The sequence below is a fragment of the Gouania willdenowi genome, chromosome 9 (assembly GCF_900634775.1).
Source record: "Gouania willdenowi chromosome 9, fGouWil2.1, whole genome shotgun sequence".
In the NCBI taxonomy this organism is placed as follows: Eukaryota; Metazoa; Chordata; class Actinopteri; order Blenniiformes; family Gobiesocidae; genus Gouania; species Gouania willdenowi.
The window spans coordinates 3,456,408-3,744,765 of record NC_041052.1 but is presented as its reverse complement, the minus strand read 5'-3'; the positions used below and the strand labels follow the sequence as shown (position 1 = coordinate 3,744,765).

General features: G+C 36.5%; 4 protein-coding genes and 1 pseudogene across 7 annotated transcripts in view; 3 read left to right on the top strand and 2 right to left on the bottom strand.

Annotated features, from left to right (window-relative positions):
- The window catches only part of ptch1 (patched 1), a 73,602-nt gene extending 17,244 nt beyond the window's left edge, over window positions 1-56,358 (bottom strand). The window contains exons 1-17 of the mRNA XM_028458670.1: window positions 55,772-56,358; window positions 53,491-53,683; window positions 32,510-32,699; window positions 32,256-32,325; window positions 31,349-31,440; window positions 28,128-28,329; window positions 27,934-28,055; window positions 26,248-26,395; window positions 23,378-23,509; window positions 22,083-22,238; window positions 21,256-21,354; window positions 19,649-19,774; window positions 12,833-12,951; window positions 11,473-12,100; window positions 10,219-10,528; window positions 7,539-7,681; window positions 317-500 (exon numbers count right to left, since the gene is read on the bottom strand). Coding sequence (XP_028314471.1) covers window positions 317-500; window positions 7,539-7,681; window positions 10,219-10,528; window positions 11,473-12,100; window positions 12,833-12,951; window positions 19,649-19,774; window positions 21,256-21,354; window positions 22,083-22,238; window positions 23,378-23,509; window positions 26,248-26,395; window positions 27,934-28,055; window positions 28,128-28,329; window positions 31,349-31,440; window positions 32,256-32,325; window positions 32,510-32,699; window positions 53,491-53,683; window positions 55,772-55,954 — 3,097 coding nt within the window. The 5' untranslated portion in view covers window positions 55,955-56,358. The remainder of the gene's footprint in view (window positions 1-316; window positions 501-7,538; window positions 7,682-10,218; window positions 10,529-11,472; window positions 12,101-12,832; window positions 12,952-19,648; window positions 19,775-21,255; window positions 21,355-22,082; window positions 22,239-23,377; window positions 23,510-26,247; window positions 26,396-27,933; window positions 28,056-28,127; window positions 28,330-31,348; window positions 31,441-32,255; window positions 32,326-32,509; window positions 32,700-53,490; window positions 53,684-55,771) is intronic.
- Window positions 56,359-84,118: 27,760 nt separating this feature from the next.
- On the top strand, window positions 84,119-103,488 carry ercc6l2 (excision repair cross-complementation group 6-like 2). Of its 2 annotated transcripts, XM_028458671.1 has the most exons (20): window positions 84,119-84,386; window positions 85,278-85,582; window positions 85,660-85,776; window positions 87,007-87,200; window positions 87,303-87,396; window positions 87,546-87,613; window positions 88,694-88,901; window positions 89,770-89,910; window positions 90,850-90,966; window positions 91,047-91,166; window positions 91,265-91,336; window positions 92,081-92,226; window positions 92,383-92,478; window positions 93,017-93,116; window positions 93,202-93,348; window positions 94,327-94,410; window positions 95,538-96,336; window positions 97,037-97,191; window positions 98,226-98,383; window positions 102,410-103,488. In XM_028458671.1, the coding sequence occupies exons 1-20, from the start codon at window positions 84,377-84,379 to the stop codon at window positions 103,317-103,319; spliced, it is 4,041 nt and encodes a 1,346-aa protein (XP_028314472.1). In that variant the 5' UTR covers window positions 84,119-84,376; the 3' UTR covers window positions 103,320-103,488. The 2 variants fall into 2 exon arrangements, with proteins under 2 accessions (XP_028314472.1, XP_028314473.1); XM_028458672.1 differs by lacking the exons at window positions 84,119-84,386; window positions 85,278-85,582; window positions 85,660-85,776; window positions 87,007-87,200 and having other exon boundaries at window positions 87,327-87,391.
- A 10,478-nt stretch (window positions 103,489-113,966) lies between these two features.
- Window positions 113,967-126,608, bottom strand: hsd17b3 (hydroxysteroid (17-beta) dehydrogenase 3). 3 transcript variants are annotated; one of them, XM_028458685.1, is made up of 11 exons: window positions 126,391-126,608; window positions 122,513-122,559; window positions 121,036-121,111; window positions 120,832-120,939; window positions 120,688-120,755; window positions 119,692-119,736; window positions 118,518-118,552; window positions 118,366-118,447; window positions 118,219-118,284; window positions 115,956-116,105; window positions 113,967-114,953 (listed from the first exon to the last, which is right to left on the bottom strand). In XM_028458685.1, the coding sequence occupies exons 1-11, from the start codon at window positions 126,539-126,541 to the stop codon at window positions 114,810-114,812; spliced, it is 972 nt and encodes a 323-aa protein (XP_028314486.1). In that variant the 5' UTR covers window positions 126,542-126,608; the 3' UTR covers window positions 113,967-114,809. The 3 variants fall into 3 exon arrangements, with proteins under 3 accessions (XP_028314486.1, XP_028314487.1, XP_028314488.1); XM_028458686.1 differs by lacking the exon at window positions 126,391-126,608 and adding an exon at window positions 122,650-125,184; XM_028458687.1 differs by lacking the exon at window positions 115,956-116,105.
- Window positions 126,609-129,101: 2,493 nt separating this feature from the next.
- On the top strand, window positions 129,102-276,688 carry ipo11 (importin 11). Its single transcript, XM_028458673.1, has 30 exons — window positions 129,102-129,225; window positions 134,497-134,650; window positions 136,406-136,506; window positions 138,981-139,053; window positions 142,934-143,137; window positions 151,002-151,134; window positions 151,404-151,462; window positions 155,073-155,121; window positions 156,809-156,879; window positions 156,972-157,164; window positions 159,762-159,914; window positions 162,853-162,896; window positions 166,744-166,834; window positions 167,241-167,288; window positions 171,237-171,342; window positions 188,555-188,681; window positions 196,404-196,437; window positions 198,718-198,758; window positions 198,847-198,963; window positions 201,945-202,058; window positions 204,978-205,093; window positions 208,983-209,059; window positions 227,233-227,312; window positions 227,412-227,492; window positions 229,719-229,814; window positions 231,537-231,650; window positions 234,434-234,555; window positions 240,020-240,115; window positions 242,637-242,721; window positions 275,289-276,688. The coding sequence occupies exons 2-30, from the start codon at window positions 134,513-134,515 to the stop codon at window positions 275,451-275,453; spliced, it is 2,928 nt and encodes a 975-aa protein (XP_028314474.1). The 5' UTR covers window positions 129,102-129,225; window positions 134,497-134,512; the 3' UTR covers window positions 275,454-276,688.
- On the top strand, window positions 216,839-216,955 carry LOC114470479 (uncharacterized; annotated as a pseudogene).
- Window positions 276,689-288,358: the final 11,670 nt, after the last annotated feature.

Genomic DNA, 288,358 nt, shown 5'->3' with positions numbered 1-288,358 from the left:
CAACTAAAAAACTAAAAATTACCCGCAAAACACACAAAATATCAATAAAATGCTGAACAACGACAACTCAAAACAACAACAAACATACACAGGATGAATCTCACAAAAACACACAGAATGACTCCAAAAACAAACCAAACCACACAAAATGAGAGAAAAATAAACAAAATGACAACTACAATACAAGAAAATAATCCCAACTGTGATGAAAGCTGCTAACTTCTGAGTAGTAGTCTAGTCTCACAGAAAACAAAATAGAAACGTAATATACTGGAGGCTGTGGTGACGTTCTAACAGAAACAGTTTTCTGACTTACTGCTGAGGAGTGTCTCAGACATGGAGTCGGTGCGGTCATGGAGCCATTCAGGAGGGTGTGGACGGAGGTTTGCCTGTGAGGCAGCGTAAGCCACAGGGTCGTTGCTGACCCAGGCAGTCAGGTAGATGTAGAACGCTCCAGGGTTGATGATCCCATCAGCGTCCACAAGCCTCTGACGGGTCAGCTGGAAAACACAAGAACAGACGAGGAATTACTCACACGGAAAACAAGTTTAGACCAGGGGTTCTCAACCTTAGGAAAGGACACAATTTGGGGTCGCAAGACACTGAGAGGGGGTCCCCAGATGCCTTCATAAAACAAAAACTATTTTTTGAACAGTTGGGGCACCGTTTTGCTTATTTTTACCCTATTTCTCCAACTACACCAAACTTCCCATATTTTAACCTATTTTTTATAACTTTTTCGTGCCATATTTGTGCCTTTTAATGCATTTTTGCTCCATTACTCACATTTCTGCCACTTCTTCATTAAATTTCAATGGCTTTTCGGTACATTTTTCCACTTTCAAGACATAAACCCTTTCCTCCACTTTTTTCCACCTGATCAGAATCAGAATCAGAAATGTTTTAATGACCAAGTACAGTTTTAAGGACAGTACAAGAAATTTGTCACATATGTTGACTCATTATTGTCACTTTTAACCTCTTTTCGCTATATTTCATACATATTTTTGCCAATTTAACCACATTCACAAATTGTAATGCCCATTATTTGCCAGTTTAAACTAATTTTTCCAATATTGACACTTGGAACCATTTTTGCTAGTTTTTCTGCAACTTTTAACCAATTTCTGTGGTTTTTAAAATCCCATTTCACCACCTTTACCACCATTTTTGGTCACTTTTAACCCATTTTATTTCTGATTAAAACAAGGATTTACATCTTTAAGATGACTGTATACTATGATGCAAATATGCAAATAATAATAAACTTCCTGGATAACAGCGGATATTATTCAGATGAATAAATAAATATAGTTATCACAGATTCATAGAACTGACTTTATGGATGGATCCCAAAAATCTCACCCTTTTATTCTCCCTTATAGAAGACCCTGTCTCCACATGACTGTTCTTCAATGTTCATGTCTGTGTTCAACCACCTTCAGGTAAAGTGGGGGTCCACACTCTCTGGAAGCTTTATTTTGGGGTTCGCAGGCTGAGAATCACTGGTTTATACTAAATTGGAGGCATCACAGTAGAAAATGGAGTTGAAACCTTTAGCTGTGAACACACGGCATGCTGGGAGATGTGAAGGTGAGCTGACCACACAAGCTGCTGACTGATGGTTTGTTCTCTTCCACATGAGTGAAAAAGAACAAACCCGCTTTCAATAGACTCCAATATTAGACCTCAACTCTGTTACCAAAATGAAGAAAAATCAACTCACAAAACCCTGGCTTCCTTTAGGAATATTTCTGTAATTCTGTTCACACCTTCCCGGAATTATTCGCCCACATTACAGAAGTGAAAACGCCGACTCAGCGTCTCTCTCTTCCAAAAGGAGATAGTGGCTTGCCAACCTCACACTGCCTTGACCACTCGGGGATGAATTTTTAATGAAAGCTTCACAGTTTTCGGTATTATTTATTTTCTGAGGGTATGAATAAAGTTGTGTGTCCTTGGGCTAACGTGTGTTTGGATAGTGAGAAGAACTACGACCAACCAGAAGAAACCCACAGAGTCTGAGTGAATACACAAAATCCACTCATAGCGACGACTGGAAGCTCCGAGCTAGGAGCTAGCCAACTTTTATCACAGCGGGGGCCAAACAAATGTGATCGTTTGATCTGAGGGCCACATTATTAACATTCATGTGACAAACCTGATGAAAATAGGAGTGTTTTTTTAGCGTATTTTTTTGCACGCTATTGTTATGATTTAGTGACTTTTTGGTGTAATTTTGTGTTATTTTGTGGTATTTTCATGTTATTTTACGTTATTTTGTGTGTATTTTTCTTTCACTTTGTGAATTTTGTTCTTGTCGTGTATTTTTTCTCTTATTGTGTTTTTGAAGTCATTTTGTGACATTTTCCAGACATTTCTTTTGTTTTTGTTATGAGATGTTTTGTGTATTTTCGTTGCAATTTTGTATTTTTTGAATCATTCTTGTGTATATCTGTGGTCATTATGTACATTTTGAGTTATTTCTGTGTATATTTGTTATTGTTTTGTGTATTTTTTAAGTAATTTTTGAGCATTTCGTTAAAGCTGATATCTGGAATATCTGAGAAATCTATTTTTATGTATCATTCTTTTGAAATGTGAAAAAATACCCAACTAGTCTTTTACTATGGTCTACTGTTGGTGGTCATTCATAGACATTAATGTATATAAGTCCCTCCTTTGTCCTATAGACCCCATACAAATGGAAACTATCGCCGAGGGCTCCTAGCCAATAGGCTTCGACTTCCTGTTTTTGAGACTGTCAATCAAAGTGAATGTGGAACTGTGCATGGAAACAAGGCCGTGTGTCACAACAGCAAACAGGTAAATATGATTTTGGCTCTTACCTGACCCATAGACCTATATCATGCAACCCGATGCGACCTTGTTATGTTCCGCAATGCGCGTGCAGAAGAGTAGAGGCGTGGCTTCTGGTAGATTGCGAGAGGCAGTGGGAGGAAGTGAGGCTGTTTAGGGCGGGACATCGAGACGTTTCTCAGAAACTCCAGATATCAGCTTTGAGTCCGCTGTGTTAAGTCACATTTTGTTTGTTTGATATTGTCCTCATTTTGTGTTAGTTCATGGTGTTATGTATTTTTCTCTCCTTTTGTGAATTTTTGTTTTTGTCTTGTGTATTTTTGTCATATTGTGTCTTTTCGGAATCATCATTGTGTATATCTGTTGAAAGTGTGATTTTAGAGTCATTTATGTGTTTAATTGGTGATGTTTTGTGTGTTTTTGCAGTCATTTTTGACCATTTTGTTAAGTTTGCTGGGTTGATTTAAAATTCTCACCAAAAAAACCTCCCGCCTTTGATGTTGAATTTTTTAAAGTGACCTCATTCTTCATGTACTTTCTTGTGTTTGACCCAAAAACTCTGACAAAGTGATTTCCCAACACATTTCTGGTGTTTTCACTCAAACTCAAAGTAGTAAAAACACTTCTATGTATCCGTCTATGGGACTCCACATCCCACAATGCAATGCACCAAACCTTTCCAACAATGTGTTTTTTTTTCCAGCAGCAAATTCACATTTTTCCATCTTTTCTCGGAGTAAAAAATCTTAGATCAATTGATCCGTGAGGCGTAAACTTTGTGTTTATCTGATGAAAACAATGATCGTCTCCAGCAGCTTTAAGAAAACGACTCGTCCAGCCTCCTTCTTCATGTTACGCTTTGAGATTTGGCAGCTGTGGTAATGTGTTCCACAACTGTAATACCACTTCATGGCTTTCATCACTGATACAATCTCAACACTAAGAGAAAGAAAAATTCCAAATCATTTTCTACATCAGTGAAAATATTCCTTTGTGACCAACACCCATGACAGAAGGCTCTGAGCAGACGCAGAGTCTGCTTGTTTCTTTAGCCCTCCCATGTGGCGGCAGACAAGCGCAGCCTAGCATTTCCACGTCCGGAGAGCTGAAAACCATTACTGCTGCTCACGGTTCTGCCATACTGCCTTCTAGGAACTATAAATCCCTCTTTCACACAGCCTGTGGAGGTCTGGGGCTTCAGGCCCCCAGAACGGACTGTCTTTTTTTGTGAAGGGAGGGGATGGGGAGAAAAATTGCTTCAGTTAGCGTAACAATAAAAAAAGGGGAAAAAAAGTTGGCTGGAGTCCCTGAACGCGTCTGTGTGCAGTTAACCTGGTTGTTAACACTGAAGGAAATGCCACCCGGCAAATGGAGTAGAGCTATAAAAATAACACAACATCTGTACAAATGTTGCTCACACTGGATTCTCCTGACCCCTAAAGGTACGCATAAAGCCTGGCACCACTAAACCTGTTCAGGCCACTGGAAGAAAAGAGCTGATGACGGCGGTTCCCAACCTTTTTCTGGTCGTGACCCCATTTTTATATCACAGACTTTTTGTTAGTTGTACTGTGTTACAAACACAGAGTAGCCAGTGCACAAAGCTACAATAAGTGCCCAGGTCTGATATTTTTATACTGCATTTTGTTTTGACTAGATCAGGAGTGTCCAACTCATGGCCCGGGGACCAAATCCGGCCATTTGGAGCATTCCAATTCGGCCCGCAGGAGAAAATAAAAAAGACAGAGAAAACATGAATCATTGTGTGAATGAAACTCAATAATATTTGCAGTTGCTCACAGTTTTCCCCGGTGCTTATATCTCATGATTGTAGTCATTTTTTATGTTAAACAGTTGAGACAACTCAAAATTTTTACAAAATACTTATTTATGACACAATATTTAGCTTTATTAAACATATATTGGTCACAAAATCTAGGAAATGTAAAATAAAGATTCTGTTGGGACTGATAGCAGTCAGTTATTGCTTGGATATTGTCAGTTTCTGACAAATTTTGTATTTTATGTATACATAGAAGTGTCAACTAGGACACAATAATGTTGAAATTACTCATTTTCCTGCATATAATCTGTGGCCCACTGGAGATCAAACTGCTCCATATTTGGCCCCTGAACTAAAATGAGTTTGACACCCCTGGACTAGATCTATATTTAAGAAAGTGAAAGTATAGAATGCAGTTGTTTAAGATTGGGTGTGGTGCTTTAATTTGAAAAGAAAAATATTTATTTAAGCTCTTTGAGCTTTCTGCCTCTTCCTGCACTCTAAATCTATTTCTGTGATATTATGTTTGTTTTTGTTTTTTTAATCGTGTGAAATAGATAAATAAAACTATATGAAAACATTTTAATTTAAAACATTTTTAAATAAAAATATATTCAAAATAAATATGGAAAAAGTATTTTTTTACATAAAATAAAAAAAATATATAGATAAAAAATAAATAATGATTTTTTTTAATTACCATAAAAAAATTTTACTTTGAAATTTTCATCAGTATATTTTTATTTTATTATTACTAGACATTTCAGGCGAGCCCGTTTTAATTCCAGGCGACGCCAAGGTTGAAAACCTCTGCGTTAGCGTGTCCCGTTCAGCACATCCTCCCTCTTGAATCGCTCCACTAAAGCTTCTTTTTTTTTTTATCCGTCCCATCGTGTCGTTTTCCAAAACCGCAGACGTGAAACAATCGGACCTCCGTGTGCACAGACATGTTAACAGGGATGGATCAAAAGCAGAACACCTCTGCACACACACACATCCACCGAGCCAGTGGCATATCAAAATAAAACATCTCGCTTTGCAATTTGCCAGGGCTGGAAAAAATCTGCTCCTTATTTCGAGGCACGAAAAAAACGAAAACAAAAAAAAAAGAAACAGCTACTGGGACACACATTCAAAACATACACATATATACACACACATGGAGCAGCCTCAAAGAAACCACGTGTTTCCAACTCCTCTCATTGAAGGAGGACACAGCAGTGGTGCAACACACAGAGAGAGAGGGGGGGGGAGAGAGGGCGAGCGAGTGAGCCGGATTCCACAGGATCTGGATTGAATTTAACAGCGGGATACGCAACAACTGTATGTCTTCAAGCTGTCACGGGAAGCCGAGGCAGCTCTGCTGGCGGCCCCCACGCCTCACGGCAACTACAATTCCCTCACAGGCACAGGAAGTGATGTCACAGGGCCCGCACACCAGGACTCACTGCTTTAGCTTCCCGTAAGCCAGAGAAAAGGGACGAATAATGAGTAGATTTCACAGCTAGTTTTATTCAATCAAATCTCGACTGACGCAGTTTTTAATGTAAACAACACAGACGTGGGACAGCTGGTAGTTTAAATCTAATCATCGCGTTTGATATGACGGATCTCTTTGTTGAAATAGACGTGGGTTGTTTTGAGGTTAATCGGCGCTAAGAATTCCTCAGTTTCTTATCACTTCTTTTTCCTTTTGGTGCCAAATAAAGCAGCAACATATTTAATGGAGAGGTTTCTTTTTTCCTTCAGAATCAGAATCAGAATCATACCTTTCTATTTTCTTGCTTTCTTTGTATTTAAATGTAGTTTAGCAAAAGCAAACAACAGGTAAACAAATAATCATACTCTGGCAAAACACAGCTTAACTTAAGCACTTTAACTGTACCTCTTATATTTATGCACTTTGTATTGTTGATTGACTGATTGTATTGTTGTATTTATGTACTTTACAGATGCAAATTAGCATTTTTGCTAACTCTGGCATATTTGGGGTATGTAATTGTTTTACATTTGTTGATCAATGTGCACTGTCAATTTCAAATGAACGAAAAAAATAACAATAATAACAAAATAAACAAAACAAAATCAATAACAATGTATTGAAAGGACAGGAAATACTCCTGAAACACACAAAACAACTACAAAAATTAACAAAAAATGACAACAGAAATACGTAAAATGACTCAAAAAACACACAAAAATACATCAGGTGGCATTCAAAGTCACTTTTTCAAGTAGGAGGTTGGAAAAGCACGAGTTCTGAGTTGTTTAGCATTAGATCATGCAAGATTTCTGTGTTGGAGGAAGATCGTCGTTGGGACAGAATGGTTCTGTGTCACATTTTCCCCGATGTCGAATTGTAATTGAGAATTCATTTGAATTTCCATGTGAATTACATGAATGTAATATTGTTCAATGGTACCAGTCCAAGCACTGTATCTCAATTTGTGGCCAAGTTATAGGGAAAAAGGTATATATATTATATACCTACCAATCTTTTTACTGGTATCTCGTACAGCTTCGGTCCAATTAAATAAAATACTGAACTTGAGATGAAATTTTCATAAATGTAAGCATCAAACTTGTACAATAAATATTTTTAGAGATATGGAAAGGTGGACTGCACATCCTTGACATTGTCCCCATGAAATGACATACAGTATGTGTCATTAGTGCTGCATTAATAGGCTAGGAGGAGTTCCAGGACAAAGGAGTTGCGGAAGAATAATAATAAGAACTCCTACGAGAACAATGTATTTGGCTATTTTTAACTGCCAAATACAATAAACAGTAATTTTAATATTTATCAATTACAAAAATGTATCATAACAGACCCTAGAACTGGTACCATCACAACAGTTCTATGCTTGATTTTTTATCTCCATGTGTGGGCTGTGTAACAGATAAAAAAATTGGTTTTAAAATGTGAACGTACCAGGTTAAAGTTGATGGGTTTGTCCCTGCGTCCCGTTTGTACCAACAGCTTGTAGGCCAGGACGCCGTCATCGGAGCCGTTTTTGTAGCTGTTGGGCGTGATGCGTCGCGCCTCCCAGTCTTTGTCAAATGCCTGCTGGAGACCTACAGGAAAACCACAACAGAACACGTTGTTTACATGTGGAAGGTTTAAAAAGGTTACATGCCCTGTTATCTTCGCTCACTCTCAGCCTATTAAAAAAACGCACAAGTTCACTGGGATAAAAAAAAACACGCGATTCAGAGCGCGACGCGTGTCTGCAACCTAAGCCTAACCCTTTAATAAGCCTGATTGGTTTAATATGATAAGTCGGCTCTATTCTTAGCCACAAAACACAACCTTTGAAAGCATGTAATCTGCAGCTTTTTTAATTCAAAGGCATCATTAGATATTATATTAGTAACATGTGGCGTCTCCATACTGCTCTTTAATCCATATGTGAATCACTGGCCCCGCCTCCCTCGGCTCTCCCCCAAGGCCCATGCTGTGGTCCGTCTGTGGGAGATGTTGTTTTGGGTCTCGTTCTTTGGCCTGTCTGGCTCCAATTTGTCCCACCATTGCAGAGTGCAATATCAGACAGTTCTCTCTCTCTCTCTAACACACACACACACTCACTCTCTCTCTCTCTCTCTCTCTCTCTGTGTGGTTCCCAGCCGCCTCACACACACACACACAAATCTGCTCAATGTGTTTTTATCAACGATTTGTTGGATTAGAAGGATGCGGTGCAGCTCTACGTCAGTATAACTTTACAATTTTCAGCTGCCATTAGACCTTAGCATGCTACGCTAAATCAAATGCTAGCACAGCTAATTAATCGATTCTGCATAGGGTTGGAAAACGTGGTCCGTCCCACTTAACTGAGCTACCGTCAATCCCTGTTCTTCTGAATTCAGGCCTAACATTATGTTTCCTGCTGATTTACGTCAAAACAGAAGAAGAAAACAATGATCTCCCAAAAGTTTCATGAGGAAGTCATTTGTTATGATTGATTAAATCCTGTAAAACAGGGGTTCTCAACAAAGACACTAGGAAGGGGTCGCCAGAGGCCTTCAAGACATTAAGAATATTTTTTAACAATTTGAGGCCATTTTTGCTTATTTTTACCTTTTTTCACCAAACTTGCTATATTTTCATCACTTTTTCTTGCCATATTTTTGCTCCTTTTAATGCATTTTTGCTTCATAACTCTCATTTCTGCCACTTCTGCATCAAATGTCAATGCCTTTCTACACATTTGTTCCACTTTCAAGACATTTTCAGCACTTATAAACCCTTTCCACCAATTTTCCCACCTAATACTGCATATGTTGACCCATTATTGTCACTTTTGTGCACAAAAAGACAAGACAAAACATCAACAAAATGACTCCGCAAACCACAGTACTACAAACAAACAAAAAGATATACACAAAAAAAAAAAAAAAAAAAAAAATGCAAAATGGCAACACAAATACACAATATGACTCCAAAAGAGGTACACAATGCACAAAAGGGTGTCAAAAATGCACATAATAAACAAACATACACAGAATGACTGAAAAACATATACAATTACAAAAAATGAGAAGAAAAGTGCACAAAAAGACAATAAACACCATATAAAGACTACGCAAACCCACAGTACTACAACCAAAAAGAAACAACAGAAACACACAAAAAAACACGAAATAACACAAATAGACATTATGACTCCAAAAATGGTACAATTTACAGGGAAAAATACACAAAAGGACAGCAGAAATGCACATATTAAACAAACATACACAGAATGACAGAAAAACACAGAAAATTACTCAAAAATACCTGTTAATGCTCAGATTGGTCATTAATCTGAATGCTGACGCTCTGATAAAAGTTGTCGAATGTCTACCTCTGCTTTAAAGTGTGAATGGTCATGGTGCCATGGAACAATATGATAAAACAACAGCAGGAATACACTAAAAAATACTAAAAAAAATAAAAGAATACAGTAAAAGACAAGAAAAATACAGAAAAAACTCCAGAAACACAAAACTACTGCAAAATTTTAGAAAATGAAAACACAAAATGACTCAAAAACCATGCAAAGTAACAGCCAATGACAACAGAAGTACACAAAAAGACAAGAAAAACACCAAAAAATGACTGCGCAAATGCACAGCACTACAAACAAACAAAAAAAGTTTAAAAAAAACACACAAAAAGACTGCAAAATGAAAATGCCAATATACAATATGACTCCAAAGGAGATACATTTTTCAGGAAAAATGCACAAAAGGACAACAGGAATGCAATAAACAACAAAACAAAAATACATGGAATGACAGAGAAACACAAAATGAGATAAAAACCCACTCCTGTTTACATGGAGACGGAGAGGGAAGCGTTTTCAAAAACTTCCACTCTGGAGCCCGCTTTTAAAAAGTTCCATCTTCAAGCACCAAAACGCTGTTGCCGTGTAAATGGACTGCCAAAACGCAACAAAACGTTTGCGTTTTCACTAGAAAACATTCTCGTTTAAACAGGACCTTAAAGTGTGAATGATCAGATAACTTGGTAAATGTTTGCGTGCTCAGACTAATTTTCTTTTGTTTAAAATTTGAAATAAACTAGCACATTTTACAAATACTGGACAGTAACAGTTAGCTCATATTCTTACCTTGGAGCCAGTCCCTGAAGTAATGAAGCCACATGAGCGGCAGCTGTCCGTTGTCCTCCTTGAGCACGTAGCGCACCGTGTGGAACCTGCGGTGGAGCTGGTGCAGCAGCGGCTGCTTGTGGGCGTAGTCGGCCCGCTGCGTCACCACGTACATGTTGTAGAAGGAGAAGAACTTGAACTGGGCACCGATGAAGTCGTACTCGCTGGTTTCCCTGGGGACGATGTCCGTCAGCTCCAGACCATCCCTCACCTGGGTGGTCCCGTATAAACTGACTCCCAGCAAGCAGAGGAACAGCACAATCACAACCATCTGGAATAAGAAACACAATATGGGTGAGTTTCTCAAATAGTACTGATCACTTTCTTTAGTTTGCATAGGGATGATTTAATATTATCTTTATCACAGGTGGAATATAAGAAATTATTTTTATTTATATTTTTAAAAATGAGGATGGAAACATCTGTCAAAAGGTTTTAGATGCAATATTTAACACAAATTTAAAAGAATAAATAAATAAATACTTTAATTGTTTGGATTCAGTTTTGTTTTAGTTTTGTCCATTCTGGAGATGGGCCATAAAAATGGGATTTTATTTGAGGTAAGGGTCACATGATCAACATTCATGTCAGCATTAGAATAAAGAACAATATGAGCATTATTATTTTATCATTGTTGCATATTTTTGGTGTTTTTTGTTTGTTTTCGCTGTCATTTGATTGGTTTTTGGTGTCATTTTGTGTATTTGAAATGGGTTTTATCTTTTTTTTTTTTAAATTAATCCTCATTATGTGTTTTGATCTTCATTTATGTGTTTATGGTGTATTTATTGTTGTGGCTATGTCAAAAAAAGAAAAAAGAAGAATATATGTCACTGCTTCATGACAATAATGTCATTTTGTGCATTTATTTAAAGAGCCACACAAAAATTAGACCGAGAGCCACAAGTTCCCCTTATTTGGCCCATTCCAAGACTTTGATATACCATACTATATGTGTTGTACCTCGTTCCTCTCCTTCAGGGAACAGAAGTTATAAACATAACATTTCGTTACTCCTAAATAAAGGTTTAGTATCTTAATTGGGTGAGTATCAATTTTTCTGCCTCACATACTGCATACTCTTTTTGTGATTCAGCATCTCAGGAATATTACCCTGGAAGATAAACTCTGGTAGATAATCCTTCCATTTAAATGTTTTCTGACCTCTTTAGCAGTTTTATCAGATTTTTTTTAAATAATAGTGCTTTAACTCACCTTGGTAGTGGGCTGCAGCAGAAACGGAGCATAGTGCTTCTCTGCAAAAGAGGCCAGAGTCCAACGAGAGCACGAAGGCTCCAGGCACCTCAGGCCCAGCGACGCTTCCCCGATTTGGGACAACAGGTCCCGCGTGGAGCTGTTATTCTCTGCAACATGGCTGCTGGATGACGCTGCGTCCGCGTGAGGAGCCGAACAGGCCGGCGAGGTCGGGGCAGGATGAAAATGAGAGAAATGAACAGAACCTTGGGATCCGCCGTTATCATTCTGGCTGTTGTTGTTGCTGCTGCTGTTGCTGTAATAGTCAGTGGGGTGGTTGCTCCTGGGCGGAGCCTGGTTGACGGGCTGCACACAGATCTGTGAGCTGGGCTCAGCGGTGGTGTAGAACGCCTGTGTCCGGGGGTCGTACTCAGTTCTGAGCTGCACCGTGGACTGCATGGTGATCTGGGTCTGCTGCGGGGCGAAGCCGTGGCTGCTGTAGGAGGGAGGGGGACTGCTGTAGCCTGGTGGAGGGGTGTGGTACGATGGCGGAGGGGTGAGGTATGACGGTGGGGGACTGTATTGACTCCCGTCCGTCCCGTCCAGGTACGCCTGAGGCTCGATGTGGATGACGCGGTTAGCACACGGGCTGCAGAAAAAGAAGAAAAACACAAGAGTTGGATCAATGAAAAAATGAAAACAAAAAACAACAACTAATGAGGAAACGTCTGCGACAAAAGCATGAGATACGTTTCAGTTAAGACTCTGAGTAGACGACAACATGAAACCCAGAACTCAGACCCAACAATGGAATCTAGTCGAGAGTTTACACATATCTGTACAACCAGAAGCCAAGAAGCATGCCCGGGCTGGCACAGCAGACTGGGTGAAATGTAATAGGAGGAAAAGACATGAAATGACCAAAATAGACAGAAAGCAAGAGAGAAAGAAAGAAGAAGACTTGAGCAACACTTGTGCTCAAGAAAGAAAGAAAGAAAGGAAAAACTTGAGCGGTAATTATGCATGGGTGAAAACGGCAAAAAGAAAGAAAGAAAGAAATACAAAAAAAAAAGAAAAAAGAAAGAAAGAAAAGACTTGAGCAGTAATTATACTCAAGAATAAAGAAAGAAGGAAGGAAGGAAAGAAAGAAAGATGGACAAAAAGAAAGACACAAAGGAAAAAGAAAGAAAGAATAAAGACAAGACTTTGGCAGTAATTATGCTCAAGAAAGAAAGAAAGAAAGAAAGAAGAGTGGAGCAGTAATTATGGTTAGGTGATAACTTCATCGTCTGATCAGAGATCTAAGAGCAACCTAAAATGAAAAGGTCTTTGAACGTGTGTGTGTGTGTGTGTGTATGTGTGTGTGTTGTGCGCACAACACCTGTAGAAGCAGCAGAAAATGTCAAAGCGTCTGTCTTCTCGTCGGTACAGGTCCATGCTGAGGATGGCGGGGAAAATGAGCAGCACCATGGCGAAGTTAAACACCACCACAACCGCAGCCTGGAAGAAACACAAACAGGAAAAAATACTTTGATCAAAGGAAAAAAGGGTTTAAAAGTTGAGATTATGTGTCTTCTTTTATAAAAGGTGACACGACGAGATAGTGTGGTGGTTGACGGTTCATTTTTCAATGAATCTATGACGACCACATTTATTTATTCATCTGAATAATAACCACTGTTATCCAGGAAGTTTATTATGAATCGCACCATAGTTTATAGTCTTAAATATGTAAATCCTTGTTTTAATCAGAAATAAAATGGATTAAAGTGACCAAAAATGGTGGAAAATATGGTGAAACTAGACAGAAAAGAAAAGAATGGGAATGACACATTGTGAATGTGATTAAATTGGCAAAAAATAAGCATGAAATATGGTGAAAATGGCAATAATGGGTCAACATATGTGGGAAAGTGGTGGAAAGGGTTTGAAGGTGAAAAAAATGTGCAGAAAGGGATTGAAATGTAATAGAGAAGTAGCGGAATGAAGTAATGTAGCAAAAATGAATTAAAAGGAGCAAAAATATGGCAAGAAAATGTGATAAAAATGGTTTTAAATATGGTGAGTTTGGTGTGGTTGCAGAAAAATGGTAAAAATTTGCAAAAATTGGCTCAGATGGTTCAAAAAAATATTCTTAGTTTTTTGGCATCTGGTGAACCCTTCCCAGTGTGTTGCAACCCCAAATGAGGTCCTGACCCCAAGGTTGAGGACCCCTGGTCTACAAGACTACATCCCACAAATGCTATATAAATAAAGCTGAAATGAATTAAATCCAATGCACCAAACTTTTCCAACAATGTCAATAAGAGAGTGTTTACAGTGGAGATCAAAACAGACTTTCAAGTGACAATTTCACATCTTGGATTTATTGATCAAAGAGGCCTACACTATGCCTTTATCATCTCCAAGCAGATTTGATTTATTTGCACCCTTAAACCAAACTAATTGATAATGACTTTGATCTTGTTCTTCAGGAACAAGATCAAAGTCACCTGTTCTTATCATTTCGGGAAAACTTCCAAAGAGTAGAAATCCATACAATATAATAAAGCAGACTAAATAAGTTTGAGTTCTTTTTTCCGCAGTTTAAAAACTCGAGAAGTGCAAAGATGAAAAAATTAAAAAACTAAAAACTCAGGCATCTGCGTATATGTAATAGAAGCCAGAACAATGTTGTGGTTACGTGATTGAAGGTGGTTGTGTTGGAGTGCAGGGTGGGGGTTGGGGTTAGGTTGGGGCCCTGCCCAGAGCGCAATCTGGATGTTGCATAGCTGCCAGACCACTACACACACACACACACACACACTACACACGCACTCGCACACATACACACATTTCCAAACCTGTGTATGAGTGTGCCAGACCACCCAAGAAGCTAGAGGCCCACAGGGCCCAAAGTGATGAGCAGACGGCTGCAGCTGAACAGATAACACACACAGACACACACACACACACACACGCAGCTTATACACTCTCACTCAAAAATGCACTAAAAACACACATCTACTGCCAGCAGGAAGAAAAAACGTACAGCCAGCTTTTCAAAACCCCACCTTAACACCAACACACACACACACACGCACGCACACGCACACGCACACACACACACCTTCTTCCTCCCTCATTCCTCAGCAAACAACTCAGAAAAAAGGGCCAAGGAAACGGACACAAGCAAACTTTTTGATATGAACAATATGTTAGGGGTTCATTTTTTCAGACAAACGTTTTTCAGGAAATGTGCTTTGATCTTCTGACATGTTTCGACTGTCAACTGCCAGTCTTTTTCAGAGGCGTCTGCTGGAAACTCTAAAATATTATTCAAAAAGAACTTGCTGGAATTATAATGTGGAAGTCAAGGAAACAAGAAAGCGATAAACAGATGCCTTTGAAGAAGACTGGCAGTTAACAGTTGAAAAATGTCAAGAGATCAAAGTCAATTTGCTGAAAAATGTTTGTCTGAATAAATGGAATCTTAAAGCTGATATCCGGAGTTTCTGAAAAATCTATTATGATTCCTTTAAAATGCAAAAAAAATCCCAACAAGTCTTTTACTATGATCTACTGCCGGTGGTCATTCATATACATTAATGTAAATAAGTCCCTCCTTTGTCCTATACAGTACACCGCTATACAAATGAAAACGATCGCCAAGTGCGCCCAGCCAATAGGCTTCGACTTCCTGTTTTTGAGACTGTTAATCAAAGTGAATGTGGAACTGTGCATGGAAACAAGGCAGCGCATCACAACAGTTAACAGGTAAATATGATTTTGGCTCTTACCTGACCCATAGACCTATATCAATGTGACCCAATGCGACCTTGTTATGTTCCGCGATGCGCGTGCAGAAAAGTAGAGGCGTGGCTTCTGGTATATTGGGAGAGGCAGTTGGAGGAAGTGAGGCTGTTTAGGGCGGGACATCGAGACGTTTCTCAGAAACTCCGGATATCAGCTTTAACATATTATTTAAAAAGGACACATCAAAGCGATCAGCAGACGCATCTGAAGAAGACTCGCAGTTGACAGTGGAAACATGTCAGGAGATCAAAGCAAATTTCCTGAAAAACTGGAATAATTCTTGATATAGAGCACAATAACTAACTGTCAGTAACATCCAGACAGATGACGCACAGACACACAGTGACCACTGTCTGACCCCGATGTGAACACATTTATCGTCACATCACTGCTTTTGAATACCGTTTTCAATTTGCACAAATGGAAGGAAACTAATGAAATCCCAACAAAGGAAAGATGGAGAGATAAACCATGGGAAGAGTTTGATGCTGCACTTGTTGGCAGTGAAACACGTCTGATTGTATCAATGGCTGTGTTGTAAATGTCACACCAAAGTACTACTCATTCTAACTCAGATGTCAAAATGAGTATGTAGTGCATTCACATTAGATAGTATGAAAAGATTGAGTACGCGAGAAATACCTGGATGTATACTATATAGGAAATTTTTTTAAGTATGCATGGTGGGAACACTAGTCATACTCCACCGCCCCATGATGCATTGCGAGCAGAGTATAAAATCGTCCTGTGACCCGCTTCAAGCTAAAAGTCAAACATCACCTTTTCAAAATAAAAGCATCTCTACTCATCTTCCATAAGTTTTTTTGAATTTTTTTGTAAATAGGGCTCTTATCTCGAAGTTAACCAGAAGTTTTGTCAGTAGCACAATGGAGGGTCTCCGAGAATCTACAAATTATCGGCATGAAATGTGTTAACGTGAGTTTTATGGATCAAATGAGCACATGTTGATATTCTACTTGGTCACTTTCTCACTTCAAATGTTTTCAGTACTTTCAAAGTAAAGGTGGAGAATCAACAGAGATATTTAGCCTCAGTGTGCTTCAGGTTTTTGTTGTTGTAGGTTCCAAATGCATCTTTGGAAACTTAAAAGTATACTTCAATGGGTATTCATTCTAATCATACTTATAGTATATAGTAGACAGTATATACTCAGAGTGTGACATTTCAAACACAGCCAATGATGGGAGGTAAAGAGAGGGGCCACTGGCTCCAGAGCGGACATGATTTCCACAATGACAGATGAGTACGGACAAGATTTTATAATCTGAGCGCTTTCACTTCAATCCGTCACAAAACCACAAGTGTAAACTATGCATGGCATGTGTGTGAGTGTGTGTGTGTGTTAGGGAGAGCCATGCGTATCTCTGGAAGCATGTACGTATGTGAGCGTGTGAGTAAAAGCTGGGCTCTGAGGATTAGACCCATGGGGTAAATGGATCATGTTTGAAAGACTGGCTGTACTAAAGTCGTCCATCCACACATGCTAATATCGTACGATGTGCAGAGACATCTTTCTGCACTCCCTCTGTGTGTGTGTGTGTGTGTGTGTGTGTGTGTGTGCTTACTACTTTCCACAAATTGTGTCTTATGCACTTGTTTTTTCAGTCAATGATGATTTTTGCAGTCTCACCTCTGACAGATAATACATCATGTAATAATATACGTTTGTTGTTAAAACTGTTCTTTGCATATCAGTGTTTCTGAAATTAAGGGCACTTTAGAAACGGCTGAAAACAATCAGATATGATCAGATGAAGACATTGTGTAGGCCTCACACAGTGCATCAATAAATTGAAGATCATTCACTCTTTTTGTCATCTTTGCACTTCTTCTGTTTCTAAACTGTGGAAAAAGACACAACTTAATCTGTCTGCTTTATTTTATTGTATATGAAATGGTGTTAAAGGATTTTTGCCCTTTAGAAGTGTTTCTAATATAACAGGAACAGGTGACTTTGATCTCGTTTCTGAAGAACAGGATCAAAGTCATTTGCAATTAGTTTGATTTAAGAGTGCAAATAAATCAAAGCTGCTAGGAGATGACCTCAGTGATCAATAAATCCAAGATGAAAAAGTTTGTTTTGGTGCATTGGATTGTGGGATGTGGAGTCTTGTAGACCAGAGGTAGGCAACTCCAGTCCTCAAGGGTCGGATTCCTGAGACTTTTAGATGTGTCCCTGCTCCAACACACCTGAATCAAATGAACGGCTTGTTACCATGCTTCTGAAGAGCTTGATGACAACACATTGGTTTCAACTAGGTGTGTTGGAACAAGGACACATCTAAAAATCTGAGGAATCCGGCCCTCGAGGACTGGAGTTGCCTACTCCTGCTGTAGACGGATCCACACAAGTGTTTCTACTTCATTCTTAATGTGATTTCATGTGTTTGCCCCAAAAAACTCTGACAAACAGATTTCCCAACACATTTCTGGTGTTTTCACTGAAAGTCGCGGCCAAACAATGATCGATGTTTGTGTTGGGTTTACATGGGGAGATCTGAATCTGGTTTTGTTTTTATCAGTTGACAAATAAACTAGTCACAGTCTAATTGTAAAAAAATATAGTCGACGAAAACAATGCAGGAACATATCCCACAATGCAATGCGTAAGACTTTTCAACAATCTCAATAATCGAGTTTTCAAAACAAACTTTCTAGGTGTAATTTCAAACTTTTACATATTTTAAAAGCAAATGATCTTTGATTTATTGATCTATGAGGCCTGCCCTACACAATGTCTTTATCTGATTTTAGTCCCAACAGTAACCACGTAAGATCAATAGATACAATATGTCTAAACACATTCTTATTCATGTCGTTTTGATACATTTTATTTGTATCATTTTAGTTATTTTCCATCAACAGTTAAAATACATTTTATATATTTTTCCATCCTAAATGCACTACGAAATGTGAAAAAGTTATTTTAAAGCCAATAAATTATGATATGAAACAGTAGCAATCAGAACAGCTCAGTTAAAATTAGTTAATTATAATTGAATCTTAGCTTCTGCTGGAGTAAAAACCTTAGAGAGTTAATATGTTATTAAATGTTGTGTTTTTTAAATGTGTCTTTTTAAAAGAGATTTTTTTTTTCTTTAAATGTTTAGTCGAGTCATAAGACGTTATGTCATATTTTCTGTCTGTTTTTTTTTCTTCTTCTTTATTTACTCACTCTTACGAAGCCCTGATGCACAGCATGTCTCACTTTCTATTCGATGAATTGAAAACTCTGTAAATATTTGAAGCCTTTTGTCAGACCTTGTTTTCCATTCTCGTTTGAACGGTTTTGGTGACATCTGTAATCACCGACAGATGTTATAGCGGAGTCAGCGCTCCCCTTTGGATTACCCCACCCAACCTTTGCAAAGGCCTGCACACACACGCACGCACGCACACACACACCCGAGCGATTGCTTTTCAAACCTCCCACATGGACACCATAGGGCTGTACGACCATTCAAACATGCACGAGTGTGAGGAAACACACAGATTTGGTTACAGGGACCTTAATGTGGACGGACGTTCAGCCAATCAATGAACAAGAGCAAACACACACACACACACACACGCACACACACACATTTTATACTAGATATAAGTGGTATACATGCATTCCTATGTGTGTGTTTGTATAGAATAGAATTTTAATTAAACAGTTCCAATAAAGTGAATGAAACTGTTGTACAAAGAGTAGTCTCTCATTAAGCTTTTATATAGAACTATATATATATTAATACATGCACTAAAATGTAAATAGTGAAGCTGCTAAAACTACATCATATTCATACAACACAACACACATACGATAATCATCACAACCGACCTGTAAACGACAAACATAGTAAACCTTAGGCTACAATGAGTAATTTTAACATTATTGTGCCATAGTTTACACATCTACGTATACATAAAATACAAAATATGTAAGAAACCGACAATATCCAAGCAATAAGTGACAGATATCAGCCCCAATAGGATCTTTACTTTAAATTTCATAGATTTTATGACCAATTTCTATTTAACTGAGGGAAATATTATGTATCAATTTGAAGTTTTTTCAACTGTTTACCATTAAAAATGACAACAATCACGAGATATAAGCACCGGGAAAACTGTGAGCACCTGCAAATATTGCTGAGTTTTATTTACACAATGATTCTTGTTTTCGCTGTCATTTTTATTTTCTCCTGCGGGCCGAATTGAATGTTCCAAAGGGCCAGATTTAGCCCCTGGGCCTTGAGTTTGACACATGATGTAGACTATACTACAAAAGATTATTTACATTTACTTTCTCCTCTTTTTTTATAATGTATTTGTATTGTGTTATATGCAGTAGTATCGAGATGTCTGGAACAAATTCAAAAACAGAATGCTCTACCTGTAGAGAAAAGGCTCTGAGTGCAGGGATGGGGATGAGGGCGGCCATGAAGAACGCTGTGACGTTGCTGATGGAGGTGAGGGCCACGCTGCCCCCGGTCCTCTTCAGACACTCCCCAGTGCGGTCCTAACACACACACACACACACACACACACACACACACAGAAATAAGCAGATGTAATGAAGCTCTTCATAAGGAAATACCCTCAGGCTAACGTATGATACTTGAGATTATGCACAATTATAAGAACAGCGATATGACTGACAGTGATTGCGATGTTTCTTGAAGCCCTGAAGTGCTTGGGTAATCCTCCTGGACCAGCAGACATGTGTTTGAAATGTGGAGCAACAAGTTAACGAAAAGAAAAGAATAACGCACCAGCACTGCTGCTGCTGAAGGTTATTTATAATGTTTCTCATATCATAATAAATACAGAGATCAAGAGCAGACACCCCTTCGAGGGTCGGCGGCATCCGTGTGAAGATATGAGGACGTGTAGGACCACACAGGATTTGTGTGTGTGTGTGTAGCATGAGAATATCAGGTTCAGCACTGTTTAGTTTTCATCTTAGCCACACAAAGAAAGCTCGGGGAAGAGGGAGGCATTGAGACGAGGGCTGGAAGAGAAGGGAAGGGAAGCAGGAGAAAATACAAACAAGTAAACACACGTCCATCTATTTCCCGCTCTGCCAAACTGACTGGGCTTCAAAAACACACACACAAACACACAGAGAGAGAGAGATGGAAAAATGTAGGGACTTTATTTGTTTACACTTTGGAAAAGTTTATTTTCTACTCAGATATGGCGTGTTTATGATTTTGCGCTGGTGGAAAAACTCAGAAATCAACGTGAGCGTCTTTTGTACTGTTCAACCACAGTCATCATTCTTTGACCTTTTTTAAGGCCGAGTGATTTAATTCCAAAAATAATGCACATATTGACTCACATACCACACAAAAAGAGAGAAAATACACAAAATGACTCCAAAAATGCACAAATTGACTCAATAAACACACAAAATGAGAAATAATATACAAATTGACTCTAAAACACACAAAACAACCAAGAAAAGTTCGCATATTGACTCAATAACACACAAAATGATTCCAGAAATACACGAAATGACTTAATGGCACACAAAAACACCGAAAATGGGAGAAAGTACACACGTCTCCAAAAACACACAAAACAACAAAAAGAAAAAACCACATATTGCCTCAAATAACACAAGAAAACACAAAAAATTAGAGAAAATATCCAAATGACAACAAAAATACACAAAACAACAACAAAAACAGACTAAACCCTCTTTTGCTTATTACTCTAAATGCTGAGATGATAATCTGATATTGTGACCCTTGGATCAGAATATCACCTTTTTATGCCCTCCGCTGTGATCAATGTTTACCATCCTTGCAGTAGCATATCAGAGCAAATCTGTGGCTATCCAAGTATATTTCTTAATATTCAAATCAATCTATAAACTATTATTGAACAATAATTGCATTCTTTTTTGTTCCTGTTGATAGTTCTCATTTATCTCTGTTTCATTTCTCTGTGGACGTTGACGTTGTGTGGATTGGGCGTGGCTGTGTTTTGTCTCACCTCGAACGGGATCCTTTTGTTCTGTCCCGTCTCACTGAAAGCATGAGCTAGAAGGAAGACGTCATCAACACCCACTCCCAGAGCCAGAAAGGGGAGAACCTGTAAAACAAAAACATCTTTTTCACTATAAATCCCTACAGGTTTCTGAGGTTTCGTGGCAAACAATGAAGCAGAGAAGAAGAGCTCATCAGAAGAGACATCTTTAACTTTTACTGATTATTTAGTGCAACCAAAAGCAGCACGAGTTGTTATTTTGACTGAAAAACCTGCTAAATGATCTAAAAAACTGCTAAATGATCTAAAAATCAAAGAAAACAATGGGATGTTTACAGGCAGTGGGGCCCTGTCATCAATCCATCAATCACGTGATTTCAAGATGAAGGAACACAGGCTCTAAAACTGTAAATTAGTGCCATTTTTTAAAAAAGTTAATAAAACAAATGCATTTTATTAGGCACAGATCATATAATAAGTATGTTTCAAAGATATTAGGTGACATTGGTTAAAACAGTGGAGGACCCCCTTAAGTATACAGCACTTTAAAAAAAATAAAACAGTTAATCTATCTTCAGGAATAGGAAAAATCTTTAAATCCTAAAACAGTTTTAAAACATGTTACCCATCGAAAACAAAAAGAAAAACAAAACAAAACATGAATATTTTTTAATATGTGGGCTCACAAATCTTTTTTGGATTGTTAAACGAGTGTGTGTGTGTGTGTGTGCATGCGTGTGTGTTACCTGTACGTGATGGTTAGCTGTGTGTGTGCGTTACCTGTGCGTGATGGTTAGCTGTGTGTGTGTGTGTTACCTGTGTGTGTTTGTTACCTGCGTGGTGGCAGCGTTGAAGGAGATGCCGAGGAGGGAGCAGAGGCCCAGACCAGCGGCCACTGACAGCGTCACCAGCAGGACTCCGGCCAGCCCAACAGCCCCTTGAGATTTGGCACAGTCCCACCGCAGCATGGTCAGACATGCATACGCCAACTGAGCCAGAACACAGGAGAAAAAACCATCAAGACTTACTCAAAGACACCTTGTCTGGATTTTACTGGAAGTCTACAGGCCCCGTTTGCACCATGGAGGGAGGGCACAACAGTTAAAGTCACAAAGTGTCTCCTTCATGAGATGGGAAACTTTCATCACAGCGGGGGTAAGATTAACTGATCCACATGATCAACATTCATATTAGCATTTAGATTAATGACCAGAGCATTAACACAGGAGAAAACAAAGAGTTTCTGTGGTGATTTTGTGTTTTTTTCCTCTTTCATTTGTGTATTTTCTTGTTAAGTTTTGTGTGTCATTTTGATATTTTTGCTATCATTTTCCAATTTTTTTGTAATGTATGTTTTTTGGTGTCATTTTGCATGTTTTTGTTGCCGTTTCATGTATGTTTTGTAGTCATTTTTGATTTTTTGTTGTCATTTTGTGTATTTCTCTGTAATGTGTGTTTTTTGGAGTAATTCTGCATGTTATTAGAGTTATTTTGTGTATCGGTTTGTGTGGTTATTTTGCCATTTAGTTATGTTTTTGGGGTCATTTTGGTGTTTTTGTTGTCAATTTGTGTATTTTTCTTCAATGTATGTTTTTTGGTGTTATTTTGAGTGTTTCTTTTGTAGTTTTGTTGTGTTATAGGAGTTATTTTGTGTGTTTTTGATGCAATTCAGAATGTGTTTTTTGAGTCGTTTGGGTGTTTTTGTCGTTAATTTAAGTATTTTTCTAGAATGTACATTTTTTGGAGTAACTTTGTGGTTTTATTTTGGTATTTGTCTGTGATTTTGTGTATTTCTCTGTAATGTATGTTTTTTTGGATGCATGTTATTGCGGCAATTTTGTGTGCTATTGTTGCCAATGTGTATCTTTTTTGCGTCATTTTTTTGTCATTCTGTGGGTTTTTGTTGCCATTTAGTATTTGTTTTTCTCTGATTTTTGTGTGTTTATGTTGTCATTGTGCGTATTTCTGTCATGTACGCCAGCTGTCCATGTCTGATCTAAAGGAACCACAGCTGCTCATTACTTCTTGGTTTCATACAATTTTCCAAATGTCAAAATACTGTCCAAAAAAATAAATCTTAAATTTCATCAAGCTTTGAACTTTTTCTTTTTTCTTTCTTTGTTCTTACCATCAGTAAGTATCCACTGGCCACGCGGATAACGCTGATGTCAGAAAAAGACTTGAGAATATCTTCCAGAGTGGTGGTGGTAAAAGACAAGACTTTCTGGGATGAATTTGCTGCCACACTGTGCAGAACCACCTACAGACACAAATGGGCCAAAGAGAGAATCAGAAATGGGTTAAACAACAGCAATAAAAACCAGTAGTAAAAACAATGCTAACTTGTGCTCACAGTGTGTGATAATCCTGTGATGATCTAAGGTGGAAGCCATCCACACTATTAGTAAGAAACGCTGCCTGAGGGCTACACGTTGTGATTGAAGAGGAACTTGTTTGGATCTGACCTCCGCAAGTAAATCACTGCCTAAATAATTACACAGACATCTATAGAAACTGAGTGACACAGAAAATACACCTGAAGTGATTAATTGTTTATAAATCAAACATTTCTTTAAAATGTGACACATTCACAGTGAGAGCAGGGGCCAAAATGAAATATTTAATAACACGACTTTTTAAAAAGCGTTTAAAACATCATTCAATCCTAGATCTTCAGAAATAAAAACCATAATTATTATACTAATCAATCATTGATTTATTATTGAATAATAATCACTGAATTTTTGTACAGGGAAAAGCCGACCAATCAGAGAGAATGTGCAAAAACTATATTATTAGCTTACAATTAAAATCCTTTATACATAAATGTCATTCTAATTTGTGCATCAATAATGAGGGTGGGGAAATAAATATCGATTCACAATGTATCACAACTTTTTTGGTGACAATATTTATTTTTCTATAGAAATACTTCTCCTCAGAATTAGTTATTAAATGTTATTTAATACAGTTTAATCATTTAAACTACAAACATTAGCTTTGTAGTAGAAGAAGAACACAAAGAACAAGAAGAACAACAAGAACATGAAGAACAAGAAGTAGAAGAACACAAAGAACAAGAAGAAGAACAAGAACATGAAGAACAAGAAGTAGAAGAACACAAAGAACAAGAAGAAGAACAAAAACATGAAGAACAAGAAGTAGAAGAACACAAAGAACAAGAAGAAAAACACGAAGAACAAGAACATGAAGAAGAAGAACACAGAAAACAGAAGAACACCAAGAACAAGAAGAAAAACACGAAGAACAAGAACATGAAGAACATGAAGAACAAGAAGAACACAAAGAACAAGAACATGAAGAACATGAAGAACAAGAAGAACACGAAGAAGAACACAAAGAAGAAGAAGAAGGAGAACATTAAGAAGAAGAAAAAAACAAAAATATAAAAACATTATAATTAAACACAATGAGAAGAAGATTAAAGAAACAGAAGAAGAATAGAAATAAGAAGAAGAAATACGAATAAGAATAATAAAAAATAATACGAATAAGAAGAATAAGAATAAAGAAGAAGAAGAAGAAGAAAAAAGAAGAAGAAGAAAGAAAGAAGAAGAAGAAGAGAAGAAGACGAGACGAAAGAAGAGAAGAAGACGACGAAAGAGAGAAAGAAGAGAAAGAAGAAGAGAAGAAGAAGAAGAAGAAGAAGAGAGCATGAAAAGAAGAAGAAGAAGAAAAAGAAGAAAGAAGAAGAAGAAAAAGAAGAAGAAGAAGAAAGAAGAAGAAGAAGAAGAAGAAGAAGAGAAGAAGAAGAAGAAGAAGAAGAAGAAGAAGAAGAAGAAGAAGAAGAAGAAGAAGAAGAAGAAGAAGAAGAAGAAGAAGAAGAAGAAGAAGAAGAAGAAGAAGAAGAAGAAGAAGAAGAAGAAGAAGAAAAGAACAAAGAAAGACAAGAAGAAGAGAAACAAGAAGAGGATTTTATTTCATTTAAATACATTAAGTTATGGTGAGCATTTTCTTTTGGAACATATTGTTTCTAGAAGTGTATGATTCAACGTTTATTGTTGGATAGATAAAATAAGGACAGTAAAAAATCCTAATAATCATTACTATCGAATTGCAAACCTTGTATATATATATCGCCATATATATCGAATCAGCAATCAAGTATTGTGATCAGGACAAACGCGTATCGTCCCAGCCCTATTGAATAGTTATTGGATAGTAAGTAGTTGTGCCTTCGTGGAAGAAGAATGAAAAAGCAAAGCCGACAGATGGCTTCAACATTGACCTGCAGTTAATGCTCAGTGGGGAGCGACGCTGGCTGACACACATTAGGTAACACACACACACACACACAGACACACACGCACGCAAAGATGCTTAGAAATCCACAGATGTGTGCAGCACATGCACATACTCGCACACACTCCAAATAAACACAATTTCTCACCTCCACGCCTGCCAATAACAACATAAATAAACTAACAAACATTGCTGCACTTTAATACATTCTCACACCTTTTCTTTTTTTCTTTTATGTAGGAGAGAAAAGGTCGTTTTTAAAAAAAGATGAATGAGTGAAGCTCAGCCACACAAGGTCACACCATGTGGAACAGAGGTTAGGAGGGGGCCCCCCAAAACAAAGACCAGATGATGTCACACGTAAGCCACCAATGGGGCCACAGCTGGGAAAGCCATTGTGTATGAACTTTTGAGCATGTTTGCATATGTGTTTGTGTGCGTGTGTGTGCACGTGTGTGTGTGTGAGAGAGAGAGATTGTGCATTGGCTTAATGTATTCCAGACATGCTCTCTCTGTTGCTCTATCACTCCTCTCCTCTCCTCTCCTCTCCTGCTCAGTGAAAGCAAAGCCACACACCGACACTGGTTCTAGTCTCTATCGGAACTTTCCCTAAGTTCACCTTGTATCCGCCTCATGATTTACAACGTGGCCGTAAAGGATTTAGAGTAGATTTCTTCTTCACTTTCGTCTGAATCTCTCTCTCTCTCTCCTTTTCCGACTAGGTTTGGCACTTACGTCGGAGTATTTCCTCTGCCAGGCTTCGAGGATCGCAGCAGCCTTCTCCTCGTTCCAGTTGATGTGGGAAACTTCCTCGTAGCCGCGAAAGTGCTCGAACATCTGCTTGGGAGTCATCAGCTGGAACATGGTCTGCAGGGCCTGGGCGCTGGAAACGAGTGGAGATGGAAGAAAAGGTAGAGTCACAGAGAGGATGCCAACTTTATGTAGCGCTGTTAGCTTTAGCGCACTAGTTTTGACTTAAAACAAGCAGGAAAAGGGAAACACTGATGTTTGTATATTTTATAATACTAGTACAGTGCCTGTCGGAAGTATGTATTCATATAGTGGGAGGAGCTTAAGTAAAGTGATCAATTATGGCCAAATGAGTATGTGTTTGAAGGTTGGATGTACAAAGAGGTGTACATACTCTTTTTTTCCCATTTGATGTATTTTTCTGTAATGTATGTTTTTTGGAGTCATTATGCGTATTTTTGTATATTTCTGTTGTCTTTTCATACATTTTTTGTATAATTATTGTTTTTTGTTGCCATTGTAGTGTGTTTCTGGAGTCATTTTGTGTATTTTCGTATACTTTTAGTGTAGTTTTGTGCATTTCTGTTGTCATTTTTTGTGTGTGTTTTTTGTATAAATATTGTTTAGTTTTTTGTTTTATTTTACTCATTTAGTATATTTTATTATAAACACCTTATGTGTGGTGAGTGCGTGTTTTGAGGTGTGTGTGTGTGTGTGTGAGACTTGAGAGAAAAAAAACTCCGGACCCCAAAATACCACGAATAATAAAAGTTTTGCAACACCAAATAAGTTCAAAATAATAAATGCACACCATGGAGTCATGTGGTCTTCTTCTACTGATTATTAGAGTTAAATCAACAGATTGGTGCACTAGCGCCCCCTCACACTGAGGTCAAAAGCTGAATAGGTTTCACTTCTGGGTAAACATGAATGTGCCGTCCGGGTGAAATAAAATTAAAATAAACATTTTGCAATGTTTTTTTAATTTGAAGATGGAGGCGCAGCAGACACAATTGGGTAAACCTTGGATTAAAGGAACCAGAGTTGGTCTAATCATGTACCTGGTAATGTATTTTAGGATTTTGCAAAGTTTGAGTGGAGACGTTTGTCTGGAATTCTGTCTGCATGTGACTAGCGTGCAGTAATTACGTCCATTCAGATCTAATCAAGTAAAGGAGAAATGAGCGCAAAAGTGGGAGTGACAATTTTTCAAAATAAAACAACCAAAACATACATAAAATTTAATTTTTTTTTTTGAGGCCCAGTGACAAATGATCCATGGATTGGTAGCGACCCACGGTCCAGTGGTTGGTTACCCCTAGATCTACATTATTTTTTTCCCTTTTTGACTGACTGTGAAATGTTCAGATTTACTATAGATGCACCTCGTAATCCATTAGCTCTGCTCACTTGGTTTGCCTGGAAAAAGGTCCATGTACCGTATATACATACGTACCAGTGTGTGTGTGTGTGTGTGCAGGAACAGCTGGAGCTCTAAGATTTCACTGGAATCTGCTAATGACTACAAGATTTATAGCGCACGGCGCAAATGTCTGCGCCACCAAGAGCGTCAGGACGACAAATAACACAAAGCGGTTGATGCGTGGGTTTGGTTTATGAACGTGTGCTAGTGGTGTGTGTATGTGTGTGTGTGTGATTAAGGTGTGTTACCTGAGCAGTGGGCCGCTGCCGTTCTTGGTGGTCCCTCCAACAATCAGTTCTTCCTGCCAGTGCATGTACTTCCTGGATAAACCATGACAGCCCCCACTCAGGGTCCGCGCCACATCAAAGGGCTGATGGAGTACGACCAACATGTGAGGAATTAAACCTGAAACAGTATTTGAGACGCTGAGACGTTTGCCTACCTTGGTGGAGTTCTTATTGGGGGCAGTGATGGGACAGTCGGGGTCAGCCGGGTTCAGACAGGGTCGGTCCATGTAGCCATGTCCAACACCCGCCTTCTCCAACATCTCCTCAAAGCCGTCCACTGGGAAGTTTGTATTCCGCAAGTCCTCAAGGAAGTCCTTTGGGTCAAAGTTGGTCCACTGAAGAGGCTCTTTATTACCTCTGTACAGTTAAAAAGCAAATAAAAATGCTAAGTTTTTGTATCTTTCTGGTCTTTAACACGAGAAGACTTAAATATGTCCATGTTGATTACAAAACTGAGATGATTCTGAACTGGACAGAGCATTCAGATGCTCTTTTTGCATTTCCTCAACACCTACTTTGCTAAAATATTTAATTTTCAATTTCAAGGAGCCTTAAAAACACCATGTCCTCTAAATTGCTCTTAAACAAGAAGTAAAAATGGCCATTAAAGTAAATTTTTTCTAACCGATATTAAAGTGTATATGACACCATTTTTCAAGAACACATTTTAGTTCAGGGGCCAAATACATAGCAGTTTGATCTCAAGTGGGCGACAGATTTTTTGCGAGAAAACAAGTAATTTCAAAATTCATGTGCCCGAGTTTGTACTTCTGCGTATACATAAAATACTAAATATGTAAGAAACCAACAATATCCAAGATATCAGTCCTAACAGGATCTTTATGTTAAATTTACTCGATTTTGTGACCAATTTCTATATAATTGAGGGAATTTTTTGAGGAAAATTTAAGGATTTTGTAAGAATTTTGAGTTTTTTCAACTGTTTAACATTATAAATGACTGCAATCATGCGATAAAAGCACCATGGAAACACTGTGAGCCCCTGCAAATATTGTTAAGTTTCGTTCACACAATGATTCATGTTTTCATTTGTCACGCATGGACTTATTCACTGTGGCTCTGAGCATGTCTGAGTGTCCAGTGTGGAGACACTGTCTGCTCGGAGCATGCTGCAGCTAGCACTGTCAGCGTGTCCGTGCTAGCTGCTACATGTTTAGCATTGAGGTGCTAGCTGAGGCTAGAAGAGCACTGGTGATCCACAAACTCTTTCTTACATGAACACAACTGGGCTTTTGTTTTACATCTGGTGTTTTTATTTAAACTAAAATTTCCAAAGCACAGCAATGACTTCTCCTCTGTTCCCCTGTTTCTTGTGTTGTGGTCTGTGCATCAGTATTATGGGTATACTGGAAACTTGTGCAATGAGATTCTGAGGTTCTGCATAATTTGGAGTGCAAAAAAAAGCAATTTAATGCGTTATTTTCTTTTTGTGCAATTTTTTCTGTAATTTATTTATTGCAATTAAAACAAAAAAGTCTCAGCACTAATAAAAACATAAGATGTCAAAACTGGTGCCATATACACTTGAACTTTGGTCAAACTAAACCCAAAACATGACTTTTGTTCTGTTGGAAAAAGGTTTACTGATTATTAATGCCTGCATGATGTCTATAACGTAGCATTATTGCCTGATAGTGTTTGCATGAGTGCTTTTTTAACTAATCAATGTAAAATCATTAAAAATTTATAAAATAATTGTAACTTTCCTGCAATATGTGAAAGAAAATAATTGGGAATGGTTTCCCATCATGCATCAGCAGAATGGCTCCTCGAGCTCCGACCGTGTCCCTCTGTATTTTCCTCTTTTCCTCACACATTCCGATCTCTGTTTCTCTGAATCTGTCGCTTCGTCATTCAGACGACATTGTATGTGCTTAACCAGGCTTGGGTTATTATTCCCAACCTCCCAAGCAGAACATAGTAAAAAACCTTATTTACCATTTCAGAGCAGAGTGCAACACACACACACAGGGATACACACACACACACACACTGGAGCTGATGCACACATCAGCACACCACATGCATGCACTCGTTTTGTGGATGCACACATGCAGAGGTAAAGGCCCCTGCATGGTATTACTGTAGCAGCAGGCCATTAGCAGCAGAGCCCTCACACAATGGTGTGAGGCCCGGAGCTGGAGAGGAACCATTGCCTGTGATACGCATGCCAGCAACAACTACAATAGAGCCTTCAGAGGGGACGAGCTCGGGACTCTCTCTCTCTCTCTCTCAAACACACACACACACACACACACACACACACACACACACATGCACACACTTGCTCCGTAACTGAATATGTTAAGCAGCCTGTGCTTCAAGCCTGAAAAACAAGACTCTGAGTTCCAGAACTCAGAGAAAGCACCTGAAAACAGTGCAATAATAAAACAGTGGCTCTCAAACTTTATTGGCCCAAGTACCTCCTTTATTTATCTGACTATAACATTTTGCTCAGAATTCTCTATAAAAAAACCAACAACAATAAATCATAATGATTGAATGAATTAGTGATAACATGCATTTTAAAGAATCTCATTGTAAATAAGTGAATGAAACAGTGTTTAGTGCCTCCTAAATAGACTTATTTCTATATTTTTTGTAATCATTTCCTTTGTATTTTCAGTTTATGTTCTAATGAAGATCATTGCTATCATCATTTTGTGTGTTTTTTGGGTAATTTTGTGTGTTTTTGGTGTCATGTTGTGTATTTTGTTGTTGTTTGTCTGTTCTTTTCATTATTCAGTGTATTTTTCTTTTTTTGTGTGTGTTTTTGTTGTCATTTTTGTGTTGCTGGTATTATTTAAATGATTCTATCTCAATGTGTGTGTTTTTGGTTGTTTCTTATGTCATTTTGTATGTTTCTCTGTTATTTTTGTGTATTTTGTAGTGATTTTGTGTATTTTACTCACATTTAGTGTGTTGTTGTTTTGTGCGTTGCTGGTAATGGTAAGTATTTTTCTCTCTTAATGTGTGTGTTTTTGGTGTCTTTTTTGTGTATTTTTGTTGTTGTTTTTTGTGTGTTCTTTTCATTATTCAGTATATTTTTCTCTTATCCTGTGTATTTTTGTTGTCGTTTTGTGAGTTCCTGTTAAAATTCAGTATGATTATCATTTTTAAATAATAATAAACATTTTAAAACCCTATATTTCCAATGTTTTTGTGTGTTAATTTTCCACTTTCTCTCACTCTCAAGTAGCCCCTGTAGTGCCATCGCGTACCCCCATTTGAGAAACAGTGTGATAATACACAATAACAAGGCTGTGTAACTTGTGTGTCTAATGAGAAGCAACAAGAATAACCACAGAGAGGCTTGATGGTGGTTCATCTGCATCCATCATTCAGAGGAACTTACGAGAGATAGACCGTTCCAGACTGGAGCTTTGCCCCCTCCCAGAAGCAGTCCAAAGGGGTGATGATAAGGCAGGGATGGAGCTTCTCTATGATCTAATCACACAAATACACCAAATAATCACATATACAGCATTTTAATGACAAACTAATGACTTCATGACCAGGGTTGGGGGTCAATTATAAATGTATAATCACGTAATTGGTAATTATTTAGAATTATGAAGCAATTATGATTGTAATCGTATTTGAAAACATTTGTTGCTGTTTTAATGGTAATTTTAATTGGCATGAACATTCAATAAAAACTGTCATTTACAATGTAATTAAATGCAAAACTGGGGAACCATGTTATAGCTTTATGGCTTACACATAGGCATACGTAGTTAACAACTAATAAAATATGTTTCATATGAAGTTTACCTGTTAGTTCTCTCATTTTACAATTTAAAAAAAATAATAAATCTAGAGGTAAAATGACAGAAAAAAGGCTCAAATGCCCACAGCAAAAATATTCATACCAATATTTATAAGTGTAACATGGTAATCAAGAGATTATAAATAATTTGGTCGATTGATACATTTTTTTAGTGTATTTTACGGCTGATTTAAGACATGTACTGACCAATAATCACAACACATTATAAGAAAGCTAAAACAAGAGGAGGGTTAACTTTTAATGGCTTATTTATTAATGGCTCAGTCATTTTGATTAACTTATTAAATGAGAAAATATTTGTAATAAATTTCAGGGGAAAAAACAATAATTGTAATTCGAAAAAATGCTGGTCAATGTAATTGTAATTGTGTTGTAATTGAGTATGGATAATTGAAGACTAATTGTAATTTTAAAAATGTAAGGGACCCCAACCCTGTTATGACGATGTATTTCTGCATCGTTTGCATCTTACTTGATCCATGAAATGATCTTCTGTGACAAGTTCGCCAGATTTGTAGCACAAATGTTCTAGTTTCCATTGTCTGAAACAAAAAAACACACAAAACACACCTTAGTTTTCCATCACAAAAGGAACTTTGGTGAATTTAAATCAACTCAAACATATGGACTGTAAATACAAACACAAAAATGCTTTTGAGACATTTGCTGGCTGTAAATGTAACTTCTATCTGCAGAAAAATGATGCATCGTCGTAGCGTGACATACCTGTTGTAGAGGTAAACATGAACTCTGCTGGCTCGGATAGCCGAGTCCAAATGCTGCAGCAGCGCCTCCACCGTTAGCACGTTAGCTCCCTCCTCCCGCGGCGTCTGGATCATCAGCTGAGGGTTGAACATGGCCTCCTCGCCAATCTTCTGTCGCGTGTACTTCAGCTCCTGGTTCACACGTCCACCAACTAGACCAAAAAAAAAAAGAATGATGCATTTTAAACAACATAATTAATTTGGAATAACAGATTCTCATTGGGAAAAAAGACACTTGAAAATACCGTATTAATATCACTTGACATTGCGTGTAATGTGGGCTCACTGCCTTCAAAAACACACTTAGGTTACATCCAAATAAAAGTAGGGTTGGGACGACTATGCTTTAGTCCTGATTCGATTGTATCATGATATTTGGGTGCCGATTCGAAATACAGTATATGGTGATTCTACAAGTATTACTATTCAATAGTAAAGATCATCGCAATTTTTAAATTTTCCTTATCCAAAAAAAACATTTATAAAAAAACATACAAGTCATAGTTCCAAAAAAAGAACAACGCACATCACCAGTCAGTTAGTCACTCTGACATTTAGTGTCTATGCTATGAATCTAGATAATTATATCCTGGATTAATCTCCGTTAGCGGGCTTCAACTAACCAAACATTCCCTGTCAGAGAGAAGCTGTCCTACGATGGTCAATAACAACACGCTAATTTAAGCCGTGTTTTCAGCCTCGGTACATGGGTGTTCACATAAAAGGGGTGGAGATAGCAACATCTGACCAATTAATAGAGAACCTGGCAGAGTGAGCGTCTTTACAATGAATGAAGGAACAGCTTATGATCTTAAACAAATATAATGAATATAGATCCATGACGACAGCGAAGAGCAACAGTTTATACTCGCACAGATCTGATCCACTTCATAACTTGGTCCTGATCAGGTTAGGTGTTCAACTTAAAGTTTAAAATGATGAATAATTAAAATCCACAATTCAGACCAAAAATAACACTGTTGTTACAGAAAAGGCAGGAAGAAAGAACCCAGGTAGGAAGCTGCTGACACTGGGGGGGGGGGAATCAATACTAATATTGCTTGTAATAATAATAATGCTCCCCCATCTTTCAAATCATTTGTCAAAACTCACCCGTTTAACTCTGCTTTTAATATATAATCATCCACTCATTTATGTCTTTTTGTTGCCATTTTGTATTTATTTTTTTACTAATATTCTTTCATGTTTCTATTTTTTTACCACTGTATTGTTGTTGCTATTCTGGCTGTAAAGCGTCTTTGAATGTCTTGAAAAGCGCTTTTACATAAAGTGTAATTTTATTATTATTGTTATTATTAAGGCTGCAACGATACGAACGTTACACAATTGCATTAGAAACTGTCTTTATGTGAATCTTATGATTCATGGTTAAATTTGATGCAATATTGACATAATGGACAAACAACTGGTTCACATTTTCACACAAACACTGTGAAAAAGACATCTTTAGTGAGTTATATTATTAGATATTATTAGATAGACGTGTATGGAAAAGAAAGCTTTCAGTTAATATTAACTAGTATTTTTACTAACTAAATAACATTACCTCACACATTTTTACAAACAGCTTAATGTTTTTATTTGAATCTGTTAACAAAAACTGTGCCAAGCCAGACTAAATGCACGTGTGTGTGTGTGTGTGTGTGTGTGTGTGTGTGTGTGTGTGTGTGTATGTATGTGTGTGTGTGTGTGTGTGTGTGTGTGTGTACGTGTGTGTGTGTACACGTGTGTGTGTGTGTGTGTGTGTGTGTGTGTGCTCTCTCCTTCAGGCAGTGCTCCCAGTATCGTGGTAAAGCTAAGCCCTGTGCGTGCGCTCTGAGGTAGCCTCAGCTACAAAAGCAGCCTTTCAGGGCCTTTCGCTGCCTTGCTCCACCCCAGCAGTGCCAAGGAAAGTCTGGCAAATATTCTCCCGCATAAAACATACACAAACAAATGCAAGCCTTAAGCCTTTGTTATCATGCAAAAGTTGAACGCTGTCTCTGAGTTTTAGCCCAAGGAACATTGAAAAGTTGTGTGCAAATCGTGTGTTATTAACAAGATCGTAAACTTCAAGTTTTTCTGATGAGCTTTGGTGTCGTTTATCTCAGCGTTTTATCTTTTGTGACGCACTTAACACGAAAAATACGCAGAGAAGAAACTGTATCATCCTATTATTCAGTTCTACTCAAGTAGAAGTACTGTTACTTGACTCAAATTACACTCAAGTACAAGTAAGTCATACATAAAATACTCAAATACAAGTAAAAAGTAGCTCAATTAACGAGTACTCAAAGTAAAAGTTACTAGTTACTTTCACCCCCACGTTTATTTTTATCAATTCAAAATAAAAAAAAAAAATGATCAGGCTCTAAGTACAGCTACAATTATGAACTCAAACAGTGCCATGCCAAATTTGCCTCGTGGGTAATAACATAATAGATAGAAACGAGGGCTGGGCGAAATGAACCACAACTCATATCTCAATATGTTTTCTCAAAATGGCGATATACGATATAAATCTAGATAATTTTAGTTCAAATAAAGTCAAATCACAAAAACAATTCTGGGTTAAATTGGCTGATGCAAAATGCCACACGAGCTCATTTATTAACATACAGTATGTGCCACTTTTGGCTTTTTTCCCTATAAGGGACAGCACATGTGAGTAAGTTCTATAGGGTGCTTTTCATGCTGTTCTGAGAAATAATGAAAGCTCAACTGCTAAAACAAGTATTTTAATACAAAATAAGCTATGAAATAAAAATATATCAAAAAAAGTGATATTGAAATTTTTTATGTTGCCAAAATAGAAAACTCGATAAATCTTGAATTTTGATATTTTACCCAGGGCTAGTGATGTCTATGGGTTGATCAAGGAAGCAAAACCTGTTGTTTTATCGGCCAATTATATGTCTGAGAGCTGATATCAGCCGATACCAATTAAGTACTGATAATATCTTGCATCACAATTTTTTGGTCACAAAACAGATATATGATATTGACAATATTGTAATGTTCTATATCGTCAAAATAGAAAACTTGATATATCTTGACTCTCAATATATATATACTCAGTAGTGTGGTGGTTTCTTGTGGTGAATAAGGTATCGTTTGGTTTGCAGTTCCACCAGGTTTTATTTCCGCGTTATAAGAATTACAAATTGCGATCATTTGCGCTCTTTTTTTGTGTATTTCTGCCGAACTGCCGACATGCTAAGCTAACCGTGCCTCCGTGTCCGTAAGTGTTGTTATGCAGCTTCAGGGAATTCAATTGTGTCATTCTTATCCATTTACACATATGATTTACACAGCAACAAACACCAAAGCGCTACTGTTTACCTTCCTATTTAGAAGTGCAACGTTGAAACGGGTCGGGTCTGAAAAGTGGCGCAGCATTCCAAAAGTTGTGTAATCAAATACACCTGTACGGTGGTATATTAAAAATTCATATTATAATGAAAATATATACTGGGAGCTATGAACTGATATACCGCCCAGCCCTAATTTAACATAAGCATGGCTGGTCTGCGGGTCTCGACCACCCAGTCAGACCAATGGCTTGGGCAGGGAGGAGGCCATGTCTTGGGGCATTAGGCAAACATATTTGATTTCATTTTTTTTCTGCCTCCAAACAGCATCTGATCCCATTTGAAGACATGCTTATAATACTCATCATTAATAGCAGGCCTCTTCTTAACTGGAGCGACATGCTTTCCCACAGCTCGGCCAGCTACGCTACACCAGTGCACCCTTCAAAAAGCCTGGCTCAGGAGCATTGAACTGATTATGGGACGGGCGCACACTGACAGCGCACTAACAAGTCAACTTGTCAGATGCACTCAAGGCTAACAGGCAAAGCTAGCCTGAGGCTAAGTGTAAGAAAAGACACAAAAGTAGAGCAAGCATCCGTCGTTAGAACCATCCCACTCGTGTGACGGAACCAAGAAAGGCTATGATTGAAAAAAGATGGGAGGCTTCCACGGGTTGAAAGGACACACTGTCCACCCGAAAACCTTGACTTTACAGCGAGCAGCGAGGAATGGGGACAAGTCGAAGGAATGTACACGCTCTCTACAGGAAACAGCACATTACAGCCTCGGGCTTAGAGAATTCCACACTTCACGAGGTTACAAAGTTTTGGGGTCAACACTCACACAGCCTCGGGGTGAAATTAACACCCCAGCTGGACCAAGAAAATGTGTGTGCGCACCGGTTTGCGTATGTGTGAGCATGAGCGTGTGTACACACAGCTGTGTTTCTTCAGTGACACATATTGCCATATTCCTTCAGCGGGGAAAAAACTGCTTGACCTCAGCATGTGTTGATGTCTTGAAGGTGTCCTGGTACAAGCTCAGCTGCTAAGACCAAAACAACGTGTCACTAACTTTCAAATGCCTCACTTTTCTCACCCGCTTGGTATCTGGCAGTTCTCTTGGAAACAAACTCAAATAATCCTCCCATTTTCACCCATTTACTCTCGCTGTTGACTTTACCTTCTTTCACCTTTAGCTGTAAAAAAAGAAGCTCAATGAAAACTCATGGGTTAGGGTACTATACACTACAAACTCAATGAGTATATACTCTATAAGTATGACTAGGATGATGAGCGTTCCCATTGAAGTAAACTTCCAAGTTTCCCAAGATACATTTGAAACCTACAACGACCAAAACCGGAAGCACACTGAGGCTAAATATCTGTTGATTTTCCACCTTTGAAAGTTCTGAAAACATTTTCAGAGAGAAAGTGACCAAGTAGAATATCAACATGTGCTCATTCGATCCAAAAAACTCACGTAGACACATTTCATTCCTACATTTCGGAGATTTTTGGAGATCCGCCATTGTGCTACTGATGAAACTTCCTGTTAACTTCAAAACAAGAGCCCTATTTACAAAATAGTTAAAAAAAACAACAAAAAAAAACAATGGAAGTCAAGAACAGATGCTTTTGTTTTGAAAAAGGGATGTTTGACTTTTAGATTGCACACTTTAAAAAAATGTCTCGATATAGTATAATACGTTAGTATGACATTTACAACACAGCCAAAGACTTGTCCAAGACCAAGGAAAGACCAAGACTTTTGGGAGCCAACGCCAAAATAAGACCATAAAAAATGATTTTAAAAACAAAATTGAACAGTTAAAGAGCATTATCTCTTAAACTTTAGTTTTCTTTTCAATACATCTGAAAGACAAAAATGAAGTGTCTGCAACTTTTTGAAAGCACAACTGCAAATTTTGGCAGTTTTGTTCAACTTAATTATTGCAAAAAAAGCTCCCATGTATTTAAAAGCCACTGATAAGTCCAGAATGATTTTAAATATTTGAAAATAAGATATGTATTAATTTTCAGGTGAATGAGGCCTAATGTAAGAGTTCAGAGGGATTTCTGACTAGAAATAAGATGGACTCAGTGTTTGCAGGTGTCTGACACATAAGACACTGGTAAAGATATCCAATCAGAAAGATAATGCTAACGCTAAATGTTTAAAGTCAGATTACAACATGAATTAATCAGGAACAGTTCACAGTCTTTCTCCTTATTATGATCACATTGATGAAGCTGAAGAATAGCAGATCAGTGCTGGTGGTCTTTACTGGTCTTGACCGAAAAATCCCGAGTTCAGCCAGTCTGAAGACTGTAAAACACAAAAATGTCCTAAATTTACCTAAAAATCAAAGGGAAAATAAAAATCCCTAGTGCCACTTTTGAATAACACATTTTAGCCTTCTGGAAAAACTCACTTTAAACATAAGAATGTGAGTTATTTAGAGTAATTATTTAAATGTTTAGGGCCCTATTTTGATGATGGCGGGTGCAAATGTTAAAGCAGAGGACACAAAGTAATACAGTCTGATTTCTATTTATTTTAAGTGTGCAAACAGGCAGTTAAGGCATTAGTGTTGAGTAGAAGTAGTAACATCAAACTTATGTGCCGAAAAATAAAAGGCATGTTGCAATCTATCCACTGAAAAGATGTTACGTATCTAAAGTGCTGTTAATCCAATTTGAACTTTGAAATTGAAAATATAGGACTAGTTATGAGGTATAAGTAATCATAAATGAGATAAAGCACAAGTTGCCTCTGGTTTGTCCCAATGCTTTCCTTTCCAAGACGCATTCTTTCGTACCAGCAGTGGTAATGAATGAGTTTGAGTTGAGAAGTGAAGTGAAGTGAAGTGAAATGCTTTTGGTTCTAACACTTTTTAAATCAGCTTTTTGCTAAATTCACTGAAGGAATTTTGCTTCAAATGCTTCGCAAAAGCGAAGTAAAAGTGAAAGAAATGCAGGTAGAAGGATTATTTACGTCACTGTAGTGGATCCCTCAGTGTGGGTATTCAGCATTGTTGCATAACATTAACCCCTGGTCTCTCTTATTCTCCCAAAGAGGGAATGGGAGGGTGTGTGTGTGTGTGCGTGTGCGTGCAATGGGCACTAAAGGAGAGAAAGTAGGTTTCTAAGGAACTGACATCACCCCTTTCCTCCTTTCACTCCTTTACTCCCCCTTCTCTTTATATTCTCATTTTTTTCTCCCTTCGCACTATTCAACTCTACTCCGTGATTGGCCAGATCATGATGGCAATCAGCCCGGCCCCCTCTGTCAAAGCCAGCCCACCCCCCTTTCTTTTTTATTTTCCCTCGCCAACTTTCTCTCCTTTCTCTCCTTGTTTTTTTTTAAACGACGACACACAACAGCAGCAGCAGCAGCAGCAGCACCCAACCCCCTGCAAATCCCTTAAATCTGACAACGGAAGCAACCTGCACTTTCAAGGAAAACATGCACCACCAAAAGCAAACAACTCCAACATCTACCAGTGTGTCACTGCGCTATGAAACAAGCATAAGAACACAATAAAGCAGAGCACGAGTGTATCTTTACTTAGATATCTCTACTAAACGCCTGTTGTTTGAGAGAATTCGTCCAATATATTTCCTCAACATTTTAAACATCAAACTTGAACAAATGTTTATGCTCCGACTGCATTGCTTATGGGGAAACATATCATTGTGTGGGTGTATGTGTGTGGGTGTGGATGTGTGTGCAGAGAAGGGATTAGCTGGATTAGGCTCCAACTCAGCAAGGGCCCCCTGTGGTGAGGAGGAAGCCCCCCAAAACCAGGTCATCACTCAGCTACCAAACCTACACGACCTCCCATACGAGTAGAGTACACTCCACGCCCCGAAGAACGGCTTCAACATGAACCGTACGGAAAAGCCCCAGAAAGAGAAACTACGAAGATGCCACTGTGTGACAATTAATGCTTTTATAACTCCAACATCTGCGATAGAGATATTTTTACTTGTCTTAATTTAACTTAAAGGTTTGTAACTTAATCTTAGGATTTCTTTAACTTTTTTGTTGTTATTTTTTCCCTAAACCATGTTTTCTTTTTGACCTTATGTCTGATTTTCCGTTTCGATGACTTTACTGTCTATCAAACGATCAAACATGATAAATAGGAAGAATCAAGTTATTAATTTTATATTCATATGCTTCAGATGATTTACAGAAGCCGGGAGGTGTTAAACTGAAATCAAGTGGGATTACATGGCGAGAAATTTGACATGAATAACAATCTACACTCGGTTATTGGTAAAAAATTGCCTGGGAACGTGAAAGACATGTTAACTTTATGCATATTTAAAAATGCTTTGAAATCATAGTTTTACCAATCCTAATGTACACATCATGTATTTTTTTAATGTATTTGTTGTTGTAATGAAAATGTGTCTTGACGTACCTTTTTATGTAATTTTTCCGTATATTTTTAACTGTTTTTAAAATAAAAAATCTGTTTATACATGTACTAGACTAGATTTTTTATGGACCCCAGGAAGATTAGCAACCACCACAGTGGAAGCTAATGAACAAATAAACAAATATGATCGCAAAACAAGCAAGTGAGGGTTTAGTCTGCGTCTTATAAATATATATTTTGATATTCAGTCACCCGTATAAGGTAATATAGCGTGTAAAACTAAATGTGCAATATCGTCCAAAAACATACATGTGAGGAGTTTTTGTGTCAGGTAGTTTCCCCACAGGAAGTCACTGCATCACCGCATAACACCACCTTTTCTTTACAGATCCTTCCTGGAGGTCTTCCTCTCAGCTGCTGCTATCCATCAGCCAATAGAGCTTTGATCACCAAGAAGAACCCACCTGTTGTACTTAACAGCCATTTGACAGCCTCGTCTTTGTACCATCTGCTGTTTGGGTCATTTCCTATCTTAGGCTCTTAGAATACCTGGAAACACATTTGTTCCAGAACAGGTTCTGTTGGCTTTTTATTTTTTTCAAGTCCCATAGACAGCCTGGTTTCAAACAAAACAATCAATTTTTCTTTCAAAAGTCCTGCCTCCCACTGTGATGCCAAACTCAATCACCAATGCAGTAGTAAATACTCCAGGCCTCTGTGTGGCACTATAGAGTTTCTACCAAAAAGCTGAAAGATTTTACAATTATTAGGACAACAAGAGCGAAATAAAGATGTAGAATACAATAAGGAAAGTGTGAGTGATGTGGATTTTTAGTAAGATTTTGAGGGTTCTTTTCCAACAGATTGGGGTTGGAAAAGTTTGTTATTGTTCTTCTAAATTATCATTTTAGCTATCCTCACAGACTGGCACAATTTTTTTTTTAAAAAGTGCTATTTTTAGATCCTTAAAATGTGGTATTTAAATAAATTCACCACCAACACCAAAATGAATTTATTTTTCAAAAGCAGAAAAGGGAAACTTTTATTAGAGTGGGGGCAACACACCTGTGATTGTCTGATCTGGTCATATTATCAACATGCATGTCAGCATTAGAATAGTGACTGATCTGAGCCTTAATACAGGGAACAACAAACAGTTTGTCTATTTTTGTTGTCGTTTTGTATATTTTACCATCATATTAGTATTATATAAGTTTTTTGTGTATTTTTCTGTCATTTTGAGTGTTTTTTGAGTCATTTGCTGTCTATTTGCAGTTTTTTGTGGATTTTACTATCATTTTGAGTGTTTTGGAGTCATGTGGTGTATTTTATCCCATCTTGATTGTTTTTATTGTTGTTTTGTCCGTTTTTGAAATCTCACTTTTGTTTTTTGTGTATTTTTGCTGTTTTTTTGTGTATTTCTCTGTCATTTGGGGTGTTTTCAGAGTCATTTAGTGAATTATTTTTTCACACCCTATTTTTTTTTTTATTTTGTTTTGTGTGTTTTGGAAATCTTTAGTAGTGAATTTTCTCCAATTTCATTAGCATTTGTTGTTGTTTTGTGTGTTTTTCTGAGTCATTTTGCATATAGTTTGCATTCAGCCAGACGAATCTTTATTTATGCAATACACAATATACATTAAATAGACATCTACTTCTCAAACTCAATAGAGAGCTGGTGGACAGTTGCATGTGTTACAAATTAGCATAGCAGTACACACTTTGCACTCATCTTAAATCAATAACAAAGAAAGCGTTCACTGAGTTAGCTTTCGTTGGCTGTCGCTGCTGTAGCTCCGGAGCCTCGGCTGTGGAAAAAAGTGCACTCTCAGCAGGAACATTTGCTACTTTTTTCTGCATAAAAATAATAAGACGAAAAAGCTCAGGTCCCTAATTTCAATTTAAAAATCAGAATAATTATGATGGACTGTTAGTCTACACCTTTTTACGTAAATAATTGAAATGTTTTTTGATGTATTTGAGAACTTGCAACGATACTTTTAATACTGCAAATAAAATACAATAAAATTAAACATGACGATTATAACTGACCAAGAAAAACAACATGAGCACTAATAAGTCTAGTCAAAGATGTGTACAGAGCATTAATAGCAGTGTTGAATGTGGTCTCTGCAATGCAGGTGTGCACACAGCCACAAAAATGTGATGAAAGGACTTAGTGAGAGTCAAGACCCCATCTGACCCACGGCGAAGCCCTCAGCCCACCCCCCACCACCCATCAGATCCCTGTTCACTACCCCTGTGCACCCTTCAGCCCTTCCCTGTCAGCTTTCAATAATGTGGTGGGGGGCAGAGGGAGGGTAAAAGAAGTAAGGTAGAGACAGAGTGGGTGGGGGGGCCAGGGTGGGGATGACAGAAAGGAGAGATAAAGATGACGAGGACAAACCGAGGAGCGTTCCTTAGGTGCAGCTGTAGACCAGTATCTCCTCTACTTGCACCCCCTGAAACAAAAAGTGAGTGCACAGCTGCCAACCACTGCCTCACCGACAACCCCTCCCAAAAAAACTTCAATATTACCATATGTATGGCTCCCCCTTGCCCCTGATTATGCTAATCACCTGTCCAGCCTCTGAAATGGGTGTATTTAGCAGTCGGCTGGCTCCCAATGCAGCTTCCCCTCGGCCCGAGGTGTACATTCACACACTCCTCAATGGGCAGATTCTTCCACGTTGCTGCCTTCATTCAGGTCCCCACTCCTCCACCCAACCCCCCACCTCCATGCAATAAAAAATCCTTTTCAATCCTCATGGATTCACAGAGCAGTGGAAAAAGTAGTTGGGGAAGAAAATTGTGGAGGAAAAAAAAAGTCTGTTTGTAGCATTCGTATATGTACTTCCACGAGCTTTGATAAAAATGCAAAAACTGAAATTAAAAGACTTAATAAGTCATGACGCTGGAAATTGGAGTAATTAATATAGGGATTCTTTAGAACTCAGCAGGGGAACAAATCTCATCCAGGAAAAATCTAACCAGGCGGGCTTGTGATTTTACTGGCTTGTGATTGGCCGACGGCCGAGCCAAAACAGACTGTGACATTAGCCTGAACAGCCAATCTCAACAAGCCATCTCAGTGTCATTTCCTGTAGAAATGGGTTAAAATATCCAATCTCCAGGTATCCCATAATCCTAAATGTGGACTGGAAGCATTGTTTACCATCAATGCTAGGTGCTAAAACAGTAGCATAAAGGGTTTCCACCCATAGTATGTACGATACTCATTCATCTTCTATACCTACTTATTCTTACCAACCAATCGCCAGTCAATTACAGATAAAATCACAGGTATACTATATATACTAGTACCACCTACTCCTCAAAAGCTAATGTGCATGTGAAACACTTGTTGGCACTCAGATTTTTCATAATCATAGAAAATGAACGGAAAATGTGGAATTTGCATTCTGAAATGGAAAAAGTTATCTAAAATCAGGCCCCAAAAAGACACGTAAACAGCTCTCATGGTAAAAAAACAGGTGGCTGAATGACGGGAGTGTAACAAACAGACCAAAGTGTCAATTTTAGCTTGTGGCCGTGTGGGATTTCGTGCAAAACTTGAGTGTGAAAATGAAATGGTAAAAGCTCTATGAAATGGACTAAACCCTCACTTCAATGTTTTAAGACCATATCATATTAATTTTCATTGTATTTGTACACATGAAATGGGTGTACCGTGAGTGTAGCAAACGGACATGTCCAATTTCTCGTTACGTAATCTCACATAAATTCAGGGGTAACCTTCCTGGGATCTACAAGTTATCTGAAGCATATAAATATGAAATGAATAACAATAGTTGACTCGTTTAACCCTATTTAGCATGTTGAACTAAAAGTTCAATAGCCGGTAAAGTCATATAAAACAGGGAAAGACAAGACGGAAATGGGTAAACTGACCGAAATTTTTTAAACAGACAATCGGAATCCCTTCACTTGGTAGTTTCTAGTAATGCACCGAAAATTCGGCGTAACAGAAAATGCAGTTTTGAGCCATTTTCGGCCAAAGATTTTCGGTGGCCGAATCCTCTCTTATCACCAAAACAACCCGACAGACAGATTTTTCTGTTTTCGGCCTCATTTTTGGATACGGCTAATTTTCATTTCGGAGCATCCCTGGTACCTGGTACCTGGTAGATTCCACAGAAACCATAGAAAGCAAAAATTTAAGAAGAATACCAACTGAACCCTGGTAAGAAAACGATGGCCTATGTTTTCTTGGCCAAAAAATGCATTAGCGGACCAACCTGATCATCAATTTGATCAATGTTTGCATCAAATCGGAACACAGGACTTGTAAATAGCTCAACATTAAACTCTTTTAATGAAGAAAGTCATGCTTGTTTCTAGTATACGCAGCCACAATGACGGAAAATAAAACAAGAGACACAAGCAAGTTTGGTTGCACCTAATAATATTTGCGAGCCAGTTGTTTGCCAGTTGTTTGGGGTCACAAGTGAACCAAGTGTCCAAATCCTCCAGGCTGACTTTCTGGGAGGTCTCTGCACAACAACAGACTATTTCACTCTGATGTGTTGTGACTCATTCCAACAGCCAAGTCACTCAGTCATCTGTGAGAGGAAATGTTATCTCACTTTCTTCATGCCGTGTGTGTGTGCATGTGTGTGTGGTACTTGTGTTATTGCAGAAGCTGCCAGATTCTGTGACGAAGAAAATTGGAGTCCCTACACTTGGTAGTTTCTAGTGATGCACCAAAAATTCTGCCACCGAAAGTTTTCGGCTAAAAAAGGAAAATGCCGTTTTGAGCTATTTTCGGCCGAAGATTTTTGGTGGCAGAATTTTCTCTTTTCACTGAAATGATCTGATTAAAACAGGTTGTTTCCATTGGTTTTCTAATTTTCGGTCAATAATTTTCATTTCGTAGCATCCCTAGTACCGGTTATTTTCACAGAATCCAAAGAACGCAAAACAATAATAAGGAAGAACACAAACGTTAAACTCTTTCAATAACTATTACGTTGAAGAAAGTCCTGCCTTTTTCTAGTCTTTTTTTTCTAGTCTATGCAGCCACAAGTTTGGTTCCACTTAATAATATTTGTGAGCCAGTTGTTTATGGTCACAAGTGATCCAAGTGTCCTAATCTTCCAGGATGACTTTCATGGAGGTCTCTGCACAACAACAGACTATTTCACGCTGATGCATTGTGACTCATTCCAACAGCCAAGTCACTCAGTCATCTGTGAGAGGAAATGTTATCTCACTTTCTTCATGCCGTGTGTGTGTGCATGTGTGTGTGGTACTTGTGTAATTGCCGGAGCTGCCAGATTCTGTGACGAAGTGCAGCAGGAATTGCAATGAATTTTACAGTTACGTGTGTGTAGCTGTGGTCTGCCAGAGAAACGCAAACGCACACACACACATGCACAACAGGCATGTTTTCTAAAAAAGTTTTTACAGCTTTTTCAGGCTGAGAAGCATCAATCCACACACTGCAATCTTTCCCCCACAGCCAAAACACAAACACACTATGGCTACTATACTCCCTACATCGTCCCTCAATCCGTCTCCGCACCAACATACGCGCTATCCCTCTGCTATTCCGTGCTTTCTCCACCCTTCTGGCATCAACACTCTGAGGGAGGGAATAGAGGAAAGGGGAAGAGGGACGGAGTGAGGGAGGGAGGGAGGTATGGGAGGAGAGGGGAGGGAAGGGAAAGAGGGAGGCCAGACCACCCTGCTCTCATGGCAGGGCTGAGTGTTTACATTGCCGTGGCTCACTCTGTAATACATCTGGCATTCTGATGCCACTCTCTCCAGCCAGGGGCGGAGGGAGGGAGGGAGGGAGAGGGTGAGGGGGAGGCTGGGGTAAAGAGAGAGACCTTTCTGGTGGAGAGGAAAATAGAGAAATGGAAGAGAGTGAGGTAGAAAGGTAGAAGGGGGAGGGTGCTTGGTTCTCACTGCAGTCTCCTGTGGACGGTCATTTGCCGGGTTCTGGTTTTTGAATAAGAGCGCCTGAAAGAATGCTGAATGTAAACAGTGAGCTTGGAGGCATCTCAGGAAGTTGTTTGTGAATGGGAGAGCGTTTGCCTCCACAGAACACACACACACACACACACACACGGAGCCCAGCTAATGAGCGAACATTTTAAAAAATGCTCTTCAGAATCTCCTCTGGGTAGAGCTTCCAATCCACAAAGGTGGTTTCTTTATGTTTTGCAGGGCGAGCTTGAGAAAACAAGTCTGCTGCGAGTCTGTGTACTGTACCAGAGGCACAATGTTTCCCCACACTAAATCATTCACCAGCCAGCCTGCACTTTTCATCAACTCGTAAAAGTTAACACAACACAGTGGAATGTTATTCCTTATACAGAAGTTTAATCCTGTTTGTGGTGAGATATGCAAACCTGATTGAGCTCAGCTTGGAACATGCAGACATGCATGCAACTCCACAAAGTTATCACCAAGCATCCAAGATGAAAGACCATCATTTTTTTAATCAGATAAAGACATAGTGTAAGCCTCATAGATCAATAAATCAAAGATAATTTGCTCAGAGAAAATTGATGAAAAAGGTTGAAATTGGTTTGTTCTCTCAGTAAAATTGCTAAAAAAGTTTTGAGCATTGCATTGTGGGATGTAGATGGATGCATAAAAGTGTTTTTACTACATTCTTACAGTGATTTCTTGTGTTTGCCCATAATAACAGCCAAAGTGACAACAAACAAATACAAAAGGTTGAAATTGCCCCTTAAAGGTCTGTTGACACTGCTGGAAAAGTTTGGTGCATTGCATTGTGGGATGTGGAGTCCCATAGACGGATGCATAGACATGTTTTGACTTCATTCTTACTGTGATTTCTTGTGTTTGCACCCAAAAACTCTGACAAAGTGACTTCCAAACACATTTTCCGCAACACAGTTGCGACAAAACAATGGCCGATGTTTACTTTAGGGTTTACATGGAAAGATCATACGAATCGAACCAAAATTAAATGTCTGATCGCTTTGATGTTTTCTTCCAGCAAGTTCATTCTGTCTTCTTTTTGACTCATGTTAAAAATTAATTTATTCAAACAATTTTTTTCAGAAAACTTCGTTTGACCTCCTGACACATTTTGACTGTCAACTACCAGTCTTCTTCAGAGGCGTCTGCTGATCGCTTTGATGTGTTCTTGACTTCCGATGTAATAATTCCAGAAAGTTCATTAGCAAGTTTAACTTAGCTGGAATTATTACTCAGAAATCACAGTAGGAATTAAGTGAAAACACTTCTATACATCAGTCTACAGGACTCCACATCCCACAATGCAATGCAGTAAACTTTTCAAAAAAGGTCAATAAGAGAGTGTTAAAACAAACTTTTGAGCAACATTTTCAACCTTCTACATTTGTTTGAGTAATTTATCTTAGATTTATGTATATGTGGATAAAAAAGATTTGTTTGATGAACTCTGCTTAAAAAAGGCAAACCCACCAATAACACCCTGACACGCAGGCCGCCTCCTTCACACAAAGCCTGTGCATGCCATCAAAGATCATAGGTGTGTGCACACATGCATCCGTGCACGAATCGGTGATCTCGTGCACATCAAAAGCTCAATAATTAAATCACGCCAACCACAGCTTTTCCCCAGTGCGAGAGACGCCACATTCAGGGCACCCTCCTCTTCTTTATCCCCATCTCCGTCCACAAGAAAGGCTTTGGAGCGTTCCTCGGCATGCACTTAACATTATACTGCTCCCCTCTGTTCTGCCATTACCAGCAAAACAACAAAACAACCACGGACTCTGTCAACCTCAGCTTTTAATCACACTAGATAGAAAACAGACACGAGGAGAGGGAGGCAGAACTCGAGGAAAAAGACAATTGTTCCAATCAGAACAGATTTTTAAAGCTAAAATTTGATTTGACGTGCACACAAATTGGCTTTATTTGAGCCGTTATCAAACCATATCAGTTTCAGTTGGAATTCTGATTACATGTGCAGGGATTGTTTCTTCTTTTTTTTTTTTTTTTTTTTAAACTTAGTCTCTCTACATGTCATGTATCACTATATCAAAAGTGATAACTTCTTGTTCAGATGATTTAGATCATGTGCCAAACTCGGCCCGGGGGCCAAATCCGACCCTTTGAAGCTCCCAATTTGGCCCACAGGAGAAAGTAAAAATGACAGCAAAAACATGACTCATTGTGTAAATCACCAAATAATTCAGTTGTAGATTTCTCTGATTTCTTCATTGAAACTGTACTTTTTTTTCCTGGGCTCACAGTTCTCCCATGCCTATATTACATGATGGCAGTCATTTTTTAAACTAACATTGTTGCAAGTCTCTCAGTTGTTCCAAAATACTACAATTTTCCTCAAATTATTCACCAAGATTTCCCAAAATTAAATAGAAGTTGGTCAAAAAATCCAGGAAATTTGAGTGAAGATCCTGCAGGGACTGAAATATGTCACTTCTTGCTTGGATATTGTCGGTGCCTTACAAACTAGGGCCCCTAAAGGATAATTTGCTTGTTTTATCGCCTATAATCTGTGGTCGACTTGACATTAAACTGGTCCTAATTTGGCCCCTTAACTAAAATGAGTTTTCCACCCCTGATTTAAATTGAAAATAAGAGCATGAAGCCTAATATAGTAGCTCAGACATGAGATACAAAAGCTATCATGTTTACTGCCCTCTGCTGGAAAAGCAAAGTCAAAAGGTTAAATGCTTCCCTAATAAGATCTACAGTATAGAGATGAGCAGGCGTGAATGGTGTGTTTTGTTCACACACACACACGGGACCGTAAAGTGGACACAAACGAGGACCGGTGACAGCTGCGACTCCTGCTGCATTTCTTCCATCTCCTCCACCCTCTGCTGCGAGTCCTCACTCTTCACCCGCGCCACAGTGCGAGTATCAGGTGAGGTTTTAAATAGTGAGGCCTCAGCAAAATGACCTCAGGGTCCCAGAGGTCTACCCTCCTCGTGGCCCCTGGCCTGGCCCCTGCTCTAATGCCCTGTTGCTCCAGGACTGAGGGCTTCACCTTTTTCTAAATCTGAAGAGATGCTTAATCTGTGGCAGAGCCCACACGTGGAGATTAATAATCAGAACTATTCTGTGTCACAGATCTTCCTCCAAGACTAAAACCTCACGAGATCCAACAACGTGACCGGATAAACAAGTTTAATAGTCAGGATTGTCGGACCCCGACACATTTCAGAGCTGATTATTCAAACAAATTTACTTTTAACACGACTCGGACCACAAGATAGTCTGATAGGATAATCTTATAAAACAGCAAATGCATTGAGGAGTGAGGTAGTTTAACAAGGTCTGATGGTGCATTCACTGACACTAAATGACAGGGCATTTACATGCTATGTTAGCGCAATTAAATAGTTTTTGACATTTATATATATATTTATATATCGCAGAATCGATTTTTTTTTACACCCTTAGCCCGATTGTCTCTGTACCCCGCTTAAGCTTTTATCCCTTTGGACTACTCTTGATATCACACCATGATCCTGTCTCTAAACAACTGGGGACCACTAACATTGTTTTAATTCAGATTAATGCAATTCTCTGGCATTATCCATTTAATTGTATTTTTTTTCACGGCTAAAGCTGCAACATAACCACAAGTTACCTTACATTACAGTGCAGCCCCAGTTCATCTGCTTGACCCAAAGTTTCACCTTCAACCCCTTGCCCAGAGCTCAATCTTCAGACCCCCCCTCAGTCCAAACACTTTCTTCCCAGCTTTCTTTTCTTTTCCCCATCAACACAACCCCATAAGCTGAAGCGAAGCAAAGAAAGAGGCTGAAAGAGTGGGGCTGTCCTACAGGAAGGCCAATGTTTATGTGATACTGTTTTAATTAGATGCAGGCCGCGCAGCTATTTTCTTTACAATTTGGCCCCGTGTTTGCCTGAACGCAGAATACCAAGGGATGGCTCCATTTTCCTTTTCATACGTTCAATCAGCCCAAGTTTATCTGGAGTTGAAACTGATGTCATATCAAGACTCTTGTCCAAACTGAAAGACATTGGTTGAAATCTTGGAGAAGACAAGCATGTGCTTGTGTGTGTGAGATCAAGATAGGCCAGCACAATAGGACGACCCCATGTTCCAGCTAATCACTTCCTGTGACTTTCATGAGGGGTGTAAACACAGAGTTTGTCTTCAGGGTGTGTTCACTAACTTTGTAGCATACACATGTACAACACATTGATGTAGTAAAAAAAACGGCATTAATTCCTCAAGTGTTTAATAAAGTAAGCCCCGCCCACCCTCTCCTGCAGCCATACGTGCACTTAGGGGTTGACACAATCTCCTCTTTGTGAAAGCAAAGCGCCTCACTCCCCATTGGTCTCTGTCACTTTGTCTAATAAACAGAACTTCCTGTGTCTGAGTATTCATAAACAGAGCTGACTGAGCGCCGTGTGAGAAGAAACAATCCTCAGAAAAGCCGTCGCACGTGACGGCGAGTAGAATAAACACGCCAGGTGATGGCGTTCTGATGAAGAACAAAAACGGAAGACAGAAAAGACTTAATCGGCTATGTTCAGTTTGTAAGAGACGAGGACTCGTTTTGTGTGCTTGTGTGTATTTTCATGGGCGTGTGTGTGTGTCCACAGGCCACACAGCTTCCAGACGGGGTCGACTACGGGTCACCTGCAGAGGGCAGCTGCAAATGAAACATAAATAGCCTCTCCGTTCTCGTCTCCTTTTGCGTCTTTTTTCCAGTTCCTTTCTGCACGGGCCAGCACAGCGTTCCACTGTCCAGGGAGAAGTAATCTATCCCTCAGCTGTGCAATCTAATCTAAACAAACAGATCTCTCTGCACCAGCATCTGGAACCCCTCATGTACCGGGGACCTAGGAAACCACCGCAGCCCAGGCTCTTTGTGTGTGAGCAAAAGGTCTGTGTGTGTGTGTGTGTGTGTGTGTATACGTGTGTGAGCCAATGGGATGACCCATGTTGGAGATATCCAACAGAAGTGAATGAAAGTCAGATATTGGTTCACAGTGTAACAAACTGGTTACAACACAAGCAGAAGACACTATGTGTTCAGTGGGAAACATCTAAACGCGACGGTTCAACCAAATTCACAAAAGCTTTATAAAGTGCAAATGGTGTGTAGTCGACTGCTGTAAACAACTCAAGGCCTAAAAACTTAACGACACTCATTTAACTTTAACAATTTAAAAGCATTTCATTAAACGTTTGCATTCTCTATTGCAGTGTTTCTCAAATTGGGGTACATGTACCCATAGGGTAGGGGTGTCAAACTCATTTTTGTTCAGGGTCCAAATATGGACAAGTTTGACCTCAAGTGGGCCGCAGGTTTTAGGCAGGAAACGAACAAATTCATTATTAATGTGCCAAAGTTTGCACTTCCAGTTATAAATTAGACATAAAGTATGGAAGGCAACAACATGTCTAAGAAATAAGTGACAGATACTTAAAGGTCCTTTGATTTATTTATCTTTTGACCAATTTCTAGTTAATATGGGGAGATTTTGTAGAATAATTTGAGAAAAATTGCAGGATGTTGGAAAAATCTTTCAAAAAGTTCTTTCGACAACAATTTACAACTGAATTATTTGGTGTTTTACACAATGACACACAATGTTTTCTCTGTTATTTTCACTTCCTCCTGAGGGCCGAATCAGATGCTCTGAAGGGCCAGGTTTGTCCCCCGGGCCTCGGCTTTGACACACGTGATGTAGAGTATATAATGCACCAACAATATCCAAGCAAAAGGTAACAGACAGTGATAATATTCATCAAATTTGGGGAAATTTTGTCAAATAATTTGAGGATTGAGAGGGATTTCATAAAAATTTGGATTTTTTTTCAACAATTTGAAAGTAACAATGACTTCCATCGTGTTATACAAGCATGGGAAAAGCCGTGATCTGATGATGACTTCCTGACGTTCAAGTAATAAATTCCAGCAAGTTCATTTTGTCTCTGAAGAAGACTGGCAGTTGACAGTCGAAACATAAACAAAACAACAAAAACGTTGTCTGAATTAATGAAACCTTATCATATTATACAAAAAGAAGATAAAGTGAACTTGCTGGAAATAGAATTGCAAATTTTTAACATAATCGTGAATGACGATAATTCATAGATTCTCATTTCTGTGGCTTTCCAGGAGCCTGTTTGAACAATCAGATCTTCATGGATTTATATGTAACAGTGGCCTAATAAGAGTGTGAAAAACAAAAACCATGAGTCCAATCAGGAGTTCTACACTGAAGAGGTTCCTTCTGCCTAAATGGCTGCCAAAGGCGCCTGTTCCACAGATTAGAAGAACATTTCGTCTGTCAGATCTGCAAAGCGACGCTCGAGGAAGAAACCGCCAACCAAGGTAGAAGATTTAAGGTAAAGTTTGATTAATACGACCTTCATCCAGCATTAATACTTTCTCCCTCTTCTGAGCTGTTTCGTTTTCTCGTGACACTCTCTTAATCTTGTGATTGAGAAAATGTCACGAGTTCCCCCCACGCACAAACTTTATTCAACCAAGTAGAAAAAAGAAAAGATTCTTTTTTTTCTTTCTTTTTTTAAAAAAAGCATTTCACCTCATTTATTTTCTCAAGGCGAAACCTGTTCTTTTATTCATGTCTCGTACGGCCCCACTGTAGCCATAAGTGTAGGAATGCAGATCAAAGGAATCAGATCAGCCCCTTCCCCTTAACCCCCCCTCCTCAGCCCCACTCGTACGTCTCTTTCTTTTAAAATTTAGTTCTTGTTTCTAAGAAGAAGAAGAAAGAAGAAGAAAAATCACAAGTGGCCCATCCAACTTTTAGCAAGCACCAGTTCCTGTCCTCACTCCGCTTTTTCCTTGCAGCCGGAGACAAATCTTTTTGGAAAGTTGAGAGCTGTCCAAACCGGGACCACACACAGTCTCTGTGCCTTCAACTGCTGGGGGCAGGCAGGCGGGCGGACACACTCACACACACAGACTCACACTGACACACACAAACTCTCACAAAATGGCGGCTTTGACGAACATTTCCCTCACCTTTAAAGCTGTTTATGAACTTGATTATAAGCGGCTTTAGTCGTGTGTGGTGTCGGGGGTCGACTTTTGAACACCTTGCATGTGCGTTAAAGTGATTAAAAAAACAGCTGCACGTTTGTAGGGAAAACGTAAACTTATTGTCAAAAGTGTCACTTGGCCACCTGCCAGCTGCTAAACAACAAACAACCCAGTTTGTTCATTAACACTTGAAATCCAACGGAAATGAGAAATCCCAAAGACTTACCTTCCACCCAAAGTTTCTCCACGTCCGTTTCCAAATTAGCTGCCCTTAAGCCCACGGCGAACGCTCCAAAAATCATCAGACCCACAACTAGGAACTTTCCGCAGTTCTTTTGTATGTAACAGCCCAGCCTGAATAAAAGTCCCTGGAACTTCGCTCTGAGCCACAGAGGGGCCTTCCTCCCAGTCGCCTTCCCCTGTGGAAAAGATAAGTTTCAGCGTTATTATTATTATTATACTGAACCTAGTGTAAACACCAGATTTTACCTGTCCAGGTAAGATCCACACATACCCAATAAATACACCACAACTCATCCTGAATATATAATAATTCCAACAAGTTCATTCTGTCCTCTTTCCAAACAATGTGTCATGGTTTCATTTATTCAGACAAATTTTTCAGGAAATTTACTTTGATCTCGTGACATGTTTCGACAGTCTTCTTCAAAGGCATCTACCAATCGCTTTGATGTGTCCTTGACTCCCGAGTAATAATTCTAGCTAAGTTGAACATGCTGGAAGTATCACGCACAAGTCAAGAAGCCTCTGAAGAAGACTGGCAGTTGACAGTTGAAACACATCAGGAGATCAAAGTCAATTTCCAGAAAAAGTTGTCTAAATAAATGAAACCTTAACAACTCATCCTGAATATATAATAAATCCAGCAAGTTAATTCTGTCCTCTTCCCGAACAATATGTTAAGGTTTCATTTTTTTCAGACAAAATTTTCAGGAAATTTACTTTGATCTCCTGAGGGGTGTACACATCAGCAATTAGCAGACACCTCTGAGGAAGACTGGCGGTTGAAGTGAAACCATAACATATCATCCTGAATATACTCACATCAGAGGGTCAGACTTAAAAAAGAAACACATTTTTGGTCAGAAACCCAACACTAACCAACAGGTACACAACATGAATGGAGATGAGGATACACATGGTTTAAGAGACTCCCCAGAAAAAGAGAGACACTCATGGGTTGTTTCATGACAAGTGTAACCACATGCATTCATTCCCACACACAGATCTTAGTTTTTTTTAGATGTTATTGTTACTAAACTGTGAATGACAGCTTAGTCCACCACAGATATGAGATCTATCATCTTGCACACAGAGGTCTCTCTCTCTTTGGGTACAGAAGTGTCGGACATTAGAGCTGGGCAATATATTGAGATTCAAAATGAGTTTTCTATATCGATATATATATATATTTGTATAGCTTATTTTATTTTAAGCTATAAGAAGTAGCTTTCACTACTTCTTAAAAGCTCAGTTAGATGGATTTTTGAGTGCGACCTAACCCAGACCTTCCCCTACACAAGCCACACAACAGAACTCACTCACACATGCTGTCCCTGAGAGGAGAAAAATACAAAAGTTGCACACATTGTGCAGCTGTTTGTAAGTAAATGTGCCTGTGTGGCATTTGGATCATCAAATTTAACCAAGAATTGTCTTTCTGGTCAGACTTTATGAAATTATCGAGATTTGTATCACATATTGCTATTTTGAGAAAAAATATCAAGATATGAGTTTTGGTATGGGTGAACGGTGGTTTTGGTAGTTAACACGTCCGCCTCACAGCAAGAAGGTCCTAGGTTCAAACCCTGGGGTGGACACTTGGGTCCTTTCTGTGTGGAGTTTGCATGTTCTCCCCATGCTGCATGAATTTCCAAATCCAAAAACATGACTCAGGTTGATTGGAGTCTCTAAATTGGTGTGAGTGGTTGTTTGTCTGTGTGTTGCCCTATGATGGACTGGCACCCTGTCCAGGGTGTACCCCCGCCCAATGAGGGCTGGAGATAGGCACCAGCAGACCCATGTAACCCTGAAAACGGGAACAAGTGGGTCAGAAAATGGATGGATGGATACAGATTTATATCGTATTTTAAGAAAAAAAAATATTGAGATACGAGTCCTTATCGCCCAGCCCAATGAATGGACATCCACATGGACTTCATCTGCTCACTTTATAAACTGTGACATTCTGTGTGAATAAAGCTGTGCAGAGGAGGCAGAGGGACCTCCCTTTGGCTGTCTGTGTGGGATCTACATGTGATGCGTGTGTTGCGTGCTGTGGTCGGGATGCTCCAGGAGAACCAGTTGCGTGTTTAGTGATGGATCTGTGTGTATGTGTGTGTGCATCCCTGAAAAGCAAGAAGCCGGTTAGAGAAGACTCGTGGAAGTCCAAGTAAAGTATCCCCTCGTCCCCCTCGTCCCGTTACCCGAGGTTGCCAAACTTTTTCCTGGACGCAGGAGCAACAAAAATCATGAGAAACAAGCACCTCTGAGATCTGCTCCAGGGCGAACCCCGCATCGCAGTAGCTGGGCCGCTGTAAGTAGTCCAAATCCAGCGGTGCGCTGTGGTAAGAGTCGCCCCTGGTCCTGGTTCTGGTCCTCCGCGTTACCCTCGGCCGGTCGGGGTCTCTGTTTTCCTGCTCGGAGGGCGCATTAGCGGCCGAGGCCATGTTGCAGGCACGCCGACAGTTCCCACTTTATAGTATTTCCCCGTGTAGAGATATCCCAAGGCAGCAGAGCTTCACTGTCGGACACTTCGCAGCCGTAGAGCACGACTTCTTCATACTCCTGTTGTTGGAGACGGAGAGTCAAAGTCTGCGTCTTCCATCCCAACATTTCGTGATCCGGACTTGGTCTCCACCGCTGCTTCTTCTTCTTCTTCTTCCACCAACACCACCACCGCTGCTTCTTCTTCTTCTTCTACTTCTACTACTTCCACAGAGTCCCTCAGACACACGGAGGGTTCGCTCACAAACGCGCCAACTCATTCCCGCACACAAAGCTCGACGCTCGGCTCATTCTGCTGTGGTTTGTCTATGTTCTCATCTCATCTCCACCACAGCACGGCAGACTCCGGGATTGAATAGAAGAGTTAGAAAAAGAGCCTCTCTCTCTCCCCTTTGGAGACAGAGGGAGGGCGGGGCTAACGGTCCAGGCCCCGCCCCTGGGCTGTCACATCGCAGCACTTTCTCGCATCTGATTGGTTCCAGGAGGGCAAAAATTACTCAGCAAACACGACTATTATTAGCTGCTTAGCAACAGCTCAGTAAAGTGGGGAGAGAGAGAGAGGGAGACCACCCAGGCAGAGGGACCTCATGTGTGCATCATCTCCAACCTCCAACAGAGCCACGGCTCCCATGGTGAGTTCATGGCTGCGCTGCGAGCGGCGGAAATCAGAGTTTTTTCCCCTCAGACGAGCAGATGTCAGCGTGTGAGAGCCCCGAGGGAGAGGGGAGAGTTTGGAGCGATTTACTCGTACCTCCACCATCATCATGGTGGTAGGAGAGCTTCACATTACAGCACTAGAAGAGTCTCACACTCACTGTGAATCACAGCAAGGGCCCCAAACACGGGAATGTATCTGTTCTAGGGCTGTGCATTGACATGAATCTGACGATACGATTCACGATTTGCACGATATATCCTAAATACTAAACAATACGATATAGATAACAGTATATCGCGATATCAATAATTTCAAATTTCACCTATACAAGTACAAAATAGTACAAAATACAATTCTTTTTTTTTTTTTTTTTTTAACTTTCGAGAACAAGTTCATGTAGACTCAACTAGTTCCCAGAAGTTATTGGCAGGCAATTTGAATCCATTGATTGACATAACTGGGATTTTCGGTAATTTGTCATCAATTACTGCATTGATTTACAATATTTATACAGTACACCATCATATGTATGTGTATATAATAATATATATTTTTATATATATAATATAATAATCCACTAACATGCTTTAATGCACAGATTTAGATATGCTTCTAATAATAATAGTAATATTCAGTATGATTTTTTAAACGTCTTACCGTTCAAAAGTGCATTGTACATGGTACATTGTCGTGAACGGAGATGTCGTAACTCTCTCTCTAAAGGGCTCTTATGGTAACTAACTGTAATTCAAGTACAAATATCAAAAACAAATGGTACATATATCAAACTGTCAAATTACATTTTTGAAATTTTTTTAACTTTTGCTTCTACAATAGATTCTGATTCGGTTCAGTTCTTAAATTCTATCTATCCAACCATTTTCTAACTCACTTGTAACTAGTGCAATTAAATGGGTTTTTTTGTTAAAAAGTATGATTAAAAAAAATCATTTTGGACATTTTTAAACTCAATACGATAATCCCACAGTGAAATACTGCGATATATTGTCAAATCATTTTTTTCTTACACCCTTAGTGTGAGAGTCGTGAGGGAGTGGAGAGAGTTTTGATTTTTGTTGTGGTTTTGCATGTTCTTGTTGTCATTTTGTGTGTTTTTGCCCTATTATGTGTATTAATTCTGTAATTTTGTTGGTATTTTGTGTCATTTTGTGTATGTGTTGTTTTATGTGTTTTCTTTTTTGTGATTTATGTGTTCTGTGAGCCTGTTAGAACTGTTTTTGTGTACTTTTGTTGACATTTTATGCATTTTGCTGTCATTTTGTGTTTTTGGAATTATTACATGTGGTTTTTTTATTATTATTTTGTGTGTTCTTGTCATTCTGTGTATTTTTCTGTCATTTCCTGAATTTTTGTTGTGGTTTTATGTAGTTCTCTGTTGTTTTGTGTAATTTTCTGATCATTTTGTGTGTTTTGGTTGTCATTGTGTGTCTTTTCTATGAATCATTTTGTGTGTTTTCTGAATATTTTTTGTGTGTTTTTTTGTTCATATACTTTTTGTGACATTTTGTGTATTTTGTGGTCATTATGTTTGTTTTAGGAGTTATTTTTTGTATTGTGTTGGGCTTCATTTTCCTTCTAACTTCTTTAATACAATTCTTGGGGGATTTCCGTCATCCATCCATCCATCTGTTCATCCATCCATCCATCCATCCATCCATCCATCTCTATGCTTAAATTGGAGGCAGTGAACACATGAACCCCTCATCTCCCTCTAGGCCTAGTGACGTTTCCCTGATGTCCATCCTCTGTTATGATGGTCACAATTCAAACACGTCGAGATAAAATCACACACAGTAATCCAGTCAGGTTGAAGTCATCATCATCTGCATTTGAAAAGAGATCTGACACAATTACATGACTGATCCTTCTTTTTTTTGTGCCACATGGGTGGCCCTGGAGGACCTGTTGAATATCACAGGAATAACCGCAGACGACAGAGATGTTTCAGACAACCACGTATGTGTGAGAGACAGAGTTCGGTTACATACTGATCCCATTCACCTGGAACATTAACCCTTTAACATTAAGTGTTGGACAGTAAAATTACTAAAGTACTGTACTTAAGTAGTATTTTCAAGTGTCAGTACTTTACCTGAGTATTTTTTTTTTTGAGGGTTACTCCTTACTTTCACTGCACTACATTTAAAAGACAAATATTGTACTTTTTACTCCACTATGTTGTTGTTACGCAGTAAATGCTTGTCAATGCAAGAGCCAATCAGAGAGAGGCAGGTCATGTCTAAAGCAGTGATTCTCAAAAGGTGGGTTTTTGCAAAAACAAACTGAACCTTGCATAAAAATATTACTTAGTTATATGTGTATAATGTATACGTAATTAGGCAAATTCCAAGAAACTTTGAACAGTTTGTGCAACCTCTAAAACATCTCCTTTTTCCTCCAAATGTCTTCCTAAATCATCTTCTGGATGCCAAAACCTAGTGCAGGTTATCTAAAATTTAATTTACTACTATGCTTTGATGGACCACCCTAATACACACAACAAGCACATACAAAATCACACAGTTAATGCTTCCTGGATTTCTCCTTCTAGAATAGTTTAATGTGTGTTTAAAACATACCTAACAGAACAGAAATATATATGTGTGTATATATATATACACAAAATGAGAGAAAAATACACAAAATAACTAGAAGATGACGTAAACACATAAAACAACAACAAACGGTACAAAGATGGCAGGAAAATGACCAAAAAGAGAAAAAAAAACTCTCGAATGAATCCATAAATGCAAGAATTTACAACAAATGACAGAAAAATACAGAAAATTATTCATAAAACACACAAAAAATGACTATAAAAACTAAAAAAAAAAGCCCTAAAGAATTCTCCAAAGACACACAAAATGATAAAATAATTACACAAAATGATAGAAAAATACACACCACAATAAAAATACAGAAAATGACTCGAAAAAACACACGAAATGACAGCAAAATTCACAAAATGTCAACTATAGCACACAGTATCAACAAAAACATTCCAAAAATACACAAAATGGCTCACAAAACAGATAAATCACTAAAAAAAACCACACACACACACACAAAACAATACATACACAAATTGACTCCAATGACACAAAATACTAACAAAATTAGACAACGTGAATTAATTAATATTCATATTAAAACAAAAACACAATATGACAACAAAGCCACACAAAACAACAATGAAACCACACAAACAGACAACAAACAAAGACAGCCCACCTTGTTGTTTCCTGTATTAATTCTTAATGTTTGATAATGTGGCCCCTGGCTTAAACAATCACATTTTTGTGGTTAACAGTAGGTAATCTACCCTGTCGGACATTGTTACGTGTAAATAGAACATTATATATGTATACAGTATAATAGTTATTATAAGGTGTGATGAAAGGGAAAGGGAACAGCCTCCGATGCAGTAAAGAAGTGGGGCTGCGATGCCCCCTAATGCTGTTGAATGAAAGCAGGCCTGCCTGAGATAAACAAGTTTACTGCTGCATAACATTGGTGCGAGACATGTTTTAAGTTGTTGTTGACAGTAACGCTGCAGGACTCCATCAAAGCGCCGCAGGTCATTGTGGGAAATGATCCTCTCCCTGGAAAAGTGTAGCATGGAGGTTGTAAAGTTATGGTAATAAAATGCTCTTGGTAGATTATATGGCGAGCATCTGTGTGAACTAATGAAATACAAATGTACACAACAATGCCAAAAACACCATCCACTAAACACGAGCATATTTCCTTTTTTCATTTACGATTAGCACGTGCTAATATGGATCAGATGGAGTAATGATCTGCTATAGAGAGGAAGGAATCTTATCATTATGTAAGATTATTTAGATTTTTTGATCTAAAGCTATGGGTTTAAAACAACTTTCGCATCTCTCGCTAACCTTCTTTAGATTTGGTTGGAACACTTGTGTGAATGATGGATTTCACATTTTTTGAACCGTGTGTTCAGTTTGTTGGATCTGTTTCAACCCAAACATTTTTAGTTTTATTATTCATCATTTTAAAGTTGTTGGTGTTTTTAATTTTTTTTTTTACCACATTTAACTGACGCTTTGCTTTGTAGCTGAAATCCATATTTTGCTAATTTCTCAGTTGTCAAACAGATGCCCACAACTATTCACAGCCTTTTCTGAAATGTGACGTGTTGTATGGAGTCCTATTTTCTAAATTTCTTCAATTCTGTTTTGGAGTTTACCTATTTCTGTGTCTAATTTATGTTTTGTTTCCGTTTCATCATCTTCCTTGTCTATCTATGTATTTATGACTTTACTGGGTATTAAAATCGTAGACAGAAAAATGCACAAAGATACCCAAAATGACTCCTAAACCACAAAATCACAAAACAAGCAACAAAAAATCACTTAAAAAACACATGATATATCAGAAAAAACATACAATATGGCAACAAAAATACACACATTGTTACCAAAAATGCAACAAAATAAATAGAAATAGAAAATTAATTTCCTTTTCAGAATTAATCAATTTCTGCATCAGTTGATCCATTATAGGTTTTGTTTCTCTGTCTTTGTCTTCCTTGTCTATTTAGATGATTTTACTGACTATTAAACGTCCTTAAATCATAGACAGAAAAATACACAAAATGTACTTCAATAACACACAAGACGACTACAAAAATACAGAAACATAACAGAGAAATATGCAAAATTGCACAAAAAAAAAACCGACTCCTAAAACACAAAACGAACAACAGAAATTGACTTCGAAAACACAAAATAACAGACAAAGCAAACAATATGACGACAAAAATTGTTCCAAAAAAACGCACAAAAATTCAACAAAAGGAAGTAAACATTAGATCCAATAATATAAAAGTATTTCCTTTTCGGAGTTAACCCATTTCTGCGTCAGTTTATCCATTTTGGTTTTGTTTCCGTAACATTGTCTTCCTCGTCTATTTAGATGATTTAACTGGCCATTAAACTTCCTGAAATTGTACTCCAATAACACACAAGACAACTACAAAAATACATAAAGATAACAGATAAATATGCAAAACTACACTTAAAGGTCTCATGAAACACAATTATAAAACAAGCAACATAAATTAACTTAAAAAACACACAGAATAACAGAAAAAAGGAACAATATGATGACAAAAATAGATAAATTGTTACCAAAAATGCACAAAACAACAACAGAAGAGACTAAACATTAAATTCAATTATAAAAAGTGTTATGCAAATCATGTTTGATTACTTAATCAGTAAATAAGTAGTGAATAGTGTTGGGATTTCCCATTTCATGGTGTCTTCCTGTTTAGGTGACTTTACTGGCTGTTAAAGTTTCTAAAATTCTACTAAACATGCTAAATTACATAATAGTTCTTAGAGTAATAGAGTCAGCTACTGTGAGGAAATCACAGAAAGAATGAAGTAAAAACACTTCAATGCATCCGTCTACGGGACTCCACATCCCACAATGCAATGCACCAAACCTTTCCGGAAATGAATAAACAGCGGAGATCAAAACAAACTTTTGAGCATCAATCACAACATTTTACATCTATTTTTAAAGCAAATAAACTTCAATTTATTGATCTGAGGCCTAATTTATGTGATAGAAAACATCATGGTCTCCAGCAGCTTTAAGGCCACCCATGGACATAAAAACCTTCATGATGTTGCATCTTCACAGCTGGGCTAATTCTATTATTTGTGTCAATGACAAAGAGCTTCTCCCTCCTGGATCTGTGACTAGCTGTAGAGAGTGCACAGCAACAGTCTGTGAGGATGTTTATGTTTAATCTCCAGCTTGTCTTTAATCACACATGGGGCGGTTTGACAGACTGCAGCACTGCCTGGTCTGCATTTACCTCTCCAACTTTCTGAAAAGGCTTCAGTGCACAATCGTAGCAGCTCCGAGAGAATCCAAGAAGAAAGCAAAAACAAAGCAGATCACTAAAGAATTGCTTGATGACAACAGTAATTGTGTTTCATCAACTTGATATTGGACCGGCAACGAATTGAATTTAAAGGGATCCTCCCCTGTTTTTACAAATGTGGCCTAAAATCTTTGAAATGTCCTTATTAGAAGATATACGCATAACAAAACCCATTATTTTGCACCATATTCATTTTATGAATTTTTAAAGATGGGACTACTTTACAGGATAAAAGCCTGTGTTCCTTCATCTTGAAATCACATGATTGATGATGTCACATGGCCCCACTGCCTGTAAACATCCCATTGTTTTCTACTGGAGTGAAACATTTAGCAGCTTTTTACATCATTTAGCAGCTTTTTACATCATCATTTCTTCAGTCAAAATAACAACTTGTGCTGCTTTTGGTTGCTTTAAATATTCAGGAAAAGTTAAAGATGTTGATGTAAACCTCTTTTGTTTTACGGAAAGAGGATAAAAATGGTTGTGACCCGAAAAATAATCTGTGACCGCAGGGGACGACTGTTCCAACTCTGAGGTTTGGCAGTAGACAATGAAGCAGAGAAGAAGAGCTTTAATGCTCTGATGGCTGTTGAAGACGCACAAACCCCGAGGATAGAAGTCCTTTTGGGTCTTTACCTTTTCCTGATTATTTAGAGCAGGGGTGTCAAACTTATTTTAGTTCAGGGGCCAAATATGGACCTACAGTAGTTTGATCTCAGTTGAGCTGTAAGTTTTAGGTGGAAAAATGAACAATTTTAACATCGATTGTGACCTAGTTTTGAATATCAGCTTCTGCTGGATCTTCACTTCAAAAATTCTTGATTTTGTAACCAATTTAAAAGGAATTATATGGAATTGTCTGTGAGAAATTGCAAGATTTATGGAAAAATTGAGAGTTTATTCCATCCATCCTTTCATCCATTTTTAGACCTGCTTGTTCCTGTTAGTTCTTTACACAATTTGCAAATAAAAATGACTGCATTCATGTGATATAAACTGCAAGACCCTTAAAATATTGTAGAGTTTCATTAAATTGGTGAATTTTAAATATATATAACTGGATTATTTGGTAATTTACACAATAATACATTTTTTCTCTGTCATTTTTACTGTCTCCTGCAGGCCGAATTGGATGCTCTAAAGGGCCGGATTTGGCTCCCGGGCCTTGAGTTTGACACTTGTGATTTAGAGCAACCAAAAGCAAGAATTTACAACAAATGACAGAAAAATATAGAAAATTAGTATAAAAACACAAAAAAGTCTTAAAGAATTCTCCAAAGACACACAAAATGATAAAGTAATTACACAAAATTATAGAAAAATACACAACACCACAATAAAAATGCAGAAAATGACTCTAAAAAACACACGAAATGACAAAGCAATATTCACAAAATGTCAACTGAAGCACACAGTAACAACAAAAATATTCCAAAAATACACAAAATGGTTCACAAAACAGATGAATTACTAAAAAACATGCATGCACAAACACACACACACACACACACACACACACACACAAACACACACACACAGACACACACACACACACAGTAGCACAAATTGGCATTTTGTCCAAAAAAGCTGCTAAATCATCTAAAGAGCTGACTGAATGTTTCACTCCAATAGAAAACAATGGGATGTTTACAGGCAGTGGGGCCCTGTGACATCATCAATCAGGTGATTTCAAGATGGCAGAACACAGGCTCTAAAACTGTAAGGCAGTCCCATTTTTGAAAAGTTAATAAAGCCAATATGATGCAAAATAATGCATTTTGTGAGGCATAAATCATCTAATAAGTACATTTCACAGGTTTTAGGCCACATTTGTAAAAAACAGTGGAGGATCCCTTTAAATAAACATTTTGAGGCCCTGATAGTGTCACTCCGGCTTTATGGAGCCATTCACTTTGCTATTTGGCTGACATTGTCTTGGTAATCTGGGATAGACAATGTTGGAGCTGGAAGATATTTAGACAAGGCAGTAGTCTGTTCTTCAGAACTGGGCCTGGGAGGTTGTCATTTTTGGAAGCGAGCGCAGCCTCCAATGTTAACAGGAAACGTGTGCTGCTCTGAATGTTTACACATGGCCTCAACAAATAAGCAGTATAATACAATATCATCGCTGTAGTTCATAAAAAGATGGAATAGGAGGGAAAAAATAAAAGCAGAGAGCAGCAAACCAGATGGAACGGTATCCTCCACGAATTCTTTCTTGTAAATTGTGTGAAGAAAAGAAATATATAATATATTCACCTCCAACACATACTTAGACTAAGACTCTTTTTTTTTTTTTTTTCTTCTAACATCTGCATTCTTGCACATTTTGGTTGCACATGTGCACTTTGCTGCAACAGTTGCTTATTTCCATTTGAAATGGAGGTCGCTCATCGTGGGAGACCTCCTGGAAAAATTGACACCTTTAAAGGTAAGAAGCATATAATCAGCGCAGGGCTGTGTTTACTCACCCAGACCTCCTGTGAAGTCTTACAACACATCAAAGTTTAAACTGTCAGAGGAATTACAGCTTAAAACACAATCATTTCCTAATGATTCTTGAAATAGATGAATTTAATACAGAGATGGGGAACTTTTAATACCTCAGGGGCAAAAAAAAAGATTTGTTCACATGATCAACATTCATGTCAGCATTTAGAAAAATGACCAATCTGACCATTAATATCCTCATTTTGTATAGTTTTGTAGTTGTCTTGTGTGTTTTCTTGTCGTTTGTGTGTTTATTGGTGTCATTTAGTATATTTGTTCTGTCATTTTGTGTGTTCTTTTGTATAATTTTGTGTTTTGTTGTGCTTTTGTGATTGTTTTGTGTATTCTTCATTAATTTGTTCATGTTTATTCATCCTTTTGTGTATGTTTATTTTTTTCATTTTGTTTTATTTTTTTCATTTTGTGTTTTTTTTTTCATTTTGTATTTTGTACTGTCATTTTGTATATTTGTTGCTGTTTTGTGTGTTTTTGTTGTCATTCTGTGCGTTTTTGTGGTCGTTTTGTATAATTTTGTTGTTGACTTTTGTGTTTTTGGAGTTAATTTGAGTATTTTTGTTGTCCTTTGGTGTGTTTTTCGTTAATTTTGTACGGTTTTGGGTATATGCTACGATTCTAGATAATTATATCCTGGATGAATCTCCATTAGCGGGCTTCACCTAACCAAACATTCCCTGTCAGAGAGGAGCTGTCCTACGAAGGTCGATTACAACACACTAATTTCAGCCTATAGTGTTTTCAGCCTCGGTACGTGCGCGTTCACATAAAAGGTATTTTTTTAAATGGAGGACCAGTTTATGATCTTACACAAATATAATGAATTTGAATGCATGATGACAGTGAAGAGCAACAGTGTTAGTGTATCGTGCATCAGGAAAGAATCTGTGAATATGTAAATGAGATTATTTATGATATTAATTCATTGGATAAGATGATAAACGGACAGCGCTCTGATCCATTTCCCTTCACTACCTTTATTATCTCTTGCACATACACTTTGCACTGATATATTTATACTGCATCCTTCTCTGACCTGGATTTGATCATTTTTATTATTTTATTCTCTCTGCTTATCCAATTGTTTTTGTTGTGGCTAAAATGCAACGTAATCTCTTTCTGCAGTGCATCTCTGATGTTAAGTTGAATGACAATAAATGAATCTATCTATTTACAGAACACACGTTTTTCTATTCAAGTAGACGTATTTATCACACACGCACACTGGGATGAGAGCACATTGTTTTCATTGCGGTCAGCCTCAGCATATGAATGAATGAATATGACTTCACCCGTCATATCTGCATACGGATCGACACACAGGCTTCATCAGCTGACTGTAGATCAGTCCATCAGATATACGTAAATCTATATCTGTCCTAAAGGATGTCATCAGTAAATGAAAGGATTGCATTAATCCATGAATAATCTTCTTTCCTAAACGCAGCTGTCAGATCTGCACCAACCAGGATCTTCTAACAAAGAGCAGGTTGTTTTCTAAGAGAACTGATTGGTCAGGAGGCGGGGCTTTAGTACTCACTAAGAATCTAGCCAGAACAAAATTTACTCGCGACCAGGCTAGCCGTTCAGCATAAGTAACCATAGAGATTTAGCTCCGTAAGATGTTAGTGAGCTTCTTAGTCCAGCATGAACTGATTAAATTCTTAAAGTTAGCGTAATCTCGCTTTGTAATATAGGCCCTTTGTGAATTTATTGTTGTTTTGTGTGTTATTGTTACTGTTTTGTGTATTTTTGTTGTCGTTTTCTGTATTTTTCATTACTTTTGTATGCTTTTTTCAGTCATTTTGTGTATTTCTGTTGTTTCTGTGCTCATTTTATGTGTGTTTTTGTTGTTTTCTATATTTTTGTGTTTTTTTAGTAATTCTTTTATCGTTTCCATGTGCTTTTGGAGCAATTTTATGCATTAGTTGTACTTTCAAGTGGTTTCCAACTCACAACTCATTTTTATTATTTTTTTTTTAATTTGTGTTTTGTTGTGTATTTTTTGCTAATTTTGTACATGTTTTTGAGCCGTTTTGTGTATGTCTTTTTCCTTTTCTATTTCTCACTGTGATTTTGTATATTTATTGATGTTTTGTGTGTTTGTGTTACTTTTGTATGTGATTTTGAGTCATTTTGTGTATTTCTGTCATTTCTGTTGTCATTTTGTGTTGTTTTCTATATTTTTGTGTGTTTTTTGAGTAATTATTTGTTGTTTTCGTGTGCTTTTGGGGTGATTTTGTGTATTTCTGTCATTTCTGTTGCTATTTTTGTTGTTGTTTTCTATATTTTTGTGTGTTTTTTGAGTAATTCTTTGGTCATTTTTATGTGTAATTTTGTGCATTACTGTTGTACTTTGAGGTGGTTTCCGTCAATGATTAACGAACAAACAAACAAAAAAACATTGTTCCTTTCAATGATGAGAACTGACTTTACAAACATAAGATCATCTACTAAACTGGAAAGTTATTAAAATAATTTGCTTATATTTGCAGTATGAGGAGTCTGTTAATCTGACTCACAAATTTAGCTCAAACATTCCTGCAGAAAAGCTTCTTAAATCACCAGTGAAGAAACTTTTCAAAGCCACCAGTATGAAGCCAACAGCATCCCTCATCATTCCAAAAGAGCTCATGCATGACGTGAAAGGAAATCCAGGAGGCAGCTATGCACACACACACACACACACACACACGCACACACACACACACACACACACACACACACACACACACACACACACACACACACACACACACAGACACACACACACACAAGCTATATTTTCATTTTTATAATTCCACCATCATATTAAATCAAATGCACACCCACAGTTACACAATAAGGGTTATCCAAAGTGCACTTTTTTCTCCTAAATAGGTGCGCACACAAACACACGCACACACAAACACCCACATGCACAGATATGTACACACAAAGACAAACCTTTTCGTCTTTTTCCATGGACGGTTAAACATACGCAACATACCTCTGACTCACTCAAACTGTCCACTGCTGACAACTGATCAGAGACGGCCCTCACACACGTTTCACACATACACACCCCTTACACACGTACACACACACGCACACTCCTCTGACCTTTGATCTTCAGCCAAGGGGGTTGTTGTCAAATAGTGTGAGTCCATTTTCTGTGCGTGAGGTCATTTCCTGCCAGTGTGATTCTTAAGGTCATCACAGGATGGATCGACTGACCTCAGATCATTTACAACAGTGGTTCTCAACCTTTTCAACCTAAGACCTTCAAAATAAAGGTCCCAGAACGTGGGGACCCCCACTGTACCTGACGGTGGTTGAACACAGACATGAACATTGAAGAACAGTCATGTGGACACAGGGTCATCTATAAGGGGGAATAAAGGGGAGTCCATCCATAAAGTCAGTAAAATGATGGTCCATTGTTCTATGAATCTGTGATAACCACATTTATTTATTCATCTATATAGTATCCACTGTTATCCAGGAAGTTTATTATTATTTTCGCTATAGTATATAGTCTTAAAGATGTAAACACAGAAATTGGTTAAAATTTGCTAATTAGAGTAGCCAAAAACAGACAGAAAAAGTGGCATTTTGGTCAATTTTGGAACAACTAGTAGGAAAAATTAATTTAAACTGGCAAATAATTGGCATAACAAATTGTGAATATAGTTAAATTGGCAAAAATAAACATGAACTATGGTGAAAAGAGGTTAAAAGTGACAATAATGGGTCAATATATGTGACATTAGGTGGAAAAGTGGTGGAAAGGGTTTATAAGTGCTGAAAATGTCTTAAAAGTGGAAAAATGTGCAGAAAAGGCATTGAAATTTGACGTAGAAGTGTCAGAAATGGGAGTAATGTAGCAAAAATACATTAAAAGGAGCAAAAATTTGGCAAGAAAAAGTGATGAAAATAGGTTAGAATATGGTGAGTTTGGTGTAGTTGCAGAAAAAGGGTCAAAAATAAGCAAAAATGGGCTCAAATTGTTTTAAAAATATTCTTAGTTTCTTGAAGGCATCTGGCGAACCCCTCCCAGTGTCTCGTGACCCCAATTAGGGTCCTGACCCCAAGGTTGAGAACCTCTAATTTACAGCAGAAGAAGAAACAAATTTGATTAAAACAATTTAAAAGCAGAAAATATTTGGGCTTTGGGGGAAAAACTATTGCTTTAAACGTGCTAATTAAAAAAATTCCGATATTTATTGTCATTAATAATAATTATTACAAATTGTGAAAGATATTGTCGTGTTTATATCTACACTGCTGCCATTAATCTTGTTAGTGAATGACGTTTCCTGGAAAAGGCATTTTTTTCCAGACAAAACCCCATTCCTTTCTGTGTAGTTTATGTCAGAATTAGCCTGTGTGAGGACCTGAAAGAAAGAAGGAAAAAAGAAAAAGAAATCCACCCTGAATAGTAAATGTAAACAAGACAAACATAATCAGAGTCTCATGAATCACATCTGGCTTTTGTCGAGTGGACCTATAAGCTCTGACTGAGGGACCCCATTGTTGCCCTCAAGTGCTTTTGCGGCGTGCCACAAGACGGAGAAAATGAACATGAAAACTATGATCACCTGTGAAAACTCAACTTTATTATATTGTCTACAAATTGCAAATGTTTAACAGATAAAGGGCAAGGAGGCTGCGGTTTTTTGTAAAACATTTAGAAAAAACAACAGTTTCATACAGTTATAGGATGATTATTTAATTAAAATTAAATACACTTTATTTTAAAATAAATGCTATTTACTGTATTAGAAATATTGGTTGTAATTATTACAATAATATCAGCATTATGATTATAATAATGATTATTATAGTCATTATAGTAATTATATATTATTGTGTTATAAAACACATTTTTGTTATAATATTTGTAATATTTTAGATGAATATAATCAATATTATTTATTTTATTTTTATTTATTTCTTTAAATGTACAATTATATTTTTTTATTTCCTTATGTACATGTTTTTGATCTTTTAGTTTTTGTCATTTTTGAGTGTTTTCATAGTCGCCTTGTTTATTTTTCTTGTCCTTTTGGTAATTTTTCTGTATGTTTTTTTTAAATGTTTTTGGGAACAATTTTAAGTGTTTTTGTTTTCTGTATGTGTTTTTTTTATTATTATTATTTTTGATCTTTTAGTTTTATGTTGTAAAATGGCCATTTTTGAGTACTTTTGTAGTTGCTATTTGTATTTCTCTTGTCCTTTTGGTAATTGTTCTGTGTTCTCTTTAATGTTGTGGTGGGTAATTTTTGTGTGTTACGCTGGTGACCACACACAATTAGACAGAGGGCTGCATGTGGCCCCTGGGCTGCCAGATGCCTATGTCTGCGCTGTTCATTGTAAATTCTGCACAATCCTGTATACTCTTCCTCCTCAACTCTTTAGAGCCCTGAGTCTGTTAGTTCTTTGTGTCGGGTCTTTAAAGAGCAGGAATTTTCTATTTTTTGTGTGTGCCCAGTTTTGAAAACCATTGTGCACATTGTGCAGTAGGGAGAGAATCCCAGGGAAACGCCATTTATTTCCTTTCTGTGGGAAAGTTCTTAACTCACAGAGAAAAAACCTTCTCTTTTACCTCTAGGTGATGAGAATGCAAAGGTTTAACACTTTAAAGTATCTCCTACATATAAAATACTCCCATAGTACAACCTGCCTTTAGAAAATACTGCAACAGAAATACGAAGAGCGCCCAAAACGTGACGACAACATGATAATTAAACGCTGATTTGATCAAATCTCCAAAATGGCGACGCCTACAGAAAGCCGTTTGACCATAAATGTGACATTAATGACATCAACCATAGTTAGGCTCTACTAGTACTCAGACGTGGGGTGCATGTACCTAATTATCGATTACTAGTACATAAATAAGTACACGTATACTTTACTAGTGAATCAAAGCGTATCACTGGTAGTACTTGTAGATTTAAAAGCAGTTACTAGTAAAAACTCAAAGAATTAGGGTTTGGTTGTCTTTATGTGTGTTCTTGGAGTAATTATGTGTATTTCTGTTGTCTTAATGTATATCAGGAGTCATTTCATGTGCTTTTTTGTTCTCTTTGTGTGTTTTTGGAGTCATTATGCATATTTCTGTTGTATTTATGTTTTTTATCAGTCATGTTTTGTGTGTTTTGTCGTATTTATGTGTTTTGTAGGAGTCCTTATGTGTATTTCTGTTGTATTTATGTGTGTTTTAGGAGTCATGTTGTGTATTTTGTTGTCTTAAAGTGTATTAGGAGTCATTTTGTGTTTTTTGGTTGTTGTTATTTTTGTTTTTATGGGTCATTTTGTGTATATATTTGTTGTCGTTTTGTATTTTCTATGTGTCTTTATGTGTATTTTTGTTGTCTGAACTTGTATTAGGAGTCATTTTGTGTATTTTGGTTGTCGTTACTTGTATTTTAGGAGTCATTCTGTGAATGTTTGCTGTCATGTGTTTTATTTAGGAGTCCTTATGTGTATTTTCGTTGTCTTAACTTGTATTAGGAATAATTCTGTGTGTTTTTTGGTGTTTTAGGAGTCATTTTTGTGCATTTTGATTGTCATTGTGTATATTTTATCTCATTGTGTTCTCATTGGTGGTATGTGTATTTTAGGAGTCATTTTGTGCATTTTTGTTTTCGTTATTTGTGTTTTGGAGTCACCTGTGTATATTTGGTTGTCATTGTTTATATTTTTGCTTCATTTTGTGGAATGCGGTGTTTATTTTTTAAATATTTTTATTGATTTGTAAACTCTGTTTAATTTTTTAAACGTTTTTATTGCTTTTTTAACTATGTTTATTTCATTAATGTTGTAATTGATTGAAATTGTTGCACTTTTATTCATGTTAGCACTTTAAGTTGCCTTGCGTGTGAAATACTTGCACCAAAAACCTTTACTAGTACAACAAAGTTTTAGTTTACTAGTGCTAGTTCACTCCAAATCTCACCAATATACTTTTTTTAGACTACTAACAGTACTAGTACAACCAAAATATTATCTCGTAGTACTCATAGACCTAAAACAAATAAAGTAGGAGGGATTAGAACCAAAACTAGCTCCCTGATTGGCTGTAATATTTTCTAGAGCAATAGCAGGAATTAATTGGCTTGTCTCCGCCCCCTTATTAGCATATAATGCTTACTAGTCGTAGTAGTGACACTTTTATTGAATTGTTTAAAAATTAATATTGTTGTAATATAAAAATAGTGATATTTCTTATTAGTTAATTGGACACTGTACGATGGAGTGGGCCGTCCCAGATGTTGTGAGCGCGTACCTGCCATTGCCAACATCTGTTCTCCTCCCAGTTGTAAAATGGAAAACCCTGTGACCTGTGTCCAACCCACAGACAGATGACTGATGGAGTCCAATCAGTGACTGTGTTTGAAATACTGTTTCTGTGTAGCGCTGCACGTTAAACGCACAAAGCCTGCGAGTCTTTGTCGTTATCCAGACTGAGACTGAGACACAGTCAGCCCACATTTCACTGGAGAGAAACTAAATATCTCCACTACGGTTTCCAGGGTTGGAGGGCCTCCGTTTGTGTTGATTTTAATTGGAGCACAAGTATGCACGTTTTTATTTCTGTGGGTGTGTTGGGGTTTTGTTTGGATTGGGGATTACACTTTAGTTTAACACACATTTTTGGAAGCATTTATGTAAAAATGTTCTTTTTACTGTAGAGATGGTTGGATAGCACAGGAGAATGTGCCCTAGTTTACAAATTAACATATAAATGATTAATAAAGAACCGGTATGTAAGCCTCTGAATCCAATTAATAATAATAAGTAATAGATATCAGTTCCTGCAGGATCTTTACTTTAAATTTCCTTGATTTTTGACCAATTTTTGATAAATTTGGGCACATTCTTTAGAGTAATTTGAGGAAATTTGAAAAAATTTCTACTGCACTACTATCTTATTATTATATTGTAGTATTATTTTTCTTTTTCTTTTTTAAAAAATTATTATTATTATTATTATTATCGTGTTATTTTATTTAGTTCTGCACATGTTAGTCTAAATACTGTTTATATTTATTTATTTTCTAGTTGATTGTTATTATTTAATGTTTACACTATTAGAGAGAGCACAGTTCACCAAGTCAAATTCCTCGTGTGTATAACATACATTACTTGGTCAATAAAGTTGTTTCTGATTCTGATTCTGATTGATATTAAAAATGATTACCATTATGTGATATAAGCATGGGAACAAAATTGTCTACTTGTAGATGATTCAGATTTACTAGTAAGCTCTACTCGCACACTAGTGCACCAAAAACCTGTAGTAGTAAAACTACATTTTTGTCTACTCGTACTACTAATACCCTCATCTCACTAGTAGTACTAGTAGACTATTTTAGTTTACTAGAAGCACTAGTAAAGCCAAAAGATGTAATAGTACTGTAGAACTAATAGAGCTAATGCAAATAAAGTAGGAGGGATTAGAACCAAATCCAACTTCCTGATTGGTTGGAATATTTTCAAAAGCCAATGGCAAGCCTGATTTGGCGTTCAAAGAAAACGACTAGAATATCAATCTTACTTTTAGAATTTTATGATTGAAACTAAATGATTTTTTTTTTTTTAAATATTTTTTTATTAACGAGAAAAAAAAAAACGTGAGAATTTTTGTTTCTGTCTTCCAAAATTTAATTTTTTGTTTTGCAGAAACAGAAAATTTACTTTTCAACAAAAAAAAATGCCCAGAATTCCAATCTTAATTATTGAATTTAAAAATTGAAACTTCATTTTGTTTTTGTTTTTTTAATTTAATATGTTTTTCTGAATGGGAAAAAATATTATTATCGTTTTGTTTTTTTTCTCTCTGTCTTTTAACAGTGTTTTTTGTTTTGTTTTGTAGAAACAGAAAAATTAACCTTTCAATGAACACGTTCAGATGAACTACGGCCAGGCCCGCGCAACGTCTCCGCGCCGAATAGCTCGTACCACGTTCCCGAGAATTTAGTCAAATGACTCGGTTCCACCGTGTAAAAAAATGGGGGCCCCTGGTGCTCCCGTGGCACATACGGAGTAATGGGCCCCATTCATATATTGGTATGTGTCAATGATTCGGTACCACCAACTGTCACAATATTTGACTCGCAAATAAATGAGAAATCGACTTTCGTTTTGGCCCCTCTGGGCCCCAATTAGAAAATGGGGCTCCGAGCTTCGATGCGTACACATCCATAGAGAATAGCTACCACATTTCAGCTCAATCCGTTCACGAATAGCAGAGGAGTAGTGATTTTAACTAGCGTACACAACAAGAACAACAAGAACTGAGTGACGTTTTGAGTCCGGTGTCACGGACTGAGTTTACCTCGTTATAAGATTGATTAAGAGCATATATGCACATGTACGCACATGCGCACAACCAGAAAATGAATTTTTGCTAAAAAAATAATTCAGTTTTGTTTTTTTGTTTTCAAAGTGAACGGACACTTGTTTTATTAGTTTATTGGACTATGTTAGGTAAACTCAGTCCGTGACACCGGTTGCCCGGCCTAAAATTGCCTAGAATTTAAATGTTAATTTTTGAATTTTGAAATTCAATCAAATGTTTTGTTTTTTTAATCTATTTTTCTGAACGAGAAAAAAAAGAAAACATTATTATTATTTTTTGTTTCTGTCTTAAAACATTTCATATATATCTATATATATATATATACAATATATATATATATATATATATATATATATTTTTTTTTTTTTTCTGAACATAAAACAATCCAACAAGTTACTGTTATTACCCAGTGTATGAATAATATGAAATAATATCTCTCTCTTACAAGCGTTAGCAGCAGATTATCCACAGTAGCTCTAAGTAATGTTTGGTAATCTGTGCTGATATTCACAGATAACTCACTAATCTCTGCACCAGGTCCAACATGCCACTGTTTGCTTCCTGATTCCACATAAAAGAAAAGTTCAGTTCTTCATTCACGGCTATATATACACAAGTCAGAGCAAACACAGCCTTGGTTGTGCAACGTCTTTCTTTTTTTATTTTTGCCTTTTCTTTCTTCTCGTCAGAGTCACCCAGGAACGATCCTGGAGGTCTTCAGACCACACACAGACACACACACACACACACACACACACACACACACACACACACGCACACACACACACACAGACCATCTCTCGTTGCTACTTTCTGCTGTTCTTTTTACGCTCGTCTCGTCATGTTTATAATCCTCTAACTTTCTGCTGCACATTTTCAGTCGAGCTTGACTCAAACATATTTATCTCACACTTCAGCTGTTGTATTTCTGTATCAGTTTCCTGATGGAAGTGTGTGTTTTTCTCCCAGTCTGTTTGTTTGAAGTTGCTGATGGGAACTGTGGAGAGAGAATGGTCACTTAGTTCCATGTTTGTGCCTTTGGGACGCTGGGACCACCCAGTCAGCTGGAGCAACTCTGGATTCTTCTTCTTCTTCTTCTTCTTCTTCTTCTTCTTCTTCTTCTTCTCTTCTTCTTCTTCTTCTTCTTCTTCTTCTTCTTCTTCTTCTTCTTCTTCTTCTTCTTCCTTCTCTTCTTCTTCTCTTCTTCTTCTTCTTCTTCGTCTCTTCTTCTTCTTCTTCTTCGTCTTCTTCTTCTCTTCTTCTTCTTCTTCTTCTTCTTCTTCTTCTTCAACACCTGTCTGTCTGTCTGTCTGTATTCTGTGTATTTATGACAAAGCTATGTGATCATTGTCACTGATGCTCAGTCCAGGTGAAAGAGAGGGAACGTGTGAGTGTTTAGAAAAACTGTTTGATGGATGGAATCTTTGATTTTGTGCAGAGATTAAAAACCAGATCTGATCTGAGGGTCACATGATCAACATTCATGTCAACGTTTACATTAATGACATATCTGAGCTTTATTAAAGGAAATAGAAAAGGGTTTCACTTTGTGTATTTTTGTCATCATTTTGTGCACATTCTTTTCACTTTCTGTGTTTTTGTTGTTTTCATGTGTGTTCTTTGAGTCATTTTTTGTAACTTCCTTTCATTTTGTGGGTTTTTGTTGTTGTTTTGTGTGTCTTTATATTCATTTTGTGTATTTTGTTATTGTTTTGTGTGTTTTTTGAGTCCATTTGTGTATATTCCTTTCATTTTGTGTGTTTTTGAGTCATTTTGTGTATTTTTGTTGTTCTTTTTGTGTAGTATTTTTATTCTCATCTCATTTTGTGTTTTTGTAGTCTGGTTTGCGTTTTTTGAAGTCCTTTTTTTCATGTATAATGTTGTTTTTGTATTTTTCTGTAATACTCTGCAAACTGTCCAAACACCTTCACACACAGTTTATCAAACTTCAAGTGTTTGTCAGCTGAAAACTTTTATTAGACACGAAAGACATTTTAAAAGTAGCTGTGAAAGAAATATGGGAAGAGTTTGTGTTTTTTTAAATGCAGAAATGCCTTGGACTGCTTAGTGTGACCTGGCAGCTGATAGTGTGGATAAAGAGGAGTGAGCATCACATTGGGTGGCACTGTGTATGCCTGTGTGTGTAGAAGTGTCTTCAGACCACACACAGGCTACAAAGCAGCACAGGGAGGAACGGATGGAGGGCGTGAGAGCAGATACAAAAGAGTGGAAAATGCACAGGGTTATGGCTAATTTGTTGCAAATATTGTCATTTGAACTTAGTTTAGCTCTAGCTCAACAAAGTTAGCATATCTACAAGAAGTATAGCAAAATCTAATGTTTTTAGCTTTAGCTTCTAAAAAGAACAATTAAAGCTGCTGAAGACAATAATTCTTATTTATTAAATCAGATATAAAGATATGGTGTAGGTCTCACAGATGAATAAATATAAAATGATTTGCTCAAAAAACATTGACATTGCCAAGAAAAGTTTCCTGCATTGCATTGTGGGATGTGGAGTCCCATCAACGAATGCATAAAAGTGTTTTTACTTCATTCTTACTGTGATTTCTTGTGTTTCTTCATCAGATAAGGAGTACAGTGATTGGCTTGACTCCATTTTGGTTCTGTGAATTTTTGGAGTCATTTTGTGCATATTTCTTTAATTGCATGTGTTTTAGAGGCTTTTTGTGTCTATTTTCCTTCCATTTTGTGTGTTTTTGGAGTCATTTTGTGCATTTTCCTTTCATTTTGCATGTTTTTTGGATTCTAATTTGTGCATTGTCCCTCAATGTTGTGTGTGTTTGGAGTCATTTTGTGCATTTTCCTTTCATTTTGTGTGTTTCTGGAATGATTTTGTGTATTTTCCTTTCATTTTGCATGTTTTTAGATTCTATTTTATGCATATTTCTTTAATTTTGTGTATTTGGAGTCATTTTGTGTAATTTATTTTCATTTCATGTTTTTGTTGTCATTTTGTATGTTTTTGAGTCATTTTTTGCTTTTTTGTTGTGTTTATTAAATCATTCCATGTATTTTCCTTTCATTTTGTGTTTTTGTTGTTTTTGAAGTTATTTTTGTGTATTTTTGTATCGTGTATTTGATTGGTTTGACTCCGTTTTTTGTTCCCAGTATTTCCCATGATATCATTCAACTCCGCCAGACATGTAATTTTGTTCCGATTCAGATCTTTCTGTTTAAACCCCAAAATAAACATCTGCAGTTGTTTTGCCACAACGTTTAGTGAAAACACCAGACATGTGTTGGAAAATCACTTTGGCAGAGTTTTTTTGGGTCAAAAGCAAGAAATCACAGAAAGAATGAAGTAAAAACACTTACTTACAGGACTCCACATCCCACAATGCAATGCAGGAAACTGCAGATCAGAACAAAGTTTGATAAATCATACTAAAGAAAATGTAATTGACCAAATATGATAAGAGTTTGTCCCATACAGGACCTGGAAAGATTCCAATAATAACCGAGTCTGTGCTGAATGGGTCATATATTAAAATAAACTCACGCTAACTACTACTTTGACAGATTTAGACCTACATTGTACCGCAGTGTTGTAAGAAAAACACTAAATCATAGAAGAACTTTACAATAGATGCCAATAAATACATGTTGGTATATTCTTTGTGTTGAACTCTATGAGTTTTTCACAGTAAATGTTCCAGCTCTGACCTGTGGACAGGGGGAGACGTGCCGTGCAGAAGGAGAAAGAGAAGAGAACAGTGTGCTAAATGGTCCATAAGCCTGGTTTGGCCGACTGGATCCCATATGGTTAATGTGTGTACTACATGCATGGACGCACGGCCTAGTGCTGAGCACGACGGCTCCCCACGGAATAACAACTTATAAAACACTGAGACATGCACACACGGACACAGGGAGAGGCACTATGAACACAAACTATTGCACAAAAACTCTTTCTCTTTATATTATCATATATAGGAGAGAAGACATACGGCCCTCAGCCTAAGATTGTGCGGCCACTATCAAAGTAAATGCAGAAAATGACTCCAAAAACATACAAAATGAAAGAAAATACACAAAAGGTGAACAAAAATGCACTAAATGACTCTGAAAGCACACAAGGATGAGAGAAAATACGCTATAGGCCAACAAAACAACTCCAAACACATACAAAATGACAGCAAATACATACAAAAGGGGAGAATATATACAAAATGACAACAAAAATACACACAATGAGAGCAAAAATGACAAAAATACTAACTGACACGATGACAGAGAAATACATAAATGACAACAAAAATGCAGACATCAAAGCTATAGGACAACACAAACACACAAAACAACAACAAAAATGTAAAATACTAGAGAAAAAATATACAAAATGACAACAAAAATGCACAACACTTCAAAGATATGGACAACAAAAACACACAAAACGACAACACAAATATACAAAATGCATAAAAATGACTCCAAAAAGACCAACTGAAAACAAAAAATTAGAGTAAAACACACAAAATGACAAAAAAAACATAGCACAAACTTGCTCCAAACACACTAAAATGACTCCAAAAACAAAAAATGATAAATAACATACACAAAATGACAACAAACACCCACAAAGCCAATAGTTCTTTCCTGTGTTAATGCTCACGTTGGTCATTGTTCTAAATGCAGACATAAATGCCAAACATGTGGCCCTCAGTTCAGATAGTATCACACATTTGTGGCCCGTCTCTGTTCTGGAGAGAACCTTGATTTAAGAACCTTAGAGAGATGATGCAGCATAAACCAAATGTTCTACCAGTAAAGATGGCAGCGCCACTAATCTACTGCAGAGCTCTGCCCTCATGGAATCTCTTGTACTTCACTGAATGGATTTGTGAATTGGGGAGTGAAGAGGAAGATGATAATTGCATGATTAAAACCCTGAGAAGTGGACATGTAGTTCTGCTGAGTCGGTGCTTTTTGTGTGGCCTCATTGTTGCGGCGTGCAGTCATGCAGTAGTTCTCTGGTGTTGGGGTGGGTTGGGTTGGGTTGGGTGGGCTGCTTCGCCACAGAGAATCTGTCGAGTGGCCAGAAAATTCCACTGAAAGATCAAACGTTTTATAGTGCCAGAGTGAAGGAATGTGGTTCATGTGTCAAACACAGAATTCAACTTTCTATCACATGTCTAGTTTCTGCCCTGAGATGCACAGTGTCACCAACACTGAGTGTTTCTGCTGTGTAATGAGAGACAAAAGGTTGGAGCCATCATATTCGGGTCATCAGAGGCTTTTCTGTGTTGTAATCCACTCGGCTGAGCAGAATCAGCCGTGTCATCATGGCTGTTTGAAGCCCCAAAATGTTCAACGGAGGGAGAGGAATCCCACCATCATGGGACAATGGAATGAGATGACAGAAATACAAGGAGTGGTGTCCAATATCTGGTTCCTGCCATTTCAGAGGCAGAAGCTGCTCTATATACAGTAGCTCTATAGAGGAAGTGAGCTAAAGGCCTTTGTCATTCTTGCCCTCAGTGTTTGGCAGGGATGGGAAACTTTTAGCACAAAAATTCACATCTTAGTTCTGATCTCTATGAAATTTGACTCAGTTACAGTATGTGGGGTTTGTTCCTCAATTATTACAGGAACTTTATTCTGAGTCAGATCCAGATTGCACATTTTAGCGCAAGTTTTCTAATGGAAATGTTTTCCAAGCCTTTAAAGTGTGAATGATCATGATATAATGATCAGGATCATTGATCCAGATAACTGACAATATCTGGAAAAGAGGAGTTTTTGTGTTTATTTTGTGTATTTTCCTCAATTGTTTTGTATTTAATCTGTGTATTTTCTTCTAATTTTTGTATTAATGTGTTTGTTTTATGTATTTTTCTCTTGTGTTTTGTGTTTTTGTGTTTATTTTGGGTATTTTCTTCTAATTTTTGAATGATTGAGTTTGTTTTGTAATTTTTTCTCTTATGTTTTGTGTTTTTTTGTGTTTATTGTATTTTCCTCTAATCTTTGTGTTATTGTGTTTGTTTTATGTATTTTTCTCTTATGTTTTGTGTTTTTGTTCCCTGCTTTTTTGAAGGTTTTTTTTAAATTTATTGTTGTATGTTTTTGGAGTCATTTACAGTATGTATTTTTGTTGTTGTTTTGTATGTTACGAGTCCATTTGTGTTTTGGAGTAATTTATGTTTTTGTTTAGTTTTTTGTTTCCTTTTGTGCAACTAAATATAATTTTGTTTTCTTTGTGTGTTTGTGTGATTCTGGAGTCATATTGCTGCTACTTGCCCACATCTGTTGCTTGACCTGAGGCCTGTTTGGTCTCAGCACATCTCTGAGTCTTCAGTGTGATCTAACTTCCACTTTTAGATAATATTCTAAGGGAAGTGTGCTCTTTGTATTCTAGTCTAGATGTGTATCTATGCTCGTAAAGTGTCTTTCTTTGATCAGAATGTGTCTTTGTGTTGACCTTGTACAGGTCCAGACTCATCAGTATTTAAACGATGCATTCATCACAAATTAGTGTTGAAAGAAAATTCCCATTAGCTTTCACTCCAGCTTTAATGTCTGTTTTCTTTCTTTCTTTTTAAACAAATAATTACAAGAAGCAAAATTACAGTCATCCTATTAAACCGTGTGATGTATGAGACGCTTCAGCGACCCAATAGTTACTGGGATTGCTTTGTACGTAAAAAAAGGTGGAATTCTTCATGAAAACAGACTTTACGTCAGTTTTTTGATTATGTAATGCACAATTATGAGAATTGCATCATTACAGAAGGCACAATGTTTGTTTTTTTTATCTAAAAACAGGGCTTCGATGGCCTACACTATAGTCTGATGGAACAAATGATCATCTTAAGCATAATATTATATTTACTGTTATCCAGGAGGTTTATTTCAAATCAATCTTTATTTATCAAAAGCACTTTTCATGCAATAAAATGCAACTCAAAGTGCTTTTACAGAGATAAAAATGAATAAAACATCCACCACGTACATACGTCGTCCACCGCACACAGACACACAGATAAAAATAAGGACAATGGCACATGGCTGGGTATAGAGGATCGAGATAAGGGGACATCACAAGGAGCCGTCCGCACCAGGAGCAGGACCACAGGGTGATGAGACAGAGCCCCCAGCACAGCAAAATAGCAAAAGCCATTTATCATCACTGAGGGCCACGAGACAGACAGCATCACTGCAGCCACGGCCCATCACAGCCCCCAGTGCAGACGGCTCCCTCTGAGGAAACACTGGGATAGTAATCCTAAAAGACAACATTCCTACAACTATAAAAACAGAAGAAGAGGTCATTCTAAAACTATAGACCCCTTAATGTCCCACGTCACGAGTGACGTCACAACTCTAGCTGGAGGCACAACCAGGAAACGCCGCTGGCTATAGACTGTGGAGGCTAGTAATGTTACAGCTTTAGAATGTTGCCTTGTTGTGTGTTTGGGTGCCAGAATAGGAGGAATAACGTTAGTGGATGTAAATTAAAGTTTTATAGGATTCCACTGGATAATCGTGCTCAGAAAAAACAAAGATAATTGTGGTTTTGCCTCCAGGCTAAGCCCCGCCCAACAAAATATGTCACAATCTTTACAAACAATCAAAACATCATCAAAACTCATCAAAAGATAATAATCCTAAAACTATAAAAAACATAAAAGATAACTTAATTAAACAAGTGGTTTTTGAGCCTGTTCTTAAAAATATGCACGTTCTCTGCAGCCCTGAGGTTCTCCTGGAGACTGGAACGACGCCTCACTGTGTGTGTGTCCTGACTGTAGGGATTACTAAAAGGCCAGTGCCGGAGGACCTCAGGGTTCGGGAAGTTTCATATGGTTAAAGTAGTTCTATAAGATACTGTAAGAAAGCGCAAGACCATTAAGACACTTAAAAACCAGTAAGAGAACCTTAAAATCCATCCTGAAACACACGGAATGCACCAATGCAGCAATTTTTAAATTTGCGCTATAGTAGCCTATATACTCTAGTCATCCTAAAGATGTAAATCCTTGTTTTGATTAGAAATAAAATAGATTAAAAGTGACCAAAAAGGGTGGAAAAATTGCTGAAATGAGATTTTAGAAAACCACAAGAATTTAAAAGTTGCAAATAGAATGGCCAAAATGGACAGGAAAAAGTCAAAAGTGTTCAAAATGTCAATATTGGAACAATTAGTTTAAACTGGCAAATACTGGGCATGACAAATTGTGACAATAATGGGTCAACATATGTGACATTAGATGGACACGTGGTGGAAAGGGTTTTAAAGTGCTGAAAATGTCTTGGAAGTGGAAAAAATGTGTGGAAAAGGCATTGAAATGTGATGAAGTGACAAAAAAAAGGGAGTAATGTCGCAAAGATCCATTAAAAGGAGCAAAAATGTAGCAAAAAAAGTGATGGAACATAAGTTAAAATATGGCAAGTTTGGTGTAGTTGCAGAAAATGGTAAAAATGGGCTCAAATTGTTAAAAAAATATTCATAGTTTCTTGAAGTGACTGTGTGCATGTGAGAAAAAAAAGCCAGTGTGTGGGAGATGCACTACTGTATGTGAAGTGTTTGACATAAAGTGTAAGTGTTGGCGGCTTTAAGACTAGAGAACATCTGCAGCAGCTGTCCTGTAAATTCCTGGTGTTGAAAAGACGAGAACAAAAACACTGTGCAGCACCACCACAGTTGGTTCTGCTTCATCTGGAGCTCCGTCAGCAGCGTTTATGAAAAGAAAAGTCAAACAGTCAAATGAAGAACTGATGCAGTTTGTTTATGAGACATAAACAAACCCTGAAGTGACTTTCTTATTCGATAATGGATCAAAACTCAGAAAGTGTACAGTCACAACAAGTCTATACGATGGAAGATTCAGTGTGGGAGCAGATTTGAATTTCTTTTTCAGTGTTGTCTGACTTCACATTAATGTTTTCAGGGCTCCTTGAATGTACAGAAGACAGAGGAATAGTTGAATATAAGTTAGTGATCTGAACAACGTCATTATATTTTTTTATTTATTTAGGCTGTACACCTAAAATCTCAATAATATTTAATTTTTTTAAATAGGTTTTTTCAATGTTATTTCAATTTTATGTCAAATTAACCTGAATTAATACGTACAATATGTTATTTAATAGCAACTCTGATGCAAAATATAAACAGTAAATGTAGAAAAAAATCCATTAAGAATAGATTCCATTTGTACATATGCATACATTGTATAATGAGTTGTATACATACAGTAATTTACACATCATTTTATACATTATTATCCCTTTAAATGCTACACAATTATTTTTTGTGTTAATGACGTGTTGAAAGGAAGAGAGGAAGACACATCAAATTATATATTATTATCTATTTATTTTTTCATTTATTTATTTATTTATTTTATTTTGCTATTGTATTACTTTATGGGGTGAAATACAACAAGGAACAGCAAAAACAGAAAACAGGAGACAGAGTAAGAAGCACTTTCAACACATCTTGTTGCCTCTAATTTAAATATCTCTTTGATAATTAAAAGTTATATTATATTTATAATGTAAAATATGATGTCGACTGTATTCAAATGTATTTATCAAAACTTTTTATTTAATTTTAAATTTTTTCAAGAGCTGTGAAATGACGCCAAAGTGCGAATCAGCGCATGAAGATAGATAAACAATCATGGCTGCAGCCGTGTGTAGCATTAGCTCCAGCTGCTTCTGTTTCTGAGCTTTTTCACCCAGAAAGAGCGATAGATAAACTATTTCCTGCTGTGAGGGACTCGGTTTGAATTGCAGTATTATGGTTTACACGGTTGTCTTTTCACATTGGTTCATTTTAACTGTTGTCCTTGTTCAGAAGGACTTAAATGCAAGCTAGCGTACTTTAGCTAGCTAAACAGCTGACCTGAGTTCACAAGGAGATATCTCACTGTTTAGTGATGGAAAAAGGTCAGTGTGGCCTTTTATTTATTTATTTATTTATTTATTTATTTATTTTTGTGAACTATTATGTTTAAACAGAAAATGAACAGCGAGCCTTTCTTTTTTTAATATAGTGGTTAAAATGACACAGCTTAGTTTAAACAGAAGTGAATGTTGAAAAAAGTTACTGACACAGGATACATAAGGTGATCAGTTTTTTTAAAATTAAAGAAATTAAATAATTGTACACGTTTGCTAGTCAGTGTGTCTATTTAATCTTTGCATATAATTTATTATTCATTGTATGACTGTATAATATCAGAGCTGATCAAAAGTTTTTATTAGATAAATTCATTTTAGTTATTTCAAAATCATTTTCTGGAATCAAACAATTACTTAATAAAGGAGACAGATTTAAATCTGTAATATGTGTACCTTTGTATTTACATGTGCATATGGGTGTATGTGTATATGTTTTAAGTTTGTATTTATATATATATATATATATATATGTATTTTTTTTTTTTTTTGTTCAATGTTTTCATTTGTCTTTTGATATTGATGTTTGTGTACTTTGTTTATATATTATTTTTCCTCATATATGAAAGTTTAAATTGTGCATCTTGTCTCATGATTTGCATATTGTCTCTTATTTGGTCGCCCTTATTCTAAATTGTTTGTTTATTGAAAGGGGCGGAGCTCTTATACTTCATTCCCTCCTTGAACCTTTAACGTTGTTTTTTATTTAATGTGTGCTAAATAAATCATTGAAAAATCTTTTTTTTTTTATCTTTAATGACCACCAAACATTGAGTTAAGATTAATTTATATATTTATTGGCTAAAGCTCTCAAATTAATACATTTATTTGGCATAAAATCAATGAAGAATATGAAATACTGTCATTAATTTCTCACAGGAACATGGAGTGAAGCTACTGACCACAATAATGCAAAGGAACCAGAAGAGGAAGCCATGTCTGTCAGTAAACCTCAGAAACCAGTCCCAACTCAAGAGAAGCCGCTGTTTCCCAACAGTGTTACAGACCCCACCCTGTCAGTGCCCTTAGAGCTTAGTAAAGCTGATGAGGACAGAGTTCCTTACACCATCAACAGATATCTGAGAGATTACCAGAGGGAAGGAATCACCTTCATCTACAATAACTACGCCCGTTCCAGAGGCTGCATTCTGGGAGATGATATGGGACTGGGAAAAACCGTGCAGGTACTTTGGAAATGTTCATTCCTGTTTTGAAGTAACTGTTCATGTACCTTTATACCATCTCTTACGTTGTGTCTCAGGTCATTGGTTTTCTTGCTGCTGTGTTGCACAAAGTGGGAACGTGGGAGGACATTGAGAACAAAAGGCCTCAGTTTCTGCAGAGCCAGATGTCCTCGAGGCAAATCAAACCCAGCAAGGTGAGTCTGGACAAGATGCTCCATGCGTTTAAATCATGCCCTGTATCAGGGAAAATACTGTGTAATGTTTTTATTTAAACACACTGAGGCCTTCATTTATCAACGTTGATGAAAACAGGTGTACATTTGGTCGTAATCCCAGCGTACAAATGATTGGGTTTTGATAAATGCGGCAGCTGAATTCGATTGTCATTAACTTAAGTTATGACCTCCTTGTTCGGAGGCCCCGCCCACTGAGGTCAAACTAGAAAATAAACTTTTCCAGGATGAAAATCAGCATCTTCACATCAGAGGTGGAGCAAAACAAAGATGTGCTTTTTGAACGTGTGAAAACTGGAAGTGTGGAACTGTGGAATAGAATCAGCTACCGAGCAGGTGACGTCTGCCCCCCTGTGTGCGCTGAGAAGAACTTTACAACAGAGATCCGAGACACAGAGGCAATAAATATCACATTAAAAGAAATTAACAATCAAAACCTATTAAAAAAAAGCCTTAAAAATTACAACATGTTCTCTATTGTCTGTGTTTATTATGCCTTCAATTCTGCCAATAATTCATCACATTACTGATTACTGCAACGCATTAATAAAGTTTAAGGTACAGTTTACATTTTAAAAGCATGAATGAGGTCCTGTTTCCTCCGTACAGCCACCACAGGCTGCGCTGACACATTAACAGGCTTCATTTACCAGTGCGATGTTGTGGAAAAACTGATCAGGCTAAAAATAATGTCACACACTTTCTCTGGCGTAAACAGCAGCGTTCCCATGGTCCAGAAGCAGCGGGATTTTATGGTATTCCGCGAAATAAAAATCAAATAAGTGAAATTCTATTAATTTAGTTTCATTTGTTTTAAAAATACATTTTGATTGGTCCTTAATATGTGTCTGATTATGCTTAAATGTCAGCTGAGGTTTTTTTAATACTTTATTTTCAGTCTCAGTCAGATTTTGTTGTGCTACACCACAAACCCACACTCTCAGGTTATCGTACACGAGCTCAGACCTGACGTGAGATCTGATCGTAACGTACGCTCACGTCACCATTGATAAATAACGAAGCTGAATATGGTCATACGCACAAATATGAATGTGCAAACTGTTAATAAATGAGGGCCATGGTCTTTATCTGGTTAAAAGTTATCGTCTCAAGCAGCTTTGATAAAATAGAATTCCATTCCCTTACATGTTGGAAATCATTTTCTGGTTATGCGATTTCTTTAAAAAACAGGTATTTCTTATTGTGGCTCCGCTATCTGTGCTCTATAACTGGAAAGATGAGCTGGATACATGGGGCCACTTCCACTGTGTCGTGGTCCACGGGTTGAAAAAAGAAGAAGAGCTGGCTCGCATGAACAAAGGACGAACTGAGATCGCTCTGACCACCTATGAAACACTACGTCTCTGTCTAGATCAGTTCAATAAGTAAGCACGTGATGAATTTAATCACACATTCTTTTATGTCAATGGATTTCTGATTTTTATTTTCCTTGTTTGTTACTTTAACTCTCAAACCTACGTGTGTAGGATTGACTGGGATGCTGTGATTGTGGATGAAGCTCATAAGATTAAGAATCCAGGCTCTCAGATCACTCAAGCCATGAAAGAACTCACATGTAAGGTCAGAGAATTTCATGTTTATGTTGTTTCCTCTGAATTTACTGATGGCAGGTCTTAATAGTTTACCATTTTCCACAAATAAAACTAGAAAAATCACAATATTTGTAAAGGTGTGTCTTTGACCCACATGTCGCTGTGTGTATCCATCAGGTCAGAATTGGACTCACTGGGACCATCCTACAAAACAACCTAGAAGAGCTGTGGTGTGTCATGGACTGGTAAATATACACAGTTTAGGCAGAAACAAAGTATAAAGTTTAAAAACGAATGTAAATTCACTAGCAAGACATGAGTAACTGGCAGCTCGGGGCCACATGTGGCCCTTAGTCTAGTATTGTGCAGCCTCTAAATTAAACGCACAAAGTGATTTAGAAAAACATATAAAATTACAGAAAAATACACTGGAGAGCAAAAATACTCAGGCGGTTGGAAAAATACACAAAATGAAAACAAAAATACACGCAATGACATAAAAATGTACAACACGACAACAAAAATGCACAGAATAATTAAAAAAATAACAAAAATACAGGCAATAGCAAAACATTGTATGAAACAAACACAAAAATCCACAGAATGACAAAAAATACATGCAATGATAGAAAAACGACAACAAAAATACACAAAATAATCAAAATAAACAATGACAGAAAGATTAAAAAATTTACAAAAACGACAACAAAAATGCACAGAATATTTAAAAAATAACAAAAAATACAGGCAATAGCAGAAAATTGTATGAAACATACACAAAAATACACAGAATTATAAAAAAATAAAAATACATACATGCAAAGACTGAAAAACGACAACAAAAATGCATAAGATGATAAAAAAAAGCAATGACAATAAATTACTGATACATGCAATGACAGAAAAATATACAAAATGACAACAAAAATACACGAAATACTCTAAAAGATAAACAAAATAACAAAAATACATGTGATAGAAAATTGTATGAAACGACAACAAAAATACACAAGATTAAAAAATTTACAAAAACAACAACAAATATGTACAGAATGACAAAAAATACACACAATGACAGAACATTTTACAAAACGACAACAGAAGTACGCAGAATGACAAAAATAAACAAAATCACAAAAAATACATGACGGAAAAATACTCAAAATGACTCTTAAAAACACAAAAATGTTGGAAATGGTTTAAAATATAACACACAAAACAACAACTAAATACACTTTGTTCTTTGCTGTATTAAAGCTCAGATTGTTGATTATTCTAAAATGCTAACATGAATGTTTATAATGTTTATAATATCTGTGCTCCAGGGCCGTAGCAGGTTGCCTGGGCAGCTTAGGGCAGTTTAAGACCAGGTTCTCTGATCCTATCGAACAAGGACAGAAACACAGTGCTACCAAACGGACCCTGGCCACGGGGAGGAAGACTGTCAGAGCCCTGGTGAGGAAGATCTCTCCATGGTTCCTCAGACGGACTAAGAGTATCATCAAAGATCAGCTACCAAAGAAGGACGACCGTGTGAGTTTACCTACATGTACATGTGCCACCGCACTGAATTTATCTATTTAATTCATTTTTAGACTGTATGCTAGTTGCACAAATTAAAGTAGTGAAAACTATCTTTAAACCAAGTAGATTTTAAACATTATTTCTACAGCGTTAATTATCAGTATGAAGCTGCTCAAATAATGTTCAAATTTATGTTTCTTTTTTGTGTGTGTGGGTGTCTGGTATGAATGTGTGTATTTATGCGTAGATGGATATGTATGTTTGGTTGTATATATATATATATATATATATATATATATATACATATTTCTGTATATGTGGAATTATATTTACAGTCAGTGTTCAATTTTGTGAATCTCTATTGATCATGTATGTATTGGTGTGTGTAATTATTATTGTCTGTATGTAGATTTATGTGAAATACGTTGACGTTTTCATAAATACAAAGTCATAAATACATTTTATCTATCTATAAGTATTAGACATAAACATCTAGTAAGATTATAAGCAAGATTATTATTGTTATTTATTAAAAAGAAGTGGTGAGAAGCTAACAAATTATATTTTTTGCTCTTTTGTGATAATGTATTCAATGTCATAATGAATTTTTATGTTTTATTTTCCCTTTTATGATTTTGTTTTTTGAAATAATCACTTTATACGGTCAATCAATCGATATTGTTACATTTGGAGTAAATTATTTGTTTGCTTCTAATCCCCTATGATAAATAATATATATATATATATATATATATATATATATTTTTTTTTTTTTTTTTTTTGTCAGTTGTATGAAATGATGTACTTTTACAAAGGTATATGAAGAGGGTTGTGTTGTGTATTTGAGGATGATGATGTGTGTGTGGTTGGTCTCCAGGTGGTGTATTGCTCTCTGACAGACTTCCAGCAGAGCGTTTATCAGACGGTGCTGGAAACAGACGACGTTCTGCTGCTTCTGAAGGCGTCGGAAAAATGTGACTGTCAGAGCGGACGCGCTCGCAGAAGCTGCTGCTATAAAGTGACTTCCTGTTTCCTCTCAGCGAGCACTTCTACAGCCTTGGACCAAAGCAAATTACATCATTTCTCCCAGAAATAGTTGCAATTACAAATATTTTTGTTATACTTGAAATAAAATGATTTATCCACGGTTTTAAAAGGGTGCCAACATTGTTGTCAGGTCCATTTTTTTTTTTTTTTGTATAAAATTATGTAAATTTTTGTCCTTTTTTGTTGCTTTTTTGTGTTTTTTGAATGCACATTAACGAAACAATATGTGTATACCAAAAACATTTAAAATTGCAACAATTTCTGGGAGAAATGTTGTATTTTCTGGAAAAATTCCAGGGGTGCCAATTAGGGTTGGGGTCAGTTATATAGTAATCATGTAATTGTTAAGTAATTACAATTAGGACATAATATAATTGTAATTATAGCTGGAAAAATTTGTAATAATGATTGAATCCAGATAATTGACTTTGTAATTGTAATTGGCATGAAAATTATATAAAAACTGTGATTTATAATTGAATTAAATGCAAAACTGTGAAACCATGTTACAGTTCTATTACTTAAACATGAATATGTACTTAATAATTATTAAAATATGTTTAATATCAAGTTTACATGTCAGTGCTCTTAAAGATCAATATAGCGTTTAAATAAATAAATAAATCTTGGGTTATACTGACAGAAACTACACTAAAAATATTATTACCAATATTTTCATTGATTAGGAAGCCTACTCAGGTAACCAAATTTGATGATAGATAATATTTTACAGCTGATTTAACACAAATAAAACTGACCTGTTGTCATTAGAGATGCTAACAGAACGCTAACACAAGAGTCAACATAATCGTAATTGAGTTGTAATTGAACATGGATAATTGAAGACGTAATTGTAATTTAAAAATGTAATTGACCCCATCCCTGACAGTGGATCTGTGTTTTGTTCCAGATGAACTCAGAAGGTGTTGAAGTGAAGCATCTTTACTTTAGTTATCTGGCCATCCTGAGGAAGGTTGCTAACCACGTAGCACTGCTTCAGTCGACTGCTGGGACCAGCAAGAAACAAGTACAGTAACATCCTCTCATTCTTCACCTGGTTTAGTCACGCTATATTTTATTTGACTAAAGATTTTGTGTTTTTTCCAGGAAAAGTACGTGAGAGCCGTTTGTGAGAAAGTGTTTGAGAAGTTTCCAGCGTTTGTGGAGAGATGTAAGAACGAAGCTTTCGAGGCGCTCTCAGACCCCATGTACAGCGGCAAAATGAAGGTACGGCAAAGAAGCAGTGCACAGCTTTGAGTTATTTATTTAAACGTTACTTCAGCATGGACTAATGACTAATCATTCCACCTGCTCTATTATTGTAGGTGTTACAGAAGCTGCTGAAACATTACCTTAAAAAGAGAGACAAAGTGCTTATTTTTTCTCTGTCAACCAAGGTGAGAGTTCTTTTATTTAGTTATTATATTATATTATATTATATTATATTATATTATATTATATTATATTATATTATATCAGGGCTTCTCAACTTTGGCGTCACGAGACACTGGGTCGCCAGATGCCTTCAAGAAACAGAATATTTTCTGAACAATTTGAGCCCATTTTTGCTGATTTTTACCATTTTTCTGCAACTACACCAAAATATTTTTGCTTATTTTCATATAATTTTTGCTACATTACTCCCATTTTTGCCACTTCTCCATCAAATATCAATGCTTTTTCTGCACATTTTTTTCCCCCACTTTCAAGACATTTTAGTTACTTATAAACACTTTCCATAACTTTCCACAACTAATCTTGCATATGTTGACCCATTATGGTCACTTCTAACCTCTTTTCACCATATTTCATGCTTATTTTTGCCAGTTTAAACTAATTGTTGAACTCTTTTTTTGTCCTTTTTTGTCCACTCTACAAGTTTTAACCAATTTCTGTGGTTTTAAAATCCTATTTCACCACCGTTTCCACCATTTCTGGTCACTTTTAACCTATTTTATTTCTGATTAAAACAAGAATTTGCTTTGTTAAGATGACTATATACTATGGTGCAAATAATAATAAACTTCCTGGATAACAGTGGATATTATTCAGATAATTAAATATATCATATTCTGTTACAATCTTTCATACCAACGTTTTAACTTAGAGTAAAATAATTTAAAATCCAATCCACCTGTCAGCTGTTGGACGTGCTGCAGAGCTTCTGCATGGCTGAGGGACTGGACTTCAGTCGATTGGACGGTTCCACCAACTCCAAACAGAGACTCCAGATCGTCAAAGACTTCAACAGCTCTGCTCACGTCAACCTCTGCCTCGTCTCTACCATGTCAGTGCTACCTCATTTATTATAAATCTTTGCAAATCATTGTAATTGAACTCATTTTGACAGTATACACATATTTAATACATGCCACCATGCGCTGAATTGTGACACTGCAGTTGTTTAATAGTTTGTTTTTAACTCTGCGTGTCTCTTCATTAGGGCCGGGGGTCTCGGTCTTAACTTCGTTGGTGCAAATATCGTTGTGTTGTTCGACCCAACCTGGAATCCAGCCAATGACCTCCAGGCTATTGACAGGTCAGTTTAGAGCAGACATGGGCAACTGGCTGCCTGGGGGCCACATGTGGCCCCTGGCTCTGATTTTCAGCGAACACCCACAACAACAAAAACAAAGGAAATGAGAGGAAAATAAACTAAATGACTTCAAAAACACGTAAACGACAGTAAGAACACACAAGACGACAACAGAAAGCACAAACTGAGAGAAAAATGACCCAAAATGACCATAAAAAATGAAACAAAACAAAAAATAACTGAACATGAAATGACAACACACACTTGTTTTTCTTCCCTGTATTAATTCGCAGATTGGTCATTATTTTAAATGTGGACATGAATGTTGATATTGTGGCCCTCTGGTCAGAAAATCACTTTCTTTGTGGCCCCGCTGTGATAAAAGTTGCCCACCTCTGGTTTAGACACTTAACTTTGTCTTTTGATTTCTATTGAACATTGCACTGTACATTTTCTCAATAAATCTGATACAGTTTGTTTAAGCTGCATTTGTTAAACTCTATGTGTGTGTGTATGTGTTTGTGTGTGTGTCCCTCCTCAGGGCGTATCGTATCGGTCAGTGTAGAGATGTGACCGTCCTCAGGCTGATCTCATTGGGCACCGTGGAGGAGATCATCTACCTCAGACAAATTTACAAACAAGTAAAAAGCAGCACAACCCTCTCTGACCATGTGACTTTTATTTGACACATTGGAAATATATCCTGTGTTGTTTCCTCTGTTGCAGCAATTGCAGAGCTCAGTTGTTGGCAATGAGAGCGCACGGCGCTATTTTGAAGCCGTGCAGGGTGTGCAGAAAGGAGAACTGTTTGGTATCAAGAATCTGTTCAGGCTGCAGACCCAGGGGACGTGTCTTACCCGCACCATTTTAGAGGTTAGATAGTCCTGCTGTGTCCGCTGCTGTTTGATTCATTATTTACTCGCCGGCCCGGGATCACATGTGGTCGGTTTTACACAAAATAAGAGAAGAATACACAAAAGGACAAAAATGACTCCAAAAATCCAACACACCACCAAAATTCACACAAATAATAATAATACATACATTTTATATAGCGCTTTTTTGGACTCTCAAAGTTGCTTTACAGAATTAAGGGAATATTCTTTCACTCCAAAGATGCACAGAAAGACAGAAAAATACACAAAATGATTACAAATGCACAAAATGCGAGAAAAAAATCTATGAAATGACAACAAAAACACACAAAATGCAAGAAAAATATAAATAAAATCACACAAAATGAGAGAAAAATAAACAAAAGGACAAAAAATTACTGCAAGAATTCAAATGACAACAACAATTCCCAAAAACGACTCGGAAAAACTCACAAAATGAGAGAAAAATACAAAATGACAACAAAAACTAAGAGAGAAAGACAAAAATGCACACAAATGACTTGTACACAAAAGGACCAAAAATTACTCAGAAAATCCAAAATGACAACAAAAAAAACACAAAAAAGTCACAAAACGCGAGAAAAATACAAATGACAACAGAGACTCACACACAAACTCTTTGTTGGTCCCTGTGTTAATGCTCACGTTGGTCATTATTATAATGCTTACATGAATGTTGATCATGTGACTCTCAGGTCAGATAAAATCACATATTTTGTGTCCTACGCTGTGACAAATGTTTTCCATCTCTGTTCTGCAATATTATTACTGATTTTTATATAAATAGTTGTTTTCTGATTGGTTGCTTCTCTATAAATACTTCTGAAACTTGTGGATGTGGAACCATTTATGTTTTTATAATTATTTACAATAATTGTACAACAATAACTAAGCTCATATAATGTAGGTGAGCGTCTGACAAGGATGTTTTTTTTATTTTATTTTCTCCTGTCAGAGAGAAGGACATGTTGAGGCCGGAGTGGTGACCACGTCTACTCACGGCGGTGAAGACGTGGAGCGAGAAGAGAAGAGAGAGAGTGTGAGTAGATCGCCTGTCCTCAGAGAACGTTACATGTTACATTGGGCCGTTCTTCTTTCCCATGAGAACCAGAGCTAATCTCATACAGGAACCTTCCCTGGTTGTTTTGAAATCAGCCCACGTCGTTTTTTAGATTGTAAGTTCCTGTTTTCATAGTGGGACGCTCCTAAATGTTTTCACTCTAAGCTTTTCTAGAAATACAACAATATTGAGTTATTTTTCCTGTATCTGATTAAACTTCTGTGTGAGGATTTTCACTCACTGGGAAACATTTCTCCATAACTCTCTCATTGTTTGTTACTCTTATATTTATGAATCAAGAAGTCCATGTTTTTCTTCACAACTGCAGTATTTTCTATAATAATGAAAGCCTGCGTCATGTTGTTCCCAGAAATACAACGTCAAAGAGCTTTAATATGCTTTATTCCTCAACTAAACTTCATTGAAAAATGATCAAAATTAAGCTTAATTATTAGGTTTTTTATTGAAAAAGTAATCAATAAAATAAAAATTATTAAAATGTAATTTTAATTTAATTATTTTTGTTAATTTTTCTTTAATTAAAAGTGTCAAAAAAAAATCACAATTATTTACTTTTTAAAGAAAATAAGAATTTATTCTTTTTTTTAAAAAATGAAATTAAAAAACTAAATGTGTTAAATTAAATTTAATTTTAAAAAATGAAATAGAGTCCCTCAGACTCAAACATTACACAAGCATTAAACATTCACTGCCTGAATCAGATTTTACTAGTGCTCCGTTTTGTTTATATTCTGTAAATGATTTTTTTTCTTTTTTTTTTGCTAAACAAGAAAACTGAGTCAAAGCTGAAAGAAAGTTATTAAAATTATCTTTGAATTTAAATATTTCTGTGTAAAAATTACAGAGGAGATCAAAACAGACGTTATTGATTCTACAGTATGTTTTTATCTTGTAAAAAAAATGATCTCCAGCAGCTTTAAAGAAAAACACTTATAAAATCTAAACCAATCATAAAACAGAATTTAAGCCTCATTTCTAATATGCAGTGGATTAACATTCATAATATGGTGGATCATTTCTTCACAAAACACAACATTCTGCTCGATATTTGTTGCTAATGCAAATTTTTCCTATTTTTTTTTAAGAACTCCAAAGTTTCATCTCATTGTCGACCAAATAAAGATCAAACCAGCAGGAACATGGATGGATCATCATCTGATGTCCCTGGAGCTGTGCTGGACTTCAGCAGTGGGAGTGAGGATGAGGAGCAGCAGATGATGAAGAAAAAAGCCTCTAACCAACATGAGGGAAACACCTGCACGAGTCCAGGTAGAATAAATCTGCTGCAGTACGGATTCAACAAAGTGCTCCAAAACGTCAGAGGAGGAACACAGCTGAGCAGCTCAGAGGATGAAGGAAGTGTGTGTGATGAAGCTGCAGATGATCAGAAGATGGAAGTCAGGGAATCTGGAGGAAAAGCCTGCGACCAAAAACACGAGGGGAAGGAAAGCACTTCTGATGGAAGAAGTAAACATGGCTTAAAACGACACAGTAATGAACAACGAGTAGATAAAGAGAGACGTGGAACTTCATCACCAGAGTTAAAGAAAGCCCGTACGCGTAAGGATAAAGTTCCTAATCTGCACAGATTTGAGATGTGCTCGGATGAATCAGAGGATTTTGACCTTGAGGAAAAGACTTCCTCCAAAAAAGAAGATTCACTTCAAGGAGGACGAGGAAAGAAAAAGCAAAGTACAAGTAAAAAGGTCCAAACCAGAGCCAAATACACTGAGAAGATAGAAATGTTCACGTCTTCTGAAGATGAAGACGCGTCTGCAAAGAAGAAAAGAGTGAAAATGCACAAAACTGTTTCTTATTCTGATCTGAAAGAGCAAACATCTCCAAATCTGAAAGAGAAGAACAGGAACATCGACAGCGTGCTCGGTGAGATTATGAATAAAATAACAGACATGGGCAACTGGCCCTGGGGGTCACAAGCTGACCTCACAATGATTTTGTGCAGACTTCCAAAGTAAATGTAGAAAATGACTCCATAAAACACACAAAATTACAGAAAAATACACAAACCTTTTCACACAAATAGACAAATTGAACAGAATATACAAAAAATGCACAAAAATGACACATTAAACAACACAAAAATACACAAAGTGATGACAAAAACACAAAATGACAACAAAAATAACAGAAAAATATACACACCATTCCACAAAAATAGACATATTGATCAAAATTGACAAAAAATACACAAACACAAAAATAAAAATGCACAAAGTGACGACAAAAACACAGTGACAACAAAAATAACATAAAAACAAACAAACCATTCCACAAAAAAAAGACCGAATGTACAAAAAAGGCACTCATAACACACTAAACACAAAAATACACAGTGATGAAAAAACAGACAAAATGAGCAGAATATACAAAAAAAAATGCACAAAAATGACTCATAACACACTAAACAACACAAAAAAAACAGCATAAATACACAAAATTATTATTTTATTGCTCAGATTTGGTCATTATCCTACATGCTGACATGGCATTTCAGGCCCCCGCTGTGATAGAAGTTGCCCATCTCTGATGAATAACAGATGATAATGTTGTTTTGTGTTTAAAGGAGACGTACAGGAAGTGGCGTACACCCACTCCAATCAGAAGGTGGTGGGAGGGAGCAGAGCAGAGGAGCTCATCAGTCGAGCCGCCATACGAGACGTGTTTGAACGTAAACTCTACTCTCAGCTCCCGGCCAATCACCTGCTAGATACGCAGGAGGTACGTTAAGGAAAGGTCGTTGACTTTATGTTAGGATGTAAAACAATGTCACAGTTGTAAAAAAGAACTGAGTTCTTATTCCAGTGGTTCCCAAACTTTTTCTACAGTACCCCCCCATTGAAGAATAAAAAACTCCCCATTGCAACATTGGAAAAAAATGAAAATAAGAGAGAGAAAAAAGGGGTAAAAATTGTGACCTTTTAAAAAAATAAATAAATGTTGGACTATTCTTCTTAAAACATTATAAAAAATAACGTCACATTTGCAATCACATACTTTAGAACAGTGTTAAAGCTCTTTATTAAGAAAGAAAAAACATTTTCTATTTTTCATGCTCAAGGTTCAGCCAAAACATTCTAGCACCCCATCGCCCCCCCCACCCCATCCTAATCTATTTTTACCTGGTTAAATAAAGGTTAAATAACAGTTTATTAAAGGTTAAATAAAAATGAAACAATGCAGCTACAGAAAACCCTTTGAGCATATATTTGATGTTGATGTCAAGCATTATGTTATGTATTAAAGCATATGTAGTCAATTTAGGATTATTAATGCATGAGTACACTTTACTAGTGAAGCACAGTCCTTTAAAAGTAGACATTTTTGTGTTAATAGACTAGTTTTATTAGACTTAGACTATCTTACTAGTAAAAACTCAAAGCTTTACTGGTACTCTTAAAACTAAAACACTAGTAAAGCCAAAAGACTCACAAGTAGTACTAGTAGACCTAAGGCAAATGAAGTAGGAGGGACTCTAACCAAATCCAGCTCCTTGATTGGTTGGAATATTTTCCAAAGGCAATGACAAGCCTGAATTCCTGCTCATTTTTTCACTAAAATGTGGTAATTCTAAAAAAGAAATGTGTTTATTTACACCTGTTGTCATGGCTACACATCTGAACTGTTTGTGACACCACATTAAGGAGCAAAATGTTTCTTATTAGAAGCTCAACATGATTTCCCACACTGTGATATGTGAACTGTGATGTCTGCGCTGCTTCAGTATGTATGTGTTGTGTGTTTGATCATATCAGAGTCTGTCAGAGAGCCCCCCCCACTCTCAGCCTCCTCCCACTGCCTCAACGCCACGGAAAGTCACCGTAGATCATCCTGTCACCTTCACCAGCAAGAGCGTGCACCACAACACACACACAACCATCATCATCGGAGAGACTCCCAGAGCCATGTGCAGGTACTGTACCATGACATCGTCATGGTTTTACCTGGGGAAACATGTACATTCATGGATAGAAACGTGTCATAATGGACAAAATAATGAGGAAATAATTAGAGCTGAGAGAAACTAAAAGAAGAAGTTTGTGTGCATGTCGTTAGTGAAATACCACCTCTGAGCTTTTCTCTCCATCTATTACCCAATAACACTGCAAAAAGTGAAAATTTAATAAGACAAAATATCTCAAACTAAGGCAATATATGCTTAAAAAAAATCACTTAAACTAAATAATCAGCTAACAGAACAGGAATATTTGGGCTTATCACGATGTTTAAAACATGTAAAAAGATCTTGAAGTGATTAAATTACTCAATACATAAAAACTAACTGGTAAAAAGAAATATCTTATCAGGCAAGAAATACAGTGGCTGGGAGGTGTCAAACCATTCACAAATACAAAAACATGAATGCAAACACCACAAGACGAATGCTAACGGAAAACACGAATTCTAATGGGAAAAACACTTTAGCTAGCGAAAAAACACGAATGCTAATGGAAAAACACCTTTGATAACAGAAAAACACGAATGCTAATGGCAAAACACCTTTGATAACAGAAAAACACGAATGCTAATGTAAAAAACACGAATGCTAACGGGAAAACATCTTTGATAACAGAAAAACACGAATTCTAATAGAAAAAAACACCTTTGCTAACGGAAAAACACGAATACTAATAGAAAAAACACCTTTGATAACAGAAAAACACGAATGCTAATGGAAAAACATCTTTGATAACAGAAAAACACGAATGCTAATGGCAAAACACAAATGCTAATGGAAAAACACCTTTGATTAAAGATTAAATTGGGGCTTTCGCCTTTATTTGGCCATGTAATGTTAGTACATTAATGGTATTTGTCCTCTGCATTTAACCCATCCCTGAGGAGCAGTGGGCAGCCATTTTGCGGCGCCTGGGGAGCAGTTCAGGGTTAAGGGACTTGCTCAACATCCCACAGTAATGGCACAGGTGAGGCTTGAACAAGCAAACCCTCCAATTACAAGTGTCCTTAACCACTAGGCCACCACTCCCCTATAGCTAACTGAAAAACACGAATGCTAATGGTAAAACATGAATGCTAATGGTAAAACACCTTTGCTAACGGAAAAACACGAATGCTAACGGAAAAAAACCAAACTGAACGGAATCATCACTACATCGGATGTTGGTTGAAAGACTTCAACTGTTAGCCGTTATGGTTAGCTGTGTTCTGACAGACGATTATCTCCACACTCACACAGCTCAACAAAAAGTTCTGAAACGTAATTAAAATGTTGTTTTCTGTTTTAAAACTTTTGCTATTATAAATATATCTTTGAATAAGTCTCACCTTGAGATAGAATATTAACTGATATTGTGTAATCTTGTATTTAACTTTTAGATTCACTTGAGAATTACACCATGTGGCTAATCTTAGCTATTAATGTATAATCTGAACTGAAGTCAGTGTTGTGTTGTGTTGTGGCTTTTGCATTTGTGTTTTTGTATTTGCAAATCGTCTCACACCTACTGGCCACCTTAAAGAAATAAAAATAACATTACCTTAATTTAGAGAGTAACTAAACCTGACAGGCGTCGAGGCTGGAAATGCAAAAATAAGCCTTGATTGTGGGCGTGGCTCCTGGAACACTTACTGTAAGACACGCCCACTCTATACTATAAAAACTTCAAAGTGCAATTAATGCTATGTATAATTCTACAATTCTCTCAATGCAGCCTACTCACCATAGATTGTAGAGACCATAGGTGCTCGTTTTTATAAGAGGGGCGGAGCTTACAGTGACAAAAGAAGGCACCAAAATGTCACAAACCAACATTTAAGGCCAATAGAGGGCAGTCACTCTAACATTTTTTTACCATAAATACAACAAAATTGACTAAAATGTCAAGAGTTGGACAATAACTCTACTTTATACCAAATACATTTGTTTTCAGCAGAAAAAAAATGTGGTTTTGGGGTTTAGTTACACTTTTATTTTATTTAGATTTCCCTTTTTTTTTAGTGTCCTGTACACACACAGATGTTATTGTGGCTCCCGTTTCCTCCTCCAGTAGCATTCAAAGTGAACATTCACATTACCTCAATTAACCTTCTAGCTTTAACTACTGAAATAAACCTACGCTTTGTTTGTTTTACTGGATTTACTTGTATTTTTTCATTGTTTTTCCATGGGAAGCCGCAAATGTTAGTAAAACTGTGCTGCTGGTGGTACACCAGGGATTTAGTCAGTATTTCTGTCCCTAATTCTGGTTAAACGAAGGTTTTAATGACTGCCCCAGAGCTCAGGGAAAAACACATCCAGCATCTACAGTCTGGTATGAGAGTCAAGTATTCATTTTAGGATTAGACCTCACTGAATGTGATTAGTGCCAGGCGCTGTGGCTTTTTAAAGAGCCTGTTTTACGTGCACCTTAAAGTTCAGGGCCAAACTCAGCCCCCTGTACACACTGTGCATACAGTGTGTCAGACAGATCATACCCAAAAGGTGAACAGAAATACACAAATTTACTACAGAAACGCACAAGATGACTACAGATTTACACAAAAATAACTGCAAAAGAAACATAACAAGAACAGAAATGGTACCAAAACACAAAATGACTGCAAAAACACACAAAAATGCATGACAATACAAAAAAAAATCTATAATTACATTCAATTGCAGAAAAGGACAACACAAATGCACAAAAGAACAATAGATCTACACAAATTTACTCCAGAAACACATAAGATGACAACAAATATACAAAAGAAGAGTACAACAAAACAAAAAACCTCCAAAACAACAGCATAAATACACGGCAACTAAAATACACAAAAGTACTGCAAAAACACAAACAAATGCATACAATTACTCAAAAAAACTTCGCAACTACAAAAAAATGCACAAAAAGACAACAAAAATAAACATATTTATTCTAGAAACACATAAGACGACTACAAATACACTAAAAAATGAGAGCAAAAATTACTCTAAAACACAAAATTACAACAAAAATTCACAGAGTAACAAAAAATACTCCAAAAACACAAAAAATACATGCATTTACGAAATATACTGAAAAATAAATAAAACAAAAACTCATATTACCTCAAAAACACAGAATCACAACGAGAATACACAGAATAACAAAAGCATACAACATGACAGATTAATTAATTAATTATTCAAAAAAACATGCATAATTACATAAAATTGCACAAAAAGACAACACAGATAAGAAAATGTACTCCAAAAACACATGAAGACAATAAATATACTCAAAAATAAAAAATGACTCTAATACACAGAATAAATATATATAAAGCGACAACACAATTACACAAAATTACTTCCAAAACACAACAAATGCATAAAATTACTCAAAAAACATATACAGTTACAAAAATTGCACAAGACTCCACATATACGACTACAAATATACACAAAAGTAACAGAAGAAGGAACAAAACGAGAACAAAAATGATTCCAAAACACAGAATAACAAAATATATACAAGAATACGCAAAATGACTCCAAAAACACAGAAAACCACCAAAAGATGCAAATTATGACTCCAAAAAGACACAAAACAGACACAAAAACAGGCAAAATGAAAGAAAAATATAGAATATAGAAACCATACCAAACCCTTTATTGTTCCCCGTATTAGTCTTTTAGATGCTCATTATTCTGAATGCTGAGATGAGAATATTTGTGTGTTAACTGTGTATTTGTGTGTTAACTGTGTATTTGTTTGTTAACTGTGTATTTGTGTGTATTTGTGTGTTGACTGTGTGTATTTGTGTGTAAACTGTGTGTATTTGTGTTAATTGTGTGTATTTGTGTGTTAATAGTGTGTATTTGTGTGTAAACTGTGTGTATTTGTGTGTAAACTGTGTGTATTTGTGTGTTAATTGTGTGTATTTGTGTGTGAACTGTGTGTATTTGTGTGTTAATTGTGTGTATTTGTGTGTGTTAACTGTGTGTATTTGTGTGTAGGCAGCAGCTTGGAGAAATGGCACACATGTTTGAGAGTTCATCAGTGAAGGACTTTGCACTTCAGATTGTGAAGGGAACGTCCAATCAGAGGCTGAGCTGGCTCCAGCAGTATTACAGCTCATTGAAGCAGCCTGAGCTAGCTAGCGTTGTCGCTAACAGCTTCCCGCAGCCTGGCTCTGCTCAGGCCACACCCACTTTAACTCCTGGAGAATCATCCTCAGAACCAAAAAAAAAGGATTCTCCTCCAAAGAAGAAGACGGTGGGGAAAGGGAAGATGAGCTCTAGAAATGAACAAAGAAAAGTCAGAGAACCTGGTGAAGAAGAAGAAAAGATGCAACAAGAAGTTCTCGATGATCCTCCAGACCTCGAGTCTGAGAAAGAGACCTCGTGCACGGAGAGAGCTCGTGTTTCTGTTGAAAACTACAGAGCGAGTGGTGGTCTCGCCGTGATGGGCGGAGCCAGCAGCCGTGCACACACAGATACTCATTCTTCTCGGCCCCTGAGTCATGGCGGCTCCACCACGGGGTCCGAACCTACGGGTCAGGGTCTCAGAGGAAGTCCTCCTGCTAAGTCATCCTTTCTCACAGATGTACTGGGAGAGGTCTCAGTCCTCGACGATCTGTTCAAACCTAAACCTAAAAGTACCGCGTTAGACTCAACAAATTCTACCTCAACATCCAGAATAGCCTTGGATCCCAACCCCAGCTCCAGCTCACAGACCGCCCAAAACCAGCAGAGCCGAGGGCGATGCAAAGACTTCTGGGACATCGTGAACGAGGGGAACGAGGAGATCATCAACAGGTTAACGGATCCACAGGAAGTTCAGCGAGTATTTGGAAGCAGAAGATCCATCACAGAAGAATCAACCAGCCTCTGGAAAACCAACGACAAGTTTATCTGGAAGAAATAACAACAAACACTGCTTTTAATACTTTTTTTTTTTTTTTTTTAAGCTAGTACATCTAATTTTTATGTTTTCTGTATGTACTTTTATATGAAGAAGAACAAAGAGATGTTCCATGTTATTATCGACTGTAACTCATTAAAACAAGGTTTTATTAAACACTTTAAATCTGAAACTATAGATGTTTTCCTGACTACTGGTATTAGATTTTTATTGGCATTTCTGTCGACCATTTTTCTACCGATATGGAGGCTTTACCAACAACAAAATGAACAAAAACTGTACGAAATGACAACAGAAATACACAAAATGACTCCAAAAACAAACATGCACAAAATTAGCAAAAAGTATAGAAAAAGACAGCATAAATACACAAAATGATTTCAAAATTTTTGTTTCACCCGTGACATTTAGATTTAACATTCAGATTTAGATGTAACATTTAGATTTCATAGTTAGCACTTAGATTTAGATTTAACATTTATATTTGAATGTAACATTTAGATTTCATATTCAACATTTAGATTTAGATTAAACATTGACATATTTTTATGAGAGCAATCACAAATATTGCTGTAAATCTAGTCAAAAGTAACAAAAAAACAGCATTTAGATTTTATATTTAACATTTATATTCAAATGTAACATTTAGATTCAGATTTACATTTAATGTTTATCATTAAATTATGATTAACATTTATATTTAAATGTAACAATTAGATTTAGAATTCAGATGTAATATTTAGATTTAAATGTAACATTAAGATTTACATTTAACATTTGGATTTAGATATCACAAATATTGCTGTAAATCTGGTCAAAAGTAACATAAAATGTAACATTTTTAAATGTGGTTTGTTGTTAAATGGTGCTGGGGTTTGTTTTTAGCATGCACAACTTAACAACCAGTGCCCGACACCTCATATTATAAGAGTGAATAAACGGTGTGAGAAAAAGCAGCTCATGATGGATCAACTCAGAGCAAAGTTATGAAAATAAAAACTAAGAAACAAAGGTCGTTATTGTCCAAACACAGGAAAGGTTGACAGAGGAAACGATTGATCCTGAACTAAGTGGGCCTTGCTTTTAGTTTTGTCAACTAACGTTTGTTTCAGTCTGAAAATATTTATTTAGCAATAGGAGGTGGTGAAAGAGTGTTGAAAGCCACAGCTGTTGGACCTTCTTCAGCTGTTGAACTGAAGTGAATAAAAGCTGCTGTGTTAGCATTCTTTAGCACAAATGAGAAGTGCTGATAGCTAACGGTAAACACGCTAAAGGAACATGTGGGGTGATGCATTGTAAATGCATGTACGTGTACTTCTGGGTGGTAAACCATCATGGCTGTGTGACGCCACCCGTCTGTCACACCTGTTCAAATCAGACGTCAGACAGACGTGTGTTTTATCCTCGGCTCAAACGCAGGTTCACACTCCGTCTCTCAGGGGTCACAGGTCAATGTTTGAGAACACTGAGGCAGAGCGGCCATTATTGTTTCAGAGGCTGGAAAGACAAATTAAGGCCAACTAGGAGTTTAATGGTGAATAAAAACTAGTTTTCCTATAACCCGGGTCAGGATGTATCAAACTCAAGGCCAGGGGTCCAAATCCGGCCCTTTAGAGACTCCGATTTGGTCTGCAAGAGAAAGTAAAAATCACCGAATAATTCAGTTGTAGATATCTTGAATAAACAAATTTAAAGCTGCTGCAGACAAAAGGTTTTTAATCCGATCATAAACCCTCATTCATTCATCTGTGTGTATGACCACATTTACACAAACTTCGGTATTTTATCAATTTTGACGTGAGCGTACGCTAGAATGGGATCTCACTGAGCTCGTGTACGCAAATGCAGCAGCAAAATCTGACTGAGTCAGAAAATAAATATTAAGCCCAGCTGTCATTAAAGCATAAGCAGATGCACTTATAGAACAGATGAAAATGGAATATTAGAACAAATTAAACAAAAAAAAATGTCATTTCAAAAAAGCCCACTATATTACTGATATCACTTTATTGGTTTTCCTTCCAGGGAATACTGATTTATGCATTTATCTGATTAAAAAAGGAAACTCCACAATATCTGTAGCCTGGAATCCATCCTAATCACCACTAGTTATAAAGATTTATCTTACATCAAAACTGTGTAGTATGAAGAACATTCAAAGTAAAAAAAAAAACATGTTTTCAAGTAATACATATACGTCTGGAACATCAAAACAGTATAATACAAAAAAAAAAAAAAAAAATTAAGAAAAAAGGTTTTCAGGTCATAAATGCTTAACTGGAACATCTCAACAACAGGGGCCAGTTTTAGGACATTTCTACTTTCCTGTTTGGTTTCACTAGTCAGTAACACAAATCTTAAAACCAAAGAACACAATGTGCAAACAACACAATAGAATTATATAGAATAGAACAATAATTAAAGTCAAATAAATATAAATATGGGCAGAAGATTAGCAGGTACAGTTACATATTTTAAATATTAATATTCAATCAAGAAAAAAACATGTGCAGTGATTTTAAAGAGTGTATTATATGTTTATTATACTTTTTTTTTTAATTATTAATAAAAAAATTGGGGGGTTCAATTTGGTGCCCCTCCAGCAGATGGCACCCTAGGTGGCCGCCTGTGTTGCCTGTCGGGAAGGCCGGCCCTGCTAATCCACCAGCTCGCAGTTTTCCCGTGTCTATATCTAACGACTGAAGTCCTTTTTAAGCACAAATTGTGGGAAAAAAACTGTAATTTTTTCTAAAATTCTGCAATTTCTCCAAAACAATCCCACAAAATTCCTCAAAAAGTCGGTCACAAAATTAAGGATTCTTTAAGTGAAAATCGTGCAGTTGCCCTGTAATTGAAAATTAGGGCTCAATAATGTTTAAAATACAATTTTTTTTCCCACACCTAAAATCTGCGACCCTTGAGAATAAACTGCTTCAAATTTGGCCCCTGAGATAGAAGGAGTTTGACACCCCTGGGTTAGGATTAACCAACATGAATATTTCATTTTATTAATCCATAGTGAGCATGTGACAGGTTGTTTTATCCTTCCCATTAGTTTATTGTGTGTGTGTCAGGTACAGGTGTTGTGTGTGTGTTTCGATCTGTTTCTCTGGGTGTCTGAGCCTATGACGTGTCCTCCTGTCTGGCTCATGGGCAAAGGCAGGGACAGGTTGTGAGTTGGATGTTTATTTGTAGAGCTCAGGATGTGAGGCCCACCCTGATTTCATATTGTGCAAAGCTGCGAATGAGCGTTGACCCTCGATGACCTGGGCCTCCACTCAACCCTTGGCTCCAGTTACGTGAGCCAATACAGGCTGTGACATCATAACCCTGATGATGAGTCACAAACTAAACAAAAAGCATTAAAACCAAACAATAAATCAAGGGATGATTATCTACCTTTAAATATGTTAATCAATCAGTAATCAATAAGTGTATTTACTAAAGCTGAGACGATGTATCGCAATATTAAAGTGATTAAAAAAAGAAGAAGTGATATTATATATAATGCTACTATAGTTTAAACAGAACATTATTTTCTGATTTTATTTATTATTTTGAGAGGCACTTTAAACAGCAAAACATGTTCTTATTTATGTTATTATTGTTTATTTTATTTTTTATGTTTCTATTGAGTTGAAACGGTCACATCAAGAGTAAATATGTAAGTTAAAGACAATTGTAATTTTTCCAACTTTCCAAATTATTGTGAGTCGTCATCGTGTCTGGAGTCATTTAGCATATTTGTGTGTTTTTGTGCTCATTTTGTAGTTGTTTTATGTGTCCTTTGAGACATTTTGTGCAGTTTTCTGTCATTTTTTGTGATTTTGTCGTCATTTTCTGTGTATTTTGAGCCATTTTGTGTCTTTTTTCTTGTGATTTTGTTGTCATCTTGTGTTTTTGTCCTTGTTTTCTGTGTTTTTTGTCATTTTCTTGTGTTTTTGTCCTTGTTTTGTGCGTCATTTTGAGACTCTTTGTGTGTTTTTGAGTCATTTTGTGTATTTTTGTTGTTATTATGTGTGTTTTTGTTGCCATTTTGTGTTTATCTGTCATTTTGTATATTTTTCATTACATTTTTTTTGTGGTTTTGTTCTTGTTTTCTGTGTATTTTGAGCCATTTTTGTTGTTATTTTTTTGCATTTTGTGTATTTGATTTAAGGGTCACTTGCGGCCCCCAGTTGCCCATGTCTGATATACACGTAGAGAGCTTAAATCTCTAATGGGGCTAAGGACGATAAAAACAATGTTAGTTGGTATTTTCCTGTGCTAAAGACGATAAAAGTGTAGAAAGTGAGTGAGTTTGGTTCTTTTTTGCTGCTTTCAGGACAAAAGGAATGGAAAAGTGTGTGTTTTCCCATCGGGTAAATATTGAAAGAGTGCAGATATAAACGCACAGAAGGGTTTGTGCTGCGCTGCCAAAAGCTTGATCCATTGTTTAGTGTAGAAGGTCTCGGTAAGCAAGCGGCTGCTCCACTGTTTATGTTTGCAGGGCCTTCGCCTTCATGTGAGGCTACACAAGCAAAGCCTGCGTGGCCATATGTGATCACTGGGCCCTCCTTTCTCCTCTTCCTCTTCCTGCTCCTTTAGATGAGATGAAGGCCTGGAATTATCTTCTTGAGTTTCAATCACGCCGGCCCTGAGCGGGACAGAAGTGGAGGGTCTCATCACTGCTGGGAGGAATAATGACCCCTGGAAGTGTTCAGTGAGCCCCAGTGTTCAGACTCAGATAAAGGATGGTGGTTCATGTGTCACTCAAACATCAGAGATTTGGAAATACAGTAAATACATCATTTTATTCCTGCAGGGCCTCAAAAATGTGATTGTCTGATCTGACGGATTATCATAATGAGCAATAGGAGCGTTAATTAACACAGGAAAGAACAGTGTTTTTTATGTGTTTTTCTGTTGTTTTGTGTGTATTTTTATTATTTGGAGCCATTTGTGCATCAATGTTGGTGAGAACCGTAAGCACAGCCAAGCTGTGGCTACAATGTAGCTTACCACCACTGCTATGACTGGTGTGAATGAATAATGGTGTCTGTAAAGCGTTTTTTTAATTATTATTATGTTTTTATGATTTTGTGCATTTGTTATGGTTTTTTATATTTGGAGTCATTTTCTATGTTCTGTCTTTTGTTGGTATTTTGTGTGTTTTTTTGTTGTAGCTTTTTTTTGAATATTTTGAGCCATTTTGCTTGTTTTTCATCATTTTATGAATTCTTCTTGTCCTCTTGTGCATGTTGTTGTTATTTTTTGCCTTTTGGGGGTCATTGTTTTTTAGTGGGATTTTTTAGCCATTTTGTGTATTTTTTCTGCCTATTAGTGCATTTTTGTTCTTGTTTTTTGCCTTTTGGGGTCATTAAGCTTCATTTTGTGACTTTTTGTTGTTATTTTGTGTGTTTTTCTGTCATTCTGTGGACTTAAGTTGTCATCTTATGTTATGTAGTGTATTTTTATTGTCCTCTTGTGTGTTTTTGTTCTAATTTTTTTGTGCGGTTTTTTAGCCATTTTGTGTATTTTCCATCACTTTGTGCATTTTTGTTGTGTTTTTTAACATTTTGGGAGCCATTTTGTGTCTTTGTTGTAATTTTATTAGTTTTAGTTATCATTTTCTTGTTTTTGAGTCATTTTGTGTTTTGGTTGTTGTTTCCTGTGTTTTCCAAGTCATTTTGTGTAATTTTGCTGTGGTTTTATGCATAATTGTATGTATATTTCCTTAATTGTTTTTATTTTTCCATCATTTTGTGCATTTTTGTTGGTATTTTTTTTGCATTTTGGGGTCATTCAGCGTCATTTTGTGTATTGTTCTTGTCATGTTGTGTGTTTTTGTTGTAGTTTTAGTGTTTTTTAAGCTATTTTCTGTACATTTCTGTCTTTTTGTGTGTTTTTCTCCTTGTTTTCTGTGTTTAGTGAGCCATTTTGTGTATTATTCTGTAATTTGGGGTATTTTTGTTGTAATTTTGTGTGTTTTTGAACCATTTATGTGTTTTTCTGTCATTATGTCTATCTTTGACATTGTTTTTTGTAAATTTCTAGCCATTTTGTGTATTTTTGTGTATTTTTCATCGTTTTGAGCCATTTTGTAGTTTTTATATACATCTTAGAAGTCATTGTGTGTGTGTGTGTGTGTGTGTGTGTGTGTGTGTGTGTGTGTGTGTGTGTGTGTGTGTGTGTGTGTGTGTGTGTGTGTGTGTGTGTGTGTGTGTGTGTTAGTGGTCTGGACCTTGGCTCCTGGGTGGCCCCACAGTGGCCATGTGCTTGTCTTGGACCATCAGTGGACCCAAACGTTTACTGAGACAACAAACCAGCAGTGTCCAGGGAGGAGGAAACAGTCACACTGGGAGTATCCTCAAAGGCACCACCTATCTGTGCTTTAACACACACACACACACACACACACACACACCATGCATGTGCGTTAGGAAAACATCCTCTCACAGCCCTGACCACCCATGTTCACCACAGCCCTCCACTAAAAAGAAAACAAAGAGCCGTCCTTTAATGGAAGCCTTAAACATTTCTTTGCTAGAACACGATCCGTGTGATGAGAAAACCATCATGTTGTCAATCTAATGAGAAACGCTCCCTATAGCCATGGTGTGTGAGGAAAGTCAAAGACGTTGGCTCACTGTAACCTGTTATTATGTAAGCAGTAATGTTGGCCCATCAACTCTGTGAGCCACACATGAGGCCGTGCACACACACTTTGAAATGTCAGTTTAAACGTTCTTATAGATGTGCTGCTGGCACCAGTAAAGTGTGAGGAAAGTCCCCGTTTCACACTACAGACACACATCGGATCAGATCAGATCCCTACCTGTAGATCACAGGTAACACACCTCAGGAAATCCCCCCAAAAATGATAGTTTATCCACATGAAAAACACATCTAAGACATTCCTACTTTTCTTTTTTCTTTTAAATGGCCTTAAAAACAGATTTTGTTCTTTGGTATCTATGGATACAGATGAGTTTTAGTACAGCCCAGAGTTTGCACCTAACAGACAGGTTTTTTCCCGTAGCTATTCATGACTTTTCCTCCTCCACAGACGCTGTGTCCTCTGGTGTGCCACAGGGTTCTATTTTAGGTCCGGTTTTATTTTCACTTCACATGTTGGACTCAGTCATCTCTAGCATAACGTGTCCTTTCACATGTATGCAGATGATCTACAAATATACCTCAGTCCATCCACAGGTGTCTGGATCACATTAAAGTTACAGAACGTTTTATGTTTAAATGAGGGCAAATTTATTAACAATAATTGTGCAAACTTTGGTTGTTGTGAAGTGCTTTAGAAATAAAACTTGAATGATTGATTGATTTGCAGCTTTTAGTTGTTATGCTGCAAAGAAGTGTAGAAGTGAAAGTAATAGATTACTTAAGTACTCATGTTGCTTTTATGGGTACTTGTACTTTTTTTTGAGAATATTTCTAAATCAGTGATTTTACTTGTACTTTTAATACGTTTTAAAGGAAGTAAAATACTTTTTTTTACATTTCTAGTTTCTTCACCCAACCATTACTGAGTAAATTATTATTTTTTAGATTTCCGTTTTATGATCTCTTTCATAAACTAGTTTATTTCCGCACATTGAACATAATCCATTTGTTCTGCCATTTCTTGGGTTCAGGTTGTGGTTTTTACCTATTATGTTGTTCCCAACATGGCACTGTTTTACAGTTCATAAATGCATCTATAATTAGAGTCTGATATTTTGTATTTTTTGTTTTGAATTGAATTAATTGATGTTATTTTATTTTTTTTAAATAATTGTACATTTTGTCAAACCTTTTATTTTATACAGATGCCTTTGTGGAAAATAATTTAATGTCCAATTGTGCAAGATTTGGTCTCTTTGTTTGAGTTTGAGAATTGTTTTGAGCTATTTTTACTTTTACTTGAGTATTTTATGCATGACTAACTTCTCCTTGAGTTTGATACATTATTATTCTGAAGATGTGGAACAACCTGCAGCAGAGCTGAAGTCAGCATCCATCGGGAACATTTTTAAATATCTGCTGCTTATGACTGAGAAGGACATTTTTTAATCATTTTATTATTGTTTTATTGGTGCTTTTTAATCTCTGTTTAATGTTTTCCGTTGCACTTTTTAATCATGTGTATGAAAAATGCTATAAAAAATACATTTGAAGGAAAGGAAAGTATTGTCTAACTATGAAGGGCTATTAGTGAGTATTATTAGTAACAATCCAAAAGACAACCTGAAATCTTTTCCACTGGTGCCATCTAGTGGCTGTTGGAAATATTACAAAGATCATAAACGTAACATAGCCTATTATTATTATTATTATTATTACCAAAAGGTATTTATGACATCATCTGCATTTTAAAAAAATCAAAATGAATGACATGCTATTTTTAATCCACATGTAAAATAGCAAAACATAATAATACATTTTCCTTAAACATACACAACTATAAAGGCACAAATCACCAACAAAAATACACAAAATACATCTGTCAGAAATAGGCAACTGGCCACTTATAAATAAATATATAAAGTTGAATACACATTTTACAGCTAGAACTAAAATTACAATATTATTATTTAAAAAAATAAAACACACACAGGATGACACCAAAATGACACAAAAAGTGTCAGAAATACACAAATTGAGAGTCAAAAATTAACAAATTGGCAACAAAAAAAAAAAACAACATAAAATGAGAAATAGTAAATAAAACAACAACAAAATTACCACCCCACCCTTGGTCTAATTTTGCACAGCCCCCCAATCAAAGAGAAATACACAAAAGACCAATAAAATGACACAAAAGACCAATAAAATGACACAAAAGATCAATCAAAATACACAAAATGATAGCAAAAATACACAAAATTACTCCAAAAACACACGAGACAATTACAATATAGGACAATATACAAAACGACAACAAAAATGAGTTAAAAAATACACAAAACGAGGAAAAACAATATTAAAAAATGAATGTTAATAAATTGACCCTCTGATGAGACATTGTTGTTATTAAAAGCTAATTATTCTGTAACATTTGCCTTATTTCTACCTGTACATAGTTTACCACCTATGAGAGGAGCCCAAATATGAATAATGATGATGTCGTGAATGCATTGAGGTTTATTACAATATTGAAAGGAATGTGTGAGTCCATCCATCCATGGTTATTATAGAATGATTCATTTGATCATGGATCACTGCAGCCTGGGGTCATTGTGACCCTCATGTGTTTAATCTCTGATCGTTCATCACGCCTGTTTAAACACACAGTGTGTGTGATTAGTGTGTGTTTGTGCATGTGTCCACAACGTGTGTATCAGAAGAGGAACCAGGATCTTTATGTTTTATATACGCTGAAAAAAAACATAATATTTAAGCATAAGTTAATAAGTTAGATGGTGGACAAAAACATTCTATTGTTTTCAAATCAATGTTTTGCATTAGTTTGACTTAAAAATAGTCAACTTGAACTTTTCAGTTATTCTGAATTATTAATGTGTAAAAACCCAAAAGTGAAATGCTGAGTAAACATAATTTATAAGTTAATAAAATCTAAATGATCTAAGTACACATAACTTATAAATCAATCAAATATTATTGATCTAAGTAAACATAACTTATTAATCCATCAAATAATTGATCTAAGTAAACATAACTTATAAATCAATCAAATATTATTGATCTAAGTAAACATAACTTATAAATCAATCAAATATTATTGATATAAGTAAACATAACTTGTAAATCAATCAAATATTATTGATATAAGTACGCATAACTTATAAATCAATCAAATATTATTGATCTAAGTACACATAACTTATAAATCAATCAAATATTATTGATCTAATTAAACATAACTTATAAATCAATCAAATATTATTGATCTAAGTAAACATAACTTATAAATAAATCAAATATTATTGATCTAATTAAACATAACTTATAAATCAATCAAATATTATTGATCTAAGTAAACATAACTTAGAAATCAATCAAATATTATTGATCTAAGTAAACATAACTTATAAATAAATCAAATATTATTGATCTAAGTAAACATAACTTATAAATAAATCAAATATTATTGATCTAAGTAAACATAACTTAGAAATCAATCAAATATTATTGATCTAAGTAAACATAATTTATAAATCAATCAAATATTATTGATCTATGTAAACATAACTTATAAATCAATCAAATATTATTGATCTATGTAAACATAACTTAAAAATCAATCAAATATTATTGATCTAAGTAAACATAACTTATAAATCAATCAAATCTAATTGATCTAAGTTGAAAAATGAGCTTTTTTTAAGGCAACAAGTGACCACATTCTTTAAAGTAAAGTCAAGGTATAATTGTTTACAGTGAAGTCTACCTCTGTAACCATTTGGCCACCTTTACCTTTCCTTTCCAACACTTTTGTTTAATGAAAATAATCTTTTGGACTATCCATAAAACAAACATTTAGTTTGCTAAATAACTAAAGCAGAAAATATAAAACAATAAATAAAGTCAGATTTTTGTCTTGAGAAAGAGGAGAAGTCATGACGTCATCTGACAAATACAAACAAAAGAACTTCAAACAAAAAAAAACACTTTTATATCTGCAATCGTAATAATCACACTGGTACAAACAAATGGTATGAAAATCATTCTTTATTATGACTCACGTCATTTAAGATTGACTTAAAAAAAAGTATAAAAACATGAGTTAGGCATAAAACTTGTATTCAGACAACTGCTCTTCAGGAAATTGACTTTGATCTCCTGACATGTTCCGACTGTCCACTGCCAGTCTTCTGCAGATGTGTCTGCTGATCGCTTTGATGTGTCCTTGACTGTGGCGTAATATTTCCAGAAAGTTCTTATCGTCATTTTTTATTAATATTTCAAAGTTTCATTTATTCAGACTACTTTTTCTCAATAAATTGACTTTGATCTCCTCATGTTTGGACTGTCCACTGCCAGTCATCTTCTGGGGCATCTGCTGATCATTTTGATGCGTCCTTGACTTCGGGGTAATATTTCCAGCAAGTTCTTTTTGTCTTCTTTATTAATAATATTTCAAGGTTTCATTTATTCAGACTACTTTTTCTGAAAATATTTACTTTGATCTTCTGACATGTTCCGACTGTCCACTGCCAGTCTTCTGCAGAGGCGTCTGCTGATCGCTTTGATGTGTCCTTGACTTTGGCGTAATATTTCCAGAAAGTTCTTTTCGTCTTGTTTTTTATTAATATTTCAAGGTTTCATTTATTCACACAACTTTTTCTCAAGAAATTGACTTTGATCTCCTCACATTTTTGAATATTCAAAGAGAACTTGCTGGAATTATTACACAGAACATATCAAAGTGATCAGCGGATGCCTCTGAAGAAGACTGGCTGTTGGCAGTTGAAACATATCAGGAGATCAAAGTAAATTTTCCTGAAAAAAACCTTAACATATTGATGCTGCAGAGTTGTTGTGCTTCCTGCTTTGTTAAACTCTCCAACTCTTGTTTTTGTAAATAGCATTTGATCGTTTCTCTTGTCTGTATATTTTGCTCTTTACGTAGCTTTGAAGGCTGCGTTGCAGAAACTCTGCGTGGAGAAGATGAAGAGGGATGCACAGCAGTATCCAACCCTACCATCAAACACACAAAAACACACACATTTCAGTGTTTGGGTTTTTAAATGTTCTCATGGTATTTTGGTTCTCACACTTTTTTGGCTCTAGTCCCTCCTTTTCTCTTATTCCTGAATCCTAGTCCCCCCTTTGTCCAACTATGACATTTTGCTTCTAAAACTATTTAAAAACAACTATAGATGATAATGATAGAATGAATGAGTGATTACACATATTATAAATAATCTCATTTTGTAAATAAGTGATTCCGAATTGTTTTTGGTTTTTTTTTAAAGCATTTGTAACGGATTATAATCTTCAGTTCTAACTTTATAATAACATCCAAATAATGGAAATAGATACTTCATAAAACATTTATAAACCGTTAACAAATATCTGGTCCATGTGTCTCTTTTATTTATTGTTGTTTTATAAACAATAATAAAGGTTTACAATTTTTTTTATTAATCATTAACAAACACTTTATAAAGTGTATAATATGTTATAATGTGTGCATCAATAAACTGTTCATATAACATCAATTATAGCATTAAAATCACTAAAAAACATTATTAACTATCATTTTATTGTTTGTTAACAGTAAATAACTATTAACTAAAGGTTAATTAATTATCTATTATTGATTCTTTATAGATGATGGTTATTAGAAAGTGTTACCAATTTAAATTTCACAAAGTTGCTTAAGATTTTGTGTTGTTTTAACAATTAAAAAAGAATAATGACTACAAAATTTCAAAAATGCATTTTAATTTTTCAGAAATTTCTGGTGACCCCATTTAAACTCCAGGCGACCCCACATGGGGTCCTGATCCCAAGGTTGAAAAACGCTGATTTAGTGGCTCCTATAGATGTATTTCTATAGTTTTAAAATCATTTCCGGTCATCTCACGCCTGAGGGGGACCACAGCCACTCTCTCTCACTCAAGTACCCCCTGTACTGCCATCGCGTACCCCTCAGGGTACACATACCCCCATTTGAGAAACCCTGGTACTTCTCACCAGAATGGAGTGGCAGACGCTGCCGTACGTTTTGTCTCCAGCTCTGACGTAGTGCAGAGAGGATTCTACAAAGTCCTGTGGTGACAGAGTCACCATGTTGGTTTCTTGGTACGCAGCCATTCGAGTAGAGACGCCGAACGGAGCAACGGCCTGATTAAAAAGAAAGAAACTTTAAACTTTAAACCACTCGTGTCAAACTCAAGGCCCGGGGGCCAAACCTGGCCCTTTAGAGAATCCTATTCGGCCCAAAGCAGGAAATCACAAATCGCTGTGTAACTAATTCAGTTGTAGATTTCTCCAAATTAATTCATAAATTCAATGAAACTCCACAATATTCACATGGTTCACATTTCCCCCCATGCTTATGTCACATGATGGCAGTTATTTTTCATCTGAAATTGTTAAAAGAACTTTAAATTTTTCCCAAATACTGCAATCTTATTAAAATTATTCTACAAAATTTCCCCAAAATACATAAGAATGGGTCACAAAATCAAATTAATTAAAAGTAAAGAGACTTATTGCTTTACTATTATCAGTGCTATACATATTTATATTATTTATTTGTATGTGGACGTTCAAACAGCACAAAGATGAATCAATTAGTCATTTTCCTGAGGAAAATGCTCCATATTTGGCCCCTGAACTAAAATGAGTTTGACACCCCTGCTTTAAAATCTTTAAATGTATATATTTTTATTATTATTGTTATTTAAAGACAAGGATTCCTTTATGTCACACGTGTGAAACTCAAGGTCTGCGGGACAAATTTTTCAATATTTTTCAAAAAGTGTCAAACTCTTTTATTTTAATATCAGTTTGATATAAAATGGAACAAACCAGATGAATTTTTGTCATAGAAATAAGGATAATTTTACCACATTTGTGCCACATTGATATTAATGGTTGTTAATAACTACTTACACATCAAAAATAATCTTCTTAAAAGCACAAACAGTGATGCACACACATCAGAAATGTTACTATACATGGTTTCACTTTATAATTCCTGTTTTTCCTGTAATTTTCTCTTTCAAATTAGCAAACTTAGATGTTATGATGTTAAAAAAATGAATAAAAAGGAACGCAGGCCTTAGATCTGACACATGCATTAATTAAGGGGTGTCAAACACATTTTAGTTCAGGTTTGATCTTAAGTGGGGCGCAGATTTTAGTCAAGAAATGAGCAATTTTAACAATTATTTAGCATTTTGACATATAAATGATATATAAAGTATGTTAGGTGGCAACAATATCCAATCAATAAGTGACAAATACCGGTATTTGCAGGATTTTGTTTTTGTGACAATTTTTTTATTTTATTTTGAGAAATTATGATAAATAATTTCAGGAAAATTGTGTCATTTGAACAATTTCAAATCTAAAATGACTGCAGTCATGTGATAAAAGCATTGGAAAATTGCAATTCTTCAAATATTGTTTTATTGAATTTGTGTATTTAGAGGGCTGAGAGATATACAACTGTAATTTACTCAATAATTCATGTTTTTTTTACTTTCTCCTGCTGGCCACATTGGATGGTCTAAAGCAGTGGTTTTCAAACTTTTTTGGCTCAAGTCCCGTTTTCTCTAACTTTTGAATCCCAGTACAGAATTCTGAGAAAAAAACACTATAGAACATAATGATGGAATGAATGAGTGGTAACACAGTTTAAAGAATCTGATTTTGTAAATAAGTGGAATAAACAGTAATTAGTGTATTTCTATAGTTTGTCTGCTCTTTTTGTTATTCACTATATTTTTCTCTTCTTTTGTTGTCGTTTTTGTGTGTTGTTGGTAAAATTCTAATTATTCTATCTCAGTGTGTGTGTTTTTGGTTGTTTTTTTGTTATTTTTTTATGTCATTTTATATGTTTCTCTGTTATTTTTGTGTATTTTGTTGTGATGTTGTGTATTTTTCTGTCATTTAGTGTGTCTTTGTTCTCGTTTTGGGAGTTGCTGGTAATAGTCAGTGATTATCATTTTTTACCAAAAATAAACATTAGAAAACCCCATGTTTTACTGCTTTTATTGGTTAATTTTCCTCTTTGTCTCTCAAGGACCCCCTGTAGTACCATTGCATACCCCTACATGCACCCCCATTTGAGAAACTCCCTTCTATAGGGCCCGATTTGGCCCCCGGGCCTTGAGTTGGACACAAGTGCATTAGTCATTTGGTATTTGAACTCATCGCTCACTTCATACAGTGTTTTTGAGGTTGACTTGGGACTGAACCAGTTTGACATGTGATCCACATACAGTACCTGAATAATAATCCCCTTTTCTTTATATTCACTTTGTAGACCTTGGGATAATCTTTCCACGAACACCTACAGGAGCAGAGATTATCGTTATAAAAAATAATCACAGTGATCTATATATTATATATCTACAGCTGATTCCAAACCTACCTTTGATGCAGCGTACAGGGAGTACATAGGAAATGGAATCGAGGCAATACCAGAAGAAATGTTCACAATCAAGCCTTTCCCTCTGAAACAAAGGTGAATAAACCAAACATTACCAAATGTTAACCAGTGTGGCTTTATTTCACTAAACAAACCTTTTCTCCATTCCTGGGAGGACGAGTCTGCACATCTGGAGAGAAAAGAGGAAATAAATCAGATTTGGAAACATTAGTTTAGGCCTGTATATTGAGTTTTCTGTTTTGGCGATATAGAACATTTACAATATTGTCCATATTGATATATTTCGATTTTATAGCATGTTTTTTTTTTATTAAAATACTTGTTTAAGGAGTTGCTGCTTTTGCTACTTCTCAGAATAGAATAAAAAGCTCAGTTAGTCTTTCCCCTAAACAAGCCACAACTCACTCACACGTGCTGTCCCTTAGAGGAGAAAAAGCCAATAGTGTCTCATATTGTGCTGCTGTTTATTAATAAATGTGTTTGTGTGGCATCAGAAAATTTTACCTTTTAAGCCTTAATTGAGTTAAAAATATAGATATTTATATTGTATACTGTATTACCATTTTGAAGGGAAAAAATGGATATGTGTGTTTTGCACCATAATGCCCAGCCCTAATCTATATATTTATAATATTTATAATATACATATATAATCTTTCATTAACAAACACATCAATTTAATATTCATGAATAATTTTATACTTCCAACATTTTTTTTAGCTTCTTAAAGAAAGTAAACAACTTCAATTAATTACTGAGATTATTCTATAATTTTAGAACCACAAGAGAAATACTATACATCTAGATTTCACATTTGTCTGTTAAATACCTCTTAAATTATATTTACTGTCTCTTATTTTAAAGAAGTCTTGAATACTATTAGAAACAATATTATTATTTTTTATTTTTTACAAATATCTCTAATATTTTAACATGTACAATATCCTGCAATTTTAAGGTTTTCTGTTTTGTGATTTTACTAATGTATCTATAACAGTTTTTCCTGCATATTCCCAAACATAAGCTTGTTTAGTGGGTTCTTAGTTTATTAGCGTAGCCATATTTTCTAAGCAGGTTATTATAACTAATGAATAGCGAGCACTGGCCATTGGAGCTTTACACAGACACTCAATAATCCCATTATTACCAAAGTGTTTCATATAGAAAGCCTTCACATGCTTCAGCTCAGTCTCTATCTGAATAAATGAACAATTTAAAACCAACTATATGATGCTTTTTAATCCCTCCAATATCCTAAAAGGAAGGAGCTGAATGTGATTCAAAAAAAAGTCAAACACACACATTTACCTTTGCCATAGTTTTCACATTACAGTTGATCACCTCAGTAACTGTCTGAAATTACACATAAACACACGTTATTAGAAAAAAAAAGTGATGAGAATAATTGTTCAAGTGGAAACCAATGACATTTGTGTGGCCTCAAAAGTAAAGGCACAAAATGAAAGAAACATACACAAAATGGCAGAAAAAATAGACAAAACGACAACAGAAACACACAAAAATACAACAAATTTCCTCCAAAAACACAAAAAGAAAATACATTAATATATATTTAACTATAATAACTATACAAAAAAATACAAAACAGTTATCCAAAAACATATAAAAGAAAAACAAAATTACTTAAAAAAGACAAAACTATGATTACAAAAATACAAAAATAACAGAAAAATAAACAGTGACTATAAAGATAAAGAAAATAATGACAACAGAAATACAAAAACAACACACAAAATGACAACTAATTTACTCCAATAAGAAAAGATGACTACAAAAATACAGAAAAAAATAGAAAAATAATACACAAATTGATGATAGAAATACCAAAAATGACACCAAAAACACACAAAACAACAACAAAATACACAAAAAGACAAAAAATGTAGTACAACAACAAAAGATGACTATAAAAATACAGAAAAAATAGAAAAATAACTGAAATATATAAAAATAACAAAACAATAACAAAGATACACAAAATTAGAGAAAAATATAGAAAAACACCACAAAGACACACAGTATTCTTTCTTTTTTCCTGTAGCAATGCTCAGATTGTTAAAATATCTAATACTGTCATGAATGTTGATAATCCGTTGATAACAACACTGATTTGGTCACAGAATAAACTGCACAAGAAAGATTTTGTAAAAGAGGAATTTAAAGATTTATTCAGTATAGGCTATAGTCAGTGACAAACAGTGTGTGTGTGTGTGTGTGTGTGTGTGTGTGTGTGTGTGTGTGTGTGTGTGCGTGTGTGCGTGCATGTGTGTGTGCTCCACTAACCTTGTCCAGCTCTTTAGAGTCCAGATATTTACAAGGTATAACATCAGGTAACATTCCTACATTATTGACTAAGTTGAGGAGAAACAAACACATATTTTCAGTCCTTCAGCTCACATGTTTTCAATAAAAATGAAAAAGTCTGACCTAAAACCCCGATGTTCATGTCCTTGAGCTGATCTTCAATTTTACTGAAAACGTTTTCCTTTAAGAAGTCTGTGGTTATCACTTTCACTGTCCTCCCCGTGCTGTCACCTACAGGTTATGAAAATATCACAGCTTATTTACATAGTGTTTGACTACAGTCAAATTATAATCACGCACAATAGAACCAAACCAACACATTCGTACCGATTTCCTTGGCCACTGTATCCAGTCTCTCCTTTGTTCGACTCATAATAACGATATTCATCCCTCGCTCGGCCAGCTGAAAGACAACGAAAGAGACGTGAGAAGACGACAAATAACGCAAAACACAACAAAAACTTGTATCCCAAAGAATAAACTGTTTTTATATAAATTGTGTTGTACAGACATAGACAACGTGTGGCCCCTAAAGTAAACACACAAAATGATACACAAAGCAATCAAAAATAAACAAATTTACTTTAATCACACACAAGAGAAAAATACACACATATGATAGGAAAATATACAAAACAGGAACAGAAATGCACAAAATGAGTCCCAAAAGACAACAAAACTCACCAAATGATTTAAAAAACACACAAAAATAACAAATATATACGATACAGCAACAAAAAGATGAGTGAAAAATATATGAAATGACAACAAAAACACAAAACAACTTCAAAAACACACAAAGCGACAACTACAAAGACAAAGGATTAGAAAACACACGTAAAATAACAAAATTATACAAAACAGCAACAAAAAGATGAGTGAAAAATGCACAAAATGACTCCAAACCACAGACAAAACGACAACAAAAAAGACCAAATGATTTCAAAAATACACATAATAACCAAAAATATACAAAACAACAAAAACACACAAAGTGACTATGATAACATACACAACAAAAATATACAAGATGAGTGAAAAATATACAAAGAAATGTACAAAACAACACCAAAATCATACAAAATGACAGCAAAACACACACAAAACGACAGCAAAAAGAAAAAAGATTTCAAAATAATAAATGATGAAAGCACAAAAATAAACAATAGAATATATGAAACGACAACAAAAACACACTAGAACGACACACAAAACCACATCAAAATTGCAGAAAGTGACAGAAATATACATAATAAGTAAACTAAAATGGAGAGAATTACTTTTAAAACATACAAAACGGTCACTGTATAAGCACAAAACGACAACAAAGACACATAAAATAAGAGAAAAATAGACAAAACGACAACAACAATAGACAGAATGACTTCTAAAAAATACAAAACCAAAATTACACAAAATGACTCCCAAACACACACAAAACGACAGCAAAAAGAAAAAAGATTTCAAAAAATAAACGACGAAAGCACAAAAATAAACAAAAGAATATATGAAACGACAACAAAAACACACAAAACCACATCAAAAATGCAGAAAATGACAGAAATATACATAAAAAGTCAACTAAAACGGACAAAATTACTTTTAAAACACACAAAACGGTCACTGTAAAGGCACAAAACGACAACAAAATCACATGAAATGACAGAAAAACAGACAAAAACACAACAAAAATAGACAGAATGACTTCTAGAAAATAGAAAAATGCACAAAACAACATCAAAATCAGACAAAACCAGAACAAATACACTCACACAAAGCCCCCCCCACTGTGATAAACACTTACTGCAAATGCATACGCTCTTCCTATTCCCTCTGAGGCTCCTGTAACAACTGTAGAAAGATGAAAATAACTCATGCAGTTATCATTTGAAACACCGGGGGAGCTGTGATTAGAAGCTGCTTTACTTCATCCTTTCCCACCATGCATTGCAGATAGATGAGCTGTCAGATCAATCTGCTGCTGTAACACCGTGTTCTCCTGTTCTTTCTTGGAATTCACTGAGAACAGAGAGTAATGCTCTCCCTTTCCCTTTAACCCAATTAAAGGGATCATCACACATCTGTTCTCTGACCTGAGCTCATGCACGTCTGCATTAAAGAATGACGTTGGAATTCAGAGAACTGGGATTGGACTTGATGGAATGCAACCATGGATTTCAGGGGAATTTGTTGATTGTTTCTTTGAGTTTGAAAAGTCAATGACAAGCATCTAATCACCTAATCAGGGATATTAACATATCACCAAAATCTCTAGGTTTGGCATGAGATTTCTTTAAAAGTCACGTCCTTTAGTGCAGGGGTCGTGAGACACTAGGAGGGGGTCACCAGATGCCTCCAATAAACTATTTTTTTAACAATTTGAGCATATTTTTGCTTATTTTTATCCTTTTTCTGCGACTACACCCACTATCCACATTTTAATCTAATTTCATCACTTTTTTTGCCATATTTTTGCTCCTTTTTCTGCACATTTCTTCCACTTTCAAGACATTATTATCACTTTTAACCTCTTTTAACCACATTTTATGTTTATTTTTGCCAGTTTAGCCACATTCATGATTTGTCATGCTCACTATTTGCCAGTTTAAACAAATTTTCCCTACATTTTCGAATTCCATTAACCACAATTTGCAAATTTGAACCAATTTCTGTGGTTTTTAAAATCTAATTTCACCAACTTTTCCACCATTTTTGGTCACTTTTAACTCATTTTAATTCTGATTCAAACAAGGATTGACATCTTTAAGATGGCTATATACTATGGTACAAATAATTATAATAGAAGTCCTGGATTACAGTGGATATTATTCGGATAAATCAGTGTGGTTATCACAGATGCAGCTAACAATGGATCATCATTTTGCTGAAAAGATTGAGAACCACTGGTTTAGGGTCTGTTTGGTCAACATTTGTGTTCATGATTGGTTTCCTATTGTCCAATTTTTGCAGTTTGTGAAAACTAAAGAATGTTTCCATGATACTACAAATTCCTTTTGAAAAAACGACAATAAAACACACCAAATTGAGGATCACACTGCATGTCAGGCAGGTTCAATGCAGGAATTAATGGATGTTAATGCTTAAATTAGTGAGATTATACAAAATTAATTGCTGGGAGAAAAAACAGACACTTTTACGTTATTAAGGCTCAGATTTTGTCTGTGGCGCTGATGCTGCGTTCATACAGCTTAGCCTACATCATATGGTGGACAATATTTGTATTTTATGTTATTACAGGACTGAGGCTGTCAGCGTCACCACAGAATACATGAATTAATTAATGAATTAATTGAATAATTAGTTAATTTATCAGCGTGAAAGCGCCCAATGCACACAGGCTTTATCAGCTGAATAATATAAGTCAGTCCATTAGATAAAAATCCATATATTTCATGAAGGATGTCATTGGGTAAATAAAGGATAAATATTCTCTCCTGTCAACGTCACATCAGATCCACACAGTGACGTGAATGATCCTCCTTTTATTGGACAGACCATTTTCTAAGAGATCTGATTGGTCAGGAGGCGGGACTTTCATACTCGTTCATATCCTAGCCAAAACAAAATCTGGTCCCGACCAGGTAAGTCGTTCAGCCTAAGTTACCATGGTGATTTGGCTCGTAAGAAGTCAACCTGCGTTGTAGGACAGCACACACGGTTTAAATCCCGGAAGTTAGCTCGATAAGAGGGAATTCAGCTTTGTAGTACAGGCCCAAAATGATATACTGTACATAGGCTATATTTACATACACACCCGAACACATGCGGCCCCCAAAACAACAAAAATACACAAAAAACATTGCCCATCTATGATGTAACTACATGAAACCAACAAAACACACTGTTTCGTGCTGCGAAGGTGTTTTTTGTTTTGTTTTGTTTGTTTTTCAGGAGTCAGGGATGAATGCAGAGCACAGGGTTTTAGCAGCCAAGCACAAACTGTTCTCGTGTTATTCCTCTGTCCCAGAATGGAATGAAAGTGGAACGAAAAGAAAGATCTGCTCAGTGCTCAGTGTTTTGGAGGCTTCTCTCTTTTTTAGCTCCGTGGGAGCCTGAGTCACTTCTTGAGGAATTGCCAAAGGAGATCTCTCATGTGAATGGGGTTAGTCGAGGACCCACGGGGTACATTTCACTCCAAAGCCTCTCTGAGAGGTGTTAAGATAAAGCTGTGTTTCTAGGCATGTTCTGACTGTGTCACTAAGCATTCTCATAAAGATGCTGAGCCCTGCAGACAGACAGAAGAGGCTCTGAGAAAGCAGAACAACTGGAGTCCAGATAAAAACACTGTCCTCCCATAGTGCAAAGGACCTGTTTCTGGTGGTCAGAACAATCTGCCAATAAATATCCATTTTTTTCCTATTTTTTTTGTCAATTTTTGCAAGCTTTTTTTGACACTTTTATCCAATTTTTGTCCTCTCTTAAAAAATGTTGCCACTTTTCATTCAAATAACCTAACTTTTGCCCAATAAATATCACTTTTTCCCCACATTCTGCATCTTTTTGTTCCACATTTTGCCCTTTTTCACTATTGTTTGCCACATTTTGCCCATTAAAACTACCCTTTGCCATTACAAACCACCTGGTTCCTCTTTATTTGTTCATTTTTTGGCCATTCTTGACTGCTTTTGGCCCATGTTAGTTACTTCACACTGTTTTCTTGCCATGTTTTTGCCACTTTTGGACCAGTTTTGGCCACCTGTTACCATGTCTGCTTCCACTCGCTCGTCAGAAAAAACGTAGCACATTGGCCCATTTTGGTTTGACGACCCACAGGGACCTGGTATGCCAGATGGCCAGACCACCCCTGCCCACTGGTACAGAGACACAGATGAGGGTCAAAAAGCCCCCAAAGGCGATGGGACACATCCTGGGTGTGTCCAGACTGTGATGTGTCCCTCTGTCTCATTGTGGACACGAACTGTTTGTTTTCATGTCACAAATATTATGTAACATCTGATTGTGAGGTTTTTTGTAAATCGTTGTTTTAGATGATTTGTGAAAAACGCCTCAGGCTTTTCCTGCTTTTTTATGTAACTGATTGCATATTTTGTAAACTTGTGCATGTTTTATTGATAATTATACTTTATATTTGCATTCCCATTCATCAAATCAGTTCATTAAACATATGTGTGGTTTTCACAGTAAAAATAACCATTTTTTTTCGACAGCTTTAAGTTGTGCCGGAAAAAAAAAAAAAAACCAAACAAGGCAAGCGTAACAGTTTTTATGGTGAGATATAAAGTTAAAAACGGCCAGTTATACCCTGGACTCCAGAGAGCTAAGACAGTATCGTGAAAACGCCTCGTCGTTTGAAATGCTCCAAGTCGTTTCTTTGTCCTGTTCTACCGGTTTAGCTCTGAGGAAGTTACACCTTAACCGACTGATAAACCTTTTAGAGAACAGAGCATGAACACATTCTGTTCAGTGTAATGTTACAGGTGCTGCACAAACACAGGTTTTTTCTTTACGAGAAACTCAAGCAAGACCAGTTTGAAGTTTCATTTTCAGGTTCAACACCAACTGTAAGCTTAAAGAAAGCAATAGGTAAAAGATAATGCATGGATTTTGATAATGAAACCATGTTTGATATGTAAAAAATGTATTTACTCAGTAATAAATAGAAATCACTAGTTCCTCAGCATCCCACCGTGGGTCTCTTACCTGCCCACTCCCCCATGGAGCTGAAGAAGCTTTTAGAAAGTGGAAACCACAGCTTGGGAAAAAGAATCCTGGTGAAAAGTAACAGTTTTGCTCCATAATACAAAACGACAGCCACACCGAGAGAGATGAGAAAGCATTCAATCAGATCCATGTTTTTAATGTGGCTCTGCAGGGTCAGAGCTCTCAGTGTTTCTGTGTTTTACAGGCCGGTTACAGACTGACAGAGGGAGTGGGTTAAGACCTACAGACACTCCCATTGCACAAACCATTCAGCACTGACATGCTCACACATGCACAACTGAACTTCTACTACTGACAGTAACAGCTTTTGCGTTCAGTTCCTCTGAGTTCTCAGATAAAATGCTTTAAACACCAAACGGAATTTCTTTCAAATTAAGACTTTTCCCCCCTCAGAACTGTTTTTAGTAGCTGTTGCAATGTGTACTTTGGAATATTGTGTCATTAATCGGCACAAGACCTTTGCCTCTTAAACACAGTTTTGGACACAGATGTCACAGCTGGCTGCACTAAAATCTTAAAGTAAACAATAAGTTTGTTCTTTTGGATTTTCTGCTTTAAAAACAGCTTTTCAGGAAATTTACTTTGATCTCCTGACATGTTTCGACTGTCAACTACCAGTCTTCTTCAGAGGCATCTGCTGATGCCTCCATTTGATATGTCCCTGACTTAAACATAATAATTCCTGCAAGTCAATTTTGTCTTCTTTTTGAATATATTTTCTGATCGCTTTGATATTTCAAAGTCGAAAGTCGAGACATGTCAGGAGATCAAAGTAAATTCCCTGAAAAAAAGTTGTCTGAAAAAATTAAACCTAAACATATACTATTGAAAAAGAAGAAGACATAATGACCTATCTAGAGTTATTATGTGGAAGTCAAGGAGATATCAAAGCGATCAGCAAACGCCTCTGAAGAAGATCAAAGTAAATGTCTGGAATTTTTTAAAATCTAAATAAATGAAACCTTAACATATATTCAAAAAGAACTTGCTGAAATCATTTAAACATTTCGTAAATATAGTATGTTTGGATGAAAAACTTGAATGTACTAAAAATAAATTATTCTTAAAAAACAGCATTAAGAAGAAAAGATTTAAAATAAATATATACATATTTTTTTAAAACAAGCAGAGATTTTGAACTTATTCCAGTTCAGCGTTTACAGCCACATACGGTGCTTTTCATACAATAATATATGTATAACAGCAGTGTTTATATATGAGACATATTTTCTATAAAGTGGGAGATGAGTTTTGACTTGTCCGTCAATATGTTTATTAGTCTGATACGTGAACATGGCGTGGGACGTCACCAGCTCGATTTGAACTCACAGGGCAGTAGAAAATTTCGACCAAGGGTGTTAAAATTATTAGTTCAGGGGCCAAATAAGGAGAAGTTTGAGGTCAACAGGGCCACAGATTATTAATTTCAACATTAATGTGCCCTAATTTGTATTTCCAAGTATAAATGATATGTAAAGTATGTATGGTACAGATAATATGCAAGTAGATGTTTAGTCCCTGCAGGATCTGCACTTTAAATTTCCTAGATTTTGAAACAACTTTTTTAATTTGGAGAAATGTTGTAGAATAATTTGTGGAAAATTGCAGGATTTTGTGCAACAATTTGTGATAAAAACAGTTATTTCTCTGTCATCTTTTACTTTCTCCTGCGGACCAAATTGAAAGCTTTGAGCCCTGGACCTTGAGTTTGACATGTGTGATTAAAACAGTTAGTGACGTTTTTTCATCTTTTTATGTAGAAAATATGGAAAATATGTAAATTTTCTTAAAATAAAAATATAAAATTTTGACCAAGGGTGTCAAAATCATATTAGTTAACCGGGCCAAATACAGTTTGAGGTGAACAGTACCACTGATTATTGGGAAAGAAAACAAGCAATTTCAACATTATTATGCCCTACTTTTTACTTGCACATATAAATGTTTGGGACCAAAAATATCCAAGTAGGCTAATTAGTGTCAGAATTTTAGGATTACTTGATTTTGTAATCAGTTTCATTTAATTTAAGGAAATATTGTGGAATAATTTGTAGAAAATATAAAGATTTTGAAAAGAACGAGAGTTCTTGCAACAATTTGTGATTTAACATCATTGCCATCATGTGATATAATCATGAAAAAATTGTGAGCTCTACAAATATTGTGGAGTTTTATTTAATTTGTTTCATGTTTCCAGTCTTTTATTTAATTATGTACTTTTTCTTTTTCTTTTCTTTCTTTCTTTGTTAGTGTTTCTTCTTTTCATTTGTAACATTTCTCAAGCCTCTGTGACAAAGTAATTTTCTCCTGCAATAAATAAAGTGCTTCTGATTCTGATTAAATGATGATTAATGATTTCTCTGTCATTTTTAAATTTTCTTGTGCGGGCCGAATTGGAAGCTCGAACGGGCCAGATTTGGGTCCCGGGCCTTGAGTTTGGCACATGAGAAATAAATGGTAAGTAGCCTAAAAAAAGCATTTATTTATCTTTGTATGTGGAAAATGTGTACATTTTCTGAGAATGAAAACAAATCAAATCAAATTCTGTAATTTAAAATGTGTACTTGAACATATTTCTTGTTGTCTTGTTTTATTTATTTATTTATTTATTTATTTATTTATTTAAGCCTTGTTGTGATGGTGGATCTGTCCTGTGAGGGGAACGCACCTACGTCATCAACATGCGCCTGCTCCGTTACCCGCGCCATCCCTTACAAGCGTGTGTTTCTGTCCCACACACAACTTTACCCATTAGCCTAGCGTTAGCATCTCCTGCCGAAAACACACACTCGGTTTCCTCCTGTGTCTCTTTAGGTGAGTCCATGCTCTTAAATCTCACAAGTGTGTGTGTGTGGTTGAGTTAAGCTAACGGTGCAGGTTTGTGTCGGCTCGTGTTTTCGGATTAATTCGGTTTATTAGCATGCTAGCAAAGCTGAAAGTTAGCTCTGCGGTTTGTTGTGTGTTTTTAATGTTCTGACAGACACACAGAGAGGACTGCTGGTTGTATTTATGTACATATTTCTGCTAATTAAAGTAACATGATGATGGCAGTAGTCTGACTGTGTAACAGTGTTTTATATCACATGTCTGTGCCTAGTAAATAAGACATGTCTTCTTATTATAGGCACGTATTGATGGTTTATTTGTGTATTTCTGCTGATGCCATCATCACTGCGGTGTTTTATGCTTTAAACAAAGGCATGACCTTAGCTGATTATGCGTCTGTTAGCTTTAGTTACCACTCAGTATTTTATATAGATTTGATTCATTTATTTCTGAACATGCCAAAACAATACATAGAAAAATAATAGGAATGTTACAAAACAAGTGAATTTCCAAAACAAGGCAAAACACAAAGTAAGAAGATTTCAATCAAAACATTTACACGTTCAAAAAAGGAGTAGGAAGAAATATGACGTATTTAATCCTACCCCTCTTATAATCAGTGTAACATATGTGTGTGTGTGTGTGTGTGTGTGTGTGTGTGTGTGTGTGTGTGTGTGTGTGTGTGTGTATATATGTGTGTGTGTGTGTATATATATATACACACACACACAGATATAATATACGTACATACACATGCATCTTTACAAAAACTCACTTTCATCTGATTGTTATTAAATATTCAGCTTGTTCATGTGTGTTAGGATGACAGTTTCCGCTTTAATGACGTATCTAAACATATGTATTAAAGAATTTGTATTTGTCATTATGTGCATGAACATAATGAGAAGTAAGTTCCCCGTTAAACTCTTAAATAATTAATATTGAAAAGGAATAATAGTATAAAAGAATAAAAATAGAAAAACAAATAAAAACAGAACATCAGTAATATAAATAGAATATATATATTACAAATATGCAAGAATTCATGCAGATAAATGACCAGCTTGTGTTTTTATCAGTCTCCAGAATGACCAAGGGCTTCAGCTCAGAGATCATTGTAGACCCCATTCCAGTGTTTTCCTTCATTTTGAAAGTATTCTGTTGAAAAGACAAACAATCTGTCAAAACCCAGAGGCTATTCATTGATATATAAACTTAGACTAATTCAGAGGAGTTGTATTATTATTGCCTTGTAGAGTATTTAACAATACAAGGAATGTGACTTGATTGATAGTGCAAAAAAAACAAAACAAAAACCCAGAAACAGTAGAATAGTATATAGAGAATTGATATGAATTTGTACATATATACATGTAGTGCAATGTTATATAACACATTGCCTTATATGGTCAGTGGGGGACCAAGGCCATGTCAATAGCTGTATAAAACTGTTCATATTTGTTGTCCAAATCAGATCTGGAAATGATCATCCACACGTTCAGCTCGTCACACATTGATTACTGTAATTCGGTTTTCACCTGTTTTAAGTCGACTCTGAAGAGTCTTCAGACTGTTCAGAATTTTGACCTCTAGCACCCAGAACAGCCCACATTCTTTCTGGTCTTCATTGGCCTTCAGTCAGTTTTGGTATTGAGTTCAAAATTCTAGTCCTGACTTTTCGTGAGATGCATGGTCAGGACCCTCAGTACATCACTGACTTATTGTGCCCCTACACTTCAGGGCCCAGCCTTCGGTCATCAGGCCAGGGTCTCCTTATGATCCCAAAGGCTCATTCTAAAACCCGGGGTGACCTAGCGTTCCAGGCTGTAGCACCAAGACTCTGGAATAGCCTACACCACTTCTTCCATGAGCTTGACTGTGTGGACTTTTTAAAAAAAGCATCTGTATACCTTGCTTTTCAGAAAGGTTTTTGATTAAATTGCTTTTAACTTTTATTATCTTTTTTATGATGTTCCTCCTGTTGTTTTAAATTCTCTTGTTTCATTATCCTTTTGGGATGTTGCTGCTGTTGTTTTAGTTTCACCTTTGTTTGTACAGCACTTGGTGATTTTATCTGTGTAAAGCGCTACATAATTAATTTATTATACAGTTTTTCTCAAAATGAATGCGTTATTTCTAAAATTTTGACAAAGTATAATGTCTCATTGGATGTGTTTCCATAGAAGGTTGTTTTGGAGCCTCGTAATTCTCGTAAAATCTCATCCAGTGAGACTTTTCTGCAGGAAGACGGACGCTCCAAACCTCCTTGTAACCCTCAGGATTCCTTTTGTTGTTTCACGTCTAATGTGACGCTAATCATTTTTAAGTCTAACACTAAGAAATGTCTGGGTCTTCTCTTCTGTCCCCACGTATCTCGCCATGTTTTCTTATAGAGAAGTGGTCATGTGACCAGGTACATCACAAAGATGTTTACTGAAGGCCCAATCAAGTTTGAACCCAAAACCCCGTCAAAGTTTTTTCCTATTTTGAGGAGCTGGCATGTCCACTAGATAGGAAGTATATATTTTATATATTCTGAGAGAGTAGGTGGAGCTGTATTATTATACCAAATTTCCTATGTGATGTAGTTCCTCAGATATTGGAAGCTGAAAATGGAAGAACAATAAGGATGCATAAATCGATACATTCCCCCCTCACTAAATTGTCCATATCTCAAAAAGTATGAATCTGATCAAACTAAAAATGTACAGTGTATAATCGATCACAGAACAATTGTAAATCATTGCTGAATTTTTATTTTGGGACCAAAGTGTGTGGGATGTCCTGAAAATGTGTCGAAATGAACCCAAAAAGATTTGTGTAAGGTGTAGATTTCTAAAGTAATAATGTTGTGCTGCTCACTACGTTAATTCATTATTGGATAAGGATTCTTTAAAGGTCAGTTTATGAGTGTGACCTCTAGGGGTCAGCCTTGTGCAACATTTTCACTCACTGAAACCTAACTTGTTAGATTTATTCCACTGGCTTCACAGATCATATATTTAATTTTTTTTAGTCAGCAGCTTTTAGACACAAACAGCTTGGATGTTTTTACTGAGTTGATTTTCTTAATTCCTGATGAAGACTCTGTGTCCCGGGGACAGGGCGACACTCCCACATGAGAATCCAGGCCAAACGGGAATAACTCCCACTCCACTGGTCTGTCCTATTAACAGGACCCTCCAGAAATGGCAGAAAATGGCCTCACATGTTGAGTGTGATTGTTTTGTTTGTCTCTCGCTTAATAATTTTCCAGCAACTGTCCTGAGTTGCTCTCTTGGAGCAACTCAGGACAGTTGGAGACGTGATGTTTGAACTGTGAAGGAAGCGTTTATTGTTCTGCTGCAGAATCAAGCTTTCTGTGGCGCAGAGGGGCCTGAGCCTGAGAATGAAAAATATGTATTTGGACGTGTGAAAATGAGATGCATGAGAATAAAACAAAAAAAGTGTGACTTTCTCCATGTTTCTTGGACTTGTTTTTCTTTTTAAAATTGTTTCTATGAAAAAATGATGTGAAAAATGAGATATCTGCACAAAGGAAGTTTGAACATGATACAAACTGATGTCCTTTAAGGGTGTAATGAACAATGGATTAGGCGATAAATTGCGATATTTCACTTGGTGATTATCGTATCGATCGAAAAAAAATGTTTGATTTTTAAAAACAATTAATTGTGTTAACATAATAGGGGTGTGCATTGCCATGAATCTTAAGATGTCACGATACCAAATATCCCAATACTAAACAATACGACATACAACGCGATATCAATATTACAAATTTTACCTTTGCAAGTATATAATAGTAGAAAATACAATTTATTTAATGTTTTTTAAACTTTCGAGAACAAGTAAATGGTAACTAACTGTAATTCAAGTATAAATATCAAAAACAAATGGTCCATTTATCAAACTGTCAAATGATTTTTTAAAAAAAGTTTTTAACTTTTGCTTCTACAACAGATTCTGATTTTGTTAAATTTTTTAATTCTTTAAAAAAAAGTAACCACATACATCTACAAAGTGCAATCTTGGAAACTTAGTTGATTGCACTTTATTTTCATAAAACATACTGGGCACTTTTATAGATGTATGGTTATTTGAAAAAAAAAAAAAAAGAAAAAAGATTTTAAGAACTTGACAGAATCAGAATCTGTTGTAGAAACAAAAGTTTAACCTTTAAAAAAAAAAAAAATGTTATTTCACAGTTTGATAAAAATACCTCTTGTCGTTGATATTTGTACTTGAATTACAGTTAGTTACCATTTACAGGTTCACGCAAGTATATAAAAAACAATTTCGAATGAACTGGGCACTCGGAACTTCTCCGCGCCGAGTAGCACGTACCACCACGTTTCTGAGAATTCATTCAAATGACTCAGTTCCACCGAATAAAACGAATCAAATTGTGCGACTTAAAATCGTAATCTACGTTGACTTGCCTTTGAAATGACATATCACACGACTATGTTCCAATAAATTTAGAAATTACCAGAAATGGGGGGTGGGCCCCCGAGCCGCTTGGGCCCCTAATCAAATTGTGCGAGGCATAATTGTAATCTACAGTGAATTATCTTTGAAACAATATATCACATGACTATGTTCTCAGAATTTTGTAAATTACCGGAAATTAAGGGCTCAGAGCGTCTCATCATATTCATTCATATCAAACTGCATTCTGATCTAACGAGAACTAACGGAGTAGTAGTCATTTGAAAAATGGGCCCCCGTGACTCGTACGAGGTAATTTGCACCATTTATACATTGGTATGTGCCAATGATTCAGTAGCACCAACCGTCGTAATATTTGACTCTCAAATAAATGAGAAATCGACTTTTGTTTTTTTTTTCTTCTGGGGCCCCAAATCAAAAATTGGGCTCCGAGCATCGATGCGTACACATTCATAGATTATAGCTACCACATTTCAGCCTGATCTGTGATTTTAACTAGTGTACACAACAACTACAAGAAGTGAGTGGCGTTTTGAGCCCGTCCTGAAAATGAAATAAATTGTATTTTATACAATTTTGTGCTTGTAAAGGTGAAATTTGTAATTATGTAAATCTTATTGTATAGTGTCGGGATATATTTTGTATCGTGACATGTAAATCGCGTTGTCAGATTCATGGCAATGTCCTTATCCTTAGCATTTCCTTCAGGTTTAGTGCTGTTAGTTTTTTCTCATCTGCTGGAGTTATTTTCATAGCTTCCACTCAAACGTTATGTAATTCCTCCTCTTCCTGTGTCTCCCTCTGCAGGTAAATATATCCAGCTATGAATATGGACAGTGCCCGTTCAGTGGTGCTGCAGACCCTAACCCAGGCCACCAGTCAGGACACAGCTGTGCTGAAGCCTGCAGAGGAGCAGCTCCGTCAGTGGGAAACACAACCAGGATTCTACTCAGTGCTGTTGGTGAGGGATTATCAGCATCACAAATACTTTATTTATCCCAGGGGGGGATCACTTATGTCACAGAGGCTCGAGAAATATTACAAATGAAAAGAATAAACACCAAACAAAGTAAGGAAAAAAAGAGAAAACGTTCATAATTAAGTAAGACTGTTGATTAAATAAGGGCACACATTACAGTAGAAAAAAACACAAGATAAACGACTTAAATGATAATACAAGATGAACAACATGAAAAACGAGCAGAATTATAATCACAAAACGTGTTACTAAATGTAGGACTTTTTAGAGCCCGATTTGTAACAACGACCCAAAATTTACTGTTTACAATATGTACTGATACAAGTATCGGGGGGAGTCTTGATACATCACTAAAAGGCTGGATCGATATCGGCAATGGTCTGCTCTGCCCGAGTCCGAATATGTGCATTCCTCCCAGGTAGAGTCAAAACTGCGCCTGCTGGAGGTGAAAACCAAAATTGCAGTGTATAAAAGTCCTCATTTCATGGAAAATGTGGCACCAGCAAACGCATGTTAAATAGCTTTTTACATGTTTTAGGGAATACTTTTATGACCTATTTAAAGTTCCCATGTTATGCTATTTTTCAACATCATCTCCATTTGTTCTAAGAACCCCAAAAACATAGTATTTGAGGTTTATTTTCCCAAACTCGCCTGTTTTTTAGAGTTTTAGCCTCTGAAAAGTCACTTTCTGACCAACTCTACACAAACAGGCTGATTTGTGGCCTACTTATGCATATTTATGAGTGGGCGTGTCTATAAACGGTACATTGACTTCCTCCTCCCCGCACGGTGACGTAGGGCCAGAGGACGGCCCGCCCTCCTCCCACCCACTCCGTAGCCGAGCTCATGTTACTTTATAAACACGAGACAGAGAGTGGGGGCGGGGCGTTCACGGTACATACATAGACTGTAGAAAATACATACATAGCACTGTGTGAAGAACGCTGAAATGCTCACCTTTGTGGGCGTGTCTGTTTACATGTCAATCACGGCAGAGAGCTTCCTGGAGGCGCGGCTTCTCCAGCTCAGTGCCGCGTCAAATTCGTCATCAAATTGTAGCGAGGTGTTTGGGCTCCCCCTGCAGTAAGAAAGGAGTAAATCACCCTCTAACCAACGATTGACGGAATCAATGAAAAAAACACTTTGGACATGTGTATGAAGCCCTAATAGACCTTTATCATGTTTAAAGTACAGAAAAGTTAATTTAGCTTAACATGGACCCTTTAATGTGTTTAGAAGAAAATGGCAGAATTTGCTTTACACGGACTTAAAACAATCTATAAAGTTGAGAATAATAAAAATGGAAGTCCTGTTTTTTTATCACATTATTATTATTTATTGTTTTCTATCACATTATCATGTTTTCTATCACATACTAACGCTGCGGTATGGCAGTGAGAAGAGGGACCACCTCTGTGATGGTTTGTGCTTTCACTGTGAATGCTTTTAAATAACCTTTTGACATAATTCGCGACATATTTAAAGTTTTTTCCTCTTAGAATAATTGTCCTTATCAACTAGACTAATAGCTCCGTCCTGTAGTTCTATTAAGTGGCTTAATGGTTTTTGCCACACACCGTCATTATTTTTCCATTTGTTGCATGCCCTCCATTCTGTGGGACTCGTGCACTCTTCGGCATCATTAAACACAGTCCCTCCCCTAAATTTTCCATTATTAGCCGTTTAGGCTAAGAATGTATCAGTAATTATCTTATTGATGTGTTCTCTTTTCAGACGATCTTCAATAATCACATGCTGGATGTCAATGTGAGGTGGTTGGCCGTGCTCTACTTTAAAAATGGCATTGACAGATACTGGAGGCGAGTGGCTCCTCAGTAAGTACCTGCTCTCACTTTTCACTTCCCCCTCTGTTTTCCCATTATTTTCCTCCACTGTCTCTATTCATCAGTCTTAATCTGCACGCCGTTTCCTTTGAAGCCGTCCTGTTTTTCTCACGTCTTTTGTGGCGACAGATTTGTAGTAGCAATTTTCTGTTTTGTGTGTTCTTGTTGGTTCTAGCTTACATCTGCACTTCTCCCCACCACTTTTCACAGCTGTCAGCTTTTCTTTTTCCCCTTCCATCATGATTATTCCTCCCATTCACATGGTTATATTCTATTTAGCCTTTTCCTGCCTCTTTGTCTGCTGCGTGAGCGGCTTTGAGAATTCAAAGCTCACGGTGGATCTTTAGATACCTGACTGACGTACAATTGTGTGCTTTAGATTTCATTTGAAAGGGTGTTAAGTTCAGAAAACACTGGTTGTCCTGTGCTAAGCACTTGTTTGTTCAATCGGCATCCAGGCCTGGACCACTTAGTGCTTTCCCAATTTATCTCTTGTTAACATATTTCCTTTTTTGTTTTTTTGTGTAGTGTTTTCTGACGTTTAGTCAGTTTTTGGGGTCATTTTGTGTCATTTTTTTGTCAATTTAAATATTTTCTCTCATTTTGTTCTGCTGGCATTTTGTATATTTTTATTGCTTTTTTTTGTGTATTTTCTTTCTCGTTGTGTGTATTTTATTTATTATTTTGTGTATTTTTTGTCTCTCTGCATTTTTTTTCTCATTTTGTCAGTTTTTTGAGACATTTTGTGTATTTCTCTTGTCATTTTGTGTAATTTTTTTTGTCAATTTATATATTTTCTCTCATTTTGTGGGTTTTTCCTCCATATTTTGTCTTTTTTTTTGGAGTTTTCTTTCTCATGTTGTCTGATTTTTGTCATCATTTTGAATATATTTTTTGACGTTTTGTGTAATTTTCTTCCACATTCAGATACACATACAGTTCTGCTGGCATTTAGTATATTTTTATTGCTTTTTTTCTATATTTTCTTTCTCATTGTGTGTATTTTATTTGTCACTTTGTGCATATTTCTCTTGTCATTTTGTGTAACTTCTCTCATTCTTTGTTTTTCTCTTCCATGTTTTGTCTCTTTTTGGAGTAATTTTTTGTGTTTTTGTCATTTTATGTATTTTCTTTCTCATGTTTTTTGGCATTTTGTGTATTTCTATCCCACATTTTGTCAATTGCTGGTATTTTGTATGTTTGTATTGCTTTTTTGCGTGTATTTTCTTTCTCATTTTGCTTATTTTTCTTCCTCTTTTTGTGTATTTTCTGTCACTTATCTCTCATTTTGTCAGTTTTTTGAGTCATTTTATATATTTTCTTTCTTATTTTGCTTATTGACTATGTCTTTTAATACTGATTCTAGTTGTTCCATAAACTGTTGTTTGTGCCTTATGTCCTGTTGCCTCCAGCTGCTTTTTTACTTTAGCGCTGTCGAGCATGAACTCTTTTTGCTTGTTTGTTTTGGTGTCTTATTCCTACTGCTGCAGCAAATGTAATGTCATGTTTCTTGTATTTTGCCATGTGATAAGCAGCTAGCTTTACCTATTTCCAGGGTGCCTATTGTACATCTGGCCGAGGACTACAGATGAAAACTAGCCTTTTGGCTAACTCATGCATATTCTATAGTTGAGCTGTTATGTTAATATGCACTGTCCTTGTAAATAATCGCATTTCAAACCTAGTCCAGGGTCTTTTAATAGAGCTTGGGTTTTAATTCAAATGCAGGTTTCCACTAAAGTTGGAGGTTGTTAAAAACATTAATCTTGAGTTGAAATTTTACTTTTAAGCTTTTCTCACCCTCAGATTGTTTGGATATATGCGCTGGAAGATTTTGGAGCAAAATCTTGTTTCACTAATTCACACCTTGGCTCCAGTAATTGAACTTTGAGTCACATCTCGATTCTGTCTGCACAGGATTAGAGTTTAATTCATTTTTCACGCTGTCGCAGATCAAAAACGCTCCCTTTAGCTGCACCCAAACTTTACGCTACCTATTCTGAAACTTTAAAGTCTTTCTATTTTAGTTTATTTTTTTCGAATAGAATTGACCTACGTTGGGGAATAGTTTGATGTTTATCCAAAAATGTTTAGATACACTGTAGATGTAACCTGTATACCTGAGTGGGTAAAGAAATCGTAAAAGAAATTTCTTTTTTAAACAATGAAAAACAAACAGGAAATAGATTTAACACAAATTGAACATGTGTATCTTTCAGTTTGAGAAGGGGCAGGATGACGTGAAAATCTTAATTTAGCTTCACTTTAAGACCTTTTTTTTTTTTTTAAATACTGTATGGTGGAGTGTTCAAGAGAAAGTTGTGCTCCATATGTGTGTATTTTTGCAAAGCTAACTGGGTGTTTGGACTAAAATGGAGGATTTTTTTTTTTATTTATGGATGTAGCATTGTTTGTCATTATTTATTTGTCATTTCTCTCTTTTTCTCCACACTTTCTGGTCCCAGTGCTTTATCAGAAGAGGAGAAGACATCTTTGCGTGCTGGTCTCATCACTAACTTCAATGAGCCTGTTAATCAGGTTAGTGAAGAAATGTTTACTTTAAAATGTGATACGTGTGTGCATCTGTTTTTTTAGAGTAATTTGATGTTGCAAAACGTTCATTTTAACATTACGGCTCCCTCTCTGGTTTGAGCAAGGTATTGAGCGGGCTACTTCCTGTTCCGGGTTCATGATGTCACTGTGTATCAGTTTGTTTGGATTTAAAAAAGTTTTTGTACTGCTAAAAGTTATTTAAGTGAATATTTCATGGTTATTTAAAATGATCCCCGTGATCCCACACTTCCTTTAAATCACGGGTCACGGAGTTCACTTCCTCCTCCGTCACCATATCACGGCTGATGCGTGTGTGTGTGAGAGTGCCGATGTACAAAATGAAATATTTCTACCAAAAATACACAAAATGACTCCAGAATCACACTACAATGGCAACAAAAAACAATAATTATACAAAACATGCACAAAAACACAACAGAAAGATACAAAAATACACAACGACTCTAAAAAAACATACATTACAGAAAAATACACCAAAACGAAAAAAATATAAAAATGAGTAAAAAACAACAAACACATTTATCATTTGCATGTCCCATAGAATTAAACCAGGGAAATCACACACACTATTTTACTTTGCACCCGCAGATAAACCCCTTTATAACACTACAGAGTATGTACACCTCTTTGTACGTCCAACCTTCAAACACATACTCATTTGGTCATAATTGACAACTCTCCTTAAGCTCCTCCCACTATATGAATTCATACTTTCGAGGGGCACTGTACTAGTGGTGAATAAAGCTCTGACTAAATGCACCAGTGAGTGACGACTCTCTCCCACTGAGCAAACCGATGTTGAAACGACGTCTCTCACGGGTGCACAGTGAAAGTTTTTTTTCTGAAAACGACGTATTCTAGACGTCCCAAGAAGACGTCATAAGAAAGATGACCCAGGTTGCTTTCAAGCGTGCTTCCTTACCCTTTTTATTCACATCATTTTTCAACATTGTCAATTATTTGAAACGTTTACCAAATTAATTGTCTGAAATGCTATGACGAAAAACAGCATTGGAATACATTCGAATAACTGTTTTGCACTGTAAGAGCGTACAATACCATACATTTTGGGAGTATTGTGACGTTTATGTGTATTTTTTACGTTGTTGTTGTTGTGTGCATTCGTTGAAGTAACCTGACCAGACGATGTTCGAAAAAGACGTCTTCTCAACGTAGTTTCAACGTTGACAGTGGGAATTAAGGCTCAACATTTACATTTTTTCTTAAAAAGATTGCAGAGCATAATATATGAATGTTACCAAAATAAACCTGGATATATACTGAATAATGGTTTCTTGGGGTTGAGTATTGGCAAACACTGATCTGAACAGATTATAAGAAAATAAAATGCCTGTGCATACATAAATATTGCAGGTATTACACACTGCCATCATAAAATCAAGTGCATCAAATAACTATTGCACATTGAAAGCATTGCTCAAATACACAAAAATATTGATTAAATATTTTTTTAAAAATCGCGATATATTGTGAAATTGATTTTTTTTCCCCACACCACTAATTATATCTAATAAACAGAAGGTTGTTTAACTTTCATATGAGAAATGAACAGAAATCGCTTCAAATGTTGAACATTGAACCAAGCTCCAGATGAGGTCGTGGTCATGACGTTCGGATGCCAACCTTTTTGGGATGTTGCATAGATGTTGTCCAGATGTGGTCCAGACTGATGTGATATGAATACAATCTGGAGTTCTGTGGTTGTTGGATGTTTAGTGACAGACTTAAAAAAAGAGAGAATTTGCTGCTTTGGTTGAGCTCTCATCATTTTTTTTGGTAATGCTAAACGTATCCGTGCGTGCAGTGCAGCATCTGTGTAGGAATGAGGTAATAAACGATCTCACTATGATTTTCATCAGGTTCTATATCCCTGAGGGACGGATATTAAGTCAGGACTGGTATGGTCCATACGGCGAGTAATGAATGTTTTTTAACCTCCAAATGTTTTTTTGGCCACAGTTTTTTTAAATTTTTGGTTCATTTTGGGCAGAGTAGAGGCTTTTATTGCCTTTTTAAAACATGACAAACACCTAAAACACACTCAAACAGACCAAATCCAGCCTGTTTAATATAAACTCTAGGATGTTTGTTAAATCTTTCTTTTCAACGTTGTTTGAAAGTCATTAAATATCAATAAAAACAAATATTTCAGTCAAAGAGGTTTGGTTTAGTGCTGCAGTAAATTATTATTTTAGCACTCAGTCAGTCTATATATGGTCAGTAGTCAGATTAGAGAAATCACATGTTTTGAAGTTTTAATATTTTATGATTTTATTTCATAATTCACAGATTTACGTAGGGCTGAACGATTATGGCCAACATAATCACAATTATTTTGTTCCATATTGTAATCACGATTATGATCATAATTATTTATTATATTAAGGAAAAATCTGTGTTTTTATTGCACTACTTTTAAACAAACAATATGTGTACAGTTTACTGCTTAAAAATTGACATTACTTAAATAAATACAACCACAGTGTTAAACGGTGAATTTAGATCCAAAGCTCAAAGTTCAACAATGAAAACATTTACTTGAGGAATGAAACGTGATATTTTTTGTTTTTCTATTCCACGGAGCGTCCATTTATCGCTTACTTTGCTTTTACAACCAATTAAATATACAAACTTATGGTTTTCAACCCACATTTACAGGTATACATATCTGCCTTAGTTTAGAATAAAACAATTTATCAAAGAAAACTGATCAAGCTGACCTGCAATTACTTGTCACTACCTGTTGATAAGTCTTAGTCATTAATAATGTGACAGAAATGAGTTATTCCTCATTTCATTGAACCAAAACATCAGTGTTAGATAATTACGTCTGTTAGCAGAGATACTTTGAAGCATCAAAATTGTGTGAAGTATTTAGTCCGGATGCTTGAGATACAGCATTAGAAACAGTTCCTCTCCAAAATAAGCCCAATTTATATGCTTTCAGGATCAGATATTTGAATTTCAAATTGTTTCAAATATCCCTTACCTAGGGTTGAAAATTCCTGTATTTTTTAAAGTAGGAATCTTTCCATGGGAATAAACAGGATTAAACGAGGAATTGTAGTAAATTGATGGATGTTAAATATAGTTGGAAAATATATTTTAGCTTCATATTGAGTTACACAAACAGATTTCATGTAAGTTAAGTTTACTTATGAATACTTTTGCAATTTCTCAATCACATGAACACACGGCACATTGCTTATTATTGAGGCCACGCCCCCTGCTGAACCCTGACCCCCCATTATCAAGTAAGGGGTCGGGCAGGTATTTTTATTTTATTCTCATAAAATTTATTCTCATAAAATTCCGACTCGTACGTCATTAATCTTTAAATATTATGACTTTATTCTTGAAATATTTCAACTTTGTTCTTGAAATGTTACAATTTTAATCTCATAAAATTATGATTCTTTTAATATACGACTTTATTCTCATAAAATTGCAGTTCTATTCTTTAAATATTACGGCTTTATTCTCGAAATATTGCAACTTTAATCTCATAAAAGTATGATTCTATTAAGATACAACTTTACTCATAAAATTAACAGTTTATTCTCAAAAGATTAAGACTTTAATCTCTTAGTTTTTGTCTTATGTGGGCCTAATACGCCATCGTAGACGATACCTTCAGTTTATCCAGTTTATTCTTAAACCAAAGTGAATTGTCAATGAGCTTTTTTCCTTAAGGTTCTATTTTTTTAACTTGAAGTCAAAAAGTTAACTTTTCCAGGTTTCAGAGAGTTTTCTCTGGCCTAACTACTTTGTCTGGTCTATGTTGCCTCTGGTCATTTGCTCATGTACGTGTTTTTGCCGACAGATTGCCACCCAGATCGCGGTGCTGATAGCTAAGGTGGCCCGTCTGGACTGCCCCAGGCAGTGGCCAGAGCTCATCCCCATTCTGCTGGAGTCTGTGAAGGGTCAGGACGGGTTACAGCAGCACCGAGCGCTGCTCACCTTCTACCACGTCACCAAAACACTGGCCTCCAAACGTCTCGCACAGGACCGACGGCTGTTCCAGGACGTGAGTTCCTCCTCATTTCTTTGCTGATTGAAGTCGTTCTTTTTCATCTTTGGTAGTTATCCAACTTTTTAAAGTCCCCTGCCGCTCTCCACCTTTTTAAAATGCAGCACTCGTTATTAAAGTACTTTTTCATTTCAGAAGAAAAAGTTTAGAAACTCCACCACTTAAATTTCACCTTCTCTCTTTTCTTGTCTCTTGCCCTCTGACATTGTCATGTACCGTTCCCCCCCCTGCCACCCCCAGCCTCCTGTTTTCAGGATGAAACAATGAATAATAAGGTCATCTTTAGAAATTTCATCTTCCCTTTTTTGTCTGTAGGAGATGCTGTTTAGCCTCTGTTGAAGACATGTGAAATATATGATTTTTATGTATTTTTTTTAAAAACAACCCGTCTGCTTTCATGCAAACCCACACGTTTGATGAAACATTGATTTGCATTGGCGTCTGTGAGTGAGACGGCTTTACGTGTGTGCGTTCTCAAGTGGAAGAAATGCCCGTGTGATTTCAAACGTTCCCTTTTCCAGAAGATGGTGAATCATAGAGCACAAGTTAAATTAAAGCTTTAATGTCACGATGAAGGAAATGATCAGAGAATGACACTGGCGCTGGGAGGGAACAAAAGGGGGAAAAAAGCAGACCAGTAGACATGAGAACAGGGACTGGGAGCAAACATTTGGGTGTCACGCAGAGGAATCCTCTGCGCCAGAAATTGTGCTGCCCTGAAGCGATAGGGGTGAAAAAACAAAACAAAGGCAGCCTGGGCGGCCAAAGAGTGAATTTTCTAAATCATGCACTGATGGCTTCCACGCTGGCAGACTCATGCAATGCTTTCGTCTCCTTTGGTCGCTGATGTGACGCACTTTGAATTTCAGATATAACAAACATACAGCTTCAATCCCCAGACCATCAGACTTTTAAACTTATAACAAAGGCTACAAATTACCTTTATTGACTGAAAAAATGTGACATATTAGGGAAGGTGCAATTAGGACAAAAATATCGCGATATATTGCCGTATCGAGATATCGTCACACTCCTAGTCTAAACTGCAAAAAAAACCCTTTGCAACTCATCCCTCACTAGGGGTGTGAAAAAAAAAAATTGATTTAATGATATATCGCGATTTTTTGGGTGCTGATTTAAAAAAAAAAAAAAAAAAAAAAAAAAAAAAGATGTGCAAGACAGAATTTGGAAAACAATGAAACGGAATTTAAAAAAATAAAAGAAAAGGGATTATAGAGCCCTACATTATATGGATGCGCAGAAATGAAAAATCATGGCCAAAGCAAAAACTGAAAATGAGGAAACCAAAACCGAAACATTGAAATAAATTATTATGCAAATGATCAGTCTTTACATTTATGGGTATAAATGTGTAGCCACTAAAATGAAAACATTGAAATTGTATACGTTAATATTAATGCTTCAAAGAATAAATCATTTAAAGATGAGAACATTTTTATTCAGCAGTGATGTTCCAACAATGCACAATATAAAATAAAATCAATATTATGTTTAACTTGACCCCACTCATACATTAAATTATATTGTACAGGCCTGTAAGTGAGAGAGCTGCTGAAAGAAAGTCAAATTAAAAATGTTCTCTCATTAAAACACAAAGTGCAGAAGATCAGCTTCTCTGCTTTATTTATTATCCAAGCATGTTCTTGGAGTGTGCTTTGATTGCGGTGCACATCATTTTTTGTGCGCGCTGCTTTAATCCCACCCAAGTAATGATCTTTGTCACGTCATGATGAAGTGCAGAAGATCTCTGTGAAACGTGCGCAGACATACTCTGAAACCAGATTCATGCTGCTGATGCACAGCCACGCGTCGCAGGTGTAGGGGTCCGTGTTGACGACACTTAACTACAGAGCTAATGTGACACAGAAACATAAAACACACTTACGTCCACCGTCTCAAACTCTGCTCAAGAAACGCTTTAGTGCTCAGATTGCGGTGTTTGCTCGCGTCATCACAGCATTCTGTTTCGGTTGCCTTGATTCTGCCGAAAATGCACTTTTGGGCTGTTTTCAGCAGAACATTTTCGATGGCCGGAATTTCGGTGCATCACTAGTGATATTAAGACATGCAAAGAAATTTCTTTCATAATGCGCAATAGAGAATGTTTGTTTTAAATGACAAATAAAAATCTATTTTCTACATGCTTTGGATTTAGCCAATATCCCATATGCTGATATTTTACAACTCATTTAGCTACCAATAGCCCCCCCCTTCACCAAAAAAGAAATGAAATGCACCCTGCGTGGCTGCTCAATGAAACGAAATTCGATTATGTTTAGGATTATTACAGCGAACGATTACAAAAAAGCATAATCGAGAAAAGCTGTTAGCCTAGCGATAACATTAATCTAGCATTAACATAGCAATATCATTAGCCTAGCATTGGCCTAGCATTAGCCTAACAATAGCATTAGCATTAACCTAGCATGAACCAAGCAATAACATTAACCTAGCATTAACATAGCAATATAATTAGCCTAGCATTAGCCTAACAATAGCATTAGCATTAACCTAGCATGAACCGAGCAATAACAGTAACCTAGCATTAGCTTTAACATAGCATTATCATTAGCCTAGCAATAGCATTAGCATTAATCTATCATTAGTCATAACCTAGCAATAGCATTAACATTAACATAGCAATATAATTAGCTGAGCATTAGACTAGCATTAACATTGACGTTGCATTAACATTGACCTTCCATTAACATTGACAGTAGCCTAGAAATGGCATTAACCTAGCATTAGCATTAACTGCTCTATTTATATTCTAGTTTCCAATGTTGTCATTGTTTTGAATTTTCATTCACGTACCCCCTATAACAATTTGTGTACCCCTGGGGGTACCCGTACCCCACTTTGGAAATCTAGGACGTAGAGCCAAGATACATCACGTGCAAGAAGTGTTTTGTTTTGTTTTGTTCAAAAGTGAACATGCTTGATTTTAGTGTTTGAAGGATTTTTAATTGATGTTTAAAGAATATATTTTGTTTTTTTGTACAAAAAATTAACAACTTTTTGGTTGACAAATAATCATGATTTCAATTATGACTAAAATAATTGTGATTATTATTTTTTCTATAATTGAGCAGCCCTAGTTTTTAGTGGGAGTTAAGTACGTATGTTAACTTTTGAATAAAAGTTAAAAAAAAACACTTAAAGGTTAAGTTTGTTGACTAGAACACTGATAGAAGTTTTTAACCAAATTTCTATTTTTTTTTTTTTTTTTTAATAAAGACAAACTGAATACACAGTGTGAGAAGTTAAATATAAGTCCTTTAGCTCCTGAAACGAGATGTGCTAACAATGTAAACAAAGCAACAGATTTTCCGAGTTTAAACATTATGATTTGATCCGTTGCGGCTGTGTTTCTAAAGCTGTTTATTATGGTGATGTATTGGGGCTGTCAGGAGACACTATTAAATTGTTTGTGCAGCTCTTTGTGGGTACAGCTGCTTTTTTTTCCTGGTTGTGTAACATTTATCTCTGCAGTGTCGCATACGATCGGGTGGGGGGGTTCATGATAGGAATTGTAATCAGCCTTGTGAAATTACATCATGTTTTGTCTCGAGACTGGCCTCCAGCCATGTTGATCAAGGCTTTTTCACAGCTCGGATCAAAAATGCTCCATAGGAGATCAGTAAACAGGATTCTTATCAGCTGACAACTTTGTTTTTAATCTGAAGTATAGTTACTGATCAAGACATTCTGGTTTTCATGCATCATTTTTGACAGATTTATTACTTTTTGTATTTATATCAGTCAAAAAAGGAGTAAAACCAAAAGTTAAACAACATAATACACATTTAAATTTCACATTCACGCATTAATCTGCCGGAACATGAAAAGAATCTCAATGAAACGCTTATATTACTTCCTGTCCACTGAGGTAACGAGAAGAAGGGAAGCACCAAAACCAGACACTTGATTACTAGGCATCTGTCTGTTGCATGGTTATGTTTGTTCTCTAGTGAACAATCGATTTTGAAAAAGTATCCCTCGTGTCTCCTTTTGAAACATCAAACACCCAGTTTTTATGATCTAACTTCAACATAAGTGAGATGCCTGAGAGTGAAAACATAAAGTGGAGTCGAGAATAGAAGATCATTTCCAAAGTCTGGTTTTTCATTTTCAGCACTCACGGCTGGATGAAATTGGAAAAGAAAATTTCTAATCTTGCAGTTTGTGTGAAGAATTGATCAAATCCTGAGCTGTTATTGCATCTTTTTTAGCAACTCTATTTAGACTTTCTTCCACTGATTGGCAAATTTTTCTTTGATGATTACTTTGTTTATATTTTACACTTAACTCACCAAAGCCTCAGTTTGCATTCATTAAAGAGTAATTTCAACCTAAAACCACTAATTTTTTGCAATATTTCATTTTAAGTCCAAAAAGGCAACGCAAACAAATACATACAAAAACAAATACTACACCCCCCACCCCCTTTCTTGTTCACTCAAAAATAAATCTATCTATAAAAGCAAAAAAGGTCTGTGTGTGTGTGTGTGTGTGTGTGTGTGCGTGCGTGTGCGTGTGCGTGTGCGTGTGCGCGTGTGTGTGCGCGGTATGAGTTCGACCTGAAACTTGGTCAACGGGTTCCAAATACCCCAACGATTATGGCCCTCTTGGTAATGAGCGCGGTATTGAGCACGCTACTTCCGATTCCGGGTTCATGACGTCACTGTGTCGCAGTTTGTTTGGGTTAAAAAAAAAATAATAATTTCAATATTAAAAACGTTTTTGTACTGCTAAAACTCATTTAAGTTAATATTTCATAGTTATTTAAAATTGTTCCTGTGTTTCAAACACCCTCACGGTCCAAATAAGGTTGCCAAATTTTTAGAAAAGTTTTATATGACTTCCTCAGGCTATATGTTATTTATTCTAACGGCACACAACTGTTCATTTCTCTGGCCCATTTGGTTAAAGGCAGGTGAGAATCAGACTTCCATGTAAAGGCAATGCATTTTCTAGCAACTGCCAGGGCGATTTAAAAAAAAAAAAAAAAAAAAAAATGTTGTTTTGTATTTCTTCAGCGGCTCCATTTTAACAAAATTTCCAATTAGACATAGTTCAGGATCCAGAGGTGTCGAGATCTTGGTCATGGTAGATAGAGTATTATACAAATCCTGCCAAAAATATCTAACTTTCACCAAGTACAATGTAAAAATGACCCAAATTCTATTGCACATCGAAAGCATACATCAGATAGTTCAGGTTTAGACCTGCCTAAAACCACTATTTTCTGCTAAAAATAAATGTATTTGATATGAAGTAATGTTGTTGATTAATTCTCATCCAAATCTTGACACTTTTAGTCAAAGTATTTTTATTTTTCGTTGAAACTCGGCTTTTACAATCAAATTTTGCTATTGGCTGAGAATGGAGGCTGATGATGTTTTAGAGGCAGCTTTCATCATGAACACCCTCTGTTGGCTCCGCCCCTCCTGTAAAAACTAGCACCTGATGGTAGTGGTGGGGGATCCCAATACAGTAATACAGGGATACTGATCCAATTTGATACTTTGATACAACAGTGGTTTCCAAACTCATTTTCTTTTTTTTTACTATTTTTCAAAACAACTTCATTTTGTACTTATTTTTTTAAATATGTGATTTTATGAGTTTTGAAAATTTGTATATCTGTATTATTTTTGTAAATATGTGTATCATATTTGTATTAATATTATTATTATCTATCCTACTTTATTTTCTACTACCGTAATGTGTGCGTTTCTGATCCCTGTTTTTAACAGTCTTTTACTTAATTAAATACATATTTATTGTTTATTCTTTCTTTTGTCTTTGCTAACATTTTTATTCTTTTTTTGTGATTTTTTTTTCTGTCACTGTAACAAAAGCAATTTCCCCCTGGGATTAATAAAGGGATTCTGATTCTTAAGAAGAAGAATCACAATTGATTTTTTTATTATTTCAAGGAGGAAGGGGTGTAATAGAAAAGGTTTGTAAACTACTGCTTTATACCGTAATCATTTCTTTGTATAGTGGGTGGTTAAGTTTTGTTGTTTTGACTGTATTTCACTGTAGTGTAGAAAAGCCCAACCAGGGACAGGAGTTTTAAATTAGCTACACACTGCATCACATGAGCTACAAACTTTTGTATCTATGCTAAATTGCATTATCCCTGTCAAATAAATAAGGTTGATGTAACATTTTTTCTTTTCTTTGGATTTTTAAAAATAAACACCTTGGATAGAATATGGGAAAAGTTTATATTAGGTGACTAAAAACATCACTATAAACCTTTATGTTCACAAACATTTTCCCCAAACATTGTTGTGCATGGGTTTTTGTTTTTCCCTAAAGAAATTTGTCACTTCAAAATAAATTAAAACAAAATAATTGCTTTAGGTAGAGAGTTAAGAAACTACAATACAAAATCTATTAACATTTTTGCCTTTCAGTGCACTTCTTTTCTGGGTTTTCCTTCAATAAATAAAGTGAAGTGACTAGGGATGTAACGATTCACTCAACTCCCAATACGATTCGATTTACGATAGAAAATACTGTACTATCTTCCTTTTATTTTTCATTGTCAAAAGAATCCCTTGATAAACTACTCAAAACAATGCAATTTAACTAAAAATAAAACTTGAATTAAATAAATAAAGGAATAATACAAATGAAGAATAAGCCTATTAATTTAAATGCTGGTTCTATAGTAAACAATGCAAAACTGCATAATAGTTCCTTTTCTTTTTAAAAGTGCCTCAACAATTGGACTTAAAAAAAAAGTCATTGCACTGTTTTTACATCAGATATTTGTTTGGACCAGCAGAGGGCGCTGGTAATCCAGTGGTCGGTTGGCATGCAGATATTCTTGCAGGGAAGAAGAGATGCTATGCTAGCAGACAGAGCTAATAGAAAAACGTGACTTTTACAGTTAGTCACGTAATATTACAGATATTCTTTTGGCCAGAAAGAAAGTAGTTACAGATTCCGCCCGCCGCCAACACTTCTGGACAAGAGAAGTATAAATATATATAGCGCCCTCTGCTGTTTAAAAAAGGACTGTGATTCAATTTTCACAGTATCGATGTGAACCGTGATACCTATGAATCGATTTTTAGCTGCCTTACGATTAATCATTACATCCCTAGAAGTGACTGCTGTTGAAACTGTAGCAGGGGAGAAAACGAAACTAGAGGATAGATTTTCCTAAACGGTTATTATTCAACATCCAAACCTACATTGGAACATGTATCATCAATATTTTGGATCGATCCGCCTGCCTCTAACTATTGGCTCTGCAATTTGTGTCGAGTTGATTGGATAGAGAGAACCTCAGAGTATTGTTTTTTTTTTTAATTTCCAGCTAAAACCTGGGAGTATAATTAATTTTTAAAGAGCAAATGTTGACTTGGTTTATTCCCTGTTTTGTATCCGCTGTGCAATGCACACGTTATTATTTTTTTCTGTGCATAAATAATAAATAAGGTTAAAAACTGGGGACGTTATTCATCTCCATAAAATACCAGAACGTTCCTTCTGCTCTTTGACTGTTTTGTTTGCTTCTATAGGAGAAAAAAAAGTGTAATTGCTTTGGCCTGACATGATGGTGTGGCAGCGACTGTAATTGGGAGCTCATTTAAAGTTAAGTGAGACGGGTGACACAGAGGTCCCTCTTTGCTTTGTGCTCATGGAGTGTGTTATGGGAGAGTGCTTTTATATTTGGCTTCATTGATCAACAGCCTCCGGTGTTTTGGATGCTCCTCGCACATCAAAGTCTGCTCACTTTGACCTAAAAACTCTATGTTTTGATCATTTTTTTTAAAGTGTGGGACTGAACTGATGATGCTTGTGTATTTGTTTACAGCTGGCTTCTGGCATCTACAGCTTCGCGTGTTCACTTTGGAGTCATCACACCGACTGCTTCCTGCAGCAGATCTATGCGAGGGATGAGGCTGCAGCCCTGGGCTCGCTGGAGAGGACGCTGCTCTCCCTTAAAGGTATCATCGTTTGTACCAACACGCCACGCCAGCCCCCCCGACCCCACCCCCGTGTTACTGTTTCATGCAGCGGTGCAGTCATCTATTAATAAGGAATGTAATGCAGTGTTATTTTTCTACAAGGCATAAAATGTGTGAGTGAATTTTCAATGCAAAAAGTCAACCAGTGTCCAAAATCTTTATTTGTCAAACCAACAAGCAGTTTTTGCAAAAAGCCAACACTAGAATAGAAAAATTAAACATTGTCATTTTTTCTTTATTTTTTTAAGTGCTTCGTAAGTTGACAGTTCACGGATTTCAAGAACCACAGCAGAACATGGAGGTGATGGTGAGTGTTTAGAAAGGCTTTCATATTTTCCTTTTTTTTTTGACTAAGAAATACAAAGTGCAAAACATGGCCCTGAGATTTGATGTTAAACTTGTTTGTGTTCAGTGTCGTATTATATCATCACATCACAGAGACACATTTAGCCTAAAGTGGAGTACACACGCACACAAAGGTAATCAGGCTGTTTTTGTCCTGATTTTCCTCCGTCTTGACCAAGGACGGCAAACGCCTGATTGTCTAACTTCACCGAATGTGTAACTGCTGCGTAACAGCAACAGAGCTGATACGTTTCCATTAAAATCAATGTGTCAATTTCTACCACCTGCATATGAGGCTTGTCACTGCTGCGTAATGATTCTCCATCAGTCTGGTGCCCTCTGCATCAAAATATAATACTTTATGTTCAAGCTTCCTGCTCCTCAGGGTGGCGGGGGTCTGCTGGTGCCTATCTCCAGCTTTCTTCATGCACTAGGCGGGGCTATACCCTTGATAGGGCGGTGGTGGATTGTATTTCACATATAAATATTGACCTTATTCATGGTTGAATCGCAATAATCTCCACAAAAGCTGATGAGCTACAGGACAAGACTGAGTTTATTACCTTTTGCTCCACTCCAAGGACACAATGAACTGTTTGAATGGCTTTGTACTTCTCTTTGTATTCACTACAACTCACTATATCGCATGATTACGTGTGAATTGGCGAGATCTCCTGAGTCCTTGCTGCAACAGATATGCATCACAGACGGAGGCTGTTATATAGCGTTTTTTGTATGGAAAATATAATTCAAAGTGCTTTACATTATCAACACTTTACATAGATTAAAGAATACTCCACATAAACAATCCACAACAAACCCAAACAACATCAAGCAAACCTACACACAGAGACACATAGGTTTAAGATAATAATAAATGGGTCAGTTTTTCTCATACCTACTGTTGCTGACTATTGTTCTCTGTTTGAGTAACATCACTTGATCAAGCCTTTTCTAACATTCCACACTACAAAATAAGTAATAAAAGTATGTATGTTTCGTGCTGATATTGTATCGGATCGATACCGGTATCGGCCAATACACAAGGCTGAAATTTTGGTATTGTATCGGAAGTGAAAACGTTGTATCGGGACATACCTAATCCACAAACTGTTGTTATTGTTTTTAGCCAGAAAACTGCACATTACAGTAAAACACATGGCGGCTATTGTGATTGTGAGTTCGTCTCAGCGCTTCAGGCTGTGTGTTTATCACAGCAGCAGTAGTCATTCAGCTGTTTCAAACACATCACCGGAGTGTTAAACTGCTAAGTCATTTGCTTCTCTTCCTCATCTCTATTTCCTACGTGAATAGTACATTTAATGTGATAATCATTTGTTTTGTCCAACCACTGCATCGCTTCGTGTCAAAAACACGTCAGATCAAGTCAAAGGCTATAGGAGGCGATACAACGGATACTAAAAATGGAACTGCTCTCTGGGTGCTACACCGTGGCTGCCCACTGCTCCTCAGGGAGGGGTTAAATGCATGTATGACAATATAATATAATATATATTCTATATTAAACCGCAGTGTTTTTTTTTTTTTAGCTGTGAGGTAGTTTGAGAGGGAGGAGCTCACATTCTCATAGGGTAGGAGGAGCCAGGATTGTCAGGGGGAGTTTCCGCTAGGGGACGGCACGTGGTGAGAAAAATCAAACTGCTCCGTTTGGAGCTGACTTTTTCCAAAATGTGGAATAACGGGAGGGAGGAAAAAGAACTTTTTCAACTTTGGCCCTCTGAATGAGGCTAAAAGAATGTATATCACTGTAACAAAACCATTATAAAGTTAATTTTTCACAATACTGCCCCTTTAAGTTTACAATAGAGATAATAACATAAGTCAAATTAAAAATGGAACTTAGATAGGAGCTTAATTGCACAAATTAACAAGGTAAAATACAAAATGGTAGATTAAAAAAAGCTAAAATAACATTAAATAAATAATAAGCTAAATTAAACAAGTGGGCCTTGAGCCTGTTCTTAAAAATGTAAGCGTTCTCTGCAGTGTGTGTGTGGAAAGCCGACGGCTTATGAATTGTGATGTGGAACGGAGTGTAGCCAAGCAAGAAGCGAGCTGACTGAGAAACAAGGAAGTTACGTGCAAAAATCCTTCATTTTTTTTAGTTGGGGATTTTTACGTCACAAATACTCCCAAGACCACCATCATTTCCTCCTCTCTTATGTCCACTTCCATGTTGCGTGTTGTGTTTTCCGGCAGTTGCTGTGTCACATCACGTTTGATTGATCTTGCAATTTTTATATCTTGGAGGAACAGATTCTAATGTTCTACAACATTCATTACTGCTCAGGTTATAGGTACACCATCTAAATTTGACTTTGGTCATCGGTTTGGATCAAATTTCTGCATTCAACATACTTTACTACTCATTCTGCAGATGTTGTTCTCACTCCGTGCACATTCACATGTGAACATGTGCTAAATTATTCTGTTCCCAGCTCCTGTCTAATTAGGAATACAGTCAGCTACCACTGGTTGACAAAGCAATACAATAAACCAGCAGCTGTTCCCAGTTCAGCTGACGTTCCCTCGTGATGCTCTCTGATTTAATATTTTTCGTTTAACCTCATCAGTTCATCTTACTAATTGATTCATCTCTTTATATCGGTGTCATCTTCCCTGGCACTGGGAATATTAAAGCTGATATCCGGATTTTTCTGAGAAATCTATGTTTATGTATGATTCTTTTGAAATTTCTAACAATACTTAACTAGTCTTTTACTATGATCTACTGCCGGTAGTCATTCATATACATTAATGTATATAAGTCCCTCCTGCGTCCTATAGACTCCTATACAAATGGAAATGATCGCAGTGTGTGCACAGCCAATAGGTTTCAACTTCCTGTTTTTGAGACTGTCAATCAAAGTGAATGCGTAACTGTGCACGGAAACAAGGCCGTGCGTCACAACAGCAAACAGGTAAATATGATTTTGGCTCTTACCTGACCCATAGACCTATATCAGTGCGACCCGATGCGACCTTGTTATGTTCCGCGATGTGCGTGCGGAAGAGTAGAGGCGTGGCTTCTGGTAGATTCCAGGAAGTGGAGCTGTTGAGGGCGGGACATCGAGACGTCCTCTCAGAAACTCCGTATATCAGCTTTAAGACTTTTGATATTTTCCTTCCAGAGTAAAAACATGTATTTCAGTCATTTCTTTAGTTGACTTCTGTATTTTCTAGATTTTCTTTCTTAGTTCTTTAATGATTATCAGCCTGGATATCCCATATGGCTTCTGCTCACTGGGTGTGTGATTAATGGCACTGCCATTGACCTCATGGCTGAACAATAATGTAGAACAAAACAAATTGCTTTTCATCCATTCATCATTAACTTTTCTCTGTTAATTTGCAGCTCCACTCCAAAAAAAAAAAATTGATTGTTTTTTCCTCCTGATGTTGCAAATTACTTAATTTCTCTTCCTTGGTGCAGAGGACGTGAGCAGTGCACACTCTGAGGTTTTCCAATTAATGCTTAAGCTTTTGATCAGTGAAGAAATGTTGAAAAGATGCAAACTTCTCTAACCATGTTCTCGTCTCCTTCTTTTCAGGGTTTCTTGAATGCAGTTTTTGAAAGACTAAAACAGTTCTTGGAGTGCTGTGAGTACTCGTCTCTATTTTTGTCCCAAAGTTTTTGATCCGAGGCATTTTTTTTCTCTCTTCAGTGAACAGAGTTTATATTCATCCTGCTGATGATAGTTGGAGACAGGACCAGTTCACAGATGGACTGCTTTAGTAAAATATCAGCTCCATATTGTTGCATCCACTTACCCATTTCCGTTTTGTTTCCGTTTCATCAGCGTTCTTTAATCAGATGTCTGGCTTGTAAATTTTTCTAAATTGTGCCAAACATGCTTCATATGGTTAATGTTGTTAGTGTTGCTTAATGCCATATTTCTTTACTGTATTTAAGATTAAAGCATGCATTATTTTGCACAAGATTTGACGTCTCTGTTTGCTAAAGTTGCTGCACATTAGAACACCTGTCATACGGAGAGCAATAATTGCATGGAAATGTGATAATATCCAAAATATGCCCAAAATAGCTATTTTCATTTAAGTAAGTAAACTCCGTCTTAATTACATCATATTTTACGCAAGGATTGACATTTTACTTTCTCTGGCGACCTGCTTATGAGGACAAATTGCTTGATATTATCCCAACACATGCATGTGAGGATTATGTCCTGGTCAAATTGCAATTTCTGCTTGATTTTGTTAAAAATAAATAAAATTTAAAAATGAAATTCACAGGCCTTAAATAGGTCAGCTGTTTATGCACTCTATGTATCCGATCCAGTGGGCGTGCACTGTAGCTGTTCCCACTCAAGGTTCTTGAAGCCAAAATACGGCGCTTAGGGGCGTTTCCATCTTGCAAATTTGACGTCATTTGGAGCCAGAGTCTTTGCTGTAGGGTGCGGCGGTAGGAGTCCTGGGAACAAAAAAATATGTGACGAGTATTTTAACTTTACAGTTTGACCCACATCCCATCTGTTATCATTGAGGAGGCGGGGTTTATGACCTATACTGCAACCGGTCAGCAGGGGGGGCTCTAAAAATAAAAGCTTCACTCCAACGGAGAGCTTGTCCTGTCCATTCTTTTTACAGTCTATGATCCGATCCAGATGAAACTCGTTGGGGCCGTTGAGGAACCAAACTGACATAACTGAGTCAAAATTCCTAAAGAACGATCAACGATCACCGTTTTGCCAGTTATGAGAGATAGGGATTTTATTTTGTTTTTTAAACTAATCCAAAATTAGTTTATTGATCTGAATCCCCTACAACATTTGATGCAATTTTCCATAGGGTAAATTTTGTCAAAATCTGTAAGTGCGTTTGATGTAAACCTGCTAACAGATAAACAAACCAACAAATTAAAAAATGAGCTTCTTGGTGCAGGTAACTAGTAGTACTAAACCTGCATTACACAAAAACATGCAACTTTATGTAGAAGTCAATGCTGCAGAAAAGCCAAGCAGGCTAAAGGTGCATTCTCACTGAACGTGACTTCAGAGATTTTTAGATTGGATTAGATTAGATTTTAATTTATTTTGAATATGTAAACACATTTTTGCAATTCAGTTTATATGACGGAAAAGGAGCACATACTTATTTAATCCCACCCCCCATCCATAACTCCATTTTACGTTAATTAACTAGCTTCTTATTATAATAATTGACACCACAAACTCTTCACTTCACCTGAGAAAGTCTATTTCACTTATTTCACATCATGAAAGTGGAATTTGCAGCTATGGTGACAAATCTCTTTTTTACATTCCAGGTCGTCAGATTGGAGCAGACAGCACATGCAGAGAAAAGCTGGAAAAGACGATCATCCTCTACACTAAAGTTGTGAGTTTCCACAATAGATCATAAAGTAATACAGATTTTTTTTGTAACCATCTTTCACAGCCAACTTGCTCCTTTCTTTATCTTTCTTACAGTTATTAGATTTCCTGGAGTGTCATCCCTGTGCGTTTATACCACTGATCCAGCGCTCCCTAGAGTTTGCCGTCAGCTACGTGTTCACACCAGCGGGGGAGGGGGTGACCTTCGAGCGCTTCATCGTTCAGTGCATGAACCTCATCAAGATGATCGTAAAAAACGCCGCCTACAAACCTGCCAAGAACATTGACGGTACAAGATGAGACGTTGGAGATTTTCTGCAGCCCAGAGGCAAAAGGATGAGTGATGTAACAAGAAAGTCCTGAGACGAGACGTATCACATCAGTGATTAAATTACAGACTTAAATCAGGAGTAAAGGGGACTGAAGTCACTATATGCAGGAAATCCAGACTAGATTTGAGGTGTATAGAGATGCTCGTGTTGCAGATTTTTGTCCCACTTGATGTTTATTTCACACTCTGAGGTCCCCGGTGCTTTGTTAGTGACAGAGCACGGCACTTGAGCTTGTTCTCTGAGCTCGTGTAGTGTGGCCTTTGCTCTGCTGGAAAGCTCTCCTTAATAATCTCTTATTTTTCTTTTGGTTGCTGAGGTTTTCAAACGTTCTTAGATTTTTGAGTTAACTTTCACATTATCTTGCTTTCAACTTGGCTCTATTTTCACTGTTTTATTTGATTCTTGATTCTTTAATCTCTACCAGAGTTGGGTTCAGTTACATTTTTCAATTTCAGCTACAATTAACGCTGTAAGCAATCCAGAGGCACTGCCCCCGATGTCCACGCGATGTTGCAGAGTCATGTCAGCCATGACAGCCCCACAACATCCAAGGCCTTAAGGAACTCCGGGCGGATCTCATCCACCCCCGGTGCCCTGCCACCGAGGAGCTTTTTAACCACCTCGGCAACCTCAGCCCCAGAGATAGGAGAGCCCACTGTCGGGTCCCCGGGCCCTGCTTCCTGATTGGAAGGCGTGTCGGTGGGATTGAGGAGGTCTTCAAAGCATCCCCCCACCGATCCACAACGTCTCGAGTCGAGGTCAGCAGCGCACCATCCGTACCATACATAGTGTTGACGGTGCACTGCTTCCCCCTCCTGAGACGCCGGATGGTGGTCCAGAATCTCTTCGAAGCCGTCCGGAAGTCGTTCTCCATGGCCTCACCAAACTCCTCCCATGTCCGGGCTTTTGCCTCGGCGACCGCCGTGGCTGCACTCCGCTTGGCCCGTCGGTACCTGTCTGCTGCCTCCGGAGTCCCACAGGCCAAAAAGGCCCGGTAGGACTCCTTCTTCAGCTTGACGGCGTCCCTCACCCCCGGTGTCCACCAACGGGTTAGGGTATTGCCGCCACGACAGGCACCGACTACCTTGTGACCACAGCACTGATCAGCCGCCTCAGCAACAGAGGCACGGAACATGGCCCACTCGAACTCAATGTCCCCCGCCTCCTCTGAGACATGGTTGAAGTTTTCCCGGAGGTGGGAGTTGAAGCTCCTTCTGACGGGAGACTCTGCCAGGCGTTCCCATCAGACCCTCACTATACGTTTGGGTCTGCCAGGTCTAACCGGCATCCTCTCCCGCCATCGTAGCCAACTCACCACCAGGTGGTGATCAGTTGACAGCTCCGCCCCTCTCTTTACCCAAGTGTCCAAGTTGCGGCCGCCAGTCCGATGACACGACTACGAAGTCGATCATCGAACTGCGGCCTAGCGTGTCCTGGTGCCAAGTGCACATATGGACACCCTTCTGCTTGAACATGGTGTTTGTTCTGGACAATCTGTGACGAGCACAGAAGTCCAACAACAAAACACCGCTCGGGTTCCGATTAGAGGGGCCGTTCCTCCCAATCACGCCCCTCCAGGTCTCACTGTCGCTGCCAACGTGAGCGTTGAAGTCCCCCAGCAGAACGAGGGAATCCCCAGAAGGAGCACTCTCCAGTACTCCCTCCAAGGAATCCAAGAAGGGTGGATATTCCGAGCTGCTGTTTTGCCCATAGGCACAAACAACAGTCAGGATCCGTCCCCCCACCCGAAGGCGGAGGGAGGCTACCCTCTCGTCTACCGGGGTAAACTCCAACGTACAGGCACTAAGTCGGGGGGCAAGAAGTATAGCCACCCCGGCCCGGCGCCTCTCACCATTGGCGACTCCAGAGTAGAAGAGAGTCCAACCCCTCTTGAGAAGGCTGGTTCCAGAGCCCTTGTTATGTGTCGAGGTGAGACCGACTATATCTAGTCCGAACTTCTCCACCTCGCATACAAGCTCAGGCTCCTTCCCCACCAGAGAGGTGACATTCCACTTCCCTAACGCTAGCTTCTGTAGCCGGGGATCAGATCGCCAAGGCCCCCGCCCTGGACGAATGCCCGATCCACATTGCACCGGCCTCATATGATCCCTCCTGCGGGTGGTGGGCCTACGGGAGGGCGGGCCCACGTCATCCTTTCGGGCTCTGTCCGGCCGGGGCCCGTGGGCAAAGCCCCGCCCACCAGGCGCTCGCACTCGAGCCCCAACCCCGGGCCTGGCTCCAAGGTGGGACCCCGGTAGCGGCAATCCGGCCGACGTGAACTGCCTTCGTTTTTTCATATACATATATGGCTATTGAACCGCTCTTAGTCAGACCCGTCACCTGGGACCTGTTTGCCTTGGGAGAGCCTACCAGGGACATTAAGCCCCCAACAACATAGCTCCCTGGATCATTTGGGTATTCAAACCCCTCCACCACGTTAAGGTGGCGGTTCATGGAGGAGTACTTTGAAGTTCTGAATATAAAAGTGTAGTAGAAATATCTCCCTTTTCTCTCTTATTTTTGTCTTTCTGTCATATCTTTCTTTACCTGACAGACAGCAAACCAGAGAGTCTGGAAGCTCACAGGATCAAGACGGCCTTCTTCACGCACCCAACACTCACAGAAATTGGACGTCGCCTCGTCTCCCACTATTTCCTCCTCACGGAGGAAGAGCTGGCGATGTGGGAAGAGGACCCTGAGAGCTTTGGTAACACCTGGCAACACTTTGAATTGAAAATCTGGTGATAGTGTGCAACTTCTTTAGAAATCAGGGCTGAAATGTTTTTATTATTTTTGAAATTCTGATTTTATGCGCAGAGCTTAACACCAAATATGATGTGCCAATAGTGTCACACACACAGAAATCAAATAATATTTGAAGAAGTTACAGGCGTTTTAATGATTTTCAGGAAACATCAAGTGTGTATTGCGTAATAAAGCAGAAAACTTATAGCTTTCTCGTTCTACTAGTTTTTTTTCGAATGCAGGTTTGATTAAAAACGATTTTCAGCACTTTTCCGTTTCTCCTCCACTCCGTTATCATCAACCGTATCCATGGAAACCCCAAAACAACTTTGATGTTTTAAATTTTTAAAAAGGTAATGAAGGACATTAGGTAAGGCAAGGCAAGGCAAATTTATTTATATAGCGCATTTCATACTCAAGGCAACTCAATGTGCTTTACATGATAAAACATTCAATTGTTTAAAATCAATAAGAACATTTAAAATCATCAGTAAAATCAATTAAAATCATCAGTAAAATCATCATTACATCAACAACATGACAAAAAATCTCTCTCTCAATCATATGCAGTAGAGAAAAAAAGTGCCTTTAACTTTGATTTAAAAATGTTCACATTGGATGCTGACTTCAGCTCCGCTGGCAGTTTGTTCCACTTCTTTGCAGCATAACAACTAAAAGCAGCATCACCATGTTTACTGTGAGCTCTGGGCTCGGTATTAGAACAGGAACCACTGAGTTGTATCTCAGCGTGTGATGGCTGTGACCCATTTTCATGTTGTCCACTCCACTTCGTTATCACAAAACGGTAACGGAGTGGAACGACCTTCATCATTCAACCCCATGTTAAACGATTATTAGGAATAATTCAGCACTGCTGCTATGCTGGTCATATAGCACAGGACCCCCGCTTACCAACAACAACACAGTGGTAAGAAAAAAAGCAATAAATTACGGCTGTAATCAATTATTCTGTGTCAGAGAAGTGAAGATGAGAAGGAAGCGATACGTCTGCAATGAGCGTCTGGCGAGCGTTTCAAACGCTGACTTCATGATTTCCTCCGCTGCTGCTGCGATAAACACTCCCTGATGCAGAGTTTGTCCGACTCATCAGAATAGATGCTTAAGTAGCCATGTGTTTTACTTCAGAGGGCTGTTGATTGGCAGAAATCAATAATAAAACAGTGTAAACGTTAATCAGCTGTGGGTTATTCACACCCACAAACACGGAAAGCACAAAGTTTACCGTTTTAAAACAACATTGTGTTTTCTTTATAACTTAAACTAGCATATTTTGAAAAAAACAAAAATGAATATCACAATTTTCTCAGAAAGTGAAGGTTTCTCTCATGCTGACTTGTTCCTGGATTTGCCATGGCGTGTCACAAATATGGATATCCATGAATTAAACAATAAAGAGATCTAATGTTATCTTTGTATATTTGTCATTATCAGACAATTTGGAATTTGCCAATAATAAAAACTCTTACATAAACTATTTTTTGCCAAATATTACTGCTGCTATTTATTGATTGAAAGAGTTAAAAGCAGAAAGTCCAATTTTTTGTGCTGCCATTAAAGTGAAGACACATATAGACTCCAAAAACAGCCAAAACAACAAAAAGTAAAAGTTAGAAATGCATAAAACAGCAAAAATACACGTGTACTTCAAAAACAAGACAAGAAGATAAAAAATAAACACAAAAATAACACAATATACAAAATGAAAAGGAAAATGACTCAGAAAATGCTAAATGACAACAAACGCACAGCAAAATGACAGCAAAAATATTCAAAACAACCAATGAATTACACAAACCCATTGTTGTTTCCTGTGGTAATGCTCAGATTGGTCATGATTCTAAATGCTGACATGAATCACATTTCTGGGTCCCCAACGGTAATAAAAGTTGCTCATCTCTGATTTAATAACAACAATGTTCAACAATTTCCAATTACGTCCAAATGAATTTTGCAGAACAATGCAGAATTATGCAAACATAACAAACTCTTTTATCCCAGTGGGTTCTAACTTTTAAGGAGAATAAATGTGACTGAAACACATGCACACCACAGATCATTGCGCATGCACTCATCAGAACGACATCATTCTGCTTTGTGGTTCATTAACCTGACCTGAAAGACAGGTTTCCACTATCGCTTAGTGCGGAGATTCCTCAGCAGATGGAATGACCTGCTGTTGGTCCTGTTGAAGCTGCTAACACTGAGTCAGGCTGACAGGCCACAAAACTTTCTACTCACCCAAGTTTTTTAACTATTTGGATCAATTTCTCTCAAACAGAGAAATGCAATTGTGATCACAGTGGGGCCACAAAAATGTTGTGTGTATTTTTTGTCATTAAGTTTGTTTTTGTTGTTGTAAATGTTGTTTTGTGTGTTTTGTTGTCTAGTTTGTTTTGGTATATGTTGTTTTGTGTGTTTTTGTTTTCATTTTGTGTATTTTTCTGTCATTTTGTGTGTTTTTGAGTCATTATTTGTGTATTTTGTTGTCATTTTGGTTTCTGAAGTCATTATTGTGTAGTTTTGGTGTTTTCATTTGAATTATTTTGCCATTTTGTGTGTATTTTTTGTTGTTTTGGATTTTGGAGTCATTTATTTTTGTTGTCATTTTGTGTATTACTGTTTTCTTTTTGTGTATTTTACTGCCATTGTATGTTTTTGTAATTTTTGATGTTGCCGTTTTCTGTTTATGGAGTCATGTTCTTTTATGTACAGTAATTTCCTGTAATTTTTTGCATTTACTTTTGGAGGCAGCACAGAATTAGAGTGAGGGCTGCATTTTGACCTTGTGTTGACAGTTTCCCATGTCTGTCCTATAAGAAAGAAGTAACTAAATAAGTGTTGCACACTGCTGTTTTTCTAAACTTTTTTATCATTTGCAGCTGTCGAAGAAACCGGTGGCGACTCCTGGAAATATAGTCTTCGGGTAAGTAATCCAATGTTTTAATTTTTCACATTCTGTATAATATAATTATTCTGAATCAATTGTTAGCAGGTTGGATTAGAACCGTTGACCCTCCGATTACAAGCCCATTTCTTTGTATATGCCTGATGGTAAACAGGACATATTAGAACTCTAAAGTTGACATCACCAGGCGTCTTTCACAGCAGTGTAGATGTATTTCATTCTAGGGGTGTTCATTGCCATGAATCTGACGATACGATTCACGATTGCATGTCACGCTACGATATTTTTTGATACGAAACAATACAATAGACATTGCGATATATCACAATATCAATAATTGCGAATTTCACCTTTACAAGTGCAAAATGGTATGAAATGCAGTTTATTTCATTTATTTTAAACTTGTGGGAAAAAGTAAACAGTAAATAACTGTAATTCAAGTACAAATATAAAAAATAAGTGCTATGTTTATCAAACTGTCGAATCACATTTAAAAAAAAAAATAGTTTAACTTTTGCTTCTACAACAGATTCTGATTCTGTTCAGTTCTTAAATGGTTAAAAAAGTAACCAGTATGTTTTATGAAAATAAAGTGCAATCAACTTCCAGTTTAACAAGGCCTAATGGTGCGTTCACTGACACCTAGTGACAGGGAGTTACTTGCTATGCATATGTTGTGACAATTAAATGTTTTTTCGTTAAATTATTTTGCGGTGAAATATCACAATATATTGCCAAATCCATTTTTTCTTAAACCCTTATTTCATACCATTTTGTAGAATATTTTCTACTATGACTATCTGAAATCTGACACCATTCTGAAAGATTGAAGCCTCTACTTTCATCAAAAAAAGAATTTGTTTTTGGCTCGTTTCGTTCTTTTGTAATCAGCCGTTGAATAGAGCAAGTTTTATAAAATCTTCAGTTTCAGAGCAAAAAGCTGAGAAAACAGCCTTTTTGTAAAAACCCCTGTCAGTCACTTTAAAGCTATTTTTTTTTGCTTTAGTGACAACTATAACATCTGAACATTGTTTCCTTATATAAAACAAAAAAAAAACACAGACAGGGCTTTTGATGGCAAAATTATTATTATTTATCTATCTGGGTCAGAGTTGAATAGATTTCTTAATGTATTTTGGAGTTCCTCCAACTTTCTCTCCCGTCAGTCTGTACACACGTAACTTCCTCCCCGACATGCAGAGTTTCACTGCGTTCCCCATTTTTTTTATGATTCTACTGTATCTCACCGTCGCCACATTATCCATGAGTTCCACACATGCTCTGGTCGAGTATGCGCTGCTGGGAACATCAACTCTGTACGTAGCGCTATTTTCTGTCTCATAAACCCCTTTCCTCTCTCCCTCTGAGCTCTGCTGAGCATGGATGATCTCTCATCCAAAGGTCCGCTGCTACCTCCTACATGTCACCTATTATTTTGCTATCTGGCTCACAGGCTGGGGGTATTTTGTACGCTCAGTGCCATTGAGGAGAGTGAGTTAAAAGTGAAAATTGTAATTATTGATATTGTGATATATCGCAATGTGTATCGTATTGTTTAGTATTGTGATATATCTTGACATGCAAATTGTGAATCGTATCATCAGATTCATGGCAAAGTACACCCCTATTCAGTTGTCATGAGTGTGAAATCACAAGGGCCTGTAGCACAGGGTTTCTCAACCTTGGTGTCAGGACCCAGTTTGAGGTCGTGAAACACTGGGAGATGCCTTCCAGAAACTAAGAATATTTTTGAACAATTCAAGCCCATTTTTGCTTATTTTTACCCTTTTTTTTTTTGCAACTCCACCAAACTTGCCATATTTTAACCTATTTTCACCATCACTTTTTCTTCCCATATTTTTGCACCTTTTATTGCATTTGTATTTTTATTACTCTTATTTCTGCCACTTCTCCATCAAATTTCAATAACTCTTCTGCACATTTCCACTTTAAAGACATTTTCAGCACTTATAAACCCTTTCCACCACTTTTCCACCTGATGTCGCATATGTTTACCCATTATTGTCACTTTTAACCTCTTGTCACCATATTACATGCCCATTTTTACCAATTTAACCACATTCATGTTTTGTCATGCCCATTATTTGCCAGTTTAAACTAATTATTCCTACTTTTTAACCAATTTTGACACTTTTAACCCTTTTTACCACTTTTTCTGTCCGTTTTTTGCCACTCTGATTTGCAACTTTTATCCAGTTTCGGTGCTGTAGTAGTAGCTGTGTGGCCTGTTGTGTCAGGCAGGGTCTGATCTTCCTTATGTTATAGAAGGAATATCAACAATACCCAGAAACCCACACCACATGAACCATAAAGATAAGCTGCTCATCAATCATCACAACCACATCTCTGGCACAGTTTGTGAGAACAAGTAGATTAAACTCACGCTGAGCACTGATCTGTGGTTGAACCGAGGGACAAGCTGAAAACTCCTTCATCCACTGGTGTTTTATGTTCCGTCTCTTTCTTTGAGAGCTCTGTGACACAGTATCGTTAAAAAAAAAAAAAGTGGCATTGAAGCTCAGGAGAGTCTATTAAAAAACTAATTACTTTGAAAACTTTGAAAACTCAATAAGAAGCAAGTTTGGAGCTTTCCTACTTTTTAATCAATTCCCTTTTCTGTTTGATGGAATGACATATGCCTTATTTTGTTTTCCATTTAGGAAGTATTGATAATAGTTTTAGTGATGGTCCCAGTTGTTACTTTCCTTTTGATGGAGTTCATTATGTAAAGTAGCTACAAGTTGAGAAACATCCACTTCAGTATCTGGTGTCGTAAAGTTAGGTTTATTCTGTCAGAATTCAAACACTTTGGGATTTGTTTGATCATAATTTTTGAATCTGTCATTTTTTTCACCTTTTGAAGCAAAACTTTGTTATGCAAGTGAGTGGCTGCCAGTAGTTATATTACCTTTATTTTTTTTATTTACTTCAGTAGAGCTGCAACTAACGATTATTTTCATAATCGATTAATCGGTCAATAAATTAATTGTTGAATCAGATTCCTTTTTTTTTTTAACAGTTTATCTATAAAGCACATTTAAACCCTGCTTAGGCTGAAATTAAAATGTCTCACTCACAAACAAATACACGCAAGTCACACAAGCACTGGCGTGCGCGCACACAAACAAATACTCGTGCGTGCACACACACAAACACACACACACTTGTGGTGCACACACAAAAACAAACAAATACACAAAAAACACAGACTAAAATAATCAAAATCACTCCAAAAACAATCAAGATGACTAGAAAAATACCCAGAAATCATAATAAAACAGCAGCAGACGTACAAAAAATGAAAACCACTAAGAAAAATCTTCATTGAACAGGCATTGTTTGAGTCCCGCTGCAACCAGGTCCCTGTCGATTCCGCTGTCGTGATTGCGCGATGTTACGGTAAATGATACCGTTAAAAAAAAAAAAAAAAAAAAAAAAAAATACTAATAATGTTACCGTTTTTTTAGCCTATTTACAATCATAAAATTATACATATGTGTTAAAACTTAACACTTTTGAAACATTGATTCAAGACATTTTAATGATAATTAAGACCTTATTTTTAGATTCATGAATTTAATGCCTTTTAAGACTTTTTAAGGATCTGCGGGAACCTGTCATAATGATGCTATAACATTTAATATTTTTCCAACTATATTCAGCATTCCTGTTAAACGAACCTTTAATGTGTTCAATTCCCTGATTTTTTTTTTTTTTTACTGTTAATTCACATAAAGCAGAAACATTTTGCTTTTGACAAGGGAAACAAATATTTGTTGATGTTGAAGTAAAACACCATTTTTCTTCCTCTTTACAAGTGTCTCCTTTGTTTTTCATTGTCTAGCCGAGCACGGAGGTTTTGTTTCTGGATATTTTCCACAACTACAGTCAAACGCTGACACCAGTGCTCCTGGAGATGGTGGAGAATCTACAGGGTGAGTCACATGACCCTAATCCTTTCTTTTCTCACATAAAGCTGTAAAGCTTTTTTCTCTTTGCTTTTCATCACTCGCTTCAAACAAAAAAAAGATCTGAAACTTGTTTTGTGATGAAACTGGGAAAGTGTTTCTTTCTTCTTTCTCATCATTTCATCCATTAAACATCTGCTTTAAATCTCAGTGAACTGCTGTTTACCACCAGGTGCTTTTGTACCTGCCATATTTAGGGTGTTTTTTCCTACATTTGTTTTTGATAAATGTCTCATATCTTGTATTATATATTCAGTATACTTGAGTTCAAGTGTAGCTCCATCAGTAAATGCTGTAGTTTTATTTTAAGCAACGGATACATGCTTCATACAACATGAGACGTTAATTATTAATGTTAACGTTTGTGTTTAAGGACCAACCAACGTGGAGGATCCTGTGCAGCTGCTGATCAAGGATGCAGGTCAGCAAATATTCAATGAACTGTAACATCACATGTTTTCTGCCAGATATAAATATATACACCCTCAGATTATCTGTGATCCTGGAAAAACTGACAGAAATTACAGGATTCTTTTGCTTTTGCTTTCTAGAACAGATATAGTTTTATAACATTTTATGACAAAAGTCACGTGAGATTTCGTGTCCGTGTTACATAGTGGCTGCTACACATTCAACCATCATTTTATTTGAGAAAAATATGAAAATGGGTTCCATTCCTACGTCTGAAACATACCACAATAAATAATAATAAATATGTCATAATAATAAATAATTAAGAGTTACTCAATTAATCCAGAATATGCATTTTTTCACAATTTTGGGAGGTTTAATAACCATTAAGGGCATTGAAATAGGGATACCCAAGCAACAGAATAATTACCGTAATTTAATTTGATTTAGTAAAAAGACAAATATATATTATAGTAGAGGTGTAACGATTTGTTTTAACGATTTGATTCGAATCACGATTCCTTGTTGCCGATTCGATTCATGGATGATATTGGTTAATTTAGAACTATTTGATCCATTAAGGTTTCATTTATTAAAAAAAAAAAAGACAAAATGAACTTGCTGGAACTCAAGGACACACACCTCTGAAGAAGACTGGCAGTTGACAGTCGAAATATGTCAGGAGATCAAAGTAAACTTCTTGAAAAGTAGAACATTAACATATTACTTAAAAAGTGTTAATAGCACCAGCTATAGGTTTTTGATCCAAACTCAAAGTAGCTTTGGATCTTTGGGTGGATTATTTTACTATTATTTAATTAAGTTTTATATATATATATATATATATATATATATATATATAGACACTGTCTTCCAATTTTTTGTGTCTGTAGAGATTTTGTTTCCCTCTGACATTTTTTCCTCTCACTCTGTCTACTTTTTACGCCTTAAATCATTAGAGTGGAGCTGCCGCTGACGGCTTCATGGTGCGTACGACTAAATTAGTGGCAGTAAGTGGCCCTCTGCTGACGCCCCAACCCTCAGAGGTTTCACTTTTTCTAATGACGCTGTTACTAAATCAGCAGACGAGAATATGTGTGCCTGAAGGAGCTGAAGGAGAGAGTGCATCTTTTTACAGGCCAATAGTAATGTAATCATAATGTCGCTATTACATCTAACTATACCCTGATAATCTACATCATTTTGTTTCTCTAAGATTACACGTCTCAGTCTGCATCATTAAAGCCGTCACACGCCTCACTCTGTTGAATTATTATTCATATTTGCTACAAAACCATCCTCCTCTGGTCAGACTTATTTTTACTGCTGGCGATTGTTTCAAAAGAGGCAACTGAGAAATGTGATTTTTACATGAAATATATAAAAATGTAATGAAAAACTTTAGATTTATGGTTAGGTCTGAAGACCTGAAATGAAAAAAGTTGGAAAAAAACATTTATATATGACATTTCTATCACACTTTTATTAAGGGTGCCATTTATTGAAAATTTGGTACCTACACTCAAATAGTGTTAATGTCAGTAAATGGTCATAGCTCTTAAAGTAATAATGCCTAAAAATCAATGTTCCTATCAAATATTGACCCACCATACCAAATATTCCACTTTGCACATAATTTCTTTGTAAATATAGTATATTTAGTGTTTTTCTCATTGAAAAAAATCAGGGGTTTTGACAAAAAGGCATACAAAATAAAATATAAAGATATCATGAAAAACTTTACATCTATGGGTAGGTATGAAGACATTGAAAATAGTGAAAAAAGTGGGGGAAAAACATGTATATATGACATTTCTATAACATTTTTATGAAGGGTGCCGTTTTGGTACCTAAGTTCAAAGACTGTAGGTTTCTTTCAATAAATGCTCATATCTCTAAAAGTAATAATGCCTCAAAATTAATGTTCCTGTCAATTATTTACCCAGTCAAGGCTGATATAATTTCATGCCAAATATTCTACTTTACAACTTATTTTTGTAATTATAGCAAATTTAGTGTTTTTCTCATTGAAAAAAATCAGGGGTTATGACAAAAAGGGCAAAAATGTTATTGAAAAGATGTAATGGGAAAAATATGTATATATGACATTTTGAAGACCTGAAGGGTGCCATTGTGTTACCCAAGTTCAAAGACTGTAGGTTTTTAAGTATCAATTATGTACCTACTCAAGGCTGATATAACTTCATAGCAAATATTCCATTTTGCACATTATTTTTGTTTTTGTCATTGAAAAAAAAATTGTTTTTATGAAAGAAATTAATATTTATGATTAGGTCTGGAGTTGTTGAAAAGATCTGATGTGATTTATTTGACAGTTTTATAAAGGCTAGTGTTTTTGTTCGTAAGCTCAAAGAGTATAACTTTTTTAAAGGTTCCCCAAGGGTTAAATACTCAATATCCTAAAGCTAATGTAGTTTTTTTTTTAACCAGAAATTGCTTCACGGGATAACAGGCTGATATGAAATTTAAGATTTGGTATTAAATGGCGCTTTAAGGCCTTTTTTTCAAACCTCAAACACAAGAAAAATATTTCTAGTCACGAGTTTCCTGTCAGTTTAACTTTTAATCTATATTTTTTAAATGGTAAATTCTAATACTGAAGCCATTTCACGTCCATACGTATCGTGATGATGCATAAAAGGTCAACATGTCAAGCTTAAAGGTGTTTTCTTTCCTTTTTCTACATTTAATGTCATTCAGGCTTAGAGTTACACATTTATTAACCTTCACATTACACTGGAGGATTTAAATAATGGAAAAGTCATGTTTTTCTCTTTTTCTCCTGCTTCTTAAATTCTCATTCATCAAACTTTTTATTTGTGTAGTTTTTTTTTTTTTTTTTTTTTTTGTTCTCATACTGTCAATGTTACTTGGATATAATGTTAATTATGCATATACAATGTTCTTAGTGCTTTTATTTAAAGCCTGGTGAATAATTCATCTGGGGGTTTTTCAGCTTAGTGTTACTTGTGTAGTTTTATTAATTAACATGAATCCATGAAGTATCTATGAAACATGTTTTTTTTATATTTATATATCTCAATTTAGAGATTTTTCATGAATTTAAAAAATTGTTGTTTATATACATTTTCCTTTTGTCTCCGAATGTCATCGGAGTTTAAAATTGCATGTAGTACAATCTTTTTGTGACAGCTATGCTTGTTTTATTCTTGCAGTGTAATTTAAAACGTAGGAACAATTAGACTGAAAAAGTGATTAAAAAGGGTACAAATTGTCATTATTGGCTTAAACGTGGCAGGAAGGGTGGTTGGGGTAAAGTAATTTAAAATGTAGGAACAATTAGTTGAGACTGGCAAATAATGGCGTTAAATTGGCAGAAATATGCATTAAATATGGTGAAAAGATGTTATAAGTGACAATAATGGGTCAACCTATGTGACATTAGGTGGAAAAGTGATGAAAATGTCTCAAAAGTGGAAACAAAATGCGTAGAAAAGGCATTGCAATTTGATAGAGAATTGAAAAGAAATGGGAGTAATGTAGCAAAAATACATTAAAAGTAGCAAAAATGTGGCAAGAAAAAGAGTTGAAAATAGGTTAAAATATGGCAAGTTTGGTGTAGTTGCAGAAAAAGGGTAAAAATAAGCAAAAATGGGCTCAAATTGAACAAAAAAATATTCTAAATTTCTTTTTTTTTCCCTTTTTTTTTAAAATTTGCTTTGCCACACAAGACTGTGTGCGTGTGAAACAGGAGGGAAGGGATGAAGAGTATTTTTTTTATATATTAACAAAATAAGTTATAAAAATAATTATGGAGTAATAATAATAAATATAAGATATACTGTATATATATATACACATATACAAAAATAAATATAAAGTTAAAAAAATAGCTAAATAAATGTTCTTTAACTGAACAAGATAAGAAAGCATTTTACTATATTTACACTAAATATGCAATAAATGTTTTTTTCAGTGTACAATGCAGTGGGACTGGCTGCCTACGAGCTTTTTGACAATGTGGACTTTGACCAGTGGTTCAAGAATCAGCTTCTGGGAGAGCTACAAGTCAGCCATCACAGGTACTTCAGCAGTTTACTACTATTAGACATTTACCAATTTCTATACAATCATACACCACTAACCATTCTTAAAAAAATATGTATTTATTTTCACACAAACTTTGCACATTTTTTAATTGCACGATTCCCACTGTCAAAGCCTTTTTAACTGAATTATCCCTATTAGTTATTTTTCATATCATTTTTTCAAAAACTCTGATTTTCTGTCCCCTTTTTGGTTTTCTTGAAGAGTTAAATACTTTTTACAAGTTGTTTAAAATAACTTTGTACATTTTGTGCCAAAGGAATGTCATCATAATTTACACATTCTTTTTTTTTGTTTTAATTTTCTCTAATGCATTCAATGTTTTTAAAAATGTATGATGTGCACACATCGCTTATATGAGGGCTCTGATTTTCTGTGATCATGGAAAACGGATGAAAAAAAAAAGAAACTCCCTCCGGAAATGAAAATAATTTTTCATTTAAAATAATAAATAAAACCAAGCCATAATTGCAATGTTATATTGAATATACAGTCCCCTCCCAAAGTATTGGAACTCCAAGGTCAATTCTTTTGTTTTTGTTGTTTTGATCTGGGTTTCAGATCAAAACATGAATATGAGACAAAAGTTGAGAATTCCAGCTTTTATTTCATAGTATTTACATCTAGATGTGTTAAACAACTCGGGACAGAACACCTTTGGTTTGAACCCACCCACTTTTCAAGTGAGCTAAAGTATTGGAACATGTTTCTAGTTGCTCAGGTGTTGCCTTTTAGATGAATTGCTTAAAAATGAAATAGTTTCACCTGTGAAAACTGTATTTGCTGTTCAGCAAACATGAAGACCAGAGAGATGTCTATGGGAGAAAAGCAAAGCATTTTAAAGCTGAGAGAAGAGGGAAAATCCATCAGAGCTATTGCAAAAACATTGGGTATAGACAATACAACAATTTGGAATGTCCTGAAAAAGAAAGAAACTACTGGTGTGCTGAGCAACAGACATGGAACAGGTCAGCCAAGGGTATCAACAGCAGTTGATGACAGAAACATTGTGAGAGCTGTGAAGAAACACCCACAGACAACAGTCAGTGACATCACTGCCAACCTCCACAGGGCAGAGGTGAAGGTATCACAATCCACTGTTCGAAGAAGACTCCGAGGGAAGAAATACAGAGGCCATACCACAAGATGCAAATCACTCATCAGCAAAAAGAATCAGAAGGCCAGATTGGATTTAGCAAAGAAGAACAGATATGAGCCACAAAAGTTGTGGAACAAAGTTTTATGAACTGATGAGACCAAGATGAACCTCTCCCAAAGTGATTGAAAGACCAAAGTATGGAGAAAGAAATGATCTGCTTATGATCCAAAACACACAAACTCATCTGTGAAGCATGGTGGAGGTGTCATGGCTTGGGCTTGAACGGCTGCTTCTGGAACGGGTTCACTAGTCTTTTTTTTTTTTTTTTTTTCTTCACTAGTTTCACTAGGTTCACTAGTCTTTATTGATGATGTAACTCATGATGGTAGCAGCAGAATGAATTATGAAGTCTACAAAACTATTTTGTCTGGTAATTTACAGTAATATGCTTCCAAACTAATCGGGAGAAGCTTCATCATGTAACAAAACAATGACCCAAAACACACACTGCCAACACATCAAAGGACTTTATCAGGGGGAAAAGTAGAAGGTCTTAGACTGGCCAAGTCAATCACTGGACCTTAACCCAGTAGAGCATTTTAGCTCCTGAAGAGAAGACTGAAGAGGAGAAACAACCAGAAACAAAGAAGAAGTGAAAGAAGCTGCAGTAAAGGTCTGGAAAAGCATTTCAGATGAAGAATGTAACAGTTTGGTGACGTCAATGGGTCGCAGGCTTGATGCAGTTATTGTAAGTAAAGGTTATGCCACCCAATATGAAATGTTATTCACTTTAAGTTCATTTAATAATGTCTGTTTCAATACTTTTGCTCACTTGTAAAGTGGGTGCGTTCAAACAAAAGGTGTTCTGTCCAAAGTTGGAATTCTGAACTTTTGTCTCATCTTCATGTTTTGATCTGAAACCCAAATGTCTTCATTATACAACAAAAACAAAAGAATTACCCTTGTTCTTCCAGTACTTTTGGAGGGAACTGTAGCCTCACATGTATGTTTTGGGAATAAATCACACATTTACGCACTATTTGTCTTTATAAAAGTGTGGTCAGAGAAACATAAATGTTAATATTTGCAATTGTAAATTGGCGCGATATGACGGTTTTCACCTTCTGAAATGGAAATAGTTACAGTATATGACACGGACTAAACCATCATTGATAGATTTCGAGATCATTTCATTCATTTCCACCATATTTTTGGCCCTAAAACAACGGTCTAATATCTAGCTTCAGCAAGACTTCGCTCATGCTTGTTTTCGTGCATTTCTGCTGTGTATAAATATGAAATCAATGAGAATATTTTGCTCCATTAAATGTATTAAGCATGTTTGGTAGGATATGGGGAAGTTGAACAGCCTGTAATGACGTGTGATTAAGCAAAGCTGAGGAAATAAACTCTGAAATGTAATGGGGAAAATGTTGAAACGGTAAATCAGAGGCTGTAGTTATATTGATTAGTTCCTCCACTTTTTTGTTGGTATTGAGAGGACTTAGATTGGAAGCTTTAGCGTTTCATTGCTAGCTACATTTTATGTCCAGGTTTAGCCTTATTTTTCTCATTAACTGAGGGTTTTAAATATGCCAGAATTAGGTCAATAACTTTTCTGCTTGATTAAAAAACAACAACAAAACCAACATTATTAGAAAATATTTGAGAATTCTCTGACATTCGTCTGCAAAGGTGTCAGTTTTATGGTTTTGAGGGTTTTCAACACTGAATTGTTTAATTAATTATGCTCTAGTCCTGACACTATATGACAGACATAGGCAGCTGACGGTCCGGGGGCCACACATCCAAAGTACACGTACCTAATGACAGAAAAATATACAAAATAAAAGCAAGAATACATACAAATAATTACAATATTACAATAAAATACAGATAATACTCCAAAAACACACAAAACTACAAAAAGTAATACACAATTACTCTAAATAACACAAAACAACTGCAAAAATACACATTACTCAAAAAAATATACAAAATTACAGAAAATGACAACAAAAGTACACAAAAAAATCCCACAGTACTAACAATCAAAACGGCAACAGAAATACACAATATGACTCCAAAAAACATACATTTTAAAGGAAAGATACACAAAAGGACTACAGAGGGGTATTCCATAAAGCGGGTTATGTTCAAACTCTGAGTATGTTCAGGCTCAAATGAGGGAAACTCTGAGCACCCCATTCCAAAAAGCGAGGTATGTTTTTCTCTGAGTATGTTACCCGGGCAACATTGTCCGTGAACTAAACCTGGTCGCTGGCAGGTTTTATCAAAGAAACCCTGGGTTTCTACCTGGCTCCGCCCACCTGAACACCGTTTCTGAACACTTTTCTCTGAAACACATTAGTAACATCACACACCACAGACATGTTCACATCATTACTAATGTTGTGTTGCTTTACGTTTTTTTTTTTTTTTTTTTTTTTTTTTTTTTTGTGATAACGGTAATTTTCTTTATAACATTGTAGATGTAGATCATTAAGTGAAAGTCACTGAGAGGTTGATCTGCATTAAAACATTTACTGACGTCTGCAGTAAAGTTCTCTGGATAAAAACCTGTGGATAATATAAAGGAGGAGATGATCATTTAAATAAATCAACTTTTAAGGCTCGTTATACAGTTAAATCTGTAGATCATACAGTTTTGAAGGTATGATGGCGCAGTGAAGTGTGACGCTGCTCTTGAAAGCAATGGGTCCTGGGTTCGCTTCCCAATTCAGTGTTTTTTTATAACATTTTTTAGGACGTTGAGATGACTCTGACGACAATATTACATTAAGAATCAATATAAATGATGTGATATGAAGCAGCAACCACTGTCTTTATATCCAGTGTAACAGGAGGACTCTCTATGTAGCCATCCTATGCTGCTGACACGTCTCCTCAGACACACTTTATTCATATTATTCACCGCTCATCACGTCACTGAAGCAATAAAGTGAAGAAGTGACTAATTACGGGTGATTTAAGCCACTATAGTTACTGAAGACTGAACGCACCTTTAGAACAGGCTCATATTCGTCAAACAACGGCTTATTTCACCCATAAGGGTGAATAAATCACTATCTTCCGTTTGGTTGTCATGGCAGTTTGAGTATTCTTTGATCCATTGATGATGGCTTTTTATCGCGTGCGTGCACGTATGTAACCCAAGGTTTACATACTCAGGGTTGATTAACCCACTTCATACCAGCTTTAATAGAATCCGATACCCAGAGTTTCCCATCGCGGGGTATGTTGACCCAGAGTTTATGGATAGACTCAGAGTTTGTTTACCCGCCTTTATGGAATACCCCTCAGAAATGCACAAAATTCAATCATAACAAGCAAGACAACAACTAACGTACACGGAATGATAGAAAACACACAAAATTACACAAAAGGAGCATATAAATACACAAAATGACAACAAAAATAGATAAAACTTTACCAAAAACACACAAGGCAACTCCAACAAGACAAAGGGAAACAAGAGAATATGCTAACTGACAAAAAAAGACTAATCGCAAAATAACAGAAAATTATGCTTAACGACAAAAAAGATTAATCACTCACAAAACACCAACAAAAATTGAAAAAAATGACTCCAAAAATTCACAAAATGACAACAAAAATAGATGAAACTTCACCAAAAATACCAACAACACAAAAAATATGCTAATTTACAAAAAATACTAATTGCACACAAAACAAACAAAAATACACAATATGACTCTAAAAACACAAAACAACACAGAAACAGAGAGAAAAATATACAAAATGACAATAAAAATACACTAAAACACTAAAATGACACAAAACAAGAAAATCCCACATTAATTAATAAATAAAAAATTACAGGAAAATGTGTTAATGCTCAGATTGGTTATTATTCTAAATGCTAATATTGATAATGTGGCCCTTCCATCAATCACACACATTTTTGTGGCCCCCGCTGTGATAGAAGTTGCCCAGCTCTGCTATATTAGCACTTTGTGAAGCCACACAGAGAAAACTCTCAAAGATGCTTTGAACTTTTTTTATTCCAGTATCACAGCTGCTCTCAAAGCACTAGTAAACAAGCATACGTTCAGACTTTTCAGTTTCCAGTGGGTGAATGGCTTTTTTTTTTTTTTACGTGAATCTAAACATGATCCAATAGATGGTTATTTTAGACGTGATGTGGTGCGAGTGAATGAAGAACAAATGCACAGAGCTCTGAACAAAGCAAAGCTGGCAGCACTCTAAAGGTCGACTCTGAGGTTGGAGCAGACGTCAGAGAATGACCTGACTTCCACTCACTGCCCTCTCTCTGTTTGTTGTTTTATACCCTGTGATCTCTCTCTCTCTCTCTCTCTCTCTCTTATTTATTTTTTTTATCTTTGACAAATTTCCTTTCTTTTTCTTTTTGCATTTAGGCCAATAAAACTCATGCAGACAGGTTAAAAATATATATATTTCCAGTTTTCAACAAACGCAATTAAGCAAATACAACAAAAAATTATTATCGTATAAAGTGCTCATAAAACCAATCAAAGATTTAACAATTTTAACTTTGCCGTTTTAATAAACACTGGTGTGACAGACGTCAGCTGTGAGATAATAAGGTGAAAAAACACATTTTTGTAAAGTAAAAATCCCTATTCACCTCTAAGAAACACAGAAAAATGGGATAATATCGATATTTCTGCTTGATTTTTGTGTTAATCATTGGATATCTTCCCAAATCACAATAGTAGTATTTACTTTAAAGTACGGTTGCAAAGGGGCCGAAAACTTCCAGTAGATTTCCACAGGAGCACAAAAATATAAACTTTTTATGGGAATCATTTATTAGAATAGAATCTAAAATAAATAAAATTAATAGAAATAAATAAATAAAATTAAAATAGATAAAATAATCTATAATATATATATATATGTACTGTATGAATAAGTAAGATTGGAATGGGACAGGAAAATAATTTACAGTAGATTTCCACAGGAACTCAAAAATATGAACTTTTTATGGGAATTAGTTATTGGAATAGAATCTAAAAAAATAAAATATGAATAAATAAATGGTAATAAATTAAATAGAAATAATGAAAGAATGTATAATAAAAGAAAGGTTGCAAAGGGGTGAGAAATTTCCAGTAGATTTCCACAGGAACTCAAAAATGTATCAGGAATTTAAAAAATATAAAGTTTTCATTAGAATTAATTATTTGAATTAGCCTGTAACTTATTTTGAATATGACTGCTGATATTTTAGATCCAAAACGAGAACAAAAATGACTCCAAAGACACTCATGAAGACAGAAAAATACACAAAATTATTTCAAAAACACAAAACGAGAGAAAAATATATACAAAATGACAAAATTTTCTGGTTAATTCCAATAATTTTTTAAAGAATTTCAGAGGTTAATTTCCCGTAAAAAAAGAAAAAAAAAAATACTGAATATGCCCCGCCCCTTTGCAATCCTACTTTAAAGTAATAATGGTTTGTCGAATGTTCTTTTTTTTGTAACAGTATTTGGTGACATTGAACGTTTTTACATTCACAGATGATGTCGTGTAATAAACATTTCTTTTTGCTTTAGTAAAGTGAAGTTTTATGAAGTAAAGGTTAGAAAAATGACAGCGGATAAACTTTTCAACTTTCATTGATCTCTGTGTTTAAAGCATTTCTGTCAGATTATTGAAGTTCACAGTGTTTTGAAGAATCTTCTTGAGAGTGAACGTCGATGTTAAAGCTGAAACATGTCTGAGTGACTCATTCAACCCGTTTCCTGGAAACTGATCGGAGGTTTGGAGCGTTTATGCCCCTGGGATCTGGGTTTCTTTTGTTTTTGTGGCTTTTTATTTTCTTGTCGAAAAAAATTAAACGACTACAAGAGACAAAAAACAACTTTATTCTTTTGTAAAGTTATCATTAGTTAAAGGGTTACATCCCAGTAGTTTGGAGATGAGCAGAGTAGGGATCCGTGGGTCACATGATCAACATTTAGTGGTTTTTTTTATTGTTATTTTGTATTTTTTTCTCTCTGTTTCTGTGTTGTTTTGTGTTTTTCGAGTCATATTATACATTTTAGGCATTTTGTCTATTTCTGTTGGTGTTTTGTGTGCAATTAGTATTTGTTGTTGTTTAGCATATTTTTCTGTTGTCTTTTGTCTTGTTGTATTGTCCGTTTTTTTATCAATCCTGTTGTAGCTAAACAGCCATTTCTAAATTTTAAATCTAAGCAGATACTTGCTCATCATGGAGGCATCCTATTGGCCTCAAACTAATTTGACAATTCAATGATAATATGGGCTTTGGTTCTGTATTAAAAAGCATCAGAATATTTATTTATGTACCAATAAAAGCTTAACAAACTGATGCTGCTTTTAACGTAAAGCAGAGGCAACTTTTATTACAGCTGGGCCACAAAAATGCATTTCTCTTTGATCTGCGTGCCCCTTGATCAACAATGTCAGCATTAGAATAATGAGCAATTTCGACATTAATACAGGAAAGAACAAAACATTTTCATAGCAATTTTATGTGTTTTTCTGTCATTTTTCTGTTTGTTGTTGTCATACTCATTGTGAGACATTTTGTGCATTTCTCTTGTCCTTTTGTGTATTTTTCCTGTAAAATATGTTTTTGGAGTCATTGTGTATTTGTGTTGTCCTTTTGCATTTTTTTGTGTAATTTTTGCGTCTTTCTGTTGTTGTTTTGTTTGCTATTACTGTTGGTTTGTATTTTAACTTGTCTTTTACTGTATTTTCCTGCATTGTTGTAATTATTTGTATTTTTTAATGTGTTCTTGATCTTGTTTTGTGTATTTTTCTGTCATTTTGTATGCTTGCGTTGGGGGCCGCATAAAATTAGATTGAGGGCCACATGTGGCCCCCGGGCCGCCAGTTGCCTATGGCTGACGTAAAGGATTTTAAAACCCAATACTAATTTTGCTTTCCCTTTCACCCTGTTCATCTTTATTCAACCAAGCCTGTCTTAAAATAATTAATGTTGGGTGTGTGATATTTAAAACTTTCTTTTACATTAGCAATGTGAGTTTTGTGCTCCTGTTGTGAGACGGAACTGTTTTTTATTCAATTCATGAATTCTTTATCTCCATTCGCTATGTTTAACATATATACAATTATTGTATTGTGTTATGGAAGCGGAGAATGCTGCTTCACTGATTATGTTGCATTATCAACGCGAACCGGCACCACCCTATACGCACACACAATTGTTTTATAAAGTTATGCATTTTTATTGAATTTTAGCCATCATACCTAATGGAAATACATGTCTGAAAAATTCTGTAAACTTGGTGATGATTCATGAGACTAAAAAGAACAATATGTGCTTGGTATCTGCCCAAAGCAGATTTCCTGTCTGACACACTTGCCTTGCATTTGTCACCGTTACCAGAGCATCCCCAGATGGATGCTGCTCTGTTTGCCTCTTCTTCTCCCTCCGGGTGTTGGCAGTTGCAGCTTTAAAGAAAAAAAAAGAGAAAGAGAAACCTGCTTTTTTTTTCTTTCCCATTTTCACAACACAAATCAGAGACAAGAAGAAGACTAAGAATCAAAGCACTATATAAACATTGCTTTATTAAAAAGCTGCTGTCTCGGTGAAACCTCTCAAGTCTAAATATCTCTATTACTATCTACATTTATCTCTTATTGTTTGTTTTATGTTGTGCAAACACTGATTTAGTCTTATTTCACTAATTATTACAGGCTTTGAGTCATTTTCCGTCACATTTAACAGTACCTTCAGACTTCATTAATTTCAAAACTCAGTAGGCAGAAGTTCAGCATGTGTAGTGATTATCTAATTCAGTCTTTGATAATGGTATGTCAATTTTTTATATATGGGTTTTTCTTATTCTGAAGATGCCGAGAAAACTAACTGAACTAATTAACAGTTGATGCTTTAATAATTAATAACTTAAGTTTGAGAAAATATTAAGCAAACAAGAGCACTCGGTGCGCCAAAATAACTATTTTTTGATTTTCTAAAACTGATCGAGAATCAATATATTGTTCCAGATCCCTCTCAAATTTCCCACGGTGTAAGGCAGACAAAGGCAACTGGCGGCCCCCAAAGTAATCGTACAAAATGACAGAAAAACACATTAAACAAAAGCAAGAATACATTAAAAATGACAAAGAATTACAACATTTCAGCAACATACAGTAAAAGACAAGAGAAAAACAGAAAACACTCCAAAAACTACTCTAAAAATGAACAAAACGACAACAGTTATACACAAAATTACTCAGAAAAATGTACAAAATTACATAAATTGACGACAAAAGTACACAAAAAGACAAGAAATACACAAAAATGACTCCAAAAAATGCAAAATGACAGCACATATACACAATATGACTCCAAAATAAAAAGCTTTCTTGCCATTGCTAAATTAGCAGAGTTAAACTCATCATATATTCACAGTACCACACTATAGACATACTGTATATCTATAATCAGAATCAGAAATTTGTTTATCTCAGTGGGAAATTACATATTACAGAGGCTCAAGAAATATTACAAATAAGAATAAACACGGAACAAAGAAAGAGAAAGACAAATGTACATAATTAAGTGAAAGACTGTTAATGGAATAAGATTTAAATACAAGTGCACACATTACAATAGAAAAACAAAGATAAGTAATAATGCTACACATATACTGTATAAATGTACAAATATGAAACAGATGTGTACAACAATGAAATTGTAATTTGTACAATTGTGGATATTTGAGCATCAGGGTGTCAAAATGTGAGTTCGTTTTCAGGTTTTTCTTCCTGTGGTCAATCACCTGACTATAGGGCAAAAAGCCTGAGACCTATTTTGGTAATGACACACACGTACACATACACGCACACACACTGACATGATGTCACTGGCTGTATAAGGTCACTGTGATGAGTTGACAGCTTGGAGATGTAGCATCAGTCAGCATGTGAAGGTGGAACCTCTCTATCAATGTCTTTCTAATGAAACCACCCACAAAATGGATGTTTCCGAAGTTTGCCGATATAAAGTTGTTTTTTGTCTCCGCAATAGAATGACGTGGCTTGAACTTTGGAAAAGTCTGGTGCATTGTGGAATGTGGAGGGGAAGGTGCGTTTACACCGAATGCGACTTCAGCGAATATGGTTGCTTAAATCGCCCATGATGAGTCGCTTGAACAGAGTCACGAGTTTTGCTTGCTTCATCACTTTATCTACCCTAGTGACGTGACAACCGGGGTAGTGACGTGGGGAGAAATCTTTTGCCGATTGGATGTCGTGATACATTACTCGAAGTCGGTTGAAAAGTTGAAAATGTTCTACTTTGACCAACTTCTATTACTCAGATCACATGATTGAGTCGGTGGAATCGCGCAAGTGGCGTGGCTTGAAGGGAGGTCGATTGACCTTGCAACATAACATTAATTTTGAATGTAATCTAGTTGCGGAAGTCGCGTTTGGTGTGAACACACAATTCACTTGATGCCATTTTTGTTCTGGTGTTTCCCGTGATTTGACGAAACTCCACGAGGCATTCAACTTCAGCTGCATTCGGATTTTTGTAAGTCCTAAAATAAACATCTGCTTGTTTTGTCGACAACCTTCAATCTGTGAAAACACTAGAATTGTGGACTTTGGCAGTATTGACATCAGGAGTGGATGAGAACAACTTGTTCACCAAGCTTTTAACCAAAGGGCTGCCTGTTCGATTCCACTGTGGGACATTGAGCAAGTCCCTTAACTCAACTGCTTCCAAGTCATCATTGCCAAGGAGAACTTGCACACAATTACCCTCTATTTCCACTGGATGCAGAACCACTCGAGGACTTTTCCGGAACGGCGGCGAAACAAATACGTTTCCATTCTAGTCAAGGTGCGTCACGGCTCCGGTATGAGTCTGGCAACAGACACGCACACCCTTTATTCTTTACAGACGGGCAGAGTACAGCTGAATAAATTCAGCAATGAATTTTGCACAGACACAAAATAAAAACAACCAGTTTATATTCAAAATAAAAGACTCTTTGTTCGTGTTTCCATCCATTTTCCGACCCGCTTGCTCCTTTTCCGGATTGTGTCGCTGGTGTCTATTTCCAGCTTTTTTCAGGCACTAGGTGGGGCTACACCCTGGAAAGGGCGGCAGTGGATTGTATTTTCTGCATTAATATTAGACTTTATTAGACTGCAACTCGTTATTTTGTGCGATTACACGTGAATTAGGAAGATCTCATGAATCCTTGTGATTCCTGCTGTTTGGCGGAGCCGTAACAGTACTCATCACACATTAAACCGGTGGTTATTGACAGGAAGCGGAGAAGGGAGACGTTCTGGATCAAGTTGAAATCTCGTGTTACTTGTCTGGTTGAATAACGGTAATACCAGTTTATTGGATGCTGTTGATGCAGTAATATTTATGTCCCTGAGGCTAAAAACCCAGGGAAAATGCTGGTTGGTACGTGAACTGCTTTAAATGTTATTAAGAACCACATTGAAAGACCACTAAAGAGAAAGAGAGCTATATTATCATAGGCATATATTTCATTTCAGAAGTGTGTTGTAGAACCTTAGACTACCCCCTTCCTCTGTAATCCTCTGTGTCATTCACTGACGCCATAGGAGGAACATATAATGGATAATGAGCTGGTAATGCATGGGTTGTCATGATGTCATTAATTCTTGGCGTTCCATTAAGTCTTGTTCTACTCTTCTCACTCGTTAAGTGGAGTTATTAGAAATATTATGAACTCTATGTGCAGGCTGTTGTGTCGATGTTAGACGTGTGGATAAGCCTTTGGCAGCTCCTACAATGTTTGTCATCATTTGTCATATTGACTATCATACGAACACTCTTGGGATTCATGTTTTGGTACATTTCCTTTGATTTTGATTCAATGTTTTTTGCTTTCACATTTGCCCTAATTACCATATATCAATTGTCATACCTGCACGATGATAGATTGTGGTCTACATATCTTCAAATTAATGTATGCCTATAAACACATGCCTATACACCCGGCATCACCTTACAGTCGTATCATTGACATGGACGTCAAAGACTAGCCAGAGGCCAACTTTTCTGTCAGTTATGCAGATGGTGAAATGCAGATTAAGTCTAGTTTAGTGTCATGTGCTGCTAGCGTTACGCCTTTTGATTGAAACGTACAGTATGTGTATGAAGTTGGATAAGCAAAGTCCCAACATAGATATTTATAGCTGCTGGAGAAGATTTTTTTTATATATCAGATATAGACATAAAGTAAGTCTTATGAATCAATAAATTGAAGATTATTTGCTTAAAAAAAGATGTAAAAGGTTGAAATTGAAGAAGAGCACTCAGACAACAAACCTCCACCAAGTTTAGAGGTACTGCATCTTCTGGATCATCTCCAAAATCAAAGTCGTTCTTCCTTTTAATATTGTCTATCAGCTCATAATATTTCATTGAAATCCATTCAGAACTTTTTAATATATCCTGATAAAAACTTAATAGACGGACGGACAGACAAACGCTGCTGAAAACAGTGCCTTTTTGGCGGAGATAATTAAGTAAAAACACTTCTATTCATCTGTCCACGGAACTCCAGATCCCACAATGCAATGCACCAAACTTTTTTAACAATGTCAGTAAGAGAGTGTTTACAGTCGAAATCAAAACAAACTTTTCAGCTGCAATTTCAACCTTTTTTTGAGCAAATGATCTCATATTTATCGATCTATGAGGCCTACACTCTCTTTATCGAATTAAAAAATGATAATCTCCAGCAGCTTTAAGAGAAAACAATAAACTAGTGAGGTGAATCAGATTTTTGTGAATTCACTTTTGTTACTGTATATGTATGAGTTTAGAGGAGTATTGGATGATTGACAGTCAGGCCAAACAGACTTATCACACCACTCGTTTTCACTGCCTACAAACTAGTTTGAGGTCTTTTTACTCGAGTTACTCTATTTACTAAAAACAAACACTTGAATCTTTCAAGTAACACCCAAAAACACTCATGGGGCTGTTGAGGTCCACACTGGAAAATGTTCAAAGCTCCAGAAGAATCACAAACTAACATCTGTCCATTCATAAATAAAAAAAAAAAACCCCAAAACAATCTTCAATCTGTCAGAATGAAGGGAATATTTTCCAGAACAAATATAGTTTCTAAAGGTCTGGTTTTCTGCCTTTACAGAGTTTAAGTCATTTAAAGTAAGAAAATAAGTATTACTGGTGTTAAAGAATTAAAAGAACAAAGAAAAGTGTATGCTATATGACAAGCCTATATGGTACATGATTCCTCTTGATTAGGGCGTCTACTTTGCATTTGTTCAGTTTCTAATTCAAGGACAGTAAATATTTTCCAGGATGATCAAAGCTGTTGATAGCTGTTTCCTGACAGCTTTTAGGATGAAAGATTCAAGTTCAACCTTTGACTGATGGAGGAAAACTCCTGTCAACCTGCCCGCCCATCTGTCTTTTTCATTATGTTCTTCCCTCATGCCTTTGCACTATAAATAAACTAAAGCTCGAGCGAGAAACTCATCATTTGGTGAAAACGCACTCCAGCTTTATGACTTGATTTGTAGAACAGTCATCCTTTAATCACTTCCTCCGATGCCGTTATAAATACCACAGCCTGTCAATCATCACAATTACTTTGTTGCATTCGACATTCAGAGGTTGAATAAAGTTTGGTGCTTTGTATTGAAGAAGAGTGGCCAAGTGACATTTTATGGATGAAAATGAAGACGTTTGTAGAAAAGTATAAAGTATAACGAGGGCTTCTAATGTTATTCACAGTAGATAAAGAAATCTTAACCGGCAGTAATTCTTTACATTAGTGCTTTAAGACCGACTCTTTCCCATCTCAACATTTGGAAAGTTTCATTACTGGTGGACAAGGTCGCAGTACAGATGGACTAGAAGGACAGTTGGGACATAAGCAAGCCATTATGTCATAAAAAGGCAGATGCAAGTGCAGATGTGTGTTTACTTGCACATCCACTGACAACTGAAAAATAATGACTGTATTTTCCGGATGCTATGTGTCCTGTGAAAGCGGGTGTCGAGAGGCAGAATATTACTGACGGTCACCCCTACAGCTGAATATCTGAACTGGAGCCGCCACGGAACGTCACAGTGAACTAAACGTTCAAAAACGAGCTTCGGATAATGTAAGAAAAGGGAAAGAACTCACAGCTTTAATAACAGAGGATGGATGCGTTGTGCTCTATATGCAGGACGGTGTCCAAGTGGAGGGAAGTTGGGAGCGAGTGACAACAGAAGTCACACATTGTTGAAAATATCTTATTATTTTCTGTGCTTAAAATAAGATAAGCTTAAATAAAAAAGCAAATACCAGTAATAATATTATGTGGCCACACCAGCCTGTCATTGCCCGATCCCATAAGCAGGTCTGGGCCTGGTTAGTAGGTGGGTGGAAGACCACTGAGAATTCCAGGTGCCACAGTGGGTGGCAGTCACCCCAGTGGTATCTGTCATTGTGTCCTTGGGCAAGGCACTTTACCCACATTGCCTAGTATGAATGTAGTGTGAGTGAGTGTTGGTGGTCGGAGGGGCCGATGGCGCACTTTGGCAGTCTCGCTTCCGTCAGTCTGCCCCAGGGCAGCTGTGGCTACAACAGTAGCTTACCACCACTAAGTGTGGAGTGAAAGAATAATCCCTTAATTCTGTAAAGCGACTTTGAGTGTCCAAAAAAGCGCTGTATAAAATTGATGCATTATTATAATAAGTGGAAGTTTTTCGACTGGGAAGCAGTGCTGGCTCGTATACATTCATGGTGGGAAGTGTATAAACAGTACAATAAGGTTTAGAATGTAAGATATCATCCACTTTGTAATAGAAGGAAACAATAAACAGCATAAAGTTGCCAAATCACCATGTTGGGTTTGTTTGAAACTGATCAACATGAGGAAATACGCAGAAATCTTTGTTAAATCAAACAGGAGTACAGCAGCCCTCCGACCTGCCCGTTCTGATTGGCCGAGTCATTTGAAGGGCACCATCATCAGCCAATAGAGTGCGGCCTATGAGACGGTACTGCCTTTACATGGATTTTATTGTCAGGTTTGTTCTTCAGTTTCATCCTGATCTAATCCGGATTGCGCACATAGTGATTTTTTGAAAAAAACGGGGTGCCTATTAAAGTGGTCCATCAAAGCATGGTAAAAATAAAGGTTCAGATAACCTAGATTAGAACCCTCCATTAGGTTTTGCCATCCAGAAGATAATTTGGGAAGACATTTAGAAGAAAAAAAAAATGAGTTTTTTACAGGTTGCACAAGCTGATCAAAGTTTTCTGGAAATTGCCTAATTTCATATACATTATACATATATAGCATTATGGGAATGGACGGTTCAAATCAGTGATTTTGTCTCCACTGGCACAATGCATTTCTTTGGAACTCTGGATTTACCGCAAAAATTCATAAGAATTCCTCCAGCAGATGTTAACAAAGCCTCAGGTTTTTACTGGACTTTCTAACATCTTTATGCAACTTTCAGATGGTTTTTGCAGAACAAAACCACACATTTTCTAATATGCCTTTTTTATTTGGCTTGCTACGTTATAGTAGGTAGCAATTTTCAAGTGTCTTGTGCAATAACTTTTTACTTTTATATTCAGTTGTTGTGTATACAAAAAATGCCAGTCACAGAGTTGGCTGGACTAAATGTTTTAATATATATATATATATAATCAGGGTTGGATTCACTAAGATCTGAAATAAATGGTGGTAAACCAGGTGTGTCCCTAAATCCTTTAGTGACGCAGTTTCCTCACCTGCTGCGAGTGATTCACTAAGAATGCAGCAATGATTAGTGCACGTGCAGAAGTGGAGCAGACCGCCCTATTTAAATGAGCGTTTTGCTCGTTCGATGTGGATAGGTGAGTGTACAGAAGCACACAATGAGATTTGAAGTTAAATTGGAGGAAAATGGACTTCTAGTCTGCTGCACCAATTAATGTAGACGACTAAATAAACATTTTTTTTTTTTTTTTTTAAACAACTTTAAAACCTAATTATACTTTTTCCCCCTAATTCAATGTGGGTGCTCCGTCACGTTCTGTAACCTTGCTCTGATCAGTCCATGAAAAAAAGGCAGATTTTGACAGAAATTCATGGATCTCTGCGCACAGCGACCCTCTTGCTCTGCACCAGAGCGAACACACACACGGAAACACACGGGCTGCAGGCATCCAGTTTGTTTTCTCCCTCACACACTTTACTCACGCATTATTTTCTCTTTCAGTGAATGTTTATGTTGACTATTGTTTTATTTGAATCATTTTCTTGTAACAGAAAAATGAACTGGAGCCTTTTTTCATCTCCGCTGTGTTTTCTGTCCACTGCGTGTGTGTCTGCACCTACTTCCCAGTCGTACTATTTTTCCGTATAAAGACAATCACAGCAAACAGTTCCAGATTTCATGAATCGCATAGCGCCTACTGCATGAGTTTGCATTTCCTCCTCCTTCTTTTTGCTCCCCTAGTGAGATCCGCCTACTATACATATTCATTAGAGGGAAGCGCGCTAAATGGATTGAGGGCACTCTGGAATGTGCTGCAGCAGCGTACTCCTGATTCCCTGGGGATTGTACTCCTCATTAGCGCGTGGAATGACGTTTGCTCATGTTTTATTACCACTAAACATTTTGTGAATCCCCCTTAGTGTTTTAAAAAGAGGATTTGGGAGTTACATGTTTTTACATTTTCTTTTCTGAACTTATTCAAACTTTGGACACTTTTGAATCACTGAAAACTCTTCCACTTTAGGTTTTATAGAATTGATATCAGTACACATGCATCTAAATGAAACACATTACACACTCTGATACTCTATGCTGTTTTGATTGTATCTATGCCTCATTCTTGTCTTTTTACTTGTTTTACCGAATGCATTTACCTTTACTTGACTTTTTCAATCCTCTATTCTTGCCGACTTCCATTCATTTCATTTATGGCACTTCCTAGAACCAAATCTCAAACTTTTCAGTTTGTACCTTTAGTTGAAGTGAAGATGTATAATAAATATGCACACACATCCAGAGTGTTGGAATCACTTTTGTCTTTCAGGTACAAACTGATTCGTAGACGAGTTATCTGGCTGATAGGGCAGTGGATACCGGTGAAGTTCAAGTCTGACCTTCGACCTATACTCTACAAGGTCATCCTGAACCTCATGCAGGATCCTGACTTAGTGGTAAGTCAGCTTTAGATTTGCCGTTTGAAACTTGTTGACAGATGCTAGATTTGTATTGATGATGGGGATTGGGAAAGCACACATGCTCACAGATAACCTTATATGTATGGCACCACCACTGCTAAGCTGTTACCTTTTTCCAATTTGGTGGTTGATATTCTTTCTTAGTATGTTTAATAATATTTTTCCACCAGTCACGCCACTCTATTTGTGACATTTTGTCTAATGTCTATTTTAGCTTCATCATCTCAAGCTTGGTTCTAGTTATGGCTCATGAAGCTAATTGGATTAATAAGGAAACTATTCCAGTCTTTGACACATGATTTGGGAAAGTGTGAAAGTTAAAGCTGCTTACAGTAATATTTTCTCATCAGAAAAAGACATAGGCCATGTTGGAAATGCTATAAGGATGATTAGGATGATGAGCGTGCCCACTAAAGTGTACTTCTAAGTTTCCCAAAATGTATTTAGAATAGGAATGTAATGCTTAATCGTAAGGCAGTTAAAAATCGATTCATAGGTATCACGGTTCACATCGATACTCTGAAAATTGAATTGCAGTACTTTTTTAAACAGCAGAGGTAGGCGGCGGGCGGAATCTGCTACTACTTTCTTTCTGGCCGCCTACTACAGTACTCTTAAACATGTTCATAAATGATTCCTTACCCCTTTAACGCCAAAAGAATATCTGTAATATTACATGAATATCTGTAAAAGTCATGTTTTTCTGTTACCTCTGTCTGCTAGCATAGCATCTCTTCTTCACTGCAAGAATATCTGCATGCCAACCGATCACTGGGTTACCAGCGCCCTCTGCTGATCCAAACAAATATCTGATGTAAATACAGTGCAATGATTGTTTTTTTTTGTTTTTTTTAAAGTCCAATTGTTAAGGCACAAAATACATTTTCAGTTGTACTTTTAAAAAGAAAAATAACTATTATGTAGTTTTGCATTGTTTACTATAGAACCAGAATTTAAATTAATAGGCTTCTTCTTTATTTATTTCATTCAATATTTATTTTTAGTTAAATTGCATTGTATTGAATAGTTTATCAAGGGATTCTTTTGACAATGAAAAATAAAAGGAAAATAGTACAGTGTTTTCTAGTTTTTTTCCCCCCAAAAAATAAAGGAGTATTTTTCAGTCATCATTTGCCTATTTTGTAAAATAAATCGTGAAAGAATCGTATCGTGAACCCAGTATCGTAAATCGAATCGTATCGGGAGTTGAGTGAATCGTTACATCCCTAATTTAGAACCTGCAGCGTTAAAAACCTTGTTCACACTGAGGCTAAATATCTCTGTTGATTCTCCACCTTTGAAAGTTATGAAACAGGTAGAATATCAACATGGTTGAATTTTTTATGTCTTTCTGAGTGGGTTTTTTTTTATATTTTGCGGTATGCACGTTGTTTTTGGATTTTTATTGTTCCGGTGTGCCCTTTTCTCCCTTTGTTGTCCTTTCAGTTTTTTTAATGTATTTATGTTGTCACATTGTGTATTTTGTCGTTTTTTGTTTATTTTTCCATTTATTTGTTCATTTTTTTCCCCGTCCCATTGTGTATTTTTTTCTCCTTTTGTGTATTTTGTTGTCCAAATAAGTATTGTGTGTTGTGTCCTTTGTGTATTTATCTTTTAATTTGTTTTTTTTGGTAATAATTGTATGTAATTTTTTTTGCTGTCATTTTGTGCATTTACTTTTGGGGCTGCGAGTTGCTCGTGTTTGTGATATACGAACAAATGATTATTTTTTTATTACTTAAAGCACTGTGGTGTTATTTTAGCCTATGTGGCATTTTGCAACTGCCAATTTAAACTTGAAATGTCTTCCTGGTAAGACTTTATTTGAAGAGGGATTTATATCATATATCGCCATTTTGAGAAAAAAATATCGAAATATGAATTTTGCTCGATGAAACACTTTTAAAACACAAGCAGGACTTTTCATCTTCTTACTTTGTTGCCCAGTGGATTTTCATGGATCTGAAGTTTATTGATGCCATAAATTTTGAATGTTGCTCAAAGCTCTTAGGAGTGATTGTTTCACTGATCACTGATTCACTGCTAATCAATATCGTCTGCGTCAATGAGAACGTTTTGGCCAGGAAGAAGATTTATCATACACTTTTAGCATCTATTAAAGAAAACTACTTGCTATAAATCAGAATATTAATTTTTACACTTGTTTTTTGTTTTAATCAAATATTGATGCAATCCTTTGTTGGGAATAAATCTTATCGTAGACATGAGTTTCTGTTCTTCTTGGAAAGATGTGAATCATGTCTTCAGTCACTGATGTTGGTCAATGTCTTTTTCCTCTTGGCAACAACAACAATGTTCATCAGAACGGAAAGGTTGAGAGGAATGGAAAGGTTACGTGGATGCTATCTTTGGTGAAATGATATTTGAACTGCTCGTGGCCTCAGCGAGTAAACCTGTCCTGTTATATTAAATAGTTTTAGTATTTGAACCATAACCTGGGCAGGAAATCCCAAGAAAGAATATCAATTACAGAAGGAATGACAGCCGACTCGACCTTATCTAGAAATTATTTTAGGCTAGGTCAGTTTGTCAATTCATTTAAAGAATATTAGTAATTAGTTTTCATTGTTTGCCCTCAGGTAAAATGCTACAGGTCGCCCCTCTGTGTGTATCGTTTTGCATTAATGGGTGTAAAATAAAAACTAAAACAGCTACAGTGCTCATTATTTTTGCTACAGAAAGCTTAGACCAGTGATTCCTAAACTTTTCACAGCCCTGCACCCCTTCAGACCAGTGTTCATTTCATTGACAAAATATTTTCATCACCACATCTGTGGTCATGAAGTCCTTTGAACGCCTCATGCTCTCCCACATCAAGGACATCACCGACCCCCACCTGGACCCCCTGCAGTTTGCCTATAGATCCAACAGGTCCGTAGACGATGCTGTAAACCTGGCTCTCCACTTCATCCTCCAGCACCTGGACTCCCCAGGCTCCTACGCCAGGATCCTGTTTGTGGACTTCAGCTCTGCTTTTAATACAATAATCCCAGCTCTCCTTCAGGACAAGCTTTCCCAGCTGAACGTGCCAGACTCCACCTGCAGGTGGATCACAGACTTCCTGTCTGACAGGAAGCAGCACGTGAAGCTGGGAAAAACCATCTCTGCTCCCCGGACCATCAGCACTGGATCTCCTCAGGGCTGTGTTCTTTCTCCTCTGCTCTTCTCCCTGTACACCAACAGCTGCACCTCCTCTCACCAGTCGGTCAAACTCCTGAAGTTTGCAGACGACACGACCATCATCGGTCTCATCGCTGATGGAGACGAGTCTGACTACAGGTGGGAGACAGACCGGCTGGTGTCCTGGTGCAGCCAGAACAACCTGGAGCTCAATGCTTTAAAGACAGTGGAGATGATAGCAGACTTCAGGAAGAACCCAGCCCCCCTCACCCCCCTCACCCTGGGAGACTCTACAGTGAGCTCTGTAGAGTACTTCTGCTTCCTAGGGACCATCATCACTCAGGACCTCAAGTGGGAGCTGAACATCAGCTCCCTTATCAAAAAAGCTCAGCAGAGGATGTACTTTCTGCGGCAGCTGAAGAAGTTCAGTCTGCCAACAAAGATGATGGTGAACTTCTACAGCTCCATCATCCAGTCCATCCTCTGCTCCTCCATCACCATCTGGTACGCTGCAGCTACGGCCAAGGACAAGGCCAGACTGCAGCGTATCATCCACTCTGCAGAGAAGGTCATCGGCTGCAATCTGCCCTCCCTCCAGGACCTGTACGCCTCCAGGATTTTGAGGCGTGCAGGAAAGATTGTGGCCGACCCCTCCCACCCCGGTCATAAACTGTTTCAATCTCTCCCTTCTGGTAGGAGGTTTCGGTCCATCAGGACCAGAACCTCCAGACACAAAAACAGCTTCTTTCCCTCTGCCACCATCCACATGAACACACCCCAAGTCACCCACTGAACCCCCCCCCCTTACCCGATCACCACCTCCACCAGCTTGATACCATGCTGCACTGTATATATATATTTATATTTATCCTATTTATCCTTTATTCTCTATCTATCCTTTATTTATCCCTCATCCTTTATATTTATCATTATTATTATTATTGTTGCTGGGTTGTTCTTTGTTGTTTTGTTTTTATTTCTTTTATTTCTTTTTGTTGCTTGTTTTGTGCACCAACCACCAAGTCAAATTCCTTGTACTGTCCTCAAAACTGTACATGGCAAATAAAACATTTCTGATTCTGATTCTGATTCTGATTCTGATCATTATTTTCATCACCAATATATTTTTGCGGACGATAACAAAACGAAAGCTAAAAAAAGAAACAAGTGATTGAGACTAAAACTATGACTAAATTGATTTGACATTATTGTCAACAAATAAAGGATGAGATGAATATAGACTGTGATGGAAATCCAATCAGAAGACGGGAGAGATGTAGCCTGGAATCCTAATCTTCTTGTATTAATCATAGGGATGTAACGATTCACTCAACTCCCAATACGATTCTCTCACGATTTATTTTACAAAATGGGACTGTAGACAAATGATGACGGAAAAATATTTCATTATTTTACTATTGTACTATTTTCCTTTTATTTTTCATTGTCAAAAGAATCCCTTGATAAAAAAAAATGCAATTTAACTAAAAATAAATCTTGAATGAAATAAATAAAGGAATAATACAAATGAAGAAGAAGCCTATTAATTTAAATTCTGGTTCTATAGTAAACAATGCAAAACTGCATAATAGTTCTTTTTCTTTTTAAAAGTTCAACTGAAAATGTATTTTGTGCCTTAACAATTGGACTTTAAAAAAACCAGTCATTGCATTGTATTTACGTCAGAGGGCGCTGATAACCCAGTGGTCGGTTGGCATGTAGATATTCTAGCAGTGAAGAAGAGATGCTATGCGCTAGCAGACAGGGCTAATAGAAAAGTGACTTTTACAGATATTCACGTAATATTACAGATATTCTTTCGGTGCTAAAGGGGTAAGGAATCATTTATGAACATGTTTAAGAATAGAAGGCGGCCAGAAAGAAAGTAGTAGCTGATTCCGCCCGCTGTCTACACTTTTGGACGAGAAGGATAAATGTTTAATGTTTAAAAAAAGTCCTGCGATTCAATTTTCAGAGCATCGATGTGAACCGTGATACCTATGAATCGATTTTTAACTGCCTTACGATTAATCCTTACATCCCTACTTACAATGTAGACCTATAGTGGAATTTTTCCCTTAATTTTACCTATCTTGTTGAGGAATAATATATAAATTATGAATATGTGAATTATTTAGCGTACTGGCATTTTGAGTGAGAAACTAATCTTTCTCTGTTTTTTTTTTTTAAATAAATCTACCAAATATTTGTTGATTGAACATATAGCAGTAATGCAACATATTATATTACAACCTATTGTCTTTTGCATTTCAAGCTGCCCATTACTGGAATGTATTACCTGTAAATATTAGGGACACTCCCAGATATAATTCATTTAAAACCAAGCAAAGAAAATGACTTTTGAGTTATCACAACTGCAATCATCAGCCCTGATAGTCGGTCGTTCTCTTACATTTTATTTTATATATTTAAAAAAAACATGTATTGAACTATTTATTGAAACTGTAAGTCACCTTACCAAAAATGTATAATTCAAAGTTTCATGTGTGTTTTTATGCTGTATTAGAATGTGACATTTTTTATTGTACTAATGTTGATAGATATAGTTTTTAGGGTGACTTTCAACAGTTGTCCAGGGACAGCAGATGAAAAATAGGCATTAGGTTAACGCTGGTACATTTACAGTAATGTTGATGAATATACGTTGTCCCTGTCAAATAAACAAAATAATAATAATAATAAAAAAACCTGATAATAAAAAAGCCTGAAACTGAAATACAACTTTCTTCAATTTTAATGAGAAGGATTAGGTTGTAAAATATTCAATGTATGTATGAATTCTATAGTTGCAACAATATCATTGTTGATAAAGATTTGTTTGTTTTGGTTCAGCAGTAGTTATCAAACCTCTGCACTCTGTTTATATAAATGATCAAATAGTGAAAGAGGTAAATTGTTCAAATCACTACCATAGTGTTCAGTTTAATTTTTTACATTTCGAAATATTTTGGATCAATGTGTTTTGTGTGTTTATTTACTAAATATAATGCAAAAAATAACAATTTTTTTTTTAATAACACAATTTTAACATGTTTAACTACTGTTTGTGCGTTATTTAAATAAGTAATACTGTATTTTCTCCTTGCACTATATGCTAGAAATTTCCAAAGGCCAGGCCTCTAAATATGGGGGTGCCAAGTTTATTCTAGTAATAATTATAGTTGCTGCACAGCAAGTGTCGAGGCCAAGCAATGTTAGGCCAAACCAGACGGCAGCTGTTTGCGTATAAAGGCACATTTCAAACAGCTGTCATCTAGACAGCTTGGACAAGATGTTGGTTATTTGTTTTTAACAATGATTTATTGGATCCATAAGTGGAAAAACTGATGTTTAAAATGTTTGCATTAACTCCAGTTGTTCATATGAGTCTCTGGTGACATCACCAACTCTGACCATGCAGGGAATGATGATCCTGCTCACTAAACACAAGCAAACACATTTGGTTATACATGAAAAAACAAACGAATAGTTAATAAACAAAGACTAAATACAGATGTTTAAATAAACTGTGTGTTGCTTTGAATTACTATGCTTTGATGTAAACTATAACTAAATGCTGACACAAACAAACCCGGGATAGTAAGTGTTTGCAAATGTTATAAAAGCAAAAGTAAGTTACAGCTAAATGAATAAAAATACAAAATAATATACTGTATGACAATAACTGACAATGGTGTGAATCCCTTCATCCACTTTGTCACAGTTTCCAAAGCTTTTTTCTTATTTTGAACGACTTTTATGTCCAGAAAGCTTCATAGGCCGTAACAGAATATTGATCTTACTACTGCGCTGGAGATGAGTGCTTGCTCTAAATCAGTGTCAGATGTTTGTGCATCCTGTTTTCAAAGCCCATCAGAGAGTTTCATTATGCCATACTGATTTGGACTGCGGTTCCTCTCATTAGGATTTAAATTGCCAGTGCTGATGGCAGCTGATGGGGCCGCTTCGTTTAAAATGTCCTTTTTGATTCCCTGTGACCAGATGCAGAATTACTTCTTCAACATTATGCTGTCATTTATAGCATTGCAGCAATGGGTGTATCTTTAATATTTACTTAGTAAGCAGCAGAACTTTAAAGTGACAGATACTCAAAATGTGTTATAGATTTTTAAAAATCACTGCCATTTATTGTACAGACTTTTATTTTATTGCCATCTATTCATAGATCCATTAAACCAGATCAAAATGCATTTGCCTTTTGCAGTAAACCAGGATAAATGATGCAAAATCTTATTATCATATGTTGGAAATGAACTGTAATTTATTACTTGGCAATAACTTTTCTCTAATGTACCGTCCTTGATTTATTTCCCACACATCTGGCAAATTGCCTTCCTGTGGTTGCATTAAGTATTAAGGGATTATTGTTCTTCAAAAATGAAAAATATATTTCCTCTTGTTCTAGACTGCAGCTCCATGTTTTCATTTGCTTTGATTAGGTAATCAATCAGAGCAGGTTAATAGCATCAGAACAGTGTGAAGCCTATTTTCTTTTCTTAAAGATTAATTGTGTTATTTTTTCTTTCTTTCTTACAGGTGCGGATTGAGACCGCGACCACCCTCAAACTCAATATCCTTTTTTCACCTTTTTAAATCAACGTTGGAATTAAAACAAATATGTTTGTTTCCCATCGGGATGTTTGTTTCATTTATAAGAGACTGAAGGTTTGTGCAGTTTAATTGAATTGCAAAGTTTTCCCCAAAACACTTCAAATTGTCTAAATGTTGTTGGAAATAATACAATTTTACATGTTGGATTTGTTCCTTCCTGCTTTGATTCTGGTAAAATATTAACTTACTGATGCAGCATTTAATTACTGTTATGACAATGATGATTGATTTATATTAATGGGCCATTACATGTCATTTCAACGCACTTTGGTCTAAAAAAAAAAAAAAGTTAAAGGATTTTTTTTTACCAATTGTTCTTTCATAATTTAATTGGCATAATTAAATTTCATTTTTTTTTGCTATTTTCAGCTTCTAATATCTCAGTATAGTAATACAGCTCCACCTACTCTCTCAGGATATTCAAATATATGTTATTATTATTATTGTCTTATCTGGTGGAAATGCCAGCTTCTCAAAATTGAAAAAAAAAAAATACATCTGATCTCTGTTTTAATTAATAGTATAAAGATTACTTTTTCTTGGGATATAAAACATTTTTTCTTTGTGCAACTTCATTTTTTATTTTGGACCTCAACTTTATTTCACCCCCAAAAAAGAGAAATTGCAGAACATGAGATATTTGTTCAAAATAAATAATTTTTTTTACAAAAAAAGAATGTTTTTCTGATGCAATGGCTAGTGAATAAACAGACACAGAGGCAAGCTACAATAGCCTCAGGCAAAGGATTTTCAATATTCGCGAGTGGGGAAATAACCCAAAATTGGGGTCCACACAAAAATGAAAAAGTCATATTATAGAAAGATAGTCTTATATCCCAAGAAAGAGTAACATTTATACTATAAATTAAAACAGAGATCAGATTTTTTCTTCCATTCTCACATGCAGGTATGGACCAATGAAAAAACGTTAAAAAAAAGTATTTTTTCCAATTTCAAGAGTGTGTCACCCATGAACCAATACATATATCTGACTAATCATTAGTGATGTGAACAGTCTATGTTCATATCTCTATGCTGATCACATTACAGGGAGCTGAGACATATGTTAAGTAGTTTACTGAAGGCCCAAACATTGTCTAGACCCAAACACACACTGACTTTTTCCAATTTCTAAGGTGCTGGCATGTCCACCACATAGAATGTATAGCATACATTATTATATATTCTGAGAGAGTATGTGGAGCTATATTACTATACCGAATGTCAGTTTCCTAAGTGATGTAGTTCCTGAGATATTGGAAGCTGAAAATGGAAGAAAAATAAGAAAGCGAGAAAATCGACATTTACCGTTACGACTGTAATTTTAAAATATTACGACTAATAAAATGAAGACTGTATTTTGAAATCATTATTTAAATATATGTAATATTTAATATAATATTACTGTTACATATATTTTTATTTGGCAATTGAAAATTGAAAATTGCCAAATACATTGTTTTTATAGGAGTTAATATTATTTTTCTTCCACGACTCATTTGTCCTGGAACTCCTATCTCTACGAATATTTATTGTACAAGTTTGATGCTTACATTTATGAAAAGCTCATCTCAAGTGGAGTATTTTATTTAATTGGACCAAAGCTGTGCGACCTACAGGCAGGGGTCAAAGTTCATGACGTCACAAAAAAAAATACTTTTTTTCCCTATAACTTGGCCACAAATTGAGATTTGAACAACATTTCCTTTTAATGTGTGACCTTGATCGTCATTCAAGGTCATATTTAAGATCAAGGTCAGTCTTCTCTTTTCCTGCATTATTACTTTCAATTTCACAAATCCAGATACAAGTTGTCATTTTTGCCAATTTTTTTAAATTGCCAAATACGTGTTTGCCTTGCGATTACAGGTCTTGCCTAGTATTATTATTAATATTTAATATGGGTGCGCAAAAATACCCATATAACATATCTCAAAAAATATTAATCCAATCAAACAAAATAATTGCCGTGTGCCTATTGAATAATCAAGGAACATATTTCGAAATTTTTTGAGATTGAAGTGAGTTGATATCCTGAAAAATAGTGACATGGAACGATTCATTAGATTTTAGATTTGTACCTTCCTGCTTTTTTTCCGGTAAACTATTAACAAGCTCTTTCTTAACCACGACAAAAAAATTAGTGTTTGTGTGAAACTACACACAGAACAACTTAAATTTATTGAAGTTCTTTAAAAATGTACAATTGTTGCTTTTATTTGACTTTAACCATTATTACCTGTCGACGACTTTGAATTTCGGACAGAACAATTCCTCCCGGTGAGTTCATACTGGATTATAAAACACCATTAAAGCCATTTCTTTAATTCGGGGGTTCTAAACTCACTTGTTGCGTCTTTCTGTTTAGTACCTGGAGTCTATTTTCGGGTTGTTGTTCCAGCTGCTGCAGCAGGTGACGGAGTGCGATACTAAAATGCAAGTGCTCCATGTCATCTCCTGTGTCATTGAGAGAGTAAATATCCAGGTGAGTTTTTTTTTTCCTGCTTCCTCTCAACATTAAATCATACATTTTTATTAAAGCTGCTGGAGACAATCATTTTTTATTGGATAAAGACATTTGTCTCCAGCAGCTTTAAAAGGTACCTATAGTGGAAATGTACGACAAAAAAATGTGTTTAATGCAAAATATGTGTGTCCATAGTTTATGCCCCAAGGTATACAATTGTTCTAAAAAGTTCTTTTAATGTGGCAATATATCGTGATACCTTGATAATATTGTATCGTGACCCAAGTGTCTTGATACGTATCGTATTGCAGCATCCTTGCCAATACTCACCTCTTCTTTTCAGAAGGCTAGCACTCCAGAATTCAGGCGAGTTTGGGAAAATAAACCTCAAATACTATGTTGTTGGGGTTCTTAGAACAATTGGAGATGGGTGGAAAAATAGCATAATACTGGACCTTTAAGGTATTTTGTTGCAGTAGCAGAGAAAAATGATTTTTAATGTGTTTTTTTAAATAAAAAGCTCCACATATTTTATTTATTGGTAATACATTAAACATTTTTTCTGGTTATATACATTTCCACTACAGGTACCCTTTAAGTGCTTTGTCAGGTAGTTTGAAAATTGTGATTTGTCAGTGTTTTTCACATTGTTTATTCTGCCAACTCTGTGTTAATCATAAGGCCTCAGGCACTGCTTGTTCTGAAGGCTGCTCTCATTATCCATGAAGATATAGTCCCCTCTTCTGCTGCGACTGAGCTTTTGTGGCCTTATGGATTTTTCCCCTCACCAGCCATTAGCTTGTCCTAATCCTTTTAACTGCCGTGCCTTTAAAAGTGACCTTCTCTCTGACCCTCCCCGGCTCTTTTCACATCCATTTATTCCCCCTCCCTGAAAAGATTTCTTGACTTAAATCTGTCACAGCGCGGGCTTTCATGCTCGTGAACTGTCAGTCTGTTTAAGTCATCCTCAGTCACTCGGCTTGGCTAAACTTTGAGTCTGTGAAAAACCTATTTATATTCTAAAGCGCCCCACGATGGAGTAGGAGCAGTGATGGAGAAAACGGTGCAAGGAGAAACAACCAAGGATGCAGTACGATGACGGATATGATGAGATTTAGGCCCCTATTAACTCGAATTCCACTTTACAAGCTGCAATGTGAGCCTATTCCCTCCTCAATATTTATCTCTCCTCTGAGGATTTGTTTCCTCCTCCTTTTCTAAATAACTTTACTTTGCTGTCTAGTTAAAAGCTATAAGCAGCAACATCCAAACACCTGTGTGCCTCATTGACGTCTGGTTTTCCTGTTACACTCTTCATCATTCAATGTTAAAAAATAACGCTATAATACATAATTGATCAAATCACTGTTGTGGTCAATCATTGTAGCAGGTTTTTAGTTTTAGTCTTCAGACGAGAGAGAATATTTGTTTTAATCACATTTGTATCATCTTTATCGTAAAAGGTCCCATATTATTCTGCTTTTCATACCATTTCACACAAGTTTAAGAAACCCAACAAAATAGTATTTTAAGGGTTTTGACCCAAACGCATCCGCTCACATGAGCTCCCCTCAGAACAGGCTGTTTCTGAGTCTATTTCCTGGTATGCAAATGAGCTGTGTCTGGTCACGCCCATTTCACGCCCCACTCTGGGAGAGCAGCGTTCACACAGATAATAAGCATGTTAGCTTCCGTGCTAATGTTGCACTGACATTTTAATAGCTAGCAGCTTATCATGCGAAAATGCATGTGTGCATGATTAAAATCTGTCCAGAGACGCACGGCTGAGGCTTATCCTGCCTTCACCATGTCTGTTTACTTGTAGTTTGGCTAATGAGGGCGGCGCTCACCTCTCTGTGGGAGGGACAGTAGGAGGAGTTATTCCTCTTATGACATTACAAACTCAAACTCACCTGTAGGAGCACACAATTCACAGAATGTGGAGCAAACAATGGATGGAGGAATTGTACATTTTCACTTTTGCTTCCTTCCACGTGTGAAAATCTAAAAATACATGTGAAAATCTATAAAAACACGTGAAAATCTAAAAAATACATATAAAAATCTTAAAAATACATGTGAACATCTAAAAAAAATACATATGAAAATCTAAAAAATTCAAGTGAAAATCTAAAAAAAAATACATGTGAAAATCTTAAAAAAATACATGTGAAAATCTAAAAAAAATACATGTGAAAATCTAAAAAAAATACATGTGAAAATCTAAAAAAAAATACATGTGAAAATTTAAAAAAAAACATGTGAAAATCTAAAAATAAAAAATACATGTGAAAATCTAAAAATAAAAAATACATGTGAAAATCAAAAAAAAAATTACAAGTGAAAATCTGAAAAAAAAACGGTATTTACCAGTGACAGTTACACACAAAAACACACTACCTGAGAAAAAAAATATTGCTTTGCCAAAGGTGGACTGAAATGATTTCAGTCTAGTTTTTTCTGTTTTTTTATTATCAAAGATCTATTTATAGCTTGTCATATTTTGTCATTTTATTGAAGGGATGAATCTTTTAGTGTTTTTCTCCCTCATTCTGTTGTGTCCTAAACTGTTCAACTATGAATCCACCATGATTAACTTCTACTAACTTTGCCTGTTTACCTCCTCTTGCACGAAAAGTACCCAAAGTTTCAGCCGTGTAGTCCTAACCAGTGACTGAACGGCTACATGGAGCACTTTGATTGTTGATTGAACTGAATCACACAAAGAAGCACATGTTCAGTTAGTTTTTGTAGTTGTTTGAATCTAGTTAAAAAAGATTTATGTCGTAGCTGAGTCATAAATCTAACACTGGCTGATTCTGTTTTTTTACCCATTCAAGGTTGAATAAACAGTATTTTAATTGTGTTTAGGCGCGACATTGCTTTCCTGAGTTAGCAGTAAATGGGCAAACTTTAATTAGTTCTGAGTAGGGTCACATTTACTTTCTTTTAGTGCTGCAGAGCATGTGTTTTAGTAACGTGATGTTGTTCTGCTTCAGATTCGTCCCTATGTGGGCTGCCTGGTTCAGTACCTGCCATTGCTGTGGAAACAGTCAGAAGAACATAACATGCTTCGATGTGCCATTCTCACCACTCTGATCCACCTGGTACAGGTAGGACGTCTCCTTGTTCTCGAGTGTTCCTCAATAAGCTTTGATACATTATGATCTGCAATCTATTATTCTATGGTATCATTAAGTTGCTTTTGCGCATTTCTATTTATTGGCCACACATTTTTCATATCTGAGAATAAAAACTTTGTTTAATTGCAGCTCTTGCCTTTCGTGAGTTTGTTTTATTATTTCATTATTGCTTTGACGCTGCAATGCACTTTACGACCTCTATGTAAAAAAACATAGCTATTCATGGTTTATTTTTTAGTTGTTTTTTTTGTTTTTTTTTTTTACTGAAACCAAAAGCTACACAAGATGTTTTTATGACTCAAGAAAAACTAGCTGAATGCTTCACACAAACAGCAAACAACATGCTTTATAGAGGATGGTCCGCCAGGTGACGTCAACAACCCATGATCCTTTGAGGGCCATTCAAGAAGGCACGCCCACGCGCACACGTTGGTTTAATTTAAAGATGCACCATGGGTATTTTAATCAGCTGCTTAAGATGCTACGTTGTGATTATTTTAACCAATTACAATCTGATGCAAGGCAGTTCATTGTCTCCATAACAGTAAAGTATATGTTTTATTTAGTCTTTATTTATACCTGACATTAGAATGCGCTCCACATGTTTCACGTGTTGCTCCACGTGCATCTTCAGTAAATACTCTTAGTTTCCTACTCTATATGCTATTAGGCTCACTTAGGGCCTTGGCCAGGAGAAAAGAAAATAAAGTTCTTATAAAAACAATAAATATTTAATCACACAATTGTTAACATTATGTTCTGTCTGTTTTGGTGACCAGATTGATTTGTCAGAAACACATATGATCAAAGACCGAAGGTCGTCTGTGAGCAAACCCCGTAGATTTTTTATTTATTTTCAGCATAAAACACTTAAACAGTTGTATTTTTTGTTTTGTTTACTGAGCCCCGACACACTAGTCCCGAACACTTTTATAAATCCAATATTTTCATGTAAATCTGAAACAGAAAAACCAAAGTAATTGACCAACCTGACCCCCAAAGTGGCGACTAAATGAGGCTCTAATAGATGCTTTACCCTTCGACTATTCAAGCCGTCAGCCCTTTATCTGATGCTGTTTGTGCTTTCAGTCCAATTAGTTCAGTCTCAGGACATGCTCACAAACATACTGCATAACAATGTGATGCCAGTGGGTGATTTCTACAAAAACAAGTGCATAAACTCAACAGGTGTATGCCCCAAAGACTGGGCTTTACTTGTTCATGGATTAATATTTTATTTTGGTACAAATTAATAAACATACACAGAGCTTCTCTGGGAAGAAGTAAACACTCAATGACAACAAAAGATGCGAAAAACTGTTGCGTATAAATGTTTAATGTAAGATTTGTTTCTTGTAATCCTGATCAGGCATTTAGCGCATTTCTGGCAAAAATTTATTTAGTTAAAAATATCAAGATATATATCGTCCATATCGCCCAGCCCGAGTTTGTTTACTTCTGATACGATACAGATCTTTCAGTCTTGTGTATTGGCCGATGTTTACCCAATAAAATAACAACACAGCATACATACTTAACCTAATTATTTTCTAGTATGGAATGTTAGAAGTGATATATCTATAAAGCAAGACAATTCTGTGTGCGTGTGTATGCGTGTGTGTGTTTGTGCAGCAAATATCTCCCCGATGCTGTGTCTGTTTGACCTGAAACTATTTTATTGGCTTCCACATAGAGTGTGTGCATCCGTTAATCTGGACTTTGAAAATGAGTCAAAATATACAAAACTAAATATTTATACAAAAAATACACAAAATGACACCAAAAGGCTCCAAAAATACACAAAATGACTCTAGAATCACACTATAATGGCAGCAAAAAACAGCATTTATACAAAAAAATCACAAAAAGACAACTGAAATACACAGTTGCATTGCTCATTGCTTTAGAAAGCAGGAATGTTTTTAGTAAGCACAAATAAAGCACAAATATCGGAAAAGCTACAACCTTTAAATGCTGGTAAATGTTCAGTAAATGGCTATTCACTTATTGACGAGATAAAAAAAATTAAAAGCAATATTAGAATGAGGACAAATACAGTAGCACATGTATTTTACCATGGCAGGGCTGCTGTTGGTGCTCATAACAATCCTCTGTAAGGTTGCAATGTAGAAAAAAAAAAACTATCTAGTCAGCTGAAGTTCTCTGTTTGGAAATGTCTCATTGATGTCAAACAGAAAAGGTCAGACTGAGAAGATCAAAAAGCAAAAAACCCACTTTGCTTGATTCCCGCGAGCTGAAAATTAGAAAAATCAGCTGTGGTTCAGATCAACTGTAAAAATGAGGCATTTGAAGATAAGGTAGAAAAAAATATGATAATTTATACACTTTCTAATCTGGCTTCTGCTTTAGTTTTATGTAGACTTGTAAACTAGGTTTTGTTTTGTAGTGCACAACACAACAAATCAGTTACTTCAGCAAAATGCAGACGATTAATTGTCCTTCACCAACTAAGTGAGGGAAGAATGTCAAACATTTTATACTTTTCACTTCAATCTTGAGCTTAAAGCATTTTTAGTGTTTAATATATTGACTTTAGTGTCTCTTTAGTCCATTGATTCCTTCTGGATGTAGTACTTAAGTGAATATTTGCCCATGTCTCACCAGCGATTGCTAGGTCAAGTGGAAGAACCAGGTCCGGTACATGCAGGCTTTCATCAGCACTAAAGTACAAGTGTGACATTGAGTCGAGATGTCAGAGCGAGCTTCTCCTACACATCTTTCACACTTCACTCTGCTCAAGTGATGTGCAAAGAGCAGCCATTAGATGAACTTTAACAAATGATGCTGTTCAGCTTCCCCTCCCCCTCCCCCTCCTCCTCCTCCTGTCAGCTTTTGTTGATGCTTGTTGATGTTTGTGTTTTTTGTCAGGGACTCGGGGCAGAGAGCAAAAACTTGTATCCCTTCCTCCTTCCTGTCATTCAGCTGAGCACTGACGTTCATCAGCCGCCACATGTGTATTTGTTGGAGGACGGATTGGAGCTCTGGTATGCACACACGCGCACACACACACACACACACGCACTACATAATGAATTATGAGTTCAATGTCACATATTATTCTGCTTTTCATACCATTTCACATCCGTGTCAAAACCCCAACAAAATAGTACTTGAAAGATTATTTTCAGAATTTCTCATGAGCTCTCCTCAGAACAGGCTGGGTGTGTCCGAATATTCCTTTCTATCTCCTTTCCTATCCACTTTACCTTGACCCCCAGAAGTGTTTAAGTGGCGGCCATGATAATGAGCGTTCCAATTCTCTTAAAGCTAAGGAAAGGAGGCGCAATGCTTCCTTAACCCTCTGGGGTTAACACAAAATTACATTCCAGGTTTGTGCTTGAGTCATTAAGTGTTGGTTCTGCTTCATGCTTTATCCACAGTTTTTGAGCTAAGCTAAGCTAGTTTTGTACTGGCCCATTTTCTCAAAGCAGTCCTACATGAAATGCTGGACACACACACACAAATGTTTGAGAATGTCTTTTTGTAACAACCAGCAGAGATCAAATCCATCCACTGGGTCGTGAGAGGTGGGGCAGTGGGAGATTTTATTCCTCTTATGACATCATAAACGGAGCAAATTCAAACTTCCCTGTCTGAGCAAACTGTGGAGCAAAAAAGGGATGGAGATCAGACTTTTTCACATTTGGAGCCTCATAATGAGGCCATGGAGATACTGTACATATTACTGTTAGAAAACCATTAAAACAGGGACATTTGTATAATATGGGACCTTTAAATAAGGACTTAGATTCTCCGTTTGAAAATGTTCCATATAAACATTTCTGTTTCATCATCTGTCCCTGTTCTGATGACTTTCCTGGCTTTTACACTTCCTGAAATCAAACCAAACATGCTGAATAGGGTTAATTGTGTCAACTACTGCAATTGATTTATATTTACGTTAGAGTTGATTTATGAAATAGGAAGGTTATGCTGAAATCGTACGAGACTACGTCGCTAAAATGTCCGTTAGCTACACTTGCAAGACACAGCATCTCGTTTTACAGGAACAATACTAATGGAAATGTGTGATATTGTTCTAAAGCATGTCATATAAATATTTCAGACGTTAACTTTTCACGTCTGGTTGATTTATTAATCACCCTGTAATGCTAGTCACAAACATGCTTTCACGTTCCATGGCTGCACTTCTTTTCTTTTGCTCTGTACTGAGCTCTTCCGATTAGCCACGGGTCCTTCTGGCTCTATTACGCACTAGTCTCATCTACTGACTCATGATGGTTTCATTACGAAAGCTGAAGACCAGCACTTAATAGATAAGTAGAGCTAAATTAACTCTACAGGCAGCCATTAGGCACTGTTTGCTGTGCTAAAGCCAACTTGACAGCCTGCTGTAAAGTTGTGAGGTCACTTATGAATGAACAAATCCACCAAACGGATTGTGTCGCTACTTTTTTTTTTTTACACAACTACCCTTGGTTTCTGAAGCGGACTTCCTATCAGTTATATTGATTAGTTGTTAGGAAGAGTTTGACAGTGTGAGTTTGAAGCCCAAAGTCTCGCCCATCATTTGTCCTAAAAAATGACAGAGAAAACATGAATGATTGTGTAAATTACCCAATAATTCAGTTGTAAATATTTAGGACCTTTAAATTAACACATTCAATGCAATTCCTCAATATTTGCAGGGCTCTGTGCATAAAACGATTACTGGCATGCAAGTAGTCATCCTCACATTACAAACACCTTACACACTTATTTTGTACATTTTTACTCATATTTAATACATGTTTTTTAATTATTATTACTGTTGCTGCAATGGTGAGAAGCCATAACTTTATTCTTGTGTACTCATACATTGATGTAACAATAACGGAATCTTGGATCCTATATCACACAATGTATTTTTAATTGCATATAAATAGAAGTTTCCTGCAAAAACTGCAAAATTCCCCTGAATGACAAAATAAGATGTAACAAAATATAGGTTTTTTTAAGTAAAGACTTTGCAGCGACTGATATCTGTCATTTATTGCCGAGATCCCCACTTGGGATCAAACTACGGTGTAATGAGTCATAATGAGTTTGACACTCTTGACTCACGTCTACATTCACTCTTTACATGTGTGTATATTCACTTGTGTGTGTGTGTATATTCACTTTTGTGTACGTGCGTATAGTCACTCGTTGTGTGTGTATATTCACTTGTTGTGTGTGTGTGTGTGTGTGTATTCACTTGTTGTGTGTGTGTATTCACTTGTTGTGTGTGTGTATTCACTTGTTGTGTGTGTATAGTCACTCATTGTGTACGTGCGTATATTCACTCGTGTGTGTATATTCACTTGTGTGTGTATATTCACTCGTTGTGTGTGTGTGTAATCACTCGTTGTGTGTGTGTGTATTCACTTGTGTGTGTGTGTATTCACTTGTTTTGTGTGTATGTATATTCACTTGTTGTGTATGTGTGTGTATTCACTCGTGTATGTGTGTGTATTCACTTGTTGTGTATGTGTGTATATTCACTAGTTGTGTATGTGTGTATATTCACTAGTTGTGTGTGTATACAGTGTGATGAAATATGGCAGCAGAGCTCAGCTGTTGAAACCTCCCACACAGGTTCATCCTTTCACTTAATGACTGTGCTTACGCCTGTGTATGAAAATGACAATCATTAGCACTGGTTTGCTATAATTGATCAATTACATCGAGCTGAGTAGATTCCACTTCCTTCATACTGTATGTCATTAATCTGATTCAATCAATAAGGTAGTTCTTTTATTTCATTTCAGATGATTATTATTAGTTTCCTTAATCTTTATTAATAATTTACAGCATCCAGAACAAATCCAAAAACCAACAAAAAGACAAAAAAATATACAAAACAACTGAAAACACAAAAGGACTCCATGAAAAAACAAAAACGGCAACAAAAATACACATAATTACTCCAGACGCACAAAATGATTTTAAAAAACACAAAATGACAACAAAAGTGCACAAAGTGACTCCAAAGACACAAAATGACTGCAGAGAGCGCAAAGTGACAACAAAAGTACACAGTGAATCCCAAAATACAAATCGATAACAAAAATACAAAACAATAACTGCAAAGACACACACAACAAAAATGCTCATAAACAAAAAATACACACAAAACAAACACACAAACCCTTTGTTTTCATCTTGTGTTAATGCTCAGATTGATCATTATGCTGACATGTATATGGATAATTTATATATTTATTTTTTATGTGTAAAGAAATGCATGTAGTTAACATAAAACATGAAGTCACAGATAATAGTAACTCCTGCATCTCGTACTTCAGTTTTAGAATTTGTGGACAAAAAAATTGTTTTGGTGAAATTGGCAGTTTTAGATAAAAAAAAAATGGAGTTTTGGAAAACAATTTGTGATTAAAAATGACTGCAAATGTGTAACTATGAGCAGCGAGAAATCACAGTTCTCCGAAGGCTGTATTTAGTTAATAATTTTGTGATTGTGGAACGACTGAGATATCTCAAACTAACCTTGATGGATATAATTACATAATAATTGCTGTTTTTGTTGCAATTTTACCGTTAAAATGCGCAAAAATACAGACAAAATCCTACTGCATGGCTAAAGTTTTGCTTTGTTTTTGAATAAAGAAAATAAGGGCGTTAACATCTCAATAATTTTCACCAAAGTGAGGCCTCAAACCTCATATTTGACACACCTGCTATAATGTGACATGTTGGAGAAGTCTGTTAAAGCATGTGTGATAATGATCAGTGAAGACATCACACAGGCTTTGGATATTTATCAGAAACAGCTTCTGTTTACGACATCTTGGGTTTGGAAGTGTCTGTTTTTCTGTTTTTTGCTCCTCACCTTTTCTGCTTCCCTCCCCCATCCTCCCTCCCTCGGTGCAGGTTGGTGACTTTGGAGAACAGCCCAGCCATCACCCCAGAGCTGCTCAGACTTTTCCAGAACATGTCCGCTTTGCTGGGTGAGCTCACATTTGATTTTTTTTTTATTATTATTTTTTTGCTGGCTGCTTTTAGCTTCTTTTTTGTTCGTGCCATGTGTGCAAATGCTTTCGTTTCTCTTCTTCTTGGAAAACTTTATACTTTTGCACAGTGTTTCTCAAATGGGGGTACGTGTACGTGCACTACAGGGGGTACTTGATAGAGAGTGGAAAATTAACAAATGAAAGCATTATAAATATGGGATTTTATGTTTTATTTTTAGTTAAAAATGATAATCATTATAATAATAATGGAAATGATCTTTTTTTGTAATTTAAGTTTTTATTGAGAACAAATACAGTAGTTTAAATATGATTAGTGTACAACTTACAGTCCCAAGTTTTTAAATATGTATACAGTATAAACAGACACAGTTGTATAATAAAGTAAATAAACGACATTGTTCCAATTCTTCAGTAGTTTAGGGATACGTCAGTACAGTCACATCTTAGAACTAGTTATGATGCTGATACAAACCTTCTCCATACTGTTCCAATCTTACAGCATATGCCAGTTTTTCCATTACATTTATATCTTGAACAACACAGATCCAGTCATCAATAGTGGAAATATTGTCACAAAACCATTTTCTAGTCATCGATTTCTTTGCAGCCGCCAGTAGAATATTACACAAATATTTATTCACGTTTCCCCTCATCTGAACTGGTCTTTTCCCTAAATATAAAGTCAAAAAGTCATGTGGTACAGCCACATCAATAACCTCAAACGATAAAAACCATATAAATAAATCTATTTAGGAGGTAAGAAATAAGGTATCATTCCAATTTATTTACAAAATGAGATTCTTTAAAATGTGTGTTTTCACTCACGATAGTTGCTTTTCATAGTTTTATTTGCAAAATGTTGTATTCGAACAAAGGGGGTACTTGGATTCAGAAGTATGAGAAAGGGGGGACTGCATTTAGCGGCGTATAGGACGTTTTTTTTCCTTTAAAGTTGAAGTTGCGCTCTGTGTGTAGATTTGTCAGTCACGGCGGTGGGCGGAATCTGCTAATACTTTTTTTCTGGCCGCTTTCTACTCTTAAACATATTCATAAATGATTCCTTACCCCTTTAGCACCGAAAAAATATCTGTAATATTACGCGCATATCTGTAAAAGTCACATTTTTCTATTAGCTCTGTCTGCTAGCATAGCATCTCTTCTTCACTGCAAGATATCTGCATGCCAACTGACCACTGGGTTACCAGCGCCCTCTGCTGGTCCAAACAAATATCTGACCTAAATACAGTGAAATTACTGTTTTTTTTTTCTTTCTTTAAGTCTAATTGTTAAGGCACAAAATACATTTTCAGTTGCACTTTTAAAAAGAAAACGAACTATTATGCAGTTTTGCATTGTTTACTATAGAACCAGAATTTAAATTAATAGCCTTTTCTTCATTTGTATTATTCCTTTATTTATTTCATTCAAGATTTATTTTTAGTTAAATTGCATTGTTTTGAATAGTTTATCAAGGGATTCTTTTGACAATGAAAAATAAAAGGAAAACAGTATAGTTTTTTATAGTTTTTTCCCCAAAAATAAAGGAATATTTTTCATTGTTCTACAGTCCCATTTTGAAAAATAAATCATGAGAGAATCATATTGTGAACCCAGTATCGTGAATCGAATCGTATCGGGAGTTGAGTGAATCGTTACATCCCTATTCAGAAGCGATCGTGTCCGTATTCTGAGTCCGATAAACGATAATCTCTGCTAAAGCTAGTGCGCAGGAGCGGATGGTGCGCTGTATCAGTTTGCTTCCATTAAAAAGTGACCATAAAAAGCTGTAGATGGACTGATATGGAGACGCGGGGCAGTGAGGATGTGATTTAATGTGAAGATGGAAACTAGTTACACAGAAACCTCCGTTAACAGGAGTACGGCAGCCCGCCTACCTGCTCGTTCTGATTGGCCCAGTCGTTTGAAGGGCACCCCCATCAGCCAATAGGGTGTGGCCTATGTGACTTTGCGGCCTTTCCGTGACCTCTTAGAAAATTGCTAAAATATGGGAATGTGGCAAATACAGCGGTGTGTTCAATAGCCCGGAAAATACGGTACTTGAACCAAAACAGTTTGAGAATCACTGCATTAGCGTAAGCATTGAAGTTATGACATAAAGGCAGTGCCAAATTGAGAATATAACTGTAAATATGGATTTTAGATGCTCTTTAAGTGACAATAAATCTAGGTCTAAATACTTATGATTAAAAGTGTAGTTGTAATGATCACAGTCGTCGCCTCCAGGCATCGTAGAGTCTGTTGGCAGCGCTGAGCGACGGCAGATTGAATGAAACCGGCTGGTTGATTTATCACAGGCCCAAAGCACTGGGACACATAACATGCTGGAGTTGTTTGTGTGTGTGTGTGTGTGTGTGTGTGTGTGTGTGTGTGTGTGTGTGTGTGTGTGTGTGTGTGTGTGTGTGTGTGTGTGTGTGTGTGTGTGTGTGTGTGTGTGTGTGTGTGTGTGTGTGTGTGTGTGTGTGTGTGTGTGTGTGTGTGTGTGTGTGTGTGTGTGGTCTTCGGAGTGATGAGGAAAAGTATTGATTTAGTGCTTCTGCACATAGCAGTGAGTTAGATTAATACGGGCACAAGTGAAGCCTGATTGGCTTGCTGGAGCATTTGATCACTTCCACTCCGCGTGTGGACGGGGAATCCTTTTGGGAACGGAGCAGCAACAACAACAGTGCATGGGAGAAATTAAAGGGAAGAGTTTGATTGGATGTAACAGAAGGTGGTGAATATAAAAATGCATTATTTACTAAGTGACAGCACTGACATAAAGAGAGTGGCGGAGAATGAAAAGGAATGGATTTGCTGGAGGAGCTTCAGCAGAGATGGAAAGATGAGATACGTGCAGCTCTTATCGAGCACTGAGCAGACACGAGGAGAACAAGGCAATAAACACAGCAGCATGTCGAGGAGTTGCCACTCAGACGGTTTCACAACATGCTTACAGAGGAAACTAGAAAAAAAGGACAAAATACACACACACTGGGGAAACACAGGGCTGAGAATATACATATATATATATATATATGTATCTATATCAGGGTTCCTGCTGATCCTAAAGTGTATTAAAAATAAGGCCTTAATTGTCATCAAAATGTCTTGAATGATGTTATGATTGTAATTGGTCTCACATTTCAAAATAAATGATAACATTCATTTTTTAAAACATTTATATTAAATGTAACATGGCAACAAAATCATGACAGCAGAACAAACTACAAAACAGTGACGTGGTTGCAGCGGGACTCTGTGCAGATGCGAGTCATGCTCATAGCAACTTTTTTCATTTTTTATTCTCTCTTTATTTAGAAAGGTAAATTTCCATCATAAACATTATTCACAACAACATTCACTCCAGAATATTGGAGGACAGTTATATAGTTATGTTCTGACGATTCTGTTCATACTGCCCTTCTGTGTTTTTTGTTTTTTTATTTTGTGCGCTATTACTTTTTCCCGAGTTATTGCCCTTTTTTCATTTTTTTACTCTATACGACGCATCTTCAAAGGGGACAGCTTTCCTTAGAAACTGTTTAAGATATGATAACAGAATTCGGTGCGTGGCTTCAGGGTATCAATACCTTGATGGAGTTCGAAAATTACAAGTGGTCAAATATTTGTTCGAGGCAGGAAGGGGACATCTTTTCTTAGAAATAATTTTATATTCTGATGTGATAATATTTCCTTTTGTATAAATCTAAGTTCTTAGATTTTGGACATTTAGGAAAAGGTTGTGAGTTGTAATGACAACCAATCTGGCGGGGGATGTTGATGACTTGTTGTTTTTTAATATTATACAAATATTGAATGTTTATTTTTATTAAATAAAATAGTTTAAATATTAAAGATTATTTAAAGTTATAACCCCCAACACAGTAGATCTCAAAGAGCTGTCTGTGGTAGAAGTAGCTTGTGAGCTGAAAAAGGTTGGGCACCCCTGCTTTAGAGTATATGTACCGTAAATAAAAGGATCATTACAATACGATTCCACAGCAGTGCTGCATCAGCGATTATAAGAAGGATGATCATTCCCACTAATAACAATTCCAGCTGTACCATACACTTAACTAAAAAAACTGCCAGTAGGAGCGGAGAAAAGACTGATGATTGATAATCAGTGTGCATAAATCTGCTGCTGTGTTCCATGTGTCGACGACTTCAATCATGACCTGAGTGTGAGGAGACACATCATCCTCTGAGGACATCTATAGATCAGAAAAAAGAAATCAAAGCTTGGGTGATGGAAACTGTAAATAAGTGTAAATTGACAGACAGACATAGTTGATCCCTGGAGATTGAAAGTTACATTTCATTGTAAACAAAAGCCTATAGATGTTTGTGCAGATCTAATTCTCCTCATACAAACATATGGGGGCAAGCAGCGAGCTGCAGTCAACAGTGGGTAAATGATTGAGCCATTAACAATGATTGGGATAATTGATGTGTTGTCGACGTCATTCTGCAATTAAACATGTTTTTTATCCGTCTCCACCGCCTGTGGGGTATTCTTATTCTTATTATTCCTTTTCTTATTCTTATTATCATCATCCTGATGAATGTGAAAGTTTAAAGGGGACATATCATGCTAAATCCACTTTTTTAGCCCTTAAATGCATTTTGATGTATATTTAGAGTGTTTAGAAGTACAGAAAAGTTCAAATTAGTCTCTTCAGGTGCTCCGTTGATATCTTTATATTCTGTTTTGGTCATATTTTTCAATCTGTTTCGATTTTTCTATTCTCTATTACGTTTTTTGAACAATAACGTCACAGTATTTGCAGCGGAACTGCCAAATTAGGACATCAACTCCAGGTCCAACACTTTGAGCAATCCACCATTTTTATTTCTCGCTTTTATTTTGTAGTCCAAGCTCCAGGATGCCGAAGTTACGAGAGGATAAGTCAAAATGTTGGGTTGTTGGATGTAGTAACCCACACGCTTCATTACAACGTCTCCCAGCATCAGAACCTTTTCAAAGTGCCTGGTTGAGTGTGGGTAAGGTCATTTTTGTGTGTGAAGCACTTCAAGCATGACTGCTTCAGCAACCTCCACCAGTATAAAGAAGGATTTGCCGAAAGACTTTGTCTGATTGAGGGTTCAATTCCTTCTATCTTTGGAGATGACGAACAGAGCACTTCGGTAAGCTGTAAATAACGCTAAAAAGTGTGATGATAAGACGTCCCTGTCATTGTTTTGTTAGCATTATCAGTTGCACCGTCTTCATATGTTAGCGCTGTGTGCTCGTTTTAGATCCTTGATGATATGGCCTACGTGATTTAATTTAAGTCTAAAGTTTTCATTAGTCATTTCATTTTGCCGTTTTTGTCTTTGAAAAGACTGTATTAAAATGCATTTTGTGACGTTAGCTTGGCGCTAGCGTTAGCTCGGTGCTTGTGTTAGCTCACTTGTTTAAGTTCTGCAGGTTCAACATCTTCATTTTCATCTCGCTCCGCCGGGTCAGACTCTGGCTCGAACATGTAAGGCTGGATGGATGAAGTCTTCTGTTGTTGACATTTTGTAAATAGCCTCTGAATAAAAAGTTTATGTGCCGCTACATAGCCGTATCTCTTCTATCAAACTACAAAAATGGCCGAACAGGGTGGAGTTGAGCGGAGTGTCACCTCTGCAACCTGGAGAGGGGGCGGGGTATGAAGTGTCTCATTTGCATTTAAAGAGACAGCACCAAAACAAGTTGCTCTCAGAAGCACATCAGAAAAGAGGTAGAAAAGGGGTGGAGCTATAATAATGAGGAATTCAGACCCAAGCGTTGCAGTTCCGCTTTATATAGACCACAACCGTATGATTTATATGTAAAAAGAAAGGATTTAAATGCATGTCTCCTTTAAATATCCACCTTTGTGCACAAAGTGAGACACTGATTAAAAAAAAAAAGGAAAAAGTCATGGCTGAGATTTTCAAATATGTCCTCATAGTCTTTGCCTTGAGGTGTTATAGGTTAGATGTGAGAAAAAAATGACAAAAATTATAATTAACAGCAAAGAAGAAAAAAATTAATCTAATCATTAATTTTATTTTTTATTTATTATTGTTTTTCTTTTGGGGGGTTTATAGTCTTTTTTAATTTTCTCTTGTAGTGACTTTTTAATGCCTGATTTTTACTTTTTTTTTTTTTTTACTGTACATGCATTGTTCATTTTTGACCATATGACCTATACACATCTTTTATGTTTAGAAGTGTCCCGCTCTGAATTTAAGATTATATTCCTAAAACATTTGTATTTTTATAAGATTCGGTTTTCAGTCACGGATCGGATTGTTTTTCGGATCAGCAGAAAAAAAAAGAAATTAAATACAGACAACATTTAACTTGAGGTATCAATCCGATGCTTAAATAAAATTTTGAAACATTAAAAAACAAATTAAAGTGCAATATAAGGCATCACACCTTCATCCTTTAAACAGATAAGTGTATGAAAAAAAATTAAGGCATGACACCTTCATCCTTTAAACATGGAGAGTGAATTTAAAACTAGCTTTATATGTTCACATCATCAAAACAGAATGAAAGAAGGAAAAAAAAGCAGATCTGAGTTTATAATTTATAATTCTTACAATAGTCAAGGATGACCATCCAGACTAGAGCTGATATTTATTTAATAAGAGCCTTAAAAGACATGGATGGAGGCATAAACATGACGACACGCGGACTTATTACACACACACGCACGCACACAGAGCTGTTCCTTTCTCTCTCTCCCCCTCCCTGTGTGTGTGTGTGTCTCACGCAATCACACACAGATACACGACCTACAGCGCGAACCACACTGCGCTCTCAGTCTCACACACACACACACACACACACACACACACGGATACACTGACGTTGCAAACGTAACAGGCTTCATCGAGGCATTACTATGCGCTGATCATTATAAAAAGTTTTTTTTTTGTTTTCCAATCCACCAATCCAATCCACGGACCACGTGCGTGCCAAACCGTGGAGAGAGATTCGTGCGGATCATAGATCAATGATGATCCGTTGCACCGCTAGCAAATACCCAATTATTTTTTTATGTGCATTATTTTCTAGTTGTTACCAATGTGGTGTGAAGTGTGAACTACTGCAGTAAGTTTTACTGGTAGTGGGGCCGTGTGACATCATCAATCACGTGATTTCAAAACAGCAGAACACAGGCTTCAAGGCTGTTTTCAAAATGTCACACTCCGTACTATACCTTAGAAATATACTGTCTAGTATAGACTATAAGTATGATTAGGATGATGATCGTTACCACTGAAGTTTACTCCCAAGTTTCCCAAGATGCATTTGGAACCTACAGCGTTAAAATCCTGAAGCACACTGAGGCTAAATATCTCTTTTGATTTTCCACCTTTACTTTGAAAGTTCTGACAACATTTGAAGTGAGAAAGTGACCAAGTAGAATATCAACATGTGCTCATTTGATCCATAAAACTCACGTAGACACATTTCATAGATTTTTGGAGACCCTCTATTGTGTGACTGACAAAGCTTCCTGTGAACTTCAAAACAAGAGCCCTATTTACAAGAGTTAAAAAAAAACTAATGGAAGACAAAAAGAGATGCTTTTATTTTGAAGAAAGGGGATGTTTGATTTTTAGCTTGAAGACGGTCCCAGGACCATTTTACATTCTACTCACAATGCATCATGGGACGGTTGAGTACAACTAGTGTGCCCAAATAGTATACATTTGGGCATCCCTCGTGTACTCAATCTTTTCATCCTATCTAATGTGAACGCACAACATTATGGCCATACCAGCCTGTCATTGCTCGATCCCATTAGATCTCGGAAGCTAAGCAGGTCTGGGCCTGGTTAGTAGTTAGATGGAGACCACTGAGAATTCCAGGTGCCACAGTGGGGTGGCAGTCACCCAGTGGTATCTGTCATTGTGCCCTTGGGCAAGGCACTTCACCTACATTGCCTAGTATGAATGTAGTGTGTGAGTGAGTGTTGGTGGTGGTCAGAGGGGCCGATGGCGCACTATGGCAGCCTCGCTTCCGTCAGTCTGCCCCAGGGTAGCTGTGGCTACAATAGTAGTTTACCACCACTAAGTGTGGAGTGAAAGAATAATGCCTTAATTCTGTAAAGCGACTTTGAGTGTCTATGATAAAGCGCTATATAAAACTGATGCATTATTATTATTATTATTACTAATACTAATTTTGATGCCAGACTTAGTATGATTAGCATGTTAGTATGCAATTTCAAACACAGCCTAAAACTGTAAACTTGTTCCTTCTTTAAAAGACAAAAAATGTAATATGGTGCATAATAAGATGTTTTGTTAGGCATGGATCTAATAAGTACATTTTAAAGATTTTATGCTTCCTTTTAAGAGCCAGCTCTTTCAGCTCCAAGTGGCTCCTTAGATTATTTGTAACTGTAGCTAGCGGCACAATATATTATTTTCACACCAAAACTCAAAGGGTCCATGTTAAGCTAAATGGACTTTTTTGTACTTTAAACATCATGAGCTCGGCTACGGAGTGGGTGGGAGGAGGGCGGGCCGTCCTCTGGCCCTATGTCATCATTGGGGAGGAGGAAGTCATTGTCCTGTCTATAGACACACCCACTCATGAATATGCATAAGTAGGACACAAATCAGCCTGTTTGTGTAGAGTTGGTCAGAAAGTGACTTTTCAGAGGCTAAAACTCTGGAAAACAGGCGAGTTTGGGAAAATAAACCTCAAATACTATGTTTTTGGGGTTCTTAGAACAAATGGAGATGGTGAAAAATAGCATGACGTGACCTTTAAATTATTAGGAAATATTTCACTCAAAATTTCTCAGTGTCAAGGAAATCATGTTTTGTAGTGACTTATTTCTTTTTAAATTGATCATCATTTCTCTCACTTGTCATCTGTGGACACTTCAGGAAAACATGCAATCGCTCAGTTTGTATGTGCGTGTATGCGTGCGTGTGTGTGTGCGTGGGGGAAGCAGACCATTAAGAGCGTTTGGCTCTGGAGGATGTAACGGTTTGCCAGGAATGTGTCCTGGTGAGGCTGATAGGAAGCCGTGCTCCATCATTGCTGAACTGGAGCTGCACGTTTCCTCATCAGAATGTCAAGAACGCGACTGTGGTGAAGCAGTTTAACTAGCACCGCGGCTATCTCTGCCACTACAGAGCGGACCAGCAGCACATTTCAGTGCACGGCGCAGTAACTAGTGATGTTGGAGAATGAAGTGGAAACATTGAATCCCCTTTGGCACTACACTGAGCCGTATGTGCAAATGAAAGTGTCACTTTGCTACTGGCGCCTTTTTAGTTGTCTTTCTCAATATTGAGAACATTGTGAAACGTCCTTCGGGCTCAGAACAACATTAGGGCTAATGAACAGGATTAAAAACAGATGGAAATCAAAGTTATGTACACGTTTAAAATTGAAGATATGTTTGAACAGTTGCTAAATGTCCTAAAACATGTGCTGCGTCTTTGGAACTCGATCATATGGTTGGATTATAATGGACTGCGTTCAAATCTTTATGATTTATTCTCTCAACTTTACTAAAACACAAAAAAAAAATATCTAATTAACATCCCATGCACTTCGATCCTCAAAAAGTCGAGAATTTTTCCCAATTGTTATGTGATTACTGGTGATAGTAGTGAAAAAATAAACAAAAACAACAAATCATTATAAGATGCAGAGGCAAGCTACAATCAGAATCAGAAAAACAGCAGAAGGAATTTAACTCTGCAGTTGGTGCAAAGAACAGAAAAAGAACAAAAAACAAACAAACCAGAAACAATAATAATAAAAAATGATAAATATACAGGGTCAGGGATAAACAAAGAATAAATATATACAAGTGCTGCAAGTGTGTCCTCATCTAAACGATTTTCAGTATCGGCGAGTGGTGAAATAACCCTAATTGGGGTCCACATAAAAATGAAGTCGCATTATAGAAAATTTAGTCTTATATTCCGAGAAAGAGTAACATTTATACTATAAATTAAAATGGAGATCACATTTTTTTCTTACATTTCCACATGCAGTTATGGGCCAATGAAAATAGTAAAAAAAAAATATATATATTTTTGGGATTTCCAGAGCGTGTCACCCAAGAACCAATGCATATCTGTGACTAATCATTAGTGATGTAAACAGTCTATGTTCATAGCTCTAAGCTGATCTAATTACAAGGAGCTGAGACATATGGTAAGTAGTTTACTGAAGGCCCAAACACGATCCAGACCCAAACTGCTATTTTTAAGGAGCTGGTATGTCCACCAGATATGATGTATAGCAGATATTATTGTATATTCTGAGAGAGTAGGTGGAGCTGTATTACTATACCACATTTCAGTTTCCTATGTGATGTAGTTCCTGAGATATTGGAAGATGAAAATGGAAGAAATATAAGGACGAGCAAAAATCGACACATACCCCCCCCCTCACTAAATTGGCCATATCTCAAAAAATATTAATCTGACCAAACAAAAAATTTACAGTGTAATTATTGAATAATCACGAAACAATTTCAGAATTTTTTAGACCAAATTGCGTGGGCCATTTGTTTAAATCACATGAAATGACCCTACTGTTAATTGTATAGAGTACAGTCAGTGTCCTTTACAATTTTTTCATATTTTTGAGATGTACATTATATTTTATAGCTTTTTTTGTATTAAAATACTCGTTTTAGGATTTGTTGCTTTTGTTACTTCTCAGAACAACATGTAAAGCACGGTTAGATAGATTTCTGAGTGTGTTCTAACTCAGACGTTCATCAAAACAAGCCACACTACAGAACTCACACACATGTGCTGTCCCTTAGAGGAGAAAAAGCCAAAAGTGGAACATATTGTGCAGCTGTTTGTTAATAAATGTGCCTGTGTGGCATTTTTCATCTGCAAATATAAAACAGAATTGTCTTTTTGGTCAGACTTTATTGAGTCAAAAAAAAATATTGAGATTAATATCGTATATCACCATTTTGAGAAAAAATATTGAGATTTGAGTTTTGGTCGATTTCTCCTAGACCTAAATACTACTGCAAACACTCACTGCCAAGCTGTTATGGCTGTGCTTTATGGATTAATCAATACAACCTTCTTTTATCCTGAATCAATGACTTTAATTACTCCTGTGGTTGATTTTAGACCTCACGTTATTTTAATGTTAATTTAATCTAAAGGTGTTTTATATTCCAGGTATGAAAATGAGGTGTCTGAGTACTTTTTAGTGAATGCAAAGATGTTTCAAAGCCTTAATGTTCTACATTAGTATTCTGAGCTTCAACTCCTTCCTCACTCCCTCCCCCCCCCTTCATTTGAACTTCTGTAGCTCTTTCTCTGCTCGTCTCAATCAAGGTTTCTCCAACCTTTTGTGTGCAGTAGACCTCCTACATGAGAGAAGTTCTGTCATCTGCGTAATTAGTTACACGTTTACACACAGTTAGTTACAGTTACACTGAGCTGACAGGGGCAACTGCAGCACCCTGAGTCTGTGTGTGGCTCCAAAGGTTAATGTAAAAAAAAAAAATGTACTTCAAAAATGCATAAAATGACAAAAAATACAGAAAAACAACAACCAAAATACACAAAATCCCAACAGAAATGCATAAAATTACTCCAAAAACACACATTACAGCAAAACAGATGCACATAATGACATAAAAAACATACAACAACAAAAATGAGCTAGATGTTTCCAGAAATGCACAAAATGGCAACAAAAACACACTTAATGACTCAAACCCCCCCCCCAGAAAGCACACACACAAAATGACAGAAAAATACAAAAAAATACACAAAATCTCGATAGAAATACACAAAATGATTCAAAAAACACACATTACGACAACGCCAATACACCAATAGAAAAAAAAAAAAATATATATATATATATATATATATGACAACAAAAATGGAAGAAAATGCACAAAATGTCTCAAGAATACACACAAAACAACAAGAACACACTTAAAGACTTAAAGCAAAAACAGAAAACACACAAACACTAACACACAAAATATGCATAAATGACAACATAAATGCACCAAATTACTCGCAAAACACTTAAAGCAACGGAAATACCCAAAATGACTGAAATATACGACAACAAAAGTACATAAAATGACTCCAATAAGATGATAGAAATATACATGATAATAAAAATACACAAAAACACACTTATTGACTCAAAGAAAACAACAAGAAACACACAAAATGAGTGAAAATATACACAATGACAACAAAATATACAAAATGACAATAACTTGCAGAACACACAAGGCGACTACAAAAATACACAAAAAGACTGAAAAATATACAAAAACAACAAAAACAAGTGCACACACAGAAAAGATTAACAAAAAAAACAATAAAACTGCACAAAAACGATAGGAAATATATAACATGACAATAAAAATGCATTAAATAACTCAAAAAACAGACAAAAGGACAAGATAAGTAGACAAACTAAATCCAACAACAACAAACACACACAAATATAGAGAAAAATAAACAAAACAACAAAAACACTCATAATCGCTTTGTTCATTCCTGTATTATTGCTCAGGGAATATAATTTTTAAAAAGCAGTAAAGGATGTTATGTAATGCATACAGTGATTATCAGTTTTATTTGGCACAAAACGCTTTTAATGTCACAATTTACTTCCATTGTTGTGAAGCTCTTTTTAATTTAGTTTTATGTAAATATTTAATCCTCAAAGCAAGACATGAGAGCATCCAGGAGTGTTAGTGTTGTAAAGGTTATTATCTTAGTTATGGGAAGGATGACTTTGCATTTAAACCTGTGGGAATCATGAAGCCTCCTTTTTCCCACTTATTTGTCGATTCAAACACTTGAAGTAACTTTGATGGGTTTTTGAACTTTGGATGACCTTTAAATCATTTCATTAACATTTCATTGACTGTAATGCCATCTTAGCTAATTAACAGGCTCTCACTGATGCTGCTGTGGAACACGTGGAATACTGGAAGCTAGATGTGTGAAGAATGTTGACACTTAGCTGCTGTTAGCTTAATTAACAAGTTGTTAACCTCAAACATTTTTCACATACTCTTAACATATGTCTGCTGAACTTCCTCTGGTTTGCCTCCAAGTTGACTGAGCAATAAACTGTTTTTTAAAAAAACAAAACAAAAAACAACTAGTGATGCACAAAATTATCGGCACATTATCGGTATCTGCTGATATAGACCTTTCTCACAACTTCCGTATTTTGTACCGGAAATACGCACTCGCTGTGGAAGCCTACTTCCTGTTGCGGTCAAGGCAACGGGTAAAAAACAAGCAACGAGCAAGAGTTCTTGTAGCGTACTGAGCTGTTGTTGTAATGCCCAAAAGCAGCTTTATCTACGTATCATACCACTCTTTCCCTGTTAACGGTGAAGCTACACAAAAATGAGTTCACGCTAAATGGCGGGATGAAGGACCAACATTTACTACGGGTGGGAACCTCTGGGTACCTCACGATACGATAAGTGATACAAAGCTCACTGTAACGATCATCTCACGATATTTATATATTGGTCAGAAATCAATCTATGATAATCTGACATAACAAGAAGAAAAAAAAAGATTTTTATTTTATATGAACAGTGACACTATTTTAGTGCAACATTTCTGTAAATAAGTGTCAACATACCAATGTAAACTAATAATTATCTCCAATAGTGCTTTCTGTACACGAAAAATAGGGTTTTTCTTACCAGTGACACCATTATAGTGCAATATTCCAGTAAACAAAGTATTGATTCCTTCAACAAACAGTGACAAAATTTGATACTTGGCGCGAGCAAATCGATAATCGATCGTGCGAAGAAAAAAAAAATTGCGATATATCGCCATATCGAGATATCAGAATCAGAATCAGAAATGTTTTAATGGCCAGTACAGTTTTTAGGAAAGTACAAGGAATTTGACTTAGTAGTCATATCGTCACGCTCTTAACGTTTACGATTATAAAGGCTAGTATGTCTGCAGCAAACACTTCACACCAGAAGACTACGTCTTGGGGATCATTGTTTGTGGCCAGTCTCTCTATATGAGGACAGAGTAAATCCGTCAATGACAGGAGCAAGGACCGACACATGCAGACATTTTTACGCCACTCATCCGGGACGGCGTCTTCATTTTTTTTTTTTTTAAAGTTGTCCCACCAGCGGGCAGTGCATCCAGTCCTCACACAAAATCGTAGATAGCGTCTTTGACCAATATCATTTTCCAAATGCTGTTTCAGGGTTTTCCCATTTCCACATCACATTACACTTTTTTAGTTTTGATGACTTAACTGACTGTTAAACTTCCCAACCAAACGCACTAAAAAGGGTTAACAGAGTCAACTACTGTTATTATATTTGACATTTTATATGCTGATGATTTACGAAAACAGGATGGTTAAGCTTTTAGACCCTCAGCCGAGGAAGATATCATTTAAATAGTTCCAAAACATTATTTATGATTTACCCTCACGTTTCACATTAAATTAAACACAGCTCTGTGATTGGATATGAATGCTTTTGCTGTGACGTGTTACGTTTTTTTTTTTTTTTTTGCTCAAGAAATAATTGCTGACGTTGCATAATTCCCAGTCACATTTGAAAGATCTAATTAAGCATCTGAAAGAGCAAAAGCACCAAGCAGCCTTTTAAATGTTCCATACAGAGTTAAAAAAAAAAAAGGTCCCCATATTGCGTTAACTTGTGCATTACCTTATCTTCTCTAGCTTTAAGCAATACGTAATGTCTGCTAACCATTGTGCATGCGTGGGCGTGGCAGCGTCTCTCCATCTGAGCAGCACGGCACGACTTTCCAGAAGAGAAGCAAATTATAGAATCTGCTGTTTTCAAGCCGATAGCTCTAAACACTTTTAAACTAGAAAGCATGTCAGTGGAAAATAAACCATTTATTTACTACTTTATGTACATTTTCTATAAAAAAAAAAGGCCAAACTCGTACAAACTGCTGTGATTTTTCAAACACTTGTTTTTTTTTTTTTTTTACCACATGTCACGGTTCTTTTGCTGCTGGTCTCGGAGCCTCTGGCGCTGGCTCAGAGTTGACCTATAAAGGCCCTCTTGGATGTTAGTGTCACTCTGAGTCTTGGCCTGAGAGATGTGCTGGTAGCGTCTCACCTCAGAGTGGGGACATCAGACGTTGACCAGTTGTCACTGGAGGGTTTTAGCGAGAGCTGCTAAGCTGTGTGGGACCAGCCTGGAGCTCCACACGCTGTCAAATCTTCTCTCAGTGAAAGTCGGTCGACATTCACTAAACTTTACAACGCAGTGTTTGCACTGTAGCCTGTTTATTCTGTGGGATACAGCAGATCTTATTCATTTCCTCTACTTTATAATTAAAAGTACAACGTTATGGTGACAGAGTGCACGTCCTTTGGGTTGTGTTACTCAATTTTTTGTAATCAATCAGTTTTTTTCCAAGCCTGTCATTTGATGCATCACAACAATGTGTTTGTTCAGCATATTTTTTGCTTGTCATGAATATTCATTCTGACTCAGGTTGACGTGATGGCTGTGAAGCACCTGGAATACTTTTGGGATTTGACAAGAAAACAGATGCTAAAGCTCATTTTCTCCTTCCTCTGAATGAATGTTGCATTCATTAACTTTGACATCACCTAATTAAACCCAGCATAGTCATGCTGCAGTCCTCCTAACCTTTACCTTCTTTCAACACTTTGTTTTTATCAACCTTCTGCGGCTTTAGAAGTCGGAGGTGTAACAAAACAACTTTATCACTTCTGATACAATGCTGATATTGCAGGTAATTTGATATTTGCATAGATCAAACATACTTTTATGACTTATTTTGTAGTGTGGAAAGAAAATAAACCTCAATAAATACAATAAATACAATATATACAGGGTTTCTGCTGGGTATTAAAAAGCATTAAAAGTAATTTAGCAAAAATGAATGCCTTGAATGGCCAAAAAAAAAAGTTGCATTTGATTCTCATTGGCAATACACATTTTCTGTAGTTTGCAAAAAACATTTGCTAATAATTAGAGGGTGGACTTGATTAAAAAAATGTACAATAATTAATTAGAGAATCTGTAAATAATTCATCTTGATTAATCTAAATGAATGGCTTAGCAATATTTGACAGGAGAAGCAATGTTTTTCAGTTTAAATGGATTTTGGTAAATAACTGGATCAATTAAAACAATACATGAGCTTAAACAATAAAATTGTTTTTATTTTGGTTCTCCCATTTCTTGTGTTGTGGTCTATGCATCATCAGTATTATGGGTATACCAGGAACTCATAAAATGAGAAAGGTTCCACAGTGTTTAGAGTGTAAAAAAAAAAAAAAAAAAGCGATTAACTGCGTTTTTATTGCTGGAAGTCCAAATCTGTGACTATCTGCCAACTTTACCAAACAGTGTTATGGTCTAAATAGTATCCAGATAATCTGGTGACTGACTATTGACTGTGAGGACAATAGATGTTAGAAGTTCTACAATTTGACACTTTTGCAAAAACAATTACAGCTTTTTTGAGGGCAGTAAAATATATATTTATATGATACCGCTAGACACTAACGTCAGCCGTCAACACTGATGGAAGTTGAAGAAACGAGGATCACCAGTAGATTCATTACACCTCCTCTGGTTCCTTTAATCACATATGTGCATGTTTTACGTAACATTCATTTTTTTCCCCCATTTATTTATGTATTAATAATTTTTCAGTTCACCAGTTCATCAGTAATGTGACTTATGTGTTGCTTCTTTTTATGTCCAGGAGTAAAAGTCTGTGGGTCCTGTCTGTGTGGTGGGATTAAAATCCTAGTTTCCCTTAAATATCCAAATATCACAAACAGGAGATATAATTTGAAAACAGAAGAATTGCTGCTCGTCAGGTTTTTTTTTGTATTTCTGTTTCGGTTGTAAGTCAGTAAAGCAAAAAAAAAAACCACACGGTTTATTTGTTATTTTGATTTGGTTTTGGTTTTAAAACGGAATAACCAAAGAACAAAGGGTACACAGATTAAACTTAACTATTTGTCTTTGGCTCATGTATCAATATTGTTTTGCTATAGAAGAGTAGATAGTTTGACAATAATTCACACACTGAAGGACAAGGTGTTAATAACTCATAAAGTGATCTAGATGGCACTCTAACAAATAATAACAAATTATATTATCATTTTTAAAACCCTTTGTACCCAATCAACGTGTCTTGTTTTTAAAAGCTTGGTAACCTTCTTTTATTAGAATAAATTCATGTGCGTTTATTCAGAAATGAAATCCCTTGATCCCTTCATCCTTGTGGCTACATTTAAAATGTATCACTGGGTGTTGGATTTATTTTAGGGCGGGGGGAGGGGGGGAAAGCCTTCACCTCAATTTTAAAAGGTGCTGGATTGGAACCAACACCATCCTCTGGTGACGCGTCGCACGACTTTCCTCAGGACCGATGCTCTTACTATTCATTTAAAGGGTTCTTATTTTTAGGTTTCCAATTTCATCTGAGCCCTCACCTTATCTGCCCCATAGCTATAAGTTGAAGGAGAGACTGGTTTCTAGATAAATAAAGCGAGATATCGCACTAAAAGCTACAGTGTGGGTCCAGGCTTTAAAAATAGATTCTGATCAGGAACGCCGGCAACAATCTCATTCCTGGGTAAATGACCTCGCTTCGTAAGAGCTTTTGAAAAGAAGCCTGAACTGAAACTCATTCATAGTCGAGCACGTCGTAGCCGAGAATAGTGTGGTTTTGTACGACTGACAGTTAAGGCTGCAACAATGAATCGATAAAAAATCGACTGTTAAAAGCATTGGCAACAAATTTCATTATCGATTTGTTGCATCGTGTGATTTGATTTTTCACTGACTGTGATGCGGAGCCATTTGATTCACCTGCAGAGCTGTGTGCGCGCTTACCACAAGTGTTTGTGTGCGAGCAGAGTGTTTGTGTGCGCGCGCAGGATGTTTGTGCGTGCCCGCACCACAAGTGTTTGCGAGCAGAGAGTTTGTGTATATGCACGAGTCATTGATTGATCGATTTATTTATTGACTGATTCATCGATTATGAAAATAATTGTTAGATGCCGCTCTACTGACAGTACGGTTGCAGAAAATGTGTGTTTGTGTGTTTAATAATTATTGATCAATTTTTTTTTTTAACTCTTCTTGCAGAGATGAGTTCGGAGAATTTGCGTACCTGTTTTCAGATAGTCAACGCCTATCTTTACCTGTCCGCTTCAGACTTTTTACAGGTGAGATTCACACCCCCCCCCCCAAAAAAAAAAAAAAAACAAACAAGTTATTGTGCTTTTTAGCCATTTAAAATGTTCATTATTTCATTTCATTTCCAGAACTACGCTGAGTCATTGTGCCGTTCCTTTTGCGATCTTTTAAAAGACATCACAAATGAGGGACAAGTCCAAGTGCTTAAGGTACGTTTTGTTCACATACCTTACCTCAGATTTTCACTGGTAAATAAAAAACAAATATTGTTCACTGACTTACATCATGACCAGTTAAACCAGTACTTTTCAACCTTGGGGTTGTGACCCAATGTTGGGTTGACTGGAGTTTAAATGGGGTCACCTGAAATATCTAGTAACTGATTAAAAAGAAGATAAATTCTGATTTCTAAATTATTACTACCCTTTCAAATTAAAACACACAATCTTAAACAACTGTATTTTATACTTTTACTTTGCCAAATATAAATCTAGTTTGAATAAAATGTAGTTGGCACTAATCCTGGCAACTCTGTATTTGTAAAAAATGTCTTTGGGGTCATCACACATTCTTGATCCCAAAATTGGGTCACGATCCAAAAACCAGTTAAACCATCTGACTTTTATTACGTTTCCAGTAAATCAAAAACGTCTTCTTTTCTTTTTCTTCTACTTTTTTTTTTTTTTTTATAAAATAAAGACAAACAACAATAAAACTAAATATAAAGTAATGACTGAAAAACAAAATAAAAAGTATATTTTAACTTTTGCAGCAATGTAACCGGGGTATTCCTTTTTTATTTCCTTTTTTCTGTTCCTTTCTTTTTATTTTATAATAATTGCTGCAATCTACAAAATCAGACCTAGTCAGTCGCACACATTTTTGCCAGTTTTCCCAAATCCAGTCTCATAGATTAAATTAATTAATTCATCACATGTATATTGTACAAAACTTCAACCCAGTCGTCAACATTTGGTTATCTCCTTTTTCATCCACATTTTGGTAATTCTTTTCTTACTTGCCATAATCATTATTATCTTATAGATATGTTTATCCCAAAATCTTGTTAAATATGATGTCCAATTTTCCCAAGTGTAGTGCCTTTAATATAATTAGTAGGTCTACATACAGTATATGCAAGCTTCTAGAAAACAAAACATATGAATTGTTTATATTGACTTGTTCATCTTTACATTTTCCCACAGCTTATTATAATGTTTAATGTTTTTAAAGACAAAAACTGACAAAAACATTTTCTACAATCAGGAAACAAATCGACAGCTTTGTTTGATCACAAGCCAAAGAGTAACAACTTACTTTTTAGTTTTTGTTAGTTTAGTTTTTTTGTTGAAACATGTCAAATAATACCAACTCCTAAAAATATGTTTTTTGGAAAAAGTATATTGTTGAATGTTTTTGACAGCTTTATTTATTTAATAATAATTTAATATTTGTTTGTTTGTTTGTCTGCTTTAGAGTTTATTTTTCCCAAATTTGTAATTTTTCAAATTTTAATTTTTTGCAATTGTAGTTTGTAAAATGTTAGTTTTTTAAAGACTTTTTTTATTTATTTATTTTTATTTGTAGTTTATGCATAATATCTGCCGTTGGTCAATCAATTGGACTTAGGAAAGCATGTGGATGAGGATTTTAAAATGCTATATAATCAAATTCTAAACATAATCATCTTAGATTTTTTTTAAAAATACATCTAAAATTAAACATGAATAAGTCTATTTTCTTACAGGTCTATTTATAATTGTAGTTTAAAAAATATTAATTATTAATATTAATTAATATATACCGTATATATATATATAATGCTGTGGCTTTTCTAGTTGTTTCTCGTTAAATCATTTCAGAATCAGACAGTATTTTCTACCATGTATGTTTGGACGTACAGGGCATAAATAAACCAAATATCAAAAAATATTGGCCAGTATAAATAAATAATAATGTTTACAGTGAAATGACAGGTAGACGGTGAAATGGAGGAGTGAGGGTTTAGATCCTGATGGTTCGCAGCTTCTGGCCAGAGGGAAGCAGCTCCATCAGAGCATGTCCAGGCTGTTGGGGGGGTGGGGGGTGTAGTTCATCAGCTCCTCTGCTGAGTGGATGACACACTGCAGTCTGCTTCTGTCCTCCCCAGCACTACGTGATGGATGCTCAGTGTAGAGTTCACCATCATCAACAGATATGACGTTTACTGTCTAAATGTTTTGGTGTGGTTTGTAATCAGAGTAGATTACTGCTGAAGCACACACAGGAGAATTATGAGCCAGTTGATGAGTCTAAAAGTGGTGACAGACCTTTGAAGATGCACTTCTGCTCCTCCATCCCACAGTTTTTCCTCCTCCTCTTCCTCCTCCTTCTGCAGGTTCTTTTTGACCCTCTTTGAAAGTCTTTTTCTTCTTCCTCTCACTTCCTCTCTGCAGGTGGTTGAAATAGCTTTAAAGGTTAGTCCCATACTGGGAGCCCACATGTTCCAGTCCTTACTGCCAGCAGTCTTCAGAGGTATTGTGGACGGTGAGGTGAGTTGTAGCACACATCTTTCACCCATTTTAACCACTTTCTGCTTCTTCTTCTCCTTTTTTCTTTAATCTTCAAAAGATGTTTAAAGCTGCTGGAGATGAGGATGTTTGTCTTTATAAGACAAAGACTTAGTGTAGGCTCAAAGATCAATAAATCAAAGATCATTTACTTACAAACATCGATAACGAACCAATATAGTTCTACTTTTACTCATTTAAATTTACCGATACCAATAAACGATACCCAATGTTTACAGTTGCTTTGAATGGTGGCCTGTAATTTCAGTTTTATCTTTTAAGATTGGCCGCCAGTGATTAAAATATGGACGATATTGAATAGTTTTATGAATGTTGTTAATGTGAAAGCTGTAGACCAGGGGTACCCAAGAGTTTATTATCCCCCACCACAAAGTGTGGTGGGTGAGCTCCATCCGTCAGTCCGAGTTAAAGGGGACAGCTTTTCTTAGAAACCGCTTAAGATACGATAACCAAATTCGGTGTGTGGCCTCAAGGTATCAATAACTTGATGGAGTTCGAAAATGAGAAGCGCGTAATTATTTTTTTCAAGAGTTATTGCCCTTTTTTCCGTTTTTTTTTTTTTTTTTTTTCTATGTTTGAGGTATCTTCAAAGGGGACAGCTTTTCTTACAAACTGTTTAAGATAGTTAGTAATTTTATATTCTGATGTGATAATATTTTCTTATGTATACATCTACGTACTTAGATTTAGGACATTTAGGAAAATGTCGATGACTTTGATTTGATTCAAAAGTGGAAATGCTGCAATCGTTTTTCACTTAGAAAAGTGAGTTTTATAGTCTTTTATTTAAATGTTTTTTTATTCTAATAAACCGGTATCAACATTTGTTGTAAAAACAGAAAAAGAAAAAAAAAACATGTGTTTGTGTTAGGGGTGTGCATAGCCATGGATGTGATGTAATGATACAATTTGGATGTCACAATACAATATACATTGCGATATATCACGGAGTTTACGTGCTATGCATATGTTAGCGTAATTAAATGTTTTTTTTTTTGTTAAAAAAACACAAAAACATTTGGACATTTTTTGGATCGATACGAAAATTGCACGGTAAAATATTGCGATATATTGCCAAATAGTTATTTTTGTTACACTCTTAGCGTGCGTGGTAGAAAAGTATTGGTATTGTATTGGTTTGTGGTATCAGTGCATCCCTACTCATAAACAAATGTAGAAATTGTTGCTCTAAAGTTTGTTTTTATCTCCACTGTAAACACTCACTTTATTGACATCTTTGGGAAAAGTCTCTCACATTGCATTGTGGGATGTGGAGTCCCATAGACAGATGCATAAAAGTGTTTTTACTTCATTCTCAACGTGATTTCTTTTGTTTCTTCTCAAGACACACTTTTGACAGTTCAATTTCCACCTTTCACTACTTTTTTTCGAGCAAATGATCTTTGATTTATTGATCTTTGAGGCTGACACTTTGTCTTTATCTGATTTAAAAAAAAAAAAAAAAAAAAAAAACAGCGATCGTCTTTAGCAGCTTCAAAATATGAAACTGATTTTTTCTTTTAAAATGACGACCTTCTTGTACATGTCACATAAATGTGTTTGAGAGCTGTTTATTGATCACTGAGCTCAGTTGAAGGTTTTGTGTGACCTTTTCAGGATTCAAGGATCATCTTTTGTTCTCTTATCAACCTCGTGTTCGTGTGTGTGCGTGCGTGTGTTTAGAGATACCCTGTGGTGATGTCCACTTATCTCGGCATCATGGGTCGCGTCATGCTTCAGAATTCCAGCTTCTTTTCCTCTTTGCTCGGTCAGATGGCGTCTGAGAGCAGCCAGGAGGTAAGGCTCAGCCCCCACTCTCCACCCACCCCTCCACCGACAACACGCCCCCAGGGTGTGCGTGACATTATCCATAAAGTATCTGTTCAAAGGCAATCACTCTAAACCAGGCAGAAAATGCTTCTGATCTCATTTCCAAATCTACATTTTTTAGTCATCTTCCTTTTCTGCAGAAACTATTAAATTCAACCACAAAATAGACACAGTACGTGTCACTTTAAGGATTTGTTCGAGAGCAGGAGGAATTATCTTCCAACAAACAATCTGACAGCATGTCACATGGTAATACAATAGGTTTTGGGCTGTATAATCTACTATTTTGGCTAATAGAATAAAGTTTATTTGGGTCAATTCTATCTTCCTTACCTTATTATTTTAAATGAAAACCAGGTATTAGTAAAAGTGGTGGATAAATACTTTAGATTTTTTTTTTTTTTACAAATTCCATGTTTATGTTTTACCATGAGTCACAATAGTAACACAAGGGATCTCGTCCTGCTGCAGTAACACTGTGTGATTCACCATCTGTCTCGAACTCAAATGTGCGACACTAGTACGTAGATACTGTAAAAAAAAAAGAAAAAGACTGAAAGAAAACAAAGTTAGTTTGAAAAGACTAGAATATTTAATCCCAACTTTAATGCAGAAATTGGGCTTAAATTTAACTAAAATTATCTGGTACATTTGACCGAAAGATGTATTGGGGATGCACGATATTTGATTTTGACCAGATACCAATTTTTAACAAACATAATTACTCTTCATACATTTTGTCATGTTGGCCCGCAGACATCAGAGAAATCTAAAAATGATGTATAATCAATAATCATTGCATGTGCAAAATAAGAAAAAAAAAAAACTTCTACTCACGTTGTTCTGCAAAACATGTCATATTTATTCATGACAATATTTTTTACATCCAACAATGAAAATTCTACTTACATGTTGTGTTTCAGTGGAAAAAATTACATTTTTTTTTTACCAGAGCTACTGTATATATGTATATATGAGGAAAAAAAATCTGTAAATACAGTGAATAATTCTACTTTGACACTTTTATAGTCTGCTCCACACACCAGGGATGCACCAGGAATTCGGCCACTGAAGATTTTTGGCCCAAAATTGCATTTTTTCACTTTGTTCACTCAAACAAGAGCAACAGCAGCGGCCATATTTCAATACATCTGAGCACTAAATGCAATAGTCATAATAACTGGCATAATAATTTCTTTCAGATTTTGGTTTCCGGCATTTTCTCATCTTCGGTTTTCGGTTTCGGCCAAGAATTATCATTTCGTTGCATCCCTACAAAATAGTGGTGCTTAGTCCCTTAGTCTCTCTACGGGTGATGAAGCGTCTACGTATTTATTAGCCTATCATTTTATCAGTTTACTATATCGGCAGAATGGCCAACGTCTGATTCTTTATTTTAAAGCCGATATTGGCCGATTTTGATAACGTGCCGATAATTTTGTGCATCACTACTGAAAATATTAGTTAAATTGGTTCCACTTTACATGAAGTTTTATACATAAAGCTAACATTACGCTGTCATTAGCATGAATAAGGTGTCACGAAGGATCTCATTAAGTGTCATTTGCTCAATTATGACACCTTTGGAGCTATGTTTGCATTTTTAGGGTTAGGGTAACGAACAACGCTTAGTGACAGCATTCATGACACCGTGTTCATGCTAATGCAGCGTTCTCGCTGATTTTTGCACAGCATTGGGGGATCGTGTGGCACGCAAGTGAGAGCCATTGGCGTGGAACATTTTTACATTTAGAACTCTGAGGACCAAATTCAGTGAAGTAAAGCTAAAGTTGGGCTTTTTATTTTCATTCCAGCCTTAGTTTAAAGCTAAAAGTTGTTTGTTGAATTGCTGAAGGTGATGATGAATGTAGTTAGAGAGTTACTCATGCTTGATAGACAAGAAATAACATTTTATTCAGACGACTGATTCCAAGACGTCACATTTAAATGAGGTATTATGTGGGACCTGCAGTAATATTAGAACACACACACACACACACACACCTGGCTTAAGAGAACATGGCCGGAATGGAGCCGATGTCTCTTTAAGCCCAACACGTTGCGCGTGTACATGTATATACAGTAGAATGTATCGTTGTGAGTTATAAACATGACGAGCAGCTTCATGTGCGCTCCACAGTGCGCCCCGGTTGAAGCACTGTTTATATTGGATGATGATTACGGTTACCAAGCGTAGAATGTACACAGGCAGCATCGGGGGCAGCTAAGTGGCGGCAGGGGTCCTCTGCGTCCTCAGGTAAAGACAGGGGCATCTGTATTAAATAGATTGTGCTGCTGATGAATGTGTTTCTGGGTTATTCAGATTAAAGAGAGTTAAAACAACCCGTGCACGACTGGAAGTCCCTTTTGTGTCCAAGTGTACAACAATTATTACTACGGTACCGATTAAAAAAAAAAAAAAAAGTAAAAAAATAACAGAAAATTCCCCCCATGATGCTGAACACAGAGCGTAGGGGGTGACATTGCTCCGTAGGGGAGCAAACTTACAACCTCGGGGTCCCCTATCCTCTACAGCGCTGGTGAGAACCCTGTAATGACTGATAATAACAGCATTACGACAGCCTTATGTACAAAACTTCAAGTACAGTGTCCCCGTTAAATTTGACTCTTGCAAACAGAGGGCACATGGTTCATTTCATTTTTAACAAAGTTTTTTTTACTCGTCCTGTATTAAAGTGTTGACTTTTTCCTAACTTTCTTTCCCCTTCACCGTTCTGTGTTCTCACCAGATGGACCAGTTGTTGGGCAGCGTGATAGAGATGTGGGTGGACCGGATGGACAACATCACTCAGCCAGAACGGAGGAAGCTGTCGTCACTGGCTCTGCTTTCCCTCCTACCCTCCGATAACAAGTGAGAGACTTTAGAGATTTTATTCAGACGGTGCCGTGCAGCTGCGTTAAGGGCCCTTCATGCTCTGCTCGGTGATTTTTGGAGAGCAGCAGAAACGAGCTGCAATTTAAAGCACATAGCACAGCTCGTCCCTCCCACTGACGACTCACTCACTCTGGAAGTAGAGAATAATTGTCCACGAGGGCCTTTGTGTCTGTGCCCACCTCTGCAGTGCTTGGAGAATTTAAGCATCACTGTGTGACATCGCTCACCGCAATAAAAGTGTCAACGAATGATTCGACAACGAGAAAACAAGGCCTTAGCCACCGAAAGTTTTCATGTCTCTGTTGTTAACGGTGGCTCCCTGCAGTCGCCTCTAAAGTAATTAACTTATTGTTGCAGTGCAGTGACTTTTTGAATGTGAGCGTGAAGCGGCACATTCAAAACCTCCCATTTTCCTTTTCAGAAATTTTCAAATACCTTTTTCTGTTTCATCATCTTTCCCCTAATTAGAAGTCATTACAGGTTATTAAAGCTGCTGGTTATGTTAAGTTTTTAACAGATAAAGACCTCAAAGTAGTCGTCAAAAACAATCAAACACATCTAAGGTAATTTACTCTCAAGTGGAAAAGGTTGAAATCAATTCCGCTTGAAAGTTTGTTTTAATCTCCAATATAAACAGTCAGTGTGTTGACATGTCGTTACCGTACGTCACCGTTTATTTCATTTCAACCTTCGACATTTTTCTTTTTCTTTGATTTATTTATTAAACGAGACGTGCACGATGTCTATCTGTTAAAGAATTATTGTCAACATGTTGTCACAGCAGTTCCCAAACTAGGGGGCGGGGTGACATCATATCAGGGGACGCAAGAGGGTGGGGGGGCTTGCTGAACCCTGAGCATGAAAATGACAAAAGTTTTATTGATTATTGTCTTCATTAATAAAGAGCTTTATTACTATTCTAAAATATGTGATTGTAAATCTGATGTTATTTATTTATTTATTTTACTTTGTTTTTATTTGCAATTTATAACATACAAACAACAACAAAAAAACATTTAAAAAAATTAATGAATACAAAATAATGGGAAAAAAATATACAGAAAACAAAAATCTGATGTTATTTTTATGAAATTTAAAAAATAGTCTGAATTTTTTTTTTTTTTTTGGTGATGGTGGGGGAGGAGTCCGTTTCACTTATTTAAATTAAATTAACTTTAATGCATTTTTTAAATAGAAAATTTAAAAATAAATTAAATAAAAAATAATGATAAAAATTGTCGTATTCCATGTTTCCCTTCCTGTATTCCCCAATTACGGGTCACAAAACGTCAACCAGGTCAACGCAGAACGGCCCCAAGCTTTTATTTATCATATAATTTATGAATTTATTTACTTTGATCAATTTAATACAAACAGAAAAGCTTTCGTAGAATGTGTACATACATTTTTTTTTCTATTTGTAGCCTACATGGCTAATATACATGATATGTCTTAACATTAATACTGAATATAAACATACAGAGCTCGACAGGGAGTGGGATGAAGTAGCTTCAAGTTAAACCTGTGACTTTAACTCAAGAATAAGGAATGTTGGACTGAGAAAGGAAAGGAAATCATCCACATATATGTAATGCTCACACGTTGATGAGAGTAGAATATTGTACGGTATTTATGAATCACTAAAACTCAGCAACAAGAGTGATTTAAACTAAAAACTAACACTAAACTTTTCCATATGCATTTTACTCACTAAAGAAAAAGTAATAATGTGAAAGAAAGAAAGAAATAATTGATTGTTATTTGAAGTGTGGTTTCTAAAAAGTAAGAAAAAGTAGGTGAAGCGTCCTGAGCTCAGGTTCAAACTTGGCCTCAGGCCTTCAGCAGATGTTAGAGGCCAATAAACCTGCCCATGACTCCTCACTCATTACGGGCTTCAATCGTCCATGCTGAAGGGCAACACGCAGCTTGTGTCTGCTTCATTTCAGCACAAACGGTTAATTTATTCATGAGCTTTAGAGGTCTGATAACCAGTTGTGAGCGATAAAGTGGGGCTCAGTGACTCACATTTTATTCATCGTTTCTTTTGTCTAATTTAGCTGATTTATGTGTGTGCACGTGAACTCCTGTCCTTATTATTACTCTTTGTTTAGGTCAGGTGACAACTAGTGTCTTCTCGAACAGTGGTTCCCAACCTTTCTTGTCTTATGTACCCCTTGAGCCTTTTTGTCATACCATGAGTACCCCCTCACTCACACGTGTTCATGATTCTCCAAAACACCTGAATATTTAACGCAAATAATTTTATTTCATCTTCATAAATTGAACATTTAATATTCAGGCATTATCTTCTAATTTAACTCAAATTAAACGTTAAATTATGTTGCAATAAAAATGATAAATATAAGAAATAATATTATAGTAAATGTATTATTAATACTAATATATTATGATTCTATTGTTATTAAAGAAAAATAATCATTGAAATTAGAAAAAATTTAGGAGAAATAAAAATAATAAGTAATATAAATAAATAAATACAAAACAAATAATTCACCTGCCTGTGTTATATATACGTTTTATGACATTTACCACAAAAGGATCTTCTTTTTAAAAACAAGTCATAGCGCACATGTACCATTTTATTAACGGACTTATGAAATGACTGAGAATATTTTTTTTATATCTTTGAAATAAATTCTTAATTTTTCCACATACCCCCTGCAATGTGCTCACGTACCCCGAGGGGTACGCGTACCCCTGGTTGGGAAACACTGTTCTAGAATATATACTTGACATCCAATCAACTTTTGGAGCAATTAAAGGAAATAATTCAGGACTTTTCATGTATGTGTCAATATTTGGAGTCTGCTGTCTTGTCTTGTCACAATGTTAGAAGATGTCCTGACAGTTTTTCAGTTTGTTTATTTATTTTTAAAATTAAATCCATCAATCATCATCCTTCCACTTTACAATTTTGTAGCTTGTTGCCGCGTATATTTGTGCTTCTACCAAAGTAAATGTACAAAATGATGTCAGAAAATATACAAAATTACAGAAAAATACTCGAGAGCAAAAACACATACAATAACAACAACATGAAAAAATGAAAAACTGGAGAGAAATGTACAAATGACAGAGAAGTTTACAAATCAGCAACACACAAATTTACAAAAAAACACACAATGAATTTAAACAACAACAAAATGTATAAAATGCAGGAAAAATATACAAAATGACAGAGAAATTTACAAAAACAAAAAAACTCACTAAACAAAAACAATTCTAGTCAAAAATTACCCAAAAATAACAACAAATATGCCCAAAAATGACTCTAAAATCTCAAAATATGACTCCTAACACACACAAACAAAAGAAATGACAGAGAAACAGCCACAAAAATACTCAAAAAAATCTACAAAATTGACGACAATAACACACATAACAGCAATAAAAACACCAAATTACCACAAAAACAGACAAATCCCCTTGTTTCCTGTTTCAATGTTCAGATGGGTCTTTATTCTAAAAGCTGACATGGATCAGATCAGGCGATCACATTTTATTGCCCCACATTTGCCCGTCTGATGCACAGAATAAAATCCCATTAGAATACATTTATTTTATTTTTCTCTTTGTGGCTTTAATGGGACAAAATGATGAAAAGATTATGGACGACAAATCGTTTTTAAGTCCTTTAGGGCCATATTCTATCATGCATGTAAGAGGCAAAAGACAGGCAGGCTCTAACGTGCACACTCACGGTCAAATCACCATGACGACGGCACAGGCTCCAAAGCACAACGGAGCCCAATGTAGCCAAATATTCTTTTTAGTGAAATGCACATCTTAATTAAACATGTTATGTTCTCCTTCAGTGGAGAATAACTTTTCAAAATAAAAGTGTGCTAAAAAACTCGACCGAAAAAACTTAATGCTTACAACCCAACAGATCTTTTGATGCGTCATTACACACACACACACATGCGGGCGCGCACACACTCCCTCTTTTTTATTCCCTCTCTGCTCTTTATTCCTATTGACAGGAGAAAACCCACTTCCTTTCCACTGTATTCAAATAGTGACTCTAATAATTAATCACTGACTTTTACTCGTCTTTAGACTCTGGTGGTGGGTGTTTTACAGCCACTATGATTTAGAGATTTCAAGATTTTAAATCCGATAAGCCATTATTCATCTACTCCTTTTCTCTGAGAATAACATCACTGTACAGATCAAACAGGAAAATAGTTTTAATTCCTTACAGTGTTAACTTATTCTGTGAAATGTGCATTTGTCAGTGGGGAGCTTAAATGAATGAGGTCACAAAGTTGGAGCAATGTGCAGAAAACAGCAAGAATACACAAATTGACAACCAAGAAGAGACACAATTATACACAAAAAAGACAATAAAAATGTGCAAAATATCTTCAAAAACACACAATCGACTACAAATATGTAATTGAAAATTGTACACAAAACAACAAAAATATACTAAACGACAAAAAGTAAAGTGACTCCAAAAACACACAGCACGGCAACAAAATACACAAAATCAGTCCAAAAACATACAAGACAACTACAAAAACGTCATTAAAAAACACATAAATGGCTCACAAAACCACAGACAAATTAAATAACAAAAGAATATACAAAACAACATATAAAAACAATTCAAAGTAACTGGAAAAACACACAATATGACAAAAACACACATGACAACTACAAATACAAAAATACTCGTCAATGACATAACACACAAAACAACAAACATATACTAAATAACAGAAAAATATGAAAAACAACAAAAAAGAAAGTGACTCCAAAAACACACAATCGCAAAAAAAAATATATTTTCAAAAACTGACAAAAAAGACAACAGAAATATACAAAATTACTCCAAAAAACACACAAGACGATTACAAATAAATAATTGAAAATTATACAAAGCAACAACAAAAACAGACATAAATGACTCGTAACTCACTAATTAACAAAATATACTGAATGACAGAAAAATGTATAGAGCGACAACATGAATACACCCAATTACTACAAAAACACAAAACGGCAATAAATTACACAACAAATGGCAAAAATACACAACAAATTCCAAAAATACACAAAAAAGCAAAACTCACAAAATTAGAGACCAATGCACACAAAAGAAAACAAAACACATAAAATGACTGTTAAAAAGCACAATACAACAACAAATACACAAGTAGAAATCATACAAAACAACAAAAATACACATGAATTACTCGTGACGCACTAAACAACAAAAATATTCAAAGTGATGGAAAAATATGCAAAACAGCAACAAATAATACACAAAGTGTCTCAGAAATTGACATCCTGACATGAGTGATGATAATGTTGCCCTCAGATCTTGTTTAAAGTGTGATTAAAGTGTATAAATAAACATCAGGCTCATCAATAATGATGTATTGAGTAATGAATATGCTGTGTGTGTTATTAGTGTGATTCAGGACAAGTTCTGTGGCATCATTAATGTCAGTGTGGAGGCGCTGCACGACATCATGACAGAGGATTCAGAAACTGGAACCTTAAAAGAGTAAGTATTAGTTTCCTTTTGTCTTATTAAACAGTGGGAAAGTTTTTTGCTGCACAACATCCATCAACTGTATGTTTGTGTTGGAGCAAGTTTAGATTGTTTTAAAGCTACTGTATTTGTTTGAAAGCAGCTGCTAAATGCTGGAAAACCTCCATTTGAGAGCAATGAGACAAAACCAGAACAGTAAAGTTTATGGTGTGATTGCTTATCAATTAGCTTAATCTCTCTAGAAAGATCCATAAAGCAGATGACGGCTACGGATTAGGTTTGGGGGGGGGGGACACACCAATGCATGATCATTATATTGTTTTCAGCAGTTAGTGTTTACTAGTGAAACTGCTAGTCAGCTACAGAGGGGCCAATCAAATAGATTATTGCACAATATCAACTAGGGTCGCAAAGGGGTGGGAAATTTACAGTAATTTTCCTTGGGAACTTAAAGCAGATGGAGATGATATTATTTTACCAGATAAAATGTTGTAAATGTCATACTTACTAATCAGAATCAGCTTTATTTGTCATTGCACATTTTCAGTTTCATCCCATTCAAGAAACATGAAAAGACAATCACATATAACATGGGAGGACAAGGATCACTAGCCGCAGGGGGGCGCGTGCGTGCAGCTTCTTGCGGACGCTCTACCAGTAGCTTGCGGGGAGGGAGGGTGTACGAAGGGTCAACAAAGGCGTTGAAATATAATTCCTTTGTTTCATTTCTAATACTGTCATATGACGTGATGAACTTGAGTAGATCTGGTTCAGAAACAAAGTTCCAGGTGGAGGTGGGGGAGAGGAGGAGGAGGGGGTGGACGGACCGTCTTTATGCACAACATCATGGTGGTAGATGAGAAAACCTTGACAGCTGGCTTTGGGAGCCTAAGATGATAAGCCATTTGTTTTAGATTCAGGCTCGCGAGCTCAATTTTGATAGCCTTGAGCAGTGAATCCAGTAAGGTGGTCTTTTTAGCGAGCCGAACATTCAACTTCTCCAAGATCCTTTCAATTTCGTGGGGATGTTCCAAAGCAGCCTCCTGCTTACCTTTGAGATAATTCATCACATGAGTCTGAGTGTTGAGAGTCCTGCTCCATCCTTCAGAAATGACTGGCAGCCTTCCCAAAACAGCTGCCGACGTAATACGGACTTTGCGATAGGTCAGAATCCTTTCTCTTCTGCTTCTCGACGAGGGCGGTCACATTTTCTTTGCTCCTCCTCTCCCACTCGTATGTCCTTTGTGCTGCTTTTTGTCTGGTCTTGTGAATCTAATTGGAGCCCCTCTTTGCATCTCTATCCAAATGTGGAATAATGGAATTAATCAGTTGGTCTCTCAATGCAATCGACCACATTTTTCCGACAAAAAGAACGGGCAGTGGTGAGCCCGCCTGTCCAAGCAGTACGTTTGTGGCTGGTTATGCCTAACTAATACTCATAAATGCGTATGTAGTGTGTTCACATTAGATTGAAGAGATTGAGCACATGAGAAATACCTGGATGTATACTATATGGGTACATTTTTCAAGTATGCACTAGTCATACTCTATCGCCCCATGATGCATTGTGAGCTATCACAGCCTCTTTTCAAAATAAAAACATCTCTTCTTGTGTTCATATGTTGAGGTTTCAACTTTTTAGTTTTAAGTTAACAGTTAATACTTAGTTAAGGAGAAGGAGACTTTTCCACAAACAATAGATTCAGTGACGAGTGAAAGGAAAATTCGAGCTAATAAACTTCTCATGCTTTGTTGGAGTTCACTTCAATATAACCTCGTACACATATTTGTAAATCTTCGAGAATAAATTCAACCAGAACAATCAGTCCTGACTGACTAAAACCCAGCTTCAGTCATTGTTGTGTTAACAGATGTTGTGTTAACAAATACGCCTTAGTGGTGCTGTTCAATCTGTTCCTTCTACATACAGTGTTGTGTACATTGTGTCACGGCTAGAGGCAGAATGCAGGTGTAGCGTTGATGGTGGTCCAGTTAATAATAAAACCCAAAAATCCACAAGGAAATCTGGGAGCAGGGAACAAAAGGCAGCAGGACACAAGCAGGTTGACATAAGACAATGATCCAGCAAACATTCAGTGTTCGGCTAAATAGTGGAGTAGGCCACACCTGGGTGGAAACATGAGGGAGCTAATCAGTCACAAACCAAGCACACAGACATCACTGGGGGGTGGAGCCACAAGTAGAAATACCTGAAACACAAAGAGTTAAACACAGGAGGCCAGACTCAGACAGATTAACTGAAAGAGGACCACAATGGCTAAATAACAAAACTAAACAGAACCTGACACATTGTATAAGAAAATCATTAAAAACACTTCCTGAATTTTGCTGCAATTTTTCACAGAAATAATAATAGTTTAACACAGAGAAAGAATTCTCATTTCATTCTTTCTGAACTAATCTAGAATGCGTGTGTCTATGTGGAACTGCAGGTTCTGACCTCGTCTCCTCCTATTCAGCTTTGTGCGGTTATTAAAACAAGAGTTGAAGTTGAGTCTTGTTGTTTTTGCAGCTGCATGCTGATGAGCCATTTTGAGGAGCCCAAGCTGAGTGATGATGAGGAGCCTCCAACAGAGCAGGATAAGAGGAAGAAACTGGTGAGTTGAAACATGTTTCCTTTCCGTTCAATAGTTTTATTGGTTGTTTTGGTTAAAGTTCCTCCGTAAATAATGAGACATTGTTTTACTTCATGCAGTAATTCAGTTTTACAGAACAACCAAACAGCTTTATCTTTAGACACAAATACAGGCTCTGCAAAGGGAACAGTGCACTTGTGTTTTATTTTGGCCAGGTGTGGCCTAATTCTAAAGAAAGCAGGCTTGAAACTTGAGGGTTGCCAGCTTGAATCTACTACTGGCCATCACTATGGGACCTTGAGCAAGTCCCTTAAACCTAATTGCTTCCAGGTCTTGAAAATTATATTCTTCATTTCATTTGGACTATCCTGGTTAAATAAATGCTGTATATTGTATATCTGTTTTTTTACTAATCACACAATTTTCTGTAATAATTGCGATCAATCACATTTTTCTACTAAATTTTGACAGTACTATTTTTTTTTATGCGTTAGCATTCAATATAGTATAAGGATGGTTTAGTAATTAGCAGAGGTGAAAGTAACTGATCAGTTCTCACGTTATTGTAATTAAGTTGCTTTTATCGAGACTTTTTTGAGTATATTTCTATATCACTCAGAAGTAAAGTTATTTGTTACATATCTACACCCAATTGTTACTAAGTCAATTTTTGTTTTTTTGTTTTTAAATGATCAACAGACATTGTGAAACTACAAAAAATGAAATAACCACACAACAATCAAATGCATCGCATCATAGCCGACCAATCAGATTTAACGTAATGCAATGAATAAATTGAGGTTATTTTCTCAGAGCATCGCTATATGTACTATGTAACCCATGATGACAAAGCATCTTTTATTGGTGTTATTTTATTCAAAAAAGAATTGTACATTTTCACTCATCTTTTATTTTATACAGATGACTGTGGAAAAAACATTAATTTCCAGTTGTGCAAGATTTGGTCTAATCCTTTTACTTCTGTTTACTGTATGCAAGGGAACCGTGGCAAGATTTATTACCAAAAATAAACATTTTACTTGTACTTGAGTATTTTATGTATTACTTACTTGTACTTGAGTACAATTTTAATCAAGTAACAGTACTTCTACTTGAGTAGGAGTACTCTTTACACCTCTGGTAATCGGAAATTTTACGTTACAGCTCAAAAGTTGATGCATTTAGTGAGTATGCATGCATACAGCATGTGTCGTCTTCAAATCTATTTAAACACAGTGAGATGCATTTCTCCTTTTTTACTTGCAGTGAGTGCAGCGTGTGCGTGTGTGGATATTTGGATGAGCATGTCTGTAGGTGTGGGAGTTTTTCACTGGGCAGTATCCCAGTGCACTTATCACCTCAGTGCAGAACCCTGACATTTTGCTCTGGGGAGGAACAAAAAGGATATGGAAGCTAAAAGTCATGCTTTTCTTTGTGTGCTTAGAGATGTGCATTAAAGTGGAGGAGACAGGTTGGCCTATATGAGACAGATTAGGCAGATGATTTATCGATAAGAAGAGAGGTTACATTTGTTTTTTAAACATAGTTTTCCTTCTGTTTACCTTAGTGAGCATGTATATATTAAAGATCCCATATTATACTGTGTTTTATACCATTTCACCTTGGTCTCAGGAGCCCCAAAAAAACATCTTCACCCATCTTCCCGAATTTCAGCGGTCTAATGGTGCAGTCACATCGAACTGAGACTTTGGTGACTAGATTACATTGAAAATCAATGTAAATAAGGCGACATGAAGCGACCTCCTTTCAAGCTTAACTTAATCGCCCGATCTGAGTCGCTGAAAGCTGCTCAAAGTTGAACGTTTTTAACTTTTCAAGCGACTTTGAGTGTTGCCGTGTCGCGAAATCCAATCAGCAACGAGTTTCTCCCCATGTCCCTCCCCCAGTCGTCACGTTGCTGAGGTAGATGAAGCAAACAAAAAACGCAATTATGTTCAAGCGACTCATCGCGGGCAATTTAAGCAACTATTGTCGCTAAAGTCGCGTTCCTGTGTTAAATAGTCACTCTCATGAGCTCCCCTCAGAGCAGGCTGTTTCTGATTGTACTTCCTGGTATGCAAATGAGCTGTCTCTGACCACACCCACTTTGCGTCCAGCTCAAGGAGAGGAGTGTTCACACATCTTATGCTGAATGTCTCCTGATATTATTTGCTCTTGTGTGTTAATGGACACGTTAGCAGCAGTATTAGCTTTTGTGCTAATTCTATACTCACATTTCAACAGCTAGTAGCTTATCATGCCAGTTAGGCTTATGCAATAAAAGACACAAATTGATTTGACTGTTCACCTGCAAAGTAAATAGAGAGGGAGGAGCTCACCTCCGTGTGGGAGGGGCTATTCCTCTTATGACATCATAAACGGAACAGACTCAAACTCTCCTGTCTGAGCAAACATTTCACCAAATGTGAAGCAAACAAGGGATGGAGGAGTCATACATTTTGACATTTGGAGCATCATAATGGGGCTATGGAGATGCATATTACTATTTGAAAACCATTAAAAAGTGACATTTGTATAATTATAAGACCTTTGTTTTATCAGGAAAAGACATAATGTAGGCCTAATGTGTCAATAAAGATAACTGATAAAGGTTGAAGGATTATTTTATAAGATTATCCTGAGGGTTGTGAATTTTTCCCAATAATCACCTCTGAATATTGATAATTGGAGGTTGTATTAGTGTCTAAATTATAAATCAAATATATCTTGCACTGTTGTTCTACATAGATAGTTGTGAATGTAGATCTAGTCGTTGATATTCATTGGGAGGAAATCAGCTGCTTTTTTTTGTTTAGACTTTTTTGTTTTTTCTTCTCGTGTCTTTTGTAACATAAATAGTTTTGATTACAACAGGGATGAGTTTGTTTTGTGTTGTGTAGGTCCTGACCAGACGAGGCTAACTGATTTTGTTCCCGTTCTCTGTAAACAATGCATCGTTTGATTGTTGTGCTTCATCTCCAATGTCAGCACCATCAAACAACAAGTAAAAGGATGGAAAACATCAAAGATCAAAGACTCTCCACTAGATTCTAATAACTGGGGCTTTGTATTTTGTGCTGCTGAGGGACGTCACACACCCACTTAAGCTTTGTTTTTTCAGTATTGAACATGAACAGAACACATGCACATACTAGGCTGGTAATAAATCACTGTGGAATTTAGAGTGAGGCTAGCTTATTAACCTTTGGGTAATAAACAATAGCATATACTATTAATTCTGTGTTTGTTTACGTGACAAACCTCACTGAACTGATGATTACAAATGACAGGACAAATGTACTTGTGTAGCACATTTTTTATACGAGGTAGCTTAATATGCTTAACGTGATAAAAGGAGAAACGTTTGCAATGCAAAATTAAGATTAAACACCAATGTGACGCTCCCTGAGGAAAGCAGGAAGAAGTCGTCCAGGGGGCGTTTTTAAGTTATTTTCAGATTCTGAAAAGCTTTCCAATGGTGTGACACACACAGAAATCCACATTTGAAGTAGTTTATGGCTGTTAATGTCGTCACTCTTTAAAGTGAGCAAGGGAGGAAACACCTGAAGTTTTTGTCTTTGAATTACTTTGCATTAAACGAACCCTCCCAGCAATAGTTGTGAATAGCTATTTGAACCGTTTTAATGCAATTAATATCTTTCCTTTCAGTGCGAGCGTTCAGAAACTGTTTCACTTTTAGGAGCCACTTGTAACACCTTTATCAGATGATGACGTGTTGTCATTACGATGCAATAAATTGCAGCTAAAATTGCTTATTTCTGATTCTGATTTTTCCTCAATATTGCGATTTAATGTGCGATTATTTTTTCAAGGGCTTCTTGTCATGTATTTTTCAATGAACACAAGCAATGAATCACTCTGTTTCATAATATACACAATCAGATTTATTTAAACTTTAAATAAATATAAAATATACATTTTAAAGCACAGATTGCAACAATAAAGCAAAGAAATCTGTGGCTTTACCTCTTCAACATACAGTTTCTAATTAACCTCACGTTTCATGAAACATGTAAACATGTGGACAGCACTTCTTAAACACTCTCTGAACTTAACAGGACAAGAAAAAAAAATAAAAAATCTCAGTCTTTGCAATTAGAAAATTGCATTTTATGATATCGCGATAATATCGCAAATGCAATTAATCGTTCAGCGTTACAGCTGACGTCATGGTTTACGCTGCTGCGTTAAACACACACTCCTCAAGCAGCGTTTGTCTGACTCATTAGTTTGTTGATCAGCTGTGTAAATCCACACCTCTGCACTAAAAAAAGTTGTTTTAAAACCACTGATACGATTATTTGAAGCAGGGAGTACTTAATTTATTACTTCAACTGACATATTTAGCAAAAGCTGCACAACCACCACGAAAATCACTATTTCCTCAGAAAACCAAGGTTTTTGTCCCTTTTCTCGGTTTATCTCATACCAACTTGTTCCAGGTTTTCTCAAGGCGAGTCACATATACAACATTTGTAGAATTAATTGGTAATATAATAAAGTTTAAATAGAGTATAAAAAGCAACAATAAAATCAGTAAAGCATGCCCCGTCTTTAACAGGCATTTTAGAACAAATGATTAAACTAACAATGATGAACGATGAGGCAGATGATGCTCATTGAGCTAAAAGACAAAAAATGTGTGTGTCTTTTAAACCATTTATTTAGTTATATATTTTTTCTACTTTTTTTCTATAAGAAAAATCATACTTTTTTGGTCTCTATTTTAAACCATTTAGTATAAGTAGGCTTCTCTCAGCATGAGATTAAAAATGAGCACAATGCGTATCTAATGACCTTTTTTGATCCATGCCATTAGGCCCAATAAGTCGATTTTTTAATTGCTCTTGGTAGTTTTATAGATTTTTTTTCTCCACAATATTAAATAAGAAAATATAGTTCACACATTTAAATAAATAAAAAAATGAATAAATGATCAAATACATACATTATTTTTAACAGTATATTTTACGTCTGTGCCGTTTGTGCTACTAAAATGTAAATTACAGCTCAAACCAGGAACAGAGACTTTGTATAAATTTTTACAAGTTTTATTTAGAACATTTTTTAATGGTGAATAAATCAAAGGAAAAGTAGCTTTTTTTGCTCCAGCTTTTTACTATTTTGTATGTAAAACTGAGTAACTGATCAGACTTCAATCTTTATAATTAAGATGCAAAATGCTTCGTCAATTATTTTCTTCTTTAATCATCCTGCTTGAAAAGGTCTGACGAGGGTTTATATTTAAAGGAAATGAGTTTGGGTGCGTTATCAATTCACTGCTGGCAACACAAAGCATTATTAATGAAGACGAGCAATTCTTGCTTTATTATTGCTCCGTTTCTCAAGCAAGACCATCAGTGTCAGCATAATTTGGTTTTGTTGAATAACAGACTTCTCAGACAATGTTATTTTGCAGCAGAAGATAGAGATTGTGTCTTTTGTGCTGCCTTTAAGGCATCGTGAGATCAAAATGTTCTTCTGTCTGTGTCACTTCATGGCGTCGCTGTCATTCGTCTGCGAGGGAGGAAGTTGGTTCTGGTGGAACTCAGTAATTATCGTCAGCAAAATTAAAGTTTACAGGGTGAAGTACCTTTTAGAGAAGCAGGCTATCAGATGCTGATTATTATGTTATGTAATGCACTCCTCAGCCGCTGTCAAGATTCTGCCGTAATGGATGTCAAAAAGAGATTTTCTGAGCAATCAAAACTAAATGACAATTACTTTAGACGACTGTGGCTTAATGAAGATTCAGTTTTCCTAAAGTCTTACAATAGATCTTGGGCTTCTGTTGAATAAAAATAAGCTTTGAAGGGCTTTAAAAGGTAAGTAATTGCTTTCAGGTTTTAAGGGTAAATGATACTCAGTGTGTCAGTGCATTGATATACACAAATACGGTTCTTTTCCCATAATCTAGGAGTCGCCAACCTTTCTGAAAGTGTGAGCTGCTTCATAGGTACTGTATAGTCTGAAGGGCTACCAGTTAGAAAAACACTTCTTTAATTCTACATTTTCACAGTTTCACTTTAAACAGAGGGTCAGATAATAATGAAGGCTAGCAGGAACTTAAGAAGGTTGGAAATGTTGAGGTTTCAACTTGAAACACTTTATTTCTCACAATTAATGCAGTTGTTTCATTTTCATTACATTTTATAGAAAATCCCCCCTGTATTTTTAAAGATACATCATCTTATATACTGTATATTATATATAACGTAACACTGACATACACCAGATTTGCAACACTTAAAAATATTTGTCACAGTGAAATGAAACATTATTAGATTATTATTAGATATTAGACTAAGTACTAACTACTGTACAGTACATTACTCATGTGTATTTATCATTGTGATTTTGAATTATAGAAAGTAAATCAGATTTTAGATGGAGCTCATTGGTGACTAGAGCTCCTGAGGGTCCCCTTACATGGTCCATGTGGGCTACCTGGTGCCCGTGGGCACCATGTTGGGGACCCCTGATCTAGTCTAACATACGTCCAAGGTCAGGGGTGTCAGACAAACAAACATTTTAAAGTCATAAAAACAGCTAATTAACAAAATAAAGGAAGTAACATGAATAAAGCCTGTAATACTGTGTTCCACAATAGCGGTTAGTGATCTGTGAACATATTAGATATTGTATATTATTTAGTTTTTAGCATTAAAATGCTTTGTTGTTCTAGGACGGCAGATGAACGACGCTAGAGAAAGTCCGACTTGTAAGACAGTGGTACCCAATGCAACGATCGCGATCTACCTGTTGATCGCGGAGGCATTTTGTGTCAATCGCGCTCATGGGCCGCAAAACTTAATAGTCCGTCCCCATCATGGGTCTGTCAAATCCTCCGTTTCCTCGTTTGGCTTTTTGTGAGTTGTCAACATCAGCCTCTCAGAGAACTCACAAGATTTGGGTTGGAGCCCAATTTTTGATTTGGGGCCCGGAGGCCCACTCCCCATTTCCGTTAATTTCCAAATTTATGGGAACATAGTCGTGTGATATTTCGTTTCAAACGTAATTGAACATAGATTATATTTATGCCTCGCACAATTTGATTTTGGGCCCGAGGGGCCATCCCCCTTTTTTCACCAATTTCCATTAAAGTCGTTTTCTCATTTCTTTGTGAGTCAAATATTGTGACAGTTGGTGGTACTGAATCATTGACACATTACTACCCATTACTCTGTATGTGCCACGGGGGCCCCCGGGGGCCACATCTTTCAAATGACTACTCCTCTATTAATGCTCGGGCTGTAATTTGACATGGATATTCTATGAGCGAATGTTAAGAGCCTCTCTGAAACCTTTTTGATCTAGATTACCATTTTTTGTCGCACAATTTCATTTGTTTGACTTGGTGGAACCGAGTCATTTGACTGAATTCTCGGGAAATTGGTACGTGCTATTCGGCACGGAGACGTTCTGCGGGCCAGGCCGTAGTTCATCAATTATTGAATTGTTATTGATTGTATTTATATTTTTAAATAGGTTTTAATCTAACTCAATTGTCGCTGCTTCCATATTATTGTATTTTAATATACAAATATTTAATCATTGTAATATAACCCTCAAACATAGTAGATCGCGAAGAGCTGTCTATGGTAGACGTAGCTCGCAAGCCGAAAAAGGTTGGGCTCCCCTGGTGTTGGAGCTCCGACTCCAGGTGACGACCCCCAGTCAATTAAACCCAGACTTCTGAGTTGCATTGAACGCAACACGAGGACAGTGACTTCCTGGTGACGATACAGCCTGTGGGCGGGCTTAAGAGTCCACATGTGGGTGCAAGCAGCTGATTGGCTGAAAAGCTTTCGCTCAAAGCTTTGCTTATGCTGGTTATTGGATGAACAGCACCCGGGTGGGCCTGTCCTGGGTGCAGTGGGTGATCGGAGGGTCATCGGTTTGAATCCAACCCGGTCCATCACTGTGGGATGTTGAGGGAAGTCCTTTGACCTTATAACTGCTCGTGTTGTACGCTTTGGATAAAAACTTTTGCTAAATAAATGTGTAATTTTAGTTCTTTTCAATCAAGTAAATAAAAGGTGAGACAGTCAGTTTACTGTAGTTGCACTATGATTGCATATATCATATTTGTGTTGTAAATCTGCTGTGAATTGAAAACATCAAAGCGTTGTAGGTTGTAACTTATTTTGTAATATTTTTCCATCTGATTCACTGACTCATAAAAGCTGGTCCTGGTAATGGGTCGGAAGAATTAATCATGGACGTTTCCTTAGTGACGAAGGCGTTTCATGGCAACTTAAATGAAGACAAATGCCATGAAATCAAACCGTGAGTCACGTTCCACGAACATATATAAAATGATTTCCCTCTTTTGCTCTTTGTCAGGCTTTTGTTTAATTTACAGCTTCTCTGATCACTTAATCAAGCCAGAAGAGTTCGGTCGTTTCACCTGTTAGCTCTGTAGCTAATTGGTTTGATAGAATATTAAGAAAAATGTTTTTTGGCTGTTGGTAAATTAATTTTAATACTTCCTGATTAATGGTGGAAAGCTTGTATTAGTCTGTGAAGGCCTTTTTAGTGCTGCTGTAGAGGAATGAGGTTTAGAAAAAGCTCTTGTGCTAATCATTTAGGTTTGTTAGACGAACATTCTTATTGATCTTTCCCCAAGACTTTTGACTAATTTAATCAGCAGCTGCATTAACATCTATTGACAGAGCGGTTAGTGTTGTAATTCATCGGGTTTATCCTCCCTAAAGTCAAACACATTTTTATGTATTTTTATTTGTTGTCTTTTTCCCCTCGACCATTCCGTAATGTTCAGTTGTAGCCTTGACTCTTTTTTTTTTTCTTTATTGCTCTTTGTTTGGCCATTAATAATAAATCTGCACTTTGAGCTGCTTTGCTAGTAAAAACTTAAGTATAAAAAGTAAAATGTAATCACACATTTTGTTTTGTTTTTGTGTGCATAAGTTGTGCTGTTTTTTTCTGTTTCACTTAATTGGACAAGTCATTTGTGATGCTGCTATACAATAACCATTGTGCACTCTCAATGGAATGGTATTGTGTATGAGAGAGTATAAATGTGTACTCCTGATATCACAATATATCTGCTATAGTTTGTGTAAAGCAGGGAGTGAAAAACAAACGTGCTTTATATTTCACAGCCGGAATTACATTGTCAGTGGCACAAGATGTGTTGAGTCATCTAGTCAGAAGTTTTGCAGACTTGGAAAGTGTGGGTGCATTCCCACTGGTTTAGTGGTGGACTGGGTCTGAATGGGCAGAGGACAGGTGATCATTTTATCACCTTGGTTTGGCTCGATTTGCGTTCAGAGAACAACTTCTGATCCGCTCCAAACTGCCTCGAGTGCAGTTCCATCAGCTATTCAGTTGAGTAGGTACAGAAAGTGAAACCTGAAGAAGAGGTTCTCATCTATGGGTCAAAGCCAGCGCTGTAGAGTGCTGACAAACGTCTTCCTTCTCCGTTTGTTCTTTCACAACATTCAACAATGAAGCAGCAAAAAGTTGGTGTGCTTTTGGTGGTTTTAAAGCCCTGGTTTGTGCCATCCCTAATTCTACTGATCACCAACAACATATCTATGCACTGTACGTCATCAATGATACTTCCTGTGTTTGATCCGCTCCGAGAGCGTTTGTGTTCATGGCGCTCCTAATCGCTCTAGATCTGGATCCGCTTTAGACTTTGTTTCCGTGTTCACACCGACCATATGAAGAGGACTATAAGAGCAAACTTATACTCGATCATTGAACCGCTCTAGGGTCCATCGGTGTGAATGCACCCTGAAACCTTAAAGCTGCTATCCGGAGTTTCTGAGAGAACATCTCGATGTCCCGCCCTCAACAGCTCTACTTCCTCCCCTGTTTCTGCCAATCTACCAGAAGACACGCCTCTACATTTGTACATGTGCATTGCAAAACATAACAAAGTCGCATAACTACAAAAACTACACATTTATTGTTAGAGTTCCATAACTTTTGATTAAAACATGTTTATTACATGTACATGAGAAATGTAACCAAATCCTGGTCTGTTCGGAATCCTTTGAAAAGCAGCAAGTCCCTCCCCCTTTGAAATTCTGTTGCGGTCATGAAGACGTCTACCCACAAGCTTTGTCCTGGACTTTTCTGTTCTTTTTTAGTAGAAGCTTTATACGATGGCAATTGTGAAATGGGTAAGTGGAGTTTTGGAGCGCTCCTCCATGACGTTATGCTGCTCAGTGATTCCTGTTTGATGTTGTGACGGTGCATGCGCATTCACTTTGATTGACAGACGCCCGCTCCAGGAAGTCGAAGCCTATTGGCTGGGCAAAGTCGGCGCTTTCTTGCATTTGTATAAGGATCTATAGGAAGAAGACGGGACTTACAGTATATACAATAATGTATATGAATGACCACCATCAGTAGACCATAGTAAAAGACTAGCTATGTATTTTTTCCGTATTTCAAAAGAATGATACATAAACATAGATTTTTCAAAAACTCTGGATATCAGCTTCAAGAGCAGCTTTGCATTCTCAATTTGGCTTTTTGTTTTAGAATTTGAAATTAAAGCATACCATTATTACCTGGAGTTTAAAACTCATGTCATAGCCCAACCTGTCTAAAAAATCCCTAGAATTCACCTGATGAAACCTTCTAAACCATACTGAGTAATCACATGATAGTTGTACAGGTATTTTATTTATTTTAATGCACTATTATTTTGAATTTATGGATTAATCCTTAAGACACAGGAAGTAGTTTAGGAGAGCTCACTAACACAAATGAAATGGCATGTGAAATTGTAGCGTGTGTACTTTTGATACAAAGGGGGGCACACGTGATTTGATAACACTGCGAAGGGACTAAAAAGGTTGATCAGGTTTCCTTGATTCTAAATCTAAAAGTTGCTGACAGTGTCCTTCTGCCAGTGAATTCAGAAATGGGTCCTTCGACGGCTGCCAAATGGCACCACAGATCCCAGACAGGAAGTTGTGCTTTCCGTTTTGACCCAGCATGTTGCTCATTCCCTTGGCAGCAGAAGAGTTCCATCCACTAGCTGAGCCAAATCATTACATTAACAGCTCGTCTTGGCGAGTAAACTCAGTTTTTTCAGCTTTTTTTACAGTTAGAAGATTAATATAGGAATGATTTAACCTCAGATTCTGTCAGAATAAATGTTGATGTTAAACTATTTTGCATTCATGGTGAAATACTGTATGTTTATTTTATTTCTTTATTTTTTAATGTTTGGTAGGCCCTGACACTATTGGAGACATGAGCAACTGGCGGCCTGGGGGCCACATGTGGCCCTGGGTTTGATTGTGTGCGGTCCCCAAATGCACAAAATGACAATAAAAACTTTTTTTTTTTTAAATCAAAACCAGCAAAAATACACAAAATTATTTAAAAAAAAACACACCGGAAATTAAAAAAAACTGCACAACAGGGCAACACATGTATTTCATAACTCAGAAGACAGCTACAAAAATAACAGAAAAATAAACAAATTGAGAACAAAAATGACTCCAAAAATGCAGAAAATTACAAACCAACAACAAACAAAACGCAGAATGACAAAAAAACACAGAAAGCGACACCAGAAATACACAAAATGACTCAAAAAATGTGCAAAATGACTAAACAAATGCATATAATGACTCCAATAATATACAAAACAAACCCAAAATAAGAGAAAAATGTGCAAAATAACAAAGAAAACTAAACCCATTATTGTTCTCTGCATTACTATATTGAGTCCTTTAGATCAGACGCATCACATCTTTGTGGCCCTCATAGTGATCAGAGTTGCTCATCCCTGCTCTATTGTTTTAGCTATCAGATAAAAAAAACCTTACAATGGAAAAAGCTTGTGTCCAAAAAAAAAAGCCACACTGTTAAAATAACTGTGCTCCTTTTTCTATTGGTAATTAAAATAAATTAAAGCTGTTGGGGATGATTACTAACATTATTTTATAACACAGTGAAGGCCTCACAGATCAGTAAATCAAAGGCATTTAATCCCAAAAACAGAAGAATTCACTTGTTGTTGACATTACTCCAAAAATGCACAAATCAAATCAAGAAATTTAGAGAGAAAATTACAAAACGACTCCAAAAACACACAAATTTAGTGAAAACAATTACACACAAATTAATTAATTAATTCACACAAAATGTGACCAAAAATGCACAAAATTAGCACACAATTATGACAAACACATTGAAAATAAGGGGAAATATACAAAGCGTGTGTGGAGGCGAGCGCCAATTCTCCAAAATACAAAATATAAAATACAAATACATACATTTACTACAAAAACACACAAATATATTAAATATAAACAAAACGACACTAAAATACACATAAATTACTCAAAAAACACATAATGACAGCAAATATACACAGAAAAACTCCTAAAACAGACTAAGGCACTATAAAAACTTACAAGAGAACAAAAACACACACAGAGGAAAAGAAAATACAAAATTACTCCAAAAAAACACAAAATTATTTCAACAACATTATTTTATAACTCAATAAAGACAAATAGATAATTAAATCAAAGGCATTTCTTCCCAAAAAAGGGAGAATTGATTTCGCTGCTTGTTTTTGACTCCACCATAAACATTTGGTATGTTGTCAAATAGTCATGTGACTTGAAGTTTTGAAAAGTTTCACGCTGTGCATTGTGGGATTTGGAGTCTTGTAAAGATGGCACAGAGGCAGAAAAGTTTCTCTTCATTCTTACTGGGATTTCTTGTGTTTCTTTGCCAGAAAAGGAGGGCAGTGATTGGTTTGACTCCATTTTTGTTTAGATTTTTCTATCGTGTTCACCGTGACATTTGGTCTCTCCGATTTCGTTCCGACCCCATTCATTTTTCTTTCTGGAAGCCAAAAAGCAACAGCCTTTCAATCCGTGAAATCATGAGAAATGTGACTCTGGCTGAGTTTTTTTGGGCTCACACTGACATCAGCAGTGGATGAAATACAGGTACAGTTTAAAAAATGTTAGTTATCGTCCTTAGCAGCATTTTTGATAATTCATTTTTGCACTAAGCCCAGTACTTGTGTCCAACGAGTGCCTTTACCAAACCCAAGCTCTTGTGTTTTTCCCCTGCAGTAATAATCTGAGTATTATCATTTGTGCAGCTTCGTTTGGTGACACAATTACTGCAATTGATCTCAAATCACAACCACAAAGAATGCAGTTGTCTGCATGTGGTGTATTAACTCTTTATACTTTACGTTCTAACTTCCTCTATCCAGAGTTCTCTTTAAAAAGTCTTAAAAGGCATTAAACTCATGAAACTAAAAATAAGGCCTTAATTGTCATTAAAATGTCCTAAATAAAGTCTTACATTTTAACACAATGAGTATGATTTCATGATTGTAATTAGTCTCACATTTCAAAATAAATGGGAACATTCGTTTGTTTGTTTTTTTTAAATGTATAAATTGGAATGTAAATTTTTAATAATAATGACTTGGATTTATATAATCCTTTTTTCGAGGCGACTCAAAGCGTGTTCCAGAAACGATTATTCATTCACACCAGTCACTCACATAGTCATACCGGTGGTGGTAAGCTACAATGTTGCCACAGCTGCCCTGAACAGAAGCGTGGCTGCCATTTCGCACCTACGGCCCCTCTGACCACCAACAACATTCATTCATAACTCATGCCCATTCATACAAGGCAATGTGGGTAAAGTGCCTTGCCCAAGGACACAACGACAATGACTCGGAAAGAACGGGATTTGAACCCCTAACCCTTTGGTTACTAGAGGATCCACTCTACCACTGAGCCACGGTTGCCAATTTTTACAAAAATTGCCTGTCCAACAAACAATTTTTCTCAATGTTTTTTATTTTTTGTGTTTTTGTTGTTGTTTTTATGTATTTTTCTGCTATTTTTTTTAGTCATCTTGCGTTTTTGTAGTGATTTTGATTATTTCGGTCTGTTTTTTTCCCTTACCCCGGACTCAAAACGCCCTCACTTTGTTGTTGTTGTTGTTGTTGTTGTGTATACGAGTACGCATCGACGCTCAGAGCTCGATTTTCAGTTGGGGGCCCCAAAAGAAAAAAAAAAACAAAAGTTAATTTCTCATTTATTTGCGAGTCAAATTTTACGACAGTTGGTGCTACCGAATCATTGGTACATACCAATATATGAATGGAGGGTTTGGTGTAGTTGCTGAAATTAAGTAAAAATAAGCAAAAATAGGATCAAATTGTTCAAAAATATGCTTAGTTTCTCGCAACCTCTGTGTGTGTGTGCGCGCGCGCGCGCGCGTGTGTGTGTGTGCACAAATGCATCTGAATCTCTGAAGTCAGTTTAATTCATGTGATACTTCAGGTAAATGCACAAATTGACTCAACAGAAGAAAGCATGCAGAATAATACACAAATGGTAAATAATAATGTTAAATGCACAAAATTAACTAAAATAAACAAGACAACTAAAGATGCACAAAAATAACAGAGAAATTGACAAAATTAAACAAAATGATTCAGAAAATAGAAAAATACTCAACGTACATACACACAAATAACTGGAAGATATATGAAAACAACGATACAAATACAGTGATTCCAAAAACACACAAAATTATTCAACAATAAAGATATTATTTGCATCACTAATTGCATTTTGTATCAACAATTAACATAAAAAACAAGCATTTTTGCATTTGTCTGACACATTTTAGTTTTTAACACAAATATTTGATTAAATTTGAGAGTTTTTTCTAATTATTTTTTATCTTATGCTGTATTCAAATAATTGCCACAAATGAAATCATGTTTTTTTTTTTTTGTAAATAAACATAACATCATACATTTCAGAAATGTAAAAGCAGCGCGTTAAAGGTGGAGCAGTTGACACAGAGTGAAAAACACCTTCCTGCACAAAAATGAAGGCTTTTGATTTGTTGCCTTGTTTACAAACACACACTTAAATATATTAATATTACCAGGTTAACCTTCCATTACAAGTTGCTGTTTTTTATGCTTGGCTGTTTTTTGTCAGTATTTTACTGTGTCCTCCATGTATGAGTCATCATATTTAAGGAGGCTTTCTCTTTTTTACATTAAACTAGTGGTGGGTGGATTTTCAGTTTCCTCTGGGTATGAAATCATGTCACCAAAAGATAAAGGTTTGGATTTGCTACCGAAAAGAGTCATAAATATTAAGAATTTGAAAAAGCAAGCATGTCTCGTCCTCGATGATGCATGTTCACCAAAAACACACAAAATGAAAGAGAAATGCATACATTTACTCCAAAAACACACAAAGTATATTAAAAAAATATTCCAAATGACAGCAAAAATACACAGAATGACTCCGGAAACAGACTGAATGACTCCTAAAACACACAAAATACCTTCAAAAACACAAAAATCGACTCCAAAAGCACAAATTTAGAGAGAAAAGTTTTCACTAAATGACTCTTATATCACGCAAAATGACAACAAAAAGACACATTCCACCAAAAATGCACAAAATGACAGCAAAAATACACTAAATTATTTTAAAACACACAAAACAATGACAAAAAACATAAGAAAAAAGGGGAAATATACAAAACGACAACATAATTACACAAATGACTACAAAAATACACAGAATGACTCCAGAAACAGACAAAATGACTCACAAAAAACACACAAAATACCTTAAAAAACACAAAAATGTAGAAAGAGAAAAAATTGCAAATTGACTCCAAAACACACAAAATGATTCTTAAATCACACAAAACGGCAACAAAAATACACATTACTCTACAAATGCACAAAATGACAGCAAAAATAAACAATTTTAAAAAAAAAGTAAAACACACAAAACAATGACTGTGTGCGTGTGTGGAGGCGAGCGCTGATATTTTCTGAAGTCAGAGTCACGGAAGGCCTGAGGTAACTGGATTAGGCTCACACACCCATTCCTGTTGATCCTCTGCAGCTCCATCACATAAAGACACACACACACACACACACACACAGACTTTCACACTCTTGCATAATGTCCTTTGCTACACTCATGTGCTTCTATAAATACTGAAATACATGCAAACAAACAATCCACTGCTGTCGTGGCTGTTTGATGTTTTGCAGTGAAAAACGAGCTGTAAAGAACAATCTGATATGCTGCCCTGAATGTTTGATTTGCGTTGCCTGTCGACTGTATTTTAAAGATAAGACTTGTGTTCTTTTACATATTTGCTGCCGTCAAATTGCATGACAAGAGCGTAATCAATGAAATTCAGTCATTTATACGTTTCCACACTTCCTCCCTGCACAGCTACTGTATGTTTTTTCTGTTTTATCTCCAGCCCTTTTTTTTGGAAACAGAATTGGTTAAAATGACATAAATTTTACGGCTTTTAAAAAGTGCACAAAATGCTTGTAAAGCTTTTGGATGTTTCAACGTGATGAGTGGGGAGTTTATTTCCTGCTTTCATGGATTTAGTTTTTATGGATCCTTAATTTATGGATTTGGTTTTGATTTAGAGCCACATGTGGCCCTTGGTTTACAATAGCATACTACTGTGCCCCTGAAGAAACTGCACAAAATGACTTAATATATGAAAAAATATACAAAATGACAACAAGAACACACTAAACAAAAACGTGCAAAATGTCCCTAAAAATGCACAAAACATGGACAAAATAAATGCACAAGATAACACAAAAATGGTCCCAAACAAAATAACTCCAAAAACACACACCAGCAAAAACACACAAAATGACAAGAACACAGAAAACTGTAAAAAGAAACACACACACACACACACACACACACACAAACAACAAAAATACACAAATTGACCTAAAAAAAACAAAAATTAAAATACCAAATGACAAGAACACACTAAAAAACTACAAAAACACACAAAACAAGAACACACTAAACAAAAACATGCAAAATGTCCCTAAAAATGCACAAAACACCAACAAAAAAATGCACATAATAACACACAAATTGACCCAAACAAAAAACTCGAAAAACACACAAAATTTTAATAAGAACATACAAAACTACTACAAAAACATACTAAAAACCAACAAAAACACACATATGACTTCAAAAACACACATAACAGCAATAAAAACATACAAAATGACTCCAAAAACACACAAAATGACAAGAACACAGAAAACTGTAAAAAGAAACACACACACACACACACACACACACACACACACACAAACAACAAAAATACACAAATTGACCTAAAAAAAACAAAAATTAAAATACCAAATGACAAGAACACACTAAAAAACTACAAAAACACACAAAACAAGAACACACTAAACAAAAACATGCAAAATGTCCCTAAAAATGCACAAAACACCAACAAAAAAATGCACATAATAACACACAAATTGACCCAAACAAAAAACTCGAAAAACACACAAAATTTTAATAAGAACATACAAAACTACTACAAAAACATACTAAAAACCAACAAAAACACACATATGACTTCAAAAACACACATAACAGCAATAAAAACATACAAAATGACTCCAAAAACACACAAAATGACAAAAACACACTAAGAAACAATAAAAACATACAAAAAGACAACAAAAACACACATAATGGCAACAAAATGACTCCTAAATTGACTGACTTGTGATGTGCATTGTTTTGTTGAACTGTGACTCAGATTCAGTTGTTGTTTTTTTTTTTTTTTGGATGAATAAAATCACATTAACTGTCACTATGGTGGTGTGATGGAATGGAATCGTGACAAAGCGCTAACTGCCGTCCTCGTTCCACTTGCTTGTTTCCTCCTCTTACTGCACGTGCACAGAAGACTTTTCATTCATTGTTCACCTACTGGGAGTCGTGCACACCCTGATGCTCTTTATCTGTGAGTTCCAGCAGAGTGCGTCTCACTCATTCTTATCCTTAATGTTTATCATGAAAGCTTTCCTTTCATCACCACTTTAGTTCACTTTTATTTTCCCCTCCTTCATTTTCTACCGGTGTGATTGGAGTGCTCGCCTTGTTTACCACCACCATGGCTTTTTCTGAAGCGTGAGGACGTGGTATCTGTACCTGCAGCTGATGCCCTACTCAGCTTCAGTTTGATCTAAAGTTCACATGAAATGTAAGCACCTCAATTTACCAATGAAGACAGAAACTCTATACAGTATGTTTTCATTTTGTTTTATTAGAACAGTGGTCCATGATGGTCCATTGTTCTATGAATATGTGATAACTACATGTAGTGATTAATCGGAATATTATCCACTGTTATCCAGGAAGTTTACAAATATTTGTGTCATCTCAAATATGTAAATCTTTTTTATTCAGAAACAAAATGGGTTAAAAGTGACCAAAAATGGTGAAAAATGTGGTGAAATGGGGATTTAAAAAAACACAGAAATTAGTTAAAAGTTGCAAATTAGAGTGGCCAAAAACTGACAGAAAAAGCAATACAAAGGGTTCAAAGTGTCAATATCGGCTTTAAAGTGGCAGAAAAAAGTTGGAACAATTGGTTTAAACTGGCAAATAATGGGCATGACAAATCGTGAATGTTGTTAAATTGGCAAAAATAAGCATGAAATATGGTGAAAATAGGTTAAAAGTGAGAATAATGGGTCAACATGTGACATTAGGTGGAAAAAGTGGTGGAAAGGGTTTATAAGTGCTGAGAAAATGTTCAGAAATGTGATGGAGAAGTGTCAGAAATGAGAGTAATGTAGCAAAATGCATTTAAAGGAGCAAAAATATGGCAAGAAAAAGTGATGAAAATAGGTTAAAATGTGGTGAGTTTGGTGTAGTTGCAGAAAAAGGTTAAAAATAAGGTTATAAAGAAGGTGTATTATTTGCGCCATAGTACTGTATATAGTCATCTTAAAGATGTAAATCCTTGTTTTAATCAGAAATAAAATGGGTTAAAAGTGACCAAAAATGGTGGAAAAGGTGGAAAAATTGGATTTTAAAAACCACAGAAGTTGGTTAAAAGTTGCCAATTAGAGTGGGCAAAATGGACAGAAAAAGTGGTAACAATTAGTTTAAACTGGCAAATAATGGGCATGACAAATTGTGAATGTGGTTAAATTGGCAAAAATTAGCATGCAATATGGTGAAAAGAGGTTAAAAGTGATAATAATAGATCAACATATGTGACATTTGGTGGAAAAAGGTTTATATGTGCCCAAAATGTCTTGAAAGTGAAAATAATGTGCTGAGAAGGCATTGGAATTTGATGGAGAAGTGGCAGAAATGGGAGTAATGTAGCAAAAATATATTAAAAGCAGAAAAATTATGGCCAGAAAAAGGGATGAAAATAAGTTTACATGTGGAGGGTTTGGTGTAGTTGCTGAAATTAAGTAAAAATAAGCAAAAATAGGCTCAAATTGTTCAAAAATATGCTTAGTTTCTCGCAACCTGAAGGTTGACAACGGTGTGTGTGTGGGTGTGGGTGTGGGTGTGTGTGTGTGTGTGTGTGTGTGTGTTGTGATGAAGGGCTTTAAACATCTGTGTTGTTAGCTTCCCGCTCAGCGCTGCAGGCTGCTAGTGACATAATGGTCTAGGATGTGTTTCCACTTTAGTCTCTCCAGCTTCGTCGTAATCAATCATTGTTTGAAGTCCTCACTATCAGTGTTGCTGCAGTCATCCCCCGCGGCTCCGGCTACGGCTAACTACTTTCTGCTAGCTACCTCCATGCCTGATAACAAGTGTATCAAAAGCCTGAATTTAAGTTTGTTCAAGTACGACTGTTTTCTACTGTCAAACAAATCATTAAAATATACATTTTTCTAGGAAATTGTAAAAACTCAGTGTTTACCCAGATTTTAATTACATTTTTAATTTACAATTATTTTAATAAACATCTGACATCGGCCACAACTTTCAGTGAAAACAGCAGAAATGTGTTGGGAATTCACTTTAACAGAGTTTTTATTGGAAAACACAAGAAATCACAGTAAGAATGAAGGAAAAACTCTCCAACGCATCCGTCTGCAAGACTCCACATCCCACAATGCAATGCAGGAAACGTTTCCAACAATGTCATTGAGATTGTGTTTACAGTGGAGATCAAAAACAAACTTTCCAACTACAATATCAACCTTTTGCACCTTTGATTTATTGATCTATGAGGCGTACACTGTGTTTATCTGATAATAAAAAAAATCAAATACCACCGCCACTGGCTTTAAAACTCCTTTATTATTGTAAATCTTATTTTAAGTTATTGTTTATTTCTCATTCTTGTTGAGGTGAAAAGGTCATGATCAATCATACAGTAAAGCTACATGTTTCCTGCATTTTGTGGTGGGATTAGGGATGTACTTCTTTCTTTTTCTTTTTATGACCGATAACAGGCGTTCAATAACTGATTAATAATCGTCTCACGTTCTCCATTTCAACCTTTGTTTTATGGATTCTGGACAGGATTATGTTTACTAAACACTCGGTCACATGTTTTCAGGGGAGAGATAACGTGTAAATGCGTGATATTGTCCCAAAACATGCATTTGCAGTGTTCCCGTGTCATATTTAAAAAATGTGCACATTCTCATAAGTAGCTGAATACAATAAATAAATAAATAAATAAATAAATGGGATATAAAATTGAAAATATATCTGAGGCAAAATGAGCTGGTGTTAGATGTTTCATAATTTTATACCGTGTGACATGGAGTCTGAAGGGGACGTGTCAGGCCATGCTGTGATGATGTCATTAGCTGTCAAAAGCAGATGTCATCAGCGTCACCTTAAACACTGTTTCCAGCTCCCACTACGATGTGTGCATCCAGTGCTGTGTAGCATGCGCACATGCTAAAGCTAACGTGCATGTGTGTTCTGTGTGTGTGTTTGTGCTTTGGACACAAGGCACCCTGGGGTGTCAGAGAGAGGATAGCTGGTGCATCATTATCTCCAGTAAGGGATTAACTGGTGCTCCCAGCATTCCCCTTAAAGCTGTACCAAAATGAAATGTCAGGAAGAGGAAGAGGGATGGAAACATGGGAAAGATGCTCTTAAATCAGCTCAATCTTCTATGATTGATTACACATTTTTACATTTTTTTATACTTCAGCGATTTCTCTGCACAAGTGTGTTGTTAGAAAATGTGTACGATTTTTAGTGTGTAAAAATAAATAAATAAACAGCATTTCTGACTAGGGATGTAAGAATATGTCCTAAAACAGCTAAATATCGATGCAAATAACGGGATTAAAGTGGATACAGCACAGTATGTGCTGTGATACTCTGCTTAAAGCTCCAGCACTATGCTATTTTTCACCCATCTCCATGTGTTCTAAGAACCCCAACAACATAGTATTAGAGGTTTATTTTCCAGAGCTTTAGCCCTCTGAGCAGTTCTAGGAACACGCTGTTTTGGGGCCGACTTATATTATATTATATATATATACATATTCACAGCTGATCACTAGCGATTTTTTCTTTTTGTTATCCACACACTTGTTATTGTTTTCAGCCAAAAAAACTGCACTTTACAGTAAAACACATGGATATTTAGGTGGCTATTGTGATTGTGACTCAGACAAACGCTGTTTCAGGGTGTGTGTGTGTGTGTGTGTGTGTGGCAGCATCAGCAGTAGAGTCAATCAGCTGAGTCAGCTGCTTCAAACAATCACCAGAGCTGCTACGTGGCTTTCTCGTCATCATCTCCACTACTTATTACAGGAATAGTCACTTTGGGCTGAACCAAGAGCAGCGGCAGGAGAAAAGCTTTAATCGCACCAAAAAAAAGATGCGAGCTGAGCTTGGCAGGACATGACTCAAACTCGTTCGACCAGAATGAAGCTGATGTCACTTTAAGCCTGAATCAGTTTCAACCAGACACTATTCAACATCCGTGCGCACGCATGTAGAGGAGTCGGCATCATGTGTGCGTCTTTCAGTCAAAACACATGGTATAACTTGGTGTAACGTTGGAAACTAAAACCAAACTGTCAGCGACACGCGACGTGCACACACACACACACACACACACACTGAAACGCTTGCAGACACACACCGACACACACACCTTAAGAAAAATATATAAATTTCAAGTCAGGAGCATGAGCAAACTTTTTTTTAATTTGTTTTTGAAATATATATTTTTTTTTTTTCATATTTGCATGGTGATAAATGATGAAATGTGAGGTTTATTTTGGTTTATGAGTTCAAACAGTTCAGTTTGTAAGAAGAGAAAAATATATTAGTTAAAATTTAAATGAAAGAAAAAGAATCTGTATTTTGACAAAAACAAATATGACTTCTATGTAATCAAATTGAAAGGAGTAAAGTGCATTATCACATCTCAGTTTTTGATTTGATTTTTTATTAGATTTTTTAAATCGGGATTTGAATGAAATGGTTGGTTGAGTGTATCCTTACACCCCTTGTTCTGACTGTTTTATAATTCAGTGTTGCTGCTGTGATAAAGAGTGACCTTTGGCTTTGTTCGCTGTAATAAATGGACCGTAGACAACTGGAGAGGAGGGCTTTTATTCTTTATTCTGTCAAATTTTATCTGTTCATCTGTTGCTGCCGACCTCTTTGTGTTCTGTGCTGTTCCTTTTACTGCCCTCCCTCCCTCCCTCCCTCCGTCTTTGTCATCTTTATTTAATGTCTTAGTTGTAGATTTTTCCTGCCACTGAGTCCCTTTGCACATCAATGCTAACGTCCCAGAGCTCTCTCTGTGATTGTCTTTTCCACTTCTCTGGTTTCTTTGTGTTGTGCAGCCTGATCTGTACCTCCTCTTTAGATGGTCATCATTCTTCTATTGTGCAGGAGGAGATGAGACCGGATCAGACTCACTGTTACTGATGTGACTGCTCCACAGGCTGCCGTGTGTCATGGTCGTTTCACGTAGTCGTGTGCACAGCGTGTTCGTACCCATAGGAACACTGATTTAAGGTCATGTCGACGTGTAACATCGTGTTGTCTTCTTTCAGCCACTTTCACTCTTTGACTTGTTCGTCTTCATTCCTGCAACTACAACTCTAGTCTAGTGCCTCCCATGTTTCATCTAGAAATTTCTCAAAATCCTTTTTGGAGTTTAGACACTTTACACGTTTCTGTTTTGTTTCCGTTTCATCACATTTCCTCGTTTGGATGACTTTACTGGACTATTAAACTTCCAGAAATCATACCAAACATGTTAAACAGTGTTAACAGTAGGGTTGTAACAAAATGTTCAACTCAGGATACGATATGAAATATAATAGAGGGCTCACAATACAAAATACTCACCATACGATATAAAAAATTACAAAAATTGAGTATGTGTAACAAATCTGTGTTGATGAAAAATAATTGGAGACAGTTTTTGGCAGGGTTTTGCTTCACAAATATATAATGAAAACAAACATACCAGTCTAACTGTTTTTATTATTATTTCTTGGATAACTGGGATTGTTTATACGCCTTCTTTGGCCCTCCGTCCCCCTCTCTCCCCCGTAGCGGCAACAGAAGGGGCGAGCGAGGCGCCTACAAGACGCTGCACGCGCCCGCCCCCAATCCTTTTCTCCACCCCAAATGCTGGACCCTCACCCCCGACCTCTGCTCATGTGCTTTGTTCTCGAGTTTTGACGTGACTTTTTTTTTTTGTACGCTGAGGAGGTTTTTCCTAGTTCTACACTGCTTTTCAAAGGGAACTCAGTTTAGGACCTACCTTTTTCCACCTCTCCATTCCTATTGTTTTCCCATCTAAACATGTTACGGGGCGCTGCCTTAACGGCGACCCATAGTTCTCTCCGTTCCTGTGCTCCTAATATGCACAAAATTAAACTTAAATTTGAGTTTGTGCACAATGGAATCATATTTATTTATTTATACATTATATATATTTATGATTCAGTCATGTATCAAAATCTATTTCAATTGGTAAACTTTGCTTCTCATGTCAAATATTGTTAGGCGATGAATTGAGATGAATCAATGTTAATTAATTACAAAGCCACTAATTAATTAGATAAATTATTTTAATCTAGTCCCACCTCTAGTTTAAATGTGTGATATTGTTTATTCTGAGGCCCTTTGACTCCTTTTTATGATGATTATTCTAGAACTTCTTTAATCTTCATGTCATGTGTGGTACTCATTAATAAAATCATGGCTGCTGACACATTCTACATCCCAAACATGTTTGTTGATATTCGTGTATTGTTAATCCTCAGTCGATGGAGTATTAATTAAAATACATGCATACATTTTTAATGAATGCCTTTGAGTCAGAGTAGCATAATAAGAAATACAAACACGTAACTTGTGCCAGGTTCTTGCACCAAAGGTAATTAGAGATGTTAGAGGACGAGCCACTTTCCACAAGCCACTCTTCACCAGTTTGACTGTTTACGAGGAAGAGGAAGAGCTAATTAGCATGACAAGTAGCGTTTGCAGTGATTGGTCAAAGCCCAGGAGTGGCTTGTCATTACATTCTTTCAGCTTCTTCAAACACTTTTGTTTCCCCAAAGAAGGGTTTTGCGGGGTTATTTGGCAGGTGTGCCTCTACTCATACCTGATTGTCAGGTTTGAGTTTGGTTATGAAAGAAAGAAAAACCCAGTGGGAGTTTTACTCTGTGAAAGTTTGTGCGCTGAGCTGATTCTGAAGGGTCAGGAAGGGGAGGAGGAAGGGGAGGGTCATCTCAAAGCAATGCAAAAGACTCAGTGTGTGCATGTACTATGGACCAAAACTCATATCTTGATATTTATTCTCAAAATGGCGATATACGATGTGACTCTCAATATTTTTAAATCAATAAAGTCTTACCAGAAAGACAATTCTGGGTTAAATAAAATGTACATTTACACATGCACATTTATTAACAAACAGCTGCACAATATGTGACACTTTTAGCTTGTTTTCCTAGAGGTGACAGCACATGTTCTGTAGTGTGGCTTGTTTGGTATTTAAATAGAAAATAACCATAAAATAAAATAAAAAATATTGATATAGGTGTTATTGTAAATTTCAGTATCCTCAAAATACAGATATCATGAATCTAGATATATTGCCCAGGCCTAGCATGTACTATATTACGTGCACACTGACTTAAGGCTCAAACGTACTCAGGCAGAAACCCACAAAGCGAAGTCCGAGTGGCGTCCAACAGGCCAATTAAATGCAAAACTCAGATTTTACGACTGCGCCGACTTTTCCGTGTAGTTGGTGTCACACAAAACACTGCCCTGCATTGTATCGACCCACATTAAATGTAACACCGACCTGGTGAAACAGAGCAGGAGAGATGAACACGAGCTTAGAGGAGAGCTACGACAGTAGCGACACCTTTAAAACACGTCCCAGGAGTACAAGGACTACAGAGAAGCGCTAAGAATCATGGGACATGTAGGATTTTAATGGAAACTACTACGCAGTGGTGCACCCAAGTATGTATGCTCTGAGGAGAGCAGACAGTCCGCCCGAGTATGTTTGAACCTTTACGTTGGAGATTGAGCCTCTGATAAGGGTCATTCTGTCATCTCACAAATGACCCACACACTTCAGTCTCATTCTAAAATTTTTACCAATTGTTCCGTGATTATTCAATAGGCACACAGTAAATGTTTTGTTTGATCAGATCAATATTTATTCAGATATGGTCAATTTAGTAAAGGGGGTTTTTAGTGGATTTTCACTCGTCCTTATTTTTCTTCCATTTTCATCTTTCAATATCTCAGGAACTACATCACATAGGAAAGTGAAATGTGGTACATTAATACAGCTCCACCTACTCTCTCAGAATATATAAAAAGATCTGCTTTACATCTTATCTGCATTGTGGACATGCCAGCTCCTCAAAATCTGGAGCATGTTTGGGCCTTCAGTAAACAGCTCCCTGTAATTTGAAATTTAAAAACATTCTTGTTTTTTACTTTTTCATTGGAAAAAAAGTGATCTCTGTTTTAATTTATAGTAAAAATGTTACTCTTTCTCAGGATATAAAAAATAATTTTCTTTTTACGACTTCTTCATTTTTATTTTGGACCCCAACTTTAGGTTATTTCACCACTCGCCAATATTAAAAATTCTTTATATATCTCTGTGTCTTATAATCAATTGTTGTTTATTAGTTTTTGAAAAGTATTCATGCAATAACAAATAAAAAAATGTACAGTGTGCCAATTGAATTATTAAGGAACAATTGGTAAAAATGTATGAATGTTTTGAGACCACAGTGCGTGGGATGTCCTGAAAATGTATTGAAATGACATGGAATGACCCCATATGTTTTTGTATTCTTGTCATATTTAAATGTTTTTATTTCTTTTTAGTTTGTAAAGTTTAGTTTTTTTATTAGATGTTATTCATGGTTCATGATACCACTCTGATTTCAAACACGGCTGTGTGACTTCTCCAGGATATTGTGTTTATTTCACCTCACAGAGAAATAAATGAGTGTGCAGCCTGCAAACAAATAAAGCGGCACCAGTCACACATCCATCCTGTTTGTGGTTTCCTTGTGCATTACTGTCAGGTATTATTTATTTGCTGTGTTTTCCAGCCCATGATGAATGACAGCAGGAACGTACACTTAATCATGCTCTCAAGAGCAGGTGTCCTGCTCGATGTTTATACTTTGTTATGAGGAAAACAAGCCTTGTAAAGCCAAAAAGAACGAGGACACTCCTGATAAACTCCCTCTGTTGAGACAGAGAATGATTTTAAAAAGAACTTGAATCAAACTGCGGCGTTGGCGGCTCCCAAAGTAACTGCACAGAATAACTCCAAAAACACACAAACTAACAAAAACAGGTCGAATAACTCCAAAAACACACAAATTAACAACAAAAACAAGTCGAATGACTCCAAAAACACACAAATTAACAACAAAAACAAGTCGAATGACTCCAAAAACACACAAATTAACAACAAAAACAAGTCGAATAACTCCAAAAACACACAAATTAACAACAAAAACAGGTCGAATGACTCCAAAAACACACAAATCACCCAAGACAACAATGAAAACATTTTAAATAACTCACAAACACACAAAACGGCAACAAAACTGCAACAAAAACACATGACTCCAAAAACATAACAAAAATATACAAATTTTTGAACAAAACACAAAATGACAAAAAGATGAAATTATAATATGATATGATATAATTTAGATATAATTTATCTATGTTTGAACAAAAAACATTGAAATATAGAGGATAGTACAATACACAATAAAAAGACCAAAATGTACTCCATAAACCAGTGGTTCCCAAATAGTTGGGGGCGCCCCCTAGGAGGGGGTGGACCTAATGACTCCTCCCTTTTTATTACTTTATTTATTGCTGTTCTAAAATATGGGATTGCACATATTTCTTTTAATGAGTTTTGAAGAAAAAGCACAAGTTTTACCTTTTTCAATAAAAGTTACATTTTTGAACCTTTGTGTTCTTCAAAAACGCAAATTTGATCCACCGCCATAAACACACAAAACGACAACACAAAAACACAAAATGGGAAAAAGAAACATACAAAATGATGGAGAATTGTGCAAAACATGAAGAAAACCACGCAAAACGGCAACAGATACACACAAAAACAGAAAATAGCAAATTATACATTTCGACTTACAACACACAAAATAAACAAAACCGAAATGTCAGAAAAATACACAAAGACCTAAGAAAACATACAGATGGACAACATAAAATAGGTACAAAAAAACAGGGAAATGTGCAAAACATAAACTAAATGACAAGAAATTTGCACAAAAACCACCCCAAAAACGCAAAATGACAAAATATACAAATTGATTTGCAACACAAAAAATATCAAACAAAACCAAAATGTCAGAAAAATACGCAAAGAACTAAAAAGAGTCACTGAAGAACAACAAAAGTACACCAAATAACTGTAAAATGACCACAATAACACACAAAGCCTTTGTTCTTTCCTGTGTTAAAGCTCGGTTTGGTCATTATTCTTAACGCTGACGTTAATGTTGATAATGTGGCCCTCAGATCAAATATTTTTTTGGCCCCTACTGTGATAATAGTTGCGCATCTTTGACTTACAGTGTGTTTTGTGATGCTGATGAAGCTGATTGTTGATTTTTTTTTTTAGACATAGATTAAATGATTATTGGATATAAAGACATATAACATATAATCATGCCATTATTATTATTTTTTTTTACTGTTTTCTTATTTGAAACATTCGACTTCACAAAACTTGGTGTTTTTGGAAGGGGGCGGGGCTAAATGCACAGCTTGTTTGTGGATGTATGTGTGTTTTTCTCATTGCTCCGAGGATTTTTGTAGAAGATACATTTCAGTATTTGGTCCATTAAATATTGATACTGAGTGTTATCTTTACTCACTGTTTGCTCTGAAGACCTGGACGTACGCAAAGCACCTTGTGTACCTTCAAAGGTCAAACACTGCTATACGTCCTGTTTGGGACTTTCACACACCATTAGCTAATGTGCTAACGTGCACTAAGAGCCTCTATATCTAAACACTGGCGCTTTTGTGCTGAAGAATAAATATTTACAGTATTTGAACATCAATACAGACTTTCTTAAATTCCAAGAATTCAAACTGAAGGTTCATTCCTGGTTTTTCAGTGTTTTCCCTGAATATTTTACCTTAGTTGTCAGATAGACTGGGTGGAAGTGGAGGGTTGATTCTGATGATGTGGAGGATCCTCCTGTGTGGGTTATTACCATAACAATGGGCTGTTGATCGCACCCGGATGAATATTTAACAGCTTCTTTCCACCTCTGTTCTACCTGTTTTTATTCCTTTATTTCGGACGTTCTTCACCTTAAAGGAACATCCATGTTACGGCTGGTGCCTCCTGGCCTCTCAGCCTGCCCTTCCTCTCCCCTCCTAACACACCTGGCTCACATCAGTAATGAGGTAGGAGAGGGAGGAGGAGATTTCTGGTAGTCCTGTTTTCGTGTTCCTGTAATGTAGTGTTTTGTATGTTTTTGTAGTTTAGAGGGTGGACGCTGGGACGACGGCCCTGTATAGGGTTGGCCCAGTGTCCTCCCTACTTTTGTTCAGTTTGGCCAGGGTCTCCAGTCCCTTTTAGTTTGTTCTGTTGGTACTTTTATAATTTTGTTAATAAATACTTTTGATAACCTTTGATTTCTTTTTGGTGTCCTATTTATGTTGCGGCCCCTGAAGCCTTGATATCACATCCTAGAGGGGGTCGTAACAATCCAACACCCTTTAGATTGAGAAACATCTGGGCCACTTCATTGCTCTGCATCAATTGATTGAAAAACACCAAGCAGATGTTCCTCAGTTTCACACAAAGCAGATGTTTTGTAATAAATGCATCATCTGTTTTCACAATAGATTTTACCTCAAGTGACGCTAAACTGTGTTCAGGTCTCTAGCATCACCTAGGTAGCGGTGCGATGGAATCCAATAGAGGTTTTTACATGCACATCTGATGTACAGAATGTGTGTATATATATATATATATATATATATATATATATATATATATATATATATATATATATATATATATGCTGTATATAAACGGGTATTTGGGATATATCGTGTCAGACATGGATGATTTTCTCACAGTGGTGAGCAGAAAAATATGATTGAGGGCCACAATGTCATCTTTTTGTAAAGTATTGTTATGGTTTTCTTTTCTTTTTCAGTTTTGTCCTCTTGCACATTTTTATTGTCCTTGTGTAATTTTTTGTTGGGTTTTTTTTTTTTCGTCCTTTTGCATGTTTATGTATTTTTGTTCTGTGAAAAAATCTACTACTGCTCATAAGTGCTAACAGCGTGCCACTGGCTCTTTGCTCCCACGAGCTTTAGCTTTAGCATTAGCTTGATTGCTAGCTTCAAATGCTGCATACTCAGTGGTGTGGTGGGTTCTTAAATGGCTAATGAGGTTTATTGTAACGTTTTGTTTGCAGGTCCACCATGACTTACTTCCGCATTACACAAATAACAAATTGCCATCCTATGTTCTCTTTTTTTGTGTAAAAACTGCTTAACTGTTGACATGCTAGGCTAACTGTGGTGTGGGTGACTGTTGTTGTTGACCCGTGTAGAAGATCATCTCTGTTTGTTTTAAGAACCTCAACTACATTGTATTTGAGGTTTATTTTCCCAAACTCGTGTGTTTTCTGGAGTTTTATCCTGAGTCATTTTCAGGCCCCGTCCACACATCGACGGGTTGTAGTCTAAACGGTCAAGTTTTTTATTGTTTACGCCTTGCGTCCACACGGCAACAACGATTTGGAAGTCGAATACGATAAATTCTGAAAACTGGTCCCATAGTGGGAAAGTCTGTGCAGACGGCGTATACAAATATTATGCAAATGATGGCAACATGTCCCTACCTCTCTCTTAACCGGCATGCGCGACCCACCACCACGACCACCACCAGCACCACCACAACCACAACCACGGCAACAACGCAGCAGCTCTACCTTCTCGTGGTCCACAACCAAATCTTCTGTCATGACTTTGTCTCCATCTTCTACTTTTTTTTGGTATGTCCTGGTTTTTTGTAACATGAGTTTTATGCTTATCGTCAGGTGTCTTCCTCTTCTTCTTCTGTGTGAATGCCACAAGGCCTCAAAAATGTTCATCTTGTCTTCTAACTACTGTAGAAGTGTTTTTTTTTTTTTTTTTAGACATTAAGTGTAAGAGTAGATGCCTTTTTGCTTGACAGTTTCAGCGATGTCTCTCGCCTTCCTCAGAAGCGTCCCACTGAGGAAGGCGAGAGACATCGCCGAAACATCTACTCTAACACTTAATGTCTGAAAACAAAAACAAAAAAACGTCTAAAGGGGTGTTGCTGTCCTCCACTGGTCATTATTTTAACGACTAGATCCTCCTCCTACTGTGGTGCAGCAACTGCAGCACAGCCTTAAAAATCATCTGGTGGTTCTCTTTATGACCAAATACAGAAAAAAAATAGATAAAACCTCCATTCCTAATCCAGACATGCTTACAAATAGATGTTGCCTTCCTCCTGATGTCTTCTTCCCTGTTTCGGTGTATTTCTGTGGCATTGTTACAGCGCCACGTAGAGGCCAGGTATGCGTACAACAACGTTTTCCGCCTTTTTGTGTGGACGCACACATAATTACCAGTTTCAGGGGAAACGGGCTGTTTTTTGGCACCTTCATGCATATGCAGGCGTAGACGTAAACACACGCTGAAGTGTGGTTATCACAGCAGCAGGAGAGTAAATCATTATTTGTTACTTGCTTCTCCTCCTCACCTCTTCTGACCACAGGACTAGTCCATTTAAGATGATAGTCCATTGTTTTGTGCAACCGCTACGTCGCATTGGGTCACAAACACATCAGATCATCCCATAAAGGTGATATGAGGTGGTATAACGCCTGATAAAAGTGAAACTGATTGTGAGCGCTCATGCTGCACTTCAGATTATCTTTAAACTGAACGTAAAGATAGTAACTGTAATATCAACCTGCCTTCGCTATGTTTGTTTAACCTGTTAGTTAGTCTGAGGGAGGAACTCACATTCTTATGTAGGGGAGGAGGAGCCAGGATTGTCAGGAGGTCGGGATGTAACAATTAGTCGTATGGCAGTTAAAAATCAATTCATAGGTATCACAGTTCACATCGATCTTTTTTTAAACAGCAGAGGGCGCTATATATTTATCCTTCTCTTCCAAAAGTGTAGGCAGCGGGCGGAATCTGCTACTTCCGCCTTCTATTCTTAAACATGTTCATAAATGATTCCTTACCCCTTTAGCACTGAAAGAATATCTGTAAAATTACGTGAATATCTGTAAAAGTCACGTTTTTCTATTAGCTCTGTCAAGTAGCATAGCATCTCTTCTTCACTGCTAGGCTAGCTGCATGCCAACCGACCACTGGGTTACCAGCACCCTCTGCTGGTCCAAACAAATATCAGACGTAAATACAGTGCAGACTGTTTTTTTTTGTTTTTTTTAAAGTCCAATTGTTAAGGCACAAAATACCTTTTCAGTTGCACTTTTAAAAAGAAAAGGAACTATTATGTAGTTTTGCATTGTTTACTATAGAACCAGAATTTAAATTAATAGGCTTCTTCTTCATTTGTATTATTCCTTTATTTATTTCATTCAAGATTTATTTTTAGTTAAATTGCATTGTTTTGAATAGTTTATCAAGGAATTCTTTTGACAATGAAATATAAAAGGAAAATACTACAGTATTTTCTAGTTTTTTTTCCCCAAAAAAATAAAAGAATATTTTTCAGCCATCATTTGTGTGCTGTCCCATTTTGTAAAATAAATCGTGAGAGAATTGTATCGTGAACCCAGTATCGTGAATCGAATCGTATCGGGAGTTGAGTTAATCATTACATCCCTATCAGGAGGAGAAGTTTCCTTGTTATGACGTCAAAACATGAAAAACGTTTTACAAAATGTGGAAAAGATCGGTTCCATGTGCAAGGATCAGCCGATCAGCGCCGATCGAACAGTTCAAATCCAAAAAGTTTCTACTCACTTCTCACACTTTCTACACGTCTGTGTGAGGGAGCAAAGATTAGCAGTTATTTTTCTGGAAACAAATTGAAAATCCTCCAAATCCCTTGTTTTCCTCCCTCGGCGTTTTCTCTGAGACACTTCTTTCCTGTGATGGAGTTATTACTTTAATTTCTCCCTGTTCCCTGTGCTGTTGCAGTTGGCCCTGGAAGACCCGGTGCACAGCGTGTCTCTGCAGCAGTACGTCTACGAGAAGCTGAAGGCTCAGCAGGCCCTGCTGGGGGACCAGGGCTTTGGGGTCCTGATGGAGAGCGTGGACACGGAGCTGGTCCGACAGCTCCAGGAGTTCCTCCAGGTCACCTGATCTGCACCTGTACTCATCACACACACACATACACCCCCACCCACAGACCTACTCCCCCACCATCAGTCAATGCCTTATCTACAGTATATTTTGCCTTCAGAACTCTGCTCAGCTTACAACAGCAACCCGTGTTTCACCTTTTCACATATTTTTGAATCATGAAGTGATGCGTGTGAGTGTTTACGAGATGATGGAGTTTGTATTTACCTTCACACACTAAGACGAAAGAGCTGAAGCACAGTGTGTTAAAACATGGGTGAATTCTAAGTGGGCAGGAAGCTCCGCCTGTTTTTCTACGGAGGAGGAGGAGGAGGTGTAGTGACCTCACCGACCCTGAAGGACCTACAGCTGTGTTTACATCTATCGATTCTAAAGAGAGGTAAAAAAACAACTACAGAAATGTAATTTTGTATGTATATAAATATCAGACGATGTGTTTTAATGTTGCTTTGTTTTTACGTGAACATTGATTGAACGTGTGGAGGTCAAGATGAGGTCGACTACTGAGGAAAACTGAAAAGCGTTTCTTTTTCAGTCGTTTTTGAGGGAGTTTCTTTATCCTTTTTTGTTTTTTTAAGAAAAAAAAAAGTTAGATTTGTAAGAGTGCTGAATCACATTTCAATGTAAATACATACTGCTGCTAACAGATGTGACGGAGCACTTTAGGAACCAAAAAACCCTTTGACTTTCATGTTGTTTTTGTCCCTTTAATCCGCTCACATTGGTGGATGGTTTCCGTGGGCTCATTCATGGCTGACGAAAGAACCTTTTCGATCTTTTTTGGGGCTTTTATTTTGTCTCATTTGAAGTCAAATCGTCCAGTTTTCTAAGTTCTCGTTTTATCCAACTCATTCGATTGATCTTTAGTGAGATCGGCAGATTCCGGGGGGGAATCAAAAAGCTCTGAAAAATGTCATTTGGTAAAAGCTTGACATGTGAACAGCCTAAAAACATCTGTAGCTTTGAAACATCCTGGCGCTGCTTTCATCATCCGTTCTCTGTTTTGTGAATCGATACTGATTTGTCACTCCCATTAGTTTGGTCGACACATTTGATGATGAGGAGAAGCTTTGAGTAGCAGTCACATCTACAACCTCACCTCTCCTATAAAGATATAAAGACAACACTTTAGTTTCACTGACGGACTTTCAGGGCTTTTGTGCCTGGTTTTCTTCTCATCTCTGTTGCTTTTTATCTCCAAAAGCCTTCAATAAACTGCAGTTATCCACCAGAAACGTTGCCTGTGCATATTTCAAAATGATTCTTCTGCTTTGTGATTCAGTTGATTGTGTTTGATGATCTCTGACAGCGACTTTTAAAAAGTGTTGGAGTACGTGGTAGCAGCAGTGCTCTGCCTGTGGGTCGGACTCGGCTGGCATTTGGAGAAAAGGTGAAAGGTCGCCATGTGGCGGTAAGTGTTGGACGTAATCGTGTGGAAGATGAAGGTGGAGAGTAGTGGTTGATGGGTAATATAACAGAAAACACTGTAGAACAAATTATTGTCTGGTGCCGTATGTCAGAAATATGCCTAAAATTAAAAGTTCTAGCCAAAATTTATTTTATAGTTTTTTTTGGCTTAAGTCAAATTTTCTTTGTTTTATGACACCATTTTCAAATGGCTGCCTCCAAGTTGAATAAGGCACATAATGACCTTTCTAAGTTACATACAAGCATTAACTTAATGTCTAAACCTATGTTTTTGAACACAATATCATGGTATATATTAAAATGATTATGGAGTGGCTGCTATCTTGGAAATCCAATATGGCCGCCAGAAAATATGAAATTTTCTGTTTTCACGAGTGCTGTGATGGATAGATTATTGTTTTTGACTACACTCAATAACTGACAGTGATGGTCAGGTTTATCTCTAATGATTTTCATTCATATATTATTATTAAGTTATTAGCTATTATATAATTTCCACATGGCTGAAAATCATTTCTTCATATGTATACCGTGCATGCCAATAATGTACACAGGATTTAACAATTCTTTGTATACAATGTGTCTACGTGAGTTTTATGGATCAAATGAGCACATGTTCTACTTGGTGGAGAATCAACAGAGATATTTAGCCTCAGTGTGATTCAGGTTTTAAACGCTGTAGGTTCCAAATGCATCTTGGGAAACTTGGAAGTTTCATCATCCTAATAATACTTTGCATTGTATGATTAGGAATGAAACCCTACAGAAACCTAAAAAAAAGAGGAAAATCTTAGAAATCAGGTGGAATCAGCCCAACCCAGTGTTTTGTAACATTTTAATAGTTTCCAACCCTGTAACTGGTCTGATATACTGTTCCACTACAAGTCCTCATGGACGTCCTCTGCTCTTTTTAACACTTCCAAAGCTCAGTTCTTTCACGCTAGCTTGTGTTCAGTGTAATATTTTCATGAAGAGAAACTTTATTTATTCATTCCAAGTGATTTAAATGCACTTTGTGGTTCTAGCCAATCAATGAAGCAGCGAAGTTGGTTGGTTAGTGTCGTTTTCTTCCACCACAGGGTCATTGATGAGACTGTGTTTTGTTTTTCCAAGTCCTGTTGTGGACAGTTCAAGGTTTTTACCCAGAAAACAAATGCAGCAGCAGCAGCACATTGCATCGAGCGATTTGTCTGAATAATGTACTTCCTGCTGCTGCAGACACAGAAAACAAGGAGACAATTTAAGATTCCACAGCAAAACCTAAACTACACATATTGTATTTCTACTCTGGCAGAACAAATAAAAAACGCAGTAAGTAGATCCTTTATCTTTGTTCTGTCCCTTGCTGGTAGTGAACAAACACAAAATCAGAGCTTTTACTCAGATGTTTCTCATATGAAGGGCTCACCCAAACATATTGGATTTGAAAACTAGAAGTTGACCATTTCTGGACATTTTAGTTCAATGAAAAACACTTCATGGTTTGGTTCTACAAGTAAGAATGAATTATAGCACAAATTTTGATGTTAACTCATTCAGTGCCAGCCATTTCCAGCCGTTTTTGAGCATTTTGACTGATTTTAAAGACCCGCAGAATATTTTCTTCTATAACTATCTGAAATCTGACACCGGATTCTGAAAGATTGAAGCCTCTACTTTCATCAAAAAAAAATAATTTGTTTCTGGCTCGTTTCATTTTTTTTGTAATCAGCCGTTGAATAGAGCAAGTTTTACACAAATCTTCAGTTTCAGAGCAAAAAGCTGCAGAAAAAAGCCTTTTTGTAAAAAAAAAAAAAAAAACCCTGTCAGTGACTTTAAAGCTTTTTTTTTTTTTTTGCTTTAGTGACAACTATAACATCTGAACTTTGTTTCCTTATATAAAACAAAAAAAAAAAAAACACTGAGACAGGGCTTTTGATGGCAAAATTATTATTTATCTATCTGGGTCAGAGTTGAATGGATTTCTTACTGTATTTTGGCGTTCCTCCAACTTTCTCTCCCGTCAGTCTGTACACACGTAACTTCCTCCTCCTCCCGGACATGCAGAGTTCTTTTTATGGTTTTATCTCACCATCGCCACATTATCCATGAGTTCCACACATGCTCTGGTAGAATGTGTGCTGCTGTGAACCTCAACTCTCGTACGTAGCGCCATTTTCTTTCTCGTGAATACCTTTCCTCTTCTCCCTCTGAGCTCTGCTGAGCACGGATGATCTCTCATTCAAAGGTGCGCCCGGTTAGTTGATGGTTTTATCTCATCATCTCAAGATTATCAATAATCCACTCAGGTCCATACATGTTCTGTGCTAGTATGTGGAGCTGTGAGCTGCTGGATACGTCACTATCACTAGGTAGCGCCATAATCTCACTCGTTCCTGCTTCTCCTCCCCAGCTAATGGTAGCATCAGTGGCTAATCTCTCATCTAAAGGGGTACTGCTGCCATCTTCAGGGCACAGTTGGTCACTACAACACCCCACAGCTTAGATATTGATGAGGGACCTCCGCCAGGGTGTTTTCTAGTAATCCCCGTGAAAAAAAACACAAATGACGAGTTATCTCGTCAATGGCACTGAGCGTTTGGATTTGAAATGACTAGTTATCTTGTCAATGGCACTGAGTGAGTTAATAGTTTTAAAATAGTTAATCAATGCTGAACTAAACAAAGGATACGCTACTTAAAGCAGGGGTTCTCAACTTTGGGGTGCGGACAAGACATTGGGAGAAAGTCGTCAAATACCTTCAAGAAACTAAGAATATTTTTAAAAAATGTTAGCCCATTTTTGCTTATTTTACCCTTTTTCTGCAACTACACCAAACTTCCCATATTTTAACATATTTTTATCACTTTTTCTTGCCATTTTTTGCTTCTTTTAATGTATTTTTTCTACATTACTCCCATTTCTGCCACGTCTCCATCAAATTTCAATACCTTTTTCTGCACATTTTTTCCACTTTTAATATATTTTCAGCATTTACAAACCCTTTCTACCACTTTCTCCACCTAATGTCACATATGTTGACCCATTATTGTCACTTTTAAACATATTTAATGCTTTTTTCAGATTCATCATTTGTCAGGCCCATTATTTGCCAGTTTAAACTAATTGTTTAACTTTAAACTTTTTAAATGACATTACTCCCACATGCCAAAAATACACAAAATGACACAAAGTAATAAAAAGTGACAACAAATATTCACATTATGGTTCCAAAATCAGAACAAAAACACCCAGAACCAAGACAAAAATATATAGTATGACTGCAAAATGCACAGTGTAGTTTGATAGATGACTCACAATACTTTTACATGTTTGTATTATGTTACTAGCATGTGAGCACTTGTATTTAATCCCTGTTTGATTAACAAACTTTTACTTAATTATGTATTTTTTAACCTTTGTTTAGTGTTTCTTCTTTTCATCTGTCATTTTTCTTTAGCCTTTGTTAGTAAGTAATTTCTCATAGGATCATTAAAGTACCATATTTCAGTTTTTTCCTGTATTAATGCTCAGATTGGTGTTTATTCTGATGCTGACGTGAGTATTGATAATGTGGCCCTCAGATCAGATAGTTGTTTTTGTGTGACTACAGTTCCCCGTGTCGATTATTTAACAATCATTTTTTGGATCCTCAACAATTACTTCCACGCTGCCAACAAAAACTAATATTGACTCCAGTCCAAACAGAAACCGGATACTCAGAATGTGGTAAATACTTCAGACACTAATCATCATCATCACAACTGGACGATTTACGCATAATGTTCAGTAAATAATCATAAAATATTCAAAGGTGATTTGTGTTCCTTCAGATCTCTGAGAACTAAATCTGGTTTGTTTTTATAAACCCTAAATAGACACTTAGAGAAAAAACGCCTCAAGCTAACGGCTAAATTTAATTCAGTTAGTCTTTAAAATGTGTTTGAAGTTTAACATCAAATGACAGGCAGATCCTGGACGGGCGTTATCATCTTTCTCACAGTCTCTCCTACAACTCGCACATACATGTTTAGAAATTATATTTAAGAAATGAATGAAGTCATCAATGATTTACTGAGCATTTAGTTCATTTCAGGGCTGTCAAACTCGTTATCGCTCAGGGGCCAAAAAAGGGGTTTGAGCGGACTTATTGATCATTATTATTAATTACATTTTATAACATATTTTGCCGTGTAAGGGTAGAAAGTTAAGTCTTCCAGAGTCAATAGACACGAGTCTGAGTTTAGTCACGAGTCATTTGTTTTTAAGCTTAAGTCCAGTTGGAAATCCTTCGTGATTTTGTCAAGTCGAATCTAAAGTCATCAGATTTGTGACTCAAGTCTAAATTGAAAGAACAATGAGTACAAAGGGCTGAAATGAGTTTCCTCCGTAGGGTGACGGGGGTCCCCCATAGGGAGAGAATGAGAAACTCAGTCACCCGGGAGGGGCTCGGAGTAGAGCCGCTGCTCCTCCACATTGAGAAGAACCAGATAAGGTGGCTCAGGCACCTGATTAGGATGCCCCCCGGACTCCTCCCTGGTGAGGTGTTTAGGGCACGTCCCACCAGAAGGAGACCCAGGACACGCTGGAGAGACAAAAATTGCAAAATATGATCACGCTTTGACGGTGTTTCCAATGAAGGTTGTTTTGGAGCCTGGGGACTCTGGTGAAATCTCACAGGATGAGATTTCTCTACAGGAAGACGAACGCTCCAAACCTCCTTTGAACACTAATAAGTGTAATGTTAATGGCTATATCTCCTCTGCTTTGCACACACATGGCGTCATGTTTTCTCATATAGAAGTGCTCATGTGACGTACAATTGTGAAAAAAGTGTTTCCATGGTGGTTTTGCGAAACATTTTAATATCAAACGTCTGAAAAACCTCCTCATGAAGGTGTAAAAACTTTTTTGCAATATTTGAGTGGTTTTTTGCAATTTAAAACTGCAGTATGTAATGTTTTTTTTTTTTTGTGCCATTTGGTCAAAAATCCATAGTCATCTTTGAGCATGTTGTAATTAAATGTGGACAGTGAATCTCTTCTCCTGGCTGTAAATCAGCTTTAGAAATACAGGAGTGTGACGCTGTACTTCAGCACATTCATGATCTGAGAGTAGTTAAAGTGCAATGGCAGATGTTCCAGCAGAAATTTTTATCGCGGCTTTTGTAGAGGAAAGAGGAAAAAAGGAAGACCGAGGTGGAGAAGCAACAGTTTAAAGACTCAAAGGAACAGAGTACGCGTAGGTCCCTCTGTCTCTGTATGTGCGGCGGACTGCGAGCGATCCATTTTCAGTCCGCGCGCAGTCTGCCCCACATAGGTAGTCAGAGACAGATAATGGTAACAGATGGGATAAATCACTTGGTAAACTAAGAGAAACATTATCCAAGGTAGAAAGAATGTGGAGTGTGTGTCTGTCTGCTTTGATCAGCTGGGCTCGGCTGCAGCTACTTGTGTGTGAGGAGCAGCTGTGACGGTGAGCCTCTTCCTGTCCTCACAGCAGAGAGTGATATGTGCCTTCATGTTTCTAAAACATCAGAAAACTCCAATAACACAAGATCAAGTCCCTACATTTGTCACTAGATTCTATGGACAAAACAGTCGCAAACAGTGTTCACTAAAGAAGATCGGTGAGGGAGGAGAGGGGGAGCGTGGAGTGTCTGACATACTGCAGCTTTAAGTGTTTACATTACCAGTTTTTATTGCGCTACCTAAATGCATTTCCAAGAGGTATGGAAACACTGCTATTGTCTCTCAGCTTGCCTGGGAATCGGGATCCCCTGGGAAAAGCTGGACGAAGGGGCCGGGTAGAGGAAGTCTGGGCCTCCTTGCTCAGGATGCTGCTCCCTCGACCCAACATGGATGGATGGATGGAGTCAAAGTCGAGTCTAAGTCATGTAACTTGGGTCCATGCCTCTGGCACTAATGTAACCATGTGTTACTATTTTTCTATTGTGTTTGGACGAGTTTATTACTTTACTTTGATCAAATCTTGCATTTTTAAACTTCTCCCACTTACCAAGTGTGGAAATAATTGAAGTTTAGCCATAAATCAAGTGGAATTGATTTGGAAAGATTAGATTGTGCTTTGTGTACGTTTGTCCTTCTGTTGGGGCTTCTATAGGGCGGAGGAACTCTTCTCTTCTTATCTAAGTCTGATTGGAAGTGACGTCCTGTAATTAAAACCTGAAGTGGAGATCATTAACTACAAGCCTTTAAGTCAACGTTTGAGGAATCGATGCTCCTCTGTGTGTGTGTGTGTGTGTGTGTGTGTGTCTATAATTGTCTTCACCTTTAAGAGCGATAAGGAACGTGATTAAAGTGTCACCGCTCGGTTCACTGATAATTGACTTTTATGGGTTAGTTGTGGCGGCTGCACGGCGGTAACCAACAAAAGCTGCCAGAGACTCCCCCCAACTCGCTCCCATTTCTCTTCTCATCAATTTGTCGTGACACCAGAAGATTTCCAGCGTCGCACAATAATGGCACCATGTGAGGAGGGTAATTTACACCACGAACAGATTCAGCACAAAGGGTCACCAAGTGCAGAGAGACGCCTATCATGGTTTCAGAATGACAGGGTGTGATCGCTGCTGTTTGTGTGTGTGTGTGTGTGTGTGTGCGTGTGCGTGTGCGTGTGCGTGTGCGTGTGCGTGTGTACCTTAGGCTACAGAGAGTTATAACCTCGACCAAGGAAGTCATATTTTCTGTTTTCAGGATTACGTCTAAAGCACTCCACAGAACAACATTGTAACCAAAAATTAACTCCTGCAGGGTATCTGGATCAATATACTGATTCTGGATCAGTTTCAAAAATCAGAAAATCTCTATCTTTCATCATTGGTGAAATCTAAAATATTCATATCTCGGTTTAGAATTTACCGATCTTTATGAAATTGGACTCGGTTATGTCGTGTTGGTTCCTTATGCAATCAGATTTGTATCAAAAAGAAACAAATAAAATAAAACATTGCTTATAATGTTTCCACTTCCTGCCTTTTTGTGGGCGATTCTTGACTTTTTGTTTGTGAACTACGGCGTTTCTTAGCTTCCTTAATTACGCTCAGAGCAGAAACGGGCAGAGAAACTGAATTTGAGGGTGTAAAAACATCGCATCGTACGTAAGAAACAGTTTCGTGGCTTTTCAAATTTTTGTTTCTTTTTAATTTTTTGAATCTAAATTGTGTTTCATTGGACCCACTGTATGGTTATTAATGGGGATATTAATATCTTCCAAGCCTTTAAAATGTAAACAATCAGAACCATTGATCCAGATAACTGACCATAACTTTCCTCTGGAAACAGGACATTTGGCTTTTTGTGAAAGTTTGCGTTCTTGTTTATTTGTCTGTGAACAGTTTAAATCAGTGGTTCTCAACATTTTTCTTGTTGTGGCCACATTTTTATATCACACTTTACTGTCGAGAAATTTAAACATTTTTTTAATTAAAAACACCATTTTTATGAGTATTTTTTTAGAAATTTCAGGCAACCGCATTTTAGTTTTATTTCCAGGTGACACCACATAGGGTCACGAACCCAAGATTGAAAAGCCCTGCTCTAAGTACACTGTTGAAAAATGAAAAAATAAATAACTTTATATATATGTCATTTTTAAAATTGTATTATTACTAGACATTTCAGACGACCCATTTTATTTCCAGGCGATCCCACATGGGGTCACAACCCTATGGTTGAAAAACCCTGGTTTCACTCAAAAACTCCAGGACAGATTTTCTCCTCTGATGCGTAATCATGTGACTCATGTTCACACACGGTTTATGTCCCAACATTTCAAATCTGTTGGTGCGTCTGATGCTTCCCGTTGGTTTCTCTGAACCTAAATGATCTCCTGCCTCGTTTGTCATGAGCGTTTAGTCCAGACTCTTATTTCCCGTCATGGTCTAATGATGGAACATATTGTCTGCTGCTTTTCATCTGCACTGAGACGCTCTCACACAGCCCTGCTTTATTTGTAGCACAGCTGCTGCTTTGAACTCTCTCTCCTTTCCCTCCGCGCACAGACAGCTTCATAAAAATGGAGGAGTTAGATTTTTTTATTATTATAAAACTATCACACAATGTGCTAAACTCTGGTCCTCAAGGACTGCAGTCTTGATTTTTATCGGATGAACCTTCCTCCAATGCAACCAATTGGTTCATTCCACGGAAACATTCGATTACGGCCAAAAACTAAGTGATGCTATGATATATATATATATATATCAATCACAGGAAGCTACACCAAACTTATTATATTTTTTACATATTTTCATCACTTTTTCTTGGCATATTTTTGCTCCTTTTAATGCATTACTCCCATTTCTGACACTCATTCATTAAATTTCAATCCCTTTTCTGCTAATTAAGACATGTTCAGCACTTCTAAGCCCTTTTTACCACTTTTCCACCTAATGTCACATATGTTGACCTATTATTGTCACTTTTAACCTCTTTTCATAATATTTCAGGCTCATTTTTGCCAATTTAACCACATTCACGTTTTGTCATGCCTATTATTTGCCAGTTTAAACTAATTGTTCATACTTTTTAATTATATTACCCCACCCCACTTCTTCCATTTCTGCAACTTTTAAGCCAATATTGACACTTTAAAGTAAACCCTTTACCACTTTTTCTGTTTTTGGCCACTCTAATATGCAACTTTAAACCAATTTATGTGTTTTTTAAAATCCCATTTCCACACAAAATGACTTAAAAATAAACAAAAACACAAAATATTTTAAAAAAAAATACACAAACCAGCAACAACAACAACAAAAAAAAATTAACTTAGAAAACACACAAAAATACAATTTTAACACACAAGACTGCGAAATAAAAAAGTCAAAAAATGCACAAATTAGCAACAAAAACCCAATAAATGACTCCTAAATCAGACAAAATGACTTAAACAAAACAAAAAACCGCACAAAATGATTTTAAAAAAAAATGCACAAATCAACAACAATAAAAACACAAATTGACTCCAAAAACACACAAAAGAACAGCTTTTAACACACAAAACTGCAACAAAAACAGACAAAATAGCAACAAAAACTTATAAAGGCTAAAGCTACTCGATGGACAGGATTGGTATGGTTTTAATTACATTTTAGGCTGGAAATGATCTAAAAAACATCCTAAAAATCAAGGAACCAATAATACAGAGAGGAAGGGGAAACAAAATATTAAAAATAAAGATGTTTTTATTTCAGAGGTACGACTTTCTTGCCCACGTTCTACTTATTTCGTGGCCACGATTGATTTTTCTTTTTTTGACCATGTCATGTCTGGGGCTCTGTAGTTTATGGTGGAGGCTAAATCAAACCTTTAACCTTTATGAGCAACTTCTCCTGCTTTTTGGAAGAAACCCTTTTGTTTTATTGATGTGAAGCCCACACTGTGTCTTTGTCTGTTATAAAACATGTTACTTATTGTTCCCAGCAGCTTTAAGGTAATAAATACATCCTGTTTAAGTCTTGCTCTGGACTTTTTACTGTTATGGTGCAGAAAAACTGCTCGAGAGCCAAGTTTTTCCCATCAAATGAAACTTATGAAATACAGGAATAAAAGCTTTCATAGGCAGGGGGAGTGACTAACAGTGTGCGTGCTGTAGATCGGACACACGGGCCACACACACTAGGACTCAATGCACAAAATAGCAACAAAAACATACTAAATAACTCAAAAATCACACAAAATTACGTAAAAATAAACAAAAACACACAAAAGTATTGAAAAAACAGCACAAACCACTCAAAAAAAACATACAAAAGAAAAATTTTAACACAAGAAACAACAACAAAAACACACAAAAGGACAAAAACATACTACCAGCAAATGACACAAAATGACTTTAAAAATGATTTCAAAAATATACAAACCGGTAACAAAAAAAGACACACATTGACTCCAAAAACACACAAAACTGCAAAAAAACACTCGCGCCCTCAACAAAAACAGACAAAACAACAAAAATACACAAATCAATTTAAAAAATGCACCAACCAGCAACTAAAAATACAAAATAAATGCCTTAAAGTCCTTTATTAGGAGCCTGAGAAACTAATATAAAACAAACTAGTGTAAGTAAACCAAATCATGTGGACATTCATTTTATTATTTTAAACCTTACATTACATAAACGCAGCTCAGATAATTGTTGAAATTGCTAAACCCTGGAGGCCGTTAATAGTTAAACATCCAAATGGAAAGGATAAGGTGGAGATTACTGTTAAACTTATAATTACTGCAGTCCCTGATTCAAACAGAAATATACATTTATAGATGCACGTTATATAAGATGTGGGATGAAAAGCAACAAACTGCATAATGTGAACTAAAAACCACATTTTAAATGAGGTTTTAATGAGGATTGTTCTCGTCCTCATGCTATCAGTGTGTATTGGTGAGTACTGTGGGGAAATGAACTGTGCATCGATCTCAGACCAAGCGTTTCATCGACCAATCACTATTGCTTATTTCCATCTAATGGCAACATGCACAGAAACCAATATTCAGAGTCAATTTTCTTTTTAATGAAGTTTCCTCTTACTTCTGTTTTGTTGTTGCACAGAGGAGGAAAATTCCTGCTCCGGGAACAATCATGTCATGAATTGAGGGATGTTAAATGCTCCCCTCCCCCTACAGGAGTGACAAAACATCAGCTTTTTTTATAATTAGCACAAACAGTGCAATGGTGAGATGGAAAATGTTGCGGATGCATAAAATTGTTACGATACTTGATAAAGATTTTTGGAGGACAACTGCAGAAAAGAAGTGGGAAGTTGCTCGTGCTTTTGGAAAAGCTTGAGTAAAGAATAGAAATAGACATTTAAATGATCTGTTTGCACTTTTTAAGGGGGGGGGGGGTATCATGTAAAAATCACTTTTTCAAGCTTTATATCATGTTAGTGTGTCATTCCCTCCTGAAAAACATGCCTTCAGTGTTTCTCAGATTGATTCACGTATTTTTGAGTAATCTGTAAATCTAAGCCATTTTTTCTTCTGTTTTGCTTGAGGGAACGAGGCTCCGCCTAGGGGACGAGGCCCCTCCCCCCTCTCTTCCTTAGTTCAGCCCACAGCACCCGCCTCTGCAGATTTAGCTTTTAATTTACTTATTTTAAATACTATTCTAAGAAACCCCTGGCTTATGTTGTCTGGACTCATTTATGTAAACAATAATAATAAAAATAAAAACACTTTAAAAAAAAAAAAAAAAAAACTTGTTCCCCTTGTCAGTATCTGTAAAGCCAAGGCAGCAGCCCCTCCCTCCCACTATGGCGCTACAGAGGGACGGCTGTGGTTGACACTTTCCACTGGGGCAAAAATAAAGCAGTTAACTTATTGAATAAGGCTGAACTCATCCTTTAATAACCCCGTTTATTTGATCAGTTGAACCGTAAAAGCAGCACTGTCTAAAAGTGCTGCGGCCGGAGCAGAAGTGTTCTCTCAATTCAATTCAAAACAGTGGGCTATCGTCTTAAATGAACTATT

Excerpts from the sequence above, each read along its gene's own strand:
- ercc6l2 (XM_028458671.1), top strand. Across the intron at positions 89,911-90,849 it reads GCAGAAGCTGCTGCTATAAA|ATGAACTCAGAAGGTGTTGA; the intron begins GTGACTTCCTGT and ends GTTTTGTTCCAG. Across the intron at positions 96,337-97,036 it reads GAACATCGACAGCGTGCTCG|GAGACGTACAGGAAGTGGCG; the intron begins GTGAGATTATGA and ends TTGTGTTTAAAG.
- hsd17b3 (XM_028458685.1), bottom strand. The coding sequence starts at position 126,541 with ATGGATCTGATTGAATGCTTTCTCATCTCTCTCGGTGTGGCTGTCGTT. Across the intron at positions 119,737-120,687 it reads ACTCTAAAGAGCTGGACAAG|ACAGTTACTGAGGTGATCAA; the intron begins GTTAGTGGAGCA and ends GTGTAATTTCAG. Across the intron at positions 118,553-119,691 it reads ATGTGAAAACTATGGCAAAG|ATGTGCAGACTCGTCCTCCC; the intron begins GTAAATGTGTGT and ends TTTTCTCTCCAG.
- ipo11 (XM_028458673.1), top strand. The coding sequence starts at position 134,513 with ATGAATATGGACAGTGCCCGTTCAGTGGTGCTGCAGACCCTAACCCAG. Across the intron at positions 162,897-166,743 it reads CCTGGAAATATAGTCTTCGG|CCGAGCACGGAGGTTTTGTT; the intron begins GTAAGTAATCCA and ends TTCATTGTCTAG. Across the intron at positions 196,438-198,717 it reads CGCGACCACCCTCAAACTCA|CTGTCGACGACTTTGAATTT; the intron begins ATATCCTTTTTT and ends AACCATTATTAC.